The sequence below is a fragment of the Centropristis striata genome, chromosome 1, assembly GCF_030273125.1.
Source record: "Centropristis striata isolate RG_2023a ecotype Rhode Island chromosome 1, C.striata_1.0, whole genome shotgun sequence".
NCBI lineage: Eukaryota > Metazoa > Chordata > Actinopteri > Perciformes > Serranidae > Centropristis > Centropristis striata.
The window spans coordinates 41,499,144-41,712,737 of NC_081517.1; the positions used below are offsets into that span (position 1 = coordinate 41,499,144).

The 213,594-nt window shown below is 36.5% G+C and overlaps 11 protein-coding genes and 1 non-coding gene across 18 annotated transcripts; 8 read left to right on the forward strand and 4 right to left on the reverse strand.

Annotated features, from left to right (window-relative positions):
- Nucleotides 1–1,850: 1,850 nt before the first annotated feature.
- anxa5b (annexin A5b) lies at nt 1,851–16,459 on the forward strand. Of its 2 annotated transcripts, XM_059342558.1 has the most exons (13): nt 1,851–1,965; nt 2,225–2,267; nt 7,197–7,281; nt 7,630–7,724; nt 8,134–8,247; nt 8,622–8,712; nt 8,833–8,912; nt 9,421–9,471; nt 9,904–9,997; nt 12,138–12,233; nt 12,332–12,390; nt 13,376–13,498; nt 15,992–16,459. In XM_059342558.1, the coding sequence occupies exons 2-13, from the start codon at nt 2,265–2,267 to the stop codon at nt 16,052–16,054; spliced, it is 954 nt and encodes a 317-aa protein (XP_059198541.1). In that variant the 5' UTR covers nt 1,851–1,965; nt 2,225–2,264; the 3' UTR covers nt 16,055–16,459. The 2 variants fall into 2 exon arrangements, with proteins under 2 accessions (XP_059198541.1, XP_059198532.1); XM_059342549.1 differs by lacking the exons at nt 1,851–1,965; nt 2,225–2,267 and having other exon boundaries at nt 7,188–7,281.
- A 7,193-nt stretch (nt 16,460–23,652) lies between these two features.
- Nucleotides 23,653–23,726, forward strand: trnat-agu (transfer RNA threonine (anticodon AGU)). Its single transcript has one exon. It is a non-coding gene; the product is annotated as a tRNA-Thr (tRNA).
- A 5,230-nt stretch (nt 23,727–28,956) lies between these two features.
- Nucleotides 28,957–31,084, reverse strand: LOC131971179 (fibroblast growth factor-binding protein 1-like). The gene is made up of 2 exons (XM_059332503.1): nt 30,351–31,084; nt 28,957–29,228 (listed from the first exon to the last, which is right to left on the reverse strand). Exon 1 carries the CDS (start codon nt 31,082–31,084, stop codon nt 30,449–30,451), a length of 636 nt encoding a protein of 211 aa, XP_059188486.1. The 3' UTR covers nt 28,957–29,228; nt 30,351–30,448.
- A 6,262-nt stretch (nt 31,085–37,346) lies between these two features.
- On the reverse strand, nt 37,347–38,918 carry fgfbp2b (fibroblast growth factor binding protein 2b). Its single transcript, XM_059334521.1, has 2 exons — nt 37,937–38,918; nt 37,347–37,686 (listed from the first exon to the last, which is right to left on the reverse strand). Exon 1 carries the CDS (start codon nt 38,718–38,720, stop codon nt 37,956–37,958), a length of 765 nt encoding a protein of 254 aa, XP_059190504.1. The 5' UTR covers nt 38,721–38,918; the 3' UTR covers nt 37,347–37,686; nt 37,937–37,955.
- Nucleotides 38,919–41,804: 2,886 nt separating this feature from the next.
- prom1b (prominin 1 b) lies at nt 41,805–76,356 on the reverse strand. 6 transcript variants are annotated; one of them, XM_059342729.1, is made up of 28 exons: nt 75,690–76,356; nt 63,924–63,985; nt 63,343–63,369; nt 62,736–62,941; nt 59,908–60,028; nt 59,760–59,823; nt 59,549–59,638; nt 58,356–58,573; nt 58,184–58,258; nt 57,975–58,038; nt 57,789–57,797; nt 57,486–57,645; nt 56,684–56,836; nt 55,755–55,878; nt 55,489–55,592; nt 55,138–55,222; nt 54,891–55,037; nt 53,187–53,258; nt 51,944–52,036; nt 50,269–50,322; nt 49,351–49,431; nt 49,134–49,202; nt 47,243–47,332; nt 45,689–45,804; nt 45,136–45,201; nt 44,874–44,968; nt 43,178–43,212; nt 41,805–43,081 (listed from the first exon to the last, which is right to left on the reverse strand). In XM_059342729.1, exons 1-26 carry the CDS (start codon nt 75,958–75,960, stop codon nt 44,899–44,901), a joined length of 2,691 nt encoding a protein of 896 aa, XP_059198712.1. In that variant the 5' UTR covers nt 75,961–76,356; the 3' UTR covers nt 41,805–43,081; nt 43,178–43,212; nt 44,874–44,898. The 6 variants fall into 6 exon arrangements, with proteins under 6 accessions (XP_059198712.1, XP_059198721.1, XP_059198738.1 ...); XM_059342738.1 differs by lacking the exon at nt 57,789–57,797 and having other exon boundaries at nt 75,690–76,355; XM_059342755.1 differs by lacking the exon at nt 45,136–45,201 and having other exon boundaries at nt 44,874–44,965; nt 75,690–76,354.
- Nucleotides 76,357–81,243: 4,887 nt separating this feature from the next.
- tapt1b (transmembrane anterior posterior transformation 1b) lies at nt 81,244–96,959 on the reverse strand. The gene is made up of 14 exons (XM_059342827.1): nt 96,697–96,959; nt 92,145–92,275; nt 91,927–92,045; nt 90,685–90,847; nt 90,453–90,588; nt 88,640–88,737; nt 88,435–88,504; nt 88,174–88,254; nt 87,875–87,984; nt 86,968–87,027; nt 86,197–86,265; nt 85,916–85,992; nt 85,618–85,790; nt 81,244–83,459 (listed from the first exon to the last, which is right to left on the reverse strand). The coding sequence occupies exons 1-14, from the start codon at nt 96,872–96,874 to the stop codon at nt 83,197–83,199; spliced, it is 1,728 nt and encodes a 575-aa protein (XP_059198810.1). The 5' UTR covers nt 96,875–96,959; the 3' UTR covers nt 81,244–83,196.
- A 3,103-nt stretch (nt 96,960–100,062) lies between these two features.
- On the forward strand, nt 100,063–106,584 carry clrn2 (clarin 2). The gene is made up of 3 exons (XM_059342903.1): nt 100,063–101,344; nt 103,950–104,129; nt 106,105–106,584. The coding sequence occupies exons 1-3, from the start codon at nt 101,092–101,094 to the stop codon at nt 106,371–106,373; spliced, it is 702 nt and encodes a 233-aa protein (XP_059198886.1). The 5' UTR covers nt 100,063–101,091; the 3' UTR covers nt 106,374–106,584.
- A 2,690-nt stretch (nt 106,585–109,274) lies between these two features.
- lap3 (leucine aminopeptidase 3) lies at nt 109,275–122,790 on the forward strand. Its single transcript, XM_059342837.1, has 13 exons — nt 109,275–109,471; nt 111,374–111,486; nt 112,456–112,510; nt 112,595–112,700; nt 112,849–113,008; nt 113,980–114,144; nt 116,644–116,802; nt 116,903–117,027; nt 117,958–118,046; nt 118,143–118,245; nt 120,079–120,158; nt 120,243–120,355; nt 122,270–122,790. Exons 1-13 carry the CDS (start codon nt 109,373–109,375, stop codon nt 122,454–122,456), a joined length of 1,554 nt encoding a protein of 517 aa, XP_059198820.1. The 5' UTR covers nt 109,275–109,372; the 3' UTR covers nt 122,457–122,790.
- Nucleotides 122,791–123,380: 590 nt separating this feature from the next.
- Nucleotides 123,381–127,871, forward strand: med28 (mediator complex subunit 28). Its single transcript, XM_059342891.1, has 4 exons — nt 123,381–123,581; nt 125,995–126,061; nt 126,168–126,280; nt 127,279–127,871. Exons 1-4 carry the CDS (start codon nt 123,381–123,383, stop codon nt 127,480–127,482), a joined length of 585 nt encoding a protein of 194 aa, XP_059198874.1. The 3' UTR covers nt 127,483–127,871.
- Nucleotides 127,872–133,193: 5,322 nt separating this feature from the next.
- klhl2 (kelch-like family member 2) lies at nt 133,194–161,861 on the forward strand. The gene is made up of 15 exons (XM_059342817.1): nt 133,194–133,880; nt 141,528–141,647; nt 142,857–142,963; nt 143,056–143,177; nt 145,507–145,669; nt 146,422–146,531; nt 146,617–146,733; nt 151,082–151,231; nt 151,317–151,434; nt 152,405–152,602; nt 153,405–153,506; nt 154,993–155,121; nt 158,378–158,518; nt 158,621–158,764; nt 160,345–161,861. The coding sequence occupies exons 1-15, from the start codon at nt 133,813–133,815 to the stop codon at nt 160,371–160,373; spliced, it is 1,818 nt and encodes a 605-aa protein (XP_059198800.1). The 5' UTR covers nt 133,194–133,812; the 3' UTR covers nt 160,374–161,861.
- A 1,420-nt stretch (nt 161,862–163,281) lies between these two features.
- Nucleotides 163,282–171,334, forward strand: msmo1 (methylsterol monooxygenase 1). The gene is made up of 6 exons (XM_059342865.1): nt 163,282–163,335; nt 165,486–165,779; nt 166,822–166,970; nt 167,773–167,899; nt 168,022–168,176; nt 170,864–171,334. The coding sequence occupies exons 2-6, from the start codon at nt 165,525–165,527 to the stop codon at nt 171,051–171,053; spliced, it is 876 nt and encodes a 291-aa protein (XP_059198848.1). The 5' UTR covers nt 163,282–163,335; nt 165,486–165,524; the 3' UTR covers nt 171,054–171,334.
- Nucleotides 171,335–174,417: 3,083 nt separating this feature from the next.
- cpe (carboxypeptidase E) lies at nt 174,418–197,748 on the forward strand. Its single transcript, XM_059342852.1, has 9 exons — nt 174,418–174,747; nt 189,035–189,231; nt 189,446–189,613; nt 192,392–192,509; nt 192,887–193,069; nt 193,288–193,427; nt 194,682–194,781; nt 194,998–195,116; nt 196,519–197,748. The coding sequence occupies exons 1-9, from the start codon at nt 174,507–174,509 to the stop codon at nt 196,615–196,617; spliced, it is 1,365 nt and encodes a 454-aa protein (XP_059198835.1). The 5' UTR covers nt 174,418–174,506; the 3' UTR covers nt 196,618–197,748.
- The last annotated feature ends 15,846 nt before the right edge of the window (nt 197,749–213,594 follow it).

The following is a 213,594-nucleotide window of genomic DNA, read 5'->3' on the forward strand; positions in this document are numbered from 1 at the left end:
AGGAGTGAAAGGAGTCACTCTATATGATCGCTCAACTTTGCAGTTGCGGGGTGTTTCCTTTCAGCTCATTGTTTTGGTTTTAAGGCCTTCAGCTTCAGTCTCACTGCTCTTATGGACCCTATTTCAAGCCACAAAGATCTTCTGTTTGCTACCTGCAAAGCAAAAAAACAACAGACAATATTATCAGCTGGTGAAAACAGTAGAACAGTTAGCAGCTAAAGAGCAAGAAGTTTCCCTCAGGATGTGTTGGAGATAATAAACAGACCAAATATTAGACTTTCTGTCAACACTTGTCAAACACGACTCCTCATGTTGTCTGCTGGATGTGCAAACAGGCTTCAGTGTGCCAACCATGTGGTGCTAACATGTTAGCCTTAACAACTTTATTAGATAGCAATGGCTGGAATGTGTTCTCAGTTTGTTCTGCTGGCAAAATCAGCCTAAACCACAGGTGCATTCAATAAAAATTGAAAAAAGGTTGTCGTGCTTGCACACCAGACATGTTAACATAGCTTAAAAATAAACAGTGCTAAAGGCAAAAGTTGCTAAAGCCTTTAATATGAAGATCAACAAAATAAGAATATCTCCATGGAAAGCTGTCAGATAACATGTTAATTTAGTTGGTGGATTCTCACGATATTGCGCAAGAATTGCGAAACAAACCATCTGGCGGTGTCATATTTTTGTTGTGAGGTATTTGATTGTGAGTACTTTTAAACTACTTTATACTCCACTACATGTATTTGGCAACATGTGTTACCTTGCATGTTCAGATTAATAATAAAAGCTATAAATCAACTAATAAACAAAGATGTTTTTTTAAGATTAATCTGGCTGGCAGTATATAAAGTAGGTGCAATTATCTCCACCTTCACAAGCTGCAACATAAGTGATTGCATTGCAGTGCATCACTAATTATAATCCAGTTTGTATTATTTTGAAATGGGCCATTTTGCAAAAATGTAAGGCATACTTTTACTTTTGGAACTTAAAGTATATATTTTTTAAGCTAAATTGAATGCATGACTTATACAACCCTGAGTCCAAAGAAATGTGGATGCTGTGTTTAATGTAAATAAAATGAGAATGAATCAAATTCAGAATTCAGATGTATAATAAAAAAAAAAAAAAAGGGTTTTCAGTTTAAACATAAAATATACAGTCTTTGTAAAGTTGTCAAATGAATGTATGTCAAAAAGGATTAGCACATAATCACATTCTATTTTTTTAGGCTCTGTTTTAGACAAAGTCCCAACTTAAAAAAAACAACAACAATAATAATAATAATAATAATAATAATAATAATAATAATAATTATTATTATTATTATTATTATCATTATCATTATTGAGTGAATGTTGTAAGATAATAATAATAATAATAATTATTATTATTATTATCATTATTGAGTGAATGTTGTAAGATAATAATAACAATTATTATTATTATTATTATCATTATTGAGTGAATGTTGTAAGATAATAATAATAATAATAATAATAATAATAATAATAATAATTGTTATTATTATTATTATCATTATTGAGTGAATGTTGTAAGATAATAATAATAATAATAATAATAATAATAATAATCATCATCATCATTATTATTATTATTATTATTATTATTATCATCATCATTTTGAATATTACAAATATAAGCATAATAAGGCGCAAAAATACAAAATGGAATAAAGACGAAAATCAACTTTCATTGGCTCCATGTTTGGACCCACAGTAGTTTGAAACAACATTTCCCGGAATGCTTCAGGAGCAGGGCTGTACCAGAGAGCCCGTGCGCACCTGGGTGTGGCCCACTCACGCGCACCCGCGCACTGACCCGCGCGCAGCCGAGAGTTTATACAGTGGGTTTTCTCCGTCCGTCCTCCTTCTGCTCCTCTCTCCTCTCTCCGCAGGCTCTCTGTCCGCCCATCGAGCTTCTCTCTGACGGCTGCACACTGCGGTGAGTTTTGATCCAACTTTAACTTCCAGATTTAGGTTGAACAGCATCAGACAGGTGAGCAGGGACACACAGGGTCTACCTGGGGACAAAACAGAGACATGTCAGGTCTACGGAAGTTTGACAGCTACACACCGACAGAGACACAGCCAGACACCAACAAAGAACAACTTGATTACTGATGTTCAAAGTTAAAACATCTGCTCCACAGAGAGAGTTTGTCGTGTTGTATTGCTTAATAACGTTTTTCTCTCTCCAACAGATCTTCTCCTTCCGCTAAATAAACCTCAAACACTGACAAAATGGTGAGTCATCTTCACTTTGTAACTGACAGCTAAAAAAACACGGAAAACTTTATCATAAAGGTCTGATTAAAATGAAAATTAATCAAATTGTGTTACCAGAAACCGTTATTTATGCAAATGAAAACGTTTTTTACCCTCTGAACTCTAAGACAACGCCCACTTTTAATCCACATTATATAATGCATAAATGTTTATCTTACTGTGGGTTGGAGTTCACAAAGTGTGAGTATTTATTCAGTGTTGATAAAACTGTAGAGTTAACATGACACATAAAAGCCATTTGTCTTCTGTCAATGTAGAGGATGTGGCACAACATCTGGTTCAAGATAAAGAACAGAATGAACTTTTGCAGTTAAATACACTCCCATTGAGGAAGTTGAGGCTATAATTAGGTTTATTCTTCATAGAAGTTATCAAAATGAAAGTTTTACTGATGAAACTTTCCACTTTAATAAGTTTCAAGTGTGTTCCAGACTGCAAAGAGGTTTCTTTTTGGGGAAGTTTATCGTATGACTCATTCATGTGGGCTCTTTTCCATCGGGTGGGTCTCTCTCCGTCCCTCCACCTCTCTCTCGGTTTAATACTCCCATTTCCACGTCTGGTCTGGAGTTTAAAGCCAGCCTCCCTCTCTTAAAGGGGACACGGTTTTTCTGCTGTCAGGGTGGAGTTTTACATTAAAGTAAAAAAATGTCAGTATGTTCACGATAGACAGCTGTGATGATGTAACGCTGCTGCACTCTACACAGAGTTTAGTCAGAGGCTACGAACTGAATGTCTCTCTGGTGTGAACTGCTCCCAAAAGTTGGTTTTAATGTCTTTCTGAGACTATGTCTGTTTTTGTACTTATGTTACTGTCAGCAAATGCAGTGGAAAGACCAAAAGCAACATAACTGACCTTGATTCTTGTCCACCGTTCCACTTAATACCACAACCTCATGCAAAGTAGTTTATATCCGTCAGTCCCACATAGTGCACACCATCCTTGAGCCAAAAATGTCAGAAAAATGTGCAACATTTGCTCCTTTTATTAAGTGCAATCATACGGTTCAGTCATCTGTTCAGGTCTTAGAGGACAAACACATTTGAGAACAGTCTCAATGTTTATATACAGTTCTCATTCTCATTATTCTCACAAAAAAGGAGCAACGGATGTCCGTAAAAATGGAAAGGAAATATACGTCATTTGAAGAAAAACATTTAAATGAGGAGAGGAAAAAAACATCCATAGGGAACTGTTTCCCTCTCTCTTAGATCATATCAGTTAAAAAGTTAAAAATGACATTTGAGCCTAAAAACATTCAGATTCACTTCTTCAGTGACTATACATTTTAACCCTTTATCAGGTAAAGAACTATATTTGGTAACTTCAGGTAATATTTCGAGAAAAAAATTGCAAATTTACTAGATTAAAGTGGCAAACCTACAAGAAAAAAAGTCGCAGATTTAAGAGATTTAAAGTGGCAAATCTGCGCGAAAAAAGTCGCAGATTTACGAGAAAAAAGTGGGAAAAAAGCGACTTTTTTCTCCCAGATTCACCACTTTAAATCTCATAAATCTACGCATTTTTTTCTTGTAGATTTGCCACTTTAATCTCGTAAACTTTTTTCTCAAAATATTATTTTCGTATGTTTTTTTTTTTACACATTCTGGCTGTATGTTATATCCTCAAATATTCTCTAGGGTTGAAATTTGCAAGTATTTCAATGAGTGCCCTATTAAGGGTTAAAGTGGTGAATCTGGGAGAAAAAGTTGCTTTTTTCCCCACTTTTTTCTCGTAAATCTGCGACTTTTTTCGCGCAGATTTGCCACTTTAAATCTCTTAAATCTGCAACTTTTTTTCTTGTAGATTTGCCACTTTAATCTAGTAAATTTGCAACTTTTTTCTCTAAATATTACCTGAAGTAATAAAGATAGTGATTGTTAGGGTTGGGTAGGATTCTGTGCCCAATGGTACCTTATTTCTGTTACTTAACTCTCTCTTTAATAACAAAAATGTAATTTCAGTTGAAAAAAATCAGTCCAAACATATCAATGTCAACATTGTTTAGTCATCTACATAAAATATTTTCACACCATAGCACAGTTAGCAGTACTGCATGTGTTGTGGATAGTTTGGTGTCACTGTGTGAGCTTGAAAGCAGGGAATGCAGTCGTGACAGTTTCTGTTCAGATACGGAGGGTCAACATACCTAAATCTCACCTCAGCTCATGTCTGAACTCGCTCCAGAGGACCAAAATTATCACTCATCGCCATAGGAGCTGAAACTGCGTCCAGCATTCCAGTGGAAATGATCTGCATTGTGTCGTGCCGCTGGTCTGAATATCTTCTTGTTCAGCTGTTTGTCCCAGCAGCCATCTGCACGTTGATTAGATTTCTGTTTATCTTGTGGTGATGAGTGTGTTTAATGTGGACGGAGAGCTCGTGGACATTTTTGGCGCTGCGTTCTGCAGAGAAACACAGAATCTTGGTTGTTAACAGCGACTTGTTTTTGGACTCGCTACATCTTTTTTTCCTTTCCAGATTTCAGGGTCAGAATTCCAGAGACATTCCCGTGGTTTTCCTCTCTAAACATCCCTCCCCATGAAATAAGAAAAAAAACACTTGGCTATCTTATTGTTAATGTGTCACAGATTAAGGGAGTGTCTGGAATGAGTGCAGCATTGTCAGCCTTTTTTTTTTTTAACTAAAATCAATCTTAAAGTTAATGTTTTTCAGCTTTATCACATCCTTACTGTCCTCAGTATCGATCAGTCTGACATACTTTTCCCACATTCAGATGAATTATTAGCCTGATAATCCATGAAACAGGAGCGTAAATGAAATATGTGTTGTAGCATGAGAACTTATCTGCACATCTGCATGTATTTCCATGATGTCTGGAAGTCATTAAGGTCATTAAGTGCATCTTAAAAGAGGGGAAAGTCTTTTGATGAGTGTGCAAACATAACAAATCTTAAATACAGTGTTTTATTAGTACAGTATGAATGCATGTATGTGAAGATCAATTAAGTGTGGTGTGTAATTTTATTAACCGTGAGAAGGGGAACAGTCTGCACATAATGAATCTGAGATGTGTAATCTTATATTTATCTTAAGCATGACTCCAGAGATCGGTAAAGTGTATCTATCTTCAATGATATAAAAGGGAAAAGGCAGAAATTTGTTGATGACATTATGCACGTGAGAAATCTGAGGGGAGATATTTTTAATCTTAGCATGACATTTGATTAAATATGATCTGCTAGGCGACTAACTTCATATCTGATAAGAAGCCACAGACAGCAGAAATATGTACTCATGATAAACAAACTCCTCTTCTAACGTACTCACTTGTTTACAAATGAATTATGTTGCTGTTACAAACCTGAAGCTACTTCTTCTCTTTTTACTTTCAACACTTCCTGTTTGATGCAGCTGAGTACAGTGGCATTAACAGAAGAGTTAATTATTATTTTTTACTACTTGGATAACAGGAACTAGATATTCTAGAGCAGTTGTTCTCAACCTTGGGGTCGGGACCCCAATTGGGGTTGCGAGATGATTTCTGGGGGTCGCCAAATCATTTTGGAAGTCAGCTCTGTCTCCACTGTGTTAAAGTGTTCATGTGTTAATGTGTTTTAGTCTATTTGGTCATTTTGTGTCTTATCTTGGTAATTTTATCTCCTTTTTTTGGTTATTTTGTGTCTTTTCTGGTCATTTTGTGTCTTTTTTGGTCATTTTGTTTCTTTTTTGGGCCATTTTGTGTCTTTTTTTTGGTCATTTTGTGCCTTTTTTTGGTCAATTTGTGTCTTTTTGTTGTCATTTTTTTTGTCATTTTGTGGTCAATTTGAGTCCTTTTTTGCTTAATTTTATGTAATTTTTTGGTCATTTTGTGTCTTTTTTTGATCATTTTGTGGTCAATTTGATTCTTTCTTGGGGTAATTTTGTGTCTTTTCTGACAAATCCCAAAGTAGCAAGTTCTTACTTTCCAAGGAGTCTCTGTCTTGAAGCTGACTGTTACACACTCAGGAGGTCAGAATGGACCTTTAAACTTATAGCAAAGGACTTAGATTAAAAGAAACAATGAAATATATCAACTGAGTTTGTATGATCTGAACTGTGCGTGTGAGATTGTGTTCAGTGAGCGGGGGTGGCGGACAACATGCATGTGAAATTGGGGGTTGCGACTCAAAAAGGTTGAGAACTACTGATCTAGAGGACAAAAGCCTTTCCCCGAGGCGTCAGAAAACTTGCATTGTGGTTTTGAATAGTATTAATAACTATTTACAGTTAATGACTATCATTCTTTCGTGACATCAAGTGCAACAAAGATATATCTTTAAGATTTAAGATGTTCAAGTACAATTGTGTGTATGTGTATATATATATATATATATATATATAAACAACGAATAAGAAGCAATACAAATATACCTAAGGAAGAAAATAAAAACAGTAAATATAAAAAGACACAATTTAAGAAAAGAAAATATGAGAATAAAAACAACATGAAAGAAAAACACTTAACACAAAACTACATTGATACACAATAAAATTATATTATATTACACTTATATGCGTGTATTAAATTGTCATGTATTCACAGAAATATACAAGTTATTACCATCATTTTATATAACCTCACAATTGAGTTATATCCTATTTTATCTCTGTTCTTCTGCTTTAGTAGTGAGAGTGAAAATTGGTTTCTGGTTGTTAAGAGAAGTTGATTAATTTAATTTCATTATCAGTATCACTTCTGTGCTCTATTATAATGTCATCTGTGTGTTACAGTCTGAGGAGCATTTTGAATATTTTTAGAAATCCAGTATAAAGGTCCAGAAAGTACCAGCTGCCCCACAAAAAGGAATTTTTAGATAAAACACACGGATAACTTTGGAAAACTTTCCTCATAATAACCTCGTCTGCGCATTTGTTCCATGTTGCAGGCCAGCAGAGGAACCGTCAAAGCCAGCGGAAACTTCAACGCCAATGCAGATGCAGAGGTCCTGTACAAGGCCATGAAGGGGCTCGGTAAGATGTTCGACTTTCTGCACAGAGTCATCTGACAGGCTGAGGGCGTTTCAGTCAGTAGTACAACTCCAACAGACCAATGAAAGAGCATTTACTAGGGAGTTCCTCTCTGTAGAAATCCTGTGTGTGTGTGTGTGTGTGTGTGTGTGTGTGTGTGTGTGTGGCTCCACCCGGAGTTCAGTGACTCACAAACACATGAGATGAATGAGTCAACACATCTGCTGGCCTCGTCTACAGGCTGTAATTATGTGGCTGAGATGATAGTCTGTCAGAGCTCACTCATTGTTACGTAACGTGTGTGTATCTCGTCGCTCGGTTGAGTAACCATGGTGCTTGTTGTTACCGTAGGGACCGATGAGGATGCCATCTTGCAGCTGCTGGTGGCTCGCAGCAACGCCCAGAGACAGCAGATCAAGACCTCCTACAAGACTCTGTTTGGAAAGGTAGGACTACCTTAACAGCTGATAAATAAATGGGCAGTCCGTGGCCTAGAGGTTAAGAATTGGGTTTGTAACTGGAGAGTCCCTGGTTCGAATCCCGGTACTGACAGGTCAAGGACTGACATGCCCTTGAGCAAGGCAAGGGCATGTCAGAAAAGGAACCCAGAATGTGTATATTGTATAATAGTTTAATTGTGCAATAAAAACTTGTGTATATAAATTTATATATATATATATAAAAAAAGATTATTCTCACTGTACTGCGCTTTCAAAATAAAAAAAAGTAATTGTGCATGAAAATGAGAAATGTAATTCTTTGCTGTTTTTTAATGTGCCCCTCTGATTAAACACTGGCCCCCACAGTAAAACTGGTCTAGAGGGTTTAATTAAAGATGATGTGTGTTGATGCCAGGACCTGGTGGACGATCTGAAGGGAGAGCTCGGTGGAAATTTTGAGACTCTGATCGTGGCTCTGATGACCGCGCCCCTCGCTTATGATGTGCAGTTACTGCGCAATGCCATTAAGGTAAGTGCTGCAGACGGCAGGTAAAAGACACATAAACTAGACATTTATGTTTCTGAATAGACACATAAAGTTTTAGTAGCTTTAGTCTGATGTTGTTATTATTATTATTAGTTTATTTAAAAGGGGACAGTGCAATTTCATAAAACACATGATTGTACATGGTTAAAAAGCCAGAGTTAGCCAGAAGGCTAGTTTTCATCTGTAGTCCCCTGGCCATGATGTAAAAAAACAGAGAATTACGAAACAAAAAACAAACAAAAAAAACACGTACAATATACAAAATACATGTACAAACACTTAGGATACAGTTAAGAAAAAATACAACATCACAACATAACATTTTATCATTACGTCTTCCCCTGTTTGACCTGTAGGGGGCAGGAACAGACGAGAAAGTGCTGGTGGAGGTCCTCGCCTCCAGAACACCTCAGCAGGTGAAGGATATCGTCGCTGCTTACAGACAGGGTAACACACACACACACACACACACACACACACACACACATCGTTTGTGTCTGACAGGTTGACAAAAAAGTGTGAATAGAACCGGAGCTAATATGAAACATGAATGTGTTTGTTCCTCAGAGTACGATGACGACCTGGAGGAGGACGTCTCAGGAGACACTTCAGGACACTTCAAGAGACTTCTGGTGATTCTGCTGCAGGTACAACTCCACTCCTCCTTTTTTCCTTGCCTCCTCTCCTCTATCATTCTCTCCTCTCCTCTCTTCGTCTCGTTTTGTCTCCTCTCTCTTTCCCTAGTTTCCTGTCCTCTATCATGGTTTCCTCCCCTCTTTTCCTTGTCTCCTTGCCTCTCTCTTTGTCTTCTCTTGTCTCTTCTCCTCCCTTCTTGTCTCCTCTATCCCTTGTTTCCTCTCCTCTCTTTTAGTCTCCTACCCTGGTTTCATTGTCTCCTCGCCTCTCTCCTTGTCTCCTCTTGTCTCCTTTCCTTGTCTCCTCTCATTTCTCCTTGTATCCTCTTTTCCTTGTCTCTTCTCTTCTTCTTCTCTCTTCATGTTTCCTTTCCTCCTTTCACCGTCTCCTCTTCTGTCCTCTCCTCTGTCTTGCCTCATCTTTTCCACGTCTCCTCTTCTCTTCCTCTCCCTCCTTCTTGTGTCCTCTCCTTCGTCTCCTCCTCTCCTCTCCTAACAGAAACATTTTCTCTCTCCTCAGGCGAACAGGCAGAAGGGGATCCAGGAGGGAACCATCGAGAGTGATGCTCAGGTGAGTCTGTTGTTTTGTTGCTGGTCAGTAAATATTTCTGCTCTTCACCATCAATGGTTTCTCTGTGTGTTTGTCTGAGGTTGTGACTGTCACATGTGTTTGTGGACTAGATAATAAACGCTGGTCTCTGAATCATGTTTGTGTGTGTGTGTGTGTGTGTGTGTGTTTGTGGTGATGATCATGTGATAATTATGTTACGGCGCCTTCTAGTGGAGGGACTGAGCGTCCTAAAATACTTTGAATGGCGACTGAATCTGTTCAGCTCATTCTTCTCAGGCACACATTCAGTACAAAGCACAATATTTTCCTCTGAAATGTAGAGGAATAAACATTTAAAATGGAATATGATGGAAATATTAAAAATACTTTGAAATCTAGTAAATGCACTCTGATTTCGTAGGACAAACAATGTGTTTGTTTCTGTGCTGGCAGGCTCTCTTCCAGGCCGGAGAGAAGAAGTTCGGCACTGATGAACAATCTTTTGTCACCATCCTGGGAAACCGGAGCGCAGAACATCTCAGGAAAGGTTCGTGTGAGCGTTCTTAACCCATAAGAACCCAGATCCAGTAATCCTTAAAGCAGGGGTGTCAAACTCAAATACACAATGGGCCAAAATTTAAAACTTGAATTAAATCGCGGGCCAACATTGAATATATACCAAACATGTTTTGCTTTAACATTAAATATGGAACCAGCAATGCTTATAAACATACAATATATAACAAAATAGTGCAGACATGCAAAATCAAATTTCAAATAAAAAACACATCAATGTCATTAATTTATTAAATAATAAATAAATAAAAATCGTATGCCTCTTTTCTATTTGCATCCTTCTGATTTAAATGTCAAAATAAAGTTTTTCAACAGGTTAATTTAAATTTAAATTTAATATTTAAAAATACAATAACAATAATAAATCTAGTATTAGCGGTAAATGCGCCGTATAATACCGGCGGGTCAGCTTTTATAGTACAATAATAATATAATAATTTGATATTGGCTCGCGGGCCAAATAAAATTACACTGCGGGCCAAATTTGGCCCGCGGGCCAGAGTTTGATACCCCTGCCTTAAAGGAAAATTTTCGGGGATATACCACAGACCAAGTGAACCACATTTATGATGTTTTTAAAAAAAATTCTACCCCTAAATGTCAAAGATCTGTGATGTGACATATACGTTACATTGGGCGTTTATTGTATTTTTGTTTATAATATTTCTTATTTTAAAATAAAATAAAAACTAGACACATTTTCTGCTTACAGAGACACAAATGTGCCTTTTTCTCTGCATCTCCATAACATTGATGACAAAATTGTGACATTACTAGTGCTGTTTAACAATAAATTATTTTTCAGATTAGTTTTTCTTTCAAAATTATTTTTATTGGATTTTCCTTGGATCCATAATTATATCAGCTGTCAGAGCACACATCAGTTTATCCAATACATCCATAGACTAGGCAAGTACAAAATAAATGAAAACACCAAAGTTATAGTCAAAAAATACAAAAACAAAACAAATAGAAAAAACAAAAACAAATAAATGAATGAAGATAAACATATGAGAAAATTATAAAATAAATAAAAAAATACATAATAAAATGTTTCAGATTAGTTTTTAAGTAACAAAATAATACATTAATAATAAATAAAAACAAATAACCATTTGACTTTTTGTTTGCATGTCCATAACATATATCTAAATTGTGACTTTATTTTGTTTAGGAAATATGGTCAGAAAAAGTTACATGCAATACATGACCACCATACCAGGGTGTTGAGTATATGCTTAGGGATTTAATGAGTTAAGGTGAAGCATAAAGCTGAATATGGGCGATTATAGAAGCTTTAAAGTGTTACACGGGTGTCACCATGGGTTTCATTTTCATTTTTCATTTTATTAATTCTTCTTTTCGAACCGAAAAAAAACAAAACAACATAGACTACAACAGCGTAGGCTAGATGCATATACATATTCATTCACATACTCACATAGACACCATTAAACAGATGTACATAAACATATAAACATTTACACACATACAGTATATAAAGCCCTATACATATACATGCATCTGCCCCGTTTAAGTAATAAGAACCAGTTAACTTAATATTCACTAAGCATTTCCTTTTATCATTTTGGTTCGAAAAAAAAAAAGGGAGTAGGCTGAAGTATAAAATACTTATCTAGGCCTTAAACCCTGGTACTCAACACTTCAAAAATAAGAAATTGTATCTCTATATATAGCCACTTAATGTCAAATAAATATGTATTATTATTATTATTATTAATTTACTTATTTTCTTAGTAGTCAACCATAGTATATCAAACAACTTAGATCTGAGAATTTCTATTACCCCCGCAAAGAAAACAAACGAACAAAACAACAACAACAAACAAATCAAAACACTGAAGGCAGTTACAAGAACGTCCTCATCCAGTTTGTGAGCTATACTTTTTTAGCATATCATTTTTCATAAGCCTTTTTAACTTAACAATTGTTGTGCATGATTTCATTTCATCGCTGCAGTTATTCCATATTCTCACTCCTTTACTTGTAATGCAGTGATACTTTGAATTGGTTCTTATGGGTTAAAGAGCCTCTGTGTTCATTCATCCGCTTCACATAATATCCAGACTAATTCTGAACTTGTGTTTCAGTATTTGACGCCTACATGAAGCTGTCAGGATACGAGATGGAGGAGAGCATCAAGAGGGAAACATCTGGAGGCCTGAGAGATCTGCTGCTGGCCGTCGGTATGAAACCGCTGCAGGCTGCTTCTGTTGTCAGCTTCTTGTGATGTGGTTTGAATGAATGAACTTTGAATGACACTTTTTCTGTTTTTCTTTTAAAGTGAAGTGTGCCAGGAGTGTTCCAGCCTACTTCGCTGAGACTCTGTACTATTCCATGAAGGTAAGTCAACAAAGATGGGCAACCAAGTAGAATAAATGCTTTGTTTAACCAACGTGGAGTCAGTTATTACTGCACAAAACAGTGTATTGTAGCATTCACTAGGGCAGCTAGTGGCTCAACCTTGGGGTCCCAACCCCAATTAGGGTCGCAAGATGATTTCTGGGGGTCGCCAAATCATTTTGGAAGTCAGCTCTGTCTCCACTGTGTTAAAGTGTTCACGTGTTAATGTGTTTTACTCTTTTTGGTGATTTTGTGTCTTTTTTTGGTGATTTTGTGTCTTTTTTGGTCATTTTATGTCTTTTTTGGTCATATTATGTCTTTTCTGGTCATTTTGTGTCTTTTTGATCATTTTGTGGTCAATCTGAGTCCTTTTTTGCTTAATTTTATGTAATTTTTTGATCATTTTGTGTCTTTTTTTGGGTAATTTTGAGTCTTTTCTGACAAATCCCAAAGTATCAAGTTCTTACTTTCCAAGGAGTCTCTGTCTTGAAGCTGACTGTTACACACTCAGGAGGTCAGAATGGACCTTTAAACTTATAGCAAAGCACTTAGATTAAAAGTAACAATAAAATAAAAATATATTTCTATAAATGCACAGACAGAGAGATGTTGTAGTTTTTGTCTGCTTCATTATTTGTCCAAAATTCGTCGTGTCAACTGAGTTTGTATGATCTGAACTGTGAGATTCTGTTCAGTGAGACAACATGCATGTTAAATTGGGGGTCGCGACTCAAAAAGGTTGAGAACTACTGATCTAGGGGTGGGCGATATGATAAAATGTGGTTACTATCTGATATAAAGTAATACAGGGCCACAATCACCAATATTGATACCCATACCCATACCCATACCCATGATAGATTTTTTGAAAATATTTGTGTATTTTCATACAGATCTGGATACAGATTTCCTAAATGTAATAGGATAAATGTAAAATATTCATGAGTCATACAGTCATCATGTGTTGATGTGTTTGTTGTTTCAGGGTGCAGGAACTGATGACAACACTCTGATCAGAGCGATGGTGACTCGGAGCGAGGTCGACCTGTTGGACGTCAGAACTGAGTTTAGGAGGTTGTTTGCCTGCTCTCTGTTTTCCATGATTAAGGTACACACACACACACACACACACACACACACTCTTGTACTTCTATCTTTGTGAGGACCCTCATTGGAACAGTGAATTCCCTTGCAAGGTTATGATAGTTTGTGTTTTAGTTTTAATTTTGTTGTGACCTTTTGTTTTCAAATTCAGTTAGTTTTAATGAGTTTAATGAGTGACTTTGCTAGTTTTAGTTTAGTATTTATTCTTTTGAAATGCTTTAGTTTTAGTTTAGTTTTTATTAGTTTCATTTTTTTTTGTAACAGGGTATTTGTTGGGTGGGAGATTAAAAGAGGTCACAGTAAATTTTGCCTTTATTTCCTTTGCCTTATCCATCTTCATTGTGTATGAAAAAAGTTGACAAAGAGGAAAATGAAGGACATTTTCACTATAATTTGTTAGTTTTGTAACCACACAATACAGTTTCAGTTAATTATCATTATCATGTAACCTTTAACCCTTAAAACAAAGTCTGAGTTCTAAAAAAAAACCTTTAAAGGAGTGAGGACCGGCCGAAATGTCCTCACTTTGCAAAAATGTCCTCACTCTATTGGTTAAAAACATGTTCTGGTCCTCACTATGTAGGAAGTACAAAAACACACACACACACACACACACATTGAATGAATGAACATGAACACTGTACTATACACACGCACACCAGAGTTATATAATGTAATGCTGTAGCACTTTGAGGTTATAATGTAAAGAGCAATTAGAAATAAATGTATATATAATAGTTTTGTGCTTTTCAGTAGTTCGGTTCATTTTGTTGCAAATTTCTATTTTCAATTCATTTTATTTTCAGTTTTCAAAATGAGTTTGCTCGTTTCGTTTTATTGATTATTTTTTAATTATTTTTTAGAATTTAGTTTTAATGAGTTTTAGGTTGTTGTTTTTATTATTATAATATGTGGGTATTTATCAGGGGCAAGTTTTAAGAAATAAAGACTTGATATTACAACACAAACACACAATTTTTTAGATTTTTTCCACACATAGTTTTTAGTTTAGTTTTACTTCACACTTGACACACACACACACTTCCATAAGTTGCCGTACACCTACTGTATGAAGCTTTTATTTATTTTTATTTATTTATTTTTGTTCCTTTCATGAAGGTGGACAACAAAATGTGTACAGAGACACACTCTATACCTTCATGATTGGAAAGGAGCAGCAAGAAGAAAACATTTCTTGTATTTGTCTGCCCCCTACTTGAACAATAAAAGTAAAAAAAGATGGTCTGACATCACATACAATTGATTTTCAGTAGCCTACACCAACAAAACTTTGATTATAACAAAACACTTAAAACAACAAAAACAAACAAGACAAAAAACAAACAAAAACTCATACAAGTACATGTTTACATCTCACAAACAAAAGAACAAAAAACAACTGATCATAAACTGTTGTGACTTGATTTCGACAAAACAAAACCCAAGCCACAATGAGGGGCTGGTACCGGGATACGTAATTGACGCGTCGTCATGCGGCGGCTCCTTGTAGTCATTCAAACATCTGCGATCTTGTGCTTAAGACGTATTTATTTACATGTATCACTACAGCTTTGCTATACACACATTTACATCAGTAACATAAAACAAACAAAAGGGCTTAAAGGTTAGCCGGTAGTTAAACGACGGTATAAAACTGTGTGCTTCTCCCGGTAAGCAACACACATGAGGAGTAATTACCTCTTCCTCTATTTATGCATTCACACATGCCGTTGTCCAATACGCCACCTACTGTGACAATCGCGAAATGACCCCAATACATATAAATTTAATTTTTAAATTTAAATTTTTAAAAAAGGCACAACAGCGCCTCCACCTCCTCAGAAAGCTGAGATCTTTTAATATCAACAAGGACATTTTATCTTTGGTGTACACTTCACTCATTGAATCCATCCTCACTTACAATATCTCTTCCTGGTTTAACTTCCTCACCCTCAAACACAAAACAAAACTCACAAGAATAGTAAACCAGGCCAGTAAGATCACCCAAACCCCTCAGACCCCCCTCTGTGAACTGTACAGACGATCAGTGCTGAGGAAAGCAACCCTCATCACTGATGACGTCACTCACCCTCTGCATCACTCCTTTTCTCTGCTGCCATCAGGCAGAAGATACAGAACCCCACTGGCCCATAAAAACATTTATAAAAAGTCATTCCTACCAGCTGCAGTCGCTATACTAAATAGTGGCCGGTAACACTGTACCCCACGTCATTCATTCTTTTTATTGATGTTGTGTGTTTTTACTGAAGTGTTGTTGTTTTATTTTATTTATTTATTTCACTTCATGTAATTGTTGTGCGTTCTGCATGAATTTTTATAGCCGTGTTGAAAGACAAATTTCTGCTCTGTTGGACAGACAATAAAGATATATTCTATTCTATATTCTATTCTAAATGGCTCTAACATAAACAATCAGTTTAAGTTTCAAGTACATATTGACAATTTTTTCTGCATTCTTTGTGTCTTTGTGTTACAGGGAGACACCGGCGGTGACTTCAGAAAGGCCTTACTGTTGCTCTGCGGTGGAGATGACGCATAATCGTGACAACAAGCAATAAACTAGAAACCACACCTGAAGTGCCTCTTCTCTAAGTCGGCTTTACTTTGTTTTTTCATCACCATCTCACCAAAACAAGAAGTGAACCCAAAGTTAAAATCCACCCAAACAAAATGCTCTTGTGTGTGTGAGGAGAGAGAGAGAGACGGCCCAATCAGGTCTTTTTTAAACTATGATTCCACATTACGTCTTTGAAAGGTAGCTAACATTTTGTGCATGTCCACATTAATTAACGCAGCTTTTGGTCAGCTAACTTTTCAATTTTCAATATGTCTAATGTTATGTCATTCATTTGTAATGCGAAAGTATCAAAATACAGTTGTTTTGTTTGCACTTTGTATGGCAGAAACGATAAACTATGCAATAATAAACATTTCAATTGATGAAGTACTGCACATTTTTCTTGTCTCAGCAACGATATTGTCCTGCATGTTTACATGTACAATATTTTTATTTATATATATATTTTTATATAATTGTAGGAAAGCAGCACATCTGGATCAGTTAACTTTTGCAAGGGCAAGATGTTTAAAAGTACATTTATTTTTTTTAATTTTAAACTAAGTTTGATTTATGATTGCATATAAATTACTTATCTTATTTGTAGTTAAATTTTATATTTGTATATTATTCCTCTATCTCTTCAGCACATGTAATCAGAACCACAGAACAATCATGATTATGCAAAAATGGGGTTAATTTTAAGAAATCTTTGCTAATGGAACATTTAAAATCAGATTTCTGAACATGCAGCGCCCTCTCTCACCACTAGAGGGAGGTAGAGCCGCTTAAATGGTTCACTGAGCACAGTGACAGAAAGTACTGGAGTGTAAAACATTTAACCTTCCTGTTGTCCTCATGTCAAATTTGACCCAGTTTTAACGACATTTAGGTGTCTTGCATTTAATTGCCACAATATAACATGAATAAACTACAAAACCCAAGTGTAAAACTTGGCAAAGGTTGACAGGAAGACAATATGGTTTAGGTTACATAAAATGTTCAGGTATTTGTGCAGCTTTTTACAGCTCCTGCACATTTAATATATTGTACTTTCTAGATTTATTTGACAGCAGCGGTTAACTTTGCAATTTTGGACTTAACATTCAAAACATCACTATATAAAAATATGAAGTGCTCTGCCAGATTAAACCTCACAATAATCTATAAAGTACACTGCATTAAATTATTCTGTAGTCATTTCATTTTACTTAATATATTTGTTAAAAAATTAAATATGAATGCGTCCTTGATTTTGAGGCAGTTGTTTAAGTAACTTTAATATAAAAAAATGTTTGAGATAGAATCTACTTATTTTGACCACATTAAATATAATCTTTATGTGAATGTAATTCTAAATCAAGAGAATTTTGAATGAATCCAACACAATAGATTAAGTCCGTTTTTAATTGACAGGCACTTCCTGTTGAGTTGTTATTAACTCAACTTGTAACGTAGTTAGATTTAATTAATAATATTGCCTGCAATCTGTTGCCTCAATTTTATTGAGTAGCTATTGTTTATCTTTGTTTACAGTGTATAGTGTTGAATCAGCTCCACTATAACCAGCTAGTGTTAAAAAATACTGCTGATTAGTTGAAAACAATACAATAGTGTAATGCAAGAAACTATTCAGCTCCCTGAAAGGTAAACTTCATTAAACTTCCAAAAGTTCACCAAAATTACACAGACACACACAAAGAAAAACAACCTGCAACTATGCTATTTCTGCCCCCACTCCAATATAATAAAAGTTCATGAAATTTTGTTTGTGGCCCTGAAACACATGTTTTATATGTAAGAGGAAAGTGGAAAAAAAGTGTATTTTGTATATAAAAGAAACTTGTAAGTGAAAGATTAAAAAAAGGCAAAATTGAGGAAAACATAAAGTGAAAACTTTTCCTTGCGAGGAAAAAAAGATCCTGTAAATCATTATGATATGTATTCCTGGAAGAATAAAAAAGGTTACTCAGATCTAGCTCTGAAATAATGAGAAACTTTCTCAAAAGACACTGACTCATTATTTTGGGGAAGTTTGTTATTATAATAAGTTACAGGATCTTTTTGTTTTCTTCATCATAAAATGCTCTGGTGAACAGGAAAGTTCCGATTTAAAAGAACAGTTTCAGATCTCAGGTTTTCTGAGAGTTTTTTCTGCAGATATGTGCAACATTAAACTAAATGCTGCTTTGCTCTGCTTAGTTTTAATTAAAATATGGGCTAACGCTTTATAATAAGGTCCTTAATAACCATTAATTAACAAGTAATAAGGCATTGTTCTCACTTTAGATCCAGTAGTTGCAAAAAGCATAGTTAACTTATAGTTAACTTATAATAGATGAGCAATAAAGTATATTTTAATATCAATAAGCAAACAAAATAACATTAATAAAGGCATGGCAAAGACATAATGGGTGGGTCATGGGTGTTTGTAATGCCATTATTAACACTTATATAAGCTTATAAACACACAATAATGTTAATAAGCATCTTGTAAGGACTTACAAGAGCCTTGTTACTTGTTAATTAATGGTTATTACAAGGACCTTAATATAAAGCGTTACCAAAATATGTTAGTGTGATGTTTCTTGCATTAGCTGTACCTGAAGAGGCTTGTCATAATTTCTCCTCTGACACCTCCTCCTCTTTCCTGTTGATTGTTGACGTCAGTGTAACTTCTTGGATTAACCGTCACTTTAACTAAATCACAGCTGCTGAATAATGGGTTCTGTTGCCAGTGAACTTATTTCAAAGGAAGATGTTTTGTTCAGTTTGTCTGTGTGTGTGTGTGGGTTGAATGAAAGGTCATCCCAGGTCCTGTTAAACTACTTTTCTGTTTTTCTTTTCACGGGAGAGGTTGCCGTTGATTGTTGCCACAGAAACAAGCAGCCAATAACGAGGTCGGAGCAGCAGGGTGTGGGGTCAGGCCACCTCGAGCCACAGGAAGAACAATACCTCCAGCTCCTCCCACCTCGCTGCTCTGCCTGTTTTTTGGGTGGCCATGTGTCCGGTCAGCTTTGTAGGTCAGATCTGAAGTACTTACTGGAGCGTTGATTCGTGTTTTGATGGGGTTTTCTTTTCTCAGGCCCCTCCTGACATCCAGAGCCCCCCCTCCTCTTCATCACACTGACTGAAGCTCTGTGAACAGACAGGAGTTCAAGTTCAGGTTTGTTTTCCAGCAGCTACCATCATAAATGAAAGTTTCAAACATTTCATTGCAAAAATGAAACATTTAGTCGATTCATTTACTCGTCAATTTGCAGAAAGGTAACCAGAAACTACTTTGATATGATTCAAAGTTTTTATTAACTTCAGTGGATATGTAAATGAGGTCCCCATATCTCTCTGTTTGGTCGTAGAACCACATGGATTTATTCCAGATAATAATATAATAATATTAACTTTATTGACCTTGACCTCCAATGTAAAAATGAAAAATTTTGAAAAAAAATCTGCAAGTAACAGACGAGTTATTCTTCAATGACTTGTACCAGGAGAACTTGACTATGACGGCATATTAGGGCAAATTAAGTATGAATAAAAATAAAAAAGTTGCAAATTTACTAGATTAAAGTGGCAAATCTACAAGAAAAAAAAGTTGCAGATTTAAGAGATTTAAAGTGGCAAATATGCGCGAAAAAAGTCGCAGATTTATGAGAAAAAAAAGCGACTTTTTTGCAATCTCTACTTCTTCTTCAGCTTAGCCTACAGCAACACATCACACTGCCATCTTCTGACCAAAGTACATTTATGCAGCTTTGTTTATTCGCTCTAACCCAGTTGATGAAAGAGTCCCTAATTTGATTTTGAAAAAATTATGCTTCAAATTCATTTTGACTTTAATGGAAACGCAGCTAATTGTTTCAGTCATTTTGTATTTTTTTTTCAATTCATGCTGAATGATTTAAAATTTAAAGTGATGCTTCTGAATGATTCTTTGTGGAAAAACTATTTTAAAGATGTTAATTAAATCAACCAATCGATTACAACATGTTGCATGCAAACTTATAGAAAAAAGGAAAGAAAAAACAGAAAAAGTAGAAAAGTATAAACTAAATAAGAATTAGAGAACACTGGAGCAGAGACGTTATTCAGAGATTTTCATTTCTTTCCCGATAAGAGAGGAAAAGTTACCAAATTTAATAAAAATTTCTGTTTCTCTTTATAGTTTACTGATATATTAATAATTTTCTTTTGTCACTGAACTTTGCATTTTGAAGAGGATGAAAGCCTGCATATTGGCTTAATAACAAAACTTAATCCTTTTGACTCTCCTGGATTAAGACAGTAATGTTTTCTTTTCAACCAAATGAAAGAGCTATGTGCTTTTTTTTCTTCAGCTGCTTTCATGACCTGACAAAAGTCATGACCATAAATCCGTAGATCTGAGATTAATCTGCCGGTGGAATTCCTGGATTCCTGATGGCGTGCCGTGGCACTGCAGACTTTCTGCTCCTAGATTCCTAGAAAAGGTTATATCCTCCAACCACCCGGGCTGAAGCACGACACACAGTCAGGCAGAGGATGAATGGAAGTGGGCTGGTATATACAGTATGCTAGCGGGCTAATGAGGGAAGCGGGAACAGGTGTGTGCAGGTAGGCAGGGAAGGTCACATGATGGGGAATAGCGGGAACAGGTGTTAGTGCAGGGAAGGAGGGAGTGGAAGGATCTGAACTGACAGGAGAGAAATCGTATACAGCAGGGAAGCAAAGCCAAGAAAATGCATTAGTTTAGTTTCTATCCACCTGTATTTTGGAAATAAGTTAAAAAAAACTGTGATAAATAAAAAGGTTTGAAGTTTGAAGTTTGAAGTTTTTTCATTTTGCACAAATAAGACAAAAGACAAGGATAATGAGATAACAACAAAATGAAGGTGCAAGGTAGTGGCAAGAAACCCAAAAGGGCGTATACAGGGCCTCTACCTATATTAAACTTCACAAGTTAAATTAAAACAAGTAACTTTCACAAAAAAAAAGAAATATATAAAAATGAAGCAAATTATAACAATATTAAAAGTAAAATAAAAACAAAAGTGTAGAAATGTATGTGTGTGTATGCGTGTGTGTGTGCGCATGCATGCGTACCTGTGCATGAGCGTGTGTACTACTTAGCGACCTGACCAATCAGAGCAGCCACTAAATTGTTCTTGTATATATTCAGAGAGGAAAACTGTATTGAACTATTAAATTGATCATTCCAGAGTACTGTTCCTCTGTATTTTAAGGAGAATTGACCGAGGGTAGTACGATAGTGAGGAGGGTGTAATCTTGTTAATTGTCTAGTGTTGTACTTATGTAATTGTGAGTTGACATGGAAATATTCACTGAAAGCTTTAGGAATGGAATTTGGAATGTACATATATTTAAAGATAAAAATGCATATTTGGTATATATTGATCTGAAAAATTGTCATTATCTTGAGTTTTTGGAAAAGGGTGAAAAAAGAGTGTGTGAGATAGCCTGGGTACACCCATACTGCCTTGTGCGCTCGATTTTATTTCAAACTGTGAAAGGGTCTGGTGTCCATGGCCGTTTCTTATCCCTGTTTTAGGATCCAATCACAGAACGGGGAGGGACGGCAAGACGATGACGCGTACTACTCGACAGACGGAAGCTTGTAGTTTTGTAGTTTTCTTACGGATCCAACATGGCTGCAGCAGATGTGAAGCTCTCTTTGGATCTAGCTGTAGATGGTGTTTTAAATAGTTTAGAGTGAAAGTTTATTTTAAAAGAAGAACAACATTTGACTTTACACTCTATCACCACCAAAAAGGATGTTTTAGCCTTGTTTCTGACATGCATTCTACTTAAAAATGTACAAATTTTATCCCAGGGGGAGCATGCCCCCGGACCCCGCTAGATGGTTTGGTTTGATACTTTTAATTGTCAGTACCATATCTTTAATTACTTTGATCTGGATCTCCATTTAACTTAATGCTAATATTTCATCATACATGATGCATCATAGCTTTTTGCGTGCTGGTGGGGCCCATGTTGTGCAGAATGTGCCCTTTTTGTGCCCTGTACTTGGATTGGATTCAACATCTGTTTGTCCCTCTTGATTGTACAAATGCCTCCAAGCCTTCCACATCAGCTTTGACATCAAAGACTTAAGCTACAAATAGGTACGACAAGAATGTTGGCATTAAAAAAGGGAAACTAAACACACTGTATTCTCACACAAACATGTCTGCGCCTGTTTTATACACAAGGAAAACACTAATTCTCGGTTTAACAGCTTTAGGCTGAAGAGCAGACAGGAATCATTGTCTTCTGTTTTGTGGGACCAAGCCTTTACCAAAAAGACCTGAAACCTCAAAGAGATTTTAGAAGAAGTTGTTTTAATACTTTGAGCAGAGGAGTCACAGGCTGATGCTTTCACAGGTTTTTGTTTAGTTTGCGTGATGAGGTAAAGAAACAAGACAAGACGTGCAGCCATTGTAACTGATCTGAGTGGGAAAAGGCCACACACACCTTAAATATGACTCAGATGAGCTGATGATTATTTACGATAATAGGTTTTTCCTTCAGGGGTTTCTTCACCTCATTAAGATCTTACCAGGGTTTGTGAGAGTATTTGTCATGACTGGGCTTCTCGTCTGTAATTCTTTACAGTTCACTGAAAACTGTACAGTATGACATTAAGCCATAAGAACCCAGACCCAGTTATCCATAAAGGAAAGTTATCGGGGATATATCACAGACCAAGTGAACCACATAGAACACATTTATGATGGGTTTTTTTTTTTGTCATTTTGTGTCTTTTTTAAATAATTTCGTTTTTTTCTGTCATTTTGTCTCTTTTTTTTGTGGTAATTTTGTGTCTTTTTTTGTCATTTTGTGTCTTTTTTTAAAGTAATTTAGTGTTTTTTCAGTCATTTTGTGTCTTTTTTTGTAATGTTGTGTCTTTTTTTGGTCATTTTGTGTCTTTTTTTTTTTAATTTTGTGTCTTTTTTAAGTAATTTAGTTTTTTTCCGTCATTTTGTGTCGTTTTTTTCTGTCACCGTGGGATCTTATGGGTTAAAGGGGCATTCCACTGATTTAATGTGCTTGTCATGAGGAGTACTATTCAGCCTGTGGAAACTGTTTTGAGGAACTATAAAATAATTACTAGGGTGACATGAGTTAAGTTATCTTAGTTTTGCCGACAGTAATTCATTTTTTAAAATTATTTTTTTAATGGATTTGTCTTTATTTACAAGTGGACGGATGAGTTGAGGAAATGAGTCGAGAATAAAGGGATCAGTGTAAACATCAGACCTGCTTAAGATGAGTGACATCTGAGAACAATTAATTTGGATGTAAAATTTTCATTGATCCATTATACATGGAGCAGCTCGATTTTAGGAGAGAATAATTTATTTTTTCCTGTTAATATTATCTCTAAGTAAACTAGTTAACTGACAGAGCAAGATTGATTTTTCCTATGAATATCTAACCTACAGAGTTCAGTCTGTACTGTAACAAACCACTCCCAACCTCTCACTTACAGGAATGACAAAGATAAGATAAGATTTGTGAGACGAAAAGCAGAAAAATCACGATCAAGCTGGATTTTCAGAAAGAGAGCAGAAAGGTAAGGTGCTGTGGCTTAGTTGGTCAAAGCGCCTGTCTAGTAAACAGGAGATCCTGGGTTCAAATCCCAGCAGCACCTGATTGAATCTGCCCCTCAACTTTCAATACTCTGGGTTTTTCTTCCTGCTCCATTCCAGTCCAGTGATAAATAGTAAATATGACTCCAATCACACAGGAAGCCTGAGGCCCTTTGGGACTTCAGGAAAAAAAATGTCAGCCTCTACTCTACATAGTCAATAGTTATTGAAGGTTGTCAACATTCAAATCAGTAGGTGCAGAGTTGATTATATCCTGATAAATATGTCGGCACTGCCTAAAAGCAAATTCCACGGAAAACACCAACTAATGATAGGCAGAAATACACACAGACACACACACGCTAACTATCATAAGCAAACATGTTACTCATGGTACAATCTAGTTTTTTTCATACAAGATCTTATATCAGGCCCTAACGACTTGTTCACAGAGTGTGTGAAGGAAAGGTTTGAATTATGAACAGGAAGTTATCGCCATTTAACAGCTGACCAACACTAGCCCCACTGAAGAGGATAATTTGTGAGATTTTGGGTCCAATTCGCCCCTCCCGACAATTGCTGGGTCATTCCCGATTCGAGGTAGCCTTGCTAACGTCAGACTAATCACAAATGAGATAAGTCTGGAAACTAGCCATTTATTTCTCCGTTTTATTTATCCTCCAGAGCCGTTTATTGGGCGCTACGAATGTCTATCAAAAGCGTCTGTAGGTAGCTCTTAGCCAATCGTATCAGTTATACCAGATGACGTATGTAGAGCAACAGAAATTGATGTTTATATAGCCAGACTAGCCCATCTCTACTTTGAGACTAAAATGCTCAATTCTGCTTCTGCAACGTTTTTCTGCAGCATGTTCTGGCTCTGGCTGCTCTATAGTTTCAGCTCACAGTCTACCAGCAGTGTTAGTGTGAGTGTTGCTTGCTGCTTCGCTTCTCCAGTTCTCGCTTTCTGCAAGATTCTTTATTTTCAACCTTATTACCCCTCATGTCATTCAGCCACACACATCCACTGATTTTATGGTCAATAGACGAGCTACTGGGGGTCTCTGGGGGCTCCGCTGTCCCCCGGCTCCTAGCGAGATCACCGGCGTTACAGCAGCGAGCGGTAGCGGGGCTAGTTGGTAGATTAGGCTTTGGCCAAATCCTGTCAGAAGCAAGACTAAAACATCCTTTTTCACGGTGAAACAAGAGTGTAAAGTCAATTGTTGTTCTTCTTTTATAATAAACTTTCGCTCTAAACTATTTAAAACGCCATCTACAGCTATGGCAACGCAGCTTAGTACGCGTCATCGTCTTGCCGTCCCTCCCCGCTCTGTGATTGGATCCCTAAAACAGGGCTAAGAAACCTCCGTAGTTTCCAGACCCTTTCGCAGTTCGAAATGAAATCGAGCGCGCAAGGCAGTCTGGGTATACCCAGGCTAGATTCGAGGCTGGTCTGAACAGATTACCTGTAGTGCGAAGACTTTAGAGAAATAACACTCCTAAATTGATCTAAGTCTCCCGGATTTTGTAGTCTGTGTAAAACATGTTTAAAACATAAAAATTGCAAGTTTTTGCAAGATAATAAACCCGTGGAACTGCCACTCTGAAAGCAATTAGTATGAACCTGAAGTTTGTGGTCCTGCGTCTCGTGTGTCTGTCTTTACCATTAAAATATCAAAAATCATTCACAAGTATATCTGTACTTGGTCTTCCATATTTTGAATTGGTAACGCTTTATATTAAGGTCCTTGTAATAAGCATTAATTAACAAGTAATAAGGCCCTTGTAAGTCCTTACAAGATGCTTATTAACATTACTGTGTATTTATAAGCCTATATCAGTGTTAATAATGGCATTATAATACAGCTAATAGCAGGCTATAAGAGATGTACAATAAGAACATTAATAAAAGCCTCATGAGTATCTTATAATTCTTCATAATAGCATTACAAACACCCATAACTCACCCATTATGTCTTTGCCATGCCTTTATTAATCTTTTGTTTGCTTATTGATATTAAAATATACTTTATTGCTCATCTATTATAAATTAACTATGCACTTGTTAACAATTAACTATGCTTTTTGCAGCTAAAGGGATCTAAAGCGAGAACAATGCCTTATTACTTGTTAATTAATGGTTATTACAAGGACCTTAATATAAAGCGTTACCTTTGAATTTAGTCCACATTTGAAAATCCCCTTGTATGCTCTAGGCATAACCAAAAGTCTTGGGTGGTATGTCTGTGTTTTGCTCCAGTTATACTCACAGTCCTTGTTTTTCACTCGCCATGCCATCTTTAATGTAGAACACATGAAGCAGCCATACTACCATTAAACCACTTCAAGCTCTTTCTTTTCCCACAGGGCATTAAAGAGCTCTCTCGGCTCTGGAAAGTTAGTGGTTTGTATCGGAGATCAGTGGCACAACCACACAAAAATACACACAGAGGAAATGGGTAAATCCTTAGATTTAAAGCGAAACTCTACAGACAAATGCACTGTGTATCATGCACTGGTCAATTTTCAGATTTGGGACTGTTTTTCTTGCTTTGGCTTATGTCTTCTTTCAGAATAGTGGAAAGACAACAGCCAAAATACACTTTTACATATTTTGTGTTTATTTTACTAAACTTTATCTCTTTACGTCTGTAGATTTCTCATAAATTCACTAAAGGTTAGCACTAGATAAGGCCTCATTTTCATATTTAGACATATCATTTCAGAAAACTTGCAAAAACTAAGAAAATTGTCTTGATGTAAGAAATCAAGTGGGTAATATTTATGATTATTTTTATTACATAGTTCATCTGTAGTGTCTTTCAAATTATATGGAATTTAAAAATACATATCTTTAAATATTTACTTAAAAAAAAAAAACATTCTCTGAGCCAGAAATCTCCACTTCAGTAGCACTTTCCAGTACGCAATTTTAAAAGAAAATAAAACTTTTCAATTTAAAAGCAAAGCATTTGGATTCAAAAACCACATTTTTAGGTTTGCAAACAAGTTGTAGAGATGCAATTAATTTTTTAATCAACAATTTAAGGGTAAATTTGACTGGCTTTTTAAAAAATACAGTGTCAATAGTTTTGCTCATCTACCTTTTGATTGCAACTTGAAATGTTCTGCTATCAAGCTGTTTTTACTAAAGTAAAACCCTTTAAATTGTGTGTCGACTAATCAACTCAACCAATTTTTTAAGCACAAATGTCAGTACCTCAGCTTACACCCAAAAACTACAAATATCCATCTTTTTTTAAAGAAGACTGGTGTTTGAAATCTTGCCCCAAGTATGATTTATAGTCCCACAGCTCCTCCACTCTCTGATCCCGTTGGAGCATCTCCCTTTGATCAAAGCCAGGAGGAGCCTGGAGACAAAAGAAACAAACCCACATGAGGACTACACTGCAAAAAAGCCAACTTGTATTTTTTGGCCTAAAACAGTGATTTAAGTTGGTAAAACTTGGAAACATAAATTACTGACATTTAGGGCAATAATGTAAGTTAGCACAACAAAGGAAGCCAGTTGTCTGCTCAAAAACAAGTTTGTGAGTTGTTGTTACTTATATCTTTAAGTTGGGGTTCACAACAAGGGACAATAGTTCTGATAACTCTTATTTCTTTGTTGTGAAATTCGGTAAATAGCGAAAGCTAGCGGCTAACTGATGCTAGCAGCTAACTGATGCTAGCGGCGCTGCTTGTTACAGCTACAAGAGTAGCCATTAGCGTATCAATGCTAACTCAAAATTGCGGTCGCAACATTAGCTGACATTTCATAGCGGCGTTACAATCATGCTAATTCAGCACATTGCAGAAGTTAGCAGAAGTAAGGATTAAAAGTTATTACAATGTAAAATTATAAGTTAGTACAACTTACAGTTGAGTTGACAAAAATATGAATTCAGAGTTGAACAAACTCAAAAACAAAACTTAAAATATTTAGTTTAATTGTCCAACTTAAAATTTTATCGAAGTTTGTTGCCTTGAAATTTTGAGTTCACCCAACTTTTCTTTTTTTGCAGTGTAGTAGAGGCGGGGAGCAGACAGCTGACATTTACAGCACAGACTTTGGGATGGTATCCTCATTTCCTGCTTCACCCTTGACCTCTGCCCTCTAACTACCTCCTCCTCCATGTGTCCATGAGCTGTGGACCAAGGAGTTGGTAAAACAATACGTCTACAAAAATCCCCTTGGTGCCATCAAAGAGCGCGGACTTCCGTTAAAAGGAGGAAATCTCTCTCCAGTTGGCTTTTTTTGTTAAGTGTCTGTCTGACAGGACAAACAGCAGCAGGTCAGAGGTGAAGAGGCACGAGAGCAGACAGGAAAGCATAAAATCACATCTGGGGTTGCACTTGTTCAATGATTGCACATTACACACACACATGTGCACACACAGCTGGATCATAGCAGCCTTTCCTCCTAATCTCCCCGAATATAAATGGCTCCTAATGCAGCTGTCTGCTGTCACTGAGAAAAGTAATTAGAGACTGCTGCAGGAAACTGCTGCAACAAGCCTTATATTTGGATGCCATGTAGGCTGCAATCATTCACTTGTGTGTGAATAAAAAAGAAAAGTCTTTCATCGTAAGCATGTGGTGCTTTAATCTGAGGGTTTGTCAGTGTTAATCTGCCAAGTATTCTGGCTGTAGTCAAATTTATAGCTGGGATGTTTTGCCTTGATTACTATGTTATCTGTTCACACTAAAATATTAATCTTATCAAGGAAATTTAGTTCATTATTAACCCCTGAAAGCATTTAGCTGTACACATTTTTTAAATGACTTGCAACACTGTTGAACACTAAAACTTCAAAAGTACAATGTCGAGTACAGACTGTATCTGACAAAGAGCCAATTTTGTCTTGAAACCTTGTACTTTGTAAAATGTGGTAAGAGAGAAACTTGAAAAGGAGTCCTGTAGTGTCAAAAGTTATCAGGAAGAAAAAAAAACATGTTTTAGACTCCGCACCTGTACAAGAAATATTTTAAAACAACAATTGGTTTCTTGTAAGGAGATAACATGATGTTGATCTATAAAATTAAAGAAAAGTGAAGCTCTATTCCAGAAATGTTTGAAACAAGATGATTTGTAGGGGTTGGAAACAGATAAATTTAAGAAAAGACAAATTCAAAGGATTGGATAAGGGAAGAACAACTGATACGATGGTAATATTTGCACATTTACAATTCACCACACAACAACACAAACAGTGTTCATACCTCTGTTACAGTAAAGTTCATGTTTCATGTTCCATAAGGAAACAGGACACATTGTATAAATAGAAAATATTTATTTGTGGTGCATAAATACAGTGGTGTTTACAAGGTGTATGGATAAAGTTGACCAGAGGTAGAAAGAAGATACCATGATACTAAAATAATCTTCAGCTCTGTGTAATAAACAGTGGTGCAGGGAAGTATTCAGGTTGAATAAAACAATACCACACTGTAAATATACTCTATTACAAGTACAAAAAAATAATAATCTCAATATCCAAGATTTTAAAACTTTGAAATCATTTCAGGGCAACGTTCATTTGTGGCTGTTTCGATGTTTGTATCTGTGCTTAGTGGTCATCAACAAACAAAATATTCAAAAGGAAAAAAAAAAACAGAAGGTTTATCAGCAAAATATACTTCAAGTATCAAAAGTAAAAGTATCTAACTAACTATGCAGACTCTGGAGTGTAATTTTCTTATACTCTATATCTGATTATTAGATTATTATTACTAATGGATTGATGTGGGAGCAGCATTTTAATGGTGTAATTGTCCAAAGTGGAAATAAGACATAATTGTCTTTAATCTGTAATCAGATTTTATAATCTCATCACAGTTTTTGGATGAACATTTGAAAACTAACTATAACTGCCACATGCAAGTAGTGAAGTAGAAGTATCAAGCAAAAAGTATTACTCAAGTGCCTCAACATTGTACTGAAAGGGACAGTTCACCCTAACATAAAAATACATATTTTCCTCTTACCTGTATGCTATTTATGAATCTAGACTGTTTTGGTGTGAGTGGCTTTGTGTCAGAGACATTTTTGCTTTTTATCATCCGAGTTGTTCAGTTTTCCTTCAGCTTTGAGCCTTTTTAAGTGCCATCTAGATCCTTTATATTTAAGAAAGTAGACATCTCTACGGAAGATAACTCCAACACTCTGCAACTGATATGAAAACAGTCTAGATCAAATTAAAGAATTACAGGTATGTATTTTTGATTTGGGGGAGAACTATCCCTACAGTACTTGAATAAATGGCAAAATGTATTTTCCACCACTGGAAAGTACATGGGTCAGTGACAAATAAGGATTGGCAAGATGTCAAATGGTGTAACCACAAAAAAATATTGAATACTTCATCCACTTACATTGTATTTAAGTGGACTTATACATATAATTATTTCATTTTAAAAAAACCCATCAAATCACATTTTTTGAGTATTTCTACATTCACACATTTTGTCAATATTGAGCAGAACATATTCTAAAAACAACCATTTTTTTCTAAAGTTTTGACAAATTATGTAAAATGTGTTATATACCATAGTTTTTTAGATCACATTTATTTTCCTGTATATAATCAGATTTTTATGGGGAAAAAATACTGGTTACACCATCTGACACTGGGTTAGATCACGTCATTGACCCACATATTACATCCAAAACACCCGATAATTACCTGATAATATCCACATGTTATTGATTGACAGGTTGCTGCTGTTGAGTCCTAAAATAAATGTCAGTCTGATGGTGTGCACGTCCTCCTGAGACCTGAGGCTAACAGTTGTCGCTCTGCAGCATTGACATAAAGAAGTTGCACACACTGAACCACGAGCCGCAGTTCTCTTCAGCCGTTTTCCGGTGATCCGCGCGCTCTGTGCAGTTCTTCCCGGCCGCAGCGGTGGCGCGAGGAAGCGGAAGGGTCTCGTCTCCTCCGGACTGAGCAAGGGACACGGCGCTGCTTTTGTCCAGCTCGAAGTGCACATCCAGGGGCGCGCGCTTACACATGCTAGCCCCCACCCCCGAGCGCTCGTCCTTGCACACTTTGCCTTTCAGTTTTTTGAACGCGCGGCCCACCTGTTTCCAGAAGTTCTTGTTGTTGGACAGGTAGCCCGGGCAGCCGTGAGGTTTGGCGTAGTAGTTACACCGCAGCTCGGTGACTCCGCCTTTGACGCGCGCCTCCGGGTCCTCGCACTTCACCGTTACTCTGACTCTGTCCCGGTCGTTTACCGCACTCCGCGTGCACAGCATCTTGCCACCGCCGGCGAACTTCCCCCGGGAATACCTGAGTTCAGCCGCTGGGATCGAGCTCTTGCCCGCCTCTCGGTTCTTTTTGCGCGCACCGGAGGACAGAGAGACCTGCAGCCCAACGAAGGCCAGCAGCAGCCAGGGGGCGAGAGTCTTCAGCAGCATGTCTTCTTTAACTACAATTTAGTACCTGAAAGTACAGAGAGTGGTTAAAAAGGCGTGCAATACCTCAGTGATAGAAACAATCACGTCATTGGGTTGAAAAAAAGTGTTGAAAATCTATCAAAAGCATGCAGAAACTGAACATTACAAATGTATATTTTGAATTTACAACTAGAAAAATGCTTTTTACAGGATCAATGCGGTGACCATTACGCATAAAAATGAGTTCCTGGACCTGCAGTAAACATACAGTCATGGAAATTCTTGTTCATTTTAATGCCTGGTACAACTAAAGGTACATTTGTTTGGACAAATATAATGATAACAACAAAAATAGCTGACAAGAGTTTAATTTAAGAGCTGATATCTAGCCATTTTCCATGGTTTTCTTGATAATTACCAAAATCGTTATCAAGAAAACTATGGAAAATGGCTATATCAGCTCTTAAATTAAACTCGTATCAGCTATTGTTGTTGTTATCATTTTATTTGTCCAAACAAATGCACCTTTAGTTGTACCAGGCATTAAAATGAACAAGAAATTGAAAAAAAAAACCGGGGATCTAATATGTTTTTACATGACTGTATATATAAAAGTACTACAGTATACTACACATACGGTACGTTAAAGAAAGACCCAAACATTGACTATAACTTACCGAGAACGGCTTGTATTGCTGCGCGTAAAACTGCTTCTTGTGGCTCCCTGAGGTCCCGCACATGCTTTCATACAGAGATGCTGCGGCACGCCCACCATTCCCGCCCAACACACACACACACACATGCTGACGTACGCACCCCCATTGAGAAAAATCTTGGCGGTAGTTTCTTTGGGAATGTGTTTTTTATGTTTTGTTGTGGCCTGACCTGACGTGTCACAACTGAACTCCCGCCTTCAACAACAGATCAAAGAGTCTGATGTTGGATCTGCGTGTCTGCACGGAGCAGGTTTATTCTAAAGAACTTTAACAAGTGCGATTACCACCTCTCTCTCTCTCTCTCTCACACACACACACACACACACACACACACACACACTGGCACACAAACACACATTCTTGGAGGCTCGTCTCCGACTCTCCACCAATCAGTACCTGAGGTGAAAAGTATTTCAAAGGGGGGCTTTGCAGATTAAAATACAGAATATAAAAATCAATACAGTATATAAGAAAAAAATATTTTTAAAACAAATAACTCAACAGAGTAACTTCATCAATAATATTCTTCTTGTGATTGTTACAACTCGAGACAATGAAACACTGTATATTTTGTAAAAGTCTCAGAATAACTAAAATCGTTACATTTTAATATAAAAACACTGTTTTAGGCAGTGGTGGAATGTAACTAAGTACATTTACTCAAGAACTGTACTTAAGAACAATTTTGAGGTACTTGTACTTTACTTGACAACTTCCACTTTATGTAAATTTATACTTCAACTCCACTACATTTTAGAGGCACATATTGTCATTTTTACTCCACTACATTTAGCCAATAGCTAAATGTTACTTTTCAGGTCAAGATTTAACATTTAAAAAAACATTTAATCAATTTTAAATGACTACACATATTTATCAATTTAACCACATAACATTAGCTTATATTAAACAGTCAAAATTAGCCATACCATGACAGCATTAAAATGATGCTCACATAAATGCATCAATAATAATAACAACACAATAATATATTTTGATAGAACAATAACAAGAGTGGGGGTATTTTGCATTACAAGTACTTTTACTTTTGATACTTTAAGTTTATTCTGAAGCTGATACTTTTGTATTTTTGTACTTTTACTTAGTGCTATTACTTGCCAAGGTTTTAAATGCAGGACATTTACTTGTAGTGGACTAATTCTGCAGTGTGGATTTAGTACTTTTACTTAAGTGAAGGAACTGAACAATTCTTCCGCCAGTTATTTATGCACATCTGAAGCTGACATTGTCCTTTCTAACTGCCTTTGTTCTGTCTCAAACATTTATGTATGAAATGGTAACACATTTACCAGATGTCTTCCCGTCTCTCTCCATAAACTCTGTTGGTGCCTCCTTTGATATCCTGACATTAACTCAGTGAGCTCCTTATGAAATCATATATATATATTGGCAAATCACTTCACTTGAAATGTAGTAGCCTCCAAGGTTATAATAGTTTTGGATTTTTCATTAGTTTTAGTTTTAATTTCGTTGTGAATTTTTGTTTTCATCTTCATCTGGCAGCCAGTTTCATACAGTCTGATTATTACAACAATCATTGCTAATGACTTGCAGACTTTCTATATATTAATTTCTGTCCTTCCTCCTCAGTGGCGGACTCAGACTGTTAGAAGGGCAGGGGCGAAAAAAATAAAAAGGGCACATTCTGCAAAACATGGGGCCACCAGCACGCAAAAAGCTATGATGCATCATGTAGGATGAAATATTAGCAGTAAGTTAAAAGGAGATCCAGATCAAAGTTATTAATGATATGGTACAAAATAATGACACAAAATGACCAAAAAAGACACAGAATGACTAGAAAAAGGCACAAAATTACTAAAAAAGACACAAAATGACCAAAAAATACACAAAATGACTTAAAAAGACATAAAATGACACAAAATGACCAAAAATGACACAAAATGACAAAAAAAAACACAAAATTACTAAAAAATGACACTAAATGACCAAAAAAGACACAAAATGACTAGAAAAAGACACAAAATGACCAAAAAAAGTCACAAAATGACCAAAAAAAGTCACAAAATGACTAAAAATAGACACAAAATTACCAAAAAAGACACAAAATGACCAAAAATGACACAAAATGACTAAAAAAGACACAAAATTACTAAAAAGAAGGCACAAAATGACTAGAAAAAGACACAAAATTACTAAAAAAGACAAAATGACCAAAAAAACACACAAAATGACCAAAAAGTGACACAAAATGACCAAAAAAGACACAAAATGACCAAAAAAGACACAAAATGACTAGAAAAAGACACAAAATGACTAAAAAAGACAAAATGACCACAAAAAAAGACACAAAATGACCAAAAAAATGACACAAAATGACCAAAAATGACACAAAATGACTAAAAAAAGACACAAAATTACTAAAAAATGACACTAAATGACCAAAAATGACACAAAATGACTAAAAAAAGACACAAAATTACTAAAAAATGACACTAAATGACCAAAAATGACACTAAATGACCAAAAAAGGACACAAAAAAGACATTTTGGATTCAAAAATAAATAATAAGTATAAAGGGGCACCCTAGAGGGCAATCAATACGTTTTTTTCATGTGTAAAGGGCAGCCAATAAGACACTTTCTCTCATTTTCACCACTTTAGAGGGCACTTTAGCGCGCTTTTTCAACCACGGAGGCATGAGGGGGGGCGGTCGCCCCAACTTGTCATTCAGGGATAGGCAAGTGTAAACAATGGATATGTAAATGTATAAAATGATAATGTAATGTCTGTATCAAAATTAAGGCTTTTATTAGTATCTTTTTCGGTTTTCAAAACAATATTTATCAGGATTTGCTCCACTGCTTTAGCCTGGCTAACGTCAGACTGATCACAAATGAGATTAGTCTGGAAACCAGCCATTCATATTTCCGTAGAGGAGGCGTGGTTTACGATCCTCCGGAGCCGTTTATTGGGCGCTATCGTATCAGTTATACCAGATGACGTAAGTAGTTGATGCAACAACATCAATAAGAGACTTTTCTCCATCCAACAAAATAAAGCTACAACATGCAGATATGAGTCTTTAATTCTTCCTTAGTTGCTCAAAATTTAATATAAGGAACTGTACATTATTAACTTAAAATGAAAATGTGTTTAATTGAGTAAATCTGGTGTTTTAGATCACTTACAGCACAACGGTGATTCTCTGAGGGTAAGGGAATGAATCCACCACACCCTGCTATCATGTTTCAACCTGGCAGCTGCTGCAGGAACAAAGATATCCTGGAAACACAGGAAGGAGCCATATACAGACTTACTCATGTGGGCACCAGTCCAACAATCTCACAAGTTACAGTAGCTCAAAACTGAGTCACCGTGTCGGAAGTTGTAGTGAAATATTTATTGTAAGTAAACAGTAGCAGGGAAACTGTGTGCTTGTGTGTGTGTGTGTGTGTGTGTCCTCTGTGCACTCAGCAGCATCATCTTGTGGATGTTAAAGGTTCTGCAGCATCCTCACCATGACTGAATGACCATGACTACGCTACTTTATACTTCTTCTCCACTTCTTTCCATAAAAAATGGTACCTGACAGTTTCAGTTACAAGTTACTGGGAAATATTAAGATTTTGTGGAGCTAATTTCCTGGCAAAAGTTAACAAAACAAACAAAATGTGTTTTACAAATATCTACAACTCCATTTATTAACACTTATCCCTTATGCCTTATAGCATCCAATCATTTCCTGATAATGTAATAATGCCTGAAAATATAATAAAATGTGCACCTAACTTGATCGAAAATGTAATAAAACCCAATAATGTAATAACTTCACCAATAATGTAATAACTTCACCAACAATGTAATAAAAAATCTTGACTGATATTGTAATAACATTTTACCAATAATGTATTACTTTATTACATTATTGGGAATTTATTACATTTTCAGGAAGTAGTTTGTGGTTGTTTTCATGAGGTAGTGGTTTGTTGAAAATCTGTGAAGAGGTACGTTTGGGGAAAAGTTACCGGGGATATTTTATTACATTATTGGTGAAGTTATTAGATTATTGGGTGTTATTACATTTCCGATCAAGTTGAGTGTAATTTTTGATTACATTTTCAGGCGTTATTACATTATCAGGAAATTATTGCATCATAGGGTGCTACATGCCTCTATTATTTATTTAATGGGTATGTTTTGTCTTTAATGCATTTTGTTTAGCAGATTATTAAATGTGTTGCAAACCAAACTGTTTGCTGGGTATTGTTATGGTATGATATGATGCAAGGAAATAAACTTCATAGATTTGGCTTTAAGAAACATGATACTTGAAATTTATAAAATAAAACACATTGCTCAGGATAAACACAAGTCATTCCAAACCTTTTTGGCTTGTGGCCCCTTACGACAACAAAAAATAAGCAGTGTCTAAGTGTTCTTCCTGCATGCTTCAGAGATGAATGAGTTGTTAGCATTTCCCCTTGAAATTCCTCATATAGTTTCAAATAAATAATTGTTTAAGGACACAACTGTTCGTTGTTATTTTTTGCAAAGATTAGAAAAAAAACAAAACCTTTTTTTTTGCTGCTACAAAAATGAAATGACCCCTTCAGGATTCATCCTTTGACCATTTTTAAGTGGCTTGTTTACTCAACCACTGGACTACATCAGGATATAAAGTAGTTAAAAGAAGCTCCACCACAGTGAGAAAATGCTGCTTACTTATGCACTGATGCATCACGATTGTCAATAATGTCCACTTTTCTGCAGATCCAGTACTTTTACTACTAATACTTCATGTGCATATTACTAATAATTCTGTCCTTTTAAATGCAAGACTTTTACCTGTTACACAGTCCATAGAGACTTTTAAAAAAAGACTAAAAACATTCCTTTTTAGCAAAACCTTTGGTTCCTCCCATCTAGATGGTTTTTAGATTATGTATGTATGTTTTCTGTTTTTAGCCGTTTTTTTTCTTTCTTTTTTATCGTTTTTATAATTAGAATGTTATGCTTTTAACCTGTAGCACTTTGAGATTTCCTGTAATGTAAAGTGCATTACAAATAAAATGTATTATTATTATTATTATTATTATTATTACAAAGTATTTTTATAGTGTATTTTTACTCAAGTAAAGGATCTGAGTGCATCTTCCATCTATACTAGAATTTGTACGTTTGTCATGACTGGCACATTGTTAAGGCATTAAAATATATAAAAAGAGGCAGCTAAACTCGCTGTGATGAGTGAAAATTATTTGCAGCCTCCATCCTCACCCACTCTGTGGGTGTGTTTGTGTTAACAACACCGGTCTGCAGCCGCATGGGCTTCCTCTCACACAGACCCCCTCTGTTCCTGCACACGGTAGCTCTCAAGACTCAATTCATCTGCTCATACAAAGAGGTGTTTAGCTCTGCTCAGACACCCTCTGTATTATCTTTACTGCAGTCTGTATCTGTCACTTAACAACTTCCTCAGCCAGACTGCAGACATGTTGTTCCAGCCGGCGATGGAGAGAAACAAGGACTCCTTTGAATGAATGAGTGTGAAGCAGAAGAAACACAGAAGAAGAAGAAGAAGTAGAGGTCTCCACTCTGACTTTATTCTCTTCACATGTTGTTGGAACATTTATGTGACACGAGGAGGGAACTTTACATCATATACAAACAGAATAACATGCCTGCCATATTTTCCCTTTTATGTTGCTGTGTGTTTTACAGATTTATAAAAATTAAAAAAAAGACATGTACACTACATGACAGCACAAGCAGTCGTCCGCTAACCGCACACAGGTGATGAGTGTTTCTGGCTCAGCCTGTAAGATGATGCAGTGGTGGGAGTCGGACCTCACAAGACTTCAGAGGCTCCTACACAGATCCTGGAGAGGTTGAAGAGGAGTTCTGACGCTGGTGTTTCCAACCTGATCAACAACAAAAAAGTTGCTTGTGATTAATTACACATAAAGTTTGTTTCTCTTATGAATGCACAGAGTTTAAGTGCTAAATAAACTATGCTGAGTGTATGAATACATGAATCTTTGCAAGATGATCATGATTTCTGCAGTGAATGCCATTTTAATTTATCCACTCAGCATTTTTTTTTAGCCTTTAATTATATTTCCAGCCTTACTAAACTTTTTCTCTATCCTTTTCTTCTTCATTTCCACTCACCTGTGTCTGCAGTAACCCCTCAGTTTTGGAACCAGCTGATGAAGTAGGTGCAGACGCCGTGGAAGCTCTTCCAGCAGTACTCGGAGGCCATGCGAGATGCTTTGGTGTCGTGATGCTCTGTGGGACGAGCAGTGGTCTTCCCAGGCTTGGGGGTCGTCTTCTTGGTCTGGGGGCCCTTGCCTGGCTGAGGCTTGGCGGGCTGAGGCTGGGGCTTGACGGGTTTAGGAGTAGTGACGGGCTTGGTCTGGGCCGGCACCACTGGTTTGCGTGGCTCCTGGACGGGCTTGGAGGGCTTGGGGGTGGTAGTCTTGGGCCAGGAAGCCAGGAAGGTCATCTGGGCATCGTCGGGGTATTTCTTGCACATTGCCGGGCGGTACATTTTGGGTCCCTGGCAGGCGTGGCTCAGTTTCCTCATGTCCCACATCATCTGGGTGAAGTAGTGGCGAGGGTTGAGGTTGTAGGCGCGGCACAGGTTGGGTTTGCCCTGGAAGTCGCAGTAGTAGGAGCGTCCTGGGGTCTGGCCCTGGCTGGGACCTTTGCAGGAGACACGCAGGCGAGTATAGTCCCCGGCTCCAGATACCACCATGGTGCACATGTCTTTGGTCTTGGTGCTGAATCTGATGGGCTCATCCCAGACGCTGCGCTGTTGCTGTTGCTGTTGCTGTTGCTGCTGCTGTTGCTGCTGCTGCTGCTGCTGCTGCTGCTGGCTGTTGTTGGTCTGAGCGTTTGACACACAAACAGCTGCTGCCAGACACAGCAGCGCCACTCTCATCCTGGCTCTCATGGCGGCGTTCGGTGGGTTAGTGACCGGTGGAGGAAGGTATAGGATTATGTGTATGCGTGTATCCGTGCCGAAGGTTGAGGTGTGCAAGGGCAGATAGCATCTGAGTGAGACTTTATAAGGCAAGGGTTACAAAGACGTTATTATTCAGGTGAGCTGAAGGAGCTGAGCCCCTCCTCCGGCCCTGACCCCCCCTCACACCTCACACACACACACACACACACACACACAGAATTACCACATGAAGCTTGTGTGGTATGTTCAAAACTAAAAAAGTGATGGATTGGATGGAGGGGGGAGAACATAAACTGAGGAAGAGGGGTGAGGTCAACAGGTCTGTGGGAGCTGGAAGGGGGATGGGGAAGATTGAGGTGTGTGTGCTGGGGGTTGGGGGTCCAGTGCTAAAAGGACGGTACACACATGAAGCCAAATGAAAAAGAGTTGCGAGACATTATATAATGTCACATAAGAGGCTCTTTGACTATTGATGAGGGGGAGAGGGGGAGGAGAGCACTGAGGGTCTGCAGCCAAAGTGCAGCCTGAAGTTATTTGCTGAGGGTTTAAATTTGATCTGTGACCCTGTAATAATAAGAAACTCATCATGTTCATTTTAAGAGGTAAAGTTATAACTTTTGTAGAGACGTTGTTGTGGCTGCACTGATAAGAGATCTTCACACAGATATAAAGAGCTGTATCATCTACATTTACTAACACATGCTGTGCTGCTTTATTTGAAGTTCTGGTGGAGATTTACATTTAGTCATTTAGCAGACGCTTTTATCCAAAGCGACTTACAGGAAGAGTAAGCAAACAATCAAGGTATAGTGCAATAATTATTAGTGCATCAAAAAGTGCTAGTGACCACAAAGCTTCTAAAGGTGCCAAATTACATCCGGCTGCATGTTGAGGAAGTTGCTTTTAACTGATGCACGTTGGAGATTATGATCAAGTGGAAATAGAGAAATCCAACGACCGCTTTTTTTAACTATTGAGTGGTGCGGAAATTAGTGCAGGGGTCAATCATGTCTGCTGCTGCCTGCAGACAGTGAGAGCAGCATGGATGGTTGGATTGACATACAGACATTGTTGACTACCAAATGAAAAAAATGACTCCTTCTAAATAAAGTAAACAAGTGACTTTAAGTTGTGTTTGTGTGTAGTAACTTGGTTGGCGTACATAATCAACACAGATGAGTAACATTTGTTTTTTAAAATTGATTAAAAAGTAAAATCTAGGGCTTTTACAAGGACACCTACATGTTCTCTTCGATTTTTCAACCAGTTTTCAACAGCTGCCGTCACTACCACGGACGCATTTAGCTGCGAGTCCATAGTTAACGCGGAGCCTAACCCCCGAACAAATTATGTTTACTTTGTTGTCATTAGGTTGGCATTGATAGACTAACTAACATTATATTGCAAAATAACACCACTGTTAGTTTTATTGAGTTTATTTTTTTTGTGAGGTCACCGTAGGCTGCCCCTATTAGCCATGCTAACTTAGCTAATATAATGTTACTTCTTGTTTCACCATGTTAGAAACCAAACATGGTTAAACAACTCCCAAAAATAACAACCCTACTTCCTACGCCCTTGCTACGACCACACCTTTGAACTCTTGAAGCCTTCATATTGATGGAAATTATTAAAAACCTTTTCTGTGGTGTTTCCTGCTGCAGTAAGAGAAAACAATACCAGCCACAAGCTGTTTACGGCAGCTAATTAAGCTATGGTTAGCAGCAGATAGTAAGCTTAGCTTAGCATAAAGACCAGAATCAGCTAGCCTGCAATCTTGGAACCTATTTAAGGTTTTGTTAGCTTCAACCTCAACCTCCAACTTGATCCATTCTTGTTTCTCAAGTTGCTAACCAGAATAAAAACAATGACCACTGCACGAATGAGGAAGTCTTGGCCCGCCCGCCACAGATATCCACCGTCTCCACCTGAACCCCAGTAATATCGGCCGTTGATCCCAGATGCTAAATCATCCTCAGACCAAAAGCCAAGATTACATAAGTCCAAACACAGGATAAATACATTACAATGTCAGAGTCCAGTATCACTCCATTGATCAAACTGGCCTTGAGTTCAAAACGTTGAGACTTATGAAACTTAAACAGAAGAACAGACCCTCCCTTTGAGGAGACATATTCCATATGTACCGGCTGGCTTGGACACAGAGCGGAATAGGAGCGTGTATGTTTAGCCTGCTCCTGCGTACAAAGTCACACATGTGTGTACAAATACACACATGCCCTCAGTACATTCAGGAAGTTTAGTTTTTATAGCCATCAATCTGGTGGGGAAGAGAAAAAGTTCCGCTGTAAGAGACACCGGGAATGCAAAGTAAACACGTGAGGCATGTGTGTATGTGTGTTGTCTGAACCAGATGTTTCCCTAAATTAAATTATATAAGTCCTCTTCTGATAGGATGCAACAGCGTCACGCCACCTCAACCTCCGCCAAAAGCCCCCCCACCGCTCCCTGCAAACCTGTCAACCCCTGAACCGTCTCAGCTGCTGTGTGCACATATTCAGCGCTGCATATGTTACATGAATGTTCTCTACGTTCTCCCGGTGTTCTGTGTGTTTTGGCAGACGGGCTAAAATGCATTTTTAGGGGTGTGGATGTCTAACTCATCTGTACGTTTGCTTTACTTATATCACATGTTGGTTTTCAGCCCTAGCTTTAACTCAGAGTTTATGTGTTGTATAAAAGCACACTGAAAATATAACTTACAACTTACATTTTTTTTTTATTATATTGTCCTCAGAGATTGATTTAACAGCAGATTTGTCCATCCAATTCATTTTTCATTTCAAGAAAAACACAGCAGACCTTTATTAGACTGAAGTTTTTTATTCACAGATTTGCGCCCTCGCAAAAAAAAAAATCCAGCTGTATTTTATATATATTTGTGTGTATGACGCCACAGAGGTTTCTGGGAGTTGTATTTCTCAAACCATAGCATGGTGAAGAAAAAAATATCCCTCTGACAACACAAGCAACTAGTGGTCACTAATGGTCTGGCGAAAAATGCCTAAGACACAATATTTTGTTTGTTAGCTGTCTTTAAACCTTGTTTGGGTGTGTGTGTGTCTGTATTGTATGTGTACGTTGAATAGCCAGTAAAACTTTGCCTCTTGTAGTAGCGATGGACCAGGATAAACTGATCTCTTCATGTCTCAAATAATTTAATAATTTAGAGCCAAACAGAAATGAAAAAAAAGGGTTCAAAGTTAAAGTTAGATATCTTTGGAAATGATTGTTTTGTCTGCTTTCTTGCTGGGAGTTGATGAGAAGATTAACTGTCATGTCTCTATTGGCGTGTTTCAACCTGTATGGTACGACTTTGCTTGAGTGTAAAAGTGCCTCTAAAAAGTCAGTCCTGTTGCATAATATGCTGGAAAACCGTAAGTGAACATTTTCAGTCATGCTCGTGCTGTGAAACCATCACTTTTGCCTTTTAATTAAATGTCTTTAGAGCTATTTAATGGGCTGCCATTCATTTTTTTTTATAGATATTCATAATGAATTGAAATAACTTTGGTCATCACCTGACTTTTAATCTTGTGACATCATAACATCCGAATTTTAATTTATAAAATATTTTAGTTCATGATCAAATACTCTGTTTAATGTATGTAAGCAAACTAAGGTGGTGAACAGGGTTAATGTTACACCTGCTAACAGCATATTTTTGTGAGCTTGTTAGCATGCTGACGTTAGCATTTAGCTATCGTAGCTTCAGACACTATCGTAGCTTCACACACAGGCTGCTGATATTTAACAAAAAATAAAATATAAGAGTGGCATCTTATTGTCTTCTCATCTAACTCTCGGCAAGAAGGCGAAAACATTTTTTACAAGATGGTGAACAATTCTCTTATTCTCTGGTCGATGCAACTTGTTGAGCCAAAATGATGCAAGCTACATTACAAATATTGACAAATAATATAAAGACCTACTGCTACAAAAACTTACTAACATGTTATAAAACAAACATTAACAAAAAAATATATAAAACTTTCAAAAGCTTTGAAAGCGTAAAAAATGTAGACGTGTGTCACCGTGTTAAAACTGATCATTTAAGTACAAACAAATGTTTCTCTACGGGTAAAACTAGCTACGCGGGAACGTTGCTCTGATAGTTGATAATGTACAGAAAGAGACACTATAAGGACTGCTGTGGTACTGTAGATGTGTGTGAGAGAACACTTGATTAATTACAGTTGGCTGACATCTGAGGTCCTTGTCAAATGGCTTGATGGGGCACAGTTCATGATTGTTGGTGTTGTTGTTCTTCCTTTTGATCCTTGAAAAGTTACAAGATCTGAATGGGAAAGCTGGGAAGTCCAGTGATCCTAGAAAAGAGGAAGTCCATGTGAGAGATAAGCTGGAGCTATCACACAGATTATTATTTTCTTCTAATATACCCAAATAGACAAATAAGCACTCACCATGAGGAAAATATCAGTTCCAGCTCTCTTGTCCGCTGTGGAAAAAGAGAAAATACAATCAGCTGCTTTACTTTTGTTGATGCATACCAACTACTGTAGTGCTTATTTTAAGAAAAGCCAGCAGTGTGTTAGTTTGAGTCAAACTAAGAAGTAGTTTCACTGCATTTTCTGTGATAAGGTTGTAAAACGATAAAGCAAACACATTGTTTGTGTGGATGATTCATTCTTGGCTGCACAAGATAACACCATATCATGCAATAATAAACACCTCCAAACCAAACCATACCATATAAGTTACCATAGTGTTTAAACTGCATCAACATACTGTAGTTCTACAAATATAAACTAAATGGGAAGAAATTGATTTTGGTCTAAGAGCCTGCACATCTACAAGGTCAATGGACAGAAAAAATAATTTCAAGGCAACAATTTTCTGCATTGAAGGAACAAGATGGTATAATCAAAAATTCCACTAAGAGGGAATGTTTAGGGATAACTGATGTGATCACTTACAAAAATTTGTATCAGCCATTATCCACCTCATGACACACAAGTGTTAACCCTTAATAGGACACTCTAGACCCTAGAGAATATTGGAGGATATTACATACAGCCAGAATGTGTGAAATGTGGAAAAAAAAAACATACGGACCTGGGGAGGGGGGTAGTATTTTGAGAAAAAAGTTTACGAGATTAAAGTGGCAAATCTACGAGAATTATGAGATTTAAAGTGGTGAATCTGGGAGAAAAAAGTTGCTTTTTTCCACTTTTTTCTCGTAAATTTGCGACTTTTTTCGCGCAGATTTGCCACTTTAAATCTGCAACTTTTTTTCTTGTAGATTTGCCACTTTAATCTAGTAGATTTACAACTTTTTTCTCAAAATATTACCTGAAGTTACCAAATATAGTTCTTTGCCTGATAAAGGGTTAATGCTAAAACAACATGAACGCTACACCGAACATATGTTCTGAGTGTTTATTCATCCATTGATAACTGTTTATTGTTGGATTTCGGATTATTCAGACACCACATGCATTGCGCAATGTTAACAATAGTGAAAAATAATTTGTGTATTAATGATTGCGATCCACTCCAAAATTTAACGTGGTTCTTTCTTGGCCCATGCTTGTTTGATGAAATGTGGGCCAGTAGTTTTTACATTATCCTGCTGACTGAAAGACAAACAAACCAAGCCGAAGACACAACCTCCTGGGTTTAGGAAATACAGGGTCTGTATATATGATGTCTTTGTGTGCATGTTTTTTGTTTATGTACACAACTTCAGGTTTTTTTTAGCTCACACAACTGCATGTCCGGTCAACACTTTCTTACCACAAATTGCTTGTTATCCAGACAAGGACAAATACAAAAATCAGTCTGCCGTATCTACAAAGAATTTGGATGCGGGACACTGACAGTGTCTGGTGTACAAGAGTTTCTTCAGTTTACAGTAAATCCATCATCAGTAAATTTTACTTGGTGAGTCCTGGTGTTGGAATGGACATCATTGGATGAAAAAGAGACAATGGCCATGGATGAAGGATGAAGAAGACAAGAGAAAAAAGAAAGAAAGAAAGAAAATCTGAAGTCAGGGTGAAGTCAGACTGAAGATGAATAAATGGCCGGTGGTTTTCAGATGGTTCGTTAATGTTGTTAGATGAAGGTTAGTGGAAACTTGTAACTGACAGCCAGTACCTCATCGACGAGTTCCTTTGGGTCATCAGTCAGAGTAGCACGGGGGAGCAGAGGCCCGAGGGAACCGGGTCAGAGTGTCGGAATAGGGAGAACTACTACACACACACACACACACACACACACACACACACATATATATAGATATGGGAAATTGTTCATAAACGTAACATCTGTGGAGAAATGTACACAGTCTGCGGACTGAGAATGATCCCTTCACCAATTAACACCGCGGCATGCAAACAAGCAGAGTTGCTGCTCATACCTGACCACAGCGAGGTCTCCGTGGATATCGCACACTTTTTCACCATGATTACCTGTTTTACCCAGACTGCAACACAAGAGCGAGGGGTGCACAGGTGAGAAAGAGAATGGGAGGACTCAACAAGGTCGGAGTGATCCTCGGAAATAAAGCCGAAACAGAGAGGAGGAAGACGTAGGAGAAGATGATGAAATGAAGATCCATGCGAAGAGAGGAAGACCATGCGTGGGATTTCTGATGAAAAGTTTTTTTTAAAAGATGCAGAGAAATCCAGAGGTGAAGTGTCCCGTCCCAAACATGGCGTGTGCACATGGAAGAGGACGAAAAGATGCACGAATAGCAGACAAACATCAAAGAGCGACAAGCCACGGGTAAGTGGTCCTGAAGACGGAGCGGAAATAACACAAGGAGAAAATAGGAGGAGGATCAAAGGCCGTGAAGGAGAAATAACGACGGAGAGGAAGGAAAGAAGGCGATTCGTTAATTTCTTTTTGATCTACAGAAATGATTCAGAAAAACTACAAGCAAAACTAATAAGGTGTATGTTTGGACTCACTCTTCAAAGACGTCCTCTGTATCCATCCTTCTGTAATACTTGGCCAGTTTGATGGAGAAGATCATACTGGGGATCAGAAGGATACAGCAGCCTCCCAGACCGAACCAGAATGTGTTCTGAAAAAAACAACAAGTTAACAAGTAATATTTCACATTTTTCTCCAGTTTACCTGTGATTCATTCCAAATAATTGTCTCTCTAACATAGATTTTTAGAAGGAATGTGTGCCATTAATCAACTAGTGTGTAAGTGTTACTCCCCTCGCTAGTCAACACCAGAAATACTAGTCCGTAAAATTTCTACTTAATATAAAATAAAAATTGATTAAAAAAAAGAAAGAAAAAAAGTAAATACTAGTCAGTTAAACTTATAATTTAAAATTATTATTATCTTATTGATGTACGCATTTAAATAACATATTGATCATTTACAGTGAAATATAATTCCTAGTGTAATGTTGCTTTATAAAAAACAAGCATCTGTTAGCGACTAATGCTAACAATCAAGCACATTTCCAAAATACTAATTTTCATACGGAATATTGTTTTTAATAAATGTTTGTTCATTTCTATTTAGTGAATTTTTGTTTTACGATTTGTTTTGTTGGAAATTTGTTAAACAAATTCAAATTGCTCTTAGGTAATATTTTTTTAGACAATGTTTTACCTTCTAGATTAAACAGTGCTCAGTTTTGACTGTTTTTGGAGTGTTTTCTTACTTTTAGACAAGTGGGCTAGTCTAGTTTAAACATACTTTTTTATCAGCGTCATTTTCATATAAATTGGTTTAGGACTGTTGGTCACAAAACAAAGAAAAAAGGAAGATATTTCTTTGGGACTATATGGAATGTTTCACAATTTCTGCATATTTAAAAGACTGAGAAGTCTAACAAGATAACGGAAAGATTAATTAATTGTTAGCTGCAGCCCTGCAGATTTCACATAAAAGCTCACACACATGGATGCACAAGAAATGTACACATTCTGAGGCACAAATAAGACACAACATATGACTATAAACACGTGTGCACAAACACACGTGCAGCACATACAGGACAGCGGCTGGAGGCGCTGCTGGAGTTCTGATATATTAAAAAATGTGTTTATAGTGACCACAGTCTGTGGCCTGTTTGAGCTCTCATTAAACTCTCACAAATCACACACGATATATAGCTAATATGTAAATAAGAAATCTTAACAACTCCTCAGGGGCCGGAGTGAAAACAGTGAAGAATCTATGTGTATGTAACTCCCCGGACTGCCTCTAAACAGACCCCATCACATCTCAGTGTGTGTGAGCGAGTGTGTGTGAGACATGAGAACATACTGTTCTCGTACGTGTGGCCGAATGACTCCACAGTCTTCAGCAGCTCCCAAAAACTCAGAGCTCCACAGTCAAAGAGCCATTTATATTTCTAGTTCAAATCCAAATACATGTGGGGGAACATGTACTGTACATACAGCTGCAAAATGAATGAGAGCACCTCAGCAGACTGACACACACACACACACACACACACACACACACAGATGACCACAGTGTTCTAGTGCCTTACCACTGAATCGATTATGAAACTGCACCCGACTATCTCCATGCTGTCCACAATGTTACTGATGGGTTTACACTGGGCAACCTCTGCAGTCAGCTGGAGATGGAAATGCACCAAAAAAGTAGTTTAGATTACAGTGTATGTATGAATGACAAACATGAATGAAAGACAGCGTCATAGGGACAGATATAAAAAATCTTTCCTGCCACATACCATCACACTGTACGATAAGAAATTGCCTGGTTCATTACATACCGTCGTTATGCACTTTATGTGTTTTTTTATGCACACTGTTCATTGCACCTTATTGTTTCACGGCACCAACATTTTTATACTGCATATTCATATTTATTCTGCACTGGAATTCTACTCCTTAATACATACTCCTTCTTTAGACACTTTATTTTTATATTACATTTTATTGTATTTTTTTAGATTTTATTGCTTGAAGTATGCCTAGGTTGTTCTTTTTATTTAATTGTGTTGTCATTGTCTCTGTGTGTAATGCTGCTGCTACACTGTCATTTCCCAGCTTGGGATAAATAAAGTCTATCTATCTATCTATCTCTCTATCTCTCTATCTCTCTATCTATCTATCTATCTAATGACGTCAAACATAAAGCTGATGAGTGTGGTGTTGCAGTGGAAATATGATCTCTCCTCATTGTTCTTATTATAGATTTCAAATTTAAATTTAAGTGGCTTCTTGGACAGTTCAAATGATCTGGATAGAATCAGAGACCTTTTTAAATTTCCAGACTTTATTAAAACCTCCTGTTGACTCTGAAGAGTGCAGCTGAGTGCAGATGTTCAATAACTACAACCCCCAAAAAGCTGTAACTTAAAATAAAACAGAATGCATCAAATTCAGAACTCAGACTGAACGTTAAACATGGTGATGTATATATTGAATATATGTCACAAAGGATTAGCAAGCATGACTGCATTCAGTGGTATTTACCTTTTAGCAGAATCACAACTTTTTTGAATTAGCATAACACTACAGAAAATGTTTTTTGGTGGTTTTCAATTTTCACCATACAATTACACTATTCTCTTCTGCTTACATTAGATAGTTTCCCATCCAAGTGTAGAGAAAACATTAAACACGTTTTCAGAAAATCAGCTAAATAAAATGCAAATTTATGCATGTTTCCCTCCAATATTGTTAACAGATTTTGTGAGTTGGTGAGATAAACAGTAGGTGGTGCTAAGTCTCAAGTCAGGTACCATTAAAACATTACAGAAGAAGAGTGACCAACAGGATTATCAGGTGAATGAAAGTCTCTACTGTAAATTTTAAAATCTTAAGATGGAGACGTCAGTGCTATATATACTACCGGTCAAAAGTTTTAGAACACCCCAATTTTTCCAGTTTTTTATTGAAATTCAAGCAGTTCAAGTCAAATGAACAGCTTGAAAGGGTACGAAGGTAAGTGGTGAACTGCCAGAGGTAAATAAAAAAAGGTAAGCTTAACCAAAACTGAAAGATAATGTACATTTCAGAATTCTACAAGTAGGCCTTTTTCAGGGAACAAGAAATGGGTTAACAACTTAACTCTATGGAGTCTTGGGCTATTTTGTCCATTTTTGAATTCTTTTCATGTCTTCGTAAGTCATTTTGTGTCTTTTTTTAGTCGTTTTGTGTCTTTTTTGTCATTTTATGTCTTTTTTTAGTCCTTTAGTCCAACATAAAATGTGATTTTGAATCTTTTTTTAACTTTCAAAACACTATCATGCTCAATAAAGAATTTTAAATGTTGCAAATGTGCATTAATTTCAGAGTACACTGAGACATTAAACTGCATAATTTTCAATTAAATTCTGGAAAAGTTGGTGTGTTCTAAAACTTTTGACCAGTAGTGTATTAATCGTAGAATACTGGTGGTATACTCACCGAGTTTTTAACCCATTCTGTGTACTGTTTGAAGTATCCCACCAAGCTCTCTGTGTAGCCTCTTGTTTCCTAGATGGCAGCAGAGAAGAAAACATGTCAACAGTTTTGTCCTAGTTGTATAAACCTTTTTATTTTTGAGAAAATGTGTTGATGTATCTTTGTGCACAGTTACATATGATTCATATAATAGTAATGTTTGCTAGTTATCTTTTTATACCTGTTTAACCACATGGGAGGCGTTATGAGTGATGAGGTATTCTGCTGCATCGATGGCACTCAGGATATTCGTGACCTTGACCTAAAAGAGAGACAGAGAGCAAAATTATTTTGATCTTCTTTTGTATTAGATAATTGCATTTAGTAAGTTACAGGTGCATCTCAATAAATTAGAATATCGTTTAATTAAAAGTTTATTTATGTCAGTAATTCAATTCAAAAAGTGGAAATAACACATTATATAGATCCATTACACATAGAATGAAACATTTCATGTCTTAATTTATTCAATTTCTTCTAATTGTAATGATTATGGCTTACATTCAATGAAGACCTCAAATTTGAATATTACAAAAGACCAATTTTAAAATATGCACTCAATACTTGGTTGGGGCTATTTGATTTGAATTACTGGAAATTGAGTTTTCCATGATATTCCAATGTATTGAGATACACCTGTATTTGTTAATAAGAAGTTTTGGTAACGCTTTATATTAAGGACCTTGTAATAACCATTAATTAACAAGTAATAAGGCCCTTGTAAGTCCTTACAAGATGCTTATTAACATTACTGTGTGTTTATAAGCTTATATAAGTGTTAATAATGGCATTACAAACACCCATGACCCACCCATTATGTCTTTGCCATGCCTTTATTAATCTTATTTTGTTTGCTTATTGATATTAAAATATACTTTATTGCTCATCTATTATAAGTTAACTATAAGTTAACTATGCTTTTTGCAACTACCGGATCTAAAGCGAGAACAATGCCTTATTACTTGTTAATTAATGGTTATTAAGGACCTTATTATAAAGCGTTACCGAAGTTTTCTGCATAGTTTGACTAGTAAGTAGACTTCTGTCTCTGTGAGCTAATACACAACAATAATACAGTATATTATTATTTTTTCCTCACCGGCAGGTCGGTGGACATCCTCTGCAGTTGCCTGATACTCTGACTCAGTGTACTCTGTGTGAGAAGAGACAAACTGTGACCAAACAATCCATAACTGCATGTCTAAATCACATGTCATTAATAACATAATAAAACGTCACGTCACCGATGTAACAACATCAACAACATTTACAACACGGCTACGACAGATACGCACAAAGAACACTGTCACATTGTGATGTATGAACAGTGGCTTACCCGCGCTTTGACATATTTCTGTTACCATTTAAAGGACGAGAAGGAAGAAGAGGAAACAAGTTGAGGAGAGCAGCTAATAGAGACACATGTTTACTTATCCCATAAGAACCCAGACCCAGTAATCCTTAAAGGAAAATTATGGGGGATATACCACAGACCAAGTACCCCTAAATGTCAAAGATCTGTGATGTGACATTGGGCGTTTATGGCATTTATGTTTATGATATTTCTTATTTTAAAATAAAAAAACTAGACACATTTTCTACTTACAGAGACACAAATTCGCCTTTTTGTTTGCATCACTACAACATATATCAAAATTGCGACTTTAATTTGTTCAGGAAATATGGTCAGAAGAAGTTAAATGCAATAAAGAACACCCTATTAACAGATTAGAATTGTTAAATGGGTTTAAACTTAGCCTCGTAACAAAAAATACTCTTTTTGAAATGAGCTACTTTTTCACATTTCTGTTTCCAGTCACAGCCACATTTTGGCCACAAGTCACTTCTTGTCACATGACCACCATACCAGGGTGTTGAGTATACGTCACTGAGGGATTTAATGAGTTAATGTGAAGGATAAAGCTGAATATGGGAGATTCTAGAAGATTTTAAGTGTTTGTTACACCCGTGTCACCATGGGTTCTTATGGGTTATACTGGCGGAAAATGTTTACTCCCTTTTTATTTGTGCACATGTTAAACCATTCTGACCAGCTGGTGGGTCATTATAAATGTATGGTGTGCAAACTTTATTTCTAATTCTGGAGATTACAGTTAATTAAATGGAGAAGCCGAAGAAAATACAAGGTCTTTGGTTCGTAGTATTTCAATAACATCCAATAAAGAATATGAAGTTTGTGTAGATGAAGGTGATTTTTCTAATAGTAAAGTTTCCTAAAGGGGAAAAAAGGCCAAACCTGCATGTTGGCTGGTTAAATAATATCTTTAAATGAGATATTAATCATTTATATTGTGATATATTTAGTGCAGTTTGCCAGAGAAATAATATAATAATAATAATAATAATAATAATAATAATAATGCATTCGAATTATAAAGCGCTTTTCTAGACACTCAAAGATGCTTAAAAATGAAACAATGTCCATTGTAGGTTTCATGTTTCAATTGTAAGAACATGTTTTTACCAAAAAAACAACAACCTTGATCCCGTATTCCTGCATAATATCAGCAACTTTGTATGTCAGCTGTTATAAAAAGCCTTAAAATGAACCCCGGAAAATCACAAAATGCTGTACAAGAGAAGACTGCTCCTGTTTTTAGAAAGTTGAGGCTCTTAAAGTAAAATACTATGTGTTAATTTACTTTTTCAGGGGAAGAAAGGTGTTTTGGTTGGACAGAGGAGAGGATCTGAGTGTATTTGTATGTCCATATGAATGAAGTGTCAGTGTTTAATGTGTTGGGAGAGGTGATTACCATTGCTTGCTCCATTGGAACCACATGTTCTCTGTGAATCTGTCTGATACTGCTGGCGTGTCCTTTAAGTGCGTTCTCCAAAGCACCACGTGGCTGTAAACAAAAAAAACACACACACACACACACACACACACACACACACACACGCACACACACATGCACTATAAATACAGCTGTTTGTTGCAGTTAAATCTGTAGCATGATCAGATAACGCGTATTAACTAAATTATTTATTATTCCTTTCCTTCCTTCCTTCTTTAGAAATACATGCACACACTAATCCTTCTGTAATACAGTCCCATGTGGCTTTAAATGGCACAGTTCCTGTACATGCACCATGCATGTGCCATAAATGTGTGTGTGTGTGTGTGTGTGTGTTCAACGTGAATGGGCAGCTTGTTCACACCAACCGAGCATGAAACGAAATAATTTTCCAGAGAGGCTGTCCAACTATATTTGAGCTTGTTGGTTTAAGAATATTTCAATCTCATTCCTACATGTCTGCAACATGTCAATATGAATTAAAATTAAAACAATTAAAAATACAAATAACTAGCGGTGGAGCCGGGTTCGAATCCGGCCTGAGCTCCCTTTGCCGTATGTCTTCCCCTCTATCACCCCCTTTCAATCTCTCACTATCAATAAAGCAACAAAATGCCAAAAAAATAATCTTTAAAAAAAAAAAAAAAAAATACAAATAACTAAACACAAAAATCTCTTAAGTCCACTGCCCTGGTCAAAAGATTCAAGATAAACTTCAATGGAAACTAAAGGTGAGAGATCTGTGCAACTGACAAATTATAATTAAATATAAAAGGTCATAATACCTTATTGTAATCAGGTTACTCTATGGTGTTTTAACAGCAGTACTGTAACTTGCATAATAATCCAAAGCAATGTGTATTGCATACATGTGTAAGACATCACTGTTACCACATCTAGGATTTTTGGATTTGAATGATAAAAGCCGAAGCATGCCGTTGCTGTGATTTGTTTGCACAACCCCGATTCCGAAAAAAACTTGTTGACATAATGAAAAATTAAACTAAAACATAAAAACAGGATTCAAACATTTTGGACCTACAATAAATTAAATTCAGTACAAAGACAAAATATCTAATGCTCAAAGTCGGACATTTTTTAGTAAATATATACACTCATTCTGAATTTGATCCATTCTGTTTTCATTTATTTTTGGGGGAAATAATTGGAATCAGGGTTGTACGCTAATGATGAGACTCACCAGCTGGTCGGCCGAAGCCTCCAGGTCAGTAGAGAAGGAGAGGAGATCCACGAGAGTGACTCCCTTATGTACCTGAAACAACAAAACAACAGTCACTCATGAAGCAGTGATCATATACTTTTAGATTCTCTCAATTTGCACACATTTTGGTTTTAAATTTAGTTTCTGCAAAGTTTTAATTATGTTTCAATCTGGATTTGGGCTTGTTAAAGTTTTTGATGCAATTCTGGGGCCTGGATCTGGGGGCCCTGGGGTTGGGCTTGAAGGGGTGGTCTAGTCACTGCCTCTTTCAATTTGGTTCTGGGTGTTCGCTGGCTGTGGACTTCTATATGGTCCTATAAACCTCTCAAAGTCTGGGTAAACCACAAAAGAAGGCTCAATGCACTGCAACATTGTGTTAGAAAATATCATAATGCATGAATTATTCTATTACTTCTCTTGTACTTATTTTCTTGTCCAGTATGGACATTTTAAGAGAGAAGGAATAAATTGGTGTCTGATGCTGTTTGTATTGATTGTGCTGTCAATTTTGTTGTGGGAGATGAAGGAAAATCTCAAACAGAACAAAAAAAATTCTGATTTTGTCAGTGGAGTCTCGTGCCCTTGAAGAGAACATAGAGGCTTCAGTTCCCCACAGGAAAGGGCTGTCTGATGGTAGGTGAAGCATTAAAAATCTTTTTAATGTAGTGTACATAGAAACTAATATTGATTATGTTTAGGTGGCTAAAAACATCTTCATGCTGCCCCTATCCACAGCAGTACATTGTTTAGCTCATGTGCCAGTACTCCTGCCCGCTTCTCCAAACTGTGGGCGTACCACCTCCCATCTACTGTAGTAATACACTGACTATAAGTACCTCATACAACCCCACTTCAATCCAAATTAATTAATTAATTTACCTTAGATTAATCCCAGGAGGTTTAGGGTAACCTTAACTTAAAACCAGGTCTTTTTAATACAGTCTATGGTCTCAACCCTTAAATATTTGATTTACCTCGGGAAGATCTCTTCTTTTCTGCACATTGGAGAAAATGTACTGTACATACACACACACACACACACACACACACACACACACACACACACACACACACACACACATTCTTGTACTTGTATCTTTGTGAGGACCCTCATTGGAATAGTGGATTCCCTTGCAAGGTTATGATAGTTTTGGATTTTTCATTAGTTTTACTTCAGTTAGTTTTAATTAGTTTTTAGAGTGAGTTTGCTAGTTTTAGTTTAGTATTTATTTTTTTAAATGCTTTAGTTTTAGTTTAGTTTTAGTTTAGTTTTTATTAGTGTGTTAGTTTTAGTTTTTTGTAATGGGGTATTTGTTGGGTGGGAGATTAAAAGAGGTCACAGTAAATTTTGCCTTTATTTCCTTTGTCTGATCCATCTTCATTATGTATGAAAAAAGTTGACAAAGACAAAAACGAAGGATATTTTCACTATAATTTTAGTTAGTTTTGTAACCACACAATACAGTTTCAGTTAATTATCATTATCATGTAACCTTTAACCCTTAAAACAAAGTCTGAAATCTAAAAAAAAAACTTTAAAGGAGTGAAGATCGGCCAAAATGTCCTCACTTTGCAAAAATGTCTTCACTCTGTTGGTTAAAAACATGTTCTGGTCCTCACTATTTAGGAAGTACAAGAACACACACACACACACACACACACACACACACACAGACAGATTACCTCAGTCAGGTAGGCTTCATAGTCGACCTGTCCGACTCCAGAATTGGCAAAGTTGATGAGGTTGTCTCTGCCGGCCTGCTCCAGCAGGGTGATGTCCTGCAGGTCCACCTGCACACTCTCAAACACTTTGGCCAGATCCTTGTTGTACTGATTTGAAACACACATATAAACAGATTATCGCTGATCTCGTTCCACCAATGCATCAGTAACACAGCTATAAATCAGCACATCATAAGCCTACACTTACTACAGTTCTGTTGAGGAAGGAGTTGATGTTGAACATTGTCTCCAGCTGCAGAGAATGGTACAGGCCGTTGTTCTCATAGCAGTCCCTACGAGACAAATACAGCATGGTCACACACTGGAACTCATCCACTATTAATGTGCATTTGTGCTTGTTTGGGGGGAAATGTATTGGTTTTTAATTTTGGACATTAAAAATTGAACAAAAATCTGTGTCAAAATAAGATTTTAAAAAAGTCTTTGCAGCAGAATTATGCATTTTTCTCTTCACTTTCTGTTACATGACAGACAGAAAACAGTAGTAAACAATGATCTTTATGAACAGTAAGTGCAGTGTTAGCAGTTGGCATGTTACCTGTACATGCTTCCCAAAGTCAAGTCAATGTCTGGGTTCATAAACAGCATCCCAGGAAGGAAGTTCTTCTTGGCGGGATGAACCAGGTACGGTGTGTCTATGATCTAAACAAACAGACACACAAGTATTAATCAGCACAGAGCCACAGTTGGTTGTGTAACACAATCCCACTTTGATAAAACTCTGTGGAAGATAAACGCACAGAGAGGCAGAGAGGAGAGTGTAAATAAGGCAGTTTTGGAAGGAGGAGAGTTTGTTTTCAGCACCTTGAATATCTGTCGGTTAGCGAGCGGTTCACACAGCATCTTCTCCACGTTGCCTCCAACAACAAACAAGGTGGACACGATGGCCATCAGCACCCAGGCGAAGATAAAAGAAAAGCCCACGCCGCTGAAAGAGCCAGAGACAAAGTATGTGAAACTTATAGAAGTCCTTCCTATTGAATTAAGAGAGAACACTAATTACCTTACTCTTTAAACATAACTAGAGATGGCTTAAAGCAAACCAAACTTGTTCCTGTGACTGCCTTTACATATTTCCACAGTTTTACACATATGTGTTACTTTTGTAATGTATTTATATATTTTTATTGCATTGTATCTTAATGCTGTAGTGCTTGCCGAAGCATTGTATTGGGCTAATCATTCACAATAACTTGTCCAGGGACTACAGATGAAAATTTCTCATCAACTTTTGCACAAATACATTGAGGTTGAAACTGAAATGTTTCCATGGTAATTTAATAAATAAATACATTTTGCCAGTAAAAAAGCTGCAAAAACCTGTGGGACCTGAATGGACCAGTGATCCATTCAGACCCAATGTGCAGTGAAACTGAAATTTGATCTTGTGTTTCTTTCGTGATTTGACAAACTTCTATTTAATCCTTGTCTAATTGTTTTTTATTTCTCTCGTTATTTGTCTTTATGTATGTTTTGATTTTTTTTACAGTAAATTTGAGTTGTCAGTTTAAGAATAACATCTAACAGCACTGATTATGGCTCTATTCCATTCAGGTGTAACAGAAATATGTTGAAGTGAGACTGTATTGCACATTAGCTGTGCCCTAGAACTGGTCCACTTAAATGGATGCAGCTGATATTGTTATTGTTAGTTACACCTGTAGAACAGTCTTAACTGTATCCAAAATCACTTCCTTTAGTTTGAGTGTTGGACTGTTGGCTTGGTAACATACGCTACGAGCAGGTTGCCGCCGGTGTTTGACAGACAGCCTCGGGTTGTTGGTGTAGCTTGTTTGTCGTAGCCGCAGGTGCCACACAGCAGTCCGAGGATGTTGAATGCGAGGACCAGGACGACCATGCAGAGAACTGCCACACAGCCAATCCACCTGAGGCACACAAACACACACACACACACACACACTGTTGTTGCTCGTTGGGACACTGCATTGATTTGCATGCATTTCCTGGGGGTTTATCCTCACCATTACTTTGTCGTAATTCTACCTAAAACCTGCAAAACAGATTTTTTTACCGCTTGGGGACAGCGGAAACAAATTATGGACACAATACTGACATATCATTACTTCTCGAGCTTATGTAATGTTCTTATTAGCAAACAGTTGCTTATTTACACATCTACATGTTTCTGACCACCCGGCAAATACGTCCAATGTCTACTCTCACTTAGCTCTGTTTTTGGCCTTAAATTCCTGAAGGAAAAACCTGACCTGGCTCTAAATGATACAATATGTTCACTAGCTAGTCATTAACTGAATCTCTCCACTGTTTGGTTCTGAGCAGGTAGCGTACAGTGAGTTTTAGAGTTTTTTTCACCGAAAATAGCCATCTTCTACAGCCAAACACAACAGGTGACTAAAACTAACCATCTGACCTGAAACTCTTTTTAATGCTCAGAAACCAAGCCTTAAACCTAAAATAATCAATAAACTGTGTGGGGTCAGGTTCTTGCATCCTAGATTTTTGTTGCCACAACCTGACTAAAACATGCACACAGACAAACACATACACACAAACCTGTAGAAGTCCATTTGGTCAACTTGTGGGTAATAGGACTCAATGTTTTTCTGTCCCTGGTTGAGGAAAATGGTGAAATTGCTCAGAGAAGCTTCCACTGGGAACATCTTGGAGAAGCTGTTGATCTCTATGCCAATCTTATCAAGCATGCCTTTTACTCCTATATACACAGAAACAAAAAAAATCAGAAAATCAGAAAGCAATGGGGATTTGGGCTGATTTTTCTACATCAATACTGAGATTTGACAACAGTGAGAAAGGGAGGGTCTAACAGAAAGCGTAAAGGGACAAAGAAGGACTTACGAGGAAGAGCTGTGGTTTCATCATTCACAAGAACCCAGGGAAAAGTGAGAGAAGAAGAAATATGAAAGTGAAAGACTACAGTCAGACATAAGCTCATATTATGTATAAAGAAGAAATTAAAACAGCTATATTTGTTTGACAAACTAAATACACATGCATACAGTATGCACACACACACTTGTGTACCTGAGACAATGTTTTTAGTTTGTTCTTTCACCAGTTTTGGTGTATCATTAAAGGAGGAGTAACCCTGGAGGTGGAAAGTAAGAGAGAAAAGACCATTAAAAAGATGTTTCCATTCTTTTGAACCAGGGTGTGTTTCATTAGAATATGATGGGTGAAAATGAAAGTGACAACATGAACAGGATGATGATGAGAGGAAGACAGAGACTGACCTTTTGTACAATATTACTGAGATCTGTTTTCAGGACGGTATTGACATTGGCCAAGGCATGACTGACATCTGGCAGCTGACAGACAGAAAGAGAAAAGAGTAAAGTGAGTAAAGTATGTCACTTAAAATGAATGGAAACAATACATGTCAGACAATCTTAAGATCCTCAGTACCCTGGAGAAGTCTGCACTGATTCCCAGCTTGGTAAGTGTGGAGCGGATGGTGTTACAGGTGGGAGACACAGCTCCATTAGTGCAGGCGGGGTCTGATAAAGTGTTGGACAGAGAGGCACGCTCCCCCGATAGACTGGCCTGAAGTTTCCCTGTTCCTTCCTGGAGAACCTCTAAGGAGGAGCTGACGTTCTCTAGGGCCTCTTTGGTCTCCCGCATGGCTACAGGACAGACAGGAAGGATTACATTGAATAAAATCCTGAGCATCTTTGGCGAAATATACACTTTGTGTCCTCCCACACTGGTGAGCTGCATAGGATTTATATAAATATACATTCACAATTCACAGAACAACCACAGAACTACCCAACATAACACTGACCACAGATCAACAAATGAATACCACAATAAGAGACGTTTTACAGGGTACACCAGTGGTTCACATCAGCAGATTGGCTCTAATTACCTTTGATGGCATTCTCAACTTTTGCTTTAGATCAAATGAAATGAGGAAATCAAAAAGGAAGAAAGAAAGTTTAAAAAATGCTTTAAAAAAGATATACCCGTAAAAGACAAACAAAAACAGCAAATCATGTAGCACCACATGCTGTAGTAACAATTCAAAAGGATAGTCTACCCAATCATAAATATATGTATGGTGTGAGAAAAGAGATAAACCACAAGAGGCTGTAGTTTACAGTGATTTTGGAACAGCGAAGGTGCATTGTTAGGCATTATAGTTTTTATTTTCTCTATCCTGTCCATCTCTTTCCCACACTATAGTAATACTGAAGTAATGCAGTAATGTGTGTGTTTATAGAGTATTTTACTGCTGTCTTGAATGAAGCTCAGTCAATCATAATCAATGACTGGATCTGTTTTATGATTTGATTTTCAGTTCAGCAAAATATCAATTGCTTTCAAAATGTAGTTTATAGCAACGTCAAACATGATAACATTTTATTTGAATCAATCAATACAGTTTTGATTGACTGTTTTAAGGTTTATGAGCATCTTATGTAACAAAACAGCATTTTATATGTAACAAAAATAGTTTATGACTGAGGAGGTTTATCCTTGAATTTTAATAACATTTTACTAATCAGATTTGGTAAAAAGAGGAGATATTGTTTGAGCTCAGCAGCATCAACAATGCTTAAAAGCTAATACAGTGTGTGTGTGTGTGTGTGTGTTACCTCCTGCCATTCGCAGCGCAGTGTCCAGTGAGGGAACCACTTCTTTCTCCAGCTGACTGTGGATCCTCCCACCCAGCAAAGGTCCAATATCTGTCAGGAAACACAGACAAATCAGATGACAACACTACAGTTACACACCACAGCGAGCCACAGGTAAATAATGTGAGAGACACGAGACATACTGTATGTAAACAGTCTGAGTTCAACTTACTGTCAAGGTCTGACAGGACTTTGTTCTTTGCTGTGGTGTACTGGGCTGTCAGGTATTCAATTTGCTGCAACAAAGAACACACATTTAAACATTATTTTTCGTTGGGTTTTACATGGGAACAGGCATATGTGTGCATGTGTTAGCATACCGCTGGTGTGTTGTTAGCGAACGTCCTCAGGTCCCTCATGTTGGTGTTGATGAATCGTCGAGTGTTCTTAATCTGGGCGGTGACATTATGGTTTGCAGCGTAGGCGATGAGTACTCCAAGACTGAAACACATACAGGATCAGTACAGAATGGTCAATGATCAGTATTCACCAGCAGAGGGCAGCACAGCTACATTGACATGTCTTTGTGCTGAGAGCTTCAAAAGTCACTCACTGATCATTCAGCGACACGTGACCGACCTGCAAAGTCACATCCCTCAGCTATATATCTCTGTTTATATAGTTCTCTAATTTCTTCACAGTCAATCATTTTTGATTCCATATATGTGTAAATAAGACATTTTGATGTGCAAGCACTTGGTCAGATTGTTGCCAGTTGAGAAAAGATATTGGAAATATAAACATGATGTAAAGTCAATTAATGTTCACAATATTTGCGCCTCTTTTGGAAAATCAAAAGTGTGCTAAACTGATGACATAGAAACTTACAGCTGAGATTTAGTTATTAAATTAGTTATTATAGTTATTGCATTTTTGGTGAGTGTTTCAGTGTGTATAATTTAGTGGATTCTAGCCGTTTGGTAGCAGATTACAACCAGCTGAACACCTGTTATTTCACACCTTTCTTTCCAAGGGTGTAGCAGAACCTATGCTGGCCTTCACTTCAACATAAAAACACAAAAGTCCCTCCACTACTGGGCTACTGTGGAAACATTGCGGTGCAACATGGTGGACTCCATGGAAGAGGACTAGCTCCATATGAAGGGCTTAATTATGAATAAATGTATTCCATTTCTGCCAATAGATCCCTCTAGTCGTACACACTGGACCTTTAATTATGAGGTCTTTCCCTGCCCCAACACAGTTTTTATTCCGCGTTTAGACGAGCGTTTTCAGGAGGAAATCTGCGTGCATACGGTGACGCAAAAGTGTGTGGAATTCAATTGGGTATGCATGCCAGGCCTCTAGGTAGCGCTGTGATAAACTATCACACAACGCCGCCATGTCCGCGCGCATGCGTAGAATCTTCCTTCTTCTGTTATCATCTTTGTTTATTTCCCTGTACTGGCACATGTATGTGACGTAAACGCATACACGACATGAGCAGATCTGAGCAGAGTTTTGCGTCTTGTCAGTGTAGACGGACACGCTACGGCGGAGCGTATTTAACTTTTCCACTTTGGAGGGTAGTTTCAGATTTTTGCGTTTTTAAGCCCCAAAAACGCCGTCACCGTCTAAACGAAAGGCACTTCCGATAAAATATTTTGTCATTTTTACCCGCAAGCGTCCTCGTGTAAACAGGGCCTGAATGTAGATAGTAGGAGAGAATAAAGGAATCTTCTATGTAGAGATTATAAAAGAATCATAAGAACATGAATGCCTATGTGTGTGTGTGTGTGAGCCTGCATGTTTGTGATGTGAAAGCACTCATTCAGATAGAGAGGCCTCTCACAGTCAGCCAAGTGATATCAGTAACATCTAACTGTCCTGCACAGTCTGGATCAAATTTCTCTGACTGTGCACCTGTCTCCTCCACAGCAGGTAAACTGTCCCAGTCTGTGTGTGAGCAGATGCTGAGACAGATTATACACATTAAATTCTGTGTACAGATTTTGTGGAGTAAGACGGCATATGTGAAAAAAGTAAATAAAGCTTTTTGAGGCTCCAAAGGGAACTGTGTGAAGTCTGATAAACTGCCTGAAGTGATCTCACTTGACCTCTGTAGACTGACCCTCATCTCTTGCTCGACAACATTATCTATCTACTAAACAATCAGCGGTCAAGTTGCATTGCGAATAATGTAGGCAATGTAGACTTTGACAAGGAAGACATTGGGGAATAAAAAGGACAACAACCATGTTGAAAAGTTGCTTCTCTTCATTTTCAAAAAGGTCAATGTAGTGAGTTTTCAGTCAGTTTTATTTGCCTTTAATTTGTCTGTCCAGCTATGGCAGGTAATGGGAGACACAGAGATGCAACACAGGTGTCTTGTGAGACTTGAACCAGGGATGTTGCAGCTCATAGTTGTCACATTAACCTCTCAGCCTCCAGGGTTCCCGCTAATAATCAGTTTTAGCATGGTGGATGGGTGGATTCAAATTCAGACAACATACTGGTTGCTTTGGGATCTACCAAGTTTAACAAGAAATACTTTCCTTTCTGTTGTATATCTAACAATATGTCAAGGTATATATATTTATAACCTTTGGGTTGTCCAGTATTCAGCATAGTATATCTAAAATCCCATTTACAAAAACTCAAAATGCAATAAAGAAAATGTACATACACTAACAACAGAATCACACTATTAAAACCTTTAAAATAATCCTTATAGTGATGATAAACAAGATGATAGTGATGATAAAGTTTTGAGTTAAGTTTTTTTTAGTTTTTAGTATTTATGCTCCGCGAAAGTGGAACACCCTGCCTGACACAGTTAAACTTGCCACATCAGTAGCCATTTTTAAAAACAGATTAAAAACCTTAAATCTTTTCTCTACAGCATTTGGTTGAATTGTGTGCATGTGTGGTTGTGGGAGTGGGTGCACATGTGTGAGTAAGTAAGTGTATATGTGGGGAATATGGAATAGCTTGTCTACCTGCACTCTTCAATTAATTTGTAATTGATTTTTGTTTGTTTTTCTGTGTTTTTTGTTGTTGTTTTTTTTTTTTTTTTAACTGTAATTATGTGTATACATTGTGAAGCACATTGAGTCTGCCTTGTGCATGAAATGCGCTCTATAAATAAAGTTGAATTGAATTGAATTGAATTGAATTAAAGACTTAAAAGAAGATGACGACGACTCACATGATGAAGATGGAGGTGGCAACGAGCGAAGCCGTGTAGAAACCTCTCTGACAGTCAGCGTTCTTTCTTTGTCTCTGGTGCATCTCTCCTCCACAGTTCTCACAGCAGCGACACACACAGAAACACATGCCTATGATGGGGGTCAGGACCACGAACACGATACCGATGGTCCCACATATGAGGAATCCAGCCTCATAGTAGATCCCCTGCAGGAGGACAGAGTTCAGACAATCATCATTCCCACTCACAAAGCCATTTTGTTACAATGAAATTTGATTGAATTTGATTTTTCAGTTTAAGTTATCATGTGTTTTGTAACAATGTGAATTACTCAGTTAATGTAATGTATATAATGTAATGTATATGCATGTAGATGGTACGGGAGAGGCAAAAATAAGCCTTGGGGCTTCAGCCTATTCCTTTTTCGGTTGCTGTCTGATGGATTCTTTTGTAAAAAAACATGATTTTATTTTGTCTTTGTTTTGTTTTGTTTTTTGTTGTTTTTTTGTTGTTGTTTTTTGTTGTTTTTTTGTAACCGAAATAAACAAATCATTCATTTTTGAGACATTGTAGAGTGTATTATGTAAATACAATGTTATGAGTTTACCTGTAGTAACAGCACCACATTTTCTGGCTGTGACCCCACAGCACGTGCACACCAACGCATGCAGAAAAACAAGCGCACAAGCACACACAAACACACACACACACACACACAAAGCCGTAGCAAGAAGGAAAGAAAGACAAACAAATCAAGGTCAGTGTGACAGCCAAGAGATTAGGAGACAGCAGAATTCATATTTCTTAAGTGGGATGTGAAAGCAAAATCAAGAGTAAAGAAAAAAAAATTGGTAACATTTTTGTAAACAAGCTCAAACCTGGGAAATCCCAAAAGGTTTGCTAACATCACACTAACTAGGCCATCCTAGGCTCATCCTTTCTGTTATGTTTTCAAAGTATTTAAGAGACTTAATATATTATTTCATTTTCTTTTAAATGACACACATTCTAAGGCAATACAATTGAATTACATGTCTACATTAATAACGTGTATTTTTATAGAATTTGCAAGAACATAATATTTCACAGGTTAAATATAATAAACAAATACATATCAGTATATCATAACAATGCAAAATCAAGATTAAGTTAATCTAGTTTTTTTTTTTTCAATTAAATCAAACGTACCTTTCTCCATTCTTCTATTTTGATCCCCCCCATGTTTTGCTGAATGACTTTAACAATCAGATCTGAAAAAATAGAACAGATAGGTAAGTACTTTGATACAGAAATGTAATTATAATCACTTATATGTCAGTGTTCACAGTCAGTTTACATCTTGAAAGTGACACATCTGCCAATTTCACACACAATCAAATCCTATAACATTTGAGAAGCTGCACTAGAGTGAAAAATCTATTTATCTGTTCATGAGCAAACACAGATTACAAGAATTCATATTTTAATATCCGAGGACAGTATTGCGGATGTATTTCCTCATTAATCTAACAGATAATATCTGTTAGATTTTGGTGGAAGCTTTTCAAACTGTGTATTTTTGCCAAAGAGGAGTGCATTTTGGTCCAGCTGTCTGTGTGTTTATATAGGTCAGCCAACACTAAGCCTACCTGGATGGTGACTCACTCTGATTATTACTCAGCAGGTAAACACTGATTTCTCACACACATTTTAAACAAATAAAACCTGTATGCATTTACACAAACTCATACAGCACTTGCTACATATATTTGACAACAACTGTATTCGGTTAAAAAAAAAATTGGCAGGTTCACCAAAAGCACAAGTACATTCAAATAAAATCAGATCTGGTTGGTTTTACATACTCAGTCCATTTGGTTCAGATCTTATAAAAAAAAATCTTTTTCAACATTGAGGGAAAAAGATATCTTCTCCATAACAAAAATCTCATAGACAACTTCAATCCACTCATCAATGGTGGGAGGTTCTACTATTAACCATTTCCTCGCGACAGCTTTTTTACTGGCTGCCAATACTATAGCCAGCAGTTTTTCGTCTTTGATGTTGGATGTTACACACAATATATTGCCAAAATACATAGTTTAACATTTAAATGGAATGTTTACATTAAATACATTTTTAATATGTTTGTGGATAATAAATTACATTGTAGATACATTTTTTTTTAAATCTATTCAATCAACAAACAATAAACTAAGAAATTATAATGTATTATTATAGGTTAAGCTACCCAACAGTATATAAAACACTTAAAAATAGCTCCACCCTTATCAGCTACAACATATTAATGTGTCAACCCTTCTCCCTCTGTTTAAGTAACATTTGTTGAGCCTTAGCTCTGTGTGACATCGTTTTGTTATCATGGAATGCTCTGTTTGTGCTCTATATATGTGATCATTGTTCTGAGTAACAAAATATATGAAATGAATAATCAAAATAAATAATAAATAAATAAAACATATTTATTATTCTCAAATTAGTCATTCTTTCACTTTCACTTAATACTTTAAAAGTTTTTTTGCTTTTGTAACATTTCATTCAGGACTTTTACTCAAAGTAAAAAATCTGAATATGTCTATTTTTGCACACACATACTGTTCATATACAGTATACTGTATGATTTGCATGGATAAGGGCATTTTTTTCCAGTGTTCACAATCAGTTTGTCGGATTTCTCACATCAAACAAAAAGACACTTAGCTGCGGATACATGAAAACATATCAATGATGGAATATAGTCTCTGTTTAGTAATAAAAATATTTCAGGTTGGTCCAGAAGGTGCTACTGCAAACAGCAAGCAGATGGAGGCAAATTTAGCATGTAAATGCCCACACAGCTGTTACACACACAAACACACACACACACACACACACACACACACACACACACACTCACACACACACACACACACACACACACACACACACACACACACACACACACACACACACACACACACACAGTACAGTGTATGTTCAGCCTAATGCTTAGACACCTGCTGGCCCTCATGTGAGGTGAGAACGCACATGTAACTGAAATAGACTGACACTTATGATAATTTTCATAACCGCTCAATAAGCCAATTGATTTAAATCTTTTTGTCAATAAAATGTTAATGAAAAAGTAATTTGTCCATGATGATCGTGATTTCTGATTGATTTCTATTGATTAACTTTGCTTTCGGCTCTTCCTCTCATATTGACTATCAAAATAAACATACGTAAAAAGACTTTAACATTTTGTTTTGTGTTTGATTACATTTTTATATGTTTTCTTTTTCTTTGAATGACTGTCTGCAAAGCAACTGCCTCTAAATCATGTGAGGTTTTAAGTCTGTGCTTTAAAAGTAAAATGTCTCTGAATAAGCCTTTCTAGTGAGTAAAAGGAGCTGAGATTTTGGATCTTTTGTGACCATATGGGTAATCCTCTCAACACCATCCTCTCCTGCTGGGAGATGGCCGTCTTACGCCTGGATTCCACTGGATGCGTAACGACTCCGACAGGGGTCTGTCCGCAACGGCTGCGTATCTACGCAGTCCGTCAACACCCACCGGATCCGTCTGTGTCGGAGCTGTTGCGGACAGCAGAGTCCCGAGGACGCACGAGATCTCGCGAATTCACGCCTAATCAATTGATATAACTGGAAGATAATCAACATCTGCTCGTTAATGACTGGAGACAAATCCAGCGACTCCGTCTTAACGAGCGCTAACGAGGTCGGCCGGCTTGTTAATGAGCCGGCCTACCTCCTTAGCGAACCCGAGGTATTTTATTTTGAAAATATACCGGTGTTTTATTTTGTGTCTGTGCAAGACTTCCTGTCCCGAACGATCTGCTCTGTGCTGAATTTATGCGTAGTGCTCCGTCGTCCGACAAAAATAGAAGCTCTGCGCAAGTGTTGCGAGGGCTGTCGGATGGCCCTGCGTTGTCGGACTCATTACGCAGCGGATCTGCAGTCGGTGGAATCTCACACATTGATTATAATGGGTGCGTAACGGCTCCGACGACGGATCTGCAGCCGTTACGCATCCAGTGGAATCCAGGCGTAACTTTTCTCTGAACTGACTATAAAGCTGGTTCCCCCACGGGAGACCTCAGACTGTCATGTAGGGTGAAGACATCTACCTCATTTAACTCTGCAGATGCAGCATATGAGCACATCTGAGTCATGTCGATGCCACCTGTTGTTGCTCAGGTACTTAGTTAGCATTAGCCACCGAGGGCAGTTAAGCTTAGACAGCTTAGTTCAGTGACCCAGTATGACAGCTTCTCCAAACGAAAGGAAGAGGGGGCAGAGGGGGATAAACAACCATCCGAGTTAGTCCTGAAAGAATGAATCGACCACTGACCAACTTCAACTAACTAGTCTGCTGCAATAATCAGGATGAGGAATTTTTTGTATCAACACATGTATAGGTTTTGTGACATTTAATGTTTTCCGCATCTGTTTTTTTTTTTATGTATCATTGTCATCACTGAACATTTCATGCATGCGTCTTCAAGTTTCTATAATAAGATTACTTGAGTGTTGTACTTCAGTTTAACGGGATAAAGTAAACATTGGCTCCATAACAGAACAAACGCCCACAGATTCACCTGGCCACTGTAAGGCTAAAAATGTCAACAGCAAAACATCAAACACTGCTGCTAGTTAGTAGGTACGATAGATATATATATATATATATCAAAACCTACAACCCTCTTACTGGAATGTGTAAATATAGACAGGCACAATCCTCTACGCTGACCTGCTCTGAGAGATTACTGGAAGGTGTGCCCAAGGCCTTATGCAACTCAAACAATCATGTCCACTTTTTGTATTATTAAAGGCCTTATTTAAAGTAAAGTCAAAATACCAACCTGGTCTCACTGAAATCCGTGAAATAGCCACAGATTTTGCTTAACTCAAAATCCGTGGAATAGGCACGGAATCGCTCAAATTTCCGTGAAACTGACACGGATTTCGCTACAATGCAAGTTAATGACAGTCATATCCCGTGGCTATTGGTTTGTTCCAAGTCACGTGACTTTCAAGGTTCCGGCGGTCAGAACAAAAAACATGGCAGACAGTTATCTCATTTTTAGTGAAAAAATTAATATTTTGACTTTGTTTCTGCATAAAAATGGATTTTGATCACATTTCTAGCGAGAAATATATGTTTTATTTTATAAATATTCACTCAGTGAATGTACATAATCACTTTGTGGTGAAGATCTCGCCAGAAAAATATGACTGTCATTAACTTGCATTGTAGCGAAATCCGTGTCAGTTTCATGGAAATTTGAGCGATTCCGTGGCTATTCCACGGATTTTGAGTTAAGCGAAATCCGTGGCTATTTCACGGATTTCTGTGAGACCATGTTGCAAAATACCCTATTTTTTTATGTGTATTAGCCAACTTTTCTGTTGCAAGTACAGAAAAGGCTTTAACTTGAATGGACTGTCAAAATGCTTGCTTTTAAAAAAATCTATACAGCTTCAGCTTTTCTTTCCTTAAGAGAAAGCAAGCATCCAGTGGGAGTGATGATGAGTGTTCACAAAACATGTTGCTCAGTCTCTGCTCCCTGGACAGTGCAGCTGACCATAACAATTTGAACTCCCTTTTGAAGGAATTAAGTCAAATCCCAGTTATCCTAATGAAGAAGTAGATCTGGATCTAAGTATCAGATTCCATTCAATGGTTCTAGAGGGGATAAAGGTGACCATGGTGGGTCACTGGTAGAGAAAAGTTCTGGAAAAAGATATTTGATACATAGACTGCATTTGGATAGCCCTTTCCTAGTCATTGTGCCCAATCAAAGCAGTTTAACACTACAGAGCATCATTCATGCATTCATACACTGGTGGCTGAGGCTAACTACAAGCTGCAACCTGCTCATTCAATCAATCAACCAACCAACCAACCAACCAACCAATCAATCGATCAATCAATCAATCAGACTTTATTTGTATAGCACTTTTCATACAATAGAAATGTAACACAAAGTGCTACATTTAAGTAGCAAGTAATAATAATAATAATAATAAATAATAATAATAAAACATAGAAAAAAGCAAACACCCTCCGCCCATCCCCAACCCTCCACCCCAACACCTACAGCCCAACTCCAATTCTCCACCCCTGACCCTTCATCCCAGCATCCCATTAAAAACAAAGCACAAACTGACTAAGTGTCATCTCAACGTGGAGCAGTGAGGAAACACTGGAGGCAAGTTAGAAATTAATTAGATAAAATAAAATTAAAATAAAGTAAGGTAAGATAAAATAAAATAAAAAACAAAAGTAAATTCTAATAACAATAAAAAGTAAAAAAAGACATATAAAAAAGATGAAAACAATAAATAAATAATTAAAAAGTAGAGCATTATATATATATATATATATATATATATATATATATTTGCTACTATTTATTGGTCCATTATATATATGTGTATATATATATATATATATAATAGACCAATAAATAGTAGCAAATAAATAAATACAAGAGAACATGTAACACTAAGATGCATGAGCATAAAAATCTTTAAAATTGGTTCAAGTAAAAGCCAAATTAAAAAAGATACGTCTTGAGTTTGCTCTTAAAATTATGAACAGTCTCTGATGCCCTCAGGTCTTCAGGAGGCTGTTCCACAAACATGGACCACAGTGACAAAACCACGCCTCACCATGGGTTTTTGTTTTAACTTTTGGTATTATTAAAAGGCTCCTCCAGGGTTCATAGGATAAATAGGCTGGACTAAGACCATTAAGAAATTTATAAACCAGTAAAAGAATCTTTAAATCGATTCTGAAGCCAATGCAGAAACTTTAAAATAGGTGCAATATGAGCTCACTTTCTGGTCTTTGTCAACAGACGAACAGCTGAATTTTGTAATAACTGTAATCAATCAATTTTTTTGTTAGGCAGACCAGAAAGTAGAACATTACAATAGTCAATTCTACAGGTGGCATCAATGTCTCTGTATTGGCTTAAGCGAGAAATGGTCGTACTTTGGCAATGTTCTTATGATGATGAAAGGCAGTTTTGGTAATATTTTTAATATGGGGCTCAAAGCTAATATAACAATCAATGATAACTCCCAGGTTTTTCACCTGTTGACAAGGGTTAAAATTCAGTGCTTGGAGTTTCACAGTTAGTTTCTCTCTCAGTGCTTCAGTCGGTTTTGTCCATAAAGAATTAGTATAAATGCATTCACACACTGATGGTGCATCATCGGGGGCTATTTTTATCTTGCCCAAGGATACTTCAACATGTAGACTGCAGTGGCCAGGTATGAAAAACTTACCTGCTCAACCTGCTTGTCCAGTTGCCTATACACATTCAGCACTGATATGCAGCTTCTATTATAAAGATTATGTATCTGCTAATTATGTTTCCATTAGACCTCAGCCAAGCATATACCTTTTTTGCAAAATTTCAAGATTTTTTTCATATATTTGGTGTTTTCCCTTTTTATGCACAAATTAAAAATGCAAATAAAAACAGGTCAAGTGCAAAGCCTAAAAAAACAAAAAATGTTGTCCCAGAAATGTGATCATTTTTGTGACCTGTCAGGTTTATTTTGCTACCCCTTCTGATGGGTCTTGATCCCCCAGGTTGGGAACCATCTCTCTATAGTAAACCTGAGACAAGATGGACAGACATTGTCTTGACTGAAATGGTTTTGAAACATTTGGGTGACAAAGTGAAATTGTAGCTCTAAAATGTAACCCTCTTGAGCCGCCGAATATGCTGGCATGATCAAATCACAGGACATTAAATTATAGCCATTTAATCCAAATGGCTATAATTTAATGGTTTGATTCTGCAAACTGTCTTTTTAATTTAGAATTTAACGTGACGTCACAACGTAAAAACAAAGCAACGTTGAGTCCTTTAAATGGTATATACAGGAAGAATGAAAAGTATATAAAAAAACGGCCATAGCTAATCTGTTTCTACAAGTTGTTGTACAAGCCACAGAGATAATAAGAAGTGATGTTGTGGGCTACTGTAGTTCAAAAGGAGTTATGACATAAGTCAAGTCAGGTTTGCCAAAGCACAGTTATGTAGCATTTACTGTTTGTTACTTTAAATACTTCTAACTATATTTTACCCAGTCTTACACAATGCTATAAGTACAGTATGTATTTTCATGGCAGCTAAAGAAAGTTCCACAGCCCCCTGTGAGCTGGAGCCAGCTAACTAAGAGGATTATTGGCTCTTTTTCACCTTTTGTACTGGACTTTTCACTAGGAGCTTCTGACATGAAATTATATGTTAAATTAAAAAAAAAGAGAGATAAGACACTCCAACACATTATTTTCATTATCAGTTAAAGAGCCCATCATTTATCTAATTTATTAAATGATTGTTTGGCCTATAAAATATAATAAAATATATTTAGTTTACTATATGTCTAGGAATATCACAAACACAGTAGCATTATTTTTTGTCATTTTAGCTAAAATAAATGACTTATACATAAATTGATCTGTACACAAAGTACATTCTGATTATTGAAAATAAATAAAATAAATAAAATAAATAAAATAAATAAAATAAATAAAATAAATAAAATAAATAAAATAAATAAAATAAATAAAATATTGATGATAAATAAAAAGGGGCTGCAATGTAAGATGTAGATTTGTAAAGTGTTACAAAAGCGCAGTGTTCTTCCTCTGGACTCTGGGCAGATCTAGGAATCACCTAGATTCTCAAAAACATTATAAACTCGACCTTCTGGAAAGAGCATATCCTCCCTTGACTTGCGTGTATCATTATCGGGCAACTAATTCAGGCTCCTCTTGAGTGTGATCTGATCTAAGACATTTGCTTCCTGATAAACAACCTGTATTCAAAATAATCACAGTAATTAAGGGAAAGGGACAAATACCAGGACTATGACCCACTTTTGGTACGTGTGTGTTATGTATGTGTGTGCTTGCACATTTGTGTGTGTGTGTGTGTGTGTGTGTGGCAATGCCATCTGTAGCAGTCAGTGGTAGCTGAGCAGAGTTAGCATTAGCCCTGTGGATGCTAATCCTCTAATCTACCCTGTGTGTATCAGAGGGATAAGACAAGGACTCCTCACATAGTGAAAAGAGTCCAAAATGTTTCTTCATTGTACAAACAATCATCACACAGATCTGTAAAGGGGGAAGAGAAAGTCAGGAGAAGGTAAAGCCAGGACTAATAATGCAGTTTTGGCAGTAATTCACACTCAGATACAAGCAGCTCTACTGGGAATCTGAAACATATAATTACATAAATAATATGATGGGGAGTTGTGGAGATTTTGTCACAGATTTGTTGTTAAATCTTAGACAATCCAAGTCATCTGACAGCACAAATCAATCAACCTCATTTCCTCCTTCCTTGAGTTGTGTTTCTCCATCTTAACCTCAAATCAACCTCAGCCATCACCCTAGCCTGTCCCCTCTGCCCCAGCTAATTAAAAACCTAACCCAAGCCCTTGGACCTCAACCATGGACTACAGCACTACAGTAAACACTATTTAAAGGGAAGATGACATTTGATGCAAGACTAGCATCAACATAAGACAAAAATTAAGTAAATGTATGCATTTTCTTAAAGTATAGGAAATACTTGGTCATTTCATGGTCAGTAAAACCATATTAAAGGCACTATTTCTTTGATAACTAAAGCATATTTGTGCTGCAATGCTCCAACTTCATGCAATGTTGCCCTTCTGTGGCTAATGAGGATAATTTAGCAAAAAATTTGCCAGAGGGAGAGAAAACAATGTAGTTTGTGTGTAGTTATGGTCATAGTTATGGTCATATAAATTGTGTTTATGTGAGTAAAGACTTCTCTATATTGTACGTGATCAGTGTTAAATTAAGAGGTAAAACTCAACCAACTATTTATTCAGGGTTATTTAATCTGTCTGTGTGTGATGAGTGACTGTACATATAAGACTTTGTTTAAATCTGTCTTAGCAAACATTTTCAGGCTGTTTGAGTAACAAGCACAAATCAAAACAATCCCTTAATTCTGTCTCTTAATTTGTGCCAAAGGCTGTAAGTACTGTGTGACAAGTGACTGTACTTAAAATACTGTAAGATCTGTCTTAGCAATGCTGTTTGAGTAACAAGCATACACCAAAACAATCGCTTCAAATTTTTAGATTTGCAGACCAATCGCTTTCCAAGGAAAGTGTTCAGTTTTCAATCTGTTACTGCGGAGTAAATGTAGTTAATTAAGTTAGTTTATGGTCACCTGAACCTGCTAAACATCACGTTTTGAGTAATGCAGTTGTAAACAGTGCATTACACTGGAACCTCCAGGTACAGTATGTATGTGTGTTTGATGTGCGTGAGCAGCATGCATGATCCTGCATGTATGATATGGGATTTGAAAGTGTGTGACATGACATCCAGGTGGGCTCCACCTGTGCGTGTGTATGACAGTAATTCATACCGGGAAGTCCCTGGCAGTAGCAGCATATGGTCGAGTGGATTAAGGTATTATGCAGTGATGCAGGTGACTGAGAAAGCCTCCTCTAATCGCTGATCTGCTAATTGATTACCCAGCCAGCTACACTAACCCTGGGCACTAAAATGGCAGCAACTTAAAACCTTCAATCCTATTGCACTATGTCATCCTCCAACGTGACCACTCATAGTTGTACATAAGACAAACAAACAAACCGATTTAAGTTGGTTGTAGCTTAATATGTCCTTCAGTGAACTGTACTACGCCAAGCGGCCAAGAGAGCAACATACACTATATTATGTATCTTTTAATCACCTCAGTGATGTTAAAGCACCAGGCCCCGAGAGGATCACGAGATATGACAGCTATTCATCCCAATAATCTTCTCATATCATTGGTTTATGAGCTCAAGAAGTACACATCATCAATGGAAGCAGGCCCTCGATGCACGCACTCTATTGACGCGGTAGTATTTCATTTAGGAGTGTTTTTTGATTGCACAGACTTACACTGGGACAGAGTAATCAGGTACAGCAACACTGTGCAAATAATTACTGCAGCAGCGGCCTCTTTGAGGTATCCCATGTTTTTCGGACTTTGTTGTTTAGTTTATGATGAAAAGCAGCTCAGTCAGAGTCTTTGATGCTAGAGAGACAGCTAGGCCAGTGATTTCCAAGTCACACAACACAGGTTATGGCCTCAGTGTGGACATGAGCTGTGAGCAGTATGTCCAAAGAGTTAGTTTCCCTTTTTATACTGTTAAATTTGCAGACGTTTTGAGATTTACAGATGTGTTCATATCCAGCATTTTACAAAAAAAGCAAAACAATACAGAAAAATAAGTATTTTGTGTGACAATACTATACTTTTTGTCTTTCTTGTCACTTTTTAATAATCATGTTACGGCATCAGTTTCATCTTGGTACTCTCCAATCTTAGGTTGGGAACCATTTAGGTAAAAGACATGTGGTGTAACATGTGTATTAACTTGTAAAGTGCTTTACTGGCAGGCTTTCACACTACTGGTCAAAGTTTCTTCAGCAACTATCCATAATTCATGGCATTGACAATGGAAACTAAGGGATTATTATTATGCACTATTATAATGTACTTTAAATGAATCTACTGCTACCCACACCCAAATGTTTTACTGCATTTCTACATGAGCTACATGAACCCTGTAATGCAGATCAGTTTTTTTTGCCCATTCACTCTTAATTTGCAATATCTGTGACCACTGCACATGTGCAGTTTTTACAGTAGCATGGTCATATTATGAGATAGGTGCACCTGTCAGCATGTGTTGAACCATCATTTGTAGTTCTTGTTCCTCTACTTTGTTTCATTAATGTTGCATGTATCTTTTATTGTACAATGTATTTATGGGATGTATGTCTTTATATTTATTTTTCCAGGCATCTTTAGCACAAAAAGTCTTATTTTTATCTTACAACTATCCTATCATCAGGTCACTAAATCTTAGCGGTCACATCATTTATTGTAACATCTGTTAGCGGCCACACGCACTCACACAATTTAGCCTAAATTTAGCTATAGCCTAACTAAGACTAGTTGTTTATTTAAGTTATTAAATAGTAAATTGAGCTATGTGATCATCCAGAAGAAAAAGTAAAGCTCTAGGAGTTTTCTTTGGTCCTCATGTGAGAGTAAACAGAGTAAAGATGAGGGAGGTCAGGTGTGAGGACAGTGGCGGTTCTACACAGGGGCCTCCAGGGGCCACTGCCCCTGTGAAGAAGCCCTTGGCCCCTGCTGTGGCCCCTGTGTCAAATGAATGATAAAATTATCAATTTATAACAATGAACAATGAACGTCGGAACAATTCTTACCTATTTTTTGTTTAAACAATATTTAATTGTAGACAAAAGGAATCCAGAATGTGTACATTGTATAATAGTTAAATTGTGCAATAAAAGCTTGTGTATGTGTGTGTATATAAAGATAATTCTCACTGTACTGCACTTTCAAAATAAAGCACAAAAATGAGAAATGTCATTGTTGTACAAAAATAACTGTTATTGTTGGTGAGTCTGTCTCATTGTTTCAATCAATGTATTTGTGTCTTCCAAATATACTTAAATGAGATTTATCAATAAGCTAAAATAAAGGTTTTGAATGCTCAAATATCATCTTTGCCATTTTTTTATGTGCCCCTCTAATTAAACACTGGCCCCTCCTTGGCCCCCACAGTAAAACTAAAAAAACACAATCAATTTAAAGCAATTAGACTTTTTTTAAAATTCAATCTTATAACAGTAGTCTATTTTAAGTTAATCAATTAAATAAGCCCTTTCTATACACAATTAAAACATTGCTTACATAAAAGCATCAGTACAAATACTGTAACAATATATTTAGAATATATAAAACAGTCTGAGTGGGTCCATTCTGCATGACGAGTACTTTTACTTTAGTACATTTTGATGCTGATACTTTTGTAAAACCGCCACTGTGTGAGGAGAGGAGAGGGTCAGGGATAATCTCACCTTTGGGGAAGGGGTTCGGTTGAACCACGTAGAGAAAAGCGTGGACCATGTGGAAGAGGATCCCTATGGCCCCTGGCTCGTAGTAAGCGTGGGTGTCATAAACCGCCGCCGGTACAAACCCAAAGTCCAGCGGCTCCACCGGTGGAGGAGACCGCTGTCTGCGGGAGTCCGCCCGGGACACAGCCGGGCTCCCGTCCCTGTCATCCGCCTGCTGCTCTCCGCTTGTGGCCCCCCAGCAGAGCAGCAGGACGAGCCACCTGGTCCACAACATGGCTCAGAACAGTCCAGCTCTGTCCAAATAAAATAAAAAGTTAAAACTCCTCGTGCTACAGTCTCTAGCGGGGGGATGGAGAGGGGGAGACGGGCTGGTGACGTGAGAGGACACCTGTCCCTCCCGGTGGTTTTATCCCCGCAGCTCACAAACAACCGTCCCAACGGAAACTTTTAAACTTAACATCCAACGGTCGAGGTTCGAACGGCCGTTAGCTCCTGGCTTCTCGGTACGGACTCATTTTTTTTACCGGAGATCTTCGACGACTCAACGGGACCAACGGCCGAGGATGTGCTCGTTATCTCTCGGTGTCCTCGCGCTCACCGGCCGGCTGCGAGTACCCTAATCCCGCGTGCACGTAAACCCCACGGACGCTCGTGCTCGATGAAAGCTCGCTGTAGCGCGCGACACCGCGGGAACCAATCACCTGTCATCAAGTAAGCGGAGGAAAGTAACGAAGTACTTATACTCAAAACCGAAGTACTGCTTTGAGGTAGGCTTACTTGTACTTTTTTTTTATTTTTTTATTTTATTTTTTTTATTTCAGATGACAACACTTTCAGTTCACTGTGTTTTCTAGTAGTTTTTCTAGTTTTCTATTGTTACTTTTAAGTTTACTGTTCCCTTTTTGGTTTGACCTTTTGTAAAGCATGTAGCCTCCAGCCTCTCCTCCTCCATCAACTTCTCCTCCTCTACCTCCTCCAGCCTCTCCTCCTCCATCAACTTCTCCTCCTCTTCCTCCTCCAGCCTCTCCTCCTGTATCTCCTTCTGCATCTCTGCTATCCGTCACCTGACAAAAATATATTGATGCATAACATGAGCAGTGTGACGATTTGCGGTGTAACAATCATCAATTTTGATGATACGGTTATAGAGGAAAAAACTAAAGTTTTACAATTATCATGAGTATGGATTTATAAAATCACATTTGTAATCCGAGGTTTCAGCTTGAGCGGCCTTCTCTTTTGGACGGTAAAACCTGCAGGGGACAAAAACGCTCTTTTGAAAAAGTTCAGGGGACATGTCCCCTATGTCCGTGACTTTAAGTATTTCTCTCTTTCTGCTCCTTAATACTTCTAAACCACTTCAGATGCAAATATAACCTTATCTTTTTTACTCAAATACATTACTTTGATTGCTGAAGTTCAGTGGTGGAAAGTAATAGAGTACATCTTCTCAAGTACAGTACTTTACTTGAGTATTTCCATTTTATGTAACTTCATACTTCTACTCCACAACATTTTGAGGCAAATATTGTACTTTTTACTCCTCCACTACATATAGCTGACAGCTTTAGTTACTTTACAGGTCGAGATTTAACATAAAAAACACGATCAATTTAAAGCAATTAGACTTTTTTTTAAATTAAATCTTATAACAGTAGTCTATTTTAAGTTAATCAATTAAATAAGCCCTGTCTATACACAATTAAAACATTGTTTACATAAAAGCATCAGTACAAATACTGTAACAATATATTTAGAATATATAAAACAGTCTGAGTGGGTCCATTCTGCATGACGAGTACTTTTACTTTAGTACATTTTGATGCTGATACTTTTGTACTTTTACTTCATTTAGTTTTGAATGCAGGACTTCTACTTGTAGTCAAGTAATTTCAGTGTGGTATAAGTACTTTTACTTAAGTAACGGATCTGAATACTTTTTCCACCACTGCTTAAGTTACTAGTTACTTTTCAGATTCAGATCACAAATGTAAAAAATATATTAAATTATTGAAAGTTGAATTATATCAAGACATTCTGCACTGAGGACTGAGACTATCTTGGAGTCTAAAGTCTTATATCATTTTACAGTACCCCCACATTAAACACCTGCAATATTGAAGTGAGGTACAAAATAATGCATTTATAAGTATAATCAAATCATACAATATACATAATTCTGAAAATAGACTAACACGAGTCTATTTAACCGTTTGCACTCTGCATCATTGTATACCTGTAATAGTTAACTAAATGTAGTCTGAGTTTTATATACATATATAGAGATACTTTAGCATGTATATTTATATCTGTGCCTGGTAGTCGAATATTTATGTTTATCATTATTCAGCTTGGCTGTTCTTGTTTTTAGCTATATACATCAAATTCATTGATTACAACATTGTACAACAAAACAGTCAGATTCCTTGTTTGTGTACACACTTACTTGGCTATTAAAGCAGATTTTTGTTTTACCTTTACTACTGCGAATACATTTGTACTTTAATTAAACATCATTTCAAATGCCTGACTTGTAACAGCTACAGTACATGCATGTAGCTTTTATAAACACTCAACCTTCTCACGTATTGCAGCCACAATAGAACTGGACATTACACACCCTCTCAACCAGTACCACACCAAAACATTTTGGAAGTCAGCTCTGTCTCCACTGTGTTAAAGCTTTCATGTGTTTTAGTCTTTTTGGTCATGTAATGTCTTTTTTTTGTCTTTTTGTGTTTTCTTTTTTGTCATTTTGTGTCTTTTCTGGCAATTTTGTGTCTTTTTTTGATCATTTTGTGGTCAATTTGTGTGTTTTTTGGTAATTTTGTTTCCTTTTTTGGTAATTTTGTGTCTTTTTTTAGTCATTTTGTGTCTTTTTTTGGTAATTTTGTTTCTTTTTTGGGTCATTTTGTGTCTTTTCTTGTGGTCATTTTGTTTCTTTTTTGGGTCATTTTGTCTTTTTTTTGGTCATTTTGTGTCTTTTTTTGGTCATTTTGTGTCTTTTTTGTGGTCCTTTTGTCTTTTCTGGTCATTTTGTGTCTTTTTTGATCATTTTGTGTCTTTTTTGATCATTTGGTGGTCAATTTGTGTCTTTTTTGGTCATTTTGTTTCTTTTTTGGGTGATCTGAACTGTGCGTGTGAGATTCTGTTCAGAGATCGGGGGTCGCGGACAACATGCATGTTAAATTGGGGGTCGGGTCCCAAAAAGGTTGAGAACTACGAACTACTGCTCTAAATAACAGGGCATGCGGAGTGTAATGTCTAATGTTTACGTGTCATGTGTTATTGTGTGATGCAATTATTGACTGTTGATTATTTGCTGTTGTCTGTATGTACAGTGCTGTAAAAATGAATTTCCCCCTGGAGGACAGTAATATCTAAACAGATCTTAGTGACCAGTTTTAGTCCACTGTCTACACACCTGTTCTCAATTTTCATTTAAATACATAATTCATACAGTCACTGTCAGGCAATTTCAAACATGCAGTGATTGACTCCAACCGTATGAAGTCTGCCTGCCTGTAGTGTTTATGCAGCGTGTCTCTGTATTTTTACACCTAAGCCTTAAAGGTCAGACAGTGTTACGGAGCCTGTTTACGAAAGAATCGAACTACATAATCTCAGTGGGTCTCTGTATGAACATGAGGCAGGTCATTGACTCCATACTGTGGTCACTGAGCAGCTGACCTTCAGCTCCGAGGTTGATCAGATAGACGTCAAGGCGAGTGAAATTTTGGCAAGCACACAAGGTTCGAGTTCAAAAAAGGGAAAACCCAACGTTGAGTTAAAAAGTAACATTATAGCTTGGTTAAGTCTTTGATATGTCAGCACTCTCTTTAATCCTCGCTCACCTCCTCACTGTCACTTTAACACCATACAGGACACTACACTGGTTAAATGTAAATGTAAAGTATCAGGAAAACACAAATCATGTACCAAGACGAGAATAATTTATCAGAGTCGCACCCTGAAAAAAAAAATGTCCCCCTGTGAGTGAATTACTGTGATGACAGACACCCCCCCCCCCCGAATGCCCATTCAGGGTGAACAGTGGACCGCAGTGTTTGCCCTGTGAACAGAGCCTGCAGTGACTCCTTTCAGTGAAACACCCGCTAGTGTTCCCGTCATCTCACACTCTCACTCACACACACACACACACACACACACACACACACACACACACACACACACACACACTCACACACACTCACGTTGTGATAGACAGTCACATCCAGCCAGAGTTACAAAACAAAATATCATTTTATTCTCCTTCTACCATGTAGGAGATGTCTTACATTGATGGGTTGTACATGAAAAATAATAAAAACATTGAAATATCTGGTTCATACATATAGTATGTCTGTAGGAAGTGAAATCCATCCATGCACTGCAAATTGTCACTCTCTCTCTCTCTCTCACACACACACACACACACACACACACACGTCATGATGCATCCACACTCTTAATCCTTCGTTCAAAAGACTGCAGACATTTATTTTACTGCACTTGACCGTCTGCCCGTAATGTTGTATTTGTGCCACTCATATTTTACATTTAAGCTAATCATCTTTTTTTCTGAACAATAAATACCTGGCATTTTTGGAAAAACAGAGAAGTTCCATTCATCGAAACATGAGGATCGAAACATTGAGGTAAACTGCATGGGATCTTTTGTTTGGTTCCTAGTATGGAGGCCATTTACAATTTATGTTGTGCAAGGTCTATCAAAATCTGTTTTCCAAGTTGCAACTTTAAGTCCTACTCCTGTAGTTGGTGTCACGGTTTAAGCGGTGACCCTGTTAACTGCCAACTTTCAGCAAAATCCGTCTTTTTTGTTGTTTAAGTAACTTATACAATTTTCTCTGTTTATAGAGCCCAAATAGCTCATCAACGTAATACATGCATACTCAAAACAGACTCCAAAGTTTAATTCTGCTAATGTAATGAAATCTAAACAAAATAAACTTAGGTATTGTGTTTAACAGCTGACTGAGAGTCAGTTAACAGGGTCAATAGTTAAACCATAACACCGGAAATTATGTGCTATGAATGAAAAATACACATTTTGTATAAATATTTAAAATTATATAAAAACTATGTAGACAAAGCAAACTAACTTTGCACCATTATGTAAATGTGTTTATTATTATTCAGGTTTAGGCTGAGGGATGTTGTATATGTATATATGTGTATATTTTAATGTTATTGTAAATAAATATAATAAAATTGTATTGGCAAAAAAATTCTTATTGGGCAGCAAACTTTTTTCTCCATTCAGATTGTTAGAATAGTTTTAATGATTCTGGAAATATCTTCAGAGCAGAGCTAACAAAAGACTTTCTGTTTTGTTTTTTTCAAAGATCCTCAGGTATTTTTTGTTCGAAAAACAGAATGCTTTTGAGAGCACTCACATTTAATGAACTAGGAACTGGCATAAGAGGCAAAACTTGGGCCTCAGTTAGCGTTTGTCAAGGACCTGCAACTCCTGGCACCTCAGAGTTATATGATACATTAAATTTGTCAAACATTGCCTCCAGCTTTCAGCAAGACTTTTGGAAAGAACTTCTCCCAATAACCAAAGCCAGAGCAGAAAGCAACACCAAACAACACCAGCAACTTTTAGGATTCAAACCTGACATTTTCGTTTTTCGTACAGCTCTCTGGCAAATGAAACATTTACTAGGTTAACACAGTGCTCATATGAATCTCCTGCTTGTTTCTAGTTATTTAGAGGTGATTCTCCCTCAAATCACTTCATCTCAGTCTTCAGGTATCCTTCAACATTTCAGTTGCATATATGAAATCTGAATTATTTTAATCACTGTTAAGATACAGTAACAGTAAATAATTGCAAAACATGTTAAAGGCACAATGAGTGGGATTTTCCTTAAAAAAACAAAACAAGAAAAACAGCAATATATAAACTCATACAAAAAACAATTCCCCTCTATCGTCAATTAATGGGTCACTAGAAGTTTGTGGCAGTGTCTGTATCTGCAGAGACTCTGCCTTTTGCCTACATTTTCCTGTCTTTGTATTTTTATTTTTTTGTTGCCGAGTCTTTGGCCTTTACCCTTTAGGGTACTGGTATTGGGTACTACACACACACAGTGCCCAAACTTGCAAGGTTGTCTTGTTTTTAACGATGTTTAAGATTTTATACTTTGTAAGGTGACCTTGGGTGACATGAAAGGCAACTCTAAATTAAATGTATTATTATTATTACTATTAAGGTGTAAAGGGCTGGAGAAGAGAAAGCTGCAAAAATGACAGAAACAGCACCAAAAAACTATTAATGTAGGCAAGCTGCTAAAACTCGTTCCAAAATGTGAGTGAGTCTTGGGTTGGCTGGTTGCTGAGCTGGAAAGAGGGGCCAATTGTAAATGTTGTGTTTACAAACCACAATGGATAAATCCTTCTCATTGTGCCTTTAAATTCACGCTGGTATGCCAGTGTCACACACCATTAATTTGAAATGAATCCAGGAACACAGTGGTGTTACACCAAGATTATCTGTAGGCTACATGCTTGAACGATGAGTGTACACATGAAGCTTATGGGTAAAATATATTTAAAAGAAATCACCTAAAAATGAAATATCTTCCAAACTTTTCTGGCTTGGAATCCACCTCAAAATAAATACTTGAGTCTTTACAAACAGGCACTATATTATTTCAGTGCTTCAAAGTAACAACATCAACACAAACTGCTTGATACTAAAACCTCCAAATTTGTCTCTGTGTCTATATGGTAATGTAAAGGTAAACCGTTGCAAGACTGTACTGTACAGCAATGGTTGTTTGGGCTCATCATTACAGTAACTCAATTTAAACAAAAATCATTTTAAATGTGTGTTGCTGTTTGTGTCTGCTGAGCAATTTTGAGATTTCCAACTATGTGTTAATGTGAGTTTCAGTCCTGCAGGTTAATTTTAGAAAAAAGATCTGAGATTCTTCATAAAAACTTCATTTCAAATATCTGAAATTTTTCAGATTTTTGAAATTAAAAAAATGTTTTAAAAAATTGACAAATTTTGTTCTTTTTCTTCTAAAAACAACTCTGCACTGTACATTTGATTGTGCTTTTGAACACGTTCTCGCACAGTCCAGCTGTCGTGATCACACGGCGACCCACGTTGTTCTATTTCACATATGCAGTCAAACCCCCCCCCCATCCAGTTCTGCTCCGGCTGGTCATGCCAGCTTTCCCATTGTGGACATCAGCAAGCATGTCTGCTAGTTGCAGTGACAACCAGGACCCATCCACGAGGTTTACCTGGTTCACGAGGCACCGACTGGACCAGATGGAAACATCTGAAGTGGCCTCTGATGCTTGTAGTAACAGCTTTATTCCTTGGCTTGGTTTGTCAGTAATAAATAAATAAATACTCCAGGGGGTAAGGCGCACAACAAATACGTCTGGTCTGAGCATGCTCCACGACCTGTGTCTGATCCCTGAACCTTGCTGTTTTTCGCCAGGACTCACTGGTTGTTTGATATGGCATTCAGTCTATCCGGTTGCCACAGATGGTGAAGCGGTCTATTTCCAGCAAGTCTTTCTTGGGTGTTCTCGGTTCAAGTCTGTCACCTTCCAGTCCCGTGTCTGCGTTGATAATTTTGTCATCGTCGTCCTCCTCATCCCCGTCGGGTGTCGTCAGGAATGTGTCAGAGTCGCTCTTGGGGAGTGTTGGAGCAGAGCTCTCTGCAATGTTGGGGAGTGGAAAATTGTCCGCTAGCAGTGATATTCCTCCTTTGTCGGCTGCGGGTTCTATTAGAGAAAGTAACAGAGTTTTTTTTTTTACAGTAAGTAGCAGAAAAAACAAAGTACAATGGATACAGTACAATGGACTAGCTCCCTAAACTTCTCCACCAAAGAGCATTTTTTCCAATCATAGCTTAGGAACTGTGACTATGCATGGAAGGTCTGATTCATTTTCTTCATATATGTTTTGATTATATGTATTATTTTTATCAGTGGATTATCTTTTCTGTATTGTATTGTACACACCACATCTTTTGCATGATCCCTCGTTAGTTGCTGAAGCTTTTTCTGTTTTTCTCACGGTTAAATGTTGTTGAAAACAAAATAGGAGGGTACTTTTTTTGTAAGGACTCACTTGACAATATCTATGGAGGAAACAGACCCCCTTTTTTAAAATTTGCCTACTATTTTTATATTCTTATTATGTTGATGTGTTTATGTGTTGTTGTTTTTTATATGTGTGCATTTGTGTATCGTATTTTTTTCTTCCCTTTCTCTCTTATGGTGCTTTAATTTCTTTTTGGTGGTGCATAATTTTTTATTATTTTTTTTAATGGAATCAATATGTTGAACTAAAGTGGATTTTTGTCCTTGAATAATATTACATTTTCTTTTAAAAGTTGTTTTTTTTAAGGGGTTGTTTACCTTTTCGAATCTAGTTTCAGTGGACAGAAGATGTCGTATGCTGTACAGATTGTAAAGCCCCTTGAGCTACATTCGTGATTATTGATAATGGGTTATATAAATGGAATTGACTTGACAAGCTTTGGATTCCTCTGCACGTTTGAAGCGGTGTGCATTGAGGCTGTAGTGAGAGTGATACTCAGCCTTTAAATAGTTTGGAGGGTAGTAAATGAGCATTACTTCCAAGGCCAAGAGGCACATCATTAACTAATCAAATTACTTTGTGGGATAACAGGATACAATTCAAAAATACGTTCAGCTGCTGTGCAAAAAAAACTGTGATATCAAAGTAGGATGACACTGGCAGGTCTAAAGTTATATTAGAAAGATTTAAAAGCATATACAGTGAATTTGTCAATAATGAATTTGTTAAAACGGTGATATTGAAAAGGCATTGGTAGTGAGAGGCTAAGCTGAAGGACATAAACTAAAGAATGCATGTGATAGATGTGTGACCTTATTATTATTATTTTTTTTTTTACTATATATCACTTTCATGTCCGTTTTTATGTCTTATTTTTGCCTGTGAAGTTTTGTCTTTAGAAGCTGTTAAATGTCTACTCTCTGGGTCATGTGCACTTTAAATAAATAGCTTTGCCACTATAAAATTATTTAGCATTAAAAAGTAATTAAGACAGCTTTTTCAACAAACTCATGGAACTAAAATAAGCTAAATTAGCAAGCCAACTATAACCAAATAGAATCTGATAAAAAGAGTTTTGACAAAATCGACAGGTGCCTGCAAGAAATGAAATGCTTTTGCCTGAAATCAAGGATCCATTGTAGTGAAAATAACTATGAATTTTGAGTGGTAAATGTGCCATTGTTATCATAATAGACTCCATATCTACGCACGACACTTTGTTATGTTATTAATATTATTACTATTATTATTATTATATATACTGCTGCTGCCATTACTATTATTACTATATACTGTAATATACTACTATTATTATTATACCGGCCTTACTGCCTTATTTATTATTATTATTATTATTATTACTATTATTATTATATATATTATATATCATATTATTTTACTTAAAATTACTTTATTTATATTTTTATTCTATTTATTCTTATATTGTTTATTATCTATTATTACATATTATATTATATTATATATATTATATTATATACTGTACTATTATTATTATTATTATTATATACCATCTAGTCAATATAGCATTGCTGCCATCATATCACCAGTTTAAATATTACCATCATCTAACCAACCATCCTACCAACTGATGTTCTCTTTTTAACTTCTTAAATGTCCTTGTTCTATTCTTTGTTTTTTTCTATTGTTGTTTTTATTTATGCTACCTCAGTATTTTATTCTATTGTATTTTATTGTACTTGAATACCGGACTGCTGTGACAACCGAATTTCCATTCGGGGATGAATAAAGTAATCTATCTATCTATCTATCTAGATGCAATGTGCAAAATTGGAAATGAGATAAACCAATTTCTACCTTGCTGTGGTGAAACGTGGATGTGTTTGGTGCGGTGGGCTCTGGAGTTCACACGGCTGGAGACAACGGAGGGTGGAGGGTCGAAGAGCTTTTCTTCCATCTTGGCCTCTTTGACGAACACACAAGACGTCCCCAGCAGAACGATACTGTTGAGCACCTTCAGAGTGATCATCCTGCTCACAAACACAAAACATATGGATATGTTTAAAGGGCTAAACATAAAAAAGGGACAACACACTAATAAAACTGCAAATGTGGGTTAAAAATTGTTAAAAAACCACTTGTAAAAGACGTTTACCCCAGGTAAAACAGCAGCACACACATAAAGGAGAGGGAGCCCTGGATCTTCACTGAGCTGGTTACCACTCTGATCAACTAGAAAGAGGAAACACATTGTCACATGCAGCGGTTTATACCAGGGGTGTCCAAGTTATCAATGAAGGGCTGACAGTTTTTGTTCCAACCAAGCCAAGCTCCTGCAGCCCTTTATCAACCAATCAGACGACCCTGCTATATACAAGCAAAAGTACAGAGCACAACATATCATCAATGGATATTTATATTAAAAAAATGACTGACCAGCAGAGCTAAAGGAAGTGGGATGAAGCCCATTCTTCTGGATACTGAGTCACTGTAGTCGGTGTAAGCCTGCAGACACATTTAAGACATTTTATCACAAAGCATCAACAAGAAGCAACATTTTTCTTCCTCCACATTAATGCATTAGTCCAGGGGATGGGCAACCTTTACTAACTAAAGAGCCACTGTTGGCCAAAAAAAAAGAGAAAATCGCGGAATGGAGCCGCAAACCTTATATTGAGCCTAAAATGAAAATTAAACAGCCTAATAAGTCTAAATTAGCCTACCAACATTATTAATAGTCATATTGAGCATTTATCAATATGATTTTGAAAACTAGTCTATCTCAGGGAACTCAAAACTAAACTCAAAATTGGCAAAACTTAAGTTAAGGCGTGGGCGGGAGACTTTCGTAAGCTATGAAGCACATTTTAGTTGACTTAAATGTCTTTTTTAACATGCTGTAAAAAGGCTATACAATTTTACAATTGAGGAATACAAATAGCTTTCGGTCTACACCATTGATAAATGAACATTTTAATGTAGAAATATGTATATCATTTTTTTTGCCTCAGCCACGGGGAGCCCCTGCAAGCGGCCTAAAGAGCCACATGAGGCTCTGGAGCCACAGGTTGGCCACCCTTGCATTAGTCATTACAGGATAGTATAAATACATTACTTTCCTGCGTCCCCAACAAGTGACCCCACATGGTATCCCCCAAGAAAGTTTGGTCTAATATGGAGACAAATATTTGAACTCATTGCACTCACATTTTTCTGTCGACTGCTGACAAGGTCAAAGGCAAGGCTGGCTCTGTATTCCCCGTATACCTGGGAACGGCACAGAGTAACACATTAGTCAACAAAGCAACAATACATATATATATACATATTAATCCACTGAGACAGATGGAACGAGCAGAGGGCATGTTAGTTATATTTCTTTACGTGTTAGTGTAAAGTGAAGGTACAGTATGGGAGGTGGCAGCAGATGAGCTAACCTGGATTTTGATTTTTTTTTTTTAAACAGTGTAAAAAGACAATAGCGAAAATGTGAACACATGGATTAAATGTGGATGAGCATGGATAAACAAGTGCTTGTGCGCTAAATACTCGTCAGCGAGGTCTGTGTGATTAAATTGGACACTCTGGAGATAAAGAGGTTAATCCCTTCCTGTGGAGTTGGTTGTCCGTTACATAACCAAAGTTACAACTCCTTAAAGACAATCAAAGAGGAAGAGAGGAGAAGGTGGGACTTCTTTATGCTTTCTGTCTCAAATGCCTGTGCAAAGAAAAGGGATATATATATATATGTATATTCTGCACACTCTGCATGGAATATGCTGCAGAAAAACTTAGTGAATTAATCTTGTTTAATGCTTTTAAATCCAAAATGAAATAATTAGAGGCAGATTCCATAAAATGTTAATGTTTTTAAAGGTTAAACTGACTCCCTATGTTCCCTATGATTGCTTTTTAGTTACTTTTAGTTTTGTCTCCTTTTGTGTTTTCTGTCTGTAATTGTGTGTTTTTATTTATGCTGCCTCATCTAATTTCTTAGCCTCAATGGGACTCTCCTGGTTAAATATAGGTTCATTCAAAAACCTATCATTTAAACCGACTTAACCACAACTTAATGCATAAACTGTGAGAGTACTGTATGCAAAAAGGGACTCACATCAGCACTGATGTCATTGAATTTGGTGATGAAGGCGTGCTTCACAACGTCCACTGCAACTTCAGAGGCTATCACCATCACTACATCAGGAAACAGCACCCACAAGTGGTCTAAAAAACAAACATTAAAAACTGATTAGTATCAATACTCACCATATTAGCTATTAAAGTCAGTGATAGTTCACCACTGAGCCACTCTAAGAAAACCTCTGAGGAGCAGAGTGATGTAACTTCTAACATTAGATAAAGTAGTTGTGTAGCTTTCAGTAACGTTATCTGTGCAGCTCTGCGTGAGTTTACCAGCGTTCCAGGAGAACTGCTCCATGTTTCTCAGACACACGATGAGCAGGAGGATGTAGTTGGTGAACCTCTCTTTTATGTCTATGGGAAACAAACAAATCAATCCTGGATTAACCTACTTTGTACTCCGCACGGCTGAGCTGGATTTCATAAATTTACCTTGTACCAAGAGTTCAAAGGCAGAGTTGCAAAATTTCTACAGACCACTGCGGCATGTTGCGGCACATATCTGGCTCGTTTTAGGTATCAGTCACCACTTACCACTGTTCGACATCTGGAAAAGGTTGTTCTTTTCAAATTTCTTGAACACACTTCCTTTGATCTCCACAAACTGCAAAAAAGCAACCGAAATATCGTGAATGAACTCATTCTGCAGGTATTTTTTAGTGAATTAAATGTGTGTGTGTGTGTGTGTGTGTGTGTGTGTGTGTGTGTGTGTGTGTGTGTGTGTGTGCGTTATACTCACATTGTTTGACATCATGATGGTGAGCAGAGACTTGTTGTGGGAGTTGAAGGCTACGTTCAGAGTGGTGGCCTGAACCATGATGAGGATGGCGTGCAGAACTAGACACAAACATGCTGAGGAAAATAATGCACTGAGGGACCACAGTAGAGAAAATCATGCTGTGTGTTAACCCTTTATCAGGCAAATAACTATATTTGGTAACTTCAGGTAATATTTCAAGAAAAAAGTTGCAAATTTACTAGATTAAAGTGGCAAATCTACAAGAAAAAAAGTCGCAGATTTAAGAGATTTGAAGTGGCAAATCTGCGCGAAAAAAGTTGCAGATTTACGAGAAAAAAGTGGGAAAAAAGCAACTTTTTTCTCCCAGATTCACCACTTTAACCCTTAATAGGGCACTCATTGAAATACTTGCAAATTCCAAATTTCAACCCTAGAGAATATTGGAGGATATTACATACAGCCAGAATGTGTAAAAAAAACCATACAAAAATAATATTTTGAGAAAAAAGTTGACGATTAAAGTGGCAAATCTACGAGAAAGAAATGCGCAGATGTATAAGATTTAAAATAGTCTCAAGTCGGAGATTCAACTGATAGGTAATTCATTATTGATCAATCTGCAGATCAATTTCAAAACATTTACTGTTAATTTCGTCCAAAAAATTTACAAAAAAAAATAGCAAAACAAGCCTCTCAAAGCCCAAGTTGACATCTTAAAATGTATTTCTTTTGTCGGACGAACAGTTACTGCTACTACTGCAGAAGACAAAACAACAGTTAAAACTCTTTCAAATAAAATATATAAACACTTACATCAACCCATCATTCTTTGATTAGTGGCGTTTCCTACTTTTTATTAACACAAAAATCATCTGGCAGTTTTAAGGAAAATTTTGATGAGAAATTAACATTACCTGTCATCACAAACTGATAAACTGTAATGCCATATTCTGGATTTTTTGTTAACGAATTACAATTATTTGTCTTCCATTGTTGTGTACTAGAGGTGGGGGAAAAAAATCGAGAAGGCATAGGATTGTAATATTTTGCGTGGCAATATTATATCGATTCATGGCCGCCAAGTATCAATATTGAGTGTTCCGGCGGCCGTCAGTATTTTCGCCATTTTTTTTTCTCTCCCGGAAGCCGTAGCGACTTACTTTTAGGAATATACTGGTATCATATACAACAAGAGGATCTAAGGAATCTATAGGCACCGTGCGAGTCAGGAAATCGTATCCGGAAGTTGTCGAAATAACGCTGCATATTCAGGCTATTTTTATGTTTCATTCAAAAAAATTCAGAGCAGTGAAGCTTAAAGTTGAGGAAAGTTTGAGAAAATGCTGCAGTTGTTGTTGTCCGTATATGTTTGATATCGGTTCAGTTCAGTTTGACTGAATACTTTGTTGGTCAGTCTGTGGGTTTGACTCTCATTTTGGAGAAATAAAAAGACTGACACAAAATGCAGTTAAACAGTTAAATCGCAATATATTGTATCGCAATACTCACCATATCGCAAAATGATTAAAAAATCGCAATAATTTCGTATCGTGACTCAAGTATCAGGATAAAATCGTATCGTGGTGATTCCCACCTCTCTTGTCTACACTATTTTGACACATATTGTCTTTAACAAATATTACACTTTCAATTTACATATTTAATCTGCCCATTTTTGATTAAATTTTGAATAAATTGTTCATATCTACTCTAAAGGTGCATTATTTTCTGACCTATGTTTTTACACAAGGCACACACAAGCAACAAGATAAACAGAATAGAAACAATAAGAGATGGTTCTCAGTGAGGATACAGACGTAGAGAACAGCCATGAGGAAGTGAGGGATCACGCCTATATGCGCTCTCTTCTTCTCTTTGGGTTCTGTGGCTGTCCAGTACAGAGCATCCAGGATGTCCTGGCCGAATGATGAGAACAGGCGGTCTGCCACCTGACAACACAACAGAGAGAGTGAATAAGTTGGTGGCTCAATGTACAGTACAATCAGAGTCATAAACATTATAAATGCAGCATTATCGAGGTGTACCTCTAACATGTTGTATATGATGTACAGTTTGATGACAGACTGCCCCCTGATGAGGTGGTACATCATGGAGTAATCCACGTAGCTCATCATAGAGTAACACAGCACCATAATGAAGCCTTTCAGCACATCACACACCTGGGCTGGCTGCAGCAGGCGGGAGCCACTAAAACACACAAACAGACAAGTTACACATGGAGAAAATGTCCACAGAGGAAAGAGGGACAGAACAAAGTCAGAAGGAGCTCTACTGCCCTCAAAAATGTTGCAATGATTGTTTCTGTTTACAAATGTTGATGAGGTCATGCAAAGATATTCATTAAATCTGTATGTATTTGTCAAATACAGCGTTATATTTAACAATCTTTTTTTTTATATGATTTTTAAAAAATTAATTAATAGATTCATCTTTGGAAAATAAAAATAATAAAACACCAAAATCCAAAAAAATGAAATTCAGTGTTATTAAAATAGAGAAAAAGAACAAATCCACACATTTGAGAAGGTGAAAATATAAGAGTATTCTGCTTGATATATGACTTAAAGGACTTCACTCAATCAAACAACTCAACTCTGATATTGGTGCTGGTTCATTTTCCATTGATCAACAAGCAATTAATCGGCTAATCATTTTGAAGAGACTGACAGACAATACAGATGTACAAATTCATTCAGAGGGAGGGTACTGATACTTTCATTAGGAGCTAAAACATTCGGACAATAAGTTGAGAAACAGCCATTGAATATGCAACTCAATAGTTTATGAAGAGCAAAAACATTACCATAAAAAAATGTTGTTTCCAGTGTCACGGGCACATGTTATTGTGCACAAAATATCTTTTGGTTTTGTTGTGATGGGCATTACTCTATTTTCTGATGTTTTACAGACCAAATAATAACTACAAAAATATTAGGCAAAATAAATTATAATAAAAACAATCATAGTCAGTCTCACTTTTTTTTGTCATTGCACAGGGAAGACTATATTAATAGCAACATGTGGACATTATGGTACATACAGTAATGTAATCTAACACAACAGCTCTGCTGTAAAAACAGCCATTTATGAATCTAAGAAAATCTGGATTTTGTTAAAACTGTATCAGAGGGGTGTTGATTCAAGTCTATGACATGCTTATTAAAAGGCTTTTAAATATTAGTCAAATATTGATTGTAAATGTGTCACATTTCGTTTCAGGAAACGTGTTTACATTTGCATCCCTAACACCTCAGCGTATACTTTACCTGAGGCCGCAGCAAGGCAACGTGATGAGTCGTAAAAGGGCCAGAATCACCCTGAGGGGCAGCAGAGTGAACACGTAAAGAAAGGCATCCAGACACAGGAAGAAGCCGAAAGTCATCAGCTAAAGAGGGAGAATGACAAACAGACAAAGAGGAAAAACTATTACTCATGCGTGACTTTTGAAAAAAAATGTCCCGCTGTGAATTGTTTGTGTGTTTACCTTCTCGAGCTCCTTGGGGATGCGGAGGCAGGTGTAGACCCTCTCTCTGCGCTCGGTGTATTTGGCCTCATTGTGTTCCAGGAAGTAGCCCCTGGTAAGCTCAGTAGTTATAAATCTGACCAGAGAGAGATCTAGAGCCAGAGATGGACACAAGACAAGGCATTAAACACATGCACACACACACACACACACTTACTGATCAGCCTTCTGAGGGAAATTCACCTGCCAATGATGCTTCACACCTCAGTGATAAAAATACCTACAACGCTAGAGAGCTTAAATTACTTCATTCACAGGTGCCTGCATTTTTACCATAGAGATTATTTAGTCCTCAGCCGAAAATACACCATGAAAATTTGCATTACGATAATAAATACCTTCTGTACGGCCAAACTTTACACAAACATTACACCTACATGATTGTTTAACATCTCATTCCAAAACCATGAACCTGCTGCTGTAACAGCCTCCAATGTTCCGGGAAAGTTTTCCAAAGTATTTTGGATCCGGGCAGCATGGATTTACTCCCATTTAGTCACGAGAGCATTAACGCAATTGATGTTGGGGCTCAAGTTCATCCCTTAAGGTGCTGGATGAAGCTGAGGTCAGTGCAGTTAAGCTCTTAGACACAAAACTGTGGAACTTATTTATTTTATTTTTTTTGGCTTTGTGCATGAGGGCATTGTCATGTTGAATCAGGAAATAAAAGCATTTTTCAGACAGGTGTATTTTCAATTGTGTAACAGCAGTTTGACTTTTTATTTCCTGCAGCATTATGATTTCCAGTAAAGGGGCACTGCGCCAATTTTGTTTATGAAAGTCGTTTTGTTACCAAGGAGCACTGCAAAGCCTATGAAAACCGTTGTGTGAAGTTTGTGGTGGCGCTGAAGGAGATTTCTTCTTTCTTGCTTTTAGTTCAGCTTGAGCTAGGATTAAAAATGTTTAAGCCTGCCTAATAAAATGAGGGCCAGGGAGTTTGAAAGATGTGGGTAAAAGGTGCCAGAAAAAAAAGTCAGGATATCTCAGACTCTGCTGCGTCAATAGGCACAGTAAAAAAATTACGAGTCTAACTATTGAAATTAATGATGGCTGAATAACATTTTTTCAGCTTCAGTTTGAACACCATGCTGGCTCAATATCGCACTATTTTGGCTTATTGGGACACCTGTTGTTTAATTACTATGGCAAGTCAAAATGGTTGAAAGGCATATATTGACAGTAATACTTAACTTACAGGGGTTAGATCAGATTTGGGCCTTGATAGGGTGCCAAATGGCCTGTCACACCAAGCACTTTCTAATTTTGTACCTTGAATGTCTAAGGCTGCGTTCAGACTGCAGGCGAATCTGATTCAAATCAGATTCCTACTCAAATCCGATTTTTAGGGCTGACTGTCCACACTATTTTTAGCAAGTGTCCAAATCGGATATGGCTCTGTTCAGACTGGGCCACATTATTGACTGATCTGACAGGTCGCCATAGTAACGGCGTCAGAGCATCTGACGTCGTCTGACGTCATATAATTGCGACATCGACAAGAACAACAACAAACATGAGGGAGGCAAGTCACCTCAGTATATTGGCCTTATCACTGTCCAGTAGAGGTGCAGAACATTTCAGACGCACCAGGGGAGAAACTGGGCGGATGGACGCCCCCGTCGGGCCCGTATGAGTCGGGCGCGGCTGCCGGTGGACACCTCGTCTCCGCGCTACCGGCGCTACGCGTGCTGCGTAGAGTGACGTCACGGACAGTCAAAACCGATCTGAGTGTTTGGAGGTTCAGACTGAGACGCATCTGTCCAAATGCGATCTGAAACTACCTCCCGAAGGTGGTTTCGATCCGTTTTGCAAAAATCGGATTTCATGTGATTTGTGACTGTTCAGACTTCAAAAGAGCCATCCAGCTCCAATCTGGATGGGCTAAAAATCGGATTTTGGCTGGTAGTCTGAACAGGGCCTATATGGTCCAAGAGTGTCCCGACTTAATATGCCAGTGGTTGTCACACTTCTTCTGCAGGAACCCCTTGTTCTAGATAAAAATATTTCCTCCACTCCACCCCCCAGGCAGTCATCCAACAACACCCTGAGGTGTCCCCCTAATGAAGCCAACATTAACACAGGCCTTGTCATATTTGCTCATCTTTGTTTTAGTAGTTTTGACATTTGGTGTAGATTCATCATCTGCTCTAAGATTGCCTTCCAGGCCTTTCACAAACTTGTTCACGTTTTGCTAGCTGTGCAGAACAATGCATTATTTATATTGTGTCTTGCTGCGCCCCCCGTTTTATAACTCCAGGCCCCCCTTTAGGGGTCCCGCCCCCCCAATTTGGGAACCAATCAAATATGCTATGCATTCTGTCCCTAGTAGGAGCCGTTTATTTTAATGGTTCATGAATCATTCCAACATTTGGGTGATTGCATAATGCAAATGGTTTCAAATGTGTTTAATGTTGCATTAATTACCTCAAAGTGTTCATGCACACCCCTAAAATGCAGCTGCAGCAATTAAATGCAGTAAAAACAAAAATCTGATTTAACTGTCATATAGCTTGTGCCAACTCAATTTAGTTAAAAGTAAACAAGTCAGTTAATTTGAAAATAAATCATTGAAAAGAAAGATGAGTTATAGGGCTTTTAATGTTTCTATATTTTATTTAACAAATATTATGACTGTTTTTTTTTTATTTATTAATGGTCCCTTGGCCTGATTCAAATAAATACAAAAAATACTTAGGTAAAATACATCAAATGACAGAAAAAAACTAAAGTAATAAAGTAAAATACTGCTGCTACTACTACTACTACTACTACTAATAATAATAATAATAATAATAATAGTCATAAATAATAACAAATAATGATTAATGACAAAGGAAATAAATAAACTTAAACAAGTGCCACAGAGACTTGTCGTCTTTGCTGATATAATTATTCATGTTTTTTTATATTTGTCACTTTTTTCTTGTCCTATCTTTATTTCTTGTTTTTACCAATTAGTGCTCATTAGTCAAACAAACTTATTTCACTTGATTTAATAAAAAAAAAAAAAAAAAAAAAAAAAAAACTTAGGGCAAAAGTCACAGTTAGTCCAACAGAAAAATAATTTTCTCTTGTCATTTTGCAAAAGTGCCATCCCAAGCAAATCCAGTCAAGTATTCCTGTCTTTCTCCCAACTTATTGAAGAGCAATGCTAAATTCTTGGAGTGCAGCCTCAGACCAAAAGTGCAGAAAAAGCGTGTGAACATAGAGTCCACATACTTCAGGACTAATACAGCATGTACCTAACTCCTCAGCGGCGCTCCTGAGTGCGCCTGCGCAAAGCAACTGCACGTCTTTACTTTGGCAGCGAAGCAAACTGGCCTGTTTGCTTCTGCAGGGTTGCATGCAGCAGCAGTAGCGCTGTGTGCCGGGTTGTAATTTTGATGCATATTACATAAATTAGCCACCTGACTGTACTTTAATCTCAGTGTTTAAGGAGCAGTAGCAGGGTGATATAGTTAACCCTCTGGAGTCCATCTATTTCGCATGTTTTATTTTCAGTAATAACTTTATTTATATATCATATGTAGACAGGTTGAGAAAGGTAGCTAAAAGTGCAATCATAGGGGCTTTCACACAGTGTGACATTTATGTTTCTAGACCATGTTAAAAAATTGAATTTTCCTTTCTACAATGAATTACTATATTTTAAATTTACATGCAAAAAAAATTTGTTATTGTATTTGTTATTTTTATGCTGTTTTTGTGTTTGTAAATAGTAAAACAAATTGGTACATTTCCATAGAAATATTTGCTTTAGTTTGTATTTTGGGTTCCTGGCAGCTTTATACTAAACTAATACTTAATTAAAGAAAGAAGAACTTTAATTTAATTTAACTTAACCCTTTTCTATTTATTTTTTCTTAGGTTATCAAGTTTACTGATATACTGTGTGTTTTATGTGGTAATTATGTTTGATGTATGTTTGTGTCTTGTTTTAGTTTTGATGTGTTAAGGTTCTTGTTTATTATTGTGGTTTTATTTATTTATTTGGGTTGGTTTTGTGATTTTGTTGTTGTGGTGTTTTTTGTTTTGTTCTTGTTTTTCTCTGTTTGTTCGTTGGTGATTTGTGTTGTGTTTTGTCTAAATTAATAAAATAAAAAAATAAAAAAAGAAAAAGAAAAAAGAAAGAAGAACTAAAAATCCGACTGATAGCCAAGTTTGTGTCGAGAAAAAGGAGCCATGCATGTGATGTAAGGACAGACTGAAAGATGCTGCACAGAGACAGAAATTAATGCATAGGAAGTTGACAAATTTGAGCCAAAATCTGCAGGACTTCAGAGGTTTAAGCTAACATCCTGAGATCAAGTGCAAACTCGGAGCAGCGCCCAAAGCTGCACAGACTTACAGACTTAGTAACTGCGTGCTCCACAACGCAGATAACAGCACATACAGTGCAGTGATGTTATCTAACGAAGCACTGATTTGCTACTATATTAAAAACACAATCACTTCAGCCGCTAGCTGTTAGCGCTGTCAAACTATGGGCAGTAATACTGAAGCTAGCTCTCACCTGACAGGCTGCGTTTCTTGCCTTTACTGCCTCCATTTTTATCACCGGGCCCCGGTGTCTCCTTGGCTCCATCTTTCTCCTTGCTCTTGTCCGTTTTGGCAGCCTTCTTGTCCCGCTCCCTGTCCTCCTTCTCCTGCTCCTGCTCCTCTCCCAGACCTGACGACAGCGAGTCCGCCATCTTCGCCAAACGGTCTCATCTGCTGCTGCCTGGGAGACTGACTTCTGCGTCACACCGCCTCACGTCATCACGCACTGCAGTTCCAGGGAACCACCGGCAGGTGTCGCCAACGCCCCCCGTGAGGACATTTCAGCCATTAGTTTAAATCTTAACCCTATAAAGCCAAGTGTATCATATTAGATACAGTTATTTTTGAGACTTCTACATCATCAAAAGCCTTATGTAAACATGTGTTGAAGATAAACAAACTGAGCAACAAATTGCACAAAAATACCAGATGTAGCAAAAATGATTTGCAGGTTCCACGAATGGATCAGACATTGCTGCATTAAAAAACTTCATATCAGCTGATGTATGATGTTGTGTTATATGGAAAAAATATGTATTTTGCATGGTTGAGGAAAAAGGAAAAGTCAAAGTCTTAATAGGTTAAATATGTTAGGGTTTATATGTTTTTGTTAGTTTGAGAAAAACAAACTGTGAGCAACAAAATGCACAAAAAGACCTAATGTATCAAATATGATACAAATTAGAATTCATATATGCAATTTATTTATTTCTTAAAATTCGTCAGCAGGTTAATAAGCACTCAGTTTTAAAAAAATTGAATTTTCTGGCGATTATTTCATGGTTCAGGCTTTATAGGGTTAAATGAGTGATTTAATGACTCATTGATTGATCTTGTTTCCCCCCTTAATCATCTTTTTTGATAAAAAAAAATTAATAAATCAGAAATCACATTTTAAATGAAAGATAGAGGGATTACATGTCAGAATAAGATTTAAAATAAATACAAAATAATTAATCGTAAAGAAATGAAATTACAAAAAATTCAACAGTACTAAAGTTATAAATATTAATGACTATATAATAATAATAATAATAATAATAATAATAATAATATCCATAAATTATCACAAATCACTTAAAAAGTCAACCAAATTCAAAAATATCTGCTGGTATAATTTTCATGTGTTTATGACATTTGTCACATTTTTTTCTTGTCTTTTCTTTCTTTTTCCCCCTTTTCTTTCCTTCTTTCTTTTTTTATTTTTATTTTTTACATTTTTTATTTATACTTATGTGGAATTTATACAACAACACAATCACATTTTTTTTTAAATATATTTTCAAAGTAAGCAAAAGTGTTGTTTTCTTGGTTGTATCTGAAGTCAAAAGTAACAATTAGACCAACAGAATAATAATTGTCATTATTCCTTTCAAAATATACACTATGAGCTTTGAGGTGAATTTGCTAATAAAACTGCTACAGACATTAATATTTTGTGAAGAATTTTCCAATGTATTTGTATTTGTCAATGCCACACACACACATTACCTGGTATTTTATTACATTAACAGCAAACGTCACAAAGAATTTAGTTTTGCAAGCTTTATTTGGATATACTGATTGATTCATTTGCAGACACTGACTGTTCCATGTTGGTTAATGCAACACAAAGAAAAAGGCACAATATGGATTACTGCCCTGTCTTCTATGTGCACTAAACTGAATGACACCTTGTCTGTGCAAAGGTACAAACTGTACTCAATGTGCAGACGGTTGAAGGAAAGGGATTCAGCAGGGGCCCACACACATCTTTGCCCCGGGGGCCTCTCGGTGCACAGCTGGATTAACCTGCTTAGAGAAACTCACAGGGCAAACATGAGCAGCTGGCCCCCTGTTAACCACTTTATTACTCGCTCTGGTCATTGTGTACTATACTCCTTTATTGGAACATTATAAAGTGTAATCTTATCAAATACAAATTAGTTTACTGGAATGTACCATTTAAGTACAATATGATCTTAAAGTTATAGGTTGTTTTTTTTCAAGACTCAAGATTAGATCAAGTTTAAGTTCTTTATAATGTAAGTGGATGCTGCACCTCAATGGTACATATAATTAACATTTTATTAATTTTAGCAATCCAGCTGTCAGTGAACCATTCAGGGCTTTTGGGAATTCCACCTCCACAGCTGGTGGTTTCATAGGTTTTAACATTTTTTTAAAAAGATAGCTTTATTGTTATTGTCTCCATTGACAAACCTGCAGTTGCATACCAAATCAGGTAGCAAGTCATTTTTACAGAGATGGAAAAATTACAATATAAAAGTATTAAAATATTCATAATAAATTCAAGTACCAGAATAAACATTATTGTAATATAACAAATGTTTTCTATTTGCAATATCATTTAAGTAATTTATCAACTATTGCAGCCAAAACACTAAAAAAGATGTTTTTATGTGACCAAAATATTAATTTACTTTCATGAAGTGAAGGGTTAAAAGATTTCAGCCAAAAATACACATCACTGTGATAGGGACCTGTCAATCATAAGGTAGCCCCCCCTAAAGCACACCCTGCTCTATCGTCCATCTCACTTGGGAATGGAATCATAATTTACAAAATAAGTATTGTGATGTATTGAATAACAATTGAAACTAACAACTGAGACATAAACTCATCAGGAAAATGTTCACTGAGGAAACAAAATGAGCGAGAAGTAGGGTCTTATTGACTTTCATACAACCGGATTCCTTCCTGCAGCGGTGCAGTCGCCCCCTGCTGGTCATTAGAAAGAATGCATGTTTGAGGCACTTCTTCTGATGATGGCTGTAAGTAAATGTAGCCTACCTCGTTACTTTGAACCAGTAATACGCAGAAGATAGACTAATTGGAGCAGTGGCGGACTCAGAGGGGGGGCAGGAGGGGCGAACACCCCCCCTCATGCCTCCGTGGTTGAAAAAGCGTGCTAAAGTGCCCTCTAGAGCAGCTATTCTCAACCTTGGGGTCGGGACCCCAATTGGGGTCGCGAGATGATTTCTGGGGGTCGCCAAATCATTTTGGAAGTCAGTTCTGTCTCCATTGTGTTAAAGTGTTCATGTGTTAATGTGTTTTAGTCTTTTTGGTCACTTAATGTCTTTTTTTGGTCATTTTGGGGTTTTTTTGTTTGTCATTTTGTGTCTTTTTTGGTCATTTTGTGTCTTTTTTTGATCATTTTGTGTCTTTTTTTGATCATTTTGTGGTCAATTTGTGTCATTTTTGGTCATTTTGTTTCCTTTTATGGTCATTTATTGTCTTTTCTGGGCATTTTGTGTCTTTTTTTGGTCATTTTGTTTCCTTTTTTTTGGTATTTTTTTTTTTTTTGGGTGATCTGAACTGTGCGTGTGAGATTCTGTTCAGTCAGAGGGGGTCGCGGAAAACATGCATGTTAAATTGGGGGTCGCGACTCAAAAAGGTTGAGAACTACTGCTCTAGAGTGGTGAAAACGAGAGAAAGTGCCTTATTGGCTGCCCTTTACACATGAAAAAACTTATTGATTGCCCTCTAGGGTGCCCCTTTATACAATAAATGATGATGATGTGCCCTCTAGAGATTCTATAATACGGTATCACCCAACTGTGAATAATGTTATGTGAGATGTTTGCTCTCATTTAGCTCTCAAAGTGCACAAAATAGATGCATTTTACTTTAAAATGTACACATTTTCTCCCAGGGGGGCATGCCCCCGGACCCCCCTAGATGGTTTGGTTTGATACTTTTAATTGTCAGTATCATATCTTTAATTACTTTGATCTGGATCTCCTTTTAACTTAATGCTAATATTTCATCATACATGATGCATCATAGCTTTTTGCGTGCTGGTGGGGCCCATGTTGTGCAGAATGTGCCCTTTTTATTTTTTCGCCCCTGCCCTTCAAACAGTCTGAGTCCGCCACTGAATTGGAGTTACAGGAACAGATGTAGAGATGTAGGACTAATAAGCCATAAACCCATGGGTCCCCCTGTTTAATGCTCTGACCTTTAGGGTCTGTGTTCCACTGGATCATATCTGTCACTATTAACTGTGCTTGCATGATAAATTTCCTGCTCAAAAGGGCAGGCTGCAAAGGTTAGGTTAATTCATTTCCTGAATAAAGAGGAGAGAGACAGAGAGATGGGGGGAGTGAGCAGGCACCAGGCGGCTGCAGGGATAGAGTTTCTCCCGGTAACGGATCTCTTTGACCGTCATAGATTCGGTTTCTCCTCCTCTGTAGCTCACACATCACTACATGCTGCATTTTATCGAGTTAAGTGACTATTTATTGGATTATGATTCTTTTTTTTGTTTATAAAACTTGCAGAATAAACTCATGGTGATCGCCGGGTGCGCTCCGCGGTCGCTGCCCGGCGTCGTGTTACCTTCCTCGGGGCACCATGGGCTCGTAAGATGCCTTCGCTGTGGAAACGGATAACCTTCTCGGTGGCCTCGGTGCTCTGTGTCGGCTCCGTGGCGCTGCTGGTCGTGGCACTGTCCACGGAGCGGTGGGTCACCGGGCGGATCCTGTGCAAAACCGGGGCGGAGATAGTGAACGCGTCCCACCCGGAGCTGGAGCAGTTCATCGGGGACATTTACTACGGCTTGTTCCAGGGAGGGAAGACCAAGAAGTGCGGGCTCGGCAACCGGCGCTCCAAGATATACAGTAAGATCAAATACAGCAAAATTATATTCATTTAATTCATTATAAGACTAGGTAGACTACACCTAAAGTATTTCATATTAAATGGGTCAAGAAACCACCATGAAATAAACATTTATTGCTCAAAATGTAGAAATAATACAAAGAAAATGGAGAAATAATTCAGTAAAAAAGGTGCATTTGTTAAAATCTTCATTTCCTTTCAAGGAAGAGGTCCATATGAGTGCATTTATCAGTGGAAATGGCACATTTAACATAATTCATCCAAAAATACAGTCTCAAAGCTTTCATATTATTCATTATAAGACTAGGTAGACTACACCTAAAGTATTTCATATTAAATGGGTCAAGAAACCACCATGAAATAAACATTTATTGCTCAAAATGTAGAAATAATACAAAGAAAGCATGCAATTTTACCCTAAAATGAAAAACGGTGCATTTGTTAAAATCCTCATTTCCTTTGAAGGAAGTGGTCCATATGAGTGCATTTATCAGTGGAAATGGCGCATCTAACATAATTTCCCCAAAAACACAGTCTGGAAGCTTTACTTTTATTCATTATAAGACTAGGTAGACTAAATATTAAACTGATCAAGAAACCATCATGGTATAAACATTTAACCGGCGCTCCAAGATATACAGTAAGATCAAATTCAGCAAAATTATATTCATTTAATTCATTATAAGACTAGGTAGACTACACCTAAAGTATTTCATATTAAATGGGTCAAGAAACCACCATGAAATAAACATTTATTGCTCAAAATGTAGAAATAATACAAAGAAAGCATGCAATTTTACCCTAAAATGGAGAAATAATTCAGTAAAAACGGTGCATTTGTTAAAATACTCATTTCCTTTCAAGGAAGTGGTCCACATGAGTGCATTTATCAGTGGAAATGGCACATTTAACATAATTTATCCAAAAATACAATCTCAAAGCTTTCATATTATTCATTATAAGACTAGGTAGACTACACCTAAAATGTGTTAAATATTAAACTGATCAAGAAACCAGCATGGTATAAACATTTAACCGGTGCTCCAAGATATAGCCTACAGTAAGATCAAATACAGCAAAATTATATTCATTTAATTCACTTTAAGACTAGGTAGACTACACCTAAAGTATTTCATATTAAATGGGTCAAGAAACCACCATGAAATAAACATTTATTGCTGAAAATGTAGAAATAATACAAAGAAAGCATGCAATTTTACCCAAAAATGGAGAAATAATTCAGTAAAAACGGTGCATTTGTTAAAATCCTCATTTCCTTTCAAGGAAGTGGTCCATATGAGTGCATTTATCAATGAAAATGGCACATTTAACATAATTTTCCCAACAACACAGTCTGGAAGCTTTACTTTTATTCATTATAAGACTAGGTAGACTACACCTAAAGTATTTCATATTAAATGGGTCAAGAAACCACCATGAAATAAACATTTATTGCTGAAAATGTAGAAATAATACAAAGAAAGCATGCAATTTTACCCTAAAATGAAAAACGGTGCATTTGTTAAAATCCTCATTTATTTTCAAGCAAGTGGTCCATATGAGTTTGTCAGTGGAAATGGCACATTTAACATAATTTCCCCAACAACACAGTCTGGAAGCTTTACTTTTATTCATTATAAGACTAGGTAGACTACACCTAAAATGTGTTAAATATTAAACTGATCAAGAAACCATCATGGTATAAACATTTAACCAGCGCTCCAAGATATACAGTAAGATCAAATACAGCAAAATTATATTCATTTAATTCATTATAAGACTAGGTAGACTACACCTAAACTATTTCATATTAAATGGGTCAAGAAACCACCATGAAATAAACATTTATTGCTGAAAATGTAGAAATAATACAAAGAAAGCATGCAATTTTACCCTAAAATGGAGAAATAATTCAGTAAGTTTGTTAAAATCCTCATTTCCTTTCAAGGAAGTGGTCCATATGAGTGCATTTATCAGTGGAAATGGCACATTTAACATCATTTCCCCAACAACACAGTCTGGAAGCTTTACTTTTATTCATTATAAGACTAGGTAGACTACACCTAAAATGTGTTAAATATTAAACGGATCAAGAAACCATCATGGTATAAACATTTATTGCTTAAAATGTGACAATAATACAAATAAAAACAATTAATATTACCCTAAATTTGAGGAATAATTCAGGACCCTTTCAAGGAAGAGGTCCATATGAGTGTATTTATCAGTGGAAATGACACATTTAACATAATTTATCCAAAAATACAGTCTCAAAGCTTTCATTTTATTCATTATAAGACTAGGTAGACTACACCTAAAGTGTGAAAATATTAAACTGATCAAGAAACCATAATCAAATAACCATTTATTGCTTAAAATGTGGAAATTATACCAAGATAATTATGTAATTTTACCCTAAAATTGAGAAATAATTCAGTAAAAAAAGTGCATTTATTTATATCCTCATTTTCTTTCAAGGAAAAGGTCCATGCACATGTATTTATTAGTGGAAATGGCACATTTAACATCATACATTCAAATATCATAATATATATATATATATATATATATATATATATATATATATATATTCTTTTTTCTCAGTTTTCCCAAAGCTTTTTCGGACGTTGAACGGCGGCCTTCACATGATGGTGATCCTCTTCCTGCTGGTGGCGGTGGGCTTCGCGCTGGTCAGTCTGTCTTTTTGCATTTACAACGCACGTAAAGTTCCCTACCAGAGCATCAAAGGCCCCAAAGGACTCTACCTGTGGAACTTTATTGCTGGTACGTGAACCGACTTTTTAATCAATCAATCAATCAGACTTTATTTGTATAGCCCTTTTCATACAAGAGAGATGCAACACAAAGCGCTTTACATAAAAAAGAAAGGAGAAAATAATGATAATAAAAAGATAACGAAACATAGAAACAAACACCCTTCGCCCATCCCACCTTCATCCCACCCATCCTATTAAAAACAAAGCACAAACTGAGGAACTGAGGAACTGAGGAAGCGCCATCTCAACATGGAGCAGTGAGGAAACACTGGAGGCAGGTTAGAAATAAATTAGATAAAGATAAAGTAAGATAAAATAAAATAAGATAAAGACATACATCAGAAATAGGGCGTGAAATTAAAAATTGTATAGAAGAAACACATTTTTGCTGTAAAAATATTACATTTTCATGCAAAATTTATGGAGAAATACCATGATGAGTGAATGAATGACACAATTACCCTAAAATAACAGGATTATTCAGTCTAAATTACAGTTTTTGCTAATATTTACATTTAAATTTACAGATAAGATAAAAAATAATAATAATAATAATAATAAAAAATAAAAAGTAAAAGTGAATAATGACAATGGAAAGTATAAATAGACTAATAAATAGTAGCAAATAAATAAAAGAGAAGATGTAATAACACTAAGATGCATGAGCAGAAAAATCTCTAAAAATGGTTCAGGTAAAAGCCAAGTTAAAAAGATAAGTCTTCAGTTTGCTCTTAAAAATATGAACATGAACTTTGTCTTCCCTCAAAATCTCCTTCAGTGTTGATTCACAGTTCCATCCTCATCGTAACTCTCCCAGTTAGCACCAATTTCTGACTCTTCACCAATTCCTTCTTGTTTTTATTTCACTGCCCTGTATTTTATCTCACCTCTCTGGGAGTGAAATCTTTTTTATAACACCCACCCTTTCTTGAGAGGGAATTTTCACCTACTTGGCATAACCAAATGGAAAAGCTTGTAACATAAGATCTGTAAAGCCCAAATGCATGCCTGAGGCTTCATTTAAAAAGTAAAATAGGTAACGCTTTATAATAAGGTCCTTAATAAACATTAATTAACAAGTAGTAAGGCATTGTTCTAGCACAATTTTAGCAAACACAAGGTTTCCAAAGTGCTGCACAAACAATAAATAGATAACACAACACAAAGAGATGTAGTAAACAATAGAACAGTAAAATGCAATAAGATAAAATAAATTAAAAATGGGATAAAAATAAATAAAAATAAAATGTAAAATGTACTGCCCGCACAAAATAAAATATGCATGTATACAAATAAAAACAAAACAAAAAAATCATAAAATCAACATAAAATCAACACTCTATGTGGTGTTAAAACTTCTTACAGTATAACGCTAATTTTCAGTGAATTCAGGATAAATCTACAGGCACAAATGGATCAAATATAGTAAAATATACACCTAAATGTTTGTCTTGGATGTTTTCCTCCCACTATTCTGAAATAATGCATGTTATGGGCGAAAAAATAGCCCAAAACCTCAAAATTGGCCAGTGCATGAAAAAACTGGGTAACGCTTTATTTTAAGGTCCTTGTAATAACCATTAATTAACAAGTAATAAGGCCCTTGTAAGTCCTTACAAGATGCTTATTAACATTACTGTGTGTTTATAAGCTTATATAAGTGTTAATAGTGGCATTACAAACACCCATGACCCACCCAGTATGTCTTTGCCATGTCTTTATTAATCTTATTTTGTTTGCTTATTGATATTAAAATATACTTTATTGCGCATCTATTATAAGTGAACTATAAGTTAACTATGCTTTTTGCAACTACCGGATCTAAAGCGAGAACAATGCCTTATTACTTGTTAATTAATGGTTATTAAGGACCTTATTATAAAGCGTTACCAAAAACTGTGTTTTTGCCTGAAGTGTGTCTCCTTCCCTGCTCCTGAGCTTCCTCTCACCTCTCAGTTTTCCTTGCCTGGCTCTTCTTCCAGCTCTCTTCGGTGCCCTGGGCGTGCTGTGTTTCCTGGCAGCCGTGAGGCACCACGGTCTGACGGAGCGGGTGGCCAATCACCGGGAGAACCTCTTCGTGCTGGTCGTCTTGGATGACAGCCTGGACTGGTCCTTCTGGCTCGGCGTGGGCAGCATCGCCACTCACTTTGCCGTCTGTGGAGTGGTCGCCATGAGCCGGATCAAACTGCCCAAACCGGAGATCAAGAAACCGGAAGAACCCACCATCTCTGCTCTGGACCTGCTGTACTGAAGGACAAGCAGAGGATTAATTACATCACTGAAAGAGATGCAGAGAGTCCTGCATCACAAACTAGACTGTTACATTCTCCACATCCTATGCTGGATATATTCTGTCTATAGCTGCAGTATGTAAATACATTATCATTGTTTTCATTATATGTGTAGAATCTCTTTAACCCTTTATCAGGCGAAGAACCGTATTTGGTAACTTCAGCGGATATCCAAAATAAAAAATAAAAACATTTAGAGAAAAAAAGTTGCAAATTTACTAGATTAAAGTGGCAGATCTACATGAAAAAAGTCACAGATTTAAGAGAAAGAAGTGGGAAAAAAAGCTACTTTTTTCTCGCAGATTCACCACTTTAAATCTCGCAAATCTGCGACTTTTTTTCGCGCAGATTTGCCACTTAAAATCTCTTAAATCTGCAACTTTTTTTCTTGTAGATTTGCCACTTTAAATCTCGTAAATCTGCAACTTTTTCACGCAGATTTGCCACTTTAATCAAGTAAATGTGCAACTTTTTTCTCGACCCCATTTTGATATCCACTGAAGTTACCAAATATAGTTCTTCGCCTGATAAAGGGTTAACTGATTGTTTTCAGTCATTTATGGTTCTTGAGTAAAGTCCCTTTATATAGGATTTTAAGTTAGTGCTTTTTTACAGTATTTTTTCTTGATCCTGATAGAAAGTGAACAGCTATGCATGGATTATGATTTATTTCACAGAAAGTTGTGAGTTTATGCGATGAATGTATATGATCAAAACTATACGAACTTACATTAACAGGAAAATACTTATATTTAACTTTTTTATATCCACTTTAACTTGGTTAGTGAAGTTCCTCACATCTAAACATATCAGCTGTTATGAACATAAAAGTGTTGGAAAAAAGCACTTGGTCGTTTTAAAAGAACTTTTTAATGAGTATTATGTTGGTTATAATCTCCTTGATACTAAACATGTGACAAACGAATATTTACAGAACCCATCAATTAAAGAAATAGTTTCAGTACGTATTTCTTTTTTATGTGTGTGTGTGTGTTTTATTTTTTACTGTTATCTTCCAGTGGCCTAAAGCTTTGTCTTTATTTATTTATTTATTTATTTACGCTCTACAACAATATGATAATAATATATTTAATATAATAATCTCTGTCCTCAATTTGCAGATATCCAGTTTTCAACCCAGTGACAAGTTCTTGATCATAACAATCTAATGAGAAATTTAACTGAAAAAAGATAGATCAAGTGAAATTTAGAAGGATTCATTGTCTTGCTCAACAGTGTGCAAATTAATTATAAGTACTATATTTAAGCTAGATGACTAACTGAACCAGAATTTGACAGATTGCATGCATCACATATGCAGATTTAGTTTTTATCAAACGTTCTGTTGGCTCTTGTACAAGAAAAACAAGTGGATTTAAATTTTTTATAAAATTTAGATTGGATTGGAGTAGACTAGATTGCTATTTTGAGAATGCACACTCACTGATATTGTCAATTTCTGTGGTGAGAGAAGTACTCAGAGGACTTAAGCCAAAAATGTACCAAAATAAAAGTAAGTATTAGCATCAAAATCCCTAAAGTACCAAAAGTAAAAGCACTAATAATACATATTTTTCACTATATATTACCATTATATTACATTTATTTATTTATGAACGAATGTGCACATCACTTTAATAATCGTACTGGAAAAATTAATAATTATTTAATTATATTACGTACCGCTGGGAAGCTTGTGAATTTACCCTTATCTTTATCTAAAATAATACATTTAAATTAATTTCTTGGTCATATTTTTGTATTATTAATCTGATTCTGCCAAAAAAAATAAATCTGTCAGATAAATATAGTACAGTAAAAAGTATAATGTTGTCCTCTGAGATAAAGTAGCAGAAAATGAAAGTGCAAGTATCTCAAAATTAGTAAACACTTAAGTAAATGCACTTTCTTATTTTTTTTTTGATCACTGGTTAATGCAGTGGTTCCCAAACTGGTGGGCGTGGCCCCTGGGGGGGGGGGGGGGGGGGGGGGGGTTACAAAAGGGCAAGGCTAAATTGAAATAATTTCATTGTTCTCCAATGCTGCACTGTAAAAAATAATCTGTTTAATTCACGGAGCTGTGGTTGCCAGAACTTCACCGTAAGAAATACAGTGAGTGGGTTCTTTATTTAAATGTAAATATTAGCAAAAACTGTAATTTAGACTGAATAATCCTGTCATTTTAGGGGTATTGTGTCATTCATTCACACATCATGGTATTTCTCCATAAATTTTGCATGAAAATGTTATATTTTTTACAGCAAAAATGTGTGTTTCTTTTATACAATTTTCAATTTCACGCCTTATTTCTGATGTATTTAACAGTGTTTTACTGTTATTTCTACAAACATTTTTTACAGTGTGGTAAAAGCTAAATCAGACTATGACTCTACTCGAAATATATTAAAAATACAAAAAACAAGGATGAAAATAAAAGTAAGTATTAGCATCAAAATCCCTAAAGTACCAAAAGTAAAAGCACTAATAATACATATTTTTCACTATATATTACTATTATATTACACATATTTATTTATGAATGAATGTGCACATCACTTTAATAATCGAAAAATGTGTGTTTCTTCTATACAATTTTTAATTTCACGCCCTATTTCTGATGTATTTGACAGTGTTTTACTGTTATTTCTACAAACATTTTTTACAGTGTGGTAAAAGCTAAATCAGATTATGACTGTGACTATGACTTTATTAAAAATACAAAAAACAAGGATGAAAAAATATAACACTACTTGTCTGTCACTATTTGTCACCTGCTGCTTATTGAAGCAACCTGCAGTGACTCGCCGCTGCCGCTAGGTGGCGACAGAGCTCTGTCGCTTGTCATGTTGCGTCAGAAAACAGCGACGCTGTCAGGCTCATCGACTCCTATGTTCACATGTGTGCGACCTCTAAATCTGAGAGTTAAGGGTTTGCATTTCGGTTTATATATGTGCGACAGATGACAATGTTTCTTGTGAGGAGAGCAGCGCAGACTGCGGTGCGGACCAAACACTGCAGGTGGTTTTCTGCGTCTCAGACTCACCTGAACGAGAGAAAGGTAAGCAGCTGTTAGCAGCTAGCTGTTAGCTGACAGTTACATCAGTGACACAAACTGGACTTTAAACACATTTCATTCTGTATTTCAAAGGTTTTAATTCACCCAGTTTGGTGTGTGTTTGTTTAGAAGGTGTTTCTGTTCATAAAAGCATCAATGTTTTTGTTTTTGCGCGTCAAAAACTGTGTTTATGTTGAGATAACTTCCATTTATCAGCCTCTTGAAATCTATTAGCTTCAAATAAGGATTTATTTCACTTTTGTGTTTGCAGAAAATAAAAATAATAATCTTAATCCAATGTTGCAGCTGATTTTAATTACTTTAGTACTGCTGGGAAGTTTATGAATTTACCCCTAGCGAGCAATAAATCGTATCTTAATCTATTATAATGCATTTTAATTCATTTTTAATAATCGTAATGATTGTGCATTTGTTCATAAGAGCACCAGTGTGTTTGAGCGTCAAAAACTGTGTTTATGTACAAGTTACTTCCACTTCATCAGCCTCTTAAAGTCTTTTATTAGCTTCAAATAAGGATGGATTACACTTTTCTGTGTGCAAAAAATAAAAAATAAATAAAAGAATCATAATTTAATGTTGCAGCTGGTAAAATAGAGCTGATTTGAATTAATCTATGTACTGCTGGAAGCTTGTGAATTTACCCCTGGTGATCAATAAGTCTTATCTTTCTATCTTAAATTCATTTTTTAATCATAATTATTGTGCATTTGTTCATGAGAGCATTAGTGTGTTTGATCTCTCAAAGTCTTTTATTGGCTTTAAATATGGATGGACTTCACTTTATTTTTTGTGAATGGCCAGGAATAGAGCTTTATTTATATAGTAAATGTCAAACACAGAGTCAATTCAAAGTGTTATCTTACGGGAATATAAAGCTGCGGAATGTACGGATGACCCCAGCTACATTGTAGTAATAAGTAAGTTTCCCCAAATGCAACATAATAAATAAAAGTGCATTAGAGCAGCTATTCTCAACCTTGGAGTCCTGACCCCAATTGGGGTCGCAAGATGATTTCTGGGGGTCGCTAAATCATTTTGGAAGTCAGCAATGTGTTAAAGTGTTAATGTATTTTAGTCTTTTTGGTCATTTAATGTCTTTTTTTTGGGTCATTTTGTGTCTTTTTTGGTCATTTTGTGTCTTTTTTTGGTCATTTTGTGTCTTTTTTTTGTCATTTTGTGTCTTATTTTGGTCATTTTGTGTCTTTTTTTGGTAATTTCATGTCTTTTTTGGTCATTTTGTGTCTTATTTTGGTCATTTTGTGTCTTTTTGGTCATTTTGTGTCTTTTTTTGGTCATTTTGTGTCTTTTTTTGGTCATTTTGTGCCTTATTTTGGTCATTTTGTGTCTTTTTTTTGGTCATTTAGTTTCTTTTTTGGGTCATTTTGTGCTTCATTATTTGTCCAAAATTTGTTGTATCAACTGAGTTTGTATGATCTGAACTGTGCGCGTGAGCCTCTCTTCAGTGAGCGGGGGGTCGCGGACAACATGCATGTTAAATTGGGGGTCCCGACTCAAAAAGGTTGAGAACTACTGCATTAGAGAAACCAACCAAACATTGCATTTCATCATAATTCTGCAGTAAAAAAAAATAAAAAAATCTGTCTCTCCATTACAGAGCAGTAACACAACTAGTCAGTGTGATCTGTGAGGTTTGTGATAATACTGATAGAAACTATGAGAATGTACAGTACACCTTGTATAACCATTAAATAAAATGGGTCACAGCTTGAGTGGATGGCCTTATTAACACATAAGGAAGATCCAGTTAGCAAGCATGATGGGTTATTTTCCTTATAAGGACCAGAGCTATTGGTGTGTTGACTGACAGCGAGGTAGACTGATTGATTCATGAGACTGAGCCGGTTTCTCTCCGTGTGTCTGCAGGGTCTGGTGCTGGGAGTGTTTGAGAAGGAGGGACAGGGCGGTGTCCATCTGACAGAAGCAGCTGCAGGTTTTGACCAAAGCCTGTCAGGGAAACTCTCTGAACTCCTGGAAATGTGAGTCTGTGATATGTGTGAGCTCCGAGGATACGTCTTATTATGTGATGATACCGTACACTGTTTACTTGTAAAAACAAAACAAATGCAGCCTAATACAACGGTCCTCCTTTTTTTATAAATGTTATCATCAGTCTCTGTAGAAATTGTTGCAGAAACATGCTTATTCATCTTTATTTTCTTTTTAAGGATAATGTTTTTAATAATTAGTTTACCCTCTTTAGAGGATATTAGAATCAACACCTTTGAACCAATCATTCAAACTTGAAACTTGTTAATGGAAAAAAAAGCTAACGAAAAAATCTTGTCACAAAGTCCAGATCAAGTTTACTCACTTTTTCTTGAAGCTGTAGATGTTTAACGTTTTCCAAGGTTTTTCTTTTTTGAAATAGTTAAAGGCTGAACATTTCAACCTTCATGAAAGTATGACTCAGTGCACAGCTGTTCTTTTTTTAGATTACATTAGTTTTGGCTAATAAACTAATTCAAATATTGTCATAAGAAAAATGTATAGAGAAAAAAACAACTCAAAGTGAATTTCACCCCCTATTTCAGATGTATTTGACAGTGTTTTACTGTTATTTCTACAAACACTTTTTACAGTTTGGTAAAAGCTAAATCAGATTATGACTCTACTCGAAATATATTTTCAAATACAAAAAACAAGGATAAAAAAATATGACAAGACCATTCTTGCTTGTTGTTCATTCTGCTGGGGGGGGGGGGGGGGGGGGGGGGGGGATCTAAGATAGATCCTAGATAGATCTTATTTATATATAGTCTATGAGATAGATAGAAAATATTCTGTCATTATTTGTCACCTGCTGCTTATTGAAGCATCCTGCAGTGACTCGCCGCTGCCATTAGGTGGCGAAAAGCTATATTGCACTGGTGCATTTCTGATGGATATCACGTGAAGACTTTGTTCCATAGTTGGTTAATAAACTGGTTTTGTTTTGTTCTCTGCAGCTCTGGACCGGCTCTCAAGAAAGGCAAAAGCAGAATATTTTATGGAATCCACAAGGTAACAAGGCGTGGCATCAGATAAAGACGAGCCCAGTCTCTGGACAATATCTGAGTCATTCAGTCTTCCCCGTGTCTTCTTCAGGACTTCCCGTGTGTGGCGGTCGTCGGGCTCGGTAAGACCAGCGCAGGAGTCTGTGGGTCAGAGAACTGGGACACCAGCAAGGAGAACATCAGACAGGCAGTGTCAGGTGAGACACACGACTCAGCTCATCCTGAAGGCTGCAGGGAGGATTTAATGGAGTTAGAATCTGACTGATATTTGTGTGTGTGTGTGTGTGTGTGTGTGTGTGTGTGTGTGTGTGTGTGTGTGTGTGTGTGTGTGTGTGTGTGTGTCAGCTGGCTGCCGGCTGCTTCAGGACCTGGAGATGAAGCACGTGGAGGTGGACGGCTGCGGCGATGCCCAGTCAGCAGCAGAAGGAGCTGCTCTGGGTTTGTTCCAGTATGACCAGCTGAAATCCAAGAAGAAGACCAAAGTAACCACACAGCTCCATGGAAGGTAGACAAACTGAGTATTATAGGTAGAAATTCTGGTTAATATAACAATAATAATTATACATTTTATTTGTATAGGACACATGTGTCAAACTGATCCAGGAAAGGGCCCAGTGGCTGCAGGTTTTTGTTCCAACCTAGCAAGAGCACACCTGATACGACAAATCAAACAAGTGAAGACAGCCCAGGTGATTAGAAGAGTGGAGTCATGTGTGATCTGCTTGGTTGGAATGAAAACTTGCACCCACTTGGCCCTTTCCTGGATCAGTTTGACACCCCTGGTATAGGACCTTTCATACATGAAATGAAAAGAAATTACAGGCACCAAGTGCCTCACATTGAACGGACATAAAATGAACATAATAAAAGCATTCAATTCATAAAATGGAAGTTAAAAATATAGATAATAAAAACGTTAATGTGCACACCTTTTTTTTTTTTTTGTTGCTCTGAAACCACTGACTAAAGAGTCTTAATGCCCCGACAAACACAAATTCACAGATTGGTCTTTCTTCTAGTTAAACTTGATTTTAAAATCTTAATGCAATCATTATCAGACAAAAGGGTAAAACGTATACGTGAAAAGCAGAAGATCACTCACATCAAAGAGTGCAGCAGAGAGCAGAAAGTGCAAAGGTAAAGGGATATGTTTTCAGCTTTCGTTTTAAAATATGTAATTTCTGCAGCATCTTGCAAACGTTGCCATGGAAATGTGTTCTGTGATTTAAAAATATATTTTTTTTTTTTACAGCACAATACAATAACAGTTATTTATAAATAAAAATAAAAGGATAATAAATGGTAAATGGACCTGCACTTATATAGCGCTTTTCTAGTCGCTTTGCGACCACTCAAAGCTCTTTACACTACAGACTGCGCTCATTCACCCTTTCACACACACATTCATACTAGTGGCAGAGGCTGAGGCTACCCTTGACATTGGGATACAGCTCCTCTGTGTGTTTTTGTTCTCAGTGCTGATTCGACGAGTTGGAAGAAAGGAGTCACGTATGCAGAAGGTCAAAACCTGGCACGGCTGCTCATGGAGGCTCCAGCCAATCACATCACTCCTACTGCGTTTGCCAACACCATCGAAGAGAAACTAGCCCCGCACGCTGAACGAGTCACAGTAAATAAGAGGTTTGTGCAACATTCATTATTGCTGTCATACAGTACTCAACGCAACAAAGCATGCAGCTAAGACATGTGAAATACAGTATTCTGGTTTGTGGCAACATTGAAGGGCTTTATATGCATGCTCTTTAATCCAGCTATTCTCAACCTTGGGGTCCCGACCCCAATTGGGGTCGCGAAATGATTTCTGGGGGTCGCCAAATCATTTTGGAAGTCAGCTCTGTCTCCAATGTGTTCATGTGTTTTAGTCTTTTTGGTCATTTAATGTCTTTTTTTTGGTCATTTTGTGTTTGTTTTTTTAGTAATTTTGTGTCTTTTTTGGTCATTTTGTGTCTTTTTTTGGTCATTTTGTGTCTTTTTTTGGTCATTTTGTGTCTGATTTTGGTCATTTTGTGTCTGATTTTGGTCATTTTGTGTCTTTTTTGGTCATTTTGTGCCTTTTTTTTGGTCATTTTGTGTGTTTTTTTGTCATTTTGTGTCGTTTTTTGTCATTTTGTGTCTTTTTTTGGTCATTTTGTGTCTTTTTTTTGTCATTTTGTGTCTTTTTTTGGTCATTTTGTGTCTTATTTTGGTCATGTTGTGTTTTTTTTTGTCATTTTGTGTCGTTTTTTTGTCATTTTGTGTCGTTTTTTTGTCATTTTGTGTCGTTTTTTTGTCATTTTGTGTCTTTTTTTGGTCATTTTGTGTCTTTTTTTGGTCATTATGTGTCTTACTTTGGTCTTATTTGGTCATTTTGTGTCTTTTTTTGGTCACTTTGTGTCTTTTTTGGGTAATTTCATCTCTTTTTTGGTCATTTTGTGTCTTTTTTTGGTCATTTAGTTTCTTTTTTGGGTCATTTTGTGCTTCATTATTTGTCCAAAATGTGTTGTATCAACTGAGTTTGTATGACCTGAACTGTGCGCGTGAGACTCCGTTCAGTGAGTCAGGGTCGCGGACAACATGCATGTTAAATTGGGGGTCCCGACTCAAAAAGGTTGAGAACTACTGCTTTAATCAACATGTATTAGGGCATTTTGGAACATAAATTAATCCAACTGATTCTTATAGTTTTGCCAGACATTTGACAGCATGTTGTGCAGGGTTGTGTGCCGTTTACATTTGAATCAATACTGGTACTGGTACCTGGAATTTATAAATGCTCTAAATATAAAACTATAATACTATGATATTCATAAAACATGTTTGCATCTTCTTCATAGTTTTCTGAAAGTGTTGAGCATTTATTGGACACTTCAGAGGTAAAACAGTGGATTAATTAATACATTTCAGAATACATACAGTACAAAAGACGAGATAAAAACGGGTATAAAACAAGATGCAGATGGAGGTACAAACATTTTATGGAAATAGTAGAAAAATATAAATAAATAGTGTAAACAAATGAAGTAATGCAATTGTGCAAAAGTGGATGTATACAGTCATGGCCAAAAATATTGGCACCCCTACACTTCTGTCAGATAATACACCATTTCTCCCAGAAAATTGTTGCAACTACAAATGCTTTGGTATTCACATGTTTATTTCTTTTGTTTGCATTGGCTCAACAGTCTATTTTTGGAGTTCTGTGTGGAATGATCAGATTTTGGCCTTTTTTCTCTGCTTTTTTTGTGTTGTTCCAATGCAAACAAAAGAAATAAACATGTGAATACCAAAGCATTTGTAGTTGCATCGATTTTCTGGGAGAAATGGTGCATTATCTGACAGAAGCACAGGGGTGCCAATATTTGTGGCCATGACTGTATGTATATATGTGTATCTCTAAACAACTCTTATTAAAAGCTAAATCAAAATTATATATCACTGAAAATTAAGTCTGGTTTGATTGCTAATTTGTACCCTGAAGTGCAGGGTTTTTGTCTAATATCTTTTTTTTTTCTTTCAAAATTTTTTTTATTGAATTTTCCTTGGATGCATAATTATATCAGCTGTCAGAGCACACATCAGTTTATCCAGTACATCCATAAACTAGGCAAGTACAAAATAAATGAAAACACCAAAGTTACAGTACAGGCCAAAAGTTTGGACACACCTTCTCATTCAATGTGTTTCCTTTATTTTCATGACTATTTACATTGTAGATTCATCAAAACTATTAATGAACACATGTGGAATTATGTACTTAACAAAAAAGTGTGAAATAACTGAAAACATGTCTTATATTCTAGTAAGCAAAGGGTGGTTACTTTGAGGAATCTAAAATACAAGACATGTTTTCAGTTATTTCACACTTTTTTTGTTAAGTACATAATTCCACATGTGTTTATTAATAGTTTTGATGCCTTCAGTGAGAATCTACAATGTAAATAGTCATGAAAATAAAGAAAAACGCAATGAATGAGAAGGTGTGTCCAAACTTTTGGCCTGTACTGTACATGTGTATATATAAACAACTCTTATTAAAAGCTAAATCAAAATTATATATCACTGAAAATTAAGTCTGGTTTGATTGCTAATTTGCACCCTGAAGTGCAGGGTTTTTGTCTAATATCTCTGGTGTTGGTGTAGGTCTCAGGCGTGGATCGAGGAGCAGCAGATGGGAGCGTTCCTCAGTGTGTCTAGAGGCTCAGAGGAGCCCCCTGTCTTCCTGGAGCTTCATTACAACGGTTCTCCTGACAGCAAACAGGCCCCGCTGCTCTTAGTGGGCAAGGGCATCACCTTTGACAGGTAAACTATGATAATAATAATAATAATACACACTCCAGCTCATTACCTCATCACATAACAAAATGACATTGTTTTATCTGCTCCCTCTGTTTATGGGCAGTGGTGGCATTTCTCTGAAGCCGTCTCCTTCTATGGACGCGATGAGAGCAGATATGGGAGGAGCTGCCACCGTGTGTGCTTCTATCGTTACGGCGGCAGCTCTGAAACTGCCGGTCAACATTATTGGTAAGACTCTAACTATAATAAATATGTAAAATACTATACTTGAATTCTTCTTCTTCTTCTTAGGTCCTTTAAGGTCCTTGTAATAACCATTAATTAACAAGTAATAAGGCCCTTGTAAGTCCTTACAAGATGCTTATTAACATTATTGTGTGTTTATAAGCTTAAATAAGTGTTAATAATGGCATTATAATACAGCTAATAGCAGGCTTATAGAGGCAGATTTATGAGAGTTTGCAAATGCTTAAGAACATTAATAAAAGCCTTATGAGTATCTTATAAATGTTCATAATGGCATTACAAACACCCATGACCCACCCATTATGTCTTTGACTTTGACTTTACTTTGACTCTATGACTTTATTGCTCATCTATTATAAGTAAACTATAAGTTAACTATGCTTTTTGCAACTACCGGATCTAAAGCGAGAACAATGCCTTATTACTTGTTAATTAATGGTTATTAAGGACCTTATTATAAAGCGTTACAAAAGTTTCTTTTTAAAACCCCAGAATGGTCTTTTTTATGTTTTTTTTTTTTTGTTTTTTTTTTTTAATTCACTTTTTATTGAGGATTTTTTAAAAACATTTTATACAGAACAAAGAACAAGAACAGTTGGGGTGGGGGGTACCAATATCACACAGCGTCATCATTTTCTCCTATCATCATTCTTTGCAGCAGTCGTTGTTAGTTAAATAACAGTTTTATATAAAATCAGAACTTGTAGGCTTAACATATTCTGTCCATTTTGACCAGGTTTTGTAAAATGAGTCCATTTGTAACTTTAGATGAAAAGTCACTTTTTCCATTGTGTAGATGTCTTTTTTTAATTTTTAATTTAATAACTTTAAATTCATGTACATGTACTGAATTTTTTAAGTGAAAACAAATCTCTTCACCTTTATTGTTTCCATTGTTTTTCATTCCATCAGGTCTGGCTCCTCTGTGTGAGAACATGCCCAGTGGGAAAGCTACTAAACCAGGTGACGTCGTCACGGCCAAAAATGGAAAAACAATCCAGGTGGGTGGGCCGAGCAGTTACATGAGATGCGTTTGTGCACATACAGTACGTGTGTGTGTGTATGTACAGATGAACAGGTTTTATTGCTCTGTTCAGGTGGATAATACAGACGCAGAGGGCCGACTGGTTCTGGCTGACGCGCTGTGTTACGGACACACCTTCAACCCAAGAGCCATCGTCAATGTTGCTACGCTGACGGGTGGGATTTATTCAATGGATTTATTTACACAGTCATGTTGGTAACAAAAAACAACTGATATTTTATTTTAACAGATTCAGAACACAGGTTTATGAATGAGGAGGACTTAGCGCCCATATTTGGTGGTGGAATTGGGGAACCTCCTCCAACAAAGTGTTTCGTCTTTCAATTAAAAAAAATGCTATTTCAAATAATTTTGGACCATTACTATTACCATGTATGTGTATAAAAGTATGGAAAAGCTCGAGTATATAATAAATTAACAACCTCCCAAACCCTGAAAGACAAAACCAACTATGATAATTAAAGTAATTTAGCATTAATTTGGCAGAGGGAACCCTCCTTCCAAGGCCCAGTTGTTTCTAGGTCTTCGTGAGCTCTTTATGACACCAGAGATGTAACCTGACCAGATACCAGCAAACCAAATTTGGGACAAAGAATATGTTGGCGTGGGAGACATGTAACCAGTGCTGATTGGTTTAATTTGAAACCATTCTGGAAAAAAGCCTGCATGTATGGAAAAATTACTGTATGACTTTACTGGCTTTTTTCTTTTTTTTTTAACTTTTTTTTCCCAGTCAATAAAAACACATACAGAAACATACAAAAACACAAGGGGGGTGAATACTACTTTGTCACATAGAGATACCATTTTGTCCATCTTACATCATATAGCTCTGTTTTGATTCCAAGACTGTGGGTCATTTGTTCCATTGATCGAATTTCTTCTACAATGTCCAGCCAGTGGTTCAGTCCAGGAGGGTCAGTTCTCAGCCAACTTCTAGCTTTCTTAGCTGCAAGTGATAGGATCTTGAACAGCTATATGTCTTCTTTATCTATTACATTATCTGGTATCAGTCCTAGATATATACACCATGGATCATTAGGGATATTATACCCAAAAATTTCACCCATAGCTCTTAAAACCCCCGACTTTACTGGCTTTTAGTAGAAATGCATCCATAGATTGGGATCACTGTGAAAAAAAAAAGTGTACACCCAGTAAAGTAGTTTAAAATGTGGGACATCTTCTCAATATTTGTACAGGAGATAAAAATGCTGTTCACCCTACAGAGATGATAAATGAGCACAGAGTAAGTTCCAGTGAGTGACTCGCTGGAACTCACTGGAACTTCTCCATGCACACTATTGTTTATTGTTTATTGTTAAAAAGATCCCCATTAGCTGTCACCAAAAGTGGGAGGAGCTAGTCTTCCTGGGGTCCACAAGACAAAACAAAAATCACTTAACAATTAAACATTGTAGACATTATATACGTCATCAGAAATCCTTCCGAATAAGTTATTACATTCATATCTATTACATTAATTCTCACTTTCATACAGTAAACATGTTAATTCACTACTCCCAAATTTAAATAGTGCATTCTCAAGTAATAATTAAAAGATACTTTACTATTCAGTTCACATATATTCAGTGGGCAGTTATTCCAATAACTGATAGCACGATAAATAACTGTTCTCTTTAAGGCATTTGGTTTTGGACATGGTAACATCATCTGACCACCATTAGCTGACCTCGTCACATAAGAATGAACCTGATCACATCTGACAATTTGGTTAAATAAGAAAACAGGTTGAAAAGAATAGACAGTGTTTCTAAAAAATGTTGTTGTATTGCACGCCAACCTATGAATATAGGGTTAATGATGCAGGATGACATGAAGTGAGTTCATGTTTACAGGTTTGTTTGTTGACAAGACGTTTGTGTGACTACAGGTGTGAAAGTGATATTTTAATGCTGCACCATTAAATGGAAAATATACAAATAATATTTAGTAAATATTAAAATATGTCTTCTACTGTCTCCAAGGTGCGATGGATGTCGCTCTCGGCTCAGCAGCAACTGGAGTGTTTACCAACTCCGACTGGCTCTGGGAGCAGCTGCACAAGGTGCTGAATAAACACAACAAACACTCACAACATGGCAGCGTATCAGCTCCTGTGTTGACTAATGGTGTGTGTGTTTGTGTGTAGGCTAGTGTGGTGACAGGTGACAGAGTGTGGCGGATGCCTCTGTTTGAGCACTACACCAGACAGGTGACTGACAGCCAGCTGGCTGACCTCAACAACATCGGCAAGTACAGCCGGTACGTATCTCACTCAGGCGGCAATCTCCGTGTCTGAGCATGGAGGAAAACCAGGAAGTGCCTTAAGCCTGCAATCCACCGAAAATTCCAGCAGGGGGCGCTAAGTTTGGCTTCCAAAAAAAATCTGTCCATTCATTTCAGTGCAAAATTTGAAAACTTCTCACTTGATTTATTACCTCAGAATTTTTTTTCAGGACAACACTATGGTCTCAATCACTAGTAAAAAAAATCATCTTCAAGACAATTTGATGTCAATAGTTCTAATAATGGCCCCATTTGCTTAGAAAATAAAAGAATCATATGGTTTGGGGCGGGGCTACCTTTGATTGACAGGTCACTGACAAGGTGAGCCGTCACCAGGAGAGAAGCAGAACAATGCGTATCCACGGCAACGTGTCAATAAAGTTATATATAACGTTATATAGATAGAAAAGAGGACATTTACCGATTTGGTCTCATAACTTTGACCCTTTCACTGTATTTTCACTTAATGACAGTTTATTTGAACGTTTTGTTCAGTAAAAATGTCTTGTTCAGTGTTTGGTTGGACTAACAGACACTCCAAGGAGTCGCTGCTCAGTTTTCTGAGGTAAGAAAGATACATTTTGTTTTTGTTTTTTTGCTAGCCAAAACTAGCATCCCAGTTAATGTTCCAATTAATGCTAACATGAATTAGCAGCAGCTTCTCTCAGTCAGGTTTGACTGAGAGAAGGGTTTGTTGTTAATACGCAGATAATTCAGTTAGCCAGGTAACTTAATCTGGGATTACGTAATCCAACCTCTACACTAGAGCCAGACAGAGATATCGGTTGGCGGATATTATCTGCCGGTATTGGCTTATCAGTATCTGTGTATATACTGTCCAATATGTGCCGTTATGAAAACTTTTCTTCACACAATTTACAGTCATGGAAAAAATGATTAGACCACCTTTGTTTTCTTCAATTAACTGTTCATTTTAATGCCTGGTACAACTAAAGGTATATTTGTTTGGACAAATATAATGATGACAACAAAAATAGCTCATAAGAGTTTAGTTAAACAGCTAATATCTAGCCATTTCCCATGGTTTTCTGGATAATGATTTTGGTTATTATCCAGAAAACCATGGAAAGTGACTAAATATCAGCTCTTAATTATATTTGTCCAAACAAATGTACCTTTTAGTTGTACCAGGCATTGAAATGAACAAGAAATTGAAGAAAAAGGGTGGTCTAATATTTTTTCCATAATAATAATAATAATAATAATAATAATAAATAACAGCAAGCAATGTTTTCTTATTATTAAATAGACAACTGACTGACACTGAACAGTATTGATGTTATTTATTAGCTCTTTTTTAAAATTCCTCTTTATTCTTTATTTTCTCACTTATCATTAATAGAGTTGACTGAAAATGTAACACATGTTAAGCCTACTTTTTCTGGTAATAGGTACGAGCATTTAAGGACCTTTCACCAAGAAGCATGTTTCTGTTAGTAATGAATGTTTGTATTGTTCTGATAATTGTTCTTAGGTTTTAACAGTGAATCCTTGGCACACAAGAGGAAAAATAGCCTGTTGACGCTGCCTAAATATATCAATTTGTTAACATTTATTTGGGTTTTCAATTTGTGCATAAGTTGTGATTTATCTAACTCCTCAAAAGAGCTGGTTTACTTATAATGTGATGCAAAAATGGCTGTAAAAATGTTCAGGAAGAGTCATTTAAGCTCAAATTTTGTGATTTGGGTCACAATGGTTTGTCTTTTTTAAGTCCAGAGAAAAAAAAAGGTTTGGGAAACACTGCTCTGCGCTGCTTATGAGAACCTAATCAGCTGAAGGAGAATAAACAGGAGTATCCTTCATCATGGCTTTATTTACCAGAATGTGACTGTTTGATTTGACTGTGTTTGTTGATTATCTTCCCAGTTCTGGCGGTGCGTGCACAGCAGCTGCATTCCTGAGAGAGTTTGTCACAGCTCCTCATTGGGCCCATCTGGACATTGCAGGTGTGATGAGCAACAAAGATGAAGTTCCCTACCTGAGGAAAGGCATGTCTGGAAGACCGACGCGTACGCTGGTGGAGTTTGCTGCCGGGTTGGCCCAAAGCGGCTGAGAGATTAAACACAAATATCAGATCGGACACAAGACATTCTGACTGTGAGGTTCTTCTCAACAGAGATCTTTCAACAGCCGCCAAGTATAGAAAACTGCACAAATGAGTAGTATTATCTACACAGAAAAGCTCTAAAAATGTCCATGACTGTGTTTTTAAAACCAATCTGATGGCTCTGATGTTTAAATACAGCTAATGCATCAATGTAAGAGGTCACATTTTCTCCACACACATTGTTGTGATTTCAGGTGAATACACCTGAAGCTCTGTAATGAATACATAGCTCATGTAAATTTATATGTTGTATAAAATAAACTCTAAATTACTTGTGGGACACATTTGTTTTGCATTACACTCCTGCTGTAACACCATCCACTCTTCTGAGAAGGGTGACCACCAGATTCCTCAACCTAGCTGCAGGATTTTTTAAGGCTGGACACTGATTCTGAGAATTGATCCTAAAAGGTGGTCAAGTTTGTCCTTACCAAACTCTGAAAACCATCTTTTTCAAACTCTTTTGGCTTGTGACTCCATATAACAAAGCTGCTCACATCCCTGCATGACTTGTGAGTAGTAAATTCAACCATATAGTGTAATTTTCTGTCTTAAATTACCTCAGATTTAAAGTGTACAAAATATCACAAAAACATACAGAAAAGTCAGAAAAAATAAGCACAATTTATGTATAATACTTTCTTTCTAATGATCATAAACTTGCTCTTCAGAAAAAAAAAAACAGAATTTAATTCCCATCAGCATCTCAAGGGGCCAGGACCACTGGTGTAAAATATTATTTAATGCTGTCAAACATAGATGCCTGTCAACTGAAACCAGCCAAACCATGAGAAACAACCCCAGACCAGTGAAAATGTAAAAACCTTGCTGTCCACATACTTTTGGCCAGAGAGAAGAACCGCCCCCTCTATGTGCGCATGCGCGGACCGGACAGACCGAAACCAGATCCAGATGGCTTCATCCATGAGCGGCATGTTCTCCGGCCAGCAGCCGCCCGGTGCGCATCCCGTCGGGGGTCCCGGTGGACCGGGCCAGCCGGGCTTCCCCGGTACCGCTACCAGAGCCCCGGGAAACAACACGCTGGTGGATGAACTGGAAGCTTCCTTCGAGGTGAGAGGCTAATATGCTAGCTTCCGTTAGCTGTTTGTGCTAACTGTTGTTAGCCAGTTTATCTTACGGTAGCTAGGTTTAATGTACGAATACTGTATTTTATCACGTGTTTATGAACTAAATCATGCATGAAATGCTATTTTTTCAAAGACGCTAAACTAAATGAGCTAATGCTTATTAACTTCCAGACCGGTGTCGTGCTAATGTAACGTTAGTTAACCCTTTGGAGTTTGGGGCTATTATGTCGGTTTTTGACTCCTTTTCATTCTGCCTGTATAAGCCAACACTTAAAAATCTTTACCATGACGTTTTGGTATCATTGTTTTCATTTTCAATTATTAGATCAACATGTTGAATCAAAACAAAAACACTAGAAAATGACAAAGAAACACACTAAAACCACAAAACACACACAAAAATACAAAATTCACACACACACACACACACACACACACACACACGCATACACACACACATACAAACAAAATTACAAAAAAAAACATAAAATTGCAAAAACACAAAGAAATGACAAAAATCAGTAAACACCAGGATTACATTAAAAATGCTGAATGCACACTGCAAAATCTCTTTGCAGAAAAATCTCAAATAATCTGCAAAAAAAGTACACAGAATGAAACATTTCATGTCTTAATTTATTTATTTATTTGAATTATAATGATTCTGGCTTACATTTAATAAAGAACTAAAGTTCAGTGTCTCAAAAAAATGTGAATATTACAAAAGATCAATTTTAAAAAGTATGTTTAATATGGAAATGTTGGCCTCTGAAAAGTATGCCCATCTATATGCATTCAATACAGTGGGACTGGGCTATGTGACTTGAACAACAGAAAATTGACTTTTCCATGATAGTCCAGCTGTATTTCCACAACACTGTGTCGTTCTCCATATTCACTTATAATGCGTTCTGAAATATTTGCAGAATTAAACGCTTCATGTATAATTTGTTCTTTTTTTATAGAGAGAAGACACATTTTGTGGCAGAACAAAAATACAGTCTAAATCTGTCTAAATGTGTGTTCCTCTATAACTTCTGCTTGGAAAATAATAAAGCCTCCATTATGTAATAAGGCAGGATATCATCTGTGCATTATAGCGAGGGTAAACATTTAGTGGCAGAATGAAAATAATGGATGTGTGTCCTCCTATAACTTTTGCTTGGAAAGAAGAAACTGCTACATATTCACCAAGGTTGTTTGTTAGGATCTGAAATATGTAGCGTATACACAAAATAAAACACTTGATATATGTACACTGTGGATTATAGAGAAAGGATACATTTTGTGGAAGACCAAAAATACAGTCTGATATAATCTGTTTCCTTTCTATTGCGTTTGATAGGAAAGAAGAAACTTAGTTATGATCCGATACATTTGCAAAACTAAACACAGGATATCATCCATGCCTTACAGAGATGATAAACATATTGTGGCAGAGGGAAAATATAGTCTGAAAGAATGTGTGTTGTCCTTTAGCTAGAAAAATAATACGATTTCTATATTCCAGTTCTTTTAAGTTAATATTGGAAGTATACACACAATAAAACGCTTGATGAGAGAACATCATCTTTGCATTATGGAGATAGAATCTACTTATTTTGATCACATTAAATATAATCTTTATGTGTATGTAATTCTAAATCAAGAGAATTTTGAATGAATCCAAAACAATAGAATTAGTCTGTTTTTAATTGACACTTCCTGTTAAGTTATTATTAACTTAACTTGTAACATAGTTAGATTTAATAAATAATAGTTTTATATTAAAAATATATTCAATGTGGTCAAAATAAGTAGATTCTTAGCTACTCAATAAAATTGAGGCAACATATTGCACACAATATTATTAATTAAATCTAAATACGTTAATAACTAATCAAGTTCAGTTAATAACAACTTAACTGGAAGTGCCTGTCAATTAAAAACAGACTAATTCTATTGTGTTGGATTAATTCAAAATTCTCTTGATTTAGAATTACATACACATAAAGATTATATTTAATGTGATCAAAATAAGTAGATTCTATCTCAAACATTTTTATATTAAAGTTACTTAAACAACTGCCTTAAAATCAAGGATGCATTTATATTTAATACATTTTATCAAATATATTAAGTAAAATGAAATGACTACAGAATAATTTATTACAGTGTATAGCTTTTGTTTGGAAAGAAGAAACTTCTCCATATTCACCAAGGTTATTAGTAATGATTGGAATCATCTTTGCATCGTAGAGAGGGGATGCATTTAGTGGCAGACTGCATGTCCAGCCTGGTATCGATCGGTTGCTTGATCGCTTTATGTTATGAAAAGAGCTGTATAAATGCAATACATTATTGATTTATGATTAAGTAAATGTACTCAAGTTTGTCTCTCTGTGTGTATTCTCCAGGCTTGTTTTGCATCTCTAGTAAGCCAGGACTACGTTAATGGAACTGACCAGGAGGAGATCCGAACTGGTAAGTGAAGCCTCAATTTTTTCCCTTTATGCTTCTGGTGGTTTTAGTTTATCTCAAAGTATAATCTGTATGTTGATGTGTATATATATTTGTCTGTTGTGTGCAGGTGTTGACCAGTGTATACAGAAGTTTCTGGACGTGGCTCGACAGACAGAGTGTTTCTTCTTACAGAAAAGGCTTCAATTATCTGTGCAGAAACCAGAGCAGGTGGTGAAAGAGGTAAATTATTATACTGATACTTCAATTCTCATTTATCCTCAGAGTTTTGAAGTGGGTGTCTCCACCTGAAAATGTTGAGGTCAGAAAACGCTCTGACAGAAATCACCAGTTGTGAAATATAAAGTCTTCTAGTGCTACAATTGGGGCTTAAAGTTCACAGCATTAAGTCACACATATGGAGTAATTATGAGACACTCCCCCACCAGCATGCAACCCTGCACTAATCTCTGCATCTCCTGTTTGGTGTGAATGCAGCTTTAGACCCTGTAGAACCTGATAATGTAATAAAAATCTGCACTTGAGTCCATTGAAAATGTCATAAAACCTGATAATGTAATAACTTCCCGATAATGTAATAAAGTGCATTTCCCAATAATGTAATACACTTTTTACCAATCATGTAATGAAGTATAACATTAATGGGAGGTTATTACATTATCAGGTTAGCCTTCATTTCGCAAGTCCTGATAATGTAATAATTCCCCAATATTGTAATAATTTAACAGCAGACCACCCATTACTTGGGTTCAAGTGGTCAAAAGTGAATAAACATTCAACTTTGACCTGTTGGTGGCGCTAGAGCTCTTGAGCTAGAGTTGCCTACGCGGTATCACCACTTGAACCCAAGTAATGGGTGGTCTGCTGTTAAATTATTACAATATTGGGGAATTATTACATTATCAGGACTTGCGAAATGAAGGCTAACCTGATAATGTAACAACCTCCCATTAATGCTATACCTTATTACATTAGTGGTAAAAAAAAAAAGTGTATTACATTATTGGGAAATGCACTTAATTACATTATCGGGAAGTAATTACATTATCAGGTTCTATTACATTTTCAATGGACTCAAGTGCAGATTTTTATTACATTATCGGGGTTATTACATTATCGGGAATTTATTACATTATCAGGTTCTACAGACCTGAATCTGTATTCTCTTCATTTGTTAACGTGTCTTCTCTCTTCACATCCACTTTTTTTTCTCACTTCAGGATGTGTCAGAATTACGTAACGAGCTACAGAGAAAAGAATTGCTGGTTCAGAAACATTTGTCCAAACTGCACCACTGGCAACAAGTGCTGGAGGACGTGAGCGTTCAGCACCGCAAACCATCAGACCTCCCTCCTCCTGGACCGCTGGCCTTTCTGGAGCAGGCCTCTGCAAGCCTGCCCCCGGCCCCTTTAAAACCAAACTAACACACGAAAGGTGGACTCCCATCAGTCTTCTGTTGAAAGACATTAACCTACAACACAAGTCGGCACGAAACAGGAAACACACATTTGCGTTCACCACGTGACGGGAGATGGAGGGAATATTTTCAGAAGTGTGACGTACCAACCTAAGAGAAAACTAACAGTCTGGTGTCACTGCCCAACTGTGGGAAAATAGTTTTATTCCAACTTTTCTTTTCAGTATTTTGATTCATGTAAATATTTCTGTTGTTGACTTTTTTACTGTAAAAATAAAACAGCTGAGTATTTTGACTCCACTTGATTATGTTTATCTTATTGTACAGTGCATCATTTTTGTGTTTGAAAACAGAATTTAAAGGGGTATTCCACTGTTTTTAACCATGAACATGAGTTTTGAGTTTTGAGAGTAGTATTCCGTCTTTTGTAAATCTGGAAAAGCTTTATAAAGTCTGACAAAATACGAACTGGAAGCCTGTCGTTTATGAAGACATGACCATTTACCAAGAAGAGAGGATAGAAAAATAGAAACCCTTGATTGTCATTTTACAGAATACAACAAATTTAGGAGTGCTTCTCCTGATAGGTGCAACATAAAGAAAGGAAACGCCTAAAAAAAACATCAGCAACAAAAACCAAAATATATTTTTTCTTAATTCACAAACCCACTTTGAAATTAAACGGGTTTAATCCTTAATCTGACAGCTTTTTTGTAAAAACAAAGCTGGCTTTTGTATTATCTGACCACAACTAAAAAAGTAAGTAAGTAAAGTAAATAAGTAAGTAAAAATATTTACCTGACCATTTGACCTACGAATAAATTACACAAAGTTCTAGTCAAGTATGTAGGCGTACCTCCACAGCTGTCAGGAAGAAAGAAACAAAGTGGGAGTTGGCATGCCATTTTTTTACAAAATTGCCTATTTATGATGCATAAATTGCAGTGGTGGAATGTAGCTAAGTACATGTACTCAAGTACTTCAGCTCAATTTTGAGGTATTAATTTCCATTTTATTTATCTTATACTCCACTACATTTTAGAGGCAAATATTGTACTTTTTACACCTTTTTCTACATTAGCTGACAGCATCAATAATTATAATACAATAATATATTTAAAACATATAAAACAATCTTAGTGGGACCGTTCAGTACTTTTATTTTTTATACTTTAAGTACATTTTAAAAAATGTATACTTTTGAATGCAGGACTTTTAGTGGATTAATTCTGCAGTGTGGTATTAGTTCTTTTACCTAAGTAATGGATCTGAATACTTCTTCCACCTCTGCTAATTTGAAATAGCCATGTATTTCTATTAGAGAAGAGAAGATTACTCTATTAATCCCATAATGGGGAAATTCATTTAACCCATCCTTTTTTTTAATTGTGAACACACTTGTATAGCGCTTTTCTAGTCACTTTTGCGACCACTCAAAGCGCTTTACACTACAGACTGCGCTCATTCACGCTTTCACACACATTCATACTGGTGGCCGAGGCTACACTAAACGGTGCCACCTGCCACCATTGGGAATTCATTCACAAACCGATGAATGCAGCATCAATGATACTTCGACATGTAGTAGGGGATCGAACCACCAACCCTTCGGTCACTCTACCAACTGAGCCACAGATTACTGCGCCCGGGGAGGGGAGGTTTGGTGCCTTGCTCAAGGGCACTTCAGTCCTAGACCTGTCAGTACCGGGATTTGAACCGGCGACTCTCCAGTTACAAGTTACAAGCCCAATTCCTAACCTCTAGGCCACGGGCTATCAAAGTGGACTCTTGTCATTGTGGGTCAGAATTAACCTGCTGACAGCTTTATTATTTCTTGTCACTTGGGCATGAAATGATGAGTGAGAAGTGAGTTGAGATGACTGAGCCTCCTGACAGCCTGTTGTCTCTGATGCATTCAGCGTCTTCACACCACCACAGACTTGTTCTCCGCAGCTTCACAGCTCTCGCCCGGACGCACAGCCAGACACCAATGTTCACAGATGGACTGTGAGGGGGGCAAGGCGTCTTGCAGAATAAGGGTCTGTGGTCTTCACACGAGTGAACAGGGAAAACATGGATTTATTATTGGATTTGCAGATGTCCAGATGGACTTTTTCTTTTTCTCTTCTTTTTTATACAATCTCTGATAATGACTACTTCACTGAATCAGATGCTGTGTAAACTGCTGTTATGCAGCCTCTAGTTGAATGTTTTGTTCTTTTTTTTCTAGTTCTAAATGGGATTTGTGGGGAAATACACAGGGGGAATTTTAATCTTACAGATTTTCTTGTCATTTTGATTTACTATATCAAAATTTACTTTGATATATCACTGTTTTGACACAAATCCCATCATCCTTCTTCAGTATCTCATCACATTGACTTGGTAACTGTCTCTAAAGGTTGATATCTATATATATTTTTGACTTAATATTTCATAATTATGACTGACTCAAAACTTTTATTTACTATCTCGTTGTTTCAAATAATAATTCATAATTTCACAATCTTCATTGTGAAGCATTTTTCACAGAAGTATCTGAACAGGGTGATGTTTTGCTTCTTTTTTTAATAAACATAAAATATGGAAACATACATTAAGATAAATAAGGTGTCAGAAAAACAAAACAAAATAGAATCATCTGATTAAGGAAATAAAAAAACATAATATATAACATAACATAAGTAATGTAGTAGTAGTTTAAAACATACAGTAAGGCCAAAGAGTGAATAATTGATAATAAATGAAATAAAAATAAAATAAATAAAAATAGATATCATTATAACAATAATATCAACTGACAAAAATATAAAAAAAAAACAAGTGAATATAAATTTATAATTATTATATCATCACCTACAGTAAATCCACATATTTTATTTTCTATCTCTAAATAACAAGTAAGATAATATTAGTTTTATAAATTTGACTTACAGTGAGTATTTGTATTTTCATAGTGCACAACAATGCATCAGTTTATTTTTTTCCTGGGATAAATGGGCTTAGGTGATGATATAATAATTATAAATTTGTATTCACTTGTTTTTTTAATATTTTTGTCAGTTGATATTATTGTTATAATGATATCTATTTTTATTTATTTTATTTTTATTTCATGTATTCTTAATTATTCATTCTTTGGCCTTACTGTATTTTTTAAACTACTACTAAATTACTTATGTTATGTTATATATTATGTTTTTTATTTCCTTAATCAGATGATTCTGTCTTGTTTTGTTTTTCTGACACCTTATTTATCTTAATGTATGTTTCGATATTTTATGTTCATTAAAAAAGAAGCAAAACATCACCCTGTTCAGATACTTCTGTGAATAATGCCTCACAATGGAGATTGTGAAATTATGAATTATTATTTGAAACAACGAGATAGTATATAAAAGTTTTGAGTCAGTCATAATTATGAAATATTAAGTCAAAAATATATATAGATATCAATCTTTAGAGACAGTTACCAAGTCAATACGATGAGATACTGAAGAAGGATGATGGGATTTGTGTCAAAACAGTGATATATCATAGTAAGTTTTGATATAGTAAATCAAAAATTATGTCCAGCTATATGCACTCAACACTTGGTTGGGGTTATTTGACTTGAACTACTGGAAATTGACTTTTCCATCATATTCTAATGTATTGAGATGCACCTTTACATAAAATAGAAATACTCAAATAAAGTACAAGTAGCCTACCTTAAAATTTTAGGCTGTTTAACCCTTTATCAGGCAAAGAACTATATTTGGTAACTTCAGGTAATATTTCGAGAAAAAAGTTGCAAATTTACTAGATTAAAGTGGCAAATCTACAAGACAAAAAGTCGCAGATTTAAGAGATTTAAAGTGGTAAATCTGTGCGAAAAAAGTCGCTACTTTTTTTCTCACAGATTCACCACTTTAAATCTTATAAATCTGTGCATTTTTTCTCGTAGATTATTATAGATATTATAATATCTTATAGATAGATATTATTTTCGTATGTTTTTTTAACACATTCTGGCTGTATGTAATATCCTCCAATATTCTCTAGGGTTGAAATTTTGAATGTACAAGTATTTCAATGAGTGCCCTATTAACCCTTTATCAGGCGAAGAACCGCATTTGGTAACTTCAACGGATTTCCAAAATAAAAAATAAAAATATTTTGAGAAAAAAGTTGCAAATTTACTAGATTAAAGTGGCAAATCTACAAGAAAAAAGTCACAGATTTATGAGAAAGAAGTGGGGGGAAAAAGCAACTTTTCTTGCAGATTCACCACTTTAAATCTTGTAAATCTGTGACTTTTTTCGCACAGATTTGCCACTTTAAATCTCTTAAATATGCAACTTTTTTTCTTGCCAGAGTTTAATCGAAGGGGCACATTAGCACATAAAAAAATGGCAAAGATGATATTTAAGCATTCAAAATCTTTATTTTAGCTTATTTAAACTTTGCATTTCAGTATATTTGGAAGATACAAATACATTGATTTAAATAATGAGACTCACCAACAATACCAGTTTTTTTGTATGACAATGACTTTTCTCATTTTTGTGCACAATCACTTTTTTATTTTGAAAGTGCAGTACAGTCAGAATGATCTTTATATATATATATATATATATATATATATATATATATCATTCTGACTGTACTGCACTTTCAAAATAAAAAAAGTGATTGTATTATAAATATTTTATTGCACAATTAACCCTTTGGAGTCTCCAAAAGCGCCAAAGCCTGACTTCTTCATCACATCCAGACGTAAAAACAAAGCAGACCAAAAAAAAGACACAAAAAGACACAAATGACCAAAAAAGACAGAAAATGACTTACAAAGACACGTAAAGACATGAAAAGGATTCAGAAATGGACAAAATAGCCCTATAAGACTCCATAGAGTTAAACTATTATACAATGTACACATTCAGGGTTCCTTTTGTGTACAATGAGATATTGTTTGAACAAAAAAAAAAGGTTAGAATTGTTCCATTGTTCATTGCTATAAATCGACCATTTTATCATTAATTTGACACAGGGGCCACAGCAGGGGCCAAAGGCTTCTTCACGGGGGCAGTGGCCCCTGGAGGCCCCTGTGTAGAACCGCCACTGCCCCATTGTCAGTGGTGGAAGAAGTATTCAGATCCCTTACTCAAGTAGAAGTACTAATACCTCACTGTGAAATTACTCCACTACAAGTAAAAGCCCTGCATTCAAAACTTACTTAAGTAAAAGTACAAAAGTATCAGCATCAAAATGTACTTAAAGTATCAAAAGTAAAAGTATTCGCAATGCATAATGGATTCACACAGATTGTCCAAATATATTATTGTATTATTATTTTTGATGCATTTATGTTAGCTTTGAATTTACTGTTGTCAACATAGGGCTCATTTTAACTACTCAATATCCTTTTGTGTGGTTTAATTAGTACAAATTTTAAATCTATTATGTTTTATGTTAAATCTCGACCTGAAAAGTAACTAAAGTAACTAAAGTTGGCAGCTAAATGTAGTGGAGTAAAAAGTACAATAGTTGCTTAAAAATGAAATGAAGTAGAAGTAAAAAGTAACATAAAATGGAAATACTTACGTAAAGTACAAGTTCCTCAAAACTGTACTTAAGTACAGTACTTGAGTAAATGTACTTAGTTACTTTCCACCACTGCCCATTGTGATATCCACTGAAGTTACCAAATATAGTTATTTGCCTGATAAAGGGTTAAAGGTTAAGTACAGTACATTCCACTACTGTAAAGCACCAAATAAACAGTAAGTAATCACAATAAGACACAATTCAGATTATTTAGTGATGTTTTTTATTTATTTACAGTGAGTATTTAATGTGTGGAGCCTCCCCGGTCAGTCTTCCACAGCTAGAGGGAGACAGTGTTTCTTGTGGGACGCCTTGGCTGCTCAGAGGACCGTCTTTGCCGACATGTCCTTGTTTGTGCGTTTTAATCAGCGATTGGAAAATAACAGGTAGCCTCGTCCGTCCGCCTCTCGCACCCATATACACCCAGGAGGGACGGAGAGGGGTGAAAAAAAAAAACCCACCACCATAAACCACATTTGACGCTGCTGGGTTTCAGGGTTGGCTTGTTGTTTTGTGTTTTTTTTTCTGGGTGCCGACAGGAGCGGCAGCAGCAGTCCGCAGGGTCTCACAGCAGCAGCAGCCGGGCTGAATCGCAACGTGTTTGTTAGTGAGTGTCACCGCAGTCGGGCTGTGTATTTATATGAAGCAGACTGATTTAATGGGGCTGCCGCCAGCCCGTCTCCCCGCCTCTGGACAGCTGGTCGCCGCTTGAATTTGGACCCACTAAAGACGACATTGTGGATATGGAATGGTGCATGCAGCTGGGCCAAGTTTTCAGCCTCTGAAAAACACCGGAATCATGGACAGTCATCCGCTGTAAGTGTAAAAAAAAAAAAAAAAAAAAGACTGTGTGTGTGTGTCAGTGTGTGTGTTTCTCCCGGAGGTTGCTGCTTGACTGATGGTGCCGCATTGACAGAGACAGCGGCCAGCCGGTGTGGCTGCTCGCTGACCGGGGGGACCGGTCACTGAGACCCGGGGACTGATGCCGAGCCTGCCCGCAGCAGCAGCAGCAGCAGCAGCCTGGTGGTGGTGGTGGTGGTGGTGGTGGATCTTCTTATCATGTTGTTAGGGTTTGTTGGGAAAAAAGGAGGTGTTTTTGTTTATGGCACAGGGGATGTGTGTTAATGTAGCCATGTGTGTGTGGGTGTGTTTGTGACAGAAAACAAGCACCACGTGATTTTGCCATGAGCAGCATGATTATACAGTATGTGTGGATGTTTTATGTAAAAAAAAAAAATAGAAAAAGGGAGAGGCCATTAGTGTGTGCTGAACAGTGGCTGGAAGTACATCTACAATTTAGAGGTACTTGACTTGAATTATTTGTATTAAGGCCCTTAAATGTAGTTTACTACATTTTTAGAAGCAAACATTGGACTTTTTTCTCCACTAGATTTATTTGCCAGTTTCAGATTGAGATATTAAATACAAGGCATAAGGTTAGCTCATAAATAGCATAATCTTTTTTGTTTAATGATTGCTATAATCACCCACAATCACAAAATACTAAGAAGTAAAATAAATAAATAAATAAAACTTTTTCCTAATCCATTCCCTCCCTATTTAAGTCGATTAGCGGTGTAAGATAATATTGATTACCTCTTGAGTATTGTGATAGATTTTCAAAAATATACGAAGATTTGTAGTCGATAGGTTGTACAAAAGGTAGTGCTATGATATTGGACTTTACAGGGACTGTGATAAATGGAGATCACTGTTCGTATTGGATAAAAAAAAGTAAAGTTTTAACTCTGATTTTATGCACATGGTGGTGTGTTCTAAAACTGTAAGAGTGTCAAGAACACACTATTATGGTTCACATGATATCAGCCGGAGTTGACTCCTGTGACTTGTCAACTCCAGACTTGTTGCAAGAAAACAAGAAGCTCTCAAATTCCCCCAACGAGTATCCAGAAAGCACAAACTCCTGGGCAGATTGAAATAATGGTGCACAGTCACATTAACAGATCATAAGTATAAGAGAATTATTTCAAACGTTAAAGAACGCACTTATTTTTACCATCTATGTGATGCACTCATTACTGGTGAAAGAATTAACAAGATGATGATGGTCCTTAATGGGATAAATAAAGTATCTATCTATCTATCTATCTATCTATCTATCTATCTATCTATCTATCTATCTATCTATCGTCCCTGTAGTGGGTTTGGTGTCCATATGATTTGAGTATTTTTTGGTGACAGTATCATCATCCATCATGATGTTTCACTGTGGAGATCGTCATATGCTAATTTAGTAGATTTAGAATTTAGAGTCACTAATTTAAGCCGGATTCAAACTTGTGACCCTGTTGTTGTGATGCGACAGTGTTAATCACACTGTAAACAATTATCTTGTAAATTAACAGTAAAATACTGGCAGCAGGGTTGCCAGCATTCTACTGTTAATTGTACAAAACCCTTCCTGTTATTTTACTTTACAGTATGTTACTTTGATAAAACCACATACTGAATTACAGGACAATCCTGTATCTCCTTGATTTGACAGTAAAATACTGATACTGCAAACATCATCTAACAAATAAAACATTTCAGTTCAACTTATACTGTGATTATCTCAAGAAATGCAGGATTAAAATGGATGTTCCAAGAAAGGAAAGACCATGTCTCCTCTAGAAATACAGTAGTTTTCCGTATTTTCTCTGCTGTTGATTCTACCATAACTCCCAGAATGCAATGCTATTCATGGTATATTACAGTATTTTATGGGAAATGGCAAACTACCTATACATATTGCCCAGGATGCATTGTTTTCTACAGTATAATAATACCTTTTTAATGGAAAACAGTATGTTACTGTCACAATCTGGCTGTTTTCTTACAGCAATTTGTTACAGTACACTCTACCAGCGTATCGCCCAGTGCCTGATTTAACGTGAAGCATCTTAAGACCACTCAGATTTATTATGTGAACCTTCAGAGGGGCCCGACCCCTTGGTTGGGAAACACTGGACCAAATGAGCCAACTGTATATGAAGTTGTTAAAATCCACCTCGAGCAGCCACTTGATGCATCACTATTAACAATTGAATAATGTTCTACATAATACATCACTCACAGAGGTAATTTTTCTGCAGAACAAGTGCTTTTACTTTGAAATTTTAAGTAGATTTTGCTAATAATTTGTCTGTGATTTTACTTGAGCAGGATTTTGAATCACTAGGGTTTTTGAATGCTGAATATTAGTCACTGATGTCCGTATATAGTCTGAAGTGCTAAAGAGAGCTTCTACAAATTTACACTCAGTGGCCACTTCATCAATGCTGGTTCATCACTGGGCCGCCTTCTCACTGTGTGTAAATGGTATCGGTAATTTGATTAATTGCTTATTTGTCAGGGAGCTAAAGTGCAAAATCAGCTATGATCAGCCTGCATTATTAGCTGATTGTCCTTTTGAGGATTTCTCTGTCAAAAGCTGATCCAACGACCCTGATAATGAGCTTACACTGAGATCACGCGGTGCATTTTCATAAATAAAGTCGTTCCTTTAATCACATCACCTGAAACCAAGTGACACACCTAGCAGCTGGGCCGAGGTGGCGTTATTCCAACATTATATATATATATTTCATTGTAACTTGGAAGCAAAGGGTGCATAAACTCTGCTGAGAGGGTGGGAGGTCGGGGCCAGTTTATTCTGTAGTCCAGGGTTCAAAGTTGATGTTTCTTTTCAGTTGCTTGGTCAGCCAAGTGGTGCAGAAATCTGCATTTTTACTTTTTTTTTTTTTTTTAACATTTTTTTATTTTATTTTGTGAGAGCATTATCATACAGTGCGTATGACCATTGAACTGAACTAGGACTGATGCCCACCCCATTGCACTTTATTATTATTATTATTATTATTATTACTACTACCTCGATCATTACATATGCACTATCTGTCTGTTGTGTCATCACTGTCTTTGTCTAGCTGCACTATATGTTATTTAAAACACACACACTGTAACTACTGAAACAAATTCCAATATGTTTTTTTTTTTTACATAAATGGCAATAAAAGTACCTTGAACCTTGAACCTTGAACCTTGAACAGTGCGTACTTTCAGACAATATACAATAGTATTTCTGCCACTCACAATCAAGGTTTTTTGTTTACAAAGCAAGAAACAAGATACAGAAAGTTAAGCGTATTACATTTGAGAACTTTGAACAAACTGGGAAAGGTAGACATATGTAAAAGAGCAAATAGAAAAAAGAAAAAGAAATTATCCACCGTGGAGTTTCGAAATTAAATATAAGTAATGCAAACTAATCATTAGACCCAATAGAGCATAGTACAATGTTACAGTACAAAACAGTATTACAGGGTCATCCTTACAGTAGTTCTGTCTGTTCCAGATTAACATATTCAAACACAGTTTAACACATTTATCTTTCTGAAGGCCAAGGGAGAAGGTAATCCTCTCATTTTTACTTATTTAACTGGTTTTATGCATTGGCGGTTATCAAATAACAACAAAGACTAAAGTGCATTTCCATATTAAATTAATCAGAACTAGAGCCTGACAGATATATCACGTAGCTGATATTGAAGGCCTATCGGTATCAGTGTATGCTGTACGATATGTGCCGTTTTTTTACACAATATATAATGCAGAAAACGTTGCCTGGCATCCTAGCTATTCATTTTTTTATTCAATTTTTTTTCTTTAAATAATCAGCAATTGACTGACACTGAACAATTCATTTCCTCAGTTATGTTAAATGTTAAATATTATTTAGAACAAAGATCTAGTGTGTCAAAGTGGGGCATATCCCAATATATTTAGGCTGAATATCTATATACGATATATATCCTGATATTTTTATCACAAAGTGAGAGCAAATGTTCAGTCAAAGTCAAATATGACATGTCACAAGTAGTTTTATTGAAACCTTTTATTTAAGTGAACATAAATGTGTAACAACAGGAGTACCCTTTTTTTTTTTTTTTTAAATCAAAGCTCCATAAAGTGCACATTTAAATAAAAAATATCTTTAAAAAAAAAGCCGATGAAATAAAATAGGCCAATCTTTTTCTGAAATAAATATATTTATATGAGAAAAGAATGACAAACATTACAAAATAACTAAACATGTCAAACCCTATAGGGCAGCATTTATATATAAAGAAAGAAAAAAAAATTGACCCATATCAATATATGTGATATGGTCTAATTCCATATCACATTTATAAATATAATGATATATCGCCCAGCCCTATGTCATAGAAGTGAAGCAACAAACTTTCTTGCAGTTGAAAATGTTCTGACGATCTCCTTCTCCCCAGAGTTGGCTCGCTGCCATCATCAGCTCCAAAAAAATCATGTTTAAACTGCATCTTATCATCATAAAGTAGGCTGTTTGTAAAAAGGGCCCCGTGGCTACCCATAGAGCCCATTTTCATTCAGATATCTTGATGTCATGGGTCAGATTTTATTGAATCTGTTTTAACCTTTTGTATTGTTGCATGGTTTGGAAACCTGAACTTGTCCAACAAGAATGGCCTTGGTAGGCTGGTCAATACTGCTGGAAGGATTTCAGGAAGTCAGCAGGAAGGCTTTATGTACACTACTGGTCAAAAGTTTTAGAACACACCAACTTTTCCAGAATTTAATTGAAAATTATGCAGTTTAATGTCTCAGTGTACTCTGAAATTAATGCACATTTGTAACATCTAAAATTCTTTATTGAGCATGATAGTGTTTTGAAAGTAAAAAAAAGATTCAAAATCATATTTTATGTTGGACTAAAGGACTAAAAAAAGACACAAAATGACAAAAAAAAGACACAAAATGACAAAAAAATACACCAAAAGACACAAAATGACTAAAAAAAGACACAAAATGACCAAAAAAAGACACAGAATGACCAAAAAATACACCAAAAGACACAAAATGACTAAAAAAAGACACAAAATGACCAAAAAAAGACACAAAATGACTTACAAAGACATGAAAAGAATTCAAAAATGGACAAAATAGCCCAAGACTCCATAGAGTTAAGTTGTTAACCCATTTCTTGTTCCCTGAAAAAGGCCTACTTGTATAATTCTGAAATGTACATTATTTTCCAGTTTTGGTTAACCTTACCTTTTTTATTTACCTCTGGCAGTTCACCACTTACCTTTGTAGCCTTTCAAGCTCATTTGACTTGAACTGCTTGATTTCAATAAAAAACTGGAAAAATTGGGGTGTTCTAAAACTTTTGACCGGTAGTGTATAACAGACAGGTCCTGAGGAAGGCTAACGCCATTATAGATTGTCCTGATCACCCTCTTCAGAATGAATTTGAGCTCTTGCCCTCAGGCCGTCGTCTTAGGGCCCCTAGGTGGAGGACTAAAAGACTCCAGGTCTCATTTATACCAACTGCCATTTATTTAACTAATAGAAAGTATCTTCACAAGTCTGCTTCTTGCACATCTGCACATTGCACTTTTTGCCTATACTAGGTATTAATTCTCCATTTAGGGGTATTAGCTCTGTAATGAGCATGTGTCAGTGATTTTATATATGCGTATGGCGTTTCTTTGACCGTTTTACCAGACCTTTATTGGGTCTTCTTATGTTATCGTTGTTGTGTTCCTTGTCTTGTGTGTCCTGCTAAATCTCCCTTCAAGGGACTAATAAAGTGATTCTGATTCTGATTCTGAGAGGCGCGCTTTAAAAATTCACATGTCCTCGCTAAAATTGCCTAAATTGGAGCCCGTCCCTGGCAAGGTATCATGACCTGGTACCACTGGAGTCCTTAGATCTTGTAGTTTCCTGTAATGTCAGGATCTATCGCCTTGAAAGGGCTTAAAAAGCTTCGTCCTAATTGTTGAGCTCCGTGCTAAAACTCATGCAGTCCTGCAATAATAAAGTTCAGTTTTAGTTGAACCTCTTTGCAGAGAGATTACATTTTATGGTCATTTTGTAGGAAGCAGTTTGCACTCCTCTACACCTCAGGACAACTGAGGTGTAGAACTGAAACAATTAAATGGAATTTGTGAAGCTCACAACATTGAATAGATGTTTAAAACATGCAACAGCAACATTTCTGTCAACAATCAGTGGCTGAACTACTCTGAATCCACCACATAACGTGCTGTCAACAGTTTTCATGAAAGTGTTTTATTGTTGTTGAAGCAACTCTTCTGTGGACTGAAACGAAGAAAAAAAAAGTTTTTTGGTAATTTTGGTGATTTTACTGTGAAGTAATTAAATGACAGTTGCAAACCATCCTACAGTGCTGACTCATAATACGTGTCATGCCAGAGCAACATTTGTCTCAATCAGATCTCTGTTTAATTTAAATATACATATATATATATATATATATATTTTTTTTTTAAGAATATATTTAATATATACTTTTTATAATATATTTGATATGCATTTATAATAATAATAATAATAATAATACACTGGACTTATATAGCACTTTTAAGGATATTCAAAGACGCTTAACAAAGACGCTTATTATTTATTGCTGATTGGTATATGGAATTGTTTGTTTTATTGTTGATTTTATGTACAGCACTTTGGAGACGTTTGTGTTGTTTAAATGTGCTATACAAATAAAGGGGGATTGGATTGGATTGAAGGTACAACAATAACAAAACATAGAAAACAGTACAAAGATAAAATAATCTAAATAATTTCACTGGTTTCTCTCTGGTATTTAACTGTGCTCACAATTTCAAGCTCATATCCAGGTGCCTCGTTCATCACTGACTTTCAGACCTCCTTTGTGTAAAAGACCTGAACTCCCTGATTCAGACATATGCTACCTCACCACCGTTGCGCTCTTCCAGTGAACGGCGCCTGGCTCTGCCTCCGTTGGTCCAAGACAATCCAGACTCTTTGCATTTCTTGTTCCCCGCTGGTGGAACACACTACCAGTTCCCACCAGAGCAGGGGCGTCCCTCTCTACCTTTAAAAAACTCCTGAAGACCTTCAGCTCTACAGAGAGCATCTCTGAACCAGAGGTGATCGAGCTTTCCAGGCTGTTGCTGCCAAGCTTTGGAACAGTTTCCCTCCCTCACTGAGCTCAGTAGATTCTGTTGTCACTTTTAGAAGCCAACTGAAGACATTTTTATTTGTTCAGGCTTTTGATTAATTGTTTCGGGACTGCTATGGTTGTTTAAATTGTATGTTAAACTTGTATGTACATTTTTATGTTATGTGTATGATTTTTATGTGAAGCACTTTGTGACTTCTGTCTGTGAAAGGTGCTATATAAATAAAGTTTACTTACTTACTTACTTCTCTCCTAGCACCACACGATAATTCTACTAAGAATTGTCACTAGCACTTATTGATGCACTAATAGCTCTTTTTGCACTATACCTTGATTGTTTGCTTTTGTTCTTCCTTTAAGTCGCTTTGGATAAAAGCGTCTGCTAAATGACTAAATGTAAATGTAAGAAACCAGCAGCCTGGTGTGTGTCCTCAGTAACGGTGTGTTGTGTGTCTGTCTCTCAGGTGCACCAGACTTTGTCCACACGCTCTGGACAAAGAAGATGGCGCTGAGAGGCAAGGTCCTGTCACTCTCAACCCTCGGCACATGAGGAAGGCGTTCAAAGTCATGAACGAGCTGCGCAGGTGATGCTCTCTCACTTTCTCTCTCTCTCTCTCTCTCTCTCTCTGTCTCTCTCTCTCTCTCTCTCTCTCTCTCTCTCTCTCTCTCTCTCTCTCTCTCTCTCTCTCTCTCTCAATTTAATTGGCTTTATTGGCATGACGTAACACTGGACATATTGCCAAAGCAAGCGTCAGGAAAAAAAAGATAACAGTAAGGAAAGTAATATTTACAATAGATTATTATAATTCTATTATTCATTTTAAAAGAAAAGAAAAACTAATAACAATAAAAGAAAGCAATATTTACAATCATTGAATTACAATCAATCTATCATTCATACAATCTAACTGTCCCAGCAAAGAAGAAGAAAAAATAAAAATAAAAATAAAAATAAAAACAACCAACAGCTGTGTGTCACTGGCTGTCTCTCAGTGTGTGACAGGCAGAAACATAGACTGCTGCTAATCTAATCTACAGCTCTGTGACTCTTTCCTCATCTGACCATTTAAAAAAAAACTTTTTTGACGGATTCAAATTTTTGGAATTTTTTCTCTAATTTGTTTATATTTTTTACATTTGGTGAGGAAGTGTAGCTCTGTCTCAGGCTGACTGAGGCTGTGTTCACTCTCTCTCTCTCTCTCAATATGTACAATAAATTATTATAATTCTATTATTCATTTTAAAAAGAAAAAGAAAAACTAATAATAATAAAAGAAAGCAATATTTTTCAATCATTGAATTACAATCAATCTATTATTCATACAATCTGTGTACAAACTGTCCCAGCAAAGAAAATAAAAATAAAAATAAAACTACTTTCTCTCTCTCTCTCTCTCTCTCTCTCTCTCTCTCTCTCTCTCTCTCTCTCTCTCTCTCTCTCTCCCTCTCTCTCTCTCTCCCTCTCTCAATTCAATTAAATTTCAATTCAATTGGCTTTATTGGCATGACGTAACAATGTATATATTGCCAAAGCAAGCATCAGAAAAAAAAAAAAAAACAAGATAAGGAAAGCAATATTTAAAATAAATTATTATACTTCTATTATTCATTTTAAAAGAAAATAAAAACTAAAAACAATAAAAGAAAGCAATATTTACAATCATTGAACAGTATTTACAATCAATATATAATTCATACAATCTAACTGTCCCAGCTCTCTCTCTCTCTAGCCCTCTGTTTTCCTCTGTGCACTCACCTTTTTAAAACTTAAACTCTGTACCTCTCTATCACAGCCAGAGCTTGTTGTGTGACGTGACCATAGTGGCGGAGGACGTAGAGATCTCTGCTCACAGGGTGGTTCTGGCTGCAGGGAGCCCCTACTTCCACGCTATGTTTACAGGTGAGGACTCGTATTCTATCCATCAGGATCTTTATGTTTCTGAGGGTTGTTTAAGTCCTGTGTGGTAATGGATGTCTGACACGAACCAACAGGTGAGATGGCAGAGAGCCGGGCGAAACGAGTTCGGATAAAGGAGATGGACGGTTGGACTCTGGGTCTGCTGGTCGATTACATCTACACAGCAGAGATACAGGTCACAGAGGATAACGTGCAGGTACACACACACACACACACACACACACACACACACACACACACACACACATTTCATTCATTTCACCTTTATTTATTCAGGGAGGCCCAATTGAGAGCAAGCTCTCATTTCCAATGGCGCCCTGGTTACAGTACAAATACAATTTAACACATTATACTACGTATCCATAATAATATATACTCAACAGAAGCACAATAAATTCAATGAGCACATGCACATTCAGAAATCATAAGATTAATAAGAATGTCTTCAAAATGATTAAAAGGAATCAGTGTATCCAACTGAAGCTGTGACAGTAAATTATTCCATTTAAAAGGAGCGAAATAAACAAAAGCGAATTTCCCTACCTCCGTTTTAACAGCAGGGATATTTAGAGCCAGTGGGTTATATGAACGAGTTGGATAGTTAAAAGATCTGAAGCTCACACACACACACACACACACACACACACACACACACACTGTCAAAGGAAAGACAGCTGTTTTATTTTAAACTTTAACCCTTTATCAGGCAAAGAACCATATTTGGTAACTTGAGCAGACATCTATAACAGGTCTCCTCATAGAACCATATGGATTTCTACATCACAGATAGTGACACTGTGGCATCTGACCAATCAGTAAATCACACAAGATTCAAGCTTTCCTTTATTGTCATTGTATAAAAAAAAGTATACAACTACATTTACGTGTGCTTCTCATATATAAGGTGCTTTAAAAAAGACATTCAGGCATTACGCATATGGAATAAGTAGTCTAAAAAGATAATAAATAGTTTAAAGGTAAAAGATAAAGTGGTGATGGATGCAAATTATGTGGAAAGAGACTATAATAAATATAATAATAATAATAATAATAATGACTCAATTGACCTCGATTTGCAATATAAAAATGAAACATTTTGCAAAAAGTCTTGTAGTATCCTCCAAATACACTTCACGGTTGACATTTTCAATTTCCAGGAGTGCCCTATAAAGGGTTAATACTCAGACATTTCAATTACAATATTTTAAAACAGTATTTATTCCTCAGTTAGTTGGTTAACCTGACTACACAAACACACACACACACACACACACACACACGTGCATTCAAACGTAGGTCAAGGTATCAAACTGGATAACATATGAATCTGTGTTGCATAAATCTAATAACTGTTAAACCCAAGGAGCTGGTCACTCATTAAAATTCTTCAGCAGCCTGATACGACATCTGAACAGGCCGCATGAACTGAACAAGCAGGAGTAACATAAACATGCTGCTAGTGAATTTATCGCAAATTAAACTGCCTTGTTTTTCCATAACTGGTAAACAAACCTTACCTCACGATATCACGCTTCAAGTAAAGAATTAATGTCTGAACCATGGTAGCCTGGAATAATCAGTGTCCTGTGTGTGTGTGTGTGTGTGTGTGTGGTAACTCATTTCATGTATAAAACAGTTTGTTTTCATGGCAAACAACACATATTTTCTAAGTGACCCCAAACTTTTGAGCAGTAGTGTATATTGTGTGACAAATGTTTTCAAAATAGACTGATAGAAAGTTATGTCTTTAACCCATTTAGGCCTAAAACGTCTGGAAAAATAGCTGTAAAACCTTTGGGAGATTTTAAAATAAGCCCCTAAAACCTGAAGTTTTTTTATTTTTTTTAAATTGTATTTTTTTTTTTGGTAATTCTGTCTTTTTTTGGTAATTCTGTGTCTTTTTTGCTAATTTTGTGTCTTTTTTTGGTAATTCTGTGTCTTTTTTGGTAATTCTGTGTCTTTTTTGCTAATTTTGTGTCTTTTTTTGGTAATTCTGTGTCTTTTTTGGTAATTCTGTGTCTTTTTTTGGTAATTCTGTGTCTTTTTTAATAATTTTGTGTCTTTTTTTGGGTAATTCTGTGTCTTTTTTAAATAATTTAATGTCTTTTTTGGGTAATTCTGTGTCTTTTTTAAATAATTTTGTGTCTTTTTTGGTAATTCTGTGTCTTTTTTGGTGATGATTTCAAAGTTAAGGAAAAGTCCCATGTTGGATTGCGACACTCCCACATGTATTCTGATGCATTTCATTGGCCAAGAGACTGAAAAAAATACAAATACTACAAAACGACGTATCCGCTTTCCCGGCTTTAATGGGTGAATAGGCGAATTTCAGCTAAACAGCTTGTAAAAAAAAAAAAAAAAAAGCATCTGACTGCTTGTGTTTAAAACTGTTTAGAGGAGTGATGGAGTCTAGTTCGACATAAAGATCATTTCTCCACACACCTATCATCCCTTAAACTTGAATGAATCTGTATTATAAAAGCACCACGACTGCCCCTTTATGCAGGATGTTGTGTGTTTGACAGGCGTTGCTGCCTGCAGCCGGCCTGCTGCAGCTCAACGAGGTGAAAAAGGCTTGTTGTGAGTTCCTCAGCTCGCAGCTTCATCCATCCAACTGTCTGGGAATACGAGCCTTCGCTGACCTCCACGCCTGCTCTCAGCTCCTCACACAGGCCAACAGCTATGCAGGTTTGTGTCTTCAAATCTCTATTTTTATATATATATATATATATATATATATATATATATATACACTACCGGTCAAAAGTTTTAGAACACCCCAATTTTTCCATTTTTTTATTGAAATTCAAGCAGTTCAAGTCAAATGAACAGCTTGAAATGGTACAGAGGTAAGTGGTGAACTGCCAGAAGTAAATAAAAAAAGGTAAGCTTAACCAAAACTGAAAAATAATTTACATTTCAGAATTATACAAGTAGGCCTTTTTTTTCAGGGAACAAGAAATGGGTTAACAACTTAACTCTATGGAGTCTTGTCCATTTTTTAATTCTTTTCATGTCTTTGTAAGTCATTTTGTGACTTTTAGTGTCTTTTTTTGGTCATTTTGTGTCTTTTTTTAGTCCTTTAGTCCAACATAAAATGTGATTTTGAATCTTTTTTTTTACTTTCAAAACACTATCATGCTCAATAAAGAATTTTAAATGTGAGTACACTGAGACATTAAACTGCATCATTTTCAATTAAATTCTGGAAAAGTTGGTGTGTTCTAAAACTTTTGACCAGTAGTGTATATATGTGTGTGTGTGTGTGTGTGTGTGTGTTAACATCTTTTATTACTCCACTTAAATGGGGTTTGTGTGTGTTTCTGGAGGATGTGGGACATTGTATGAGACAGAATGAGAACAGGTTTAATTAATGACAAGCAAAAAAAAAAAAAGCAGCAATCACGGGGTAGTTTTTTATTTGATGCTTTTGCAAACAGAGCAACATTTCACTGAGGTGGTTGGGAGTGAAGAGTTCCTCAATCTGGGCATGGAGCAGGTGTCCAGCCTGATCGCCAGCGACAAGCTCACCATCCCCACAGAGGAGAAGGTACACACACACATCCACTCTGACAGCGCCACCAGGGGATCCGACCCCATGTGCTTAAAGTGTCTCTGTGTACTTTACTGTGTAGGTGTTTGAGGCGGTGATCGCTTGGGTCAACCACGATAAAGATGTCCGGCAGGAACACTTGGCTCACCTGATGGAGCATGTCCGCCTGCCGCTCCTCTCCAGAGAATACCTGGTGCAGGTACGAGCGTCTGCAACTCTGCCTTTCTGTTTGTGCTCCTAACCCAGTTAGACTGGATGCAATGTTTGCTTGTGAATATACTACCTCTCAAAAAAGTTTGGGGTCACTTAATGTCCTTATTTTTGACAGAAAAGCACTTTTAAAATAAAATAACAGACACACAGTCTAGACATTGTTAACCCTTTATCAGGCGAAGAACTATATTTGGTAACTTCAGGTAATATTTCGAGAAAAAAGTTGCAAATTTACTAGATTAAAGTGGCAAATCTACAAGAAAAAAAGTCGCAGATTTAAGAGATTTAAAGTGGCAAATCTGTGCGAAAAAAGTCGCAGATTTACGAGAAAAAAGTGGGGAAAAAGCAACTTTTTTCTCCCAGATTCACCACTTTAAATCTCATAAATCTGCACATTTTTTTTCTCGTAGATTTGCCACTTTAATCTCGTAAACTTTTTTCTCAAAATATCATTTTCGTATGTTTTTTTTTCACACATTCTGGCAGTATGTAATATCCTCCAATATTCTCTACGGTTGAAATTTGCAAGTATTTCAATGAGTGCCCTATTAAGGGTTAAAGTGGTAATATCATGTTGGTCAGTCTGTGGGTTTGATTCTCATTGTGGAGGAATAAAAAGACTGAAGTGAGATGAATACACTGAGAATTTCCTCTTATTTGACAAAACAATTCTTGATTTAATTTATTTTGTGGACACAAAATAGAGTTACAGAGTTAAAATTGCAATAATATCGTATTGTGACTCAAGTATCGGGATAAAATCGTATCGTGGTCAAAGCCAATGGTTTAACCCTTTATCAGGCACTCATTGAAATACTTGGAAATTCACAATTTCAACCCTAAAGTGTCATTGCAGGACACTACACGACTTTTTTACTTTTGTGACATTTTTAAAAATATTAAATTTTTACGTTGAAAATCAAGATCAATGAAGTGACCATATATGGTTCCTTTTTTAAAAAGGTGTATGTAAATATAGGAAAGACACATATAAACTTAAAAGAACATTGATTTTTATGTTGTTAAATGTTTTATGGGACATTTATAACATATGTATGTATGTATATATTTGGTATTTATGTGATATATAACAATATAACGTATATAATATAATATATAATGTGGGTCCGGGAGCAGGAAGTGTAAAAAGGCTGTACTTCGTGTGGTGAAAGAGGGAAATTAGAAAGGCTCATGGCCGCTGCTGATTGGTCCGATGGTGTGATGTCACTATCTGTGACATAGCCTAATATTTGCTGATTGGCTGAGAGAAGTCACATGATTCTCCAACCTCACTGGGCTGCATAGCAACGCCATTTTGGATGTCCGCGGAAGTGACCATATATAGTTCTTTACCCTTATAAAGGGTTAAGCTTTCAATGTTTATTTCATGTTTCTCGTTGCTCGAGTGGCTGAGAAATTAATTATTTAGGAAACAATTGTGGCCTGCAGTAAATAGAGATATATACAAATATGTGTATATGTAACAGTGTAAGTGACAAACTGAATTGCACACAATCTCTATAGAAGATCATCAGAATCAATCATTGAGGGAGAAATGACAGCTTGAATTGTAATAACAGAAATGTAGACGTTTGACACTTGATTACATGGTAAAATGTTCAGAGCTCTGTAAATCTGTCCGTACACTAAACTTTATGACCTTTAACCTCAGTTAAACCAGGTGAGCAGCAGGTTTAAGTTAAACCTCAGATTCAGTGACTTCTTCAGAAGTTCAGATGAAACCCACTGACACTGCAGTGGAGTTTAAATGATGTGAATTTTGACACAGACATCACAGGTTTGAACACATCCTACGCTAATGACAGAGTAACAGCCTCAATTGTTCTATGATTGAAGGAAGATGATAGCCTGGCTAAACCAGCCGTTCATTTCTCCATAGAGGAGGTGTGGTTTACGATCCTCCGGAGCCGTTTATTGGGCGCTTAGAATGTCTATCAAAGCGTCTGTAGGTAGCTCTTAGCCAATCAGATCAGTTATACCAGATGACGTAGTAGAGCAACAGAAATTGATGTTTGTTGTGTGTGTGTGTCTGTGAGAGAGTGTTGCTGCTGCTTTGCTTCTCCAGTTCTCGCTTTCTCCAAGATTATTTATTTTCACGCTTTATTCCCCCTCATGTCATTCAGCCACACACATCCACTGATTTTATGGGCAATAAACAAGCTGCTGCGGGTCTCTGGGGGCTCCGCTGTCCCCCGGCTCGTAGCCAGATCACCGGCGTTACGGTAGCAGGCCTAGTAGCGGCGCCAGTAGCGGGGCTAGTAGCAGGGCTAGTAGCGGGGCTAGTAGCAGGGCTAGTAGCGGCGCCAGTAACGGGGCTAGTAGCGGCGCCAGTAGCGGGGCTAGTAGCGGCGCCAGTAGCGGGGCTAGTAGCGGCGCCAGTAACGGGGCTAGTAGTGGCGCCAGTAGAGGGGCCAGTAGCGGGGCTAGTAGCGGCGCTAGTAGCGGGGCTAGTAGCAGGGCTAGTAGCGGCGCCAGTAGAGGGGCCAGAAGCGGCGCCAGTAGCGGGGCTAGTAGTGGCGCCAGTAGAGGGGCCAGTAGCGGGGCTAGTAGCGGCGCTAGTAGCGGGGCTAGTAGCAGGGCTAGTAGCGGCGCCAGTAGAGGGGCCAGTAGCGGGGCCAGTAGCGGGGCTAGTAGCGGCGCTAGTAGCGGGGCTAGTAGCGGCGCCAGTAGCGGCGCCAGTAACGGGGCTAGTAGCGGCGCCAGTAACGCGGCTAGTAGCGGCGCTAGTTGGTAGATTAGACTTTTCGCAAATCCTGTCGGAAGCAAGGCTAAAACATCCTTTTTCGTGGTGAAACAGGAGTGTAAAGTCAAACGTTGTTCTTCATTTAAAATCAACTTTCGCTCTAAACTATTTAAAACAACGTCTACAGCTAAAGAGAGTTTCTCGTCTGCTGCAGCCATGTTGGATCCGTAAGAAAACTACAAAACTACAAGCTTCTGTCTGCCGAGTACGCATCATCGTCTTGCCGTCCCTCCCCGTTCTGTGATTGGATCCTAAAACAGGGCTAAGAAACCTCTCTGGTTTCCAGACTGGATGGTGGTTCGAAATGAAATTCGAGCGTGCAAGGCAGTCTGGGTAAACCCAGGCTAGGAAGATGAGTTTTAATCTGAAGAACACTGGAGGTCATGTGTTGTCAGTAACATTTGTTGCCTGTGTTATGTTTTGCTGAAGAACTCTTCTTTGTTTATGTGTCGTCCTTGTTTCAACACTCAGGCAGGTTAATCACACTCTGTCTGTGTTTGACAGCACGCAGTCAGGCAACATGTTGCTACGTATCCAGTTGTCTGACAAGCTTCTTTCTGCTGCTGCTGCTGCTGTTGAAACAAGGATGAGCGGGCAAAAAAAACATTATGCCGTGTCTTTAATCTCAGTGAAATCAACTCTGAGGCTTGACTGACAATCAGATCTGGGGTTAGGTTGCTCTGTTGATACAGATTCTTGTTTAGTTTATTACTGAAGCCTTCTCTGTCCCAAGTCAGTGTTGACAACCAAAGGGAATATTTTCAGGTTTAAATGACTTCATCACAGAAAGAGAAGTTGATGTGGCCCCCACCGAAAAAAGTTTGGGGACCCCTGGTTTAGACAATCGATACACATTTACATCTCACATACACCCGACAACGTGATACAGGCAGAGAGCTAAAGGCTAGCCAAGGGCAACACTTGAGAGCACTGAAGCCACTGTAGAGTCAGAAAAGTGAAGATATGGAGTCCAAATGTCCATGAACTGTCCCTCTGAAGAATGAAGCAGGCAGGTCAGGTATTCAAGGTGAAAACATTCCATAATTATCTTATGCCAGTTTGATTTAGTAAGGGGTTTGTCACTTATCCAAGACAAAAAGATGGTCTTCCTTGCTGCATATGTGAGGATATTATACAATCTGGCAGAGTTAGCATCCACAATATTATCTTGACTGGGGTAACCCAGGATTAAAGAAAGAGGGTCCATGTACAACACAACACCAAATATATTTTCAAGATCTTGCAGAACATCCATCCAGTATGCCTGAATTTTAGGACAAGACCAGATACAGTGAGTATTAGGTGCCCACTGAGATTTTACATTTTAAACATGCAGGTGAGAGTTGAGAGTTCATTTTATGTCTTTTGTTAGGGGAGATTTGTAAACGGTGCACAATCTTAAATTGCAGCAATCTGGCACGGTTACACACAGATATTTTCTTTGTTTGAGTCTTCCTTTGGTTTTAATTGATATAATTTAAGTTATGCAGTTAATTCTGTGTCACATCACACTGCAGCTCTTTGTAAATGCATCTGTCTGACTGGCTGCTGTCTCTGTTTGTTGTGTTAGCGGGTGGAGGAGGAGTCTCTGATTAAGAACAGCAGTGCGTGTAAAGACTACCTGATTGAGGCCATGAAGTACCACCTGCTGCCCGCCGACCAGAGAGCTCTGATGAAGACGGCACGCACACGCATGAGGACTCCAGCGTGTTGTCCCAAGGTACCAACACAACCTCCTCTGTGTCTCCACTATAACTTAATGAGACAAAAATAAATATCGGCTCTGCTGCCTCTGCTGTGTGCAGGTGATGGTTGTGGTTGGAGGTCAGGCTCCGAAGGCCATCCGCAGTGTTGAATGTTACGACTTTGAGGAGCAGCGGTGGTACCAGGTGGCCGAGCTCCCCACCAGGAGGTGCAGAGCAGGTAGGAAACACTCAACAACAACAAACAGTATTAAGATCCTTTAATTCAGTAAAAGCACCAACAATGTCTTTACTATGTTCTATTCATTTTGTTACTCAATCATGATTGAAACAGTTTGTCTTCATGGAAAACAACACAGACATTTTTGGGGTAACCCCAAACTTTTGAGCCCAAGTGTATTTAGTATTATTATATTATTATTATTATTATTATTATTATTATATCATTATATTATTATTATATTATTATTATTATTATTATAATATCATTATATTATTATATTATTATTATTATTATTATATTATTATTATTTTATTATTATTATATTATTATTATTATTATTGATGCATTTATGTAACCTGAAAAGTAACTAAAGCTGGCAGCTAAATGTAGTGCAGTAAAAAGTCCAATATTTGCCTCTAAAATGTAGTGGAGTAGAAGTATAAAGTTACATACATGGAAATACTCAAGTAAAGTACAAGGGGCCTCAAAATTGTACTCAAGTACGGTACTTCAGTAAATGTACTTAGTTACTTTCTGCCACTGATAACAACAACATTATAAACAGCAGCACAGTTTAAGGGGCTGCAGCCTCTAAAGAAATCTGAATAATCTGTTTTTATTTTTGGCATATTATGCACTTTTTTTCTACTTTGCACTGCAACTGCTGTGCAACACTTTCCCTTAGCTTCATCTTAATTTTCATGATTTTATTTTGTTATTATTTGTAAACATGCATATTTTATTTTGTGCGGGCAGTAAATTTTTCATTTTATTTTATTTGTTTTTATCCCATTTTTAATTTATTTTATCTTATTGCATTTTACTCTTCTATTGTTTACTACATCTCTTTGTGTTGTGTTATCTATTTATTGTTTGTGCAGCACTTTGAAAGCCTTGTGTTTGCTAAAATTGTGCTCTATAAATAAAGTGGATTGGATAAGCTTTGTCTTATTTTGTTGCCTTCCAGGTGTGGTGTTTGTGGGTGGGTGTGTGTACGCGGTCGGTGGGTTCAACGGTTCTTTGCGTGTGCGGACGGTCGACTGTTACGACCCGATGATGGACCGCTGGACGAGTGTGAGCAGCATGCAGGACCGCCGGTCAACGCTCGGCGCCGCGGTGCTCAACGGGCTTCTGTACGCTGTGGGAGGCTTTGACGGCAGCACAGGTACACTTAGTTATTACCTGAAAATGATCAGAAATCAAGAGAGTTCACAGCAGCACTGAATCCATACAGGCAGTGGTGGAAAAATCATTCAGATCCTTCAGTAAAAGTACCATTATCACACTGTGAAATTACTCCACTACAAGTAAAAGTCCTGCATTCAAAACTTACTGAAGTAAAAGGACAAAGTATCAAAAGTAAAAGTACTCATTAGGCAGAATGGACCCACTCCAGATTGTTGTACATATATTATATATATTCCAAATACATTATTGCATTGTCATTATTATTGATGCATTGATGTAAACAGGATTTTAATTTTCTCAAGATATAATTTTAATTACTTAATATACCTTTATGAGGTTTAATTAAAAAAATGTCAAAACTTTATATTGATCTCGACCTGGAAAGTTAAGCTGTCAAAACCTGTAAATGTGGTGGAGTAGAAGTATAAAGTTACATAAAATTGAAATACTCAAGTGAAGTGCCTCAAAATTGTACTTAACATATTTAATCCAAATTTTTCTCAGACATAAAAATATCCCAATGATGTCTCATTAGTATCCCTTTGAAATAATCAATAATTATTTTTAAAGATTTTTATGGAAAAATAGGTAGAAAAGTATGTTTATGGATAAGGTGTTTTATCTACCATTTATAGACGACATTAAGTCCTCTTCTTGAGTAAATGCACTTGGTTATATGCAACCACTGCAGGCTTATAACAGGAAATGATATAATGTGTGAATGCTGGTGTTTTTGTTTATTGTGGTGTTTTTGATGCATGCTCTGCGTTTGTTTACAGGTTTGTCAACAATCGAGGCGTACAACGCGAAGACAGACGAGTGGTTCCATGTGTTACCCATGAGCACCCGGCGGAGCAGTGTGGGAGTGGGTGTCGTCAATGGTGAATACAATTCCCTGCTCAGATTTTCAGTCTGTTTTTAGGACAGAAACACTCAGTAGTCCTGCAGTGAATACAGTTTATAAAAGCACATTTTATCTATCAAAACCATTTTTATTTATCAAAACCCATCTGTTCAAACTGACACATTGTACCGAAAATAATCATATTACATCCCCATTCTGTTTACTACATTGTTCAGTTATTATTTGTCATTTATTATTTGTTATTTTGTTGATGTCACTGTACCTTTAGTGATAAACAAGGCGTCTATAAATAAAAAGTATTATTATTTATTATTATTATTATTTGTTTTTATTTTAAGACTATCAGAGGTGTTTTTGGAGACAGGAACTGGCTTAAAACTCGATACAACAATGCATTATTGCACTTGTTGTTAAAGAAACAGGAAAACAGATTCAACAAAATGATACAGTTAGACCCCTATAAATAAATAATGAAGGAGACCTAAGCAGTAAAGCATACTTTGTAGAGTACATTTGCAAAAATAGATAAATGCCATTCTTAAAATAAGTAAACCAACACCCCTTTGATTGATTTCCACCTGAGTGCACAATAAAAAGGCATGATTGAAGAAAATTAAAAAAGTTTTAGATATCTTATCGAACCAACCCAACAGCAGTTTGATTGATGTTCCCTGCGCTGCAACCAAAAATAAACCAAAAGATGATTTAGGAAAATAAATCAAAACAGAGATATCAGTTTTTTGCAAATTATCTCTTCTAATATGGTTTTAATTCAAAACAGATGTTTACAGAGGAACTTCACAGGAAGACGGAGTGGGGAAAGAGATATTATAAGATGAGACAAAGAGGAATAAGTGCAGTAAATAAAACACAAAGTAAAAGTTATAAAATCAAGAAAAAAGACAAATACTTGAATAGCAAGAAAACACCAAAAAAAAGGCTTAAATGCATCAAAACCAAAAACATTTAGAGTGTTTCAGACTTTTAATTCCCTGCATAGCTGCCATACTGTATTTTTATATGTATGTTTGTTGATTTCATACATTTAAAAAAAATGTTATTTTATTTAATTGGCTGCCAGAAATTACACAGGCTTATTTTTGTTCCTCTCTTTTTAAACAACAGAAGGAAAAGGGGGAGAAAATAAAAAATATAAAAAATATAAAAAAATATAGATAAAATAATGAAAGAAAAAATGGAATATGAGAGTAAAATACAGTTTAAAAAAATTGTCCCCGAATATTTGTATGGCACACATTCATCACAATTAGATTAGTTTATGTTCTTAACCTTACCGTTTCTAACAAACTCCCAAAATATCTCTCCTGTATATTACGCCTTTACTCAGAAACTTTCTTCTTCACTTTGTAGAGAAGTTTTTAAAGAGCCAAACGTTAAACTTTAGTTCTTTGCACCATATTCTATTCTATCGTGTTTCTGTTATTTTGTGTTTTTCTCTTCCTGAGTCATGACCTGTTGTGTGTTTCTTGTGTGTTTTTCAGGGATCCTGTATGCAGTTGGAGGTTACGATGGTGCGACACGACAATGTTTAAGTACAGTCGAAGCTTACAACCCGAAAAGCAACACGTGGAGTTATATCGCAGAGATGGGAACGAGACGCAGCGGAGCAGGTGTGTGTGTCTGTGTGTGTGTGTGTGTGTCTTCATGTACTTCCTACATAGTGAGGACCGGAACACGTTTTTAACCAACAAAGTGAGGACATTTTTTCCGGTCCTCACTTCTTTTAAAGGTTTTTTTTTTTTTTTTTGAGATTTCAGACTTTGTTTTAAGGGTTAAAGGTTACATGATAATGATAATTAACTTAAACTGTATTGTGTGGTTACAAAACTAACTAAAATTATAGTGAAAATGTCCTTCGTTTTCGTCTTTGTCAACTTTTTTCATACATAATGAAATTGGATAAGGCAAATAAATAAGGCAAATAAAAGCAAAATTTACTGTGACCTCTTTAAATCTCCCACCCAACAAATACCCCGTTACAAAAAACTACAACTAATAAAAACTAAACTAAAACTAAAGCATTTAAAATAAATAAATACTAAACTAAAACTAGTTAACTCACTCTAAAAACTCATTAAAACTAACTGAATTTGAAAACAAAAGTTCACAATGAAATTAAAACTAACTAACTAAAAAACTTGCAAGGGAATTCACTGCTCAAATGAGGGTCCTCACAAAGATAGAAGTACAAGTGTGTGTGTGTGTGTGTGTGTTCTTGTACTTCCTACATAGTGAGGACCAGAACACGTTTTTAACTAACAGAGTGAGGACATTTTTGCAAAGTGAGGACAGGCCGAAATGTCCTCACTTCTTTGTTTTAAGGGTTAAAGGTTACATGATAATGATGATTAACTGAAACTGTATTGTGTGGTTACAAAACTAACTAAAATTATAGTGAAAATGTCCTTCGTTTTCGTCTTTGTCAACTTCTTTCATACAAAATGAAGATGGATAAGGCAAAGAAAAAAAAAGGCAAAATTTACTGTGACCTCTTTTAATCTCCCACCCAACAAATACCCCATTACAAAAAACTAAAACTAATAAAAACAAAACTAAAACTAGCAAACTCACTCTAAAAACTCATTAAAACTAACTGAATTTGAAAACAAAAATTCACAACGAAATTAAAACTAAAACTAATGAAAAATCCAAAACTATTATAACCTTGCAAGGGAATTCACATTACAATGAGGGTCCTCACAAAGATAGAAGTACAAGTGTGTGTGTGTGTGTATGAAAGAGACACACTTCTCTAACCTGATATATACCCTGACTGTTGTGTTCAGCCTCCCTCTGTTGCCTCTGCCTTGTCTCCCAGCGGATCCAATAGCCTTTGTAACATTATTGGCAAAACATCTGATGATAGAAATCGTCAACACTGCCGTCCAACACTCTGTGGATTCAAGAAATATTTAATTATTTACACCTTAAAACAGTCTGATATTCAATGAAAGGCTTTCCAGGAAATATAAAAATATCCTGGATTCTTTCTTTAGCTGTACAGAGAAAATATCCTGCCCAGTTATCCCCAAATGAGACCTCATTTTACCTTAGGTACTTATAATTTTAATTATTCTGACATGAAGGATGTTATTATGCGTTTCCCTTGTATTTGTTATATATTTGTATATTGTATGACATTGTTACTCGCACGTTCTTTAACATTATTGTCAATTTGTGCATGAAAATCCAGTGCTGGAATGTAACTAAGAACATTTACTCAAGTACTGTACTTAAGTACAATTTTGAGGTACTTGTATTTCCACATATGTAACTTTATACTTCTATTCCACTACATTTTAGGGGCAAATATTGTACTTTTTTAGTCCACTACATGTAGCTGCCATCTTTAGTCACTTCTCAGATTGAAATTTAACATAAAAAACATGTTCAAATTTAAAATGATTACCTATGTTTATTAATTACACCACATAACAGTATATTTTGTAGTTAAAATTAGCCCTAACTGGACAACATTTAAATGCAGCTTACATAAATGCATCAAAAATAATAACACAATAATACATTGTATATATTTGGAATATATAATCTGAGTGGGGCCATTCTGCATAATAAGCACTTTTACTTTTGATACTTTAAGTACATTTTGAGGCTTATATTTTTGTACTTACACTGAAGTCAGTTTTGAATGCAGGACTTTTACTTGAAGTGGAGTAATTCGGCAAGTAGTTTTACTTAAGTAATGGATCTAAAGATTTTTCCCACCACCGGAGAAATCAGTAAACAAAGCTGATAAAAAAAGAAAAATGTAACTCTGCAGACGGAGAAGCCATCCTCACAAATGTATCCATCAATTACAAGACGTATGTAGCCTGGGTATACCCAGACTGCCTTGCACGCTCGATTTCATTTCGAACTGCAACACAGTCTGGAAACTAAGGCCGTTTCTTAGCCCTGTTTTAGGGATCCAATCACAGAACGGGGAGGGACGGCAAGACGATGACGCGTACTACTCGGCAGACGGAAGCTTGTAGTTTTGTAGTTTTCTTACGGATCCAACATGGCTGCAGCAGACGCGAAGCTCTCATTCAAACTAGCTGACGCCGTTTTAAATAGTTTAGAGCGAAAGTTTATTTTAAAAGAAGAACAACAATTGCCTGTACACTCTTGTTTCACCGCAAAAAAGTATGTCTTAGCCTTGCTTCCGACAGGATTTGGCCAAAGCCTAATCTACCAACTAGCCCCGCTACTAGCACCGCTACTAGCCCGCTACCACTCACTGCTGTAACCACGGTGATCTGGCTACGAGCCGGGGGACAGCGGAGCCGCCCAGAGACCCGCAGCAGCTCGTCTATTGACCATAAAATCAGTGGATGTGTGTGGCTGAATGACATGAGGGGGAATAAGGCGTAAAAATAAATAATCTTGCAGAAAGTGAGAACTGGAGAAGCAAAGCAGCAAGCAACACTCTCTCACACACACAAACCCAAACACTGCCGGTAGACTGTGAGCTGAAACTATAGCGCAGCCAGAGCCAGAACATGCTGCAGAAAAACATTGCAGAAGCAGAATTGAGCATTTTAGTCTGAAAGTAGTGATGCTAGAGGCTAGTCCGGCTATGTAAACATCCATTTCTGTCGCTCTACTACGTCATCTGGTATAACTGATCTGATTGGCTAAGAGCTACCTGCAGACGCTTTTGATAGACAATAGTAGCGTCCAATAAACGGCTCTGGAGGATCGTAAACCACGCCTCCTCTACGGAGAAATGAATTACTGGTTGCCAGACTAATCTCATTTGTGATTAGTCTGGTGTTAGCCAGGCTAAGACGTATGTGTTCTTTGAGGGGAATTCATGATATGACAGAAATGTTGAGCAGATGTTGTGTGTGATGTCGTCCTCAGGTGTCGGCGTGTTAAAAGGTTTACTTTATGCTGTCGGAGGTCACGACGGTCCGTTGGTGAGGAAGAGCTGTGAAGTTTACGACCCGACCTCAAACAGCTGGCGGCAGGTCGCCGACATGAACATGTGTCGACGCAACGCAGGTAAAGCAGACAGTCCAGAAAACTCTGACACCCTCTGGGCTGAGATTTAAGACGTCCATTCATCTTCACTGTGTGTGTGTGTGTGTGTGTTTGTGTTTTCAGGTGTGTGTGCTGTAAACAACGTACTGTATGTGGTGGGAGGAGATGACGGCAGCTGCAATCTGGCCTCCGTGGAGTTCTACAATCCAAACACGGACAAGTGGACACTACTGCCGACCTGCATGAGCACAGGGCGCAGTTATGCAGGTGTGTAGACAAACAGACGAGAACACACCTGCTGGAAACTTTTATAACAGTTTATAACTTAACGTTTTCTATCGGAACCACAGTGAGAACGTTTTGAAAAAGGTTTAACTTTGAAGTTATAGTCACAGACTTTATAAAAGAAGTGAAGCCAATGTAGAAGTGCCCTAAACCTGCATTCCCCACTGGTTGCAAAAAATAGATCAGCTTGTATAGAAGTCAATGAGAAAATTACCTTATTTCTCTCTTGATTTATTACCTCAGTTTACATTTTCCTGTTAGGTTTATGGTCTCAATCACTAGTTTCAAGTCTTCAATTGTTGGTGACAAAAAGCTGCCTTTTTATATACGTCACCTGCATCCAGATCAACCAATAGCAAAATACCATTGCAATAGCTGGGTTTTTGTCAGTTGAGGGCCGTTGCTATGCATATTTATAACACAATATTCAGACTTCGAATACTTCACACTAATATGTCTAGATGTTGACCTCAACAACACTTCTAAATACCTATAAATATTGGTTTTCAGTTGAAAAAAGTAGCAGTTTGGGGGTTAACCCTTTATCAGGCAAAGAACTATATTTGGTAACTTCAGGTAATATTTCGAGAAAAGAGTTGCAAATTTACTAGATTAAAGTGGCAAATCTGCACGAAAAAAGCAAAAAAGTGGGGGAAAAAGCAACTTTTTTCTCCCAGATTCACCACTTTAAATCTCATAAATCTGCAACTTTTTTTCTTGTAGATTTTCCACTTTAATCTGGTATCTGGAACTTTTTTCTCGAAATATTATTTTTCGTATGTTTTTTTTTTTACACATTCTAGCTGTTGCTTTTTTCCCACTTTTTTTCTCGTAAATCTACGACTTTTTTCGCACAGATTTGCCACTTTAATCTAGTAAATTTGCAACTTTTTTCTCGAAATATTACCTGAAGTTACCAATTATAGTTCTTTGCCTGATAAAGGGTTAAGTTGCTCGTTAATACAGTTTATTGCAGGAATATTCAACTTGCTTCGACATCTGGGCTTATTAACCTGGACCACTGTCAGGGATCCTTCCTTGGCACTTTTTTTTTCTTCAAGTGCCTTTTTTTGCACCTTATTTACATTCCAAAACAAATCCCACTGTAAATCAGTTAATTTTCACTACGAACTAGAAAATGGTCAGTGGGTTGAGAAGCACTGATTCATGGCCACAATTCAACATTTATTTTTGTTAACCTAAAGACGAATTGTGATGAAGTTATGTTTCCTTTTACTGAAATCTGTAGCAAAATCCATAATCCCCAAAAACACTACTCACAATTTATTTCACATCAGATTTTTCAGAGATATTTAAGTTGGTACGTGCTTGTCCTTATCAATTTAGACGACCTAATTGTGTATTACAATATCCTGATATATGATTTAATCACAAGATTGTTATATTGAATAGTCGCGCAGCCCTACATGTGCTCGGTGTGAAATTGACCATATATGATAAAAGCAGTGCACCATCTTATACTCATTCATTCATTCATTCATTCATTCATTCATTCATTCATTCATTCATTTATTTATTTATTTATTTATTTATTACCACAGGTGTGACTGTGATTGACAAGCCCTTATGACTGCTCTTGACACCTGCCACTGATTCGGAGCAGAACGTATTCTCCTGCTGAATACTGATCTTGGATCTGTCTACGATGCCAATGCTTCGATTGTTGGGGCAGCGTTAGCACAGGCACTGACGACCATGAAGGAAAAAAATGACGAGATTGTTGTTTTTGAGTATGAAGATTTTTTGCACTTACCTGAAAAAGGGGGAGCTGTAACCAAGGAGGAGGGAATCGAACCCGTGTTTCAATCCCCTCCTGGCAGGACCGCCGCCGCCGTTGCCGCTAGCGACCGGACATCCCAGTGTGAAGCACCACTGCAGTGTCATTGAAACGCTACTGATATGAAGCTACTATAACTGCAAAGTTACTTTAACATTAGTAACATGAACCAGCTCTGAGAGACGGACCACGGATGTAATCTACGGGAGAGGAAGGCAGAGAAGAACCAACCATTCGGGAGTTTGTTTCTCCTTCGTTTTTATCGTGTGTGTGTGTGCGTGTGTGTGCGCGTGTGTGCGTGCGTGCGTGTGCGTGTGTGCGCTTGCATTTAAAGGTTCTCCTTTGCTTGCACATGTGAGCATGAGTGTTCGTGTGCACCTGTGTGGTCCGACGCCGCATGAACGCACTCTGTCTGACCTCTGACCTTTTACAGTGTTGCAGTGTGGCTGTTCAAGAGTGCCTGAATGTCAAATTACAACCCCGCTTTTCCTCCTTTTCTCTTCTGCCCCTGCCGTTGTTATGCCTCGAGTACTGTTAGAGGGGACAGAGAACAGCGGGGGGAACATTGGAGAACCGACTCCAGATCGGCGAGGGTGTGTCGGCTGCGTTAGCCCGCATGAATTCAGAACAGCGACGTGAGAAAATGTACATTTCTTCTTTATAAAAACAGACTTTAAAGTGGAACTTTTGTCTTCTGTTAAAGGTGAAAAATCATCCCTGTTGCCAAAAACAGTGACAGACAGACAGAGATGAAACAGTTGGATGTATCAGTGCTTTACTGTCACCGGCAGCCATCTTTACTGTGGTTGTAACCACTAATGACAACAACAGCCTGAACTCACTGCATGGTCCCGAAAAAGCTCCTCCTACCCTTCCTCCTTTGGTGTAGCAACCCTATTAACTACTGCACACCCTGACGTACTATGAATGTGCCAATTTTAATATGTCTCTCTTCATTTTCTGTCGCTCTTTACTACTTTACTAATCTGTTCTCTCTTTCTGGAAAGTGACCAAACCTGCTCTTGAGTTTCTGTTTCTTCCGTCTCTTCCTTCTCCTCCTATATTGATGAAAAAAAAAAGAAATTGCTATAATAGTAACTGGTATCGCTGTTTTGTTGTCAGTGTATTGAGGAATGTCATGTAGGCTAATGACTTTGAAAATGTTTCATTACTTGTTTTATATTATCATTAATAAATATGCTTCTTGTATTTAAAGCTGTGAAATGACATAATCTGTTTTTAAAACTTTGCCAAATCAGTAAAAACGTTGAAATGGAACAAGCCGAGTGTGATATTTTAGTATTTATACGGTGATACATGTGATGGATGAGAGTACTTTTTACAGGTCAAAAACTAATGTTAGCAATGTCCAAACTAAATTACTTTTTTACACATTTTACTGCACATCACTTAAGGACAACACTGTTTGTTTGGCAAGTTTTAACCCAAGCACACTATAAACAAAAAAAAGAAAAAAGAAATATTTTTCTACAGAAATTTACTGTATTTTTTGTTGCTCTTTTTTTTCTACATTTGGTGCAAATGACATAAAAAAAAATTGTATTACTTTTATTACACATATTAACCATAGCAATGGAAGTTTAAGATTTTAAATCTTAAAAAGTATTTTTTTGGATTTTATAAATCTTACAGTATTGTTTTGGTACATTGGAAAATTATAAAAGATAACATTAACAATCATTAATTACTTTAACTTGACAAGAACTTAAATACAGCAAGGATGTATGCTAAATTAATGAAGATATATATTAACACAACATCTTTGGCTATTTTGTCCATTTTTGAGTCCTTTTCATCCTGCCTGAATATACCACTTTAAAAAAAATGTTTAAATATGATGTTGGTATATATTTTTTTCAGCACAACCTCACCTATATGACCTGATAATAATTATTTCATCCTGACTTACTGGATCAACATTTTGAACCCAAAAGAAACAAAGAAAAACTAACATAAAATGTGATTTTGAATCAGATTTTTTTTTACTTCCAAATCACTATCATGCTCAATGAAGAATTTTAAATGTTGCAAATGTGAACATATAAGAGGGTCACACCCAGCTCTGTATATTTATACAAAATACATTTGACCTTGTCTCCAATTTTACTTGGTATATCATCAAACTGAAACTGGCCTCATGGAGTTTCGAGCCACTTCATAAGAAGTAAATTTATGGTAGGGCTCGACTGCTTTGTTTTTACATCTGGATGTCATGAAGAAGTAATGCTTTGGCGCTTTTGGTGACTCCAGAGGGTTAAGGAAAAAACTGCACATAGTGTGGAACAGGAAAATGTACTTTTTGTACTATTTAATTTAAAGGGAGAAAAACAAAAAAACCCATCAGTTTAGTGGTGATTTAAATGCATGTAATGATTATATTTTATTTAAACATTACTTTGTTTATCTCAAAACCTCTACAAAATGTCTTAAACTGACATTGGAGTCACAAACTGTTATAAAAGTACATTTAAAACACTAGTATCATGTAATGACTCGGACCATCTCTTCACTGTCACACTGCGGACGTTATGAAAGCCGAGCTGGCCTCTGATTGGCTGTTGCTGTAGAAACATTCAGTCTCACTATCATCGCTCCATCCCGCGGACCAATCAGCGGCGCCGCTCGGCCCCCCGACGTCATCCTCCTCTCGTCTCGTCCAATCAGAGCACTCTAAATGACTGTACTTCACCCTGCCGGCCGCCTTTCCCAGGTAGACGGGACGGACCGCGGAAAGGTGAGTTAACGTCGTTTTTAGCTGCGAATGAGTTATTTAGCTGATTTCTTATTAGCAGCCATAGTTATAGTGCATCTGTTCCTCAAATATATATGTATTTGAGAGAAGAATAGAGGCATACGCGACTTATGACATCGAAATAACAAAATGTCCTGCTGTCTTTGTGACCTGAAACACAACTGTTGTTTGTTATTAATTAATAATCATCATGCAATAGCGTTCAAGTTTAAGTGATACTGGATGAAATGTTTGTGTTATTCTGCTGAGATGGTTCAGTTTTTGCACAATCTGTGAGTAGTGTGATTCTGCATGTTTTTGTGCAGAATTTACGAAATATACAAATATATAGGCTATAGTGTGGAGTCAAAGTGTGCCATAAGTATTTTTTGCTTTAAAGCAATTAAAAAACAAGCAAAAAAGCATTAACATTGGCTGAGTGATGGAATGTAAGTCATTACTTTTACCCAAGTATGCAGCACTTTTGGAAACAATTAAGGTACTAGGGCTGGGCGATATGGACCAAAAGTCATATCCCAATATACTTAGGCTGAATATCGATATATACGATTTTTTTTTTTTTTTTTTTTTTTTTTAACAAACCAAAGCTCCATAAAGTGCACATTTAAATAAAAAATAACCTATGAAATAAAATAGGCCAATCTTTTCCTGAAATAAATATATTTATATGAGAAAAGTATAATGAATATTACAAAATAACTAAATATGACAAAAGTATTTCCATATATTTTAATTATAATGCATCACAACAAAATGTATGATTAATATGTGCCATTCTGCATAATGAGTACTTTGCATTTGGTGCTTCAAGTATTTTCTGATGCTAAAACATTTGTATTTTACCTATTATGACTTAATAGGACTTTTAATTGAATCAGACTGTTTTTACTCTTTAGTATTGCCACTTTTATTCAAGTAAAACATCAAAATACTTCTTCCACCACTGCACCTGTAAAAGGAATACATATTATCATTGAGGAGTGGTTATTATACATGCAGCTCTCTTGTTTGATTTTCTTTTGTAATGCTGTGATCACTTATTAACAGCGCAAATTGTGAATCTTATCTATTAAGGAGTTAAAGTTGTGTGAATTTAGTAGCTGTATGTTTTCAGCAGTGGAGGGTTACATTTCCTTGAGTATTTCCATATCATATCATTTTCTTCTACTCCTCTATATTTGAGTTGTACTTTTTACTGCACTGTATATGATTACTATAGTTACTTTGCAAATACAGATTTAACACCCAAAACCTTTTATGCCATTTTTAAAACATGATGCATGGTTGAAGATTAAACTATCTAGGTAATGGTTGTTTTAATATTGATTCATCTGCAGATTATTTTCTTGATCCATCATTTGGTCTATAAAATGTAAGAAGAAAAGTGAAAAGGCGTCTTGATGTTTTTAGTAGCTATTTCACACACACATTTCAAGTTCAGTTCAGTAGTTCAGTCGTGTTTGGTTATATATTCAGTGCATTTGTATGTTCAGAAAATGTTTTACAAGCTATTATTAACTGTATATTGATCAGACATTATGTTAAAACTAAAATACAATGCTGCAAACTAAAGCTGCTGATCTTTTGTTGGATTTATTATTTGCAAATATTGTACATTTTGTTTAAATTTGTAGGATTTATAGTGTGTACAAAGCTTTTAATTTCAGTTATATTGCAGCAGTTCCTCTGCTAACTTTCCTTTTTTTTGTATTATGGACAAATATATTAAAATTACTGAAAAGACAAACTCACACTGATTATTATCTGTCCTTTGTATCTGTAACTTATTAACCTATGGACTGTATAGCCTTCTTCATCTATTTATTTATTTATTTATTTTATTATTCTGACCTTGTTTTTTGTATCTGCCATGATGGCTTGTATTCAGTATTTATTTATCTTTTGATAGTAATACCTTTTTGTATGCTTTTAATCCATGTTCCCATGTCTGGAGCACTGTTGTCACTTTTATTTATTTTTATTATTTGTCTGTCGATGTTGTCAATGTTGTCTGCGTGTGTGTGTGTAAGCAGCCAATTCTTTTTAACTGCAACCAAATCTACCCTCGGGTACAAATAAAGTTACCTTACCTTACCTTGTAATGTAAATTTTAACTCTGTTCCTGTTTGCAGTCTTCTCTCCAGACCTGCAGTCACCTCACGTTGTCCATCATGGCGGTGAATGGCTCGGCAGACATCCTGACCTCTGCCTACCTGGCGGCGGAGTACGTAGATGCGGTGCTGCCTGAAAACCCCCTGCAGCCCTCTCTGAAACACGCCTGGGGCTACATGATGGACAACTACACCAAGTTCCAGATCGCCACCTGGGGGTCGCTCATCGTCCACGAGTTCATCTACTTCCTGTTCTGCCTGCCCGGTTTCCTCTTCCAGTTCATGCCTTTCATGCAGAAATACAAGATCCAGCAGGTTTGTGCAGGTTTTTGCTTGTTATGGGCAGTGGTGGAAAGTAACTAAGTACATTTACTCAAGTACTGTACTTAAGTATAATTTGAGATAATTGTACTTTACTTGAGTATTTCCATTTGATGTAACTTTATACTTCTACTCCACTACATTTAGAGGCAAATATTGCACTTTTTACTCCACTACATTTAAATTTCCAGGTCGAGATCAATATAAAGTTTTTAGACATTTTTTTAATTAAACCTCATAAAGGTATATTAAGTAATTAAAATGATATATTTTTTTATACTATATTGCAAGGCTTCTTACTTTCACAAACATAATCAGTCATTTCGTTTTCTTTACAATATTGTACCTTGCATTTTTTCCCCCTTTTTTTTCAAGGTATATATTCACAAAGTAAATAACAAAACATAGGGTAAACAGACAAACATATATATAAGGCAAACTGGTATTCCCCAAATGAGGATCTCCAAGAAAAGGAATAAACAACAAACTAACGACACAAAAAAAAAAAATATATAAAAATACTAAGATATACTAAAATAGACTAATGAGAAAATAAGGTGTGGTGCATGTATGCATGTTCATGTATGTGTGTGTTTGTGTGTGTGTGTGTGTGTGTGTGTGTGTGTGTGTGTGTGTGTGTGTTAAAAGTGATTTACTGAATGCTATAAAGTAAACAGTATATTAAGTAGTTAAAACGAGAAGTATCTTGATAAATTAAATGCTGCTAAATGCATCAATAATAATAATCCAGTTATATATTTGGAATATATAAAACAATCTGAGTGGGTTCATTCTGCATAATGAGTACTTTTACTTTTGATACTATAAGTACATTTTGATACTGATACTTTTGTACTTGTACTTGAGTAAGTTTTGAATGCAGGACTTTTACTCGTAGTGGAGTAATTTCACAGTGTGATATAAGTACTTTTACTTAAGTAAGAGATCTGAATACTTCTTCCACCACTGGTTATGAGTTTAATTTCAGTCCGAAATGACATTCTTCTAAATCTTTTTTTGTGTTTTGTGTGTGCAGGACAAGCCAGAGACGTGGGAGAAACAGTGGAGATGTTTCAAGATGCTTCTGTTCAACCACTTCTGTATCCAGCTGCCGTTGATCTGTGGGACTTACTACTTCACTGAATTCTTCAACATCCCTTATGACTGGGACTCCATGCCCCGCTGGTCAGTGGAAGCACAATAAAACACACCTGAACGCCTCATATTCAAAACACCTGAGATATACTGTAGAGTGGAGCAGCTGTGCACCTGCTACACGACACTGAAATGAGATAAAAACCCATGATTCCTTCATCATTGTGCTTTGGAATATAAAAAATACATGCATGTAAAACTGCTATATGTGTAAAAAAAAATTATGTTATAATTTCACCAAATCATTTTGTTTGAATAAATGTATCTACAGATCTATGAACAACACGTCTTTTAAAAACATTTAAAACTCATAATAATTTCAGGTCAATTATATTACTTTCTTTAAAAAAACAACAATATTTTTTCTCCCTCAATGGGAAATTCAAGGATACAATAAAGCATACCAATAGAAATACACATACAATTTATTTACTCACAAAAAAATCTAAAATACAAGTATAATAATAATAATAATAATCATAATAATATGCTTTAAAACAAAGAAATTACAGGCACCAAGTGCATCACATTGAACAGACTGAATGAAATCTGAGTGAAAATGCATTCTGTGGGTACTCACAAGTCTCCTGTTTACAGACATATCCACTTTATGCTGATACCATGCCGTTTGAGACAAAAGCTACATAGTTTTACTCCTGCAGAACAAATATAATTGTTATAGATATTGATGCTTCTTGATGCTTCTTTCTATTTTTGCTGTACACTTTTGCTGCTGTTACACTGAAAATGTTTCCGTTGTGGGACTAATAAAGGAATATCTTGAATTATCTTATATTAAACCCCTCTCTTCTCTTCTCCTCTGCTCCTGCAGGCCGTACGTCCTGGCTCAGTGCTTCGGCTGCGCTGTTGTTGAAGACACCTGGCACTACTTCCTGCACCGCCTGCTGCATCACCGCAGGATCTACAAATACATCCACAAAGTCCACCACGAGTTCACAGTGAGTAAAACACACACGATAAGACAAACAAACACAAGCAGAACACTGTCAAGTTCATCTCCTTACTGAGGAGTTACTCATTAACACGTACGGTGTGTTTTCATCTCTCCGCTGTCCCGAAGGCTCCGTTCGGGATGCAGGCAGAGTACGCTCACCCTGCAGAGACTCTCATCCTGGGCGCTGGTTTCTTCATCGGCATCATGATCTTCTGTAACCACGTCTTCTTCCTGTGGGCCTGGGTGTCCTTCCGCCTGCTGGAGACGATCGATGTCCACAGGTAGGACGCATTTCCTCACAGTTACATTTTTATTTTTGCTGCCCTTAACCCTTTATCAGGCAAAGAATTATATTTGGTAACTTCAGGTAATATTTCGAGAAAAAAGTTGCAACTTTACTAGATTAAAGTGGCAAATCTACAAGAAAAAAAGTTGCAGATTTAAGAGATTTAAAGTGGCAAATCTGCGTGAAAAAAGTCGCAGATTTCCGAGAAAAAAGTGGGAAAAAAGCTACTTTTTTCTCCCAGATTCACTACGTTAACCCTTAATAGGGCACTCATTGAAATACTTGCAACTTCCAAATTTTAACCCTAGAAAATATTGGAGGATATTACATACTGCCAGGATGTGTTAAAAACAAAAAATTCAAAAATAATATTTTGAGAAAAAAAGGCAAATCTACGAGAAAAAAATTCGTAGATTTATGGGATTTAAAGTGGTGAATCTGTTTTTTCCCGTAAATCTGCGACTTTTTTCGTACCGATTTGCCGCTTTAAATCTCTTAAATCTACAACTTTTTTTCTTGTAGATTTGCCACTTTAGTCTAGTAAATTTGCAACTTTTTTCTCGAAATATTACCTGAAGTTACCAAATATATATATATACATATATATAATTTCAACCCTAGAGAATATTGGAGGATATTACATACAGCCAGAATGTGTAAAAAAAAACATACGAAAATAATATTTTGAGAAAAAAGTTAACCAGATTAAAGTGGCAAATCTACGAGAAAAAAATGTGCAGATTTATGGGATTTAAAGTGCTGAATCTGGGAGAAAAAAGATGCTTTTTCCCCACTTTTTTCTCATAAATCTGCGACTTTTTTCGCACGATTTGCCACTTTAAATCTCTTAAATCTGCACCTTTTTTTCTTGCAGATTTGCCACTTTAATCTAGTAAATTTGCAACTTTTTTCTTGAAATATTACCTGAAGTTACCAAATATAGTTCTTTGCCTGATAAAGGGTTAACTTCACTCTCTGCAGGTAGGAATAGACCTACGTTAGACCATTAATTACTCTGAATTTAGAGAGCAAACATTAGTTAAATCACCAGAGAAACGGTAGTTACATGAGAATCTACACGTTTCTCATCATGTAAACTGGTCAGTAATGTGTGAGGACGACCACTAGAGGGCCACAGAGAACACCAGATGTTACTGTCACATTATCAGGTCACAAAGAGCTCCTTTCTACAAATACTTATTATTTTAATACATGTATATGTTGCTGTTATTTTTGGATTACATTTATACTGAACTTAAATGCACACAAGGCTGACAGACTGCAGTGGCGTAAACAATTCCACAAATCCCAAATGTCATTTAAATCACATTATTTTAAACCTGCCTCTTTTTTTTTTCATTGTTTCAAATTTTATTTCTCTATTTCATGGTGTTGTTCCTTTTTTATCTTAAAATTGATTTGCTGAAATTAAATTTTGAATCAAACAATACATTTTTTTATGTTATTACATTTTCTTATGTTTCACTCTTCAATTTTTTTTGTAAATTACTTGCTTTAAAAAAAATTTGAATAATGAACCCACTATTTGTCAGAAAACACACAATCTTTATTTGCAATTATTAAGATACACTTTTAATCATAGATACAATATATAACATACATGACTCAACTAGGGACACAGGTAAAATAAATCAATTTAGAAAAATAATTAACAAATATTTATTATTCAACTATTTTTTTGGACTTTGCCCTGATGTAAACAATTTTATATTGTAATAATTTAGCTTTTCTTGTCTTTTTTTTTTTTTCAATTTGGCACTCTATGCTTGTGACAAAAGTCAGAGTTTCTTTCTTTGTTTCCATTTCAGAAACATAATTTTGCGGTTATTAGCCGCTATTTTAATAGTGCAGCAGTATTTCATGCAAGATGACTAAACCACCAATATTATTACCTACGTCAAGGAAGGCATGTTTAAGGTTCGATTTGTCTCATTTTGCCAGGAGGATTTAGATTTTAATGCTACTTGTTGGAAAGGTGTTGCATGGGACAGATCTGAAACAAAGCAGGCGGATACACAAGTTGTTTTTGACTATAATTAATAATAAAAAAATAATAGTAATAAAAAAAAATTAACAGGGCAGTATCTGGTATTCCCTTGAAGTGCTATCTTATTCGTTTATGTGAACCTAATATCTAACTGCTAGATAGAAACACAAAACAGAAACCAAATCAAATCTTCATCACTTCAGTAACGCATTATTGATAATTTCTTATGTCACATAAAAAGCATTGGATAATAAGTGTTAATAATGGCATTATAATACAGCTAATAGCAGGCTATAAGAGATGTATAATAAGAACATTAATAAAAGCCTCATGTGTATCTTATAATTCTTCATAATAGCATTACAAACACCCATGACCCACCCATTATGTCTTTGCCATGTCTTTATTAATCTTTTGTTTGCTTATTGATATTAAAATATACTTTATTGCTCATCTATTATAAGTTAATTATGCTTTTTGCAACTACCGGATCTAAAGTGAGAACAATGCCTTATTACTTGTTAATCAATGGTTATTAAGGACCTTATTATAAAGCGTTACCAAAGCATTTGTTCTGTTGAAAGAATTTCGGAGTCTAAATATCTGCAACAAAACAAAATCTGGTGATTTCTTTGAATGTCAGACTTTAATCCCCCTCTCTCTCTCTCTTCCAGCGGCTACGACATCCCTCTGAACCCGCTCCACCTGATCCCGTTCTACGCCGGCACCCGTTTCCATGACTTCCACCACATGAACTTCGTGGGGAACTACGCCTCCACCTTCACCTGGTGGGACAAGGTGCTGAAGACGGACAACCAGTACAACAAGTACATGCAGAAACAGGGAGACAAGAAGGAGCAGTAAAGCTCTCTGTTCCTCCTCTGGCCTCCTCTAGCAGGAGGCGGGGAGTCCTACAGACACACAGACACTGCTGCTGTTACTCTCACACACACTAAAAGTGTGCTGGTTTGTAAATTGGACTGCAGATCTTTTGTGCCTTTCTGAAAAATAAGTATTTTTCTGCCGGCTGAATAAAAAACCATCAACATCCTCATTTTAATTTGTTTTTCTGCTTTGTCACTGAATGAAAAAAACAGTTTGTACCGTTTTACTTTCTTGTGAGTTGCTTTCGTTTACCTCTGAATGTCTGAGCACTTTAGCGCTTCTTCTTGAGTCAATCTGAGTCACGGTGACTTTGTGTTTTAGCCGCAGTTCAGTGGAAACTGTTTCTGCAAAACACGGTGACGACGGCATTTTTTAATGCAAATGCATGTAAAATATTTTGATGAAAAGGGGTTTGGCTCGTGGTGAACTCCAGGTTGTTTAATCCTAATTTGTTTTAAGGTTGTACAAATAAATAAATGCTGTTTTGATTTTACAAGAAGAAACCTTGAATATGTTTTTTTTAATCATAAATGGAATGAATATGAAAAGGTACTTTTCTTTTTGGGAAGAATTTGATACAAAAAGAAACTTCATGCCATCATAAATGTGCCTCTGTATTATTATAAATATATCGTCCACACACAGAGACATTTCTACACAGAATGGGATCACTCGGAGTTTGCAATTATTTTTTTTTGCATTTTGCACTTTGCACAATAATTTATGCTGTGCAGCTCCTGAAACTGACATTAACATTCAACACATGCACACACACTCACACACCACATACACACATACATGCACCTGCCATGCAGATAAGTAATATCAAAAAAAGAACTAATAACAATAAGTGGCGTATCAGAAACTACTATTTGTACATTGTACCAAATGCCAGATATTTATGCATGCTAAATACAGATATAAATACATATATATTTACATACATTTCGGTAACGCTTTATATTACGGTCCTTGTAATAATCATTAATTAACAAGTAATAAGGCCCTTGTAAGTCCTTACAAGATGCTTATTGACAATATTGTCAGTTTATAAGCCTATATAATGGCATTATAATACAGCTAATTTATTTAGCATTTTATAAGCACTAATAAGAAACTTGTTAACAGTTTGCAAATGCTTAAGAACATTAATAAAAGCCTCATGAGTATCTTATAATTGTTCATAATAGCATTACAAACACCCATAACCCACCCATTATGTCTTTGCCATGCCTTCATTAATCTTCTTTTGTTTGCTTATTGATAGTAAAATATACTTTATTGCTCATCTATTATAAGTTAACTATGCACTTGTTAACAGTTAACTATGCTTTTTGCAGCTAAAGGGATCTAAAGCGAGAACAATGCCTTATTACATGTTAATTAATGGTTATTACAAGGACCTTAATATAAAGCGTTACTGCATTTCTGTTTAGGATTAACACCAAAGATCTGAATCTTCTCTGTTCTTGTTTTTTGTTATTTATCTGTTCTGTATATTGTGGATTGATGGAGGAATTGGGTGATTTCTCATGTGTGTGTGCTGAAGGTTCCCTCCATCTCCTCTCTGCTGCACTGTGGACACACCCCTGCTGCTGCGTCAAGTCAGCATGCAGCAGCAGCGACCCAACAGGAAGTGAGGCAGTTTATTGTGAAGGACCAAACCTGAGTGAGCATATGCATGGATAACATGGTCCAACACACTCTGATATACAATAATAAATAAAGATAATCATATGAATATGTTAATCACGCTTTATTTTCCATTGTAGGATTTGTTTTCCATTGATTTTAATATTCATTTTCCATAAGATCTATTCACTTTGCTGCTCTGTAATAGAAAAACAACTGACTATACAATTTTTAATTAGGGCCTCGGGGCAATCGCACCTAGCACTGGTCCCATACAGCAATAGCTGTAGGGACCAGTGCTCGGGGCATTAATGTTACTTCAAAGTGTCATTAATGTTCATGACACATCCCATGTCATGTTTATAACACACTCATGTCACTCTTATGTAGACACCTTCAAAATAAAGTGTTACCATATCTTGCTTAAGTCACAGAGGCATGTTCAAAAAATTGCCTAAGTCACATTTTATTTGGACTTAGGCATAATAAATCCGCTTAAGTCACACACTTGACATAGACCATTACCTTAAAGGGGTAAAATCACATGATCTGATCAACTGAGGATGTAGGAGATTTTACCATAGGTGCAGTGGCGGTTCTACACAGGGGCCTACAGGGGCCACTGCCCCTGTGAAGAAGCCCTTGGCCCCTGTTGTGGCCCCTGTGTCAAATTAATAATAAAATGATCAATTTATAACGATGAACGACGGAACAATTCTTACCTGTTTTTTGTTCAAACAATGTCTCATTGTGCACAAAAGGAACCCAGAATGTGTACATTGTATAATAGTTTAATTGTGCAATAAAAGCTCTTTAATTTGAAGGTGTCTACATAAGAGTGACATGAGTGTGTTATAAACATGACATGGGATGTGTCATGAACATTAATGACACTTTGAAGTAACATTAATGCCCCGAGCACTGGTCCCTACAGCTATTGCTGTATGGGACCAGTGCTCGGTGCGATTGCCCCGAGGCCCTAATTAAAAAATGTATAGTCAGTTGTTTTTCTCTTAGAGAACAGCAAAGTGAATAGATCTTATGGAAAATTAATATTAAAATCAATGGAAAACAAATCCTCCAATGGAAAATAAAGTGTGATTAACATATTCATATGATTATCTTTATTTATTATTGTATATCAGAGTGTGTTGGACCATGTTATCCATGCATATGCTCACTCAGGTTTGGTATAAAGATCATTCTCACTATACTGCACTTTCAAAATAAAAAAAGGAATTCTGCACAAAAATGTCAGTGTATATATGTATATTTAAATTAGATTTTTTAATGAGCTAAAATTAAGGTTATGAATGCCTAAATATAATATTTTGCTTAGTTTTTAAAGTGCCCCTCTGATTAAACACTGGCCCCTGCTTGGCCCCCACAGTAAAATGAGTCTAGAACCGCCACTGCATAGGTGTCCGGCGTCATGAGGAGATGATTTAGGAAGAAAAAAAAAAAAAAGACAAAAAATGACTTAGGCGATTATTTTAACAGTGTGACGAAATGCATGATAAATCGCCTCTGCTACGGAAAAAAAAAAAAGTCTTTATTTAGAAACTTGTAACCGGATGTGTAAATCTTGTGTGAGGCTTGACAGTGGAGGGAGTCTGCGCTCAGGTACAGCAGCAGCAGCAGCATCACACAGACAGAGAGAGAGAGAGAGAGAGAGAGAGAGAGCAGCAGAGGGAGAGATATTTATAGCCTAAAGCGAGGCTGCAGCACAGAGATAAGGCTTGGGACCAAGCCGCAGGCAGGCACACAGACAGGGCTTAGGGAACAGAAGGACACGTCGAAATGAAACAGTTCACTCGGGTAGTTTTGTTCGGGGCCGCGCTGGTCGCTCTGGTCAGCGCCGCCGGTACCGAGGGGGAGATCTCCTTCGAGTACCACCGCTATGAGGAGCTGCGGAAGGCGCTGGTGTCGGTGTGGCTGCAGTGCCCGACCATCACCCGCATCTACACCATCGGGGAGAGCTTCGAGCGCCGCGAGCTGCTGGTGCTGGAGATGTCCGACAACCCCGGGACGCACGAGCCTGGTCAGTTTTACGCATACGTCTGCTTCATAATGCGGTGAATGTGGCCCCCCTCCCCACCCTTCTTCCCCTTTTGTTTTCCCCCCCTTCATATTATAGACACCCAGCAAACCACATGCTGTGATAACTCAAACGCATCACGCACTTATGCGCATCGCAGTCTGCTGTAGCTCTTGTTTTAATTATTGGTTGTGTGTGTGTGTGTGTGTGTGCTGAGGACAGCAGAGGTGGAGCGCAGGTGTGTCGTGCCGCGCGTGCAGCAGCGAGCGCAGCAGGGGCCTGCTGCATCACTTCAGAGGAATCTAGATGATAGATTGTGGGATCAGCCACGCAAAGCCGCCATTTTGCTGGTTGATAAAGATCTCTTGGTGCTTAACCCGAGTCGTGATGCTGAGAAAAACATCCTAAAAGGCGCGGTGGGTCGTTGCTCACTGCTCACTTGGTTTTTAAATGAACATCTGTCCGAATTAAAAGCAGGTGTAGCCTATCTATCAGCAGTGCTGGCTGCAACATATCAGCAGAAATACTCCAGAAGCCTTTGACTGAATATTAAATGAAGCTCTGATAGGGTTAACACAGTTATGGTGTTCTTTGCTTGGATCACATCCTCTCCATCACACTCCTTCATTATGTCAGGACTGCAGACAGGGAGAAACCAGAAGAGAAGAACTGTGTAAATGTGAGACTTCTTGGTTTGAAGGGCAGTTTACACATCAGATACAGGAACTACAAACCACATCTGCTGTTGCTCAGATGCTATGCACCTTCTCCTTTTTCTTATGTCATGCCTAAATAGAGAACAAAGCCATATAAAGTGTATTTTTGATGTATTATCACTTAAAGGTTGATTTAGGACTGCAGCATAACTTTGAAATTAGATTGACACCACACCAGAAACTGTGCTAGAAAAACGATACTCAATACCACAAGAAAAAGAAAAAAAATGTCCTAAACACACTAAAAGGATAATATCTTTTTCATTTATTTAAATTAACAACAGAATAAGACACTGGATACACGCCAACACCCTGTTGATTTTCTGCCCTGTTGGTTCATCAGTGCAGCCTTTGGTTGAAAATCTGATTGTAGATAAGTTTTTTTTATAGCTCGATACTTTCAATACCCATAAATGTGGATATCGTACCATTTAAAGCACATGGTATTGAAATAATTTTAATTGCCTTTTTCTAAAAACAAATGAAGGCTGCCAGGGCTGCCCCCACTTAGTCAATAAGTTGTTTTTTTGTAAGATTTCTGTAGTAATATTTTAATTATTTTTCATGCTTAATGCCTTTTCATTACACATAAATGCTTTTGCATGATTCTTTGCGGAGAAACTCAGTTTTTCAGATCTGTCGATGAGATCTGTCGACAAAATCGTAGACTATTAGTCAACTTAGACTCTAATATAACATATTAACATATAATTCATATGATGCTTTCAGAATATTGACCATAAAACAGCAGGAGTACATAATAAAGCTCAAGCACCACTGGACAGTATTAAATGCTGGTATTCAGCATATTGTATCGGCATTTAAAAGCTTTTTGGAAACAACAGGGTGATTTGAATCATGGAGACAAATACTGAGAGACAAATCTTCTGCAATGTTCCTTTACTTCTTCCATTTTGTGTTTTATTTAATGCTGGAATTAAATAACACTGATTCAGTATCCTCCATCCTGATAAAGATTGTTTGTCGGGCTGTCACGATTTCAATTCTAAATCCAAGATTATTGAAATTAGTTTTAAATTTCGAAAGCAGGATAGAGAAAATCATAAATTTTGACCATATGGCCTTAGTGTAGTACATTACAAAAAAAATATGGCAGTTATATCACATTTGATACCATGTATTTTATCTTTTTAAAGAAGAACTTGAAAATCTAAATGACAGTTATAATAATCTGTTAATCTTTGTTAAACAAGACTCAATAATCTAACAATGGTGTTGCGTCCAGTGCTGAAAAAACACATTTTTTGTATTTAAAATTGTGACAGTTTTTAGTCTGTGTCAACACGAGGAACACTGATAGAAATAAGTCCAGGAGTTTATTGTTTAATCCCTGACAAAGCTTGACAAATTTTATTTTAAAACTATATCAGAATCAGATATATTGGCCAAGTGTGTGTACACAAACATGCAATTTGACTCCAGTTCACATGCTTTCAATGTACAGCGGTGTGATATAGTGCAGATTGTGGAGATTTAAATAATGTTTGCATATAAAGTTTGCAACAGAAGAATAATTCACAGCAAGTATGTACATTCAAAACAGAGTGCAAAGGGAATATAGTACAATAATGCTAAAATACAAAAAAAAACAATTTCTCAACCCTTTAATTTACCCAAAACTAAACAATCACTCAGCGCGCAGTAAAACTTGTGCTGTAGGTGTTAAAAAGGGAACACTTTGTTCTCCTGATAGTGTGTTACACCTTTAACCTTTTATCAGGCAAAGAACTATATTTGGTAACTTCAGGTAATATTTAGAGAAAAAAAGTTGAAAATTTACTAGATTAAAGTGGCAAATCTACAAGAAAAAAAGTCGCAGATTTAAGAGATTTAAAGTCGCAAAACTGCGCAAAAAAAGTCGCAGATTTACGAGAAAAAAGTGGAAAAAAAGCAACTTTTCTCTGCCAGATTCACCATTTTAACCCTTAATAGGGCGCTCATTTAAATACTTGCAAATTCCAAATTTCAACCCTAGAGAATATTGGAGGATATTACATACAGCCAGAATGTGTAAAAAAAAACATACGAAAATAATATTTTGAGAAAAAAGTTTATGAGAAAAAAGTTTACGAGATTAAAGTGGCGAATCTACGGAAAAAAAACGTGCAGATTCATGAGATTTAAAGTGTTGAATCTAGGGGAAAAAAGCATTTTTTCCCCACTTTTTTCTCGTAAATCCGCGACTTTTTTCGCGCAGATTTGCCACTTTAAATCTCTTAAATCTGCGACCTTTTTTCTTGTAGATTCGCCACTTTAATCTATTAAATTTGCAACTTTTTTCTTGAAATATTACCTGAAGTTACCAAATATAGTTCTTTGCCTGATAAAGGGTTAATGCAGCATGAATGGATTAGCCTGTCGAACATTTAACCTTAATGAATGTCCAGGTACGGGTCAGTGTTTCCTGTCCAACTCTCCCAACAGGAGATTTAACGGTTACATACAACAGGAAGTGATTAATTTGACCCTGGAACAGAGGCCTGGAAAGAGAAAGAAAACAACTGTGCCTGTAATTAAAGTATATATGTTTTACAGTCCAGTTTGTGGTGTTTCAACTATACATCTCATGTTAAAGGTGTATTTTCTTCTCCGGGTGTATTTGTGTGGTCTTAATGGTGCACCACAGCTTGTGTGTGTTTAGCTGCCTGCATGGTCACAGAGTCTAATGACCGTATGTGCGTACTAAATAAGCCCGTAATAGTCCGGTGGGCGTGCGCCGGCATGAGTCACAGTAGCGTTGTGGAGACCTTATTACTACCAGATGAGTTTCCGAGCAGCCACAGGGGCAGCACCTCCCCCCTCCTCCTCTCCTCTCCTCTCCTCTCCTCTCCTCTCCTCTCCTCTCCTCTCCTCTCCTCTCCTTCCACCTCTGCTGAGCAAAACACCCAGAGCAAGAACGAGGGGGATGAAACGGAGAAGACGAAGAAACTGACAGGTCAAAGGAGAGTGTGGGAAAAGAAAACAGATGATGGTTTTAGTGTCAGATAAAATATAATTGTGTGTAAAATCTGCAAAGACTGGAAACTATTTTTTTTTTTTTTTTTTTAAGCTTCCTGTTTAAGGTGCCAAAGTCTCTGCAATGTTCCTTTACTTCTTCCATTTTGTTTTTTATTTCATGTTGCTATTAATTAAAACTACAGTCATGGAAAAACATTATTAGACCATTGTTTTCTTCAATTTCTTGTTCATTTTAATGCCTGGTACAACTAAAGGTACATTTGTTTGGACAAATATAATGATAACAACAAAAATAGCTTATAAGAGTTTGATTTAGGAGCTGATATCTAGACATTTTCCACGGTTTTCTTGATAATAACCAAAATCATTATTAAGAAAACTATGGAAAATGGCTGGATATCAGCTCTTAGATTAAACTCTTAAGAGCTATTTTTTTTGTTATCTTTATATTTGTCCAAACAAATGTACCTTTTGTTGTACCAGGCATTAAAATGAAAAAGAAATTGAAGAAAACAATGATCTAATATTTTTTTTCTATGACTGTATGTAGCATTCCGTATTCTCCAATCTGATAAAGGTCATTAGTCGGGTCACGATTTCAATTCCAAATCCAAAATTGATTAAAATTAGCTTTAAATTTTGAAAAGCGGGGATAAAAAAATCGACATGTGGCCCAATAGGGCAGTTATATCACACTTGAAACCACATATTTTATCTGAATTTGAACATTTAGATGACAATTGTCAGAGCATGAAGCCAATTATCTGTTCATCTTTTCATCTATTTCTATATGAAATGATAATCTGAAGCGCTGAAAAAACAAAACGTTTAAATTGAAAGTTGTGACCGTTTTCAGACTGTGAGAACAGGAATATTTTATCTGACCTCGCAATGTGTTAAAACTCTAAGGTGGAGCTGAAATAGCAGTTGCCGAGGCAACAGATCGGCTTAGTGCACTGAGCTGACTGGCAGCTCGTGTTTGGCTGGCTGGACGGCAGTCCTGAGCTCATGCATCTGTCAGTGAGCAGCCATCTGTCATACACTGCGGCACAGGAAGTGCCTATAGCCAGGAGTGTAAACACTCTGGTTACATATTAATATACATCACATGCTGTGTGGGATCACAGGCACACTGCAAAAAAAGAAAAGTTGGGTGAACTCAAAATTTCAAGGCAACAGACTTTTGTTTGTAATTTTGTTTGTTTGTTTGTAATTGTCCAACAATTTTAAGTTGGACAATTAAACTAAATATTTCAAGTTTTGTTTTTGAGTTTGCTCAACTCTGAATTCAGATTTTTTAACTTATAATTTTACATTGTAATAACTTTTAATCCTTACTTCTACAATGTGCTGAATTGGCACGATTGTAAGAAATGTCAGCTAATGTTGCGACCACAATTTTGAGTTAGCATTGATACGCTAATGGCTACTCTTGTAGCTGTAACAAGCAGCGCCGGTAGCATCAGTTAGCCGCTAGCATCAGTTAGCCGCTAGCTTTCGCTAATGACCGAATTTCACCGCTTTCCCGCATTTCACAACAAAGAAATAAGAGTTATCAGAACTATTGTCCCTTGTTGTGAACCCCAACTTAAAGATATAAGTAACAACAACTCACCAACTTGTTTTTGAGCAGACAACTGGCTTCCTTTGTTGCGCTAACTTACATTATTGCCCTAAATGTCAATAATTTATATTTTCAAGTTTTACCAACTTAAATCACTGTTTTAGGCCAAAAAATACAAGTTGGCTTTTTTTTACACCACTGCTGTTTACCATATGGATCTTAAAAATGGGATTTTCTACAGATTAAACTATCCAACAGTAAGTTCATGCCCGCAAAAAAAGAAAAGTTGGGTGAACTCAAAATTTCAAGGCAACAAACTTAGATAAAATTTTAAGTTGGACAATTAAACTAAATATTTTAAGTTTTGTTTTTGAGTTTGCTCAACTCTGAATTCAGATTTTTATCAACTCAACTGTAAGTTGTACTAACTTATAATTTTACATTGTAATAACTTTTAATCCTTACTTCTGCTAACTTCTGCAATGTGCTGAATTGGCACGATTGTAACGCCGCTATGAAATGTCAGCTAATGTTGCGACCACAATTTTGAGTTAGCATTGATACGCTAATGGCTACTCTTTTAGCTGTAACAAGCAGCGCCGCTAGCATCAGCTAGCCACTAGCATCAGTTAGCCGCTAGCATCAGTTAGCCCCTAGCATCAGTTAGCCGCTAGCTTTCGCTAATGACCGAATTTCACAACAAAGAAATAAGAGTTATCAGAACTATTGTCCCTTGTTGTGAACCCCAACTTAAAGATATAAGTAACAACAACTCACCAACTTGTTTTTGAGCAGACAACTGGCTTCCTTTGTTGTGCTAACTTACATTATTGCCCTAAATGTCAATAATTTATATTTCCAAGTTTTACCAACTTAAATCACTGTTTTAGGCCAAAAAATACAAGTTGGCTTTTTTTGCAGTGTGCATATATATTATGGTGATTATGTATGTTTACAATGGAATAGATCTGAATACGTCCACTAAGCATAAGATTTCTGGTTTGAACGAGGTGTTTACTTCTTGCAGCTGGCTCATATTTGAGTGCACAAGAGCTGAAAAGAGGGGCTTCTCCCTGGTGAAAAGGGCTCTGGCTAAACTCTTTTGACTCTCATGTCTGGAACTATTTAGGAGGCTTCTGGTATTAGGAGAAACCCTATCTTGTAATGGGTTTGGCTTTGTCTGAAGGTGCAAAAAAACTTTTAAAAAATCATGTCAGTATGAGGCCCTGCTTCATATAGCATGCTGTAGACCATCTCATGTGGGGGAAAAGCTGTTTTATCAGACGACAGAGGAAGTATGTAATCCTCACTGAGCACGCACACAGATGCTCAGTCAAAGTGTATAGCAGTCAGACACACTGCTGGATGTATCACATGACATATTGAATGTAAAGTGAAACACACACTGTTAAAAATGTCTGTAGATTTTACGATGAAAAACTGTTAAACCATGACAGTAAAAGACCGTGAATTGATAAATGGGTTAATTCAGTTTCAGTAACAATGAAACACCCTAAATGTATATATCAGCCAAAACATTATTTTTTACTTTTTTTTTGAAAAATACATTACTTCACTGTAAAATACTCTGGCACAGTGAATTTAAAAATATACTAACATATTTACAAGCCATCACTGTAATTTTTAGCACTTATTTTTTGTAAAAATACATTTTCTCACTGTTAAATGTACTAAACACCATATCTCTAACAAAAATATACTGTAATATTTAATGGTAAAATGTTTAATCTATGCAGCATTTATAAAATATTTTCTTGTCAATCATATCTGCCATATGACAAACAGCGTTTGTTTTGATGGAAAAACGTTTTATTTTTTATGGTAAAATATGGAATAAAATGGCAATCTTAAATGTGAAATCAACAGTGCTAATATCATTTTACCGTAATATTAGAAAAAGTTGCACCGTATTTATTACGGTAAAGTTCTGGCAACCACAGCTGCTGGTTTTTTACCGTAAAAACAACAGTGTTTTTTTTACAGTGCAGGCAGACATCGGTTTAATAGTACACTTGGAGGAGAGGAGAGTATGTTTGGACATTTTTAGCTGTGAGGAGCCTCCTGGAGAAGAGATAGCAAAAACAGCCGAGGGGAAGGGACGAGCCGATGGAAACGCAGATAAAAAAGAAAGGAATGATGATTAGGAAAACGGGACAGGAGTGTCAGGGCGACGAGAGAGAAGAAGAGGGATGGGCGAAAGAATGTAGAGGGAATAAGGAAGAGGAAGGAAGATGCGAGACAGGCCAAGGCATCAGCCAGAGGTCATTTATTATACATCAGACATCAACACGCATCCTCCCCCTCTCTGCCTCCACTGCCTTCGTGCTCTGACTACTTCTTCTTCATGTTGTTTTGGTTTTTCTACCGCCACAGCCTCATTTCGTGCTTCATCCTGCATGTTTTAATTTCCTTTCTCTTCCCGACATTCCTTTTTTCTCATTATTTGCAATTTATTTGTGTGAGGTTTACGTGCTTCATATGCTGCATCTCAACACGTCACTTCATGTCAAGCTGAGTACTGGTCATACAAGCTGCAGACAGACAAAGTCCCTCCTTCTTTCACTCCCCTCTGCAGGTTTTCTGTTACAGGATTGGTTATATTTGTCCTTCTCAAAAAGCTGAAACATGTTGATGGGTTTTCCATTTTCAAAATCCTTTTTCCAGACAAAAATAAAAGCAGTTATTTTGTTCAGACAGCTTCCACATGACTTTGATCATCAACTTTTTTCATTGTTTTACCTCTTGGCTAAAACGAATAAATGTTAAGCTTTTTCTTCTATCTTTACATCCCTAAGGACGCATTAAGATAGATTGATTTGGCATGCTCTAAGCACCTCAGCTGTGTTTTTGCATTTTCCTCTATACAGAGATTTTTTGTTTTTTTAAACAAATGTGGGAAAATCCATGAAAAATACCTGCATACTAGACAAGGTATCAATGTGACAATACAACAGGTGTACAGTGTATTCTGTTAAAATCTGAAAGCTTTAAAATTAAATATAAAACAGAAAGAAATCTCCTTGAGTTAAAGAAGTGGCTGCTATTATATGACTCAACATTTTATCATTTTTCTTTTCTTTTTTTCTCTTTTTAGTGTGATGCTTTATCTAATTATATGTACAAGGTTGGACGTGTTGTGCGTTCAGAGATGCTCTTCTGCAGACTTTGGTTGTAACAGTAGTTATTTGAGTTACTGTTGCCTTTCTATCATCTCAAACCAGTCTGGCAATTCATCTCTGACCTCTGGCATCAACAAGATATTTTGGCCCAGAAAACTATCATCATTGGATATTTTCTCTTTTTTAGACCATTCTCTGTAAACCCTAGAGATGGTTGTGTGTGAAAATACCAGTAGATCATTATCCTTAGTTTCTTTTGTTCAGACAAGGGAAAGTAGGAGATGTTTTTTTTTTACCTGACATGTTTCGACTGACAACTTCAGTCTTCTTGTCAGTCGAAACATATCAGGTAAAAAAAAAACATCTCCTACTTTCCCTTGTCTAAGCAAAAGAAACTAAGGATAATATTCAGAAGTAGACAAAATGAATTTGCTGGAAGTATACCAGTAGATCAGTTTGTGGAACACTTAAATCACCATTCTGATGCTCGGTTTGATATTCAGCAGCTCGTCTTCACCATTTCTACATGCTTAATTGCATTGAGTTGCTGCCATGTGATTGGCTGATTAGATAATTGCATTAACAAGCAGTTGGAACAAGTGTACCTAATAAAGTGGCCTGTGAGTGTATGTCTGATGTCTGTGTGATATCAGATGACGGAGCCGACAGTCATTCAGAGCTAACAAACGAGACGGGCAGACAGACGTGGAGTGAGAGTGTGTTTACTCATCCTCCCAGTTGATTTGTCTCCCTAAGCACCTGTCCCTGTCAGGGTTGCCATGCGACTGAGAGCTCTCTAATGCGGTGTTTCCCTAATGACGTCGCCAGCTGCAGTCATTATTACGTGGTCACCAAGGAGACCGTATTGATCACCTGCCAGACACTGTTTTTATAATCCCTGACAAAGCGTAAAATGATGCAGTGGGTTTCTGTCAGCCTCAGATGTGTTATATCGACCTGCGGCACATCAGACTTTACACACAATCAGAAGGGGATATTTAAGACCTTTTATCAAATAAACAGGTTTTCACATGTGGAACAATTTACCTTTGCACATCAGGCAGGCCTCCTCACTGTCCTCTTTGAAAAGAAATCTTAAAACCCATTTTTATTCACTGGCTTTTAACTCAACATGAGCCTTTGCTCTGTTTTATTTTTTGGTTTTTATTTGTTCTTTGTGGTTTTTTAAAATTAAGATTCATTTTAAAATTGAGATTCATTTTAAAACCCACTTTTATTTACTGTTTTTTTTTTTACCCAGCATGAGACTCGCTTTGTTTTAGTTGTTTTTGCTTGTTCTTTGTTTTTATTGTTTTTATTGTTGATCTGTCCTGCCATGTACAGCACTTTGTATCAGCTAACGCTGTCTTAAAGGGCTCTATAAATAAAGTTGATTTGATTTGATTTGATTTGATTTGATTTGAAATGTATATTTTTTAAAAAAGAAAATGAGCTTGCAAAAATGCAATAATGCACCCTCTTAATCAAGCAAACATACACGTAAAACCAAGCAAAAAACATCTATACTATATACACAATAAACAATAATTGACTAAACATTTAAATAATTAAAAATAGAGTCCAACAGATATATCGGCTGACTTATATTATCGGCCGATATTGGCCTATCTTTTTTTACAATATATAATGTAGCAAAATGTTGCTTGGTATGACTTAGAAATAGTGTAATCTATTCATTTTATAGTCAGAAATTGACTGAAACTGAACAGTAATGATGCTTATTTTATTCCTATTTATTCTTTATCTTCTCAGTTGTCATTTATATAATTGGCTGATAATGCAATAGATTGTTTGTATAATGTATAATGATGTATAATAATGTTAAATATTATTTAATAAAGTTTTATATTAGAGAAAGTAGCTCACCGGGTACATGTGCAGAGTGGTGAAAAATCAGTGCACAATCGACATAAAAAGGTTTCTTTTCATTCCAGTTAAATAAAATACTTTATTAGCAACCATATCTGTTATTGATACATTTTCCCCTCTAAAATCTGAAAAAAAATCTCTTATCAATTGGGCTCTACTTAAAAACAAAGATCAATTCAAGCTTCTGCAATATCAAACCTTGCAAATTTTCTGTGTTATAAAATTATAAATTTTGCATTTTGGGGTTTTCTGCAAGCTCGAAAGGGAGTAGGAAGAAGTAAAAAAACTTATCGAGTCCTACCCTTTAACAGGTCTCTATATCTATATACATATATATATATACGAATAATCAATATAGTCACATCTATATACATATATATATATGAATAATCAATATAGTCACATACAAATATATGTATGTGTTTTGACTGGTGATCGGACAAAACAAGACATTTCTAGACATTACATTGAGCTATGGGGAACTATGTATACTGCAATTTATTTTTTCTCACAATTTTCTGGACAATTATATGGACTAAACACGTCCTGCTCTCAGTTTCAGCCAAAAAAATGACAGCTCCACCTACAATCTGAAATCATATTTGGTCTCGTATTTTCCTTGAAGAAGATCCTTGAAGGTCAAAATGCTGCGTCCTTGAATTTCTGGCAGCTTGCGGTAATTAATGTGGACTCCCCCTCCTTTGCCTTTGTATGGTGCTGCTGCTGTCCTGTGTCTGTACCCAATTAAGGTTGTACACTTGTACTTTTGTGCATTTACTGCATATAAAATGTTCTAAGTTATAAATTAGGACATGTCAAATGGAGCTTCTGGTGTACTTTTTCCTGTTACTGTGAGTGTGTGGATATGTGTTTACACAAGAGAATAAAGGCCCTGCAAGGTACAGACAGTTTGACAGAGAAGAGAAATGAATTTAGAGAAAAGAGAGAAGACACATTTCTCTCTAGAGGCAGAAACGACATTTTGATTTATTCCACCTCCACAGTGACGCATCATGCTTTGCCTTTGTGCAAAAGTGTCCTCTCTGATCAAAATGTGTGTGTAAAAAGAGTAAACAGAGCGTTTCGTAAGCGTGAGTTAGCAAAAATGACCATTAGTGATATTAATACAACAGCATTTTTGCAGCATGTTATGATTAACCCTCCTCCTGCCTGCCCTGCACCTTAAATTCATTAATACCTGCATGTGTTGGATACAGGAAAGGTCCCCAGATACTGAGCATCTGTGCAAAAGCTTGAATCTTAGTAACTCATTTTGGCAGAGTGCAACTTCAAAGTGTGTGTGCGAGTGTATGAACGTGTGCGTGCATGTGTTTGACAGCTTTGTCAGGCCTCTGAAGCCTGTAAAATCCATTGGCAAAACACCAGAACAGAAAGAGTTAATTGTAGTCTTGAAATCATTAGTAGCAACTTGCAGAGAAACCAGTGTTTAAAAATAACCTGACTACCAGATGTGTGCTGGGCGGTGTGTGTGTGTGTGTGTAGCCACAGGGATACATCAAACACTCGCAGAAATACGCTGAAATGGATCAAAAAATGCAAATTATTGACACATATTTACACTAGCATCTTGAATACATTATGTTTTCTCCAGGCAGCAACTTAAACAGTGTGAAATGTTTAAATCGGAGAAAAAGATTCCTTGAAAATGTTCAAATCAGAGTATTAAAAAAACAATAAATCACACACACACACACACACACACACACACACACACACACACACACACTCAAAAAGCCCCTCAAAAACTGGACCCCTGCTGTAATTTGGCTTCAAACACACACACACACACGCACACACACTCGCCATCTGCCGCTTTTAGGCTTCATTTCATAACTTGTAACTGATCTGAACAAAAGACAGTTTTATTTATATTTCTAAGTTCTATGTTTTTATGTCCGTACATTGACGTGGAAAACATTAGCCAAACAAAGGAGCAAAATTAGAATCAAAAACATTCAGAAGCATCAGAATAAGTGCTGCAGGACTGAAATCATTCAGTTTATTAATGGCTAAGTCAGTTGACAGAAAATCAATCGACAACTGTTCCAATTATTTAACAACAAAAGAATGGCAAATAATATCCGGTTTAGGCTCCTCCAATGGGAGTATTTGCTGTTTTTCTCTGTTCTATACATCATCTGCCTTCAATATATAGGTGCCTATCCTTAAACGATGCATCAAGCTAAACACACTTGCAGTAAAAGTTTAGGATTCGTGGGCTTTTTTATGTTTTTGCAGGAAGCAATCGTGACACTGTTAAGGGCTTAAAAATGCTCAAAAGTAAAAGTTTGGCATGTCCATTTTCAAAGGGGTCCCTTGACCTTTGACCTCAAGATATCTAAATAAAAATGAGTTGAATGGGTGTGCACAAGTCTCCTCTTTACAGAAAGGCCCACTTTATGCTACTATTCTGCAGTTTTGGATCAAAAAACTGTTTTTTGCCCGCAGTACAAATGTGTTATTTTCGCATATTCCAAAATAGCATGTTTGAATATTAATGCATACGAGGGTCCCTTAACAGTTTTTTTTATATGTTGCATAAATCCCTGTGTCCTCGAGTCTTCTGTTCTGTAGTGAAATCTGATCCCAGACCTGTCACTCCTGCAAGATTCAGGCAGAACAACGTGTGACAGAGTCGATCCCTAATCCACTGTCTCCAGGTCATTATTGTCCTAAATGGAGCTCTGGACTGCACAGTTAAATTGTGTTTAACCTTTCAGCTGATGAGTCAGTGTGTTTGCCACTGCTGGAGTGTAACGATGCAGAGTGTAATGGTGTGTGTGTGTGTGTGTGTGTGTGCGTATGTGGCAAATGACAATGCCTTATCAGTGGCCCCTACTTGTTACAAAAGAGCTACATATTTGTTCACACGATGACTGGCAAAAATGGCTTCCTCTTAAATACAGTCATGGAAAAAATGATTAGACCCCCATTGTTTTCTTCAATTCCTTGTTATTTTTACTGCCTGGTACAACTAAAGGTACATTTGTTCGGACAAATATGATGATAACAACAGAAATAGCTCCTAAGAGTTTAATTTAAAAGCTAATACCAAGCCATTTTACATGGTTTTCTTGATAATGATTTTGGTTATTATTAAGAAAACCATGTGAAATGGCAAGATATTCGCTCTTAAATTAAACTCTTATGAGATATTTTTGTTGTTATTGTATTCATCTAAATAAATGTACCTTTAGTTGTATCAGGCATTAGAATGAACAAGAAAATGAAGAAAACAAAGGTGGTCTAATACATTTTTTGTAGATTGTGTCTCTTTGTGGTTACGTGGCCCAGTTGTGTGAAATGTGGCTGGTTTCAGCTGCTGAAAGGTGTGTCAACTCTGTGAAAATCCTCCTTCTTTCTTTTTTTTGTGATCAATTATTTTTATTTTCAAAAGAGAAGGGCATGGAACAAGTCAAAAACAGTAATACAACAAGTAGTATTCACTTCCCTTTATCTACCCACCCCTCCCAGGTTAGCGACATCCCCCCTCCCTCGATATCCCAAAAAGATCTTCTACATTACATACAGCATACATCACATAGTACATAAGTCATATCAATGGCCTATATGTCAAAGTAAGTGCATGAAAATAAACAAAAAATTACATATATTTCAAGTAAAGATGTCTTTCTCAACTCAGTAAATCTTTGACCATTGCCACTGCAGAGGTCCAGGTTTGGATTGTTTTCTGACTAGCTCCATGCATTTTTGCCACAGACAACTCCATATAGAGTAAGCTAAAAAATGATTGTAACCACTGGGTGCGTGTGAGTGTGTGGGGGATCTTCCAGCGCAAGGCCAGCATTTTCTTAGCTGCAGTCAGCCCCGCTAAAATCCTCCTTCTTTCAATTCAGTTCACAGAACCACTCTGAGCCGTAAAGACGCCATACAGATGGAGATGGAATACATAATGCAGAATTAAAGCTGTGTCTGTGTCGCAGTAACACAGCAAGTCTCTTTTTTTTCTTCCCCTGCAGGTGAGCCAGAGTTTAAATACATCGCCAACATGCACGGCAACGAGGCTGTGGGCCGAGAGTTGCTCATCTACCTGGCTCAGTACCTTTGCAACCAGTACCAGCAGGGCAACGAGACCATTATCGACCTCATCCACAACACCCGCATCCACCTCATGCCCTCCATGAACCCAGACGGCTTTGAGAAGGCCGCCTCACAGGTGATGACACAGCACGACAAAAACACAGCGACACACAAACTTGATCCGAGGATTTAGCAGCAGACAGATTAAGCTCGCACAGACAAACAAACATCGACTTAGGAACCACAACTCTTGGCTTTAAATCACACATACGCAGCAAGAATAGTGGTTATTAACGCCCCAGACACTTGTGTCCTGTGTGTCTGAACATCATCTCCTGTTTCCTGCTCAGCCCGGAGAGATCAAGGACTGGTTTGTGGGCCGCAGCAACGCGCAGGGCGTGGATCTGAACCGCAACTTCCCCGATCTGGACCGCATCATCTACATCAACGAGCGGGAGGGCGGAGCCAACAACCACCTGCTGCAGAACATGAAGAAGGCTGTGGATGAAAACACCAAGGTACCCAAACAGACAGAAGAAGTGTTAAATAGGGCTGCACCGATTGCAATTTTCTGGCCGATCACCAATCACTGATTTTTAACCCATAAGAACCCAGACCCAGTTATCCTTAAAGGAAAGTTATGGGGGATATGCTGTAGCAGAAAATATTTCTTGACTAAAAATAATGAAGCGAGACCTTTCCTTTCATGATCAGACGATCTTTAGTGAAAAATAAAGAAGAGCAAAAAAACATACAGCGTGTGCATTCATGCCATGACTCCACATTTCTTGCTAACACAACAAAACTCTGACGTAATCACATACGTTACGTCTGCTACTAGAGCATCTTGGGAAATGAAGTCTTTTTAATGTAACTCCAAATCAATGAAATTAAATGTCTCTTTCTAATCACATATTACACACATGAACTGTTTTTAATAATATTACTGTTAACTTATATTTTAACCTGTATTGACTTATTTATTCTTTTATTCAGTCAAATAAATTCTCAACATATGCCACCATTTCTGATGTGTTTTCAAAAACACTATCCCTAAATGTCAAAGATCTGTGATGTGACATAAACATTACATTGGGCGCTTATAGTATTTATGACTATAATATTTATGTTTATAATATTTCGTATTTTAAAATAAAAAAAAACTAGACACAAATTTGCCCTTTTCTCTGCATCTCCACAACATCTATCAAAATTGTGACATTATTAGTTCTGTTTAACAACAAATTATTTTTTAGATTTGTTTTTAAGTAGCATAATAATAATAAATCGATAATAAATAAATACAAATAACCATGTGTCTTTTTGTTTATCAAAATTGTGACTTTAATTTGGTCAGGAAATATGGTCAAAACAAGTTAAATGCAATACAGGACACCGTGTTAACGGATTAGAATTGTTAAATGGGTTTAAACTTAGCCTAGTAACAAAAAATAAAAGATTTAACGTGTTTTTTACACGGGTGTCACCATGGGTTCTTATGGGTTAAAAAGCCTGACCTGCCGATTCCGATTTTGGCCGATTCCGATTTTTTTATAACTCTGAATTAACTGAACCTTCAATGTTTGAATCTTATTTTATTGAAAACAATAACACAGCAGTATTTTTCTTTAACAAATAAAGGAAATCACAATGCCTGAGGTAGTTAATAAAATACTGAACTTAAAATAAATAGCAACAATTTACAGGACAAACTAACAAAAGAACTGCAACCATAAATAAAGTGTCCTGAGTTTTTGGTTTCGTTATAGTACAACATACATACAACTAGGGATGGGCATCGACTTACGAATAAGTAAGTAAGTAAGTAAGAAGGAGTCGCTGGATTTGTCTCCAGTCGCTTTCTTGAAAAATAGTCGCTAAGGGGGTCTGAAAAGTCGCTAAATTTAGCAACAAAGTTGGGAGCACTGCTTCGCCGATGGGGTGTTATAATCTAGGTAGATAAGATCGGTTTGACGTAAAAGAATTGGCCAATCGCCGATCCCGCAAAATTAAGCAAATCGGTGCACCCCTAGTGTTAAAGTAACAAACAAGGTTGCTACTATTTCTTACTGTCAACAAATACCATAAAAAGACCAAAACAAGAACACATCACTCAATATTTTCTGACTTATCTACCCTGTCTGTAGCACTCAGGTCCAAACCTATTCATTCCTACTAGACCTGAAAAAAAATCCTAAACAGGTCACAAATTTATGAAGTATAATTACATTTTTCTACAAACAACTAGGTCACTGTAGCTTTTAGTAAATGTGACTCATACAGGGCTAAAAGGTGTACCTGTTAGGGACTTTTATCATTAAAAAACATTAGTTACTGTAATAAGTATTAATGTGGGATTCATGTAAAGTGTCTATAATTAGGATTTTTTTAATGATAAATATATATAAAATGAGTGTTAAGTGTTAAAACAGTAAGTGTAAAGGGGGTGCTGGTAGGGATGAATATACAAAGAATTATTTCTGTTCAGCTTTAAGGAGCGACACAGTTTCTGTTTACCATTTTAACTTAAAAGATTATATTTCAGTGTTGTTTCATATCTGCTGCCTCCTTAAAATATCAGTTATTGCAGGTTTAAGATAATCTATGGAGCCCATTTTGTCTAATGTAGGGATGTAACATAGTGCATCAGTGTAATGTAGTTTCTGTTAACATTGAAGCTCTGTGGTAGCTTGGCATCACCAGACAAATTCTCAACTACATATTAGTCCTGAACCCCTTCATTTATTATTTCTAAGAGTCCTAATCATTGTGTGCAGACCAAAATGTATCTGGATACATTTCTAACCAATCACAGCAACAAAACGTGTGACATCACTGAGCGACACATGCGTTTTGGGCGAGGTTGATCCATTTCCAAGAAGGAAAATAATGACAACTTGGTGAAAAACTTTCTCAAAAACAGCTAAACAGTTACTAAACTGTGTTTCTGTGAATGCAGGAGCTTTGTGACTTGGGAAGGACACTGGTCATCCTCTTAAACTTGCTCCATTGTAGATACCATTTTTGATTGGCCAGGTGAGGGACAGGTCAGCTGGAAATCAGTCTGAATGGGAGAGAGACCAGATGCATATAAAACACGAGCTCAGCAGATTCATCTGGTTCTGTGGCACAGGGAAATAAACTATATCAGGCTTATAAAACTTATATAGAATATCACCAGACCTATTTTAATGCTCTGTAAGACATCTGGAGTGTGGAGGTTGGATTCAGATACACCGATGCCCTCTTTGACTTTAAGTATTAGTAATTTATTAGTTGTTTTTTTTGCTTTGCAGCTGGCTCCAGAGACCAAGGCAGTGATCCACTGGATCATGGATATCCCCTTCGTGCTCTCAGCTAACCTGCATGGAGGAGACGTGGTGGCCAACTACCCATATGATGAGACCCGCACTGGTATGTAAACACATGTGGACACACATCTAAAAACACACTTTTGTTTTTCAGTTTGAGTTGTTCAATTGTGTATAAATTGTTCCCATGCTCTAAATGAGAATGGTTCCACTGTTTTAACAAGACAAATATTCAACCTATAAATGAAAAACATTTTATTAGTTTTTCTTCAGAATCTCGTAACTCTGATTTAAATCAGATGGAAAATGTTTCCTTCCACGGCTTCCTGTGCATTATTAGTGAAGTAAACATAATGTGTTTGTGCAGGCATACGTTTAATGTGTTGCAGATGCAGGTGTTTAATTAAATCGTATTTTATCACAGCCGCTGTTTAAACACTGTGCACTTGTTTACCCCCTCGCTCTCGTTCCTCCTCTAAGGCTCCACTCACGAGTACAGCTCCAGTCCAGATGACGTGATGTTCAAGTCTCTGGCCAGGTCCTACTCCGTCTACAACCCAGTCATGTCCGACCCCAACAGACCTCCCTGTCGCAAGAACGACGATGACTCCAGCTTCAAAGAAGGCATCACTAACGGAGGGGCCTGGTACAGCGTGCCAGGAGGTAAGAGACAACAAGTGCCCAGTATGTGTGGTTCAGCCGGGTTTATATGTTAAAACTCAGCTAGTAATCACACTGCCTTTGTTTAAATCATTATTGAAAGATCAGTCATATACAAGCATGTCTAAAGTACAAAATCTGGCCCATTATAACCCCTGAAGCCTGAAAAGCCAGACTTTCTCAGCTTCCATTCTCACTTTTTTTTAACTGACCTTTTACAGGAATGCAAGACTTCAACTACCTCAGCAGCAACTGTTTTGAGATCACTCTGGAGCTCAGCTGTGACAAGTTCCCCAATGAGGAAACACTCAAGTCCTACTGGGAGCAGAACCGCAACTCGCTGGTCAACTACATCGAGCAGGTGAGCCGCACCACCAGGACCCTGAATACAGTGGCCTAAAGTGCCCTCTAGAGTGGTGAAAACGAGAGAAAGTGCCTTATTGGCTGCCCTTTACACATGAAAAAAACCTATTGATTGCCCTCTAGGGTGCCCCTTTATACTTATTATTTTTTTTTAAAATCCAAAACGTCTTTTTTTTTCATTTTGTGTCTTTTTTTAGTCATTTTGTGTCATTTTTGGTCATTTAGTGTAATTTTTTGTCATTTTGTGTCTTTTTTAGTAATTTTGTGTCTTTTTTAGTCATTTTGTGTCTTTTTCTAGTCATTTTGTGTCATTTTTGGTCATTTTGTGTCATTTTTGGTCATTTTGTGTCTTTCTAGTCATTTTGTGTATTTTTTAGTCATTTTGTGTCTTTTTTTAGTCATTTTGTGCCATTTTTGGTCATTTCGTGTCTTTTTGTAGTCATTTTGTGTCTTTATTCGTCATTTTGTGTCTTTTTTTTGGGTCATTTTGTGTCTTTTTCTAGTCATTTTGTGTCTTGCACCCCTTGACCCCCCTAGATGGTTTGGTTTGATACTTTTAATTGTCAGTACCATATCATTAACAACTTTGATCTGGATCTCCTTTTAACTTACTGCTAGTATTTCATCATACATGATGCATCATAGCTTTTTGCGTGCTGGTGGCCCCATGTTGTGCAGAATGTGCCCTTTTTATTTTTTTCGCCCCTGCGAAACTGAGAAGTTGTTGCACCTTTTAAAAAAAATATATTTGTATTTAATTAAATTTGACATACATTTCACACATATAAACAGACACCAGTTCCACAATTATTAAAGAAAAATGGACATAACACATTTCCCCTCACTTGACACACATAAATAAATAAATTAATAAGCTTCGGGGACAAATAATGTAGAAGTTGAAACTACTTCATATGTCAGATGTTAAAGTCAAGACCATCAACCTTAACCTCAAAGTCAAAGGTTGTGGTAAGACGATATAATAACATATATAATAATAACAATAATAATAATAATGATTATGAATATATAATAACACCACATCCACATTTGCCAACAACATAGGTTGACATCCATGTGTTGTTTTTTTGACAGTTTGTGCATTTTATTCCCAAAGTAAAGGATACAGTGAGTTATTTTTGTGTGTTTTCCTCTCCAAAGAGCACAAGGGTCTCTGCATCCAGCTCTAAAGTACATTTATCTCCTCTTTCCTTGAATCAAGCCTTGATTATGCCTCTTTTTGTGTTTGCAGGTTCACCGTGGTGTGAAGGGCTTCGTGCGTGACCTCCAGGGTAACCCTATTTCCAACGCCACCGTCTCTGTGGAGGGCATCGATCATGACCTCACCACAGGTATCAGTCACCAGGGCATATTCACACAATCCTGACAACAAGACACTAACATGAGCTGTGATGTGAGAACTGTAATGATGTAGCACCATCTGGTGGACAGAGTTGGTACTGCACCATGCCAGCAGCTAAATTGCATTTGCACCTGCTGATCATATTACAGTGATGTTTTTGTTGCTTACTTACATTTATTAATTAGAAAATCTGTGTTTTTTTTAGCCAAAGATGGAGACTACTGGCGCCTCCTGGCTCCAGGAAACTACAAAGTGGCCGCCTCTGCCCCAGGATACCTGACTGTCATCAAGAAGGTGGCTGTTCCCTACAGCCCTGCAACCAGGGTAAGACTCATTAATTAATAAAATTAACTAGAGGCTGCCTCACATTCACTGAGAGCTCACTTCATATTTCTAAAAATGTAGCATACATCCTATACAAATAGCCTTTTGGCGACAAACTGCAGATTTATTATAAATATTCTAATATTATATGAGCAGTAAGTAAAAAATTTAGTATAATGAATGGAGGAATATTTGAACTTATATTATTATTATTATTATTATTATTAGTTGAATAATAATAATGATAATAATAATAATATATTTCTAAATATTATTTATAGATACTTTACCCAACATCTCAGAGCAGAGTATACTGCTTATTTTTTCACTAATTTGATCTTGTACTTTTATATTATTTTTTCCATCATTCAAATTTGGTTGGGCAGTTAATAGTTTAATGTTAATTCTCATTAAAATAATTAAATGTAATTACTTTGCTTTACCCAGACTAAAAAAAGTATTTTCAATTGCAACTAAATAATAGCCATCCAAATAATGTTTGGTAATCATTAAAAAAATACTAAATAAGGCATATAAACTCTTATAATGTGACCAACAATAAATTGTTAAAATTACTTAAATTATAGTAATACTCATTATTCGTAAACATTATTAGCTTAATTTTAATTCCACTGTTTGTTGACAGTAAAATAACTATTAATAATAAATAATAGTGAATTAATTTAAATTTAATTAACTATGAATTTACCATTTATTAATAATGTTTGTTAAGTAAAGTGTTACCTTAATGTGTCAATTAATTAGTCTTAAAAAATCCAGATAGGGCATTTACACATTTTAATCTGTAAAGTAAGAAAAACTCTATTAATTAAAATGTAATAAACTATGAATTTACTATTTATTAATAATGTTTGTTAAGTAATTGTTACCTTAACCCATTGAGGCCTAAAACTGCCTGTAAAACCTCTGAGCGATTTTAAAATAAGCCCCTAAAACCTGAAGTTTTTCTGGAAATTCAACAAACATCAAAGTGTCACCACTTCTACTAAAAAATAGATTTTTCAGCCTCCGTAGCAGATAGAAATGAAATTCAAAAAGTATTTGAGAGCTTATACAAATACTACAAAACGACGTATCCGCTTTCCAGGCTTCAATGGGTTAATGTGTCAATGAATTAGTCTTAAAAAAATCCAGATAGGACATTTACACATTTGAATCCGTAAAGTAAGAAAAACTCTATTAATTAAAATGTAATAAACTATGAATTTACCATTTATTAATAATGTTTGTTACCATTTATTAATAATGTTTTTAAGTAAAGTGTTACCTGAATGAGTCAGTTAATTAGTCTGAAAAAAATCCAGATAGGGCATTTACAAATTGGAATCTGTAAAATAAGAAAAACCCTGCTTCATGTCTCCTTTGTGTCTCTGTCTGCCAGGTGGACTTTGAGCTGGAGTCTCTGATGGAGAGGAAGGAGGAGGAGCGGGAGGAGCTGATGGACTGGTGGAAGATGATGTCAGAGACACTGAACTTCTAAGTGTTTTCGGACCGCCTGCACATCGATGTAATATATTCAACATTCTGTGTGCCCGTCCACTCTTAAAAAACAAGAATATATTGTCTCTTTATTTGTTTTGCTCTCTTTCGATCATTATTTTAATTGCTTATTACTGTTTATTAATGTAAAGGTTGGCCTAACACTCCTGTAGAATATCCTGCAGACAAAGAAAAATAAACACTGACGGACACAGGATGAAGTTTACAGGCAGTTTGATGGCAGTGAGATCAGTGTTTATTTCTGTGGTATTGTGTTCTTTATCGTACACGTGATTTGGTAACCATGGCACCCATCTATATAACCAATGAGTGACTGAGTAATTGTGTATGTAAATGAGCTGTTTACATCATTACCACGTGGCTCTGTCCAAAATAATTCATCATTTTTTCCTGTTTCAAATGTCTCTGTTTCTCCAGGCTTTAGTACAAAATAACACACGCCCCTTTTAATTCACAGTAACTGTAAGCTTGCACACACACACACACACACACACACACACACACACACACACACACAAACACACACTATCTCTCTCTCACTCACGTTTCTCTCTCTGTAATATAAAAACTACAAGCTATGGTTTACAGAAGATCTGGGACAATAAAAACACTGTAAAATCACTGTAAACATTATATTGTATACAGGCAAGCTCATGTCCTTGTATGTTATTGATGTTGACATTTTTTTAACTGACTGCAGCACAGCTTTGATTTTAGCACAACATGAATGGTTATAATATATACTGTATTTATAAATTATAGGTATAGCAAGAAATGTGTGGTTTTTGTAACTAATAAAAAAAAAATCTAAGAAAACAAGGCCATTACACCTATAAATCTGTCCACCTGAAGCCATTCCTTCATATGTGCACTACACAGAGAATACTGTGGTACATGAGGAACTGTGGTACATGTACAAGTTGTTTTTTTGTCTTTTTTTCCAAGGATAAAACACTAATCTTCTGAAGTGGATACAGAAAGTATAGCAGACTGTATGGATGCAGTTCACCTTATTTGACAGAATGAATTTATTGAATGTATATCTATAGAAAAGGTTACAAATGTAAAGAATGAACTGATCAATAAAATTCCCCTTTATGTTGTCAAACTACAGTTGTGTCACCTTTTTCTTTATTTTTGTACATTTAGATTTGTACTTCCTTTTTTTGTTGTAGTACATTATTTCTTTTTTCCAACATGAAACACAAGCAGAAACATGTCAAACATTACAAAGAAAATAATTTGAATAGATAAATGAAAAATAAAAATCGTAGTAGTATATGAGCTTCTCTATCACCCAGAACTTTTTTTACCTCCCATGTATTTATAAAGGGATATTACATTCAACCTAAATAAATGTGAATTAGAGGAAACTTTTATTGTTTGCCAGGAATTGCATACAATATATTTGAAATGGGTTGTGTTGGTGCCCCCTACTGGTAACAAAATGTGGAACAATATAATATTCATGTTTCTTCCTGCAGAGAGGTTTATTCAGTTTTGGTTGGAAGTGAAATAACATTTATGCAAACACAAGGGATTAAAAGTAACTTGCTAATAGTCATGGATTCATTTAAAATATATAATTCTTAATTAAATGTAGAAATAATGGATCATTCAGAAAACAAAAGGAATAAAACAAGGGATAGTTGATTTTTCTGTTCTGTTTTGGTGCTTTTTTAGATTTAAATTATATTCACTCACAAAAGATAAATCATTCAAATAAATGTAGTTATGTTAAGTTCAGTTAAGATCAAAGAAGATCAGATTTCTTTCATGTTTGTTTGCTTGTTTACCTTTGGAGAGATTCCTTTTATAAGCCTCCAGTTGTTGTTGATTTAAATATCCCCTGCACAAATTGTTCATTTTCTTTTGCTGTTTCTTTCTTTCTGCTGCCTTGTTTAATTGTACAAATAAAAGTAAATAAAGAAATAAATTCAATGACATCATATGCAAGAATAACAGGCCCATAAATAATAAATTATACTTAGTGCTTGTTGTCTGTATTAATATAGTAGCATAATAGAACATTCTCATAAAAAACAATACAGTATTTATTCAGTCCTTCAGAAATGTGATTAGGTCGTGAAGAACTCCTGTAGGAATTATGTTATTTGTGTTTATTTATTTTGATTAGACAGCCCTGGGTGTTTGTTTGTTACCTATTGTTGACATATCTGTCTGGAAGCATTATTATTATTATTATTATTATTATGTTTTGCCTGTAACATTTATCCTGCTGTCTAGGGCAGGTCTCCCTTGAAAATGAAAGTGATCTCAATGGGACCACCCTGGTGAAACAAAAAAAATGTATATATTATTATTATGATTATGATTATTATCGTTTTGTCATGGTGGTTTTTTTTTCCGTTTTTTAAAAATTATTAATTAAGTATTATTAATCCAGTATATATATATACTGGATTAATAATACTTAATTAATAATTTTTTATTAATATTTTATATATATATATATATATATATATATATAGAGAGAGAGAGAGAGAGAGAGAGAGAGAGAGAGAGAGAGAGTATGAGAGTGCATTATATTTCTGGACGCTAGGCGGCTAAGGAACTTCTAAACAAGCTAACAGGGAAAACTCGAAAACTCCGGTTTGGTGAAGTTATGGCTAAAATGGTGTCAAACTGTCCCCTATATACACACCCAGTAGATGAAGAACAACATTATCGCCCCCCTGAAGTCACGTTTTTGTTCACCTGACGAATGTAAATCACATATAATCTCTTTTTTTCTGCTCTGGCTTGGTCCTGAACATTACCTGGGTTAAAATAACGTTCGTCGTCGTTAGCTAACTAGCCAAATTTGTCAACAGTTGGTGCTTGGCAAATGAAAAAATAAGCTTTATTATATTGGTGAAAATGAAATAAAGACAGATTTCACTCCTGTGTAAACCATTTTAGACCAGGTCCAGATAGAAAACCACTGTACCTAGATGGGTCAAATCTGGACTCCATTATCTTGGTTTCTTATTTATGAAAATGCAATAAATGCAGACTGGTCATGACTGTGAGTCTGTACTTTGCAGCTCAGCCCTCTGCAACCTTTTAATCTAACTGTAAAAATGGTCTTTTGTGTTTACAGCCTTTCAGCATTTATTTGCAGTAAAAGTGGAAGAAACTGCATTACCACTACTTTTGTCTGAAATGAGAATGAAGGTTTTTATGAAGTAAAATAATATGCAAAAGTAAACCCCCTGTGCCATTTTGTCAGTTTTAAATATACCAACAGGATAATATTGTATACTGGTTCAAATAATAATATTCATTTAGCTAGAGGTTTAACATTAACACATTACAATTTTGGTAATGTCGGAATACATGTACATTGTGTGGGGGCACTGTAAATGACCACAAATGCTGTTGTGGATTCTCTAAATTTGCTTTCACAGTGCAAGATGTTTCAAGTGCTATGAACATATACGTTTATGTAAAATATGAATCCAGGTTCAAGTGACAAAATAGTACAAATAAGGTCAAATGGTGAATTTAGGACACATTTTTGTTTTAGGGCAACATTTATTAACAGCCCTCGAAGATATTTGAAAGCCATAGTTTTATTTTGCTGTGTTTAGATTAAATATAAAATTAGATAAGGTTTTGGTTGAGGGTTAATGTCAGGCCTGTAGTTCTGATTTTTAAATTTTTTAGCAGGTTTGACTTTAGCTGTGAATCTAGGTGTACAGGTACATACTGGATGTTTCACTGTGTCCTCTTGCAGAATCTGTACGTACATATATTTGTACCCTTCAGCCTAAAGCAGGAATGCATTGTTATCCAAGTACACACACACACACACACACACACACACACACACACAGAGCAAGGGTGGCACTTTTAGTCCAACTATGCAGTTGAATCAGCTGTTTTAGCATGAGATGCTAACTCTGCAGATCAATGGCCCCCTCGGTCTATTACTCATACCCGCCCTATTAGCATCTGCTATTAGCATCTCCTCATCAATACCATTGATCAAGCTGCTCTGGCTTCAGGACAGAGCGGGACACAGAGAGAGAGAGTAGAGTGGGATATTAATCTGATTAGACACAGTCCAATGCACTGTCAGACAACAATAGATGACACAAAACCAGTCGACATAATGCAACTTTAGTTTGTTATAGAAATGTGTTGACATTACAGCTGAAATGATTAGTCGCTTGACAGAAGAATTGATAAACAGTTCATAATTAATATTTATTGCAAAACATTCACTGGGTGAGGATTTCTGTGTTTGTCTGTCTTACATCACTGTAAACTGAATATCTTTGAGACTTGGACTAATGGAAGACAAACAGACATCTGAATAGGTGGCTTTTGTAAATTGTGATGTGTATTTTTCACTATTTTCTGACATTTTATTGACAAAACTAGAGCTACCCCTTTGTTAGTCGATTAGTCGACTAATTAGTCGTTTTGGTCTTCTACAGTTCTACAGTCAATTAGGGCGCTTTCACACGTATCTTGTTTAGTCCGGACTTTAGGACTTTTCAGTTTGATCCGAACCCAGATTCCAGGTGGGAAAAGTGCCGCAGACCACGGTCCGCACCAAAGAACCAAAGTTTGGTCCGACCAAAAGAGCTAGTCTCGGTCCGGACCAAACCAACCAAGGTCCGAACCATTTGCAGTGTGAAAACAATTTTTTTTTCAGTTCGGACCTTCGTATCAATGGTAGGAAGTTTTTTTCTTCTTCTGCTCTCTAATTACGGTACAGGAAGTTGGATTGCAGGATTGCGAGCCGTTTTCTCCTCCTCTCCTGTCGACGGCGATACAGTTTTTCATAATGAGGAGGCTCATCTTGTGAATACCAAGCACTCTCACGTATTGCTCATTAAACTGGTGCTGCTGGTAGCAAAAGACCAGCAAAAGTATTAGCACAGGTAAAAGGTGGCTCGCTGGATTCATTTTGTGTAAACACGTTAAAGAAGTAACACTGATGTCAGATGCTGGCCGGCCTAACAACGCAGCGTAACCAAAACAAAATGAGTCGCGGAAGTACACAGGGAGATGACGTGTCCAGTAGAATTGTCTTGTAAAGTCTGTTATTCCTTTTGCAGTGTGAAACCAAAACCAACAGGACCAAATTTATACAATGTAACAGAACACAGACCTTGGTTCGGACCTTGGTTCAGACTTTCAGGTGTGAAAACGCCCTTAGTCATTGTTTAATACTTTTTTCATTCTGAATGGTTCATTTTAAGAAGCCTATGAGCACATCTGTGTTAAACACAAGATTTAAAGTGATGATTTTGCATTATTTATATATAAGTTTTAAAGATCTGTCATTAATATCAACTATTCCATAAGTCAACAAAATTGCTTCAGTGTTAGTTAACTAATAACTTCTTTAGTCTAGGACGACCCTATACAAAACATGTATTCAAATAATTGAGAAAATCTGCAGATTCATTTTTAGTTTCTACCTTTTTAGTTGTTAGTTTTTTTTAGTATAGACTTTTCGGTTAACAACTCCTTGTACAACTTCACTGCATTTTATGAGATGAGATGTCATGTCAGTAAGGGGTTTTTTTTTCAAAAGCTGTTCAGCATCATTGCACACAAAGATGAGCTCAGACAAGAAGGACTATTTGAAAGTATATGTCATCTGTTTTGAGGTTTTTGCTGCATAACGATTGTTTGATTTTACACTTTGGCCAGGAGGCTCAGGTGTCCAGTGTGACAGCAGTCCATCTTCCTTTGTCATTACTCCTATAATCCTGCAGATGACAGCAGTGTGCTAATGAGCTGACAGTCATTGAGAGAAGTTCAGGCTACTCAAAGAGTCAACTTGCTCTCTACAGCCCGTCCGTTAGGATCCACTGCCTGGTCACGGATCATTATGTGGATTTGATCTCTTGCTTCAGAGGAAGTGGCTTTTGTTAGTTGTGGTGATTGTTGACTCAGTGAATGTTCTTGGTTACAGGGTGGTTTCCGTTCAGGGCCTACTACCCACAGACCCATATTTTCAACAACCTCATCTAGCAGGACAATTGTACTTATTTGTTCCAAAAGTACAGATAATCTTTTTCATCCCATATGTAAGAAAATGTGTAAAAAGTGGAGTCACTGATTATGGGAAAACAAAACAGAACATCTCCTCCTCGTTATCTGTGCTGCTTGTGCTCTTGGTTACTTTTACTTTCAGTTAAGAGTTAAGTAAGGGCAAAGATCAGTAGAGTGAACCATATTTAACAATTCAGGTCAAGGCATCTGTAAATGAAGTGCTGCATCATTTCAGTGAAGAGTAAGAGTTTTTCTTTTGTTTCAACATTATCAGCGTCATTATTGCATTCTTTTTTGACTGTAATGTTTTGGCTTTCAACCTCAGAACCATTTTTTATGGTTTGACTACAGTTACACAATTCAGACTGGCCTTCCTACTACAGTTCAGAATACTGAGTTTTTCACGGATGAAACACATGGATAACTGACTCTGATACTCTGATTACTTATGTAAACATCAGAAGAACCAAAACAACTCAATAGTTTGATTTTACTTAAGTTTTCTTGACTACTGGATATGTTTATTATTATTAAACTGTTACTGATGTGGAAGATGTGGAACAGCCCCCCCACCCCCAACCAGCCGACCGACCGACTGACCGACCAACTAACTAACTAACTAACTAACTAACTAACTAACTAACTAACTAACTAACTAACTAACTAACTAACTAACCAACCAACCAACCAACCAACCAACCAACCAACCAACCAACCAACCAACCAACTAACTAACTAACTAACTAACCAACCAACCAACCAACCAACCAACCAACTAACTAACTAACCAACCAACCAACCAACCAACCAACCAATTAACTAACTAACTAACTAACTAACTAACTAACTAACTAACTAACTAACTAACTAACTAACTAACTAACCAATTAACCAACCAACCAACTAACTAACTAACTAACTAACTAACTAACTAACTAACTAACTAACTAACTAACTAACTAACTAACTAACCAACCAACCAACCAACCAACCAACCAACCACCCTGAGAAGAATCTGCTAAACATGACTGACTTTGTAAGTTTGATACAATAGGTGCTAGGGCTGGGCAATATGACCTCAAATTACTATAATAAATAATTACACATTCTACCTCGATTATGATCAATGAGCGATTGATTTGTTTTTGTTTTTTGCCCTCATAGTTCACTGACATGCTCTCTACTGTAAATATGCTAAACTATTACAAATGAGATATTTTTTCTCTTTTTTTCCCCGTAAGCATGCATATCCTTGTGATTTCAAAGAAATTAAGGAAACACAGATATTTAACTATTTTCTGGTTATTTATTGATATGTCTAAACTGAAATCAAAGCATCACTTGAAATGAAAACATCACATTTGATTTTTTCAATTGACTTCTCTGTGACTGTCGTCTTCCCTAAAGCCAAAATGTGTCCAAGCTACGGACGACGTGGCATTTTTCAAAACGCTCTAGTTGCTCAGTTGGCATGATGTTTGAGTTCTCCTCCATGATTGGACATAATAAAATATATGTATATATAAAATAAAAATGTTTGAATCATTGTACAGGCCGCAGAAAGACATCAGTTTTTACAGAGAACCAAAGTTGCTTTCTACAGAATTCAATTCTCTCTCTCTCTCTCTCTCTCTGTCTCTCTCTCTCTCTCACACACACACACACACACACACACACACACACACACACACAGAATAAGGTCTTTGCTGCCTATTTCTACAGTCTTTCTCAAAGGAAGCATATCTGCAGGGAGCAGAGGCCAGGGCACACATAGACACACACATTTATATGCACACGCACACAAACACACACACACACACACACACACACACACACACACACACACACACACACACACACACACACACACACAATCCCAAGTTCCTGAAGAAGTGCAGTGTCAGCAAGGGAACACTGTTAACATTTACACACACACACACACACACACACACATCCAGCATCTTGGGCTTTGAGAGCAGCTAGATGGTGTGAACAGGAGGATTTATTCTGTTATTGCTCGCTCAGTACACTTTCAAGTCACTCTCTGTCACTGTTCAATTCAACAAAATCCAACTCAGCATCATTGGTCTTTCATCAGCTGTCATCCTCCTTTTGCAGCATTGAAAAAAATGCCCAGATCAACAAATAATTCCTCTTCAAATGTTTTTTTGTGTCTAACTTGAAAAACTGCAGCCGGGGGTGAGATTAGTTCACGTGAATCCAAGTGAAATTTCACCACACAATACTTGTTTGTGGGGTTTTACTGGGTCACTACACCACACATTTATTTTTTTATGGGCCTGATAACACTGAAGTCCTCAACCTGACCGTTACAGACTCATGCTGTGTCTGCAAGTACTGTGAAAATATACTAATGTACACTTTTATATACAACTTTAATGGAGATTTCAACAAAAGTGTGAATTAAAGGGACAGATTTTGAAATGAACCGAGCATTTCGTTTCCGACATTTGTTGTAATGTTGCAGACAAAGAAGGTATCTTGGATTTTAGAAAGGCAAGGCAAGGGAAGTTTATTTGGACAGCATATTTTAGCAACAAGGCAATTCAAAGTGCCTCACACAAGACATGAAAAGCATAATGACAAAGGGCAGAAAAACACATTAAAAGAGGACATCAGATCATTAAACCTAAAACTTAAAAATCAAAGAGAGAAAAAAAAGGAAATAGAAACCCCTAAAACAGAAGCTAAAATATAATAAAAGCTATACAAAAATCAGTTGATTATAAAATCAAATGCCACAATATTCTTGACCAAATAGCTTGATATTCAATATTTCAACAATATTTTAGGGTTGATTATTGCTACTTTCACAAAACATTTTATCATTTATCATTATCAATATTGGGAACTGTGAAAATGTCAACCTGGTCTCACAGAAATCCGTGAAATAGCCACGGATTTGCTTAACTCAAAATCCGTGGAATAGCAACAGACTCACTCAAATTTCCGTTAAACTGACACGGATGTCATATCCCGTGGCTATTCCAACATACAAAGTGATTTTGTACATTCACTGAGTGAATATTTAGAAAATAAAACATATATTTCTCGCTAGAAATGTTATCAAAATCAATTTCTATGCAGAAACTACGTCAAAATATAGATTTTTTTCACAAAAAATGAGAGAACTCTCCGCCATGTTTTTTGTTCTGACCGCCGGGACCTTGAAAGTCACGTGACTTGGAACAAACCAATAGGAAAAATATTCATGGAATAGCCACGGGATATGACTGTCATTGGAGTGAAATCCGTGTCAGTTTCACGGAAATTTGAGTGATTCCGTGGCTATTCCACGGATTTTGAGTTAAGCGAATCCATGGCTATTTCACGGATTCCTGTGAGACCATGTTCGAAAATGTTCATTCCATCGCCTCTGTCTCCTTTTCCTCTATTAATACCTCTCTCTTCCATCATTTCCTACTTATAGCTGCAGTCATTTTTCTTTTTTCTCTCTTTTTAGTAAAGCATGCATCCTGCATTCATTCTTCTCCTCCTCTGTTGGTTAATTCTGGTGGCACAAAGACAAAAGCGGTCCGTGTCATCTCTCCAAACACACGACCAGGATCATGAATGTGAGCCACAAGCTGGCACGTGCACACCCACGCAGTCCCGCCCACACGCACAAAACACACACACACATAAAGGCAGCGGAGGAGAAACGAAGGTGGAGAATCTGAGCCCTGAGAGGTGCAGAAAAGAGGAAATAAGAACAGGAGAGAGAGAATGGCACGCACAGCTTGGCATTTAAACAGAGGATTTCCTCTGTACCTCGTCTTCCCTCCGCTCTTTCTGTTTACATAAGGAGCGACTACTTCACATAGCTCATATGAGAGTCCAGGAGTGTGTTTGTGTATGTGCTTGCCATTACTTTATATATATATACACTACTGGTCAAAAGTTTTAGAACACAACAACTTTTCCAGAATTTAATTGAAAATGATGCAGTTTAATGTCTCAGTGTACTCTGAAATTAATGCACATTTGCAACATTTAAAATTCTTTATTGAGCATGATAGTGTTTTGAAAGTAAAAAAAAGATTCAAAATCACATTTTATGTTGGACTAAAGGACTAAAAAAAGACACAAAATGACAAAAAAGACACAAAATGACAAAAAAAAAAAATGACACAAAATGACTTACAAAGACATGAAAAGAATTAATAAATGGCAACAAAATAGCCCAAGACTCCATAGAGTTAAGTTGTTAACCCATTTCTTGTTCCCTGAAAAAAGGCCTACTTGTATAATTCTGAAATGTACATTATTTTTCAGTTTTGGTTAAGCTTACCTTTTTTTATTTACCTCTGGCAGTTCACCACTTACCTTTGGACCCTTTCAAGCTGTTCATTTGACTTGAACTGCTTGAATTTCAATAAAAAACAGGAAAAATTGGGGTGTTCTAAAACTTTTGACCGGTAGTGTATATATATAAAAAAAGATATATATTTAGTTTAAACGTCCCCTTTAGTTGCTTCAAAGTTAATAAGTTCTTATATTATTTCTTTATTGGGCACTAATCAAATCTAAGAAATAAAGTGATAAAGAAGTTAAACTGCTTGGACGTTTTTGGACCTACTAAACAATATCTAAGCATTCTCAGTTGTACTCTGCTGTGGTGTCAGCAGACTGTCTTCCTGTGGTGTTTTAGCCAAAAGGTGATGGATGTCTCTGGCCACCTCTTTGCTCCCTCAGGGGGAATTTCATAAAACACTTAGGACACTATCAGACTCAGCATGCCTGAGAGAAAACATAATATTTTCTTTTTTCTTTCCCTCTTCTGTCTTTGGCTTTAAGCAACTGTCGAGCATGTGAGATGGTATACCTTGTAGAAAAAGTTGTTGTTTTGGTTAGATGTGAATTGTCTTTGGCTTCATCACACAGCACTAAAAACAACACAAAACAAGGAGAGGAGAAACTTCCAGAACATAGCACCAGGTCATAACCTGACACATCTTTGAGCAGCCAAGTCCGAGTAAAGAAACAGCATCAGCAAGTTGAGAAAGCTGTGTTTCACTGGCCTCTCCCTTATTCAAAGTCTCAAGTCCTTTTCACCTATTGGTAGTAATGGGTGCTGTCAAACAGGCTGTTTAATGTTTAATGTTACCCATGAATTGATTTATTTGTGGCAGCCTGCCACAAATAAATCCCCTATTTTTTCTTTATTGGGCACTAATCAAATCTAAGAAATAAAGTGATACCAGCTTGTGGCTCACATTCATGATTCACGGACCGCTTTTGTCTTTGTGCCACCAGAATTAACCAACAGAGGAGGAGAAGAATGAATGCAGGATGCATGCTTTACTAAAAAGAAAGAAAAAAGACAAATGACTGCAGCTATAAGTAGGAAATGATGGAAGAGAGAGATATTAATAGAGGAAAAGGAGACAGAGGTGATGGAATGAATATTTTCACAGTTCCCAATATTGATAATGATAAATGATCAAATGTTTTGTGAAAGTAGCAATAATCAACCCTAAAATATTGTTGAAATATTGAATATCAAGCTATTTGGTCAAGAATATTGGGGCATTTGATTTTATAATCAACTGATTTTTGTATAGCTTTTATTATATTTTAGCTTCTGTTTTAGGGGTTTCTTAAGTTTTAGCTTTAATGATCTGATGTCCTCTTTTTTCTTTTTCTGATTACCAACTGAGACTACTTTGCCAGACTGGCTACAACTCCATAGGTCATTTGTACAGGCAGCAAAAAATGACACATATTTACATTTTTAGACGGTCCCCCTCCGGTTGTAATAATTATAAATGACGGTGAGGCGAAGTATAGAATGTGGAAGTTGCATTCGGGCGGGTCGATTGGTGGAACAGACCCCTGACTTTCACCCAGGAGAATGGGCTTCATGTCCCGTGTCAAAACAAAAGTAAACAACAATATGATTTAAACATCTCTGAACTTCTGTGCCACACGTTTTGTGCATCACGTTTTTACATAACAATGTTCACATTGTCCTTGTAACTACTTCACACATGTATTTACTGTTTATTTACTGTTTAAACTGTCTTTTTTATAAAGCCTTGCCAGGATTTTTTTTTTGCGCTGAACTTAGATCAGTGGTTTTGTTGCATAAATTCAATGAAATTGCAGCCCTTTTTTATTAACTTTTTTTTTACAACTGCATATATGTTTATTGACGTGTGCTATTTTTGACATTTGTGCTATTTTTAGAAGCTTTTTGACTGAAAATGGCTGCTTGCTAGAAATAAGTTTGATACGAGCTGTGATAGAAAAGCTTAGTTTCAGGCCGGAAAATTGCAAGCTAAGGCACTAAAACATTTGGTGTAAGTGAGCGGATGTTGGTTGGTCACATAACATAAAACCTTCAATTCTTAATACAAAACAAATATTAGTGCAGCTTTAAATCTGAGTTGAGTCAAGTCTTTGACTATGAGTATTTTCCACATTGGTACTCCAAGGCCCTGCCTGTTTCCCAATGGTGTTTCGAGATATATTGACAAAGTGACAGCTGTTTAAAACATAGTAAGCATTTTGATAGACAGCGGAGGATTATGCTGTGGATGTGGTTCGAGAAGTTTCTATAAATGTTTCACTGTTTCTCTACAGTAAAAGTATTCACCATTGGAAATTCAACTCAAGTTAAGATAAAACTTAACCCATTCAATCCCAAATTTTTCCCAGACATGAAAATACCCAAATCATGTGTCATTATTACTCCTTTGAAATAATCAACCATTAGTTTAAAAGACTTTCATGAAAAAATAGGTGAAAAAGTGTTGCATTTACCATTAACCCATCAGACTGTCTCATTCTTCCAGAGTTACCAGATTAACTGAATTTTTTTTGGGTTTTTTTTATTTGATTTATAGAATAGATTAACATATTTCTCCTATGCAGTCATAAAAAATATTATATTTCCCTTTCCAGTTATTAACAAATGTAGAATTATGTTACTGGTAGTCTCCAACATTGCCACTAGAATGACATTCTAGTGTAACTTTGGCCTACATTATCAAATATACAACTACACCAATATGAATACTGAGAGGACCGATACATGGAGCAAACAAAAAAAGCAATTATCAGTCGATGTCAACATTATTACTTTATTGTAACATTTTTACTTTTGGACATTTCCAATGTGATGGGAGGAGGAGAACATCCATTGGCTCAGGACAGCTTTGTTTGACATATTCTGCAGGAATAGAACTTTATAACTAAGAAATATTTTTACGGTCACTATTGTGACCAGTGGGATTAAATGGGTTAATCTCAGTCTTTTGCAAGACTATAAAGAACTCTGAACATTTTACAACTACATTATATACAGTACAGGCCAAAAGTTTGGACACACACCTCATTCAATGCGTTTTTCTTTATTTTCATGACTATTTACATTGTAGATTCTCACTGAATGCATCAAAACTATGAATGAACACATATGGAATTATGTACTTAACAAAAAAAGTGTGAAATAACTGAAAACATGTCTTGTATTTTAGATTCCTCAAAGTAACCACCCTTTGCTTACTAGAATATAAGACATGTTTTCAGTTATTTCACACTTTTTTTGTTAAGTACATAATTCCACATGTGTTCATTAATAGTTTTGATGAATCACAATGTCAATAGTCATGAAAATAAAGGAAACACATTGAATGAGAAGGCGTTTCCAAACTTTTGGCCTGTACTGTATACAGTGTTTTAAATCCAAAAGAGAGATTTTGGGCCGAGTATATACCTTTAAAGTTAAATAAGTGCAGTGCAAACCTTGTGGAGTTGAGCTGCTGCATATAGAATTGATGGGAAAGTGCGTTTGAGGAAAACAAAGCTAATAATAGTGCTCCAATACCTGCAGACCACAGCACTTGGGGGAGTCTCGAGGGGCTTGAGGGTTCCTCCTGTGTGTGTGTGTGAGTGTGTGTGTGTGTGTGTGTGTGTGTGTGTGTCAGGTACGGGTGGTCAGCGTGCTGGGTCAGAATGCTGGCGAGGTACTTTCACAGAGTTTCAGAGACGCACTGATCAATACATGCTTTAAATAGGGACACAAATACCTGCACACAGCATTAATCTCAATAGCTGGATCCTATTTAAGAAGGAAGCATTTTGCTGAATAGATTGGCTGGATGGCAACCACACAGAGGTACAGTAAGTGGTTGGAGGGGCCCAAACGCCACTCACTGCCTTCCCCAGTGTTAATTAGCAATTGTTCGGAGGGTTAACCCAGACTACACACACACACACACACACACACACACACACATTCTTGTTCTTCTATCTTTGTGAGGACCCTCATTGAAATAGTCAATTCCATGCCAAAGTTATAGTAGTTTTGGATTTTTCATTAGGTTTAGTTTTAATTTCGTTGTGAATTTTTGTTTTCAAATTCAGTTAGTTTAAATTAGTTTTTAGAGTGAGTTTGCTAGTTTTACTTTAGTATTTATTTTTTTGAAATTCTTTAGTTTTAGTTTAGTTTTTATTAGCTTTAGTTTTTTGTAATGGGGTATTTGTTGGGTGGGAGATTAAAAGAGGTCACAGTAAATTTTGCCTTTATTTCCTTTGTCTTATCCATCTTCATTATGTATGAAAAAAATTGACAAAGATGAAAACGAAGGACATTTTCACTATAATTTTAGTTAGTTTTGTAACCACACAATACAGTTTCAGGTAATTATCATTTTTTTGTAACCTTTAACCCTTAAAACAAAGTCTTGAATCCAAAAAAAGAAGAAAAGAAGTGAGCACCGGCCAAAATGCCCTTATGTCCTTACTCTGTTGGTTAAAAATGTGCTCCGGTCCTCACTATGTAGGAAGTACAAGAACACACACACACACACACACACACACACACACACACACACACACAAAGTTGTGCCCCAATGCCTCCAAGTTTGAGTTGATTTGGTTTATCTCCAGAAGGAAAAAGTGTTCAGTTGCACATGCACAAGGAGACAGAAGTAAGACATGTAATGCATCATTACATGTCAGAAGTTATAGCACTGTGAAGAGTGTGTGTTTCATACAGTTGATCAGTAATAAACCATATGTGATACACCTCAAAATAGTACCAATTCAATTGACTATTAACATGAAATGAAACCTTTGAAATGATGTCAAGAATGCAACAAGTATGTTAGGAAACAGGCATGTAAGACCTTCTAAATCTTTCTGTGAAGCCTCATTATCTGTAAATGGTCACTCAACACAACACAAATCATGCATACGCAACTGGACCGGCAACCAACACAAAGCACAGAAAAGCTCAGATTACAACTCTTCATCCTGTGCTCAGGACGCCACTATGCCACTATAGCTTTGATATCTTTACATAGCAAAATATATGCTATATTAATGTTCTGAATGTTGTACAGCACCTTGAACAATAGTTTGAACTCTTCTCCAAAACATTTTCTTATCAACCAGGAGTTGAACCAAACACAAAACCAACCTTTTTTTTTGCTAAACCTGTTCTTATCATTTATCGCTGTAAATGTACTACTCCAACCTACAAAAACAAAAAGCCAGGCACTGTCCACAAAACATACTTTTATAAGGCACTGACAAATGATGTTGTTCTCTAAAAGGGTGTCTGAGGCCTTCTTTTTCTTAAGATTATATATTTATTTTTTTTAAACTGTAATGTTTATTAGGTTTTTTTTTTCCCCATGTACACAAGAGACATACACAACAAAAGAAAAAACACTTAACATGAATAAAACAGTATCAACATTCATGGCTGCGGGTATCCATATTCTACAAAATCAGATTCATACAGTTTACCGTTCACATGTCTTTCGTTATGTCATACAACACCCATTTTTTCCACTTTGAAATAGAAACATCTTCCTTCAGTCGAAGTTGGTATAGGTAATTTTTTCCATACAGTATATTTCTCTTACAATCCCTAGCCATTGTTCTATGGTAGGAGATTCAGTCTTGTACCAGTTCCTTGTTATTGTCTTCTTGGTCGCAATCAGCAGTATCTTGACTATATAAAAGATTATATATTTAGGATTTTGCCTTAATTTGGTGGATAGGATGGAGGGCAGATAGAGGGGATGGCATACAGCAAAGGGCCACAGGTTGGAGTCATACCTGCAGCCTCTGTGGCAGGGACTCACCGAAACTACATCAGTTCAAAGAACAAGTTCTAAGTGAGGTCTAACCCTATTCCTAGCACAGCCCTTACCTACTGGTTGGCAGGTGTCTTTTAAGAGGTTAATGAAATTATCTTTGTACAGTTTTTAAATGAATATATGTCACAAAGGATAAGCCAACTTCTATTTTGGAAACAGGGCTGTACAAGTAAGTACTAAGTACAGTCCTACTTGGCGTTAACATTTTCTGACCAACTCAATTTCACATCAATATGATCTTTAAAGATAGTTGTATGAGTCAGGGACATCCACACCTAACACAATGCTCTGCACTTTATATATTTATATATTTACACTACTGTTTTAATGCATACAATGGCACTAAGTTGATGGTACAGTGAATGAATGACATGAATATACTAAGTGCTGAGATGATGAGAATGTATCTTTTCTATTCACTATTTATTGAGATGAGATGATAAGAATGTATCTTGTTATTTTACACGAGTGCATTGAATTTCGTTGTATATTCTGTGCAATGACAAATAAAATCTAATCTAATCTGAAGAAACAATTTAAATCTTCTTTTTCTGTAATGAAAAGTAGTGATGCATCCTTTTTTTTTACATTTACATTACATTACATGTCATTTAGCAGACGCTTTTGTCCAAAGCAACTTACAATAAGTGCATTCAAACTGATGGTACTAGACATAGACCATAGGAATCAAGTAAGTAGACCATAGGAATCAAGTAAGTTTTTTATTCCAATAAGGTCAATAATTCCTCTTGTAATATGAAGCTTCAGGTTGTCACCTATTTTTGGGACAAAAAGAAGGAGTG

What these genes read in the sequence shown, in the direction of transcription:
- clrn2 (XM_059342903.1), top strand. Translation starts at nt 101,092, where the DNA reads ATGCCTTCGCTGTGGAAACGGATAACCTTCTCGGTGGCCTCGGTGCTC. An exon ending in CCGGCGCTCCAAGATATACA is followed by an intron (nt 101,345 to 103,949) that starts GTAAGATCAAAT and finishes CTTTTTTCTCAG; the next exon opens with TTTTCCCAAAGCTTTTTCGG. An exon ending in CCTGTGGAACTTTATTGCTG is followed by an intron (nt 104,130 to 106,104) that starts GTACGTGAACCG and finishes CTCTTCTTCCAG; the next exon opens with CTCTCTTCGGTGCCCTGGGC.
- LOC131971179 (XM_059332503.1), bottom strand. Translation starts at nt 31,084, where the DNA reads ATGCTGCTGAAGACTCTCGCCCCCTGGCTGCTGCTGGCCTTCGTTGGG.
- anxa5b (XM_059342549.1), top strand. Translation starts at nt 7,188, where the DNA reads ATGTTGCAGGCCAGCAGAGGAACCGTCAAAGCCAGCGGAAACTTCAAC. An exon ending in ACAAGACTCTGTTTGGAAAG is followed by an intron (nt 7,725 to 8,133) that starts GTAGGACTACCT and finishes TGTTGATGCCAG; the next exon opens with GACCTGGTGGACGATCTGAA. An exon ending in AGATCTGCTGCTGGCCGTCG is followed by an intron (nt 12,234 to 12,331) that starts GTATGAAACCGC and finishes TTTCTTTTAAAG; the next exon opens with TGAAGTGTGCCAGGAGTGTT.
- med28 (XM_059342891.1), top strand. Translation starts at nt 123,381, where the DNA reads ATGTGCGCATGCGCGGACCGGACAGACCGAAACCAGATCCAGATGGCT. An exon ending in AACTGGAAGCTTCCTTCGAG is followed by an intron (nt 123,582 to 125,994) that starts GTGAGAGGCTAA and finishes TGTATTCTCCAG; the next exon opens with GCTTGTTTTGCATCTCTAGT. An exon ending in CCAGGAGGAGATCCGAACTG is followed by an intron (nt 126,062 to 126,167) that starts GTAAGTGAAGCC and finishes TGTTGTGTGCAG; the next exon opens with GTGTTGACCAGTGTATACAG.
- prom1b (XM_059342729.1), bottom strand. Translation starts at nt 75,960, where the DNA reads ATGTTGTGGACCAGGTGGCTCGTCCTGCTGCTCTGCTGGGGGGCCACA. An exon ending in TCGCTAACAACACACCAGCG is followed by an intron (nt 59,824 to 59,907) that starts GTATGCTAACAC and finishes TCTTTGTTGCAG; the next exon opens with CAAATTGAATACCTGACAGC. An exon ending in GGAGACCTCGCTGTGGTCAG is followed by an intron (nt 44,969 to 45,135) that starts GTATGAGCAGCA and finishes GTGTGTGTGTAG; the next exon opens with TAGTTCTCCCTATTCCGACA.
- cpe (XM_059342852.1), top strand. Translation starts at nt 174,507, where the DNA reads ATGAAACAGTTCACTCGGGTAGTTTTGTTCGGGGCCGCGCTGGTCGCT. An exon ending in CTGGTACAGCGTGCCAGGAG is followed by an intron (nt 193,070 to 193,287) that starts GTAAGAGACAAC and finishes GACCTTTTACAG; the next exon opens with GAATGCAAGACTTCAACTAC. An exon ending in CGATCATGACCTCACCACAG is followed by an intron (nt 194,782 to 194,997) that starts GTATCAGTCACC and finishes TGTTTTTTTTAG; the next exon opens with CCAAAGATGGAGACTACTGG.
- tapt1b (XM_059342827.1), bottom strand. Translation starts at nt 96,874, where the DNA reads ATGGCGGACTCGCTGTCGTCAGGTCTGGGAGAGGAGCAGGAGCAGGAG. An exon ending in GCAGTTCTCCTGGAACGCTG is followed by an intron (nt 87,985 to 88,173) that starts GTAAACTCACGC and finishes TTTGTTTTTTAG; the next exon opens with ACCACTTGTGGGTGCTGTTT. An exon ending in GTGCTGCTGTTTTACCTGGG is followed by an intron (nt 85,791 to 85,915) that starts GTAAACGTCTTT and finishes GTTTGTGAGCAG; the next exon opens with GATGATCACTCTGAAGGTGC.
- fgfbp2b (XM_059334521.1), bottom strand. Translation starts at nt 38,720, where the DNA reads ATGAGAGCCAGGATGAGAGTGGCGCTGCTGTGTCTGGCAGCAGCTGTT.
- msmo1 (XM_059342865.1), top strand. Translation starts at nt 165,525, where the DNA reads ATGGCGGTGAATGGCTCGGCAGACATCCTGACCTCTGCCTACCTGGCG. An exon ending in TGGGACTCCATGCCCCGCTG is followed by an intron (nt 166,971 to 167,772) that starts GTCAGTGGAAGC and finishes CTGCTCCTGCAG; the next exon opens with GCCGTACGTCCTGGCTCAGT. An exon ending in AAGTCCACCACGAGTTCACA is followed by an intron (nt 167,900 to 168,021) that starts GTGAGTAAAACA and finishes GCTGTCCCGAAG; the next exon opens with GCTCCGTTCGGGATGCAGGC.
- lap3 (XM_059342837.1), top strand. Translation starts at nt 109,373, where the DNA reads ATGACAATGTTTCTTGTGAGGAGAGCAGCGCAGACTGCGGTGCGGACC. An exon ending in AAAATGGAAAAACAATCCAG is followed by an intron (nt 118,047 to 118,142) that starts GTGGGTGGGCCG and finishes TGCTCTGTTCAG; the next exon opens with GTGGATAATACAGACGCAGA. An exon ending in CAATGTTGCTACGCTGACGG is followed by an intron (nt 118,246 to 120,078) that starts GTGGGATTTATT and finishes ACTGTCTCCAAG; the next exon opens with GTGCGATGGATGTCGCTCTC.
- klhl2 (XM_059342817.1), top strand. Translation starts at nt 133,813, where the DNA reads ATGGTGCATGCAGCTGGGCCAAGTTTTCAGCCTCTGAAAAACACCGGA. An exon ending in AGGCTTTGACGGCAGCACAG is followed by an intron (nt 152,603 to 153,404) that starts GTACACTTAGTT and finishes GTTTGTTTACAG; the next exon opens with GTTTGTCAACAATCGAGGCG. An exon ending in CATGTGTCGACGCAACGCAG is followed by an intron (nt 158,519 to 158,620) that starts GTAAAGCAGACA and finishes TTGTGTTTTCAG; the next exon opens with GTGTGTGTGCTGTAAACAAC.